The following is a 288,358-nucleotide window of genomic DNA, read 5'->3' as shown; positions in this document are numbered from 1 at the left end:
GTTGGACACCACTTATCCATACAGTGTTTGGCAGCCACTAACAAGCAGTTACACTTAAATAGTAATGTAGCAATTTCAGGTATGCTAGGGTTAAATCTTAGCTCTGTAGGCTTTGATTAGTGCACCTGGCTGGTCCTCAATATTAACAGGTTAGTTATTCATCTGAGTCAATCAGTTCAGGGCAGCTGACCAGACTGGATGTGTCTTAAAGCTGAAAAGGACAAGCTGCACAGGCCATGTGCAGAGAACTGTAAAAATTAATGGTTGCTATTGACAATAGATGTTTTGTTTGAGCGAACTGGGGCTAGCTCAGTTGTGCATGAGTAGCCAAGGTCTGTTCTGTTTAGTTAACACTTGGACAAGTGATTTATGTTAATGTGTTTGTCTTGGTTCTTTGCAACCTGGGGAAAGCAATAAAAACGGCATGTGTTTGGAAAAAAAGCTGCACTGCCTGATAGAAAGCTTCCTAAGGCCTAATATTCAATGTAAAACCCTACAATTGGTGGAGAATGCAGACATGAAGTTCCAGAGGGCACATGTGATTACAGTCTAAAGATTCAATGTCCTGGGTAAAAGTAGCTCCACATTGTGAATACAGTCTCAAAGCATAGAGGGGCTTGTTAAGCTATTAGTCCAGGAACAGCAACAACAGCACCAGAAGCAGCGGACCCAACAGGAAACAAACTCATGATGCAGCAGTATCAGCAGAGGTAGCAGCAGAAGTTAAAGCAGCAGCTTCAGTAGCAGCAAGATTAGCAACAATTTCAGCAGCAGCATCAGCAGCAGTTTAAGCTGGTTCTGCAGCATCATCATCGGCAGACGGCTCTCCTGGCAGAAAATGTCCAGGCCTGAGAGTTGGCACCACCCATCAGCCAAAATCAAGGTGGTTGGATGAAGCAAATTGTACAGAAGGCCTTACAGAAAATTAATGTGCAAGATGATGTTGAGGTTTTCCTGACTAAATTTGAGATGGTGGCAGAGAAACTGCCCCATAGCAATTTACCAGAGATTCATACCTTATGGGAGAACAGCAAAAAGCATAGTATGACCTTACCTTGCAGGATGTCAAGGAGTATTATAGGCTGAATGCAGAGATTCTGCATGTTTGGGCATCAACCTTGCAGTCTGGGCACAACGGGTGCACCTCTGGTGCTACCAAAGGTAAGAAACTCCCCGGTTCAAGATGTTCGACCTGTTGCTCCTAGTGCAAAAATGCCTGCAGCCCAAGACGAGCTGTCCAGTACAGATGATGGAAAGAGTGGTAGTGGACCAGTTTATCGACTCACTACTGACAGCTAGGGTTGAGCGACCTTGACCTTTTTAGAGTCGAGCCGTGTTTCGCGAAACCCGACTATCTTAGAAGTCGAGTCGAGTGGAATCGGCCGATTATCGCGAAAAGTCGGGTATCGCCCGAAACACGAAACCCAATGCAAGTCAATGGGGGAGCATAGTCGGCAGTGAGTGGAGGCCAGGAAAACACCTACACTGCCCATTTTAATGGCAAAAACATCCATTCTTGTTAAAGAAGCTTGTCAATCGTAATTTACCTTATAATAATTGGAAGGCATTTGAAATTGGGGGTCATTTGGCTAAAGTTGTGGGGGGTAGGGCTGGTTCAAGTAATTAGTGGGCCCAGTAAATCTGGACCACGTCACGGCAGTGGAGCAGGGAGAGGTAAGTATTTCAACTTTGCAAGTGCTGTGATCCTGAGCAAGCAGGGGGGGCCCACTCGTTGGCATTGGCACTGGCCCAGGGCCCCTCAAAGTACAGCGGTGTGTTTGCACGGCAGGGGCGCCTCCCACCGGCAGCAACACTTTTGCGTACTATGAGAGACCCTGTGCCAGTGACGTCGCCAACTAGTATTCCTCCCCCCACCTGATGAAGGAACCTGCACTTTCATCTGCACCTTCCTCTTTGTCCCCGTGTAAGGTGGTATGGTATGCGTGAAGAGGAACCTGACTTTCAGCAGGGTCACAATCTTGCTGTGTAGCGTGCACGGGGAATTTTGCGTTATGGGTCAATGTACCAGCAGACTCATCTATCACTGGCTGGGCAATGGGCAGGATGAGGAGGAAACACAGATATAGGCCCACAGAATAAAGTGGGCTAAATGCAGTTCAAAATTGGTAACACAGGACTAACCAGGGGGCATTGCAGTGGAGGACAACTGGAATGAGAGGCTGACACAGAGAGTAGGCCCAAATCAGTAAGTAGTCGACATGCAGTTCAAAATTGGCAACCGTAGTAAACAGGCGGCCCAGCTTTGTTCAGTTGAGGAGAACAGCAAGGAGTGGCAGACACCGATAGTAGGCCCCAACCCAACTAGTAGGCCAAATGCAGTCTAACATTAACAACTACTTAACAAGAGCCTGAAAATGGAATTTCAGGACAGGAAACCAGGAGAACAGCAAGGAGTGGCAGACACCGATAGTAGGCCCCAAACCAACTAGTACGCCAAATGCAGTTGTTCCATTTAACTACAATTTAATGAGAGCCTGAAGATAGAAGTTCAGGAAAGGCAACCTGGAGAACACCTTGGAGTGTAACACACCATCTCTCTACACCCCATACCCAATTTGTAGGCCTAATGCAGTGTAGTTTTCAACAACTACTAAACGAGAGTCGGAAGATCGAAGCAATGTGGACGAAACCTGGGGAACACCTTGGAGTGTAACACACTGTCTCTCTACACCCCATACCCAATTTGTAGGCCTAATGCAGTGTAGTTTTCTACAACTACTAAACGAGAGTCGGAAGACCGAAGCAATGTGGACGAAACCTGGGGAACACCTTGGAGTGTAACACACCATCTCTCTACACCCCATACCCAATTTGTAGGCCTAATGCAGCGTAGTTTCCAACAACTACTAAACGAGAGCATGAAGATCGAAGCTCAGGAAAGGCAACCTGGAGAACACCTTGGAGTGGAACACACCATCTCTCTACACCCCATACCCAATTTGTAGGCCTAATGCAGCGTAGTTTCCAACAACTACTAAACGAGAGCATGAAGATTGAAGCAATGGAGAGGAAACCTGGGGAACACCTTGGAGTGTAACACACCATCTCTCTACACCCCATACCCAATTTGTAGGCCTAATGCAGCGTAGTTTCCAACAACTACTAAAAGAGAGCATGAAGATTGAAGCAATGGAGAGGAAACCTGGGGAACACCTTGGAGTGTAACACACCATCTCTCTACACCCCATACCCAATTTGTAGGCCTAATGCAGCGTAGTTTCCAACAACTACTAAACGAGAGCATGAAGATTGAAGCAATGGAGAGGAAACCTGGGTAACACCTTGGAGTGTAACACACCATCTCTCTACACCCCATACCCAATTTGTAGGCCTAATGCAGCGTAGTTTCCAACAACTATTAAACGAGAGCATGAAGATTGAAGCAATGGAGAGGAAACCTGGGGAACACCTTGGGGAGGCAGACACCGTTAGTAGGCCCTACCAAAGTTGTACACCCAATGCAGTTTTAAAATTCCTAGAGGCTGAAAACAAGACTATTGACGCTCAGCTTTTTTCAAAGGAACACAGCTGAATTGAGTGGCGCAGACAGACACAGGTAGTAGGACTCAAACCAAAAATGTGGCTCACTGCAGTAGAAAAAAGTTACAGGGGTACACCAGCTGCAGTGCTCTGGGCAGTGGAGGACAATTTCAATAGTGAACCGCAGACAGACTTTGTACGCCTACTATTAAAAAAAGGATGCTCTATGCAATTATAAATAGGTTCCAGGGGTACACGGGCAGCAGTGGTGTGGTCAGTGGAGGCCTAGTGGAAGGAGTGACCGCAGACAGGCATCGAAGGCCTAAAATAATAACACATGGCTGTAGGCAATTTTAAATTGGTTCCAGGGGAACACGGGCAGCAGTGGCCTGGTCAGTGTAGTAGTAGTAGAAAGAACGGACCGCAGACAGGCATCGAAGGCCTAAAATAAAAAAATTGGGCTGGCTGTAGGCAATTTTAAATTGGTTCCAGGGGTACACGGGCAGCAGTGGTGTGGTCAGTGGAGGCCTAGTGGAAGGAGTGACCGCAGACAGGCATCGAAGGCCTAAAATAATAACACATGGCTGTAGGCAATTTTAAATTGGTTCCAGGGGAACACGGGCAGCAGTGGCCTGGTCAGTGTAGTAGTAGTAGAAAGAACGGACCGCAGACAGGCATCGAAGGCCTAAAATAAAAAAATTGGGCTGGCTGTAGGCAATTTTAAATTGGTTCCAGGGGTACACGGGCAGCAGTGGTGTGGTCAGTGGAGGCCTAGTGGAAGGAGTGACCGCAGACAGGCATCGAAGGCCTAAAATAATAACACATGGCTGTAGGCAATTTTAAATTGGTTCCAGGGGTACACGGGCAGCAGTGGCCTGGTCAGTGTAGTAGTAGTAGAAAGAACGGACCGCAGACAGGCATCGAAGGCCTAAAATAAAAAAATTGGGCTGGCTGTAGGCAATTTTAAATTGGTTCCAGGGGTACACGGGCAGCAGTGGTGTGGTCAGTGGAGGCATATTGTAAGGAGTGACCGCAGACAGGCATCGAAGGCCTAAAATAATAACACATGGCTGTAGGCAATTTTAAATTGGTTCCAGGGGTACACGGGCAGCAGTGGCCTGGTCAGTGTAGTAGTAGTAGAAAGAACGGACCGCAGACAGGCATCGAAGGCCTAAAATAAAAAAATTGGGCTGGCTGTAGGCAATTTTAAATTGGTTCCAGGGGTACACGGGCAGCAGTGGTGTGGTCAGTGGAGGCCTAGTGGAAGGAGTGACCGCAGACAGGCATCGAAGGCCTAAAATAATAACACATGGCTGTAGGCAATTTTAAATTGGTTCCAGGGGAACACGGGCAGCAGTGGCCTGGTCAGTGTAGTAGTAGTAGAAAGAACGGACCGCAGACAGGCATCAAAGGCCTAAAATAAAAAAATTGGGCTGGCTGTAGGCAATTTTAAATTGGTTCCAGTAGTACACGGGCAGCAGTGGTGTGGTCAGTGGAGGCATATTGTAAGGAGTGACCGCAGACAGGCATCAAAGGCCTAAAATAATAACACATGGCTGTAGGCAATTTTAAATTGGTTCCAGGGTTACATGGGCAGCAGTGGTGTGGTCAGTGGAGGCATAGTGGAAGGAGTGACCGCAGACAGGCTTCGAAGGCCTAACATAACAAAAATGTCAATACAATGGTATTGTCAGTGGCAGGCTTTGAAGGATGTCAGCGCATAGACTAAACATTGGTGGAGCTGTGAGATAATTTTGCAAGTGGTAGAGCACTGTTTGAGCTGGGGGGGGGGGGGAACTGTCTTGTGGCCGGCGGTACAGGCCCAGGGCCCCTCATATTACAACGGTGTGTCTGACGTTGGGTGCGCACCACCACCGCCAGAGACACTTTATTGTACTAGGAGGGACCCAGTGGCAGTGCCGTCGACCAAAAGCGGGCACACCCACCTCTTCAGACAAACAGCACTCTCACGGGTGCTGGCGCCAAGTGTCGATACCACGGCCCCGTGTGGGGAGTTTGGCCATTTAGTGAGGTGTAAACATGTCGTATGCTGGACAATCAGGTGCAGAAAATTACAAGATTGGAAAAGGCATTCAGAATAGTCCACAGGCAAGACCTTTTCATAGGAAAGCTAGGTGTCAGCCGGGCAAGGTGGGGCAAAAGATTTCGAAATCCAGTTGTGGTTCATTTCAATGAAGGTTAGATCATCTACATTTTGGGTAGCCAGATGAGTCCTTTTTTCTGTTAGTATTGAACTGCAGCACTGAATACTCTTTCTGATAGGACACTAGCTGCCGGGCAAGCAAGCTCCTGCAATGCATATTCTGCCAATTCTGGCCAGGTGTCTAATTTTGATGCCCAGTAATCAAATGGGAATGACGGTTGAGGGAGAACATCGATAAGGGATGAAAAATAGTTTGTAACCATACTGGACAAATGTTGTCTCCTGTCACTTTGAATTGATGCTGCAGTACCTGTCCTGTCTGCGGTCATAGCAAAATCACTCCACAACCTGGTCAGAAAACCCCTCTGGCCAACGCCACTTCTGATTTCTGCCCCTCTAACTCCTCTGGTCTGCTGGCCCCTGCAGCTCGTGTGAGAACGATCACGGGCGCTGTGTGCAGGGAATGTCAGAAGCAAACGGTCAACAAGAGTTGATTGTTTGGTTGCTAATATTAGTTCCAAGTTCTCATGTGGCATTATATTTTGCAATTTGCCTTTATAGTGAGGATCAAGGAGGCAGGCCAACCAGTAATCGTCATCGTTCATCATTTTAGTTATGCGTGTGTCCCTTTTGAGGAGACGTAAGGCATAATCCGCCATGTGGGCCAAAGTTCCAGTTCTCAAATCTGCGGTTGTGCTTGGTTGAGGGGCAGTTTCAGGCAAATCCACGTCACTTGTGTCCCTCCAAAAACCAGAACCCGGCCTTGCCGCGCCACCAATTTCCAGTGGCCCCGGAAAAGCTTCCTCATTAAAAATATGATCATCCCCATCATCCTCCTCGTCCTCCTCCTCCTCTTCGCCCGCTAACTCGTCCTGTACACTGCCCTGGCCAGACAATGGCTGACTGTCATCAAGGCTTTCCTCTTCCTCAGCTGCAGACGCCTGATCCTTTATGTGGGTCAAACTTTGCATCAGCAGACGCATTAGGGGGATGCTCATGGTTATTATGGCGTTGTCTGCACTAACCAGCCGTGTGCATTCCTCAAAACACTGAAGGACTTGACACATGTCTTGAATCTTCGACCACTGCACACCTGACAACTCCATGTCTGCCATCCTACTGCCTGCCCGTGTATGTGTATCCTCCCACAAAAACATAACAGCCCGCCTCTGTTCGCACAGTCTCTGAAGCATGTGCAGTGTTGAGTTCCACCTTGTTGCAACGTCTATGATTAGGCGATGCTGGGGAAGGTTCAAAGAACGCTGATAGGTCTGCATACGGCTGGAGTGTACGGGCGAACGGCGGATATGTGAGCAAAGTCCACGCACTTTGAGGAGCAGGTCGGATAACCCCGGATAACTTTTCAGGAAGCACTGCACCACCAGGTTTAAGGTGTGAGCCAGGCAAGGAATGTGTTTCAGTTGGGAAAGGGAGATGGCAGCCATGAAATTCCTTCCGTTATCACTCACTACCTTGCCTGCCTCAAGATCTACAGTGCCCAGCCACGACTGCGTTTCTTTCTGCAAGAACTCGGACAGAACTTCCGCGGTGTGTCTGTTGTCGCCCAAACACTTCATAGCCAATACAGCCTGCTGACGTTTGCCAGTAGCTGCCCCATAATGGGAGACCTGGTGTGCAACAGTGGCAGCTGCGGATGGAGTGGTTGTGCGACTGCGGTCTGTGGACGAGCTCTCGCTTCTGCAGGAGGACGAAGAGGAGGAGGAGGGCGTGCGAACGGCTACAGCCAACTGTTTCCTAGACCGTGGGCTAGGCAGAACTGTCCCAAACTTGCTGTCCCCTGTGGACCCTGCATCCACAACATTCACCCAGTGTGCCGTGATGGACACGTAACGTCCCTGGCCATGCCTACTGGTCCATGCATCTGTTGTCAGGTGCACCTTTGTGCTCACAGATTGCCTGAGTGCATGGACGATGCGCTCTTTAACATGCTGGTGGAGGGCTGGGATGGCTTTTCTGGAAAAAAAGTGTCGACTGGGTAGCTCGTAGCGTGGTACAGCGTAGTCCATCAGGGCTTTGAAAGCTTCACTTTCAACTAACCGGTAGGGCATCATCTCTAACGAGATTAGTCTAGCTATGTGGGCGTTCAAACCCTGTGTACGCGGATGCGAGGTTAAGTACTTCCTTTTTCAAACCATAGTCTCATGTAGGGTGAGCTGGACTGGAGAGCTGGAGATCGTGGAACTAGCGGGGGTGCCGGTGGACATGGCAGACTGAGAGACGGTGGGAGATGGTATTGTTGCCGCCGGTGCCCTAGATGCAGTGTTTCCTACTACGAAACTGGTGATTCCCTGACCCTGACTGCTTTGGCCTGGCAAAGAAACCTGCACAGATACTGCAGGTGGTGCGGAAAATGGTGGCCCTACACTGCCGGAAGGGATGTTGCGTTGCTGACTAGCTTCATTGGCCGAGGGTGCTACAACTTTAAGGGACGTTTGGTAGTTAGTCCAGGCTTGCAAATGCATGGTGGTTAAATGTCTATGCATGCAACTTGTATTGAGACTTTTCAGATTCTGTCCTCTGATTAAGGTAGTTGAACATTTTTGACAGATGACTTTGCGCTGATCAATTGGATGTTGTTTAAAAAAATGCCAGACTGCACTCTTTCTAGCATCGGATACCTTTTCAGGCATTGCAGACTGAGCTTTAACCGGATGGCCACGCTGTCCCCAACAGGTTTTGGCTTTGCCACGCGTTTTGGGCAAGATACGGGCCCGGCAGATGGAACCTGTTGCAATGTTGATGCCTGCTGCGGCCCCTCCTCCTCCGCTTCAGAACTGCTGCCGCCTGCACCCTGTTCCCCCAATGGCTGCCAATCGGGGTCAAGAACTGGGTCATCTATTACCTCTTCTTGTAGCTCGTGTGCAACTTCGTCTGTGTCACCGTGTCGGTCGGTGGTATAGCGTTCGTGATGGGGCAACATAGTCTCATCAGGGTCTGATTCTTGATCAGCACCCTGCGAGGGCAATGTTGTGGTCTGAGTCAAAGGACCAGCATAGTAGTCTGGCTGTGGCTGTGCATCAGTGCACTCCATGTCAGATTCAACTTGTAATGGGCATGGACTGTTAACTGCTTCACTTTCTAAGCCAGGGACGGTATGTGTAAAGAGCTCCATGGAGTAACCCGTTGTGTCGCCTGCTGCATTCTTCTCTGTTGTTGTTTTTGCTGAAGAGGACAAGGAAGCGACTTGTCCCTGACCGTGAATATCCACTAACGACGCGCTGCTTTGACATTTACCAGTTTCATGAGAGGAGGCAAAAGAGCTAGAGGCTGAGTCAGCAAGATAAGCCAAAACTTGCTCTTGCTGCTCCGGCTTTAAAAGCGGTTTTCCTACTCCCAGAAAAGGGAGCGTTCGAGGCCTTGTGTAGCCAGACGACGAACCTGGCTCCACAGCTCCAGACTTAGGTGCAATATTTTTTTTCCCACGACCATCTGATGCTCCACCACTACCACTACCCTCATTACCAGCTGACAATGAACGCCCCCGGCCACGACCTCTTCCACCAGACTTCCTCATTGTTTTAAAAACGTAACCAAACTAACGGTATTTGTTGCTATCACACAACTTACACGGTGAGCTATAACTTCAGTATGATTTAGCTACCCCTTTACAGGTGAGTGAGACCACAATGAAAATCAGGCACAATGTTACACACTCTGTTGTTGGTGGCAACAAATGAGAGAGATGCCACACACGCAGGACTGTCACTGAAGCACAAATGTAAATATTAATCTCCCACTGATTTGATTTTTTTTTTTTTTTCAGGGAGACTTTAGGAAAAAAAAATAATAGAATAAAATGATTTTTTCAGGAAGAATTTAGAAACCAAATAAAATAAAATGATTTTTTCAGGGAGAATTTAGAAAACAAATAAAACAAAAAAAGGCTTTCTATGGCCCACTGAGTGAGAGATGACGCACACAGGAGTCAGGAGTGGCACACAAGCCCAGAGGCCAATATTTATCTCCCACTGATTGATGTAGTGATTTTTTCAGGTAGATTTTGGAACCCAAATCAAGCTAAAAAAATAATAGGCTTTCTATGGCCCACAATTGGAGAGAGAGAGAGAGATGGCACACCCAGGAGTCAAGACTGGCACACAAGCAGAAAGGGCAATATTAATCTCCCACTGATTTGATTTTTTTTTTTTTTCCAGGGAGACTTTAGAAAAAAAAAAATAAATAAAAAAAAATGATGTTTTCAGGAAGAATTTAGAAACCAAATAAATAAATAATAATAATAATAATTTTATTTATATAGCGCCAACATATTCCGCAGCGCTTTACAAATTATAGAGGGGACTTGTACAGACAATAGACATTACAGCATAACAGAAATACAGTTCAAAACAGATACCAGGAGGAGTGAGGGCCCTGCTCGCAAGCTTACAAACTATGGGGAAAAGGGGAGACACGAGAGGTGGATGGTAACAATTGCTTTAGTTATTCGGACCAGCTATAGTGTAAGGCTCAGGTGTTCATGTAAAGCTGCATGAACCAGTTACCTGCCTAAGTATGTAGCAGTACAGACACAGAGGGCTAATACTGCATAAAGTGTATGAGAACATGATGCGAGGAACCTTTTTTTTTTTTTTTTTATTATAAATAGGCCACACAGGGATCGTTAGGTTAATGCATTGAGGCGGTAGGCCAGTCTGAACAAATGAGTTTTTAGGGCACGCTTAAAACTGTGGGGATTGGGGATTAATCGTATTAACCTAGGTAGTGCATTCCAAAGAATCGGCGCAGCACGTGTAAAGTCTTGGAGACGGGAGTGGGAGGTTCTGATTATTGAGGATGCTAACCTGAGGTCATTAGCGGAGCGGAGGGCACTAAAATAAAATGGGGAAATAAAATGATTTTTTCAGGGAGAATTTAGAAAACAAATAAAAGAAAAAATAGGCTTTCTATGGCCCACTGAGTGAGAGATGACGCACACAGGAGTCAGGAGTGGCACACAAGCCCAGAGGCCAATATTGTTCTCCCAATGATTGATGTAGTGATTTTTTCAGGTAGATTTTGGAACCCAAATCAAGCTAAAAAAATAATAGGCTTTCTATGGCCCACAATTGGAGAGAGAGAGAGAGAGATGGCACACCCAGGAGTCAAGACTGGCACACAAGCAGAAAGGGCAATATTAATCTCCCACTGATTTGATTTTTTTTTTTTTTTCCAGGGAGACTTTAGAAAAAAAAAATAATAAAAAAAAATGATTTTTTCAGGAAGAATTTAGAAACCAAATAAAATAAAATGATTTTTTCAGGGAGAATTTATAAAACAAATAAAACAAAAAATAGGCTTTCTATGGCCCACTGAGTGAGAGATGACGCACACAGGAGTCAGGAGTGGCACACAAGCCCAGAGGCCAATATTTATCTCCCACTGATTGATTTATTGATTTTTTCAGGTAGAATTTAGAACCCAAATCAACCAAAAAAATAAATAGGCTTTCTATGGCCCACTATTTGTGAGAGAGATGGCACGCTTAGGACTGGCACACAAGCCCAAAGGCCAATATTAATCTCCCTTTTTTTTTTCAGGGAGAATTTATAAAACAAAAAAAAATAAAAATAAATAGGCTTTCTATGGCCCACTATTTGTGAGAGAGATGGCACGCTCAGGACTGGCACACAAGCCCAGAGGCCAATATTAATCTCCCACTTTTTTTTTTTTTTCCAGGGAAAATTTATAAACCCAATAAAAAAATAATAAATAGGCTTTCTATGGCCCACTATCTGAGAGAGAGAGATGGCACGCTTAGGACTGGCACACAAGCCCAAAGGCCAATATTAATCTCCCTTTTTTTTTTCAGGGAGAATTTATAAAACCAAAAAAAATAAATAAATAGGCTTTCTATGGCCCACTATTTGTGAGAGAGATGGCACGCTTAGGACTGGCACACAAGCCCAAAGGCCAATATTAATCTCCCTTTTTTTTTTCAGGGAGAATTTATAAAACAAATAAAACAAAAAATAGGCTTTCTATGGCCCACTGAGTGAGAGATGACGCACACAGGAGTCAGGAGTGGCACACAAGCCCAGAGGCCAATATTTATCTCCCACTGATTGATTTATTGATTTTTTCAGGTAGAATTTAGAACCCAAATCAACCAAAAAAATAAATAGGCTTTCTATGGCCCACTATTTGTGAGAGAGATGGCACGCTCAGGACTGGCACACAAGCCCAGAGGCCAATATTAATCTCCCACTTTTTTTTTTTTTTCAGGGAAAGTTTATAAACCCAATAAAAAAAATAATAAATATGCTTTCTATGGCCCACTATCTGAGAGAGAGAGATGGCACGCTTAGGACTGGCACACAAGCCCAAAGGCCAATATTAATCTCCCATTTTTTTTTCAGGGAGAATTTATAAAACCAAAAAAAAATAAATAAATAGGCTTTCTATGGCCCACTATTTGTGAGAGAGATGGCACGCTCAGGACTGGCACACAAGCCCAGAGGCCAATATTAATCTCCCACTTTTTTTTTTTTGTTCCAGGGAAAATTTATAAACCCAATAAAAAAAATAATAAATAGGCTTTCTATGGCCCACTATCTGAGAGAGAGAGATGGCACGCTTAGGACTGGCACACAAGCCCAAAGGCCAATATTAATCTCCCACTGATTGATTGATTGATTTTTTCAGGTAGAATTTAGAACCCAAATAAAGCAAAAAAAAAAAAATAGGCTTTCTATGGCCCACTGAGTGAGTGATGATGCACACAGGAGTCAGGAGTGGCACACAAGCCCTGAGGCCAATATTTTTCTCCCACTGATTGATGTAGTGATTTTTTCAGGTAGATTTTAGAACCCAAATCAAGCAAAAAAATAAATAGGCTTTCTATGGCCCACTGAGTGAGAGATGGCACACACAGGGATGGCACTCTAGCAGAAATGTCAATCTTAATCTCCCACAAAAAAAAAAAACAGGGAGTGTCCAACAATTACTATCTCCCTGCAGTAATCTCAGCCAGGTATGGCAGGCAGCAATAAGGAGTGGACTGATGCACAAATTAAATAAAAAGTGTGGACAAACAAAAAAGATAGCTGTGCAGAAAGGGAGGAACAAGAGGATTTGTGCTTTGAAAAAAGCAGTTGGTTTGCACAGCGGCGTACACACAGCAATGCAGCTATCAGGGAGCCTTCTAGGGCAGCCCAATGAGCTACAGCGCTGAGGGAAAAAAAAAAATGTAGCTTCCACTGTCCCTGCACACCGAAGGTGGTGTTGGGCAGTGGAAATCGCTACAGCACAAGCGGTTTGGTGGTTAATGGACCCTGCCTAACGCTATCCCTGCTTCTGACGAAGCGGCAGCAACCTCTCCCTAAGCTCACATCAGCAGCAGTAACATGGCGGTCGGCGGGAACGCCCCTTTATAGCCCCTGTGACGCCGCAGACAGCAAGCCAATCACTGCAATGCCCTTCTCTAAGATGGTGGGGACCAGGACCTATGTCATCACGCTGCCCACACTCTGCGTTTACCTTCATTGGCTGAGAAATGGCGCTTTTCGCGTCATTGAAACGCGACTTTGGCGCGAAAGTCGCGTACCGCATGGCCGACCCCGCACAGGGATCGGATCGGGTTTCATGAAACCCGACTTTGCCAAAAGTCGGCGACTTTTGAAAATGAACGACCCGTTTCGCTCAACCCTACTGACAGCCATACAAATCTGGGTTGTCCAAGGAAATCCCCAGAATGCCAGAATGCAGATTACCTTTTATGCCTTGAGGAAAAATACTTAGCTATGGAAAACTCCCTGATCTATCAAGGGAGCCTGATGTCACATTTCTGGGAAACCCAAAATAAGGGGCTGATGGCAACTTCTGAGGGGTGTATAAAGACACAAAAAAGCGGGAGCTGGATTCAAAGGTAACAACCTGTACCATTATGACCTTGTTTGTCCCTTCACCTCAGGGCTGGTGGACTGCAGCGTAGGCCAACGCTACTCCTACTTAGCCGACCCTGCTTGCAGTGCTGTTCCTCATCCTGACAAGGGTCCTCAGGAATGGCAGGAGCCTGTGAATGATGTCTAAGGGATCGGTCTTTTGGACTCAGGGACTTTCGTGACCCTGGCAAGGGCCACATTTCTGCATGTTCTAGTCCCTGTGAAGGAGTTGGGGATAAGGTGTATCTATGGAGATGCTAAAAACTATCCTGTGGACCAGGTCTACATGTACACAAACTGTGGTTCCATGTCCCACAAAGTAGGAGTTGTCAAGGACTTGTTGCATGCTATTTTCATTGCTCAAGATTTTCCTTTCTTCTGTGAATTGTGAACTAAATCTTTTTCACCCAGTCGTCCGGTATGTTGCCAGCAGTCGGCAATGGTAACAAAGTCCCATGAGGTAAACAGTGCATTTCCAGTCACTCATTCACTGTACTTGCTAGAAAGAATATGTGGAAGCATCTCCTGAAGCCAATTTCCCTGGCATGGGGAAGTCCCAGGGCAACTTTGGAACTCCCCAGCTCCGAGACTTAACAATAAAAAGTACTTTGAAAAATTACAAAGCTGATAGTCGAGGGTGCAAAGCATAATAATTTGCTGTGTCATGGGAACAAAGTGAAGGTACAGGTTAAAGAGTGCCCTCTGAAGGCCCAAGAGGAAAAATTTAAATTGTGTGAGAAAATATAAATCTGAGGATGCTTCTGTTAGTGCCCACTGGTTCCTTAACTAGTGGCAGGGGCCCTATAAGGTGGTAGGAAAACTGAAAAAGGTAAACTATAGAGAACACTGAGTCTGGAAAAGGAATAATAATAATAATAATAATAATAATAATAATAATAATAATCTGTGGGCCCTTTCCCAAGGAAGCCCTTTCCCATATATTATGGCAACTTGCTATAACCTTGGAGTGATAGGGACCAGCTAGAAACCACTTGCTTATTAGACCAGTTAGATGCCAACATTACAGATGTCCAAGTAGCAGGAAATATATCACTTTCCTAAACACAATGTGGGTGGAATTTGGTACCCAATAATAGGGGCAGGGTCTCAGAGTTGCCAGGTCACACTTGTGTCATCAACCATAAGCATCCCACTTGGGTCAATGTAAAGCTCTTTTGAATTCTGGCGGCTCACCAGGAGGCAGTCTCAGAGGAGACAATAAAAAATTATCCACATGCCAAAATCAGTTCTTCTAAAATTGCTACCTGTAGGCACTGTGGGGTTGGCAGATGGTGCTGAGTCTGTGGCTTTGGGCCGATAAGGAGGGTATGTAGCAATGCTCAGGTTAAAAATTAGTTCTGCAGGCTTTGAATAGTGCAACTGGCTGGCCCTGTATATAATCAGGATGTTCATCTTGGTCAACCAGCTCGGAGAAGTTGACCATACTGAATGTGTCTTATAGCTGAAAAGAGAGACAAACCAGAATCAGCCGTGCCCAAAAAATTCAAGCATCCGTGGTTGCTATGGTTAATAACTGTTTTGTTTGACCGAACTGGGACTAGCTCAGCTGTGTATGAGTTGCCAGGAAATATAAGGAAATGTTCATCAGCTCACCCTTGAATTGTCCGCAGCATGGATTAGCATGAGTTGCCAGGGTCTGTTCTGTTTAATTAGCAACAGGAAAAGGCTCTGGAGATATGCTTATGAGTTTGCTATTGTGCTGTGCAAGCTGTGCAAAGCAATAAAAACTGCATGTGTTTGAACAAAAACAGAATTGCCTGTGTGAGTGCTGCCTAATGCCTAACGCCAACCAGAGAGAGTGAAACTAGTGATGAGCTGAAGTCTTATCTGAGCATGCTCAGGTGTTATACGATCAACTGGGAGTGCTTGCATATTATGTACGAGTCCCTGTGGCTGCATGATTTGCTGCTGTTAGACAGCCTCAACACATTTAGGGATTGCCTGTTTGTTAGGGAAATCCCACATTTGTTGAGGCACTCTAACAGATTCACATCATGCAGCTGCAGGAACTCAAACACAATATATGAGCACTTCCAGATGCTCGGATAAAATACAATATTCAACAGCAACCACTCTTATTATCTGCAGTGTTCTACTCCATACATTACTTATATCCGACGGTTGCTGAAACACCAGAGTTTTGTACAGTATTTAGTGGCATCTGACAAATACTGCTGTTTGTTTTGCATTCAAGTGAATGCAGTTCTCCACTCCAGACATTGCTTACCGCAGTCCGCTGCTGGAGTGAATGTCAGCTGATCGTAGGGGTGCAAAGTGTCGGCCCAACTGATCTCATATTGTCTATCTTTTAACTGCAATGTGAAATAATAATAATAATTGTATTCATATAGCGCCAACATATTCCGCAGTGCTTTACAAAATCACAGTTCAAAACAGATACCAAGAGGAGTGAGGGCCCTACTTGCAAGCTTACAAACTATGAGGAAAAAAGGGAGCATGAGAGGTGGATGGTAACAATTGCTTTCGTTGTTCGGACCAGCCATAGTGTAAGGATTGAGTGTTCATGTAAAGCTGCATGAACCAGTTAACAGCCTAAGTATGTAACAGTACAGACAAAGAGGGCTATTAACTGCATAAAGTGTATGAGAACATGATGCGAGGAACCTGATTTTGGTTTAACTTATATGAATGGGCCACACAGGGATAATTAGGTTAATGCGTTGAGACGGTAGGCCAGTCTGAACATGTGCATTTTTAGGGCATGCTTAAAACTGTGGGGATTGGGGATTAATCGTATTAATCTGGGTAGTGCATTCCAAAGAATTGGTGAAGCACGTGAAAAGTAGTGTTGAGCGATACCATCCGATATTTGAAAGTATCGGTATCGGATGGTATCGGCCGATATCCGAAAAATATCGGATATCGCCGATACCGATATCCGATACCAATACAAGTCAATGGGACACAAATATCAGAAGGTATCCTCTATGGTTCCCAGGTTCTGAAGGAGAGGAAACTCTCCTTCAGGCCCTGGGATCCATATTCATGTGTAAAATAAAGAATTAAAATAAAAAATATTGATATACTTACCCTCGGACGCGCCCTGGTTGTAACCGCTGCAACCGCCATGATTCCCTTCCTAAGAATGAGCGCATAAAGGACCTTCGATGACGTCGCGGCTTGTGATTGGTCACGTGACCACTCATGTAACCGCTCACACGACCAATCACAAGCCGCGACGTCATCGAAGGTCCTTCACGCGCTCATTCTTAGGAACAGAAGTATGGCGGTTGCAGCGGTTACAACCGGGGCGTGTCCGAGGGTAAGTATATCAATATTTTTTATTTTTATTCTTTATTTTACACATCAATCTTCATCCCGATACCGATTCCCGATATCGCAAAAATATCAGAACTCGGTATCGGAATTCCGATACCGCAAATATCGGCCGATACCCAATACTTGCGGTATCAGAATGCTCAACACTAGTGAAAAGTCTTGGAGACGGGAGTGGGAGGTAATGATTATTGAGGATGTTAACCTCAGGTCATTAGCAGAACTGAGAGCACGGGTAGGGTGGTAGGCTGAGACCAGAGAGGAGATGTAGGGTGGTGCTGAGCCATGGAGTGCTTTGTGAATGAGGGTAATAGTTTTGTACTGGATTCTAAAGTGGATGGGTAACCAGTGTAATGACTTGGCACAGGGTAGAGACATCGGTGTGAATAACAATAAATAATAATAATAATCGGTTTAACGGTTGGTGAGGAATATGATCCTGGCAGCAGCATTCAGGACAGATTGGAGTGGGGAGAGTTTGGAAAGAGGGAGGCCGATTAGGAGAACGTTACAATAGTCCGGACGAGAATGAATAAGTGAAACAGTAAGAGTTTTTGCAGATTCAAAAGTAAGAAAAGGGCGAATTCTAGAAATGTTTTTGAGATGCAGATAAGAAGAGCGTGCCAGTGATTGGATGTGGGGGGTGAATGAAAGCGCGGAATAAAGTATGACCCCAAGGCAGCGGGCATGTTGCTTGGGAGTAATGGTGGAACCACACACGGAGATGGCAATGTCAGGCAAAGGTAGGATAGTAGAGGGAGCGAACACGAGGAGTTCAGTTTTTGACAGGTTCAGTTTCACATAGAGGGAGGACATGATGTTAGAGACAGCGGTAAGACAATCACTGGTATTTTCTAAAAAGGCAGGCGTGATATCAGGAAACAAGGTAAAGCCAAAGAGAATAAGATATTAAGCGGTTTTGCTTAGAATTTTTGCATTATTTTGTATATTTTCTATTTGAAGTTCGTATTTAATCAAGCAAAGCCTTATGGGCAATGATAGAACAGTTCAAAATAATGTTCATTTATAGGTTCACATAAATAAAAGGAATATCTGTTCACTTTTGTAATGTTTTTTTTTTTACCTAAATTTAAGTTTGTGATGAATATAAAATTTTGCAAGTTCTCTTGCATTATGTAATAGTACTACATATGTATATGTTCCCGTATACAGATTATTGCATCTTTTTGACAAAAAAAGATGACCACTATTCAGTTTTCCATTCTTTTTCATACAGAAGAGGACAAAGTACCCAATGACATTTGTATTATACTGAAATGTCCAATCTAGATATTCTGAACGGAAGTGGTGGGGGCCAGTTATGCCAATAGACCCCCTTAAGTCTCTATCCATATTTGTAAATAACTTTATATTGTAGAACAAGTATTAAAATTTCATTCATACAGCATGAAAGAAACAGCTGTCCATTATGTTCAAGAGGAAATGTTTTTCTATAGTGATTTCCATAGGACATTTTGAATGAATCATTTGCTTGACCATAATTGTAAGCCATTAGATTGATTGCTTCATTTTCTGTCTCTAGAATAATATTACAATTAACAATAGGTTAGTTTAAAAAAAAAGTTCCAAATTCTGTTATAGAATTGGTTCGTTTTTTCACAACATTGTGTGAAACTAGTAAGGCAAATTTTCCAATAGTTCTAATATGCATATTACGTCCATCACATTTTCAGTACATTGTTTTCTATGAAGTCTGGCAGACACTTTTAAGGAACATGTTAAAGGCTTAACATAAAAGTCTTTTGGGCTCAGCCATTACATTTTTTTTCTTCTTTCTAACCCGCCGAGTATACAAAAGAAAAGGAAAAAAAAACTTGAAGTTGTGAATTCAGCTAATCCTTAGGCTAAGCACTGGCAAGTTCCAGAGAGAATTTGTAATTGAGCTTGCTTCTACTTGTTGGCATGTACTGCACAGCTACTGGGAAATACAATAAACAATACAGTAACAAAAGAAAGAATACAGAGAATGGCAGTGCTGTAACAAACAGCAAATAGCTTTTTGAAAAGAAAATGAAAGAAAAAAATGTGAAATACTTTGTATATATTTTCTGATAAAATCTTTTGTCCAAACCACAAATTGAAATGAAAAATTGTCTATATATTTAGCAATAATAATAATAATAATAATAATTGAGTACTACTCATTATTAGAATATTACAATATTTGTAATAAAAAGACAAATTTACAAACTGTTATGTTTTCCGATATGAATATGTTAGTTCCACTGAGAAGTGTCTAGACGACGGTCTACTTCTTACCAGAAGAAATTGGTTAGTTTATCTTATAATGATAGCCCTCCACTAAGAATAGCCAGAGCGGCAAGCCCTACAAAGAAGCCTATGGGAAAACAGTAGAAAAATGCCATACCCAAAGCATGAGGTGTTTAGTATAAAAAATATCACTAAGCCAAAAATTTCACAGAAACAACACAAAAAGAAAACACTGGGGGCCAATTCTTTGCCATTTCTTTCTCCAGTGTTGAAGTATACAGAACAAGTATTCACAGATCTTATTAAGAGGCATTTATCTGTCAATAAATTTGATGCATCTTGTGAGTTGTCAAGTGCCAAATTCTGAAATCTCTGTCAGGAATAAGCATGCAAAAATGTGTGATATTATGTATGTGTGAAGAAACAAGATTATATCTTAAATTACCTAGACAATTATGTTTAGCAAACCAAGAAGAATCTTCTTTTTATCTGTATGTTGGCTTTTGGATTGAAGTGTTGATTTCTGGTGTGTCAAGAAAACAGACTTTTGTTTGGGTAGGCCTGTAATAGTGACTTGTAAGTCGATATTTCATATAACACAATGTGCGCTTATCTTTGAGGACTATTGATATTTGCCAATATGCTAATTGTGCATTGTATTATGGAGTTAGTTTGTTGACTTCGAAAGCAGAGAGAGAAAGACTGAGCAAATAGATTTAATGGTCAAGTAGTGCTACTTGATCTCATCACCATTGTTCCCTTTATCTTGATGCTGGAGGGCACTGGATAAATCTAAAAATAGGTTACATGCCTCTGTATAAAGAGAATAAGAGACAGAGAGATTGAGAGGGAGAGACACAGCGGGACATTCAGAAAAACACCTAACGGACGAGAGACAGGACTGCAGCCAAGTCATCATGGCACCATCAAGAGGGACATAGATCTAGTTTCCATGAAATCAAAGAGTTTGCGTTTTACTGCTACGTAAATTAAAAAATAATTATAACATGTAGTTATTACTTATACAAATATAAAACTGTACATGTTTTTGTCAAACAAATTTTATTAGCTGTATTCAGAGAAAACTCAAGTGTATTTATATCTACTATATAATTAACATGTCTAAGCACTTTGAACAATTTTAATTTTAACTATTAATATATGTTGTTGCAAAATATGTCTTTAGTCACTGGATACTCAGCTCCTTTTTACTCATCTCTTGTATTCAAGCATTGGATTATCTCTGGTGATTGTCCAACAGTAGTCTGCAAGCATCGAAGGGTTCAAATTACCCTGATATGTTTTTCTATAGTCGCAATTTCCTGGTAAAATTGCTCACCATGTTTGTCACTCACTGCTCTACAGTTTGGTGCAAAGAAGTCTAGATGCGAATGCAAGAGATGAATCTTTAACCCCTTACCGGCATCGGACGTACTATACCGTCCGATGCCGGCTCCCCTGCTTTGATGCAGGGCTCCGCGGTGAGCCCGCACCAAAGCCGGGACATGTCAGCTGTTTTGAACAGCTGACATGTGCCCGTAATAGGCGCGGGCAGAATCGCGATCTGCCCGCACCTATTAACTAGTTAAATGCCGCTGTCAAACGCAGACAGCGGCATTTAACTACCGCTTCCGGCCGGGCGGCCGGAAATGACGTCATCGCCGACCCTCGTCACATGATCGGGGGTCGGCGATGCTTGTGAATGGTAACCATAGAGGTCCTTGAGACCTCTATGGTTACTGATTGCCCGTCGCTGTGAGCGCCACCCTGTGGTCGGCGCTCACAGCACACGTGCAATTCTGCTACATAGCAGCGATCAGCAGATCGCTGCTATGTAGCAGAGCCGATCGTGCTATGCCTGCTTCTAGCCTCTCATGGAGGCTATTGAAGCATGGCAAAAGTTAAAAAAAAAGTTTAAAAAAATGTGAAAAAAATTAAAAAAACATAAAAGTTTAAATCACCCCTCTTTCGCCCCACTCAAAATAAATCAATAAAAAAAATATCAAATCTACGCATATTTGGTATCGCCGCGCTCAGAATCTCCCGATCTATCAATTAAAAAAAAGTATTAACCTGATCGCTAAACAGCGTAGGGGGAAAAAAATTTGAAACGCCAGAATTACGTTTTTTTGGTCGCCGCGACATTGCATTAAAATGCAATAACGGGCGATCAAAAGAACGTATCTGCACCGAAATGCTATCATTAAAAACGTCATCTCGGCACACAAAAAATAAGCCCTCAACCGACCCCAGATCATGAAAAATGGAGACGCTACGAGTATCGGAAAATGGCACAATTTTTTTTTTTTTTTTTAGCAAAGTTTGGAATTTTTTTTCACCACTTAGATAAAAAATAACCTAGTCATATTAGGTGTCTATGAACTCGTAATGACCTGGAGAATCATAATGGCAGGTCAGTTTTAGCATTTAGTAAACCTAGCAAAAAAGCCAAACAAAAAACAAGTGTGGGATTGCACTTTTTTTGCAATTTCACCGCACTTGGAATTTTTTTCCCGTTTTCTAGTACACGACATGCTAAAACCAATGATGTCGTTCAAAAGTACAACTCGTCCCGCAAAAAATAAGCCCTCACATGTCCAAATTGACGGAAAAATAAAAAAGTTATGGCTCTGGGAAGGAGGGGAGCGAAAAACAAACACGGAAAAACGAAAAATCCCCCGGTCATGAAGGGGTTAATGACATGTTGCAGCCAAGATTATGATAAGCCTGAAGAAGATTTTCCACCAGCTCTTTATAGTTGTCTGACTTGGTGCTTCCAAATAAATTTGTTACCACTAACTGGAATGCTACCCATGCAGCCTCTTCCTTGCACCTCAGAAAACGATGAAACTCATCATCTTGCAGAAGCACACGAATCTGAGGACCAATGAAGACTCCTTCCTTTATCTTTGCTTCTCTAAACCTTGGAAATTTACAAATGAGATACTTTAATGCTTTTGCATTTTTGGCCATTGCTTTTACAAAGTTCTTCATGAGACCCGACTTGATATGCAATGGAGGTAACAGAATTTCTGTGGTTCGACAAGTGCTGTATGAAGAACATTTTTGGTCCCTGGCTGCAGTGCATTTCTGAGGGGCCAGTCTATTTTCTTGTAGTGTTCTTGTCTTGCTTGACTGTCCCATTCACATAGGAAACAACAGTACATTGTGTCACCAACCTGGAGACCAAGCATGAGGGCAACCACCTTCAAGTCACTACAGAGGCACCATAGATGTTGGTCATAATTTATGCACCTCAAAAGCTGTTTCATGTTGTCATAGGTTTCTTTCATGTGGACCCCATAACCGATTGGAACTGATGGCAGCGCGTTACCAATGTGCAGTAACAGCTTTGAGACTCTATTTTGAAGAATCGATAAATAGCCTCCACTTGGATTATATTCCAAATGGAAAGCTTTCATTAAACCATAGACATAGTTGCATGCAACATGATTGCCTACCCTGAAGAAGAATTGGACAAGATGTTTTTGACGGTCCCAGAGCTAAGAAATCCGAACATCACCTGCTAACAGATTCCACTGTTGAAGTCTTGAACCTAAGAGCTTTAACTTGCCTTTTGCTTTCTTGTCTTTTTTCAGAGAATATGAATAATAACACCAAAACTTTTTCTCCACTCACAGATCTAGTACTAGGAATCAATAGCCTCATGTACCACACACACAATATGTTTTATTCATATGTGCTTTTACTTCACTCTCTTACTTAAAACACTTAGGCCCCGATTCATCAAGACTGGCTTTTTTGGTGGAGCTTGGAGAAACTAGAGTGAAAAACATCAAACATCGCACATTTGTTGCACATATTTTTTTTCAACTTTCCAAAGCTATTTAGGCCAGAATTCTGGAAAAAATGCTTTGATGCTCTCATGAATTGGAACCCAGATCTTCACTTAGATACTCGCCTCCCTTTATATGACTGTGATAGTGGTAAAAACAGTGCACAGCAGGCAGGTGAGCTACAGTGTCAGATGACTCCTCTTCCTTTCTGCACTTCATGTCAGTTAAAAGAGGTTGAAGAAATGGAGATCCAATTATTAACTATTGTGAGTCGCTAAAAACCATAGGATCAGTCAGTTTATCACTGAAACTAAGGCTCTTTACAGCAGTATTAGCTGCACTGCGCTGGCACTGTGCAGTGCCTCACTTGTACAGGTGGCTTAAAGGGCCACCTCATTGCTTCCCTGGCTTCTCAGAGGGATAGTTTTGGTCTGAGCCAGAATATTGTATCCAAATAACCACTCGCAACTACTTAAAGCACCACTCCAGCGTTTTTATCCTTATTTCACCAAAGGAGTAACATCTCTAATTCGTGTTCACTGTCCCTAATAATATATTTACCAGCCACCATCTTCTGCTCTTCCCTGCTCCACCATTTTGTGACCACAGTTTCTGAATGACCGGAAATCAGATCTGTCAAAAACTGTCAGTGTAAATCTATGAAAGCCTTGTTATGGCCTTGTTCTGACTCTCATAGACTTACACTGAGAAATTACCAATTGCTTGTTCAACAAACACTACCCAACAGGCTACAAAATACAGAAGACGACCAAATCCATACCGATAGCAGAATGCGGCAGCTGGTAGGTATGTTACTAGGAACTTACATTAGTGACACTATTCCAGCGGTGAAATAAAAAACAACACTGGACTGGTACTTTAAAGACGTCTAAAGTTCTTATTAAACAATTTGAAATTCTAAGTGCTTGCAAAATCATGGAACCTTGCAATTTACATCTTTAAAAATTCTCCCAATTTTTCGCCAAAGAGGGATTTTTAAATTTTATAATGTAAAGCTCATTGCCTAGGTTACCAACCACCATGTTACCTCAGAGTGGCCACTTACCTAAGTAATGAACATGCTCTGTTTGCGTTTTCCACCCTTTTGGACCCTGCTCACACCGACCAGCATCATTTTCCCTGCATTTCTCCTATTCTGTAGAGACAAAGCTGCCGTTGTGAAACACATGAGAGTTTGGGCCAGAGGTATCGCCACTTTTAGTTTTCAGGAGGGAGTGGTGCGCTACTGAAGGAAAGAAGATGAGAACAAAACTTTAAGACATTGGACATTACATGACAAATTTATCATTACAATATTACAATATAATAATAATCTTTATTTTTCATATAGCGGTAACATATTCCGCAGCGCTTTACAGGTTGCACACATTATCATCGCTGTCCCCATTGAGGCTCACAATCTAAATAATTATAATCTAAACAATATTGTGATAAGATGAGATCATCTTGACAAAGCACCAAAAAACATCTAGATATTGTCTTGTAAGGACCATCCTCCTCAATGGCTTCACCAAAGAACTACAGTACAAATCCTTAGACTGTTTGGTTTGAAGGTGTGCTGATTTCTGCATCGTGTGTTCCAAATGTCACTCTGTACCCCTTGCTCCACCACATAGAAAGCAAAAAGAGGATGACATTAACAATAAAAGGATATTTACTTAAACTAGCAGGGACATAACATAGAGGGATGAATCGAAGAGAGGTTAGAAATACGCTGACCTAATCATACATAATCCTACTAAAGAAACTGAAAGACCTGTTAGTCCCCTCTGTACACAATGAACACCCAGGAATGAATAGACATGGATAAACCTACAGAAAAATCCTGCCTTCATATAGGAGAAAAGTAATTCACATACTGTCAACACATTAACAGTCTGTTACAATGTGAAACTATTATTGAGATTGGAGACATGATGTCTTAAAGGGTTTTCTTATTTTAGAAGATAGGTCTGCAGTCACTCTATATTACTTTTAACTCTCAATTCATGTCAGTATGTGAAGCATCCGTATTCCCTGTACTGACTTGTGCAGGCGTGTACTACGGAGGACAGAGAATGAACTTCAATCCAATATTGCAGCCAGCAAGCAGCCAGCGGGTAAGGAAAGGGTGAATCAAACACCCGAAAACTCCGCCCCTATGGCTGAAGATTGTTCCCTCCAAATTCAGGTGACAGTCTCCCTTTAAAGTCTACACCGCAATGCAAACAAAGCTGCAAGAGTTAAAGGTCCAAAGTCATGTCTTCCTCACCTTAGTGCTCAGGTGGTTTCTGAAGTACTCAGCCTCCTTTTCTTCATCTTGTCCAGACCCCATGATGAGTTTTCTCATCCACAGCCGTCTCTGCAGACCTCCATCTTCTCCGCTCTTTTGCAGAAAATCTCCACATGATGCCCTTAAAGATAGAAGTGTCATCGTAATGCTCCTGAATAAAAAATTGCCCCTCACTATATTGTCTGCACAAAATATGACCCCCACACTGTCCCTCTTATGGTACATGCTCTTCACGCTGACCTCTCCTTTCCATACCGGCCCCCCCTCTTCACACTGTTCTCTCATACTGTGTCCCCTCTTTAGGGCCCAGTATTTATACTGAACTCTCTCATCACACTCCCCCTCCTTGGTATACTGTCTGTGCCCTTACACTGTCCCCCACTACTCAGTTTCTATTCTGTGCCCACTCACTTTTCTCCCCCATACTGTCTCCTCACACTATTCCCCTCCTTCCTGATACTGTCTCCTCTCACATCCCTCCTGTTCACTATACTGTCTCGTCATATATTTACCCCCTCAATTTCTATACTGCCTGCTCACATGACTCCCCATACTGTCTGCACACATCCCATCACCCTCACTCCCCGTACTCTGTCCAGATACATTTTTCACATCGCTACTCATACTGTGTCCACATACATTCCCCCGTTCGCTCCTCATACTGTCTGCACCCATCCCCATACTGTTTCCTCAGATATGCCCCCATTCTCTTGTACTGTTTCCTCATATACAGGTCCTTCTCAAAAAATTAGCATATAGTGTTAAATTTCATTATTTACCATAATGTAATGATTACAATTAAACTTTCATATATTATAGATTCATTATCCACCAACTGAAATTTGTCAGGTCTTTTATTGTTTTAATACTGATGATTTTGGCATACAACTCCTGATAACCCAAAAAACCTGTCTCAATAAATTAGCATATCAAGAAAAGGTTCTCTAAACGACCTATTACCCTAATCTTCCGAATCAACTAATTAACTCTAAACACATGCAAAAGATACCTGAGGCTTTTATAAACTCCCTGCCTGGTTCATTACTCAAAACCCCCATCATGGGTAAGACTAGCGACCTGACAGATGTCAAGAAGGCCATCATTGACACCCTCAAGCAAGAGGGTAAGACCCAGAAAGAAATTTCTCAACAAATAGGCTGTTCCCAGAGTGCTGTATCAAGGCACCTCAATGGTAAGTCTGTTGGAAGGAAACAATGTGGCAGAAAACGCTGTACAACGAGAAGAGGAGACCGGACCCTGAGGAAGATTGTGGAGAAGGACCGATTCCAGACCTTGGGGAACCTGAGGAAGCAGTGGACTGAGTCTGGTGTGGAAACATCCAGAGCCAAGGTGCACAGGCGTGTGCAGGAAATGGGCTACAGGTGCCGCATTTCCTCCTTTGCCTTTTCCACCATATCCATCATTTTCTCTTCCCCCACCATCCACATCATTGCCCTTTCCACCACCATCATCATTGTCCTTTCTGCCGTCATCACCATACTTGCCCATTCCACCACCTCCATCATATTCTCCCCTTCCATCAGTGTGCTTTCCACCACCACCTTCCTTGTCCATTCTACCACCTCCATCATTTCTTCCCCTTTCATTATTGCCCTTTCCACCACCTCCATGATTTCCTCCTCGCCACCATCATTGCATTCTCTCCCCACCACCATCATTGCCTATTCCAATTTCCACCCCATCATTGCCCATTCCACCACCTCCATCATTTCCTCCCCCACCCCATCTTTGCCCATTCCACCTCCATCATTTCCTCCTCCCCCTCCATCCCAATCATTGCACTCAACCTGTCAGCCCCATCATTGCCCTTGCCTCTCCTCCCCGTACACACACAAAACCATTTACGTCACTGCACATTCACCCACAGCGCTACGCATGCACGCACAAACACACACACACACACACATATTGCGTACAGTATAATGGCCACACCTAGTAACTCCTACACACGCAGCTGAGCTCCGTACACCTTGCACACCCGGCTCTGCTCCGTACACCTTGTACACATGTGACTCCATGACATACACCTTATACACACGCGGCTCTGCTCCGTACAGCTTGTACATACGTGGCTCTACTCTGTACACCTCGTACACTCGCAGCTCCGCTTCATACACCTCATAGAGACACACGACTCCGCTCCATACACCTTGCACACACGGCTCCACTCCGTACACACCCAGCTCCACTCCGTATACCTGATACACACACGGCTCCTCTCTGTACACCTCGTACGCACACGGCTCCGCTCTGTACACCTCGTACGCACACGGCTCCGCTCTGTACACCTCATATGCATACGGCTCCACTCTGTACACCTCGTACGCACACGGCTCCGCTCTGTACACCTCGTACACACTTGGCTCCACTCTGTACACCTTGCACACACCCAGTTCCACTTCGTACACCTCATACACACACGGCTCCGCTCCGGAACACACAGCTCCGCTCTATACACCTTGCACACACCCAGTTCCGCTCCGTGCACCTTGTACACATACGGCTCCGCTCCATGTATCTTGCACTTACCCAGCTCTGCTCCATACACCTCATAGACACACATGACTCCGCTCTATACACCTTGCACACACGGCTCCACTCCGTACACCTCATATACACATGGCTCCGCTCCATACACCTTGCACACTCCCAGTTCTGCTCCGTACACCTCGTACACACACGGCTCCACTCCATGCACCTTGCACACACCAGCTCTGCTCCATGCACCTCATAGACACACATGACTCCGCTCCATACACCTTGCACACACGGCTCCACTCCGTACACCTCGTATACACCCAGCTCTGCTCCATGCACCTCATACACACATGGCTTCGCTCCGTACACCTCATACACACACGGCTCAGCTCCGTACACACATGGCTCTGCTCCATACACCTTGCACACACCCAGTTCCAATCCGTACACCTCATACACACATGGCTCCGCTCCATACACCTTGCACACACCCAGTTCTGCTCCGTACACCTCGTACACACACGGCTCCACTCCATGCACCTTGCACACACCAGCTCTGCTCCATGCACCTCATAGACACACGACTCCGCTCCATACACCTTGCACACACGGCTCCACTCCGTACACCTCGTATCCACCCAGCTCTGCTTTGTACACCTCATGCACACACGGCTCCGCTCCATACAACTCGTACACACACGGCTCAGCTCCATACACCTTGCACACACCCAGTTCCGCTCCGTACAACTCATACACACACAGCTTTGCTCCATACACCTTGCACCCACCCAGTTCCGCTCTGTACACCTCGCACACACATGGCTCCACTCTGTACACCTCATACACACGGCTCAGCTCCATACACCTTGCACACACCCAGTACCGCTCCGTACACCTCATACACACCCAGCTCCGCTCCATACACCTTAAACACATGGCTTCCGCTCTGTACACCTCATACACACACAGCTCTGCTACATCCACACAAACCACTCCTGATCCCACACAAAAGCTTACCCTCGTCCAGCACCATGACAACCAGCAGAGTCCTGCACTACACGAAGGCCCTTGATCATGTGACTTCTGACTCCTCCCCACCTGTGACCTCATCACAGGTCCTGTGCGCACAGAGCAGCGGCAGCAACAGCTGTGGTGTGCGGCTCTCTGCGGTGGAGGGGCTCTGCATTGGGGTAGTTACGCCGCTTGGATTCGATGCGCAGCACTTTCTCTGAGCCAGCTGTCAATTTGACAGCCGGCCCAGAGAACCGGACTATCTCAGTGTGGGGGCGGCAGAATGCCACCAACGAGGAACCTTCTTGGACCGCCACAGCATCAGGCGGCCCGCTGGCGCCCCCCGGCTGCCCCCTGGATACACCACTGGTAGTGGATATACTGAGATGAATATGGAAAATCACATGGTAGCAGATTTACTAGTTATACAGTGACAATCTACTGCTAATAAAACAATGATTTTATAAAAACTACAGGAAGCAGCCCATTACGTGACACATTGATATCAAGATCTCTGTCAACTTCCTGCTGAGACTCAGATAATGTACTTATCTACAGCAAAGCACTGGCTTTAGATGACCTAGAAAGACCAGAGGGAAATCCGGAATCATCATTACCAGATGTCATGATCCGTTCCGGAGTTTAGTCCTGTCTGCTTTTTCTATGGGTGGATCATGTCAAGGGTTAACTTTGATCTGTCTCATTCTGGGCTCGGGTTTGCTATTTAGCTCCCAGGTATCCTGAGGGTGGTGTCAGTTATAGCTCTGTCTTTGGCGTGTGAACCTCACTCTGGAAGCCCTTGGTTTGTCCTACTGAACCCTGACTTGTCCTGTGTCTGTTATCTCCCCCTGTCTGCCTTTTCCCAGTGTCTCTTTGTTTGTCTGTATATCTGCTTGACTCCCTGGTTATGATGTCTTGGCTTGTCTCTTTGACTCTGTTTTAGTTTATCCCTATGGTACCGTATTTTGCCTGTCCTGGTTTACTTATCCCTTGCTATGTCCTGACCATTCATTCTGTCTAACTCCATTTGTATTATTGTGCTGTCTTGTAATCTGACTCGGCTTTCCTGACCTCGCTCTCGCCACTAGGTGGCATCTGTTCAGTTGCTCTGTGTGCAGTCTGGCTTCACTACCAGGCTCCCCCTGGTGGAGGTTGCGCTGTACTGCACTGCAGCTGCATGACACCAGAGCAGTGCAGTGGGTGAGTGTCACTTCTTTGTTTTATACAATTCTGAACATTTTTTTGTTCTTCAAACAGGTCCAATGACAGCTACAATGAATACATTGCTGTGTGATTCCTATAAGTGTGTCCTAGAAGTGTGAAGATTAATTTTAGAATTAAAACCAGAATTGAACCAGAAGGGAACTGAAGGTAACTGGCAAGTCACTGTAAATAATGTTTCTGTGTGTTTTCACTTTCACCCCTATAATTCTTCACTTTCTGCAAACTCCCCTAATCCCGACTCCTAGCAAAGAACTGTTCATCTCCTCTTCAATCCTCCCTATCCATCTCACCTCTTCCTCAGAACTGTTCCTTAACATACAATCCTCTGTCTCCAAGCACAGACAGCCCCCTCATGCCCTCTCCTGCTCCCACCTGCTAACACTTTCTCTGCTCTCTCCTGCTCCCACCTGCTAACACTTTCTCTGCTCCTTCTCACTGCTGGTGATACCTCTCCAAATCCTGGTGCTCCTCACCACATCCCCACAGTCAGTTCTACCTCCCATACACGCTCTATCACAAATTTCCGTAACCTCTCTAACCTTATACCCATTCGACCAGCCCCCACTTCCCCAGTCCCACTAACAGGAGCTCTGTGGAACGCTCGCTCTGTCTGCAACTAGCTTTCCTACATTAACGATCTTTTTGTTACTACCAAACTTTCCTTCCTCGCCATCACTGAAACCTGGGTCACCCCTTCTGACACAGCCTCTCCTGCTGCACTTTTGTATGGTGGCTTCCACCTTTCTCACACACCCAGCCACAGCAGCAAGCATGGCGGAGGATTTGGTTTTCTCCTGTCAGATAACTGCTCCTTCACCCCAGTCCCACTGCCTCCCTCTGTTACCCTCCCTTACTTTGAGGTGCACTCTGTGCGCATCTATGCCCCCACCAACCTCCAACTGGCTGTCATCTACCACCCCCCAGGGCCAGCCACCACCCTCTTTGACCACTTCACCACCTGGCTACTTCATTTCCTTTCTGCGGACATCCCCACTATCACCATGGGCGACTTCAACATCCCCATTGACACTTCCCTCTCAACTTCCACTAAACTTCTATCTCTCTCTTCCTCCTTCGGCCTCACTCAATGATCTTCTGCAGCCACTCACAAAGATGGTGACACATTGGACCTCATCTTCACCCGCCTCTGCTCCCTATCTAACCTCTCTAACTCACTTCTTCCTCTTTCTGACCACAATCTACTCACATTCTCTTCCCTCTCCACTCCTTGTCTACAATCCCCACCCCACAAACTTGCACACTCTCGCAGAAATCTTAAACACCTCGATCTACACTCACTCTCTGAATCTTTCCTCCCTCTCACAGACATAAGTTCCCTACACAATGCGGATGACGCTGCCACTCTATATAACACCACAATAGCTGCATCTTTGGGATTTCTTGCCCCTCTCACACAAACCAAAGCTTGCGAATCAACAGACAGCCCTGGTGCACCAGATTGACAAAAGAACTGAGGCGAGCTTCCAGGGCTGCAGAGCAGAGATAAAAAAGATCAAACTCCAATGAGCAATTTATCGCATTCAAACAGTCCCTCACTACCTTCAAGACCACACTCGCCACAGCTAAACAAAACCTACTTCTCATCTCTCATATCCTCCCTGTCTCACAACCCTAAACAGTTATTCAACACCTTCAACTTTCTCCTCCGTCCCCCAGCACCTCCTCCATCCCCACTGATCTCAGCTGAAGCCTTTGCCTCAGTTTTCAAGCAGAAGATTGAGAGCATCAGAGACAGTTTTAGTCGACAACCCCCAGAGTCCTTCCTCCCAACTACCCAGCCCTCCACCTCCAAAACAAACTTCTCCACTATTACAGAAGATCGACTCTCCACTCTACTCTCAAGATCGCATCTCACCACTTCATCCCAAACCTCACCACAGTCTTCATCCAAACTCTAACCCATCTCTTCAACCTATCACTAACAACTGGTGTTTTCCCCTCAAGCTTTAAACATGCCTCAATCACACCTATCCTCAAAAAGCCCTCCCTTGACCCATCCTCTGTATCTAACTATCACCCTATATCACTTCTCCCCTATGCCTCAAAACTACTGGAACAACACGTCCATCTTGAACTGTCCTCCGATCTATCTTCTTGCTCCCTTTTCGACCCCTTACAATCAGGCTTCCGGTCTTACCACTCCACTGAAACTGTCCTAACTAAGTTCACCAATGACCTATTATCCGCCAAGAGCAAGCGGCACTACTCTATCCTCCTCCTCCTGGACCTGTCCTCTGCCTTTGACAGAGTCGACTATTCCCTATTACTAAAGATCCTTTCATCCCTTGGCATCAAAGACTTGGCCCTATCCTGGATCTCGTCATACCTACCTGACCGAAAATTCAGCGTCTCCCATTCACACACCACCTCCTATCTGTCAGAGTCCCACAAGGTTCAGATCTAGGGCCCCTACACTTCTCCATTTACACTTTTGGCCTGGGACAGCTCATAGAATCTCATGGTTTTCAGTATCATCTCTATGTTGATGACACACAGATCTACATCTCTGGACCAGATATCACCACTAGTGTTGAGCATTCCGATACCGCAAGTATCGGGTATCGGCCGATATTTGCGGTATCGGAATTCCGATACTGAATTCCGATACTTCCCGCGTATCGGATACCGGAATCGGAAGTTCCCAGAATTCAAATTGAACGCAGCAGCCAATGAGGAATGAATGAAAGTGTGGGCACATCCTGTTTAGCATGGTGGGCATGTAAGTACTGGCAAGGCTTGGATTGGCTGCTGAAATGATGTCACTCTGCACTATAAAAAAGCGCTGCCGCCATTTTGCGCTCACTCTGCTGTGATTTCAGTTAGGGACAGGACGCTGTGTTCTAACTGAGGGCCAGTTGAGCTTGCTAATTGCTTTATTTTCCTTTCCAAAGGCTAATTTAGCAAAACGCTGTGTGTTCTTCACTGTTCACCTTGCTCTTGCCTTGCAGCGCTGTTTTAACAGCGTTCTGCAAGGTCTCTGTGTGTGTGTGTGTGCAGCTCACTCTGTAGTCTGTGTGCAGCCATATACCCGGTTGTATTCAGCTCAGGGGGGGTTCACACTGCCTCACACAGTTGTTCTTTTTTGCTCTTAGTGCAGCCTGCTGCACATTTTTTCTCAAATTTCCTATTAGTGTTTTTCCACCAGTCTCCAGCTCTATTGTGGAAAAACACTACATAGGATAACCTAGAGGGGGGTTTTTGGGCCTTGCAGCGCCGTTTACGGCTGTCTGCACGGTCTCCGTGTGAGCCCAGCTCGCCCTGTAGTCTGTGTGCAGCCATAGCCGGTTGGATTCAGCTCAGGGTTCGTTACTGGCTCATACCTTGAGAAAAATTTTCCTTTTTTTCAAATAGTGCAGCCTGTTTAAAATTTGAAAAAAAAAATTCCTATTAGTGTCTTTCCACTCGTCTCCAGCTAAATAGTGGAAAAACACTATATAGGATAACCTAGAGGAGGGTTTTTTGGCCTTGCAGCGCCGTTTACGGCTGTCTGCACGGTCTCCGTGTGAGCCCAGCTCGCCCTGTAGTCTGTGTGCAGCCATAGCCGGTTGGATTCAGCTCAGGGTTCGTTACTGGCTCATACCTTGAGAAAAATTTTCCTTTTTTTTTCAAATAGTGCAGCCTGTTTAAAATTTGAAAAAAAAAAAATTCCTATTAGTGTCTTTCCACCAGTCTCCAGCTCAATTGTGGAAAAACACTACATAGGATAACCTAGAGGGTTTTTTTGGGGCCTTGCAGCGCCGTTTACGGCTGTCTGCACGGTCTCTGTGTGAGCGCAGCTCGCCCTGTAGTCTGTGTGCAGCCATAGCCGGTTGGATTCAGCTCAGGGTGCGTTACTGCCTCATACCTTGAAAAACAATTTCCTTTTTTTCAAATAGTGCAGCCAGTTTAAAATTTGAAAAAAAAAAATTCCTATTAGTGTCTTTCCACTTGTATCCAGCTAAATAGTGGAAAAACACTATATAGGATAACCTAGAGGAGGGTTTTTTGGCCTTGCAGCGCCGTTTACGGCTGTCTGCACGGTCTCCGTGTGATTTAAACTAGCTCTGTAGCCCGATCTGCACCAAAAAAAAGGTTAAGTTCACCAAACACAACTTAACACTTGTGTAGGCCACATTTGAAAAATAATAAAGTTTAGTCCACAATTTACAACATTAGTGTTTCTTACACCTGTTAGGAGGAGCATTACAGGAATAAGCACACTAAGGCCTTAGTACTTTTCTGCTTATCTTTATCTGTCAACCAAGATGAAGAGGGCAGGGAGTAAGGCACGTGGGCGTGGGCGCGGAGCAGGGAGAGGAGCAGGGAGAGGACGTGGTGATTCTGTGCCTGCTGCGGGCGCCGGTGACTCGTCGTCACTCAGTTTCAGCAGGGAACAGTCCTTCATGCGCAGCTTTGTCGGAGAGCGCCGTGCACCGCTGCTGCGTGAAGACCAAATTGAAGCCGTTGTCGGGTGGATGGCAGCTAACGCCTCGGCATCGACTTCAGTTAGTGCCACATCCTCTCAGGCACAGAGCACTGGAGAGCAGCCATCTGTCTCTTCACCACCTGCCAAATTGGCCAGGCAGTCAGAGAGCCCAGGACAGGAGCCGTCTCTACTTCTGTTCTCTGAATCTCTTGGCTTGGAAACAGGGGGCCAGCCAAGCAGCATTGGAGAAATGGAAGAAGAGGCAGTGTGCAGTGATGCCCAACACCTTTTTCTCTCTGACTCTGAAGAGGCAGGTGGGCCAGTGCCTCCGGTGACCACAGCGCAGTACGCATCTGATGATGAAACTCAGGTGCCGCTTTCTCGTGCGTACTGTGCTGCTGAGACTACCCAGGAGGAGCAGTTGGTGGCAGAGGGTAGTGGAGATGATGAGGTCCTTGACCCATAGTGGCGTGAGGAACAGGAAGGTGGTGGGAGCAGCTCAGAGGAAGAGCTTCCTCTTACGGGCCAAAGAGGGAGAGGGAGGGGGAAGACTGCGGAGCCTGTAGCCTCCACTTTGGCACCCGTTAGGAGCCTGTCTCTTTCCAAAGCCAAAAAGGGCGCTCCCAAGACTTGCAGTGCCTGGTCCTTTTTTGACACAGTTGCAGATGACATTTGTTTTGTCAAATGCAAGCTGTGTCATCATAAAGTAAAAAGAGGGAAAAATGTCAGCAACCTCAATACCACAAATATGTGGAAACATGTGCGGACCAGGCACGCGGTGGAGTTACAGAAACACACTGAAGATGTAGGCCAACCAACAGCGGCAGCTACCACCTCTTCAGCTCGTGTTGCCTCTTCCTCCAGCTCACGCACAGCTGGTTTGGCTTCCTCCCAGAGACCTTGTGTAATTCCACCCACAGCACCACCTTCCCAGTCATCCTCACACTCCCAGTCTACTCTACAGCCATCGGTAGTACAGGCATGGGAGAAAAGGCGGGCATTCTCGGCCAACCACCCCCGAGCACAGGCTCTGAATGCAGACATTGCCAAACTGTTGTCCCTGGAAATGCTCTCGTTCAGGCTGGTGGAGACTGACAGCTTCCGTGACTTGATGGCATTGGCAGTCCCACAGTACAAGGTGCCCAGCCGCTTTTACTTCAGCAGGCAGGCTGTCCCTGCCCTGCACAGGCATGTTGAGGCAAACATAAAACATGCGCTACTGAACGCCGTCAGTAGCAAGGTCCACCTCACCACCGATGCGTGGACCAGTCAGCATGGACAGGGGCGATATGTTTCCCTCACTGCCCATTGGGTTAATGTTGTTGAGCCAGGTACAGATCGTGCGAGTGGCGCAGGACGTGTCCTGCCCACTCCAAGGATTGCAGGAACCAGTCTGTACGCATCGACTCCTCCTCTTACACCAGTTCCTCTGATTCCTCTCTGCAGGATCCGTCACAGTCCACCCCCACATGGACCCGTGAACGTTTACCTATGACCGACATGAGCACAGCCGTGGCCAAACGTCAGCAGGCCGTCTTGAAACTAGTTTCATTGGGGCATCGAAGCCACACAGCGCAGGAGCTCTGGAATGCCATAAAGCAGGAGAGCGATGTGTGGTTACTGCCAGCGAATCTCCAGCCAGGCATGGTAGTGTGTGACAATGGCCGAAATCTGGTGGCAGCTTTGGCCCTTGGCAACCTCACTCACATCCCATGTCTGGCACATGTGCTCAATTTGGTTGTGCAGAGTTTTCTGAGGGACTATCCGGATCTTGATGCCCTGCTGCACAAGGTCCGCCTAGAGTGTGTTCACTTGCGGCGTTCCAGCTTGGCCAGATCCCGCATTGCTGCTCTGCAGCGCCGATTCCGCCTTCCGGAACACCGCATCATATGTGACCTACCTACCCGGTGGAATTCCACGTTACATATGTTGGAGCGGTTGTGTGAGCAGCAGCAAGCAGTTATGGAGTACCAGCTGCATCAGGCGCAAAGAAGTCGCAGTCAGCGCCGATCAGACTTCACAACCACAGAGTGGGCCACTATGAAGGACGTCTGCCAGGTTTTGCGTCCTTTTGATTATTCCACGCGGATGGCAAGTGCAGATGATGCACTAGTCAGCATGACTGTCCCCCTTATCTGCCTGCTTCAGCAAACTTTGCAAGGGTTAAGGGATGATGTGGTGGAAGAGGTGGAGGATGAGGAGTCACCTTTTCCATCAGCTTCTGGAGAGTCAGCGCCACGTGGTTCCTCACAAAGGGGTACGCAGGGGCCAATTTGTGAGGAGGATGAGGAGGAGTCAATGGAGGAGGAAGAGCTCCGTCCAGAGGAGGGAGCGACACAATTGTCCAGTGGTCAGTGTGTACAGCGAGGGTGGGGTGATGACGAGCGGGCAGAGATCATGTCTCAAGCAGGGGACAGCGTTTCTGGGCCGGTTGGCACTCTGCAGCACATGGTGGATTTCATGCTGCAGTGCCTGAGAAACGACCGCCGCATCGACCACATTCTCAACATGCCTGATTATTGGGTGTTCACCCTCCTCGATCCTCGCTACCGGGACAACGTCCAAAACCTCATCCCTGCGTTGACCCGGGAGCGTAAATTGCGGGAGTACCACGACACACTGGTGAATTCCATCATCTTCTCCTGTCCAACTGAGAGGAGTGCTGCTAGTGCTTTACAAAGCAGCTCAGTGCGTCGAGGCAGTGGGGGAGGCTCTGCCCAAAGAGGGAGCAGAAGCAGTGCCTCTGCCCAAGGCAAGCCCAGTATGGCACAACTCTGGCACACTTTTGTGTGCCTGCCCCAAATGTCTACACCATCACCGGCGGCTCCAGTCAGCAGGAGGCAACGGTTCCGTCAGATGGTGACAGACTACATGGCTTGCCCTCTTACTGTACTCCCAGACGGCTCTTCCCCGTTCAAGTTTTGGGTCTCTAAGCTGGATACATGGCCAGAGCTAAGCCAGTATGCATTGGAGGTGCTGGCTTGCCCTGCGGCTAGTGTCTTATCGGAACGTGTCTTTAGTGCCGCAGGTGGTGTACTAACAGACCGTCGCATGCGACTATCCTCCGATAACGTTGACCGGCTTACTTTCCTGAAAATGAACCAGGCCTGGATCTCGCAGGAATTTGCCACTCCTCTGCCTGATTAAGTAATTGGGTGTCATCCAGGTCTCCTGCTGTGTTCATCTTTCTACCACCTGAACTGCTATTCCTGGGCTCCAACACCGCCAGTTGCGGCTCAGAAGTGCAGGCTGCACAGTAAAAACATACGACCCAGTGTTATTGGGTTTCAGTAACGTCAGCTGATCCCCAGCTGTGTAGCCGGCAATGTGTCCTGCGACCGCCACGCTGGCACAACAACCTAAATGTAAGGGAACCTGTCCCCCCCCCCCCCCCCGTCGTTTGTTACTGAAAGAGCCATCTTGTGCAGCAGTAATGCTGCACAAGGAAAAGGTAGCTCTTTTTTTTTAGCTCTTTGCACACGCAGAACTTAACACTTATAAAATGTGTTCACTGATACCGTTATACCGTCCCGGAGCTGGGACTTTCCTTCGTAATGTGACGCAGCACAGCCGTCATTCCTACCCCCTTGGTGCCATGCGCTGCCTCCTCAGCGTTGTTTTAAGCTGTCACGGAGCCTGCGCTGTTCTGTTATCCCTTGGGCATGCCCTATTTGCGCTGCCTGTCTTCTGACATAATTTGGTGTCAGGCTGGCTGCGCCTGTGCGGCCGCGGTGCCCGAGATCCCGCCTCGCAGTGTCTTCTGATTGAGTCACACTGCGGGCCTGGGATCCATGGGCATGCGCAGTGCATATCTTCCCCTCGGGCTCTCGCTCATTTCCCTCCGCCTTCTTTAGACTGTGCGCCGTCAGCTGATCCCTAGCATGCCACGGCCGTGACACCGCACAGTCTGAAGAAGAGGGAAGGAGGGGAGTGAGAGTCGAGGTTATGCACTGTGCATGCCCATGGTTCCAAGGCCCGCAGTGGGATTACGTTAGATGAGACTGCGAGGTGGGATCTGGAGCAGCGTGGACGCACAGGCACTGACAGCCTGACACCAAATTATGTCAGAAGACAGGCAGCGCTAATTGGGCATGGCCAAGGGCTAACAGAACAGCGCAGGCTCCGTGACAGCTTAAAACAACGCTGAGGAGGCAGCGCACGGCATCAAGTGGATAGGAATGACAGCTGTGCTGTGTCCCATTACGAAGGAAATTCGCACCTCCGGAACGGTTTAACGGTATAAAGGGACACATTTTTAGTGTTTACTTCGGTGTTTGCAAGGAGCATAATTAAAAGAGCAACCTTTTCCTTTTGCATCCTTAGTGCTGCACAACATGGCTCTTTCAGCTACAAACGTCTTGGGGGGGGGGGTTAAAGGTTTCCTTTCAACTTGCTCCAATCAGGCTTCGGCCTACACTCTGTTCTTCTGCTCCTCCTGCTGTCCCTGGGCTCTAACACCGCCAGTTGGTGCCTGGAAGTGCTGTGTGCACAGTCAACAGTCGCTCCTCTGTTATTGGGGTTCAGTAACGTCAGCTGATCCCCAGCTGTGTGTGCGGCAATACCTCCAATCTGCTCCTCCTGCTGTCCCTGGGCTCTAACACCGCCAGTTGGTGCCTGGAAGTGCTGTGTGCACAGTCAACAGTCGCTCCTCTGTTATTGGGGTTCAGTAACGTCAGCTGATCCCCAGCTGTGTGTGCGGCAATACCTCCAATTTGCTCCTCCTGCTGTCCCTGGGCTCTAACACCGCCAGTTGGTGCCTGGAAGTGCTGTGTGCACAGTCAACAGTCGCTCCTCTGTTATTGGGGTTCAGTAACGTCAGCTGATCCCCAGCTGTGTATCCGGCAACGTGTCATGCGACCGCCACGCTGGCACAACTAAAATGTAAGGGGACCTGTCCCCCCCCCCCTAGGCGTTTGTTACTGAAAGAGCCACCATGTGCAGCACTAATACTGCACAAGGGAAAGGTCGCTCTTGAAATTATGCTCCTTGCAAACGCTGAACTACACACTCATGTAATGTGTCCCCTCACACCGTCCAACCGTCCCGGAGGTGGGACTTTCCTTTGTAATGTGACGCAGCACAGCCGTCATTGCTACCCCCTTGGCACCGTGCGCTGCCTCCTTAGCGTTGTTTGATTCCGTCATGGACCCTGCGCTGTTATGTTATCCCTTGGCCATGCACAGTTTGCGCTGCCCGTCCTCTGACATCATTTGTTGTCGTCCTGGCTGCGCCTGTGCGTCCACGCTGCCCGAAATCACACCTCGCAGTGTCGTCTAATGTGATCCCACAGTGGGCCTGGTATCCATGGCCATGCGCAGTGCATATACTAGCCTCTCACTCCCCTTCTTCACGCTTCTTCAGACTAGGCGGCGTCAGCTGATCCCTAATAGCATGCCACGGCCGTGACGCCGCACAGTCTGAAGAAGCAGGAAGGAGGTGAGTGAGAGGCGATGATATGCACTGCGCATGCCCATGGATCCCTGGCCCGCAGTGGGACTACATTAGATGACACTGCAAGGTTGGATCTCGGGCAGCTTGGACGCACAGGCACTGCCAGCCTGACACCTACATGATGTCAGAAGACGGGCACCGCTAACTGTGCATGGCCAAGGGATAACATTACAGCGCGGGCTCCGTGACAGAACCAAACAACGTTGAGGAGGTGGCGCCCGGCACCAAGGGGGTTGGAATGACGGCTGTGCTGTGTCACATTACAAAGGAAAGTCCCACTTCCGGGATGGTTTGACGGTGTGAGGGGACACATTATATGAGTGTGTACTTCAGCGTTTGCAAGGAGCATAATTTTCGGAGCCACCATTTTCCATGTGCAGTATTACTGCTGTACAAGATGGCTCTTTCAGCAACAAATGCCTGGGGGGGGGGGGTTAAAGGTTCCCTTTCAACTTGCTCCACTGCAGGCTTCGGCCTACACTCTGCTCCTCTTTGATTCCCTGGGTTTCAACACTGTCAGTTGCCACCTGGAAGTGTTGTCTACACAGAAAAAACACTAGGTGATGTGTCAGTGGGGTTCAGCACCGCCAGCTGTTCCCCTGCTGTGTAGTCGGCAACGTGTCCAGCACAAGCCACGCTGGCACAACAGAACAAAAGCTGCCACCAGTGCAGGCTTCGGCCTACACTCTGCTCCTCTCCTCCTCCTGCTGACCCTGGGCTCAAACACCGCTAGTTTTTGCCCGGAAGTGCTAGCTGCACAGAGAAAAACACCAGCCAATGTGTTAGTGGGGTTCAGCAACGCCAGCTGTTCCCCTGCTGTGTAGCCGGCAACGTGACCTGCAAACGCCATGCAGGCACAGGAACTGAAATTAAAAGGGAACCTGGCCCCACCCCCCCAGGTGTTTCTATGTATAACAGCCACCTAGTACAGCAGTACTGCTGCATTTGTACAAGGTGGCTGACTTTTTCTCCTTGCCCACGTGGAACTCAACACGTACAAAATGTGTCTCATTGAGACCATTCCACTGTCCCTGAGGTGTGACTTTCCTTTGTAATGATACGCAGCACCCCCCTTGGTAGCGTTTCCCGTCTTTTGTCATCATGGTTAGCTGGCTGCGCCTGTGCATCCGCCCTGCTAGAAACAACGCCCCTCGTTGTCATATTTATTTTGTCAGCGAGGGTGTGGTTTATGGGCACGAGCAGTGCATATGTTCGCCTGTCTTAACTCATCTCCTTCCGCCTTCTTCAGACTGTGCGGCCTCCTGGCCGTGGAAGGCGATAAGGGATCAGCTGAGGCCGCCCAGTCTGGAGCAGGTGTAAGGACATGTGTAAGCGGCAAACCTATTTACTGCACAAGGCCACGAATCCCAGCCACGCAGTGTGATTTTTTGAAAACACACTGTGGGTCTGGGATTCATGTCCATCGCTAACCGCAACGGCCGACATGAAATGAGGTCAGAAGACAGGAAGCGCTCACAGCGCATGGCCAAGGGATCACAATAGCGCAGACTCCTGTACAGCAAATAACAACGCTCAGGAATCTGCGCCCAGTACCTAGGTGCAAATTTTGACACCTGTGCTGCGTCTCGTTAAAAAGACAAGTCACGCCTCCACAACTGTTTGACAGTATAATGGGCTAAATAGTGTACGTGTTTTAGTCAGCGTGTGCAAGGAGCAAAACAAATAGAGCAACCTTTTACTTGTGCAGCATTAATGCTGCACAAGGTGTGGCTCTTGTACCTTGCAACACCTGAGGGGGGGGTTAAAGGTAACCTTTGAAATTGGTTCAACTAGGCTTCGGCCTACACTCTGCTCCTCTACTCCTCCTGCTGACCCTGGGCTCAAACACCGCTAGTTTTTGCCCGGAAATGCTAGCTGCACAGAGAAAAACACCAGCCAATGTGTTAGTGGGGTTCGGCACCGCCAGCTGTTCCCATGCTGTGTAGTCGGCAACGTGTCCAGCACAAGCCACGCTGGCACAACAGAACAAAAGCTGCCACCAGTGCAGGCTTCGGCCTACACTTTGCTCCTCTCCTCCTCCTCCTGCTGACCCTGGGCTCTAACACCGCTAGTTTTTGCCCGGACATGCAATCTGCACAGAGAAAAACACCAGTCAATGTGTCAGTGGGGTTCAGCAACGCCAGCTGTTCCCCTGCTGTGTAGCTTGCAACGTGACCTGCAAACGCCACGCAGGCACATGAACTGAAATTGAAGGGAGCCTGCCCCCCACCCACAGGTGTTTCTATGTATATCAGCCACCTTGTACAGCAGTACTGCTGCATTTGTACAAGGTGGCTGACTTTTTCTCCTTGCCCACGTGGAACTCAACACGTACAAAATGTGTCTCATTAGAGACCATTACAATGTCCCTGAGGTGTGACTTTCCTTTGTAATGACACGCAGCACCACCCTTGTTAGCGCTGCCCGTCTTTTGACATCATTGGTTAGCTGGCTGCGCCTGTGCATCTCCCCTGCTCGAAACAACGGCCCTCGGTGTCTTTTTTTTTTGGACAGCGAGGGTGTGATTGATGGGCATGTGCAGTGCATATGTTTGCCTGTGTTCACTCATCTCCTTCCGCCTTCTTCAGACTGGGTGTCCTCATGGCCGCGGCAGGCGATAAGGGATCAGATGAGGCCGCCCAGTCTGAAGCAGGTGTAAGGACATGTGTGAGCGGCAAACATATTTAGTGCACCAGGGCACGAATCCCAGCACCGCAGTGTGATTTTTTAAAAACACACTGTGGGTCTGGGATTCATGTCCATCGCTAACCGCAACGGCCAACATGAAATGAGGTCATAAGACAGGAAGCGCTCACAACGCATGGCCAAAGGATCACAAGAGCGCAGACTCCTGTACAGCAACTAACAACGCTCAGGAAGCTGCGCCCATGCAAAAAGGTGTTGTTTTCGACACCTGTGCTGCTTTTCTTTAAAAAGACAAGTCACGCCTCCACTACTGATTAACAGTATAATGGGCTAAATAGTCTACGTGTTGCATTCAGCTTGTGCAAGTAGAAAAATTAATAGAGCAACCTTTTACTTGTGCAGCATTAATGCTGCAGAAGGAGTGGCTCTTGGGCTTTGTAACACCTGAGGGGGGGTTAAAGGTAACCTTTGAAATTGGTTCAACTAGGCTTCGGCCTACACTCTGCTCCTCTCCTCCTCCAGCTGACCCTGGGCTCTAACAACGCTAGTTTTTGCCCGGAAATGCTAGCTGCACAGAGAAAAACACCAGCCAATGTGTTAGTGGTGTTCAGCACCGCCAGCTGTTCCCCCGCTGTGTAGCCGGCATCGTGTCCAGCACAAGCCACGCTGGCACAACCGACCAAAAGCTGCCACCAGTGCAGGCTTCGGCCTACACTTTGCTCCTCTCCTCCTCCTGCTGACCCTGGGCTAAAACAACGCCAGTTTCTGCCCGGACATGCTAGCTGCACAGAGAAAAACACCAGCCAATGTGTTAGTGGGGTTCAGCACCGCCAGCTGTTCCTCTGCTGTGTAGTCGGCATCGTGTCCAGCACAAGCCACGCTGGCACAACTGACCAAAAGCTGCCACCAGTGCAGGCTTCGGCCTACACTTTGCTCCTCTCCTCCTCCTGCTGACCCTGGGCTAAAACAACGCCAGTTTCTGCCCGGACATGCTAGCTGCACAGAGAAAAACACCAGCCAATGTGTTAGTGGGGTTCAGCACCGCCAGCTGTTCCCCCGCTGTGTAGCTTGCAACGTTTCCTGCAAACGCCACGCAGGAACATGAACTGAAATTGAAGGGAGCCTGCCCCCCACCCCCCCAGGTGTTTCTATGTATAACAGCCACCTTGTACAGCAGTACTGCTGCATTTGTACAAGGTGGCTGACTTTTTCTCCTTGCACACGTGGAACTCAACAAGTACAAAATGTGTCTCATTACAGACCATTACAATGTCCCTGAGGTGTGACTTTCCTTTTTAATGACACGCAGCACCCCCATTGTTAGCGCTGCCCGTCTCCTGACATCATTGGTTGGCTGGCTGTGCCTGTGCGTCCCCCCTGCCCGACACAACGCCCCCCGTTGTCTTATATAATTTGACTGCGAGGGTGTGATTGATGGGCACGAGCAGTGCATATGTTCCCCTGTTTTCACTCCCCTCCTTCCGCCTTCTTCTGACTGTGCGGCCTCATGGCCGCGGCATGCGATAAGGGATCAGCTGAGGCCGCCCAGTCTGAAGCAGGTGTAAGGACATGTGTGAGCGGCGAACATATTTACTGCACAAGGCCACGAATCCCAGCACCGCAGTGTGACTTTAGGAAAAGCCACTGTGGGTCTGGGATTCATGGCCATCGTTAACCGCACCGGCCAACATAAAATGAGGTCATGAGACGGCCTGCACTAACAGGGTATTGCCAAGGGATAACACAAGAGCGCAGTTTCCTGTACTGCAAATAACAACGGTAAGGAATCTGCGCACAGCACCTAGGTGTTAATTTGTACACCTGTGCTGCGTCTCCTTAAAAAGACTAGTAGTACTAGTCACGCCTCCACTACTGTTTGACAGTATAATGGGCTAAATAGTGTACGTGTTTAATTCAGCGTGTGCATGGAGCAAAATTAAATAGAGCAACCTTTGACTTGTGCATCATTAATGCTGTTCAAGGTGTGGCTCTTGTACCTTGCAACACCTGAGGGGGGGGTTAAAGGTAACCTTTGAAATTGGTTCAACTAGGCTTCGGCCTACACTCTGCTCCTCTACTCCTCCTGCTGACCCTGGGCTCAAACGCCGCTAGTTTTTGCCCGGAAATGCTAGCTGCACAGAGAAAAACACCAGCCAATGTGTTAGTGGGGTTCAGCACCGCCAGCTGTTCCCCTGCTGTGTAGTCGGCAACGTGTCCAGCACAAGCCACGCTGGCACAACAGAACAAAAGCTGCCACCAGTGCAGGCTTCGGCCTACACTTTGCTCCTCTCCTCCTCCTGCTGACCCTGGGCTCAAACAACGCCAGTTTCTGCCCGGACATGCTAGCTGCACAGAGAAAAACACCAGCCAATGTGTTAGTGGGGTTCAGCACCGCCAGCTGTTCCCCCGCTGTGTAGCCGGCATCGTGTCCAGCACAAGCCACGCTGGCACAAACGACCAAAAGCTGCCACCAGTGCAGGCTTCGGCCTACACTTTGCTCCTCTCCTCCTCCTCCTGCTGACCCTGGGCTCTAACACCGCTAGTTTTTGCCCGGACATGCAATCTGCACAGAGAAAAACACCAGTCAATGTGTTAGTGGGGTTCAGCACCGCCAGCTGTTCCCCTGCTGTGTAGCTTGCAACGTTTCCTGCAAACGCCACGCAGGAACATGAACTGAAATTGAAGGGAGCCTGCCCCCCACCCCCCCAGGTGTTTCTATGTATAACAGCCACCTTGTACAGCAGTACTGCTGCATTTGTACAAGGTGGCTGACTTTTTCTCCTTGCCCACGTGGAACTCAACACGTACAAAATGTGTCTCATTAGAGACCATTACAATGTCCCTGAGGTGTGACTTTCCTGTGTAATGACACGCAGCACCACCCTTGTTAGCGCTGCCCGTCTTTTGACATCATTGGTTAGCTGGCTGCGCCTGTGCATCTCCCCTGCTCGAAACAACGGCCCTCGGTGTCTTTTTTTTTTGGACAGCGAGGGTGTGATTGATGGGCATGTGCAGTGCATATGTTTGCCTGTGTTCACTCATCTCCTTCCGCCTTCTTCAGACTGGGTGTCCTCATGGCCGCGGCAGGCGATAAGGGATCAGATGAGGCCGCCCAGTCTGAAGCAGGTGTAAGGACATGTGTGAGCGGCAAACATATTTAGTGCACCAGGGCACGAATCCCAGCACCGCAGTGTGATTTTTTAAAAACACACTGTGGGTCTGGGATTCATGTCCATCGCTAACCGCAACGGCCAACATGAAATGAGGTCATAAGACAGGAAGCGCTCACAGCGCATGGCCAAAGGATCACAAGAGCGCAGACTCCTGTACAGCAACTAACAATGCTCAGGAAGCTGCGCCCATGCAAAAAGGTGTTGTTTTCGACACCTGTGCTGCTTTTCTTTAAAAAGACAAGTCACGCCTCCACTACTGATTAACAGTATAATGGGCTAAATAGTCTACGTGTTGCATTCAGCTTGTGTAAGTAGAAAAATTAATAGAGCAACCTTTTACTTGTGCAGCATTAATGCTGCAGAAGGAGTGGCTCTTGTACTTTGTAACACCTGAGGGGGGGTTAAAGGTAACCTTTGAAATTGGTTCAACTAGGCTTCGGCCTACACTCTGCTCCTCTCCTCCTCCAGCTGACCCTGGGCTCAAACACCGCTAGTTTTTGCCCGGAAATGCTAGCTGCACAGAGAAAAACACCAGCCAATGTGTTAGTGGGGTTCAGCACCGCCAGCTGTTCCCCTGCTGTGCAGCTTGCAACGTGACCTGCAAACGCCACGCAGGCACATGAACTGAAATTGAAGGGAGCCTGGCCCCCACCCCCAGGTGTTTATGTGTATAACAGCCACCTTGTACAGCAGTACTGCTGCATTTGTACAAGGTGGCTGATGTTTTCTCCTTGCCCACGTGGAACTCAACACGTACAAAATGTGTCTCTTTGAGACCATTCCACTGTCCCTGAGGTGTGACTTTCCTTTCTAATGATACGCAGCACCCCCCTTGGTAGCGCTTCCCGTCTTCTGACATCATTGGTTGGCTACTTGCGCCTGTTCGTCCGCCCTGCCTGAATAAAATGCTCCTCGTTGTCTTAATTATTTTGACTGCGAGGGTGTGATTGATGGGCACGAGCAGTGCATATCTTCGCCTGTCTTAACTCATCTCCTTCCGCCTTCTTCAGACTGTGCAGCCTCATGGCCGCGGCATGCGAGAAGGGATCAGCAGAGGCCGCCCAGTCTGAAGCAGGTGTAAGGACGTGTGTGAGCGGCCAAAATATTTACTGCTCAAGGCCACGAATCCCAGCACCGCAGTGTGGCTTTATGAAAAGACACTGTGGGTCTGGGATTTATGGCCATCGTTAACCGCACCGGCCAACATGAAATGATGTCATAAGATGGGCAGCGCTAACAGGGCATTGCCAAGGGATAACACAAGAGCGCAGACTCCTGTACAGCAAATAACAACGCTCAGGAAGCTGCGCCAAGCACCAAGGCGTTATTTTGGACACCTGTGCTGCGTCTCATCAAAAAACCAAGTCACGCATCCACTACAGTTTGACTGTAGAATGGGGTAAATTGTGTATGTCTTTCATTCAGCGTGTGCAAGTAGACAAATTAATAGAGCAACCTTTCACTTGTGCAGCATTAATACTGCACAAGGTGTGTCTCTTGTACTTTGTAACACCTGAGGGGGGGGTTAAAGGTTTCCTTTGAAATTGGTTCAACTAGGCTTCGGCCTACACTCTGCTCCTCTCCTCCTCCTCCTGCTTCAACACGGGCTCTAACATCGCTAGTTTTTGCCCGCAAGTGCTAGCTGCACAGAGAAAAACACACGCCATTGTGTTAGTGGGGTTCAGCAACGCCAGCTGTTCCCCCAGTGTGTAGCCGGCAAAGTGTCCTGCAAACGCAACGCAGACACAAAGCTGCCTCCAGTGCAGGCTTCGGCCTACACTCATCTCCCCCTGCTTACCCTTTGCTCCACCACCGCTAGTTGGGGCTCTAGGAAGACAATCTTTAATAGGCAAGGCAACGCATCTGGGTTCCAGCACCGCCAGCTGGTTCTCGGCAGTGTTCTTGTCACAGGTACTCCCTCGTGCCAAGCCTGGTTTCAGCACCGTCAGCTGTTTCCGGGTTGTGTCAAGCTCACTGAGACACCTATGCTTGCCTCGTCGTGGTGCGGTCGGGTTAGCCAACTCCAGGGTGCCTCCAGTTTAGGAGCTTCCTATGTGGGCTGCGTGAACTGGTAGTCAAGGCTGGTTCTGTAGTGCCAGTAGGCCCAGCTCCCCCTGTAGGACTGTTGGGGTTCGGTAACTGCGGCTGCCTCGCGGCCTAGCTGTTCTCTCCTCTCCTGTGGGCCTTGGGGTCCACCACCTGGTTCCAGCACCGTCAGCTGGTTCCGGGCCGAGCCTTTGGCTTAGGTGCCTCCTCCTGGGTATCCGAGTTCCGCCAACGCCAGGCGGTCCTTGGTAGTGCTTTTAAGCGCGGGCACCTACAGCTTAGTAACCGGGTTCCAGCACCGTCAGCTGGTCCTCGGTCGTGCCATTGGCTCTTGCACACTGGGGCAACGCATCCGGGTTCCAGCACCGCCAGCTGGTTCTCGGCAGTGTTCTTGTCACAGGTACTCCCTCGTGCCAAGCCTGGTTTCAGCACCGTCAGCTGTTTCCGGGTTGTGTCAACTTCACTGAGACGCCTATGCTTGCCCCGTCGTGGTGCGGTCGAGTTAGCCAACTCCAGGGTGCCTCCAGTTTAGGAGCTTCCTATGTGGGCTGCGTGAACTGGTAGTCAAGGCTGGTTCTGTAGTGCCAGTAGGCCCAGCTCCCCCTGTAGGACTGTTGGGGTTCGGTAACTGCGGCTGCCTCGCGGCCTAGCTGTTCTCTCCTCTCCTGTGGGCCTTGGGGTCCACCACCTGGTTCCAGCACCGTCAGCTGGTTCCGGGCCGAGCCTTTGGCTTAGGTGCCTCCTCCTGGGTATCCGAGTTCCGCCAACGCCAGGCGGTCCTTGGTAGTGCTTTTAAGCGCGGGCACCTACAGCTTAGTAACCGGGTTCCAGCACCGTCAGCTGGTCCTCGGTCGTGCCATTGGCTCTTGCACACTGGGGCAACGCATCCGGGTTCCAGCACCGCCAGCTGGTTCTCGGCAGTGTTCTTGTCACAGGTACTCCCTCGTGCCAAGCCTGGTTTCAGCACCGTCAGCTGTTTCCGGGTTGTGTCAACTTCACTGAGACGCCTATGCTTGCCCCGTCGTGGTGCGGTCGAGTTAGCCAACTCCAGGGTGCCTCCAGTTTAGGAGCTTCCTATGTGGGCTGCGTGAACTGGTAGTCAAGGCTGGTTCTGTAGTGCCAGTAGGCCCAGCTCCCCCTGTAGGACTGTTGGGGTTCGGTAACTGCGGCTGCCTCGCGGCCTAGCTGTTCTCTCCTCTCCTGTGGGCCTTGGGGTCCACCACCTGGTTCCAGCACCGTCAGCTGGTTCCGGGCCGAGCCTTTGGCTTAGGTGCCTCCTCCTGGGTATCCGAGTTCCGCCAACGCCAAGCGGTCCTTGGTAGTGCTTTTAAGCGCGGGCACCTACAGCTTAGTAACCGGGTTCCAGCACCGTCAGCTGGTCCTCGGTCGTGCCATTGGCTCTTGCACACTGGGGCAACGCATCCTGGTTCCAGCACCGCCAGGTGGTTCTCGGCAGTGTTCTTGTCACAGGTACTCCCTCGTGCCAAGCCTGGTTTCAGCACCGTCAGCTGTTTCCGGGTTGTGTCAACTTCACTGAGACGCCTATGCTTGCCCCGTCGTGGTGCGGTCGAGTTAGCCAACTCCAGGGTGCCTCCAGTTTAGGAGCTTCCTATGTGGGCTGCGTGAACTGGTAGTCAAGGCTGGTTCTGTAGTGCCAGTAGGCCCAGCTCCCCCTGTAGGACTGTTGGGGTTCGGTAACTGCGGCTGCCTCGCGGCCTAGCTGTTCTCTCCTCTCCTGTGGGCCTTGGGGTCCACCACCTGGTTCCAGCACCGTCAGCTGGTTCCGGGCCGAGCCTTTGGCTTAGGTGCCTCCTCCTGGGTATCCGAGTTCCGCCAACGCCAGGCGGTCCTTGGTAGTGCTTTTAAGCGCGGGCACCTACAGCTTAGTAACCGGGTTCCAGCACCGTCAGCTGGTCCTCGGTCGTGCCATTGGCTCTTGCACACTGGGGCAACGCATCCGGGTTCCAGCACCGCCAGCTGGTTCTCGGCAGTGTTCTTGTCACAGGTACTCCCTCGTGCCAAGCCTGGTTTCAGCACCGTCAGCTGTTTCCGGGTTGTGTCAAGCTCACTGAGACACCTATGCTTGCCTCGTCGTGGTGCGGTCGGGTTAGCCAACTCCAGGGTGCCTCCAGTTTAGGAGCTTCCTATGTGGGCTGCGTGAACTGGTAGTCAAGGCTGGTTCTGTAGTGCCAGTAGGCCCAGCTCCCCCTGTAGGACTGTTGGGGTTCGGTAACTGCGGCTGCCTCGCGGCCTAGCTGTTCTCTCCTCTCCTGTGGGCCTTGGGGTCCACCACCTGGTTCCAGCACCGTCAGCTGGTTCCGGGCCGAGCCTTTGGCTTAAGTGCCTCCTCCTGGGTATCCGAGTTCCGCCAACGCCAGGCGGTCCTTGGTAGTGCTTTTAAGCGCGGGCATCTACAGCTTAGTAACCGGGTTCCAGCACCGTCAGCTGGTCCTCGGTCGTGCCATTGGCTCTTGCACACTGGGGCAACGCATCCGGGTTCCAGCACCGCCAGCTGGTTCTCGGCAGTGTTCTTGTCACAGGTACTCCCTCGTGCCAAGCCTGGTTTCAGCACCGTCAGCTGTTTCCGGGTTGTGTCAACTTCACTGAGACGCCTATGCTTGCCCCGTCGTGGTGCGGTCGAGTTAGCCAACTCCAGGGTGCCTCCAGTTTAGGAGCTTCCTATGTGGGCTGCGTGAACTGGTAGTCAAGGCTGGTTCTGTAGTGCCAGTAGGCCCAGCTCCCCCTGTAGGACTGTTGGGGTTCGGTAACTGCGGCTGCCTCGCGGCCTAGCTGTTCTCTCCTCTCCTGTGGGCCTTGGGGTCCACCACCTGGTTCCAGCACCGTCAGCTGGTTCCGGGCCGAGCCTTTGGCTTAGGTGCCTCCTCCTGGGTATCCGAGTTCCGCCAACACCAGGCGGTCCTTGGTAGTGCTTTTAAGCGCGGGCACCTACAGCTTAGTAACCGGGTTCCAGCACCGTCAGCTGGTCCTCGGTCGTGCCATTGGCTCTTGCACACTGGGGCAACGCATCCGGGTTCCAGCACCGCCAGCTGGTTCTCGGCAGTGTTCTTGTCACAGGTACTCCCTCGTGCCAAGCCTGGTTTCAGCACCGTCAGCTGTTTCCGGGTTGTGTCAACTTCACTGAGACGCCTATGCTTGCCCCGTCGTGGTGCGGTCGAGTTAGCCAACTCCAGGGTGCCTCCAGTTTAGGAGCTTCCTATGTGGGCTGCGTGAACTGGTAGTCAAGGCTGGTTCTGTAGTGCCAGTAGGCCCAGCTCCCCCTGTAGGACTGTTGGGGTTCGGTAACTGCGGCTGCCTCGCGGCCTAGCTGTTCTCTCCTCTCCTGTGGGCCTTCGGGTCCACCACCTGGTTCCAGCACCGTCAGCTGGTTCTCGGCAGTGTCTTTTGCTCTTGTACCTTCTGCTCCCCATCCTGGTTCCAGTACCGTCAGCTGGTTCCGGGCAGAGCCTTTGGCTTAGGTGCCTCCTTCTGGGTATCCAAGTTCCACCAACGTCAGGTGGTCCTTGGTAGTGCTTTCAGGCACGGGTACCTCCTGCTTAGTAACCGGGTTCCAGTAACGTCAGCTGGTCCTTGGTAGTTCCATTGGCTCTTGGACCTTCGGCTACCCATCCGGGTTCCAGTACCGTCAGCTGGTTCTCGGCAGTGTCTTTTGCTCTTGTACCTTCTGCTCCCCATCCTGGTTCCAGTAACGTCAGCTGGTTCCGGGCAGAGCCTTTGGCTTAGGTGCCTCCTTCTGGGTATCCGAGTTCCGCCAACGTCAGGCGGTCCTTGGTAGTGCTTTTTAGCACGGGTACCTCCTGCTTAGTAACCGGGTTCCAGTAACGTCAGCTGGTCCTCGGTAGTTCCATAGGCTCTTGAACCTTCGGGTAGCCATCCGAGTTCCAGTTCCATCAGCTGGTTCTTGGCATTTTCTCAGCCTTCTTGTACCTTCTGCTACATTTCCAAGTTGAAGACCCTAACGTCGACAACCCGGAAGACCACCCCGATGATGACGACCCGGAAGACCACCCCGATGACGACGACGACGACGGCGGAGACGACGACGGCTGAGACGACGACGGCGGAGATGACGACACTGGAGACGACGACCCTGGAGACGACGACATGGAAGACCGAGAAGCAGAAGAACAAGAGGCTGCAGAACAAAGAGCAGAAGAACATTAAGCATAAGACTTAATATCAGAGCAAAAGATATTATCTAAATTATATGCAGAAGAAGACTAAGCAGTGTATGGGGGTGAGTCCGTTCCTCCTCGTGGTGCCCCTGGATAAAGCCTGATGCTGCAGGCCAAACTGAACGCGGACAAATGTAACTTTTGTGACTGGCAGAACGGAAGGTGTAATCTTCCAACTTTTATAGATAACAACTACGGGAATGCCTGTCACAAATGAGAATATGATGAAGAAGTAGAATAGGAAGAATAATAACAGTGGAATAAAAAGAATATGTAGAATAGGAAGAATAATAATAGTTGAATAAAATGAATATGAAGAATGTAATAAAAAAAAAAATAGGTAGAAGATGAAGAAGAAGATGAATAAGGTGAAGAAGAAGTTGATGTCAAAGATGCTGATGATGATGAAGATGAAAGTGTGGGAAAAGTAAAAAAAAAAAGAAAAAAAAAGAAGGGGAAGGGCGTGGAATAGTGAAACATCAATATCTGACAAAATAAAAAAAAATTTACATACTCAATATCTTTTTCACTCCGAACGTCTTAAAAAAAACAAAAAACATGCTATTCTATTTGATTGGGCTAAACCTCATTGCCTTTAATGTCTCCGCCACCTCCCACAATACATCCTACATTATTCTTAGTTGTTTTCCTTCATGTAGAATGAACCTACAAGGAAAGGAAGGGTTTATTTTAATTCCGATATTTTGGTCCCATTGACTTGCATTGGGATCGGGTATCGGTATCGGCGATATCCGATATTTTTTGAATATCGGCCGATCCAAACCGATACCGATACTTTCCGATATCGGAAGGTATCGCTCAACACTAATCACCACCCTACTAACCAGAATCCCTCAATGTCTATCCGCTATTTCATCCTTCTTCTCCGATAGATTTCTAAAACTTAACACGGACAAAACAGAATTCATTGTCTTTCCCCCATCTCACGTGATCCCCCCCAGTGAACCTATCCATTACAGTAAACGGCTGCCCACTCTCCAGAGTCCCACAAGCTCGCTGTCTCGGGGTAATCCTTGACACTGATCTCTCCTTAAAAACCGCATATCCAAGCCCTTTCTACTTCCTGCCGCCTTAAACTCAAAAATATTTCACGGATCCGTACATTCCTAAACCAAGAATCTGCACAAACCCTAGTCCATGCCCTCATCATCTCCCGCCTCGACTACTGTAACCTCCTGCTCTGTGGCCTCCCCTTGAACACTCTCGCACCCCTCCAATCTATTCTAAACTCAGCTGCCCGACTAATCCACCTGTACCCCCGCTATTCCCCTCCTCTCCCCTCTGTCAATCCCTTCACTGGTTCCCCATTACCCAGAGACTCCAGTACAAATGCCTAACCATGACATACAAAGCCATCCACAACCTGTCTCCTCCATACATCTGTCACCTCGTCTCCCGGTACTTTCCTGCACGCAACCTCCGATCCTCAAAAGACCTCCTTCTCTACTCCCCTAATATCTCCTCTTCCCACAATCACATACAAGATTTCTCTTGCGCATCACCCCTACTCTGGAACTCTTTCCCACAACATATCAGGCTCTCACTTACCATCGAAACCTTCAAAAAGTACCTGAAGACTCACCTCTTCCGACAAGCCTACAACCTGCAGTAATCACTGATCGACCAAACCACTGCACAACCAGCTCTATCCTTACCTACTGTATCCTCACCCATCCCTTGTAGATTGTGAGCCCTTGTGACTTGTATTGTTCAAGATTATTGTACCTGCTTTTATTATGTATACCCCTCCTCACATGTAAAGCGCCATGGAATAAATGGCGCTATAATAATAAATAATAATAATACATTTTTCTTATTTCTATTGTGAAAAGTAGTATAGCATGGAAAGGAATTCTGTATCACAAAAATCATACTGACTTGTGAAATGAAGCCAGGAAGCAATGTCTAGTGCATGGTGAAAATCGTAAAAATGAAGCCCTTTCATGTCAGAAATAATGTTTTTATACGTCCTCCTAAAAAATAATAAACATGTTGAAAAACACTTAATTAAAGATAATGTAATCAAAAACACAACTCATTTAGGAAAAAAGCAAACCATAAAATGGGCAACGCAATGGAAAAATTAAAAAGTTATTGTTCTTGTAACACAGTGAATTAAAAAGAAAAAAAAAGTGTCCTTAATGAGGATATGTCAGCAGGTTTTTGCCGATTAATGTAAGAGCAGCATGATGTATGGCCAGGATCCCCAACCTTTTGGTTTGGAGTCAATGTGGCTTGCGGCTGTCTGCCAGCTGGGTGCATCAGCACTAGATCTTGCTTGGTGCAGGAATACCGACTGGAGGTAGGGTGGGAACCCTTAGTCGTAAGTATATCATGTTGCTGAGATCTATGGAGAAGCTTTAGCTGTCATTACACCAGTAATGGGGGCTCTGGGTATCACTACTGTGGAGGAGGCAGGAGCTAGATGTTACTACTTGAGGGTGAAAGTGGGGATGGGGTCACAACACTCTTTTAGGCTATGTGCACACGATGCGGATTTGCTGCGGATCCGCAGCGGATTTTTCCGCGCAGAAACACTGCAGATCCACACTGTGATGTACAGTATAATGTAAATCAATGGGTAAAAAAAAAAGTTGTGCAGATGGTGCGGAAAAATCAGTGCGGAATTGCTGCGGATTTAAAAGAAGTGCATGTCACTTCTTTTGTGTAGATCTGCAGCGTTTCTGCACCCCTCCATGATAGAAATCCGCAGTGGCAAAAACTGCAGAAAATCCACGCAAAATCCGCATAAAAACTGCAGCAAATCCACACAAAATCCGCATAAAAACTGAGGCAAATCCACAGCTGCGGATTCTGCCAGGAGATGCGGATTTTGTGCAGAAAATTCTGCACCACATTTCCTACGTGTGCACATAGCCTTATAGCAGAATGCGGTTCTCAGATTAAGAAAGGATGGGGATTACTGATGTAGGGCTGAAGCTCTATGGCTTTGTGCCCACGTTGCGGATTCGTGTGCAGATTTTTCCACAGCGTTTTTGAAAAATCCGCAGGTAAAGTAGTACATACTTACATTCCGGTGTCTGTCCCCCGGCGTTTGCTTCCCTGCACTGTGTCTGCGCTGGCCGGCCGTAATGCAGAGCACAGCGATGATGTCACCGCTCTGCTTTATGGCCGGCCGGCCCTGACACAGTGCAGGGAAGCAAACGCCGGGGGACAGACACCGGAATGTAAGTATGAAGTGTTTGTTTTTTTTAACTTTTACAATGGTAACCAGGGTAAACATCGGGTTACTAAGCGCGGCCCTGCGCTTAGTAACCTGATGTTTACCCTGGTTACCCGTGGACTTCGGCATCGTTGGTCGCTGGAGAGCTGTCTGTGTGACAGCTCTCCAGCGACCACACAACGACCTAAACAGCGACGCTGCAGCGATCGGCATCGTTGTCTATATCGCTGCAGCGTCGCTTAATGTGACAGTACCTTAACCCAACTTCCACCCTTGATTAGCAAATAAATATACAGTGCACACAGAAAGCTGTCAATCAGGGGTGTAGGTGGGGTCTTATAGAGCTCAGAATTCAGATCTCTGCAAAATCTGCAGTAGAAAAATCTGTGGTTTTATCACAACTGATTCACCCAGTAAACGAAGTGATATATCACTGCAATCAGGGTCTTTGCCTCTACAATCATGCTGCTTTTAGAAGGGGCTTCAAAAACCTGGTGACAAATTCCCTACTATATTAAACAGTGTTTTATATATATATATTTTTTTTTCTATTTTTGTATATTCTATAAAACTGTGCATGGACATTGTTTCTATATGAAAGCCTACGTGAAACAAAATCTGTGACTCCAAAACTACAGTACATTCTTCCGCTGTTTATAATGTTTGTTGTATTATTTTGGACAATTCTGAAAAAAGGAAGTATCCTGTTACAACCCAAGAATAATCCCAACCTTCTTCTCACACTTATTTTATTCATCCAAGCAACTCAGAAAAATATAAAGTTCAGTGATGAAACATGATATTAGTTAGTTACAGACTTCATTTTTAAGGTCAAGAGTCAAGACATGAAGATTCCCACTTGTAGTAATTGTAGTCAACTAAGCAGAATTAATGTGCATCCCAATGAAATTTGTACAGTCAGAAAAGGCAAATTACTTCATTGTAGCTGAAGACTCATTAAGTGGAGTGAAACATTTAGAAATAAAAGTATTCACTTCCAATTATAAGACACTAGAAATAGGCCCAATGCTATTGCATCGGGAGTGCGGTGAAATTAACATCTGTGTATGCTTAGTGGTGCTGACAGGAGCATGTCTCACACTGTTTGCGCTTTCCAACATATCTGTTCTATATCATCCCTCTGCATTTTGACTGTTACTAGGAATAGTGGTGACGTATATCTGTCACTTGCACAGGCACAGTTCATGGCCTTAAGGCTGCTACTGCGGCTGCACAAGTAAAACATAGACATCACTGCTATTCCCAATGCAGGCGCAGTAACAGCCGTGCGATTACCATGCATGCACGTGTAGAGCGCGCAGTTGTGGCTGTTACTGCGCATGCGTGGGAATAGCGGTGACATGAATGTCACTTGCGCAGGCGCAGCTCATAGCCTTGCAGCCGTGAACTGCGCCTGCGCACTTGACATACACGTCACTGCTATTCCCACGCATGCGCAGTAAAGAGGCGACTGTTACTGCGCCTGTGTGGGAATAGCAGAGACGTATATGTCAGTTGCGCTGGCGCAAGTGAAACTGCCGCGATGCTTTATGGGATTCAGGGACAGCGGCTGGAAGTCCCAACTGGCGATTATACACAGTTCAGACCAAACGTGTGGACACACCTTCTCTTCTTTAAAGATTTTTCTGTATTGTCATGACTATGAAAATTATACATTCATACTGAAGGCATCAAAACTATGCATTAACACATGTGGAATTATATACTTAACAAAAAAGTGTGAAACAACTGAAAATATGTCTTATATTCTAGGTTCTTCAAAGTAGCCATCTTTTGCTTTGATGACTGCTTTGCACACTTTTGGCATTCTCTTGATGAGCTTCAAGAGGTAGTCACCGGGAATGGTCTTCCAACAATCTTGAAGGAATTCCCAGAGATGCTTAGCACTTGTTGCCACTTTTGCCTTCACTCTGCGGTCCAGGTCTGGTGACTGTGGAGGTCAGGTCATCTAGCGTAGCACCCTATAACTCTCCTTCTTGGTCAAATAGCCCTTACACAGCCTGGAGGTGTGTTTGGGGTCATTGTCCTGTTGAAAAATAAATGATGGTCCAGCTAAACACAAACCGGATAGAATAGCATGCCGCTGCAAGATGCTGTGGTAGCCATGCTGGTTCAGTATGCCTTCAATTTTGAATAAATCCCCAACAGTGTCACCAGCAAAGCACCCCCACACCATCACACCTCCTCCTCCATGCTTCACGGTGGGAACCAGGCATGTAGAGTCCATTCGTTCACCTTTTCTGCGTCGCATAAAGACACGTGGTTAGAACCAAAGATCTCAAATTTGGACTCATCAGACCAAAAGCACAGATTTCCACTGCGATTTCTGAGGCTGGTGACTCGGATAAACTTATCCTCAGAAGCAGAGGTGACTCTTGGTCTTCCTTTCCTGGGGCGGTCTTCATGTGAGCCAGTTTCTTTGTAGCGCTTGATGGTTTTTGTCACTGCACTTGGGGACACTTTCAAAGTTTTCCCAATTTTTCGGACTGACTGACCTTTATTTCTTAAGGTAATGATGGCCACTCATTTTTCTTTACTTAGCTCATTTTGTCTTGCCATAATACAAATTCTAACAGTCTATTCAGTAGGACTATCAGCTGTGTATCCACCAGACTTCTGTACAACACAACTGATGGGCCCAACCCCATTTATAAGGCATGAAATCCCACTTATTAAACCTGACAGGGCACACCTGTGAAGTGAAAACCATTTCTGGTGACTATCTCTTGAAGCTCCAAAAGCAGATGAACAGCGCTCCAGCCAGGTGTAGAAGAATCAAAAGGGAAGTTTATTAAGCCATAAAAAAGTGACGTTTTGACCACAATCAGGTCTTTATCAAGCATACAAAACTTTACAAAGGGCTGGCTTAAATAGTGTGGACACCACACAGGGCACCAATCACCATCAAGCCACAGCTCAGATTAAAATATACAAAAAAATACACCACATAACAAACATCAGGAATCTGTGTGTTTACCAATCACCAATTATAATATATCTGCCTAGAACCAGGTTCTAGAGGATCCCAACAGGACTGCACTTATTGGCTGAAGATCTCTATGGAAACGATGATGCATTAGGCGGATTTGCTGAACAGAAATAAACAAAGTACGGATTCTGCATTTATAAGTGGATTATGAAGTTTATTTATATGGCAGATATATTATAATTGGTGATTGGTAAACACACAGATTCCTGATGTTAGTTATGTGGTGTATTTTTTTTGTATATTTTAATGTGCGCTGTGGCTTGATGGTGATTGGTGCCCTGTGTGGTGTCCACACTATTTAAGCCAGCCCTTTGTAAAGTTTTGTATGCTTGATAAAGACCTGATTGTGGTCGAAACGTTGCTTTTTTATGGCTGAATAAACTTCCCTTTTGATACTTCTACACCTGGCTGGAGCGCTGCTCATCTGCTTTTGGACTGTTTGAGAGTTCCAGGAAGGTTCCCTGGACATGGAACGGGCACCCCAATAAGTGAGTGCTGTCAGCCCCCTCTTTATTTTCTATATACCTCTTGAAGCTCATCAAGAGAATGCCAAGAGTGTGCAAAGCAGTCATCAAAGCAAAAGGTGGCTACTTTGAAGAACCTAGAATATAAGACATAATTTCAGTTGTTTCCACATGTGTTAATTCATAGTTTTGATGCCTTCAGTGTGAATGTACAATTTTCAAACTCATGAAAATACAGAAAAATCTTTAAATGAGAAGGTGTGTCCAAACTTTTGGTCTGTACTGTATGTAGATGTGTTTTGGGTCTGGGGGGTATTTTTTACAATGGATTTATTAAAGGATATGCAGTAAAAAAAATTCAATAAGCAATAGAGGCAGATACTAGTTAAACCATGTTAAGAGCTCATTAGGGAATGTGCTTATATTAACCAAACAAGTTAGTGCTGTAATTATGTAGCCTGCACAAATACTATGTTCAAGTCCCGGCGGCTGCATGTCTCGTCACGGTTGTTCAACAGCCGCAACAAATGCAGGGATTGTTAGGTAATGTTAGGTCTGTTTGTTGGCAATCCCTGCATGTGTTGTAGGTGTTGAGCAGCCACGAGAGATGGAACCACGGTGATTTGAACTTAGTATTCGAGCACAACGAAGATACTCTATCAATGCATGAGCATGCTCAGATAATAATAATATAATAATAATAATTTTTATTTATATAGCGCCAACATATTCCGCAGCGCTTTACAAATTATAGAGGGGACTTGTACAGACAATAGACATTACAGCATAACAGAAATACAGTTCAAAACAGATACCAGGAAGAGTGAGGGCCCTGCTCGCAAGCTACAAACTATGGGGAAAAGGGGAGACACGAGAGGTGGATGGTAACAATTGCTTTAGTTATTCGGACCGGCCATAGTGTAAGGCTCAGGTGTTCATGTAAAGCTGCATGAACCAGTTAACTGCCTAAGTATGTAGCAGTACAGACACAGAGGGCTAATACTGCATAAAGTGTATGAGAACATGATGCGAGGAACCTTTTTTTTTTTTTTTATTATAAATAGGCCACACAGGGATCGTTAGGTTAATGCATTGAGGCGGTAGGCCAGTCTGAACAAATGAGTTTTTAGGGCACGCTTAAAACTGTGGGGATTGGGGATTTATCGTATTAACCTAGGTAGTGCATTCCAAAGAATCGGCGCAGCACGTGTAAAGTCTTGGAGACGGGAGTGGGAGGTTCTGATTATTGAGGATGCTAACCTGAGGTCATTAGCGGAGCGGAGGGCACGGGTAGGGTGGTAGACTGATACCAGGGAGGAGATGTAGGGTGGTGCTGAGCCATGGAGTGCTTTGTGGATGAGGGTAGTAGTTTTGTACTGGATTCTGGAGTGGATGGGTAACCAGTGTAATGACTGGCACAGGGTAGAGGCATCGGTGATAACACCTTATACGAGCACGTTCGCTCGTCACTATTGCTTAACCTTTATTCTGCTCCGAGGATGAGCCTACATTTTTAAGTTTAGGTAACTCTAGAAGTTATACACCACTGTGCCTATAAATGCCTCCTTGAACAACATTGATAAACCCTTTGATCACAATTTTGCCCATGAAATATGACCATGTCAGTGTGTGAGGTGGTGGGGCCTGCACATTACAAAATGCAAGCAACAAATATAAAGTGGTTTTAAAAAACAATATCCTGTTCAAGAAGACACAAGACTCTTTTCCACTCATGTGCCGGAGATCGAAAATGTGCACTAACATCTGCATTACCACTAGAGTAAAACCAAAGCAGCAATCCAGTTTAATATAACAACCCTAGATAAGTACCACGAATGTCTAAGACGTATTCACACATCAACTGTAATTGCTGCAGATTTATTGTTGCAGAATCTACTCCACAAGTTTTCTACAAAATACGGGACAATAGTAGTGAATAGAGTTGCAGCATTACATTGGCTACTGCAAATAAGTAAATAACAACCATAAAACCCACAATAAAACAAGTCTTATCATTAATATTTGCATACTCTTGATTTATTGCAGTCTTCATATAGTATAACATAGCACTGTGTACTTACAATTGCTCATTTTGCCTTTCTACTCAGCTAATTATTCTCTTTCCCACTAGGTCTATGACATCACATGATTGAGAACTGACTAGCTCAGACCTGGGCAAAGTGCAGCCTGCCGGTCACATCCAGCCCCCTGGCTGTCTCAGTCCAGCCCGCGGGCAGAGACAGGTGTGGGGCTGGAAACCAGAGGTCCGCGGGCCGCGCGGTGCCCACCTGCTCGCTGTCTACGTCTGCGCTGACTACGTTAGTGGAGGAGGGGCCACCCCTCCAGTTGCTCCACCAATCAGAGTTTGAAACAGCTGACGTGATGATGTCATTTCATCAAGTCCGCTGTGTACTGCAGAGAGTCAGCGCACCAGAGGCAGGAAGAAAAGCGGAGCGCCGGGGAACGGGACTGAGGGGAGTATGTGGTGTTCTTTTTTTCCATATGTATGGGAGGGTTGGGTGAGCATTGGGATGGTATGGGGGTATCGTGCAGAACTCAGGGATGCTATGGGGGTGTTGTGCAGAACATGGGGAGGCTATGGGGTGTCGTGCAGAACATGGGGGGGCTATGGGGGTGTCTGTTATGAACTGGTGATTCAGAACCACAATAGACCTGGTGAATACGAGCACAGAAAATGACCTGATAGTTGCTAATCACATAGGACGAGCTCTGAGACGTGGGAACTCTGCTGACCGCAATCCCTAATCCTATCACACCACACTAGAGGTAGCCGTGGAGCGCTCCTGACCAGACCTAGGCGCCTCGGGCACAGCCTGAGAAACTAGCTAGCCCTGAAGATAGAAAAATAAGCCTACCTTGCCTCAGAGAAATTCCCCAAAGGAAAAGGCAGCCCCCCACATATAATGACTGTGAGTAAAGATGAAAATACAAACACAGAGATGAAATAGATTTTAGCAAAGTGAGGCCCGACTTACTGAATAGACCGAGGATAGGAAAGATAGCTTTGCGGTCAGCACAAAAACCTACAAACAACCACGCAGAGGGCGCAAAAAGACCCTCCGCACCGACTAACGGTACGGAGGTGCTTCCTCTGCGTCCCAGAGCTTCCAGCAAGCAAGACAAACCAATATAGCAAGCTGGACAGAAAAAATAGCAAACAAAAGTAACACAAGCAGAACTTAGCTTATGCAGGGCATACAGGCCACAAGAACGATCCAGGAGAGAGCAAGACCAATACTGGAACATTGACTGGAGGCCAGGAACAAAGAACTAGGTGGAGTTAAATAGAGCAGCACCTAACGACTTAACCTCGTCACCTGAGGAAGGAAACTCAGAAGCCGCAGCCCCACTCACATCCACCAAAGGAAGCTCATGGACAGAACCAGCCGAAGTACCACTCATGACCACAGGAGGGAGCTCGACCACAGAATTCACAACAGGTGTCGTGCAAGACAGGAGGAGGCTATGTGGTTGTCGTGCAGAACATGGGGATGCTATGGGGGTGTCGTGCAGAACATGGGGATGTTATTGGGGTGTCATGCAGAAAACAGGGATGCTATGGGGGTGTCATGCAGAACATGGAGAGGTTATGGCGGTGTTGTGCAGAACATGGGGAGGCTATGGGGGTGCCGTGCAGAACATGAGGAGGTTATGGGGTGTCGTGCAGAACACGGGGAGGCTATAGGGTGTCGTGTACACATGAGGAGGCTATGGGGGTGTCGTGCAGAGCATGGGGAGGCTATGGGGGTGTCATGCAGAGCATGGGGAGGCTATGGGGGTGTCGTACAGAAGGTGAGGAGGCTATAGGGGTGTCATGCAGAACATGGGGAAGCTATGAGAGTGTCGTGCAGAACGTGGGGAGGCTGTGGGGGTGTTGTGCAAAACATGAGGAGGAAATGGGGGTGTCGTGCAGAACATGGGGATGCTATGGGGGTGTCGAGCAGAACATGGGAATGTTATGGGGGTGTCATGCAGAAAATGGGGATGCTATGGGGGTGTCATGCAGAACATGGGGAGGTTATGGGGGTGTTATGCGGAACATGGAGAGGCTATGGGGGTGCCGTGCAGAAAATTAGGAGGCTATGGGGTGTCGTGCAGAACACGGGGAGGCTATGGGGGTGTTGTGTGGAACATACGATACGATACGATACGATACACTTTATTGATCCCGTGGGAAATTATGGAGAGGTTATGGTGGTGGCGTGCACACATGGGGAGGCTATGCGGGTGTCATGCAGAACATGAGGAGGCCATGGGGGTGTCGTGCAGAACATGGGGAGGCTATGGGGTGTCGTGCACACATGGGGAGGCTATGGGGGTGTCGTGCAGAGCATGGGGAGTGTTATGGTCTGGTGATTAAGGAGCGACATGCGACTAGCTCTGAGCAGGTGGTAACTTTACTTACCGCAGTCCCTAAGCTCAACACAACACTAGAAGTAGCCGTGGGATGCTCCTAACTCTCCCTAGGCATCTCGTCACAGCCTAAGAGCTAACTACCCCTAAAGATAGAAGCCTGAAAACTATCTTGCCTCAGAGAAAATTCCCAAAGGATAGATTAGCCCCCCACAAATAATGACTGTGAGAGGAGAAGGAAATGACATACGTAGTATGAAACAAGATTTAGCACAGGAGGCCACTTCTAGCTAGATAGAAATAGTACAGGACAGAACGCTGTGCAGTCAGTAAAAAACTAGAAAAAGTCCACCGCAGAGAAATGCAAAAATCTCCACACCTGACTAAAGGTGTGGAGGGCAAACTCTGCTGCCCAGAGCTTCCAGCTAGCTGAATAGATCCATACTGATAAGCTGGACAAATGAGCAAAACATAGAAAGTGCTGAACAACCAAGTCCACAACAAGTGAACTGCAAAAGGACAAGCAAGGACTTAGCTTTGCTGAATTGGTCAGAGTGTCAGGAAAATCCTAAGAGCAATGACTCCAGGCAGGAACAAGTGACAACTGGCATTGAATGAGGGATAAGGCCAGACTAATATAGCCGAGCCAGAAAGACGATCAGTGAAAACAGCTGCAGAAGCTAAATCCAAGAAGCAGCCATACCACTCAAAACCACAGGAGGGAGCCAAAGAGCAGAACTCACAAAAATGCTACTTACAACCACCGGAGGGAGCCCAAGAGCGGAATTCACAACAGTACCCCCCTTGAGGAGGGGTCACCGAACCCTCACCAGAGCCCCCAGGCCGATCAGGACGAGTCAAATGAAAAGCACGAACCAAATCGGCGGCATGAACATCGGAGGCAACAACCCAAGAATTATCCTCCTGGCCATAACCCTTCCACTTGACAAGATACTGAAGCTTCCGCCTCGAAAAACGAGAATCCAAAATTTTCTCAACCACATATTCCAACTCCCCCTCAACCAACACCGGGGCAGGAGGATCAACAGAAGGAACAACGGGCACCACATATCTCCGCAACAAAGATCTATGAAAAACATCGTGGATGGCAAAAGAGGCTGGAAGGGCCAAACGAAAAGACACAGGATTGATAATCTCAGAAATCTTATAAGGACCAATAAACCGAGGCTTGAACTTAGGGGAAGAAACCTTCATAGGAACATGACGAGAGGACAACCAGACCAAATTCCCCACACGAAGCCGAGGACCAACACACCGACGGCGGTTAGCAAAACGCTGAGCCTTTTCCTGGGACAACGTCAAATTGTCTACCACATGAGTCCAAATCTGCTGTAACCTGTCCATCACAGAATCCACACCAGGACAATCAGAAGGCTCAACCTGCCCTGAAGAAAAAGGAGGATGGAAACCAAAATTACAAAAGAGAGGCGAAACCAAAGTAGCCGAACTAGCCCGATTATTAAGTGCAAACTCGGCCAACGGCAAGAAAGTCACCCAATCATCCTGATCAGCAGACACAAAGCATCTCAAATAGGTTTTCAAGGTCTGATTAGTTCGCTCAGTTTGACCATTTGTCTGAGGATGGAACGCCGAAGAAAAAGACAAATCAATACCCATCCTAGCACAAAAGGCCCGCCAAAACCTGGAAACAAACTGGGCACCTCTGTCAGACACAATATTCTCCGGAATGTCATGCAAACGAACCACATGTTGGAAAAACAATGGAACCAAATCTGAGGAGGAATGCAATTTAGGCAAAGGTACCAAATGGACCATTTTAGAGAACCGGTCACAAACCACCCAGATAACAGACATCCTCTGGGACACAGGAAGATCCGAAATAAAATCCATGGAAATATGCGTCCAAGGCCTCTCCGGGATGGGCAAAGGCAAAAGCAACCCACTAGCGCGGGAACAGCAAGGCTTAGCCCGGGCACAAGTCCCACAGGACTGCACAAAAGAACGCACATCCCGCGACAAGGAAGGCCACCAAAAGGACCTAGCAACCAAATCTCTGGTACGAAAAATCCCAGGATGACCGGCCAACACAGAACAATGGACCTCAGAAATTACCTTACTTGTCCATCTATCAGGAACAAACAGCTTCCCCACAGGACAGCGGTCAGGTTTATCAGCCTGAAACTCCTGAAGCGCCCGCCGCAAATCAGGGGAGATGGCAGACAGAATCACCCCTTCCCTAAAAATGCCAACCGGCTCAAGGACTCCAGGAGAATCCGGCGAAAAACTCCTAGAGAGGGCATCCGCTTTAACATTCTTAGATCCTGGAAGATATGAGACCACAAAATCAAAACGGGAGAAAAACAGGGACCACCGAGCCTGTCTAGGGTTCAGCCGCTTGGCCGACTCAAGGTAAATCAGATTCTTATGATCGGTCAAGACCACAATGCGGTGCTTGGCTCCCTCAAGCCAATGTCGCCACTCCTCAAATGCCCACTTCATAGCCAACAACTCCCGATTGCCGACATCATAATTGCGTTCCGCAGGCGAAAACTTTCTGGAAAAAAAACCACACGGTTTCATCAAAGAACCATCAGAATTCCTCTGTGACAAAACGACCCCTGCCCCAATCTCAGAAGCGTCAACCTCAACCTGAAAGGGAAGAGGAACATCCAGCTGACGCAAGACAGGGGCAGAAGTAAATCGGCGTTTAAGCTCCTGAAAGGCCTCAACAGCCTCAGAGGACCAATTAGTAACATCAGCGCCTTTCTTCATCAAATCGGTCAGGGGTTTAACCACACTAGAGAAGTTGGCAATGAAACGGCGATAAAAATTAGCAAAGCCCAAAAATTTCTGAAGGCTCTTCACAGATGTGGGTTGAATCCAGTCATGAATGGCTTGGACCTTAACAGGATCCATTTCTATAGACGAAGGAGAAAAAATAAACCCCAAAAAAGAGACCTTCTGAACTCCAAACATGCACTTAGACCCCTTCACAAATAGAGCATTATCACGAAGGATCTGGAATACCATCCTGACCTGCTTCACATGAGACTCCCAATCATTGGAAAAAATCTAAATATCATCCAAATACACAATCAAGAATTTGTCAAGATAATTGTGGAAAATATCATGCATAAAGGACTGAAATACAGAAGGAGCATTAGAAAGCCCGAAAGGCATCACCAGGTATTCAAAATGGCCTTCGGGTGTATTAAATGCAGTTTTCCATTCGTCACCCTGTTTAAAACGAACAAGATTATATGCCCCTCGAAGGTCAATCTTGGTAAACCAACTAGCCCCCTTAATCCTAGCAAACAAATCAGAGAGCAAAGCCCGTATTGGAATTTGACCGTGATCTTATTAAGAAGGCGATAATCAATACAGGGTCTTAAGGAGCTATCCTTCTTGGCAACAAAAAAGAATCCCGCTCCCAATGGTGACGAAGACGGCCGAATATGCCCCTTCTCTAAAGACTCCTTAACATAGCTCCGCATGGCGGCATGCTCTGGCACAGACAGATTGAAAAGTCAGCCCTTAGGGAACTTACAGCCAGGAATCAAGTCAATAGCACAATCACAGTCCCTATGTGGAGGAAGGGAACTGGACTTGGGCTCATTGAATACATCCTGGAAATCTGACAAAAATTCAGGAACATCAGAAGAGGGGGAAGAGGAAATTGACATTAAAGGAACGTCACTATGTACCCCTTGACAACCCCAACTAGTCACAGACATTGATTTCCAATCCAGCACTGGATTGTGTACTTGTAACCATGGAAAACCCAGTACAACAACATCATGTAAATTATGCAACACCAGAAAACGGCACTCTTCCTGATGTGCAGGAGCCATGCACATAGTCAGCTGAGTCCAATACTGAGGTTTATTCTTGGCCAATGGTGTAGCACCAATACCCCTCAAGGGTATGGGACTCTGCAAAGGCTGCAAAGAAAAACCACAGCGCCTAGCGAATTCTAAGTCCATTAAGTTCAGAGCAGCTCCTGAATCCACAAATGCCATGACAGAAAAAGATGACAATGAGCAAATCAGGGTCACAGACAGGAGAAACTTAGGCTGCACAGTACTAATGGTAACAGACCCTCTTAATACGCTTAGGGCAATCAGAAATAGCATGAGCAGAATCACCACAGTAAAAACACAGCCCATTCTGACGTCTGTATCCCCTCTGTTCCGCTCTAGTAAAAATCCTATCACATTGCATGGGCTCAGGGCTCTGCTCAGAGGACACTGCCATATGGTGCACCACTTTGCGTTCGCGCAGGCGCCGATCAATCTGAATGGCCAGAGACATAGATTCGCTCAAACCTACAGGCGTGGGAAACCCCACCATAACGTTTTTAAGGGCTTCAGAAAGACCCTTTCTGAAAATTGCTGCCAGAGCGTCCTCATTCCATTTAGTGAGCACAGACTATTTTCTAAATTTCTGGCAGCATAATTCTGCCGCTTCCTGACCCTGACACAGGGCCAATAGTGTTTTCTCAGCATGCTCTACAGAGTTAGGTTCGTCATACAATAATCCGAGCGATTGAAGGAATGCATCTATATTGAGCAATGCCGGATCCCCTGACTCAAGAGAGAATGCCCAGTCCTGAGGGTTGCCACGCAGCAGAGAAATAACTATCTTTACTTGCTGAATGGGGTCACCAGAGGAATGGGGTTTCAGGGCAAAAAACAATTTGCAGTTATTTTTAAAGTTCAAAAACTTAGATCTATCCCCGTAAAACAAATCCGGAGTAGGAATTCTAGGCTCTAAGGCCGGAGTCTGAACAACATAATCTTGAATACTCTGTACTCTTGCAGCAAGCTGATCCACACGGGAAAACAACCCCTGAACATCCATGCCTGCATCCAAATCCCGAATCACCCAAAGATTAAGAGGAAGGAAAAAGACAAAACAAACTAAAGCAAAAAAAAAAAAATGGCTCAGAACTCTTTTTCTTTTCCTTCTTTTGAGATGCATTCAGCTTATTTTTGGCCAGTTGTACTGTTATGGTCTGGTGATTAAGGAGCGACATGCGACTAGCTCTGAGCAGGTGGTAACTATACTGACCGCAGTCCCTAAGCTCAACACAACACTAGAAGTAGCCGTGGGATGCTCCTAACTCTCTCTAGGCATCTCGTCACAGCCTAAGAGCTAACTACCCCCCGTGGGGAGGCTGTGGGGGTGTTGTGCAAAACATGAGGAGGCTATGGGGGTATCGTGCTGCACATGGGGAGGCTATGGGATGTAGTTTAGAACATGAGGAGGCTATCTGGGTTTTGAGCAGAACATGGAGAAGCTATGGGGGTGACATGCAGATCACGAGGAGGCTATGGGGGTGACATGCAGCACATGGGGATGCTATGGGGGTGTTGTGCAGCACACGGAAGGCTATAGGGGTGTCCTGCAGAACATAGGAATGCTACTAAACAATTCTCTATTTCAGTAGTTACCATTAGGGTTGAGCGAAACGGGTCGGCCACTTTCAGAAGTCGCCGACTTTTGGCAAAGTCGGGTAGGAATATACTCACCCTCGGATGCGCCCTGCTTCTTTCCGGCAGCCTTCCTTCCTAAGAATCAGCGCTTGCAGGACCTTGCGTGACGTCGCGGTGACGTTGCGGCTTGTGATTGGTCGTGCGAGCGGTCACATGGGTGGCCGCGCGACCAATCACAAGCCGCGACGTCACCGCAAGGTCCTGGAAGCGCTGATTCGAAGGAAGGAAGGTTCCCGGTTAGTACCAGGGCGCGTCAGAGGGTAAGTATAGCGATATTTTTATTTTAATTCTTTATTTTACACTTAAATATGGATCCCAGGGCCTGAAGGAGAGTTTCCGCTATTTCAGACCCTGGGAACCATTGGAAACCCAATGCACTGCATTGGGTGTCGAGTTTCAGCCGACCCCGACCCCGACTTTTTTATAGGATCGGCCGATTCCACTCGACCCGACGTTTGAAAAAGTCGGGTTTCGTGAAACCCGACCCGATCCTATAAAAGTAAAGGTCGCTCAACCCTAGTTACCATGCCATATGGTGTGTTCGTTTGAACCTGTTGATATGTTTGTTTTTGTTGTTTTTTATAAAACAATACAATTTTGAATAAGAACATGGGGATGCTATGGGGGTGTCATGCAGCACATGGGGAGGCTATGGGGGTGTTGTGCAGCACACGATGAGGCTATGGGGGTATCATGCTGTGCATGGGGAGGCTATAGGGGCAGCATGCAATATATGGGAGGCTGTGTGGGGCTCATGCAGTATATAGGGAGGCTGTGTGGGGCTCATGCAGTGTATATAGGGAGGCTGTGTGGGGCTGATCAGTATATATAGGGGGGCTGTGTGGGGCTCATGCAGTATATATAGGGAGGCTGTGTGGGGCTCATGCATTATGTATGGGGAGGCTGTGTGGGGCTCATGCAGTATATATAGGGAGGCTGTGTGGGGCTCATGCAGTATATATAGGGAGGCTGTGTAGGGCTCATGCAGTATATGTATAGGGAGGTTGTATGGGGCTCATGCAGTATATATGGGGAGGCTGTGTGGGGCTCATGCAGTATATAGGGAGGATGTGTGGGGCTCCTGCAGTATATATAGGGAGGGGCTGTACTCGGGTTCAAATCATATGTAGCGGGATGTCAGCATACTTAATTCTGCTCAATATTAAGTGATACAATTAATATTTTCATCAATAATATGATAATTATAATATATCAATATTAACATTGAGTAGAATTAATTTCAGCCTATTGGTTCGGCCCTCCATAACAGTCATGGTCTCTCATGTGGCTTCTCGGGAAAATTTATTGCCCACCCCTGGACTAGCTGAATCCTTCTACGCTCTATGTAAATCTCTTTTCCTTGCATGAGGCATCACAGCAAAGTCCCTGGCAAGAGGGAAGAGGGAGCATCTGAAACAGGAGTTGAAGATAGGGATGACTCATGCAGGGAAAATTAACCTTCTTTTTCTAGAGAGACCTTAGAAGGATTCGGCTAGTCATTTTTGAAACATGTGATGTCATAGACCTAATGGAAAGGAGAAGAATTATCTGGGTAGAAAGGCATAATGAGCAATATTAAGCACACAGTGCGATATAATATGGTCATTGCAATATATTAAGAGGATATAAATTTGGGATTGAATGATAAAATTGGAAGGGAATAATTATTTAACACACGCAGATTTCATTGTTGATTCTGGTGGAGAAATTGTAGGCGAGATTAACTGTAAATTGTGCTTTTTATACTGCACTGTGCACGTTTCATAAAAGCTTTTCTAGAGACTTTTTTCTTTAATTTTGTTATTTAGGGGTTTACAAGGAGATAAGGAGAATAAAAGAAGATTTTTCCCTCCTCTCCATTCCCACATTCTTCTCCAATCTGTTTTCCATGATCTTACCCAAACATTGTGAATGTAAATGTAAGAACTCTGGATCACCATACACAATACATATATATTATATATATATATATGTATGTATATATATATATATATATATATATATATATATATATATATGTATATATATATATATATTTTATTTTATTTTTTTATTTTTTTTTTCACTTACCATTTTTTGTGAATGTGTGTTGGTGTATTCCTAAGCAGCTAGCATAATTATTGAATAGGACTACATATACTATTATCAGTATACACAACTTTTTTATATATTTTTAATCAAAATAAAAGACACAATATTTTTTGTAAAAGAACATGTATCAGCTTGTGATAAATGAAAGCTGCATATAAAACATTGTACATGTTCACATACCGCAGTACGTTTTAGCTAAGATATTTTGTGGATACCTTCATAGAAGCTTCTGTTAACAAATCCTGACACTGGATGTCACTGTTTTTCTATTTTATTGAAATACATACTAAATAGCTTTGGATTTTTCTCTATTCCACTGTATGTGTTTAAAGATCTGTATTCTGTTTTTCTTTACAGTATGAACACACAAAAAAAGCAAATTTTAATAGTGCTCTGGTCTCTTAGAATTATCAGTAAGGAGGGATTTCTTTATTCCTTATAGTCAGAATACAGAAAGAAACCGCATCAATCGAAAAAGACAGAAAAGACAATAGTTTTAGTGTCTTTTTAACATTACTAAATATGGGAGGTTATAAAAAAAGGAACAACATTGTTCTCCAGGAGTCATACACAGTCCCTTCCTCAAGACATAACACTGGCTATAATTTTGTCTGGTGTGTGCTTTAAAGTGAACATGGCAGCTGATGATACACGCTATCCACAGGCATCATGTATCAGAAACCAGATGCATGATCTCATGTAGGTATGTTTGATGGTGAAACACTGAGGCATTTCAAAGAAAAGCACACTTTAAAAGCCACCAGGATATGAGCTGCTCTGGAGACTAGTCACTGTCACCAGGCAGGAGGAAACTATCAGGGACCAAGCTACTCCAGAGACTAGTCACTGTCACTGTGCAGGATTACGCTATCGGGGACCAAGCTACTCTGGATACTAGTCACTGGCAACGGGTAGGAAGAAGCTGCCACTATACGAGCTGCGCTGGAGACTAGCCACTGTCACAAGGCAGGAGGAAGCTATCAGGGTCCAAGCTACTCTAGAGACTAGTCACTGGCAAAGGGTAGGAAGAAGCTTCCAGGATACGAGCTGCGCTGGAGACTAGTCACTGTCACCAGGCAGGAGGAAACTATCAGGGACCAAACTACTCTAGATACTAGTCACTGGCAATGTGTAGGAAGAAGCTGCCACTATACGAGCTGCGCTGGAGACTAGCCACTGTCACAAGGCAGGAGGAAGCTATCAGGGTCCAAGCTACTCTAGAGACTAGTCACTGGCAAAGGGTAGGAAGAAGCTTCCAGGATACGAGCTGCGCTGGAGACTAGTCACTGTCACCAGGCAGGAGGAAACTATCAGGGACCAAACTACTCTAGATACTAGTCACTGGCAATGTGTAGGAAGAAGCTGCCACTATACGAGCTGCGCTGGAGACTAGCCACTGTCACCAGGCAGGAGGAAACTATCAGGGACCAAACTACTCTAGATACTAGTCACTGGCAACGGGTAGGAAGAAGCTGCCACTATACGAGCTGCGCTGGAGACTAGCCACTGTCACAAGGCAGGAGGAAGCTATCAGGGTCCAAGCTACTCTAGAGACTAGTCACTGGCAAAGGGTAGGAAGAAGCCTCCAGGATACGAGCTGCGCTGGAGACTAGTCACTGTCACCAGGCAGGAGGAAACTATCAGGGACCAAACTACTCTAGATACTAGTCACTGGCAATGTGTAGGAAGAAGCTGCCACTATACGAGCTGCGCTGGAGACTAGCCACTGTCACAAAGCAGGAGGAAGCTATCAGGGACCAAACTACTCTGGATACTAGCCACTGGCAATGGGTAGGAAGAAGCTGCCAGGATACAAGCTGCGCTGGAGACTAGTCACTGTCATAAGGCAGGAGGAAGCTATCGGGGATCAAGCTACTCTAGAGTCTAGTCACTGTTGTCATGCAGGATTATGCTATCGGGGACCAAGCTACTCTGGATACTAGTCACTGACAACGGGTAGGAAGAAGCTGCCACTATACGAGCTGCGCTGGAGATTAGCCACTGTCACAAGGCAGGAGGAAGCTATCAGGGACCAAGCTACTCCAGAGACTAGTCACTGTCACTGTGCAGGATTATGCTATCGGGGACCAAGCTACTCTGGATACTAGTCACTGGCAACGGGTAGGAAGAAGCTTCCAGGATACGAGCTGCGCTGGAGACTAGTCACTGTCACCAGGCAGGAGGAAACTGTCAGGGACCAAACTACTCTAGATACTAGTCACTGGCAACGGGTAGGAAGAAGCTGCCACTATACGAGCTGCGCTGGAGACTAGCCACTGTCACAAGGCAGGAGGAAGCTATCAGGGTCCAAGCTACTCTAGAGACTAGTCACTGGCAAAGGGTAGGAAGAAGCTTCCAGGATACGAGCTGCGCTGGAGACTAGTCACTGTCACCAGGCAGGAGGAAACTATCAGGGACCAAACTACTCTAGATACTAGTCACTGGCAATGTGTAGGAAGAAGCTGCCACTATACGAGCTGCGCTGGAGACTAGCCACTGTCACAAAGCAGGAGGAAGCTATCAGGGACCAAACTACTCTGGATACTAGCCACTGGCAATGGGTAGGAAGAAGCTGCCAGGATACAAGCTGCGCTGGAGACTAGTCACTGTCACCAGGCAGGAGGAAGCTATCAGGGACCAAGCTACTCTGGATACTAGTAACTGGCAATGGGTAGGAAGAAGCTGCCAGGATACAAGCTGCGCTGGAGACTAGTCACTGTCATAAGGCAGGAGGAAGCTATCGGGGATCAAGCTACTCTAGAGTCTAGTCACTGTTGTTATGCAGGATTATGCTATCGGGGACCAAGCTACTCTGGATACTAGTCACTGTCACCAGGCAGGAGGAAGCTATCGGAGACCAAGCAACTCCAGAGACGAGTCACTGTCACCAGGCAGGAGGAAGCTATCAGAGATCAAGCTACTCTGAATACTAGTCACTGTCACCAGGCAGGATGAAGCTATCGAGGACCAAGCTACTCTGGATACTTGTCACTGTCACCAGGCAGGAGGAAGCTATTGGGGACCAAGCTACTCTGGATACCAGTCACTGGCGACAGGTGGGAAGAAGCCACCGGGATCAAACTGCTGCTCGCTTTTAAAGGATTTGGAAATGTGGCAGCGTTTCAGAGTCAAACATACCTGGATAAACTCTTACAGGCAGTGTCTATGCTGCCCGTATATTGGACAGCATCTAACTTCTGACACGTTCTCTTTAAGACTTGAGCTTCTTTAATTGTATACAGTGAGTAAAGAGATAAAAAGAACTTATATAAGCTCAAAGGAGGAAAAATGATCCAAAACATCATACAAATTAAATTTAGCGAAACTTATAAGGAACAGTATGGCGTTAGACAATACATATCAAACAAGGCCAGTACTCTTATGAGACTAAATGAAGAGCAGATGAGCCTACAGTCTGCCATGGATAATATAAAAATAGTTACACGTACACTATGTGTCAGCAAACCACAATCAATGAATTCATGAACTTTACTAGATGTAAAAAATAAAGAAGTGTCACTTTGTTAACATTTTTGATGAAAAATGCATAAGTCATCAGCCAGTGACAAGTTCACCCCATTAGATAAACCCTAACTCTAATGACTCACCTTTGTACATACTTAAACAGGCCTCAAATGAACTGGAGAAGAGAAACGTTGCAGTTAGAGCTAAGCTGGATCCAGCTCTATGCAAACCTTTTTTTTTTAACCCCAGTTAATTTGAGGCCTTATTAGGCACATAGAGAGTTGAGACTATAAAGCTAGAGTCCATCCAATGATGTCACCTTGTTACTGATGCAAGAATGAAACTTTTTTTTATATAAAAAAGTTTAACTAAGTAACTTTCCATTTTTATGTTTATAAGCATTATAAAAGCAGGATGTTGACACTTAGGCTTGGGTCACACTTGTGAGTGCAATGCGAGAACCTCGCATCAATACCCGACACTGCCGCCGGCGCTCGGGACCGGAGCGTGCGGCTGCAGTGCAGGGTATTGATGCGAGAGACTCGTGCGAGTATCTCGCATTGCACTCACAAGTGTGACCCCGGCCTTAGAATAGCCTTCTATCCCTACTAAAAGGTCCATACATCTTATCTTCTGGTTTTGGAGTTTGTGAACTATGCATGAACCTGCCATGAACCGATAACATAAATATGGAGACACAAACGATAATGTGCTCCAAAGTATGCAACATTGTAATGGTATTACCCTCTGAAAAGAATAATTCACCAGCTAGATACACTTTTGGGTTCTGCCAAAGTGCCAATGAGGTGCTTAACTACTCCAAGTCCCCCTTTATAAAGTCAGCAAAGACAGCAGACCAAATGAGTAATATTAATTTGAGAAGAACAAAGTAATAAACCGCTGTGCAATGATTTTTCATAAGGAAGGAAATGTGTCATGAGGTTATTAGAACCCTATTTCATTTCTAACTGTGATTCTGTTTTTGATGTATCAAACTGTAAGCAAGTGATATTTAGCCTTATTTATTATGCGTTACCATTTAACATTTACCATTAACATTTATTCGCACCCTTTAAAACTAATTAGTTGATTAAGTACAGAAAGCCTCATAAAGAATCTTGTTTATTCATGTACATTCAGTATCTTGTCAGCAAGTTATAAAATATACCGGACGCATTTTCAATAATGCAAGTATTATTTATCTATGGAAAATTGCATTTAAACTTTAGAGAAACTTAAATGAAAGCATAAATACATTTTTTTTTTATTAGAGCTTAGGGCATACTGTAAATGAGGATGTAATGTCATGGGTTTACCGCGACAGAGAAGAGCCGGAAGACTGCAGTGTCTGATTTGTCCTACTCCTGCACTGTTAGAAGCACTGCACCTTCATATTAAATAGTGCAGGATTCTTTTGGCAGTGCAGGTGTTAATATGCACAGTTGAGAGCTCTTGGAAGCTTTCCTGTGCATTAAAGCTATCACCTGTTCACTGTTCACCACTCCCCTTTCCTATATAACCTGAGCCCGGGCTAGCACTCATTGCCAGAGCTAACTTCAAGCTGCATGGTTAGGAGATGGTGGTTTGTGGTTGTTGTTTGAGAAGGTGTTTGATGGATTTATTTGAGACTGTTGCTTGGTTTTAGGTGTGTGCCAATCCCCTTCCTGCTCCTTCTTTGGCTTTATCCCATACTCCACTCCCCAGTGTTTACCTCTGTTTTTGTGAGTATATTTGTGAAATTTGGATTTTCCTTTATCCCTGTTTGTATTACCTTGTCAGTCTATTTGGTGTACTACTACTCCCCTTTTCCCTGGGTGGGGGAAGGATACAGAGCTTAGGAGCTAAGACAAGGTATGTGACCCCGGAGTCTTCACCATCAGAAGTAATTATTATTATTATTTATTATTATAGCACCCTTTATTCCATGGCGCTTTACATGTGAGGAGGGGTATACATAATAAAAATCAGGTACAATAATCTTGAACAATACAAGTCACAACTGGTACAGGAGGAGAGAGGACCCTGCCCACGAGGGCTCACAATCTACAAGGGATGGGGGAGGATACAGTAGGTGAGGATAGAGCTGGTCGTGCAGTGGTTTGGTTGATCGGTGGTTACTGCAGGTTGTAGGCTTGCCGGAAGAGGTGGGTCTTCAGGTTTGTTTTGAAGGTTTCGATGGTAGGTGAGAGTCTGATATGTTGTGGTAGAGAGTTCCAGAGTAGGGGTGATGCATGAGAGAAATCTTGTATGCGATTGTGGGAAGAGGAGATGAGAGGGGAGTAGAGAAGGAGATCTTGTGAGGATCAAAGGTTGCGTGCAGGAAAGTACTGGGAGACAAGGTCACAGATGTATGGAGGAAACAGGTTGTGGATGGCTTTGTATGTCATGGTTAGGCTTTTGTACTGGAGTCTCTGGGTAATGGGGAGCCAGTGAAGGGATTGACAGAGGGGAGAGGCCGGGGAATAGCGGGGGGACAGGTGGATTAGTTGGGAAGCAGAGTTTAGAATAGGTTGGAGGGGTGCGAGAGTGTTAGAGGGGAGGCCACAGAGCAGGAGGTTACAGTAGTCGAGGCGGGAGATGATGAGGGCATGGACTAGGGTTTTTGCAGATTCTTGGTTTAGGAATGTACGGATCCGTGAAATATTTTTGAGTTCAAGGTGGCAGGAAGTGGAAAGGGCTTGGATATGCAGTTTGAAGTAATTCGGCGAACACATTGAGCAAGGACACCCCTAACATCAAGGATAGGAAGGAGCACCCGCTCCCAGGAAACCTGACAACAAAGTTGTGACAGTTTTTCTTTTTATTTAAGTATGCTGCCCCATATGACATTGGGAGGGGTTTTCCAGGATTTTTAAAAAGTTTAAAATATTATGAAATGGGTACATATTACTCTTCCCAACCTATGCCCAGCACTAACTTAAGTGATGACCATCTCCTCCATCATCCATGTGACAGCTGAAGCCGTTCACCAGCTTTAGCTATACAGTACATGCTGATGCCAGTGATTGACTGCAGAAGTCAAGTGGCTGATGGATGATAGGACATCATCACTTCCGTTGCAGTCTTATTTTAAACAATCCCTATTTTTTGCCTACTTTTGAAAGATTTTGGCAATCCCCTTTTATACACTGAAAGTCAAATTATGGCTATTTAATGGCACAACTCAAAACATAATTCACAGAGTCTTAAATGTCAATACTTTTGAGGGAAATTATGGTTCTTAAAATTCTTTTTCTCCAGATATTTTTCCAATCAATGCAGGCTGTGCAAGGAAAGCATGCAGCATTACATGCTGATCTGAGTGCTAAGAAAACCCAATTAAAATAAGTAAGGAGCACAATGATATTAAGAAGAAAGTTATGTCTTGTTAATTAGCAGGCAAAAAACCCCTTTCCATCCAGGCTTCCAGAATTTATAATGTATAGCTCTGAAATTAACATGTCACATGTCAAAATAAGCACTGTAATTTCTATCAAAGGATATATTCTTTGAATGAATTCTTTCCTTTTTGGTGTACTACTTTTAAATAAATCTAAAATGATGTTACCCTGTTTTAAGTATTGTTTTTTGATCTGTATGTTAATGGTAGAAAACTCCTAGTAAGATCACGTCTGCCCATGATGATTTCCCTGGAGTAGACACTGAACCTGAATGAGTAGAATAATATGCCAGCAGCTAATGAAAGGATTTGTGGCCAGAGGCAGACAGCAGTCACTTGCACTGTGAAATAACAATCATGGACTTGCAAAGAGTATCAGCCTAGTAAAACAGACATCTGGAGTTTTGAAGGCGGTGGGGAGAAGGGAGCGAATTTAACCCCTTAGTGACCGAGCCAAATTTTTGAAATCTGACCAGTGTCACTTTATGTGGTAATAACTCTGCAACGCTTCAACAAATCCCAGTGATATTGAGATTGTTTTTTCGTGACACATTATACTTTATGATAATGGTAAATTTTGTTCAACATTTTTTGTGTTTATTTATAAAAAATATCAAAAATGTGAAAAAAATGTTAAAAAATTAGCAATTTTCTAAATTTGAATGATTATCCCTTTAATCCAGATAGTCATACAACAGCAAACCATTAATAAATAACATTTCCCACATGTCTGCTTTACATCAGCACCATTTGTAAAATGTTATTTTATTTTGTTAGCATTTTAGGAGGTTTAAAAATGTAGCAGCAATTTTTCATTTTTTCAAAGAAATTTACAAAATGTATTTTTTTAGGGACTTATCCATGTTTGAAGTGACTTTAGGGGTCCCATATATTGGGAAACCCCCAAACGTGATACCATTTTAAAAACAGCAACCCTAAACATATTGAAAACTGCTGTCAGGTGGTTTATTAACCCTTCAGGTGCTTTACAGGAATTAATGCAAAGTGGTATGACAGAAATGAAAATGTGTATTTTTACCACCTAAATGTTGCTAACTTCTAAACAGATTACTACAGCCGTCAGACTCTAAGGCCGCTATTTGGTCATGAATTGCCATCGCAAACATCAGGACAACAAAATCATGATATGAGGGTACCAATTGGGACAAAGAAGAAGCCCCCACACTCTGTTAACCATTTATAATGATGTAGTCACTATTGACAGCAGCATCAAAGGGGTTAAACAGATTTAGATGGTGCAAATACTGATCGTGGCTGGTACAGCAAGTTGTCAGCTATAGTGTACAACCGACAGATGCTGGATTGTCATCTGTATGGGGAGGCTATTCTCTTATATCTCAGGTCAGTTAAAAGACGTATCGGCGGTCATTAAGGGGTTAAAGAAGGATGTGGGGGGCATAATGGTGGCTCAGTGGTTAACACTGGAGATGGATGAATCGATACAAAGCAAAACAAATTGATCTTGAATTTCATAAAAAAATTTGGACATACCAGAATTCATTTCATTGTGTAAATAAGTTGTAAAATGACATGTTTTCGGTCCTGCCGTGCTGTTGCTCCTGGCTCCATTCACTCTTCCAGACATTCTCAGTGCACTTTTTAACCTCCGGTGCTGAAAAGGCCTTTCAACGTTGTGAAGTCATAGGACAACGTATGTCATGACATCCTGTGAAACTTAAGTCTGTTTGAGAACTTTGGCATTAGTCATGATGTTGTGTGAGGTATATCTAAAGGAGTGGGGAACCAAAAATGTGATTCATCAATGTTCTATGACACTTGTGACCAAATGTCACCATCTGCTGAGCAAACCAAGTAAGGTCGAATCAGAAGATGGAGAAAGCATTTCTGGAGGTGCAAGTCTGAAGGGAGCAGTGAGTCTGGTGTTAGCTGTGGCGCAGTTATCAAATATAAAAGACCGGAGTGACAAGACGGAAAAACAGCTGTCACCACGCAGTGAAATGGTGAGGACGTGTCAGCAGAGGAATACAGAGGCAGACTGACCAACGAGTGACTGGAGAATGAGACAAGCAGAACATTGGGGTCAAGCACCAAAGCCCAGACTGCATCGGTCAAGACCCGAAGTTCAGTCTTCACCAACCAAAACCCAATATCTGGATGCTGCAGGTAAAATACCGAAGGTCGGATGCTGATCATCATTAGGTGGCTGGACATCTAACCATAGGGACCAGGAAATGAGAGTGAACCGGGACATTACTTCCGGAATAGACATATGGTGCAGGTCGCGGGCTATGGCTGGATTGCAGAAGGGACCAGAGATGGCAAGTGTGAGGGACACACATACTGTTGGATACTAAGTGACTCATTACTAAGGACTTGTAGCCTAGTGGGAAATACTGATGACCCGGGTGGGTGCCAGTATAATGCCTGAAGGACTCAATGCATTGACGGGCCTAACTTTGTGAGTGGAGTTAAAGCAGAGGAACATAAAACGCAGTTCACACTGAGAGATAGCTAGATAGAACATAGAATAGGATACTGAAATTGTTACACTGCTGTAATCACCGTTATTGCTAATACTGTGTGATTTGTTACCCTATACCCAAACAACTGACTGTTTCCATAATTGATGCTTTAATTTCAGTGGTAGGGAAATAATTAGCCTTAGTTGATTACTTCCTACTCATCCTTATGTGCATGTTGCAACCTGTTCACACATACTCAGGATGTTTTGGCAACTTTGTCGCTAACTATGCCTCACAACATCATTACTTAGCGACTGCATGATCTGCATCCCCATGTGACATCTAGTGAGAACTGGAGGTGCCTAAAATCCCTGTGACCACAATAGTGACCAAAGCTGGATACAGCTTCATGGTGGAGAGTTGGGAGCCAGGGAGAGGCATTTTATATGTTTTTAAACTGTATGTTTAATATGCCCTGGAAAAACCTAAGAGCATAATAAACATCTTTAAATGGCAAATTGAATTTCCCAGCTGCTTTTGAGAGAACCTGCTGGATTTGATTTTGATAGATTTTCTCTCTAGTGAGCGCTTTTAGTTTGCAGGCATGGAGTCATGGGTTGGGGAATATGTTGGCGCTATATAGGCGGCAGAAATAAATGGCGTATGATGAAAATCGGTGCCTGGCACTTTGTAGTGAAAATCATAGACTGACATACAGTCAAGTTTCTAGTTATACTGCATAGACTGCAAGATGAAAGAATGTTAGATTGCCAAGGCCATCTCTATAAAGTGTCTTTAGTGAACCGGTTCTGTATATCAGCTGAAGCATACAGATAACTAAATCAGAGTATAACGACAAGAGCGAGGTCAGGACAAATGCAGCGTCCATAGAGAAAGCGTTCACAAACCGAAACACAATAACATGGTGTATGTAAAATCAAGCTATCAGTGTTGGAAAGGCTTTGACTTAAAAAAGTTGTCCCATGAACAAAGTATGTATTAATTAATAGGTCTTGGAGTAAAAATAAGTTCCACAATTGGATGTGTTAAAAAATGTTCCTTATAAATGTGGAACTTGTTAGTATTCAAAGACCTATATATTTAAACTAGCTGAAGAGTCCGGCGTTGCCTGGGCATAGTAAATATCTGTGGTTAGTTATAGCACGTCACTTCTCTGATTTTCCCATCACGCCTCTCATTTTCCCAATCACATCTTTAATTTTCCCCCTCACATCTCTCATTTTCTCCCTCACACCTCTCATTTTCTCCCTCACTCCTCTCATTCCCGCCTAACACTTGTCAGTTCGACCTCACATCTGTCATTTTCCGATCACTACACTATTTTCCCTCACTCCTCTCATTTTGCACTCACACCTTTTCATTTTCACTTCACACCTCTCATTTTCACCTCAGTATATACATGTTTGTCATCTCCCTTATATATAGTATACACCTGTATGTCATCTCCTGTATATAGTATATACCTGTATGTCATCTCCCCTGTATATAGTATATACCTGCTGTGTGTCATCTCCCCTGTATATAGTATATACCTGTATGTCATCTCCTCCTATATATAGTATATACCTGTATGTCATCTCCTCCAATATATAGTATATACCTGTATGTCATCTCCTCCTATATATAGTATATACCTGTATGTCATCTCCTTCTATATATAGTATATACCTGTATGTCATCTCCTCCTGTATATAGTATATACCTGTGTGTCATCTCCCCTGTATATAGTATATATCTGTGTGTCATCTCCTCCTGTATATAGTATATACCTGTATGTCATCTTCTATATATAGCATATACCTGTATGTCATCTCCTCCTGTATATAGTATATACCTGTAGGTAATCTGCTCCTGTATATAGTATATACCTGTGTGTCATCTCCTCCTGTATATAGTGTATACCTGTATGTCATCTCCTCCTGTATATAGTATGTACCTGTATGTCATCTCCTCCTTTATATAGTATATACCTGTGTGTCATCTCTCCTGTATATAGTATATATCTGTGTGTCATCTCCCCTGTATATAGTATATACCTGTGTGATCTCCTGTATTAGACCTCGTTAACACGTTATTTGCTCAGTATTTTTACCTCAGTATTTGTAAGATAAATTGGCAGCCTGATAAATCCCCAGCCAACAGGAAGCCCTCCCCCTGGCAGTATATATTAGCTCACACATACACATAATAGACAGGTCATGTGACTGACAGCTGCCGTATTTCCTATATGGTACATTTGTTGCTCTTGTAGTTTGTCTGCTTATTAATCAGATTTTTATTTTTGAAGGCTAATACCAGACTTGTGTGTGTTTTAGGGCGAGTTTCGTTTGTCAAGTTGTGTGTGTTGAGTTGTGTTTGGCGACATGCATGTAGCGACTTTTGTGAGATGAGTTTTGTGTGGCAACATGTGTGTAGCAACTTTTTGTGTGTCGAGTTGCATGCGACAGGTTAGTGTAGCAAGTTGTGTGCAGCAAGTTTTGCGCATGGCGAGTTTTGCGCGTGGTGAGTTTTATGTCTGGTGCCTTTTGAGTATGTGCAAGTTTTGTGTGAGGCAACTTTTGCATGTGTTGCAAATTTTGTGCATGTGGCAATTTTTCCGCATGTGCAAGTTTTGCGTGTGGCGAGTTTTCCATGAGGTGAGTTTTGCACTTGTGGCGAGTTTTGCGTGAGCCTTGTTTTTGCATGTGGCGAGTTTTGCGCGTGGTGAGTTTTGAGCGGCGACTTTTGTGTTTCGACTTTTATGTGGCGAGGTTGGTGTATGTGTGGTGAAATGTGTGCTGAGGGTGGTATATGTGTTCAAGCACGTGGTAATGTGTGGCGCATTTTGTGTGTGTGTTCATATCCCCGTATGTGGTGAGTATCCCATGTCGGGGTCCCACCTTAGCAACTGTACGGTATATACTCTTTGGCGCCATCGCTCTCACTCTTTAAGTCCCCCTTGTTCACATCTGGCAGCTGTCAATTTGCCTCCAACACTTTTCCTTTCACTTTTCCCCATTATGTAGATAGGGGAAAAATAGTTTGGTGAATTGGAAAGCGCAGAGTTAAAATTTCACCTCACAACATAGCCTATGACGCTCTCAGGGTCCAGACGTGTGACTGTGCAAAATTTTGTGGCTGTAGCTGCGACGCCTCCAACATTTTTCATTTCACTTTTTCCCCATTATGTAGATAAGGGCAAAATTGTTTGGTGAATTGGAAAGCGCGGGGTTAAAATTTCACCTCACAACGTAGCCTATGACGCTCTCAGGGTCCAGACGTGTGACTGTGCAAAATTTTGTTTCTGTAGCTGCGACGCCTCCAACACTTTTCCTTTCAATTTTTTCCCCATTATGTAGATAGGGGCAAAATTGTTTGGTGAATTGGAAAGCGCGGGGTTAAAATTTCACCTCACAACGTAGCCTATGACGCTCTCAGGGTCCAGTCGTGTGACTGTGCAAAATTTTGATGCTGTAGCTGCGACGGTGCAGATGCCAATCCCGGACATACATACACACATACACACACACATACAGCTTTATATATTAGATGTTGATTACAATTGACTTTGTTGATGGAAAAACCCCTTTAAATTAGTTGTAATTAGGGTTGAGCGACCTTGACCTTTTTAGAGTCGAGCCATGTTTCGCGAAACCCGACTATCTTAAAAGTCGAGTCGAGTGGAATCGGCCGATTATCGCGAAAAGTCGGGTATCGACTGAAACACGAAACCCAATGCAAGTCAATGGGGGAGCATAGTCGGCAGTGAGTGGAGGCCAGGAAAACACCTACACTGCCCATTTTAATGGCAAAAACATCCATTCTTGTTAAAGAAGCTTGTCAATCGTAATTTAGCTTATAATAATTGGAAGGCATTTGAAATTGGGGGTCATTTGGCTAAAGTTGTGGGGGGTAGGGCTGGTTCAAGTAATTAGTGGGCCCAGTAAATCTGGACCACGTCACGGCAGTGGAGCAGGGAGAGGTAAGTATTTCAACTTTGCAAGTGCTGTGATCCTGAGCAAGCAGGGGGGGCCCACTCGTTGGCATTGGCATTGGCACAGGGCCCCTCAAAGTACAGCGGTGTGTTTGCACGGCGGGGGCGCCTCCCACCGGCAGCAACACTTTTGCGTACCATGAGAGGCCCTGTGCCAGTGACGTCGCCAACTAGTATTCCTCCCCCCACCTGATGAAGGAACCTGCACTTTCATCTGCACCTTCCTCTTTGTCCCCGTGTAAGGTGGTATGGTATGCGGGAAGAGGAACCTGACTTTCAGCAGGGTCACAATCTTGCTGTGTAGCGTGCACGGGGAATGTTGCGTAATGGGTCAATGTACCAGCAGACTCATCTATCACTGGCTGGGCAATGGGCAGGATGAGGAGGAAACACAGATATAGGCCCAAAGAATAAAGTGGGCTAAATGCAGTTCAAAATTGGTAACACAGGAGTAACCAGGGGGCATTGCAGTGGAGGACAACTGGAATGAGAGGCTGACACAGAGAGTAGGCCCAAATCAGTAAGTAGTCGAAATGCAGTTCAAAATTGGCAGCAGTAGTAAACAGGCGGCACAGCTTTGTTCAGTGGAGAACAGCAAGGAGTGGCAGACACCGATAGTTTGCCCCAACCCAACTAGTAGGCCAAATGCAGTCTAACATTAACAACTACTTAACGAGAGCCTGAAAATGGAATTTCAGGACAGGAAACCAGGAGAACAGCAAGGAGCGGCAGACACTGTTAGTAGGCCCCAAACCAACTAGTACGCCAAATACAGTTGTTCCATTTAACAACAATTTAACAAGAGCCTGAAGATAGAAGCTCAGGAAAGGCAACCTGGAGAACACCTTGGAGCGGAAGACACCGTCTCTACAACCCAGACCCAACTTGTAGGCCTAATGCAGTGTTGTTTCAACAACTACTTAACGAGAGCTAGAAGATCGAAGCTATGGAGAGGCAACCTGGAGAACACCTTGGAGCGGAAGACACCGTCTCTATGACCCAGACCCAACTTGTAGGCATAATATAGTGTTGTTTCAACAACTACTTAACACGAGCATGAAGATTGAAGCAATGGAGAGGCAACCTGGAGAACATCTTGGAGCGGAGGACACTGTCTCTACAACCCAGACCCAACTTGTAGGCCTAATGCAGTGTAGTTTTCAACAACTACTAAACGAGAGTAGGAAGATCGAAGCAATGTGGACGAAACCTGGGGAACACCTTGGAGTGTAACACACCGTCTCTCAACACCCCATACCCAATTTGTAGGCCTAATGCAGTGTAGTTTTCAACAACTACTAAACGAGAGTAGGAAGATCGAAGCAATGTGGACGAAACCTGGGGAACACCTTGGAGTGTAAGGCTTGGTTCCCATTGCGTTAATGGGAAAGCACTAACGGACAGCGTTGCACGGCGAAATTAACGCCGTGCAACGCGTCCACTAGCGCGCCCATTCACGGCAATGGGAACGCGCAGCACTAGCGCGTGCCATGTTCGGCACGCGCTAGCGACGCGCCGGTGTTTCATGGCGCGCCACGGACGCTGCTCGCAGCGACCGAGGCGCGCCCGCGGTCCGTTCCCCGCTCTCGCAGATCGGGGATCTGCGAGAGCGGGGACGTTACCGCGACCCCGGGACACGGCCACATTAAAAACATTGCGTTAGCGCAACCCGCTAGCGCTAAACGGGTTGCACTAACGCAATGTGACCCTAGCCTAACACACCGTCTCTCTACACCCCATACCAAATTTGTAGGCCTAATGCAGTGTAGTTTTCAACAACTACTAAACGAGAGTAGGAAGATCGAAGAAATGTGGACGAAACCTGGGGAACACCTTGGAGTGTAACACACCGTCTCTCTACACCCCATACCAAATTTGTAGGCCTAATGCAGTGTAGTTTTCAACAACTACTAAACGAGAGTAGGAAGATCGAAGCAATGTGGACGAAACCTGGGGAACACCTTGGAGTGTAACACACCGTCTCTCTACACCCCATACCAAATTTGTAGGCCTAATGCAGTGTAGTTTGCAACAACTACTAAACGAGAGTAGGAAGATCGAAGCAATGTGGACGAAACCTGGGGAACACCTTGGAGTGTAACACACCCTCTCTCTACACGCCATACCCAATTTGTAGGCCTAATGCAGTGTATTTTTCAACAACTACTAAACGAGAATCGGAAGACCGAAGCAATGGCGAGGAAACCTGGGGAACACCTTGGAGTGGGACACACCGTCTCTACACCCCGTACCAAATTTGTAGGCCTAATGCAGTGTAGTTTGCAACAACTACTAAACGAGAGTCGGAAGACCGAAGCAATGGCGAGGAAACCTGGGGAACACCTTGGAGTGGGACACACCGTCTCTACACCCCATACCCAATTTGTAGGCCTAATGCAGTGTAGTTTGCAACAACTACTAAACGAGAGTAGGAAGATCGAAGCAATGGAGAGGAAACCTGGGGCACACCTTGGGGCGGCAGACATCGTTAGTAGGCCCTACCAAAGTAGTAGCCCCAATGCAGTTTTAAAATTCCTAGAGGCTGAAAACAAGACTATTGACGCTCTGCTTTTTTCAAAGGAGGACAGCTGTATTGAGTGGCGCAGACAGACACAGGTAGTAGGCCTTAAACCAAAAATGTGGCTCACTGCAGTTTAAAAAAGGTTACAGGGGTACACAGGCAGCATTGCTCTGGGCAGTGGAGGACAATTTCAATAGTGGACCGCAGACAGACTTTGTACGCCTACTATTAAAAAAAGGATGCTCTATGCAATAAAAAATAGGTTCCAGGGGTCCACGGGCAGCAGTGGTGTGGTCAGTGGACGAGTATTGGAAGGAGGGACCGCAGACAGGCGTAGTAGGCCTAACATAACAAAATTAGGTTGTAGGCACTTTTAAAATTGGTTCCAGGGGTACACGTGCAGCAGTGGTGTGGTCAGCGGAGGACAATTTGAATTAGGGACTGCAGACAGACTTTGTAGGCTGTCCCCTGTGGACCATGCATCCAACACATTAACTCAGTGCACCGTAATGGACACGTAACTTTTTGTGGACATGCCTACTGGTCCATGCGTCTCTTGTCAGGTGCACCTTTCTACTCTTTGATTGCCTGAGTGCTATGACAATGCAGACTTTTTCATGCCGGTGGAGGGCTGGGATGGCTTTTCTCGCAAAAGAAATGTCGACTGGGAAGCTTGAACCGGGGTACAGCGTAGTTCATCTGGGCTTTCTAAATATAAAACAAAGAAAAAAAGAAGGCTCCATGCACTTTCAGCTGGGTTCCAGGGGTACACGGCCAGCATTGGTCTGGTCAGTGGAGAACTATTCAAAGGAAGGACCGCAGACAGGCTTCGAAGGCCTAACATAATAAAATATGGCTGTAGGCACTTTAAAATTGGTTCCAGGGGAACACGGGCAGCAGTAGACAGGTCAGTGGAGGCCTAGTGGAAGGAGGGACCGCAGACAGGCTTCGAAGGCCTAACATAATAAATTAGGGCTGCAGGCATTTTAACATTGGTTCCAGGGGTACACGGGCAGCAGTAGACAGGTCAGTGGAGGCCTAGTGGAAGGAGGGACCGCAGACAGGCTTCGAAGGCCTAACATAAAAGAAATTGGGCTGTAGGCACTTTAAAATAGGTTCCAGGGGTACACGGGCAGCAGTGGTCTGGTCAGTGGAGGAGTAGGAGAAAGAAGGGACCGCAGACAGGCTTCGAAGGCCTAACATAAAAAAATTGGGCTGTAGGCACTTTTAAATAGGTTCCAGGGGTACACGGGAAGCAGTGGTCTGGTCAGTGGAGGAGTAGTAGACAGAAGGGACCGCAGACAGGCTTCGAAGGCCTAACATAAAAAAATTGGGCTGTAGGCACTTTTAAATAGGTTCCAGGGGTACACGGGCAGCAGTGGTCTGGTCAGTGGAGGAGTAGTAGAAAGAACGGACCGCAGACATGCTTCAAAGGCCTAACATAATAAAATTGGGCTGTAGGCACTTTGTAATTGGTTCCAGGGGTACACGGGCAGCAGTGGTCTGGTCAGTGGAGGAGTAGTAGAAAGAACGGACCACAGACAGGCTTCGAAGGCCTAACATAATAAAATTTGGCTGTAGGCACTTTAAAATTGGTTCCAGGGGAACACGGGCAGCAGTAGACAGGTCAGTGGAGGCCTAGTGGAAAGAGGGACCGCAGACAGGCTTCGAAGGCCTAACATAATAAATTAGGGCTGTAGGCACTTTAAAATAGGTTCCAGGGGTACACGGGCAGCAGAGGTGTGGTCAGTGGAGGAGTAGTAGAAAGAAGGGACCGCAGACAGGCTTCGAAGGCCTAACATAATAAAATTGGGCTGTAGGCACTTTATAATTGGTTCCAGGGGTACACGGGCAGCAGTAGACAGGTCAGTGGAGGCCTAGTGGAAGGAGGGACCGCAGACAGGCTTCGAAGGCCTAACATAAAAAAAATTGGGCTGTAGGCAATTTAAAATAGGTTCCAGGGGTACACGGGCAGCAGTGGTCTGGTCAGTGGAGGAGTAGTAGAAAGAAGGGACCGCAGACAGGCTTCGAAGGCCTAACATAATAAAATTGGGCTGTAGGCTCTTTATAATTGGTTCCGGGGTACACGGGCAGCAGTAGACAGGTCAGTGGATGCCTAGTGGAAGGAGGGACCGCAGACAGGCTTCGAAGGCCTAACATAATAAATTAGGGCTGTAGGTACTTTAACATTGGTTCCAGGGGTACACGGGCAGCAGTAGACCGGTCAGTGGAGGCCTAGTGGAAGGATGGACCGCAGACAGGCTTCGAAGGCCTAACATAAAAAAAATTGGGCTGTAGGCAGATTAAAATAGGTTCCAGGGGAACACGGGCAGCAGTAGACAGGTCAGTGGAGGCCTAGTGGAAGGAGGGACCGCAGACAGGCTTTGAAGGCCTAGCATAATAAATTAGGGCTGTAGGCACTTTAAAATTGGTTCCAGGGGAACACGGGCAGCAGTAGACAGGTCAGTGGAGGCCTAGTGGAAGGAGGGACCGCAGACAGGCTTCGAAGGCCTAACATAATAAATTAGGGCTGTAGGCATTTTAACATTGGTTTCAGGGGTACACAGGCAGCAGTAGACTGGTCAGTGGAGACCTAGTGGAAGGAGGGACCGCAGACAGGCTTCGAAGGCCTAACATAATAAAATTTGTCTGTAGGCACTTTGAATTCTCTTGCAGGGGTACACAGGCAGTGGGCACCATTGGTGTTGTCAGCGGCGGCCGATTGTATTGAGTGTCTGCCAGTTAGTAGTCCCAAAAAATCAATACATGTTAATGTCTCGCATTACAACAAAAAGAAAAACCAAAAGGGTGCAATCATTAGGTACAGGGTTGGGCTCCTCTGCGTAGTTTCAGACCTAGTAATTTTGCACAAAGTTTTTACTTGGGTAAATATAGGACACTGCCCCTGACTATGTTAAGTACCATCATACATGTCAACACAATGGTATTGTCAGTGGCAGTAATTTACGGATGTCAGCGCATAGACTAAACATAGGTGTAACTGTGAGAGATAATTGTGCAAGTGGTAGAGCAATGTTTGAGCTGGGGGTGGGTGAACTCTCTTGTGGCCGGCGATACATGCCCAGGGCCCCTCATGTTACAACAGTGTGTCTGACGTTGGGTGCGCACCACCACCGCCAGAGACACTTTATTGTACTATGAGGGACCCAGTGGCAGTGCCGTAGACCAAAAGCGGACACACCCACCTCTTCAGACAAACAGCACTCTCACGGGTGCTTGCGCCAAGTGGCGATACCACGGCCCCGTGTGGGGAGTTTGGCCATTTAGGGAGGTGAAAACATGTCGTATGCTGAACAATCAGCTGCAGCTAATTTGCATTAGAAAAGTAATTCAAAGTATTCCACAGGCAAGAGCTTTTCATAGGAAAGCTAGGTGTCGGCCGGGCAAGGTGGGGCAAAAGAATTCGAAATCCAGTTGTGGTTAATTTTAATGAAGGTTAGATCATCAACATTTTGGGTGGCCAGACGAGTCCTTTTTTCGGTTAATATTGAACCTGCAGCACTGCATACTCTTTCTGATAGGACACTAGCTGCCGGGCAAGCAAGCTCCTGCAATGCATATTCTGCCAATTCTGGACAGGTGTCTAATTTTGATGCCCAGTAATCAAATGGGAATGACGGTTGAGGTAGAACATCGATAAGTGATGAAAAATAGTAACCATACTGGACAAATGTTGTCTCCTGTCACTTTGAATTGATGCAGCAGTACCTGGCCTGTCTGCGGTCATAGCAAAATCACTCCACAACCTGGTCAGAAAACCCCTCTGTCCAACGCCACTTCGGATTTCTGCACCTCTAACACTTCTGTTCAGCTGCCCCCCGCTGCTCATGTGAGAACGATCACGGGCGCTGTGTGCAGGGAATGCCTGAAGCAAACGGTCAACAAGAGTTGATTGTTTGGTTGCTAATATTATTTCCAAGTTCTCATGTGGCATAATATTTTGCAATTTGCCTTTCATAGCGAGGATCAAGGAGGCAGGCCAACCAGTAATCGTCATCATTCATCATTTTAGTAATGCGTGTGTCCCTTTTGAGGATACGTAAGGCATAATCCGCCATGTGGGCCAAAGTTCCAGTTGTCAAATCTGCGGTTGGGCTGGGTTGAGGGGCAGTTTCAGGCAAATCTACGTCACTTGTGTCCCTCAAAAAACCAGAACCCGGCCTTGCCACGCCACCAATTTCCAGTGGCCCCGGAAAAGCTTCCTCATTAAAAATATACTCATCCCCATCATCCTCCTCGTCCTCCTCCTCCTCGCCCGCTACCTCGTCCTGTACACTGCCCTGACCAGACAATGGCTGACTGTCATCAAGGCTTTCCTCTTCCTCTGCTGCAGACGCCTGATTTTTTATGTGCGTCAAACTTTGCATCAGCAGACACATTAGGGGGATGCTCATGCTTATTATGGCGTTGTCTGCACTAACCAGCCGTGTGCATTCCTCAAAACACTGAAGGACTTGACATATGTCTTGTATCTTCGACCACTGCACACCTGACAACTCCATGTCTGCCATCCTACTGCCTACCCGTGTATGCGTATCCTCCCACAAAAACATTACAGCCCGCCTCTGTTCGCACAGTCTCTGAAGCATGTGCAGTGTTGAGTTCCACCTTGTTGCAACGTCTATGATTAGGCGATGCTGGGGAAGGTTCAAAGACCGCTGATAGGTCTGCATACGGCTGGAGTGTACGGGCAAACGGCGGATATGTGAGCAAAGGAACTTTGAGGAGCAGGTCGGATAACCCCGGATAAGTTTTCAGGAAGCACTGCACCACCAGGTTTAAGGTGTGAGCCAGGCAAGGAATGTGTTTCAGTTGGGAAAGGGAGATGGCAGCCATGAAATTCCTTCCGTTATCACTCACTACCTTGCCTGCCTCAAGATCTACTGTGCCCAGCCACGACTGCGTTTCTTTCAGCAAGAACTCGGACAGAACTTCCGCGGTGTGTCTGTTGTCACCCAAACACTTCATAGCCAATACAGCCTGCTGACGCTTGCCAGTAGCTGCCCCATAATGGGACAACTGGTGTGCAACAGTGGCAGCTGCGGATGGAGTGATTGGGCGACTGCGATCTGTGGTCGAGCTCTCGCTTCTGCAGGAGGACGAGGAGGAGGAGGAGGGGGTGCGAATGCCTACAGCCAACTGTTTCCTAGATCGTGGGCTAGGCAGACCTGTCCCGAAATTGCTGTCCCCTGTGGACCCTGCATCCACCACATTCACCCAGTGTGCCGTGATGGACACATAACGTCCCTGGCCATGCCTACTGGTCCATGCATCTGTTGTCAGGTGCACCTTTGTACTCACAGATTGCCTGAGTGCATGGACGATGCGCTCTTTAACATGCTGGTGGAGGGCTGGGATGGCTTTTCTCGAAAAGAAGTGTCGACTGGGAAGCTCGTAGCATGGTACAGCGTAGTCCATCAGGGCTTTGAAAGCTTCACTTTCAACTAACCGGTAGGGCATCATCTCTAACGAGATTAGTCTAGCTATGTGGGCGTTCAAACCCTGTGTACGCGGATGCGAGGATAAGTACTTCCTTTTTCTAACCAGAGTCTCATGTAGGGTGAGCTGGACTGGAGAGCTGGAGATCGTGGAACTAGCGGGTGTGCCGGTGGACATGGCAGACTGAGAGACGGTTGGAGACGGTATTGTTTCCGCCTGTGCCCTAGATGCAGTGTTTCCTACTACGAAACTGGTGATTCCCTGACCCTGACTGCTTTGGCCTGGCAAAGAAACCTGCACAGATACTGCAGGTGGTGCGGAAAATGGTGGCCTTACAGTGACGGCAGGGATGTAGCATTGGTGAGTAGCTTCATTGGCCGAGGGTGCTACAACCTTAAGGGACGTTTGGTAGTTAGTCCAGGCTTGCAAATGCATGGTGGTTAAATGTCTATGCATGCAACTTGTATTCAGACTTTTCAGATTCTGACCTCTGCTTAAGGTAGTTGAACATTTTTGACAGATGACTTTGTGCGGATCAATTGGATGTTGTTTAAAAAAATGCCAGACTGCACTCTTTCGAGCCTCGGATCCCTTTTCAGGCATTGCAGACTGAGCTTTAACCGGATGGACACGCTGTCCTTCAACAGTTTTTGGCTTTGCCACGCGTTTTGTCCCATCTACGGGCCCGGCAGATGGAACCTGTTGCGATGTTGATGCCTGCTGCGGCCCCTCCTCCTCCGCTTCAGAACTACTGCCGCCTGCACCCTGTTCCCCCAATGGCTGCCAATCGGGGTCAACAACTGGGTCATCTATAACCTCCTTTTCTAGCTCGTGCGCAACTTCATCTGTGTCACCGTGTAAGTCGGTGGTAGAGCGTTCGTGACGGGGCAACATAGTCTCATCAGGGTCTGATTCTGGATCAGTACCCTGCGAGGGCAATGTTGTGGTCTGAGTCAAAGGACCAGCATAGTAGTCTGGCTGTGGCTGTGCATCAGTGCACTCCATGTCAGATTCAACTTGTAATGGGCATGGCCTGTTAACTGCTTCACTTTCTAAGCCAGGGACGGTATGTGTAAAGAGCTCCATGGAGTAACCCGTTGTGTCGCCTGCTGCATCCTTCTCTGTTGTTGTTTTTGCTGAAAAGGACAAGGAAGCGACTTGTCCCTGACCGTGAACATCCACTAACGACGCGCTGCTTTTACATTTACCAGTTTCAAAAGAGGAGGCAAAAGAGCTAGAGGCTGAGTCAGCAAGATAAGCCAAAACTTGCTCTTGCTGCTCCGGCTTTAAAAGCGGTTTTCCTACTCCCAGAAAAGGGAGCGTTCGAGGCCTTCTGTAGCCAGACGATGAACCTGGCTCCACAGCTCCAGGCTTAGGTGCAATATTTTTTTTCCCACGACCACCTGATGCTCCACTACCACTACCATCATTACCAGCTGACAATGAACGCCCACGGCCACGACCTCTTCCACCAGACTTCCTCATTGTTTTAAAAACGTAACCAAAGTAACGGTATTTGTTGCTAACAAACAACTTACACGGTGAGCTATATCTTCAGTATGATTTTGATATCCCTTTACAGGTGGGTGAGACCGCAAGGAAAATCAGGCACAATGTTACACACTCTGTTTTCGGTGGCACCAAATGAGAGAGATGCCACTCACGCAGGACTGTCACTCAAGCAGAAATGTCAATATTGATCTCCCACTTTTTTTTTTGATTTGTTCAGGGAGAATTTAGAAACCAAATAAAAAAAAATAGGCTATCTATGGCCCACTATTTGAGAGAGAGAGATGGCACACCCAGGAGTCAAGACTGGCACACAAGCAGAAAGGGCAATATTAATCTCCCATTAATTTTTTTTTTTTTTCAGGAAGACTTTAGAAACAAAATAAAATAAAATGATTTTTTCAGGAAGAATTTAGAAACCAAATAAAATAAAATGATTTTTTCAGGGAGAATTTAGAAACCAAATAAAAAAAATATAGCCTTTCTATGGCCCAGTGCCCACTATTTGAGAGAGAGAGATGGCACACCCAGGAGTCAAGACAATCAGAAAGGGCAATATTAATCTCCCACTGATTTTTTTTGTGATTTTTTCAGGGAGAATTTAGAAACACAATAAAAAAAAAAATAGGCTTTCTATGGCCCACTATTTGAGAGAGAGAGATGGCACACCCAGGAGTCAGGAGTGGCACACAAGCAGAAAGGGCAATATTAATCTCCCACTGATTTCTTTTTGATTTTTTCAGGGAGAATTTAGAAACACAATAAAAAAAAAAAATTAGGCTTTCTATGGCCCAGTGCCCACTATTTGAAAGAGAGAGATGGCACACCCAGGAGTCAGGAGTGGCACACAAGCAGAAAGGGCAATATTAATCTCCCACTGATTTCTTTTTGATTTTTTCAGGGAGAATTTAGAAACACAATAAAAAAAAAAATAGGCTTTCTATGGCCCACTATTTGAGAGAGAGAGATGGCACACCCAGGAGTCAGGAGTGGCACACAAGCAGAAAGGGCAATATTAATCTCCCACTGATTTCTTTTTGATTTTTTCAGGGAGAATTTAGAAACACAATAAAAAAAAATAGGCTTTCTATGGCCCACTAGTTGAGAGAGAGAGATGGCACACCCAGGAGTCAGGACTGGCACACAAGCAGAAAGGGCAATATTAATCTCTCACTGATTTTTTTTTATTTTTTCTGGGAGTATTTAGAAATCCAATTAAAAAAAAATTAATAGGCTTTCTATGGCCCACTATTTGAGAGAGAGATGGCACACACAGGACTGGCACAGAAGCCCAAAGGCCAATATTAATCTCCCACTTTTTTTTTTTTATCAGGGAGAATTTATAAACCCCACAAAAAAAAACAGAAAAATGTGAGAGAGATGGCACACACAGGGATGGCACTCTAGCAGAAATGCCAATCTTAATCTCCCACAAAAAAAAAAAAAACAGGGACTGTCCTACAATTACTATCTCCCTGCAGTAATCTCAGCCAGGTATGGCAGGCAGCAATAAGGAGTGGACTGATGCACAAATGAAATAAAAAGTGTGGACAAACAAACAAGATAGCTGTGCAGAAAGGAAGGAACAACAGGATTTGTGCTTTGAAAAAAGCAGTTGGTTTGCACAGCGGCGTACACACAGCAATGCAGCTATCAGGGAGCCTTCTAGGGCAGCCCAATGAGCTACAGCGCTGAGGGAAAAAAAATGTAGCTTCCACTGTCCCTGCAAACAAAAGGTGGTGTTGGACAGTGGAAATCGCTACAGCACAAGCGGTTTGGTGGTTAATGGACCCTGCCTAACGCTATCCCTGCTTCTGACGAAGCGGCAGCAACCTCTCCCTAGGCTCAGATCAGCAGCAGTAAGATGGCGGTCGGTGGGAACGCCCCTTTATAGCCCCTGTGACGCCGCAGACAGCAAGCCAATCACTGCAATGCCCTTCTCTAAGATGGTGGGGACCAGGACCTATGTCATCACGCTGCCCACACTCTGCGTCCACCTTCATTGGCTGAGAAATGGCGCTTTTCGCGTCATTGAAACGCGACTTTGGCGCGAAAGTCGCGTACCGCATGGCCGACCCCACACAAAGGTCGGATCGGGTTTCATGAAACCCGACTTTGCCAAAAGTCGGCGACTTTTAAAAATGAACGATCCGTTTCGCTCAACCCTAGTTGTAATCTCCATGTGGGACCTCCCATGACCTTTATCCATATGTAAACTCCAGTTTTCTCCCACGGGAGTGGAGTTTGATGGGTAACACTTGAGTATATTGTCAACTACTCTATTCTGTTTTAGTTCACTTTGTTGTACAGTTAGAAACACATATTACCAAAGTACCAAACATTTGGGTCAACATAATGTTTTAAAGATTGATTTTCAAATTTAGGGTTTAGCTTTGAAATTACAATTACAAATAGTTATGTGTTACACAACTGTCTTGGGAATCCCAGGCTCCTTTTCCTTCCACTGGTCTCGCTTCATTCTCATGTACCCCACGCTTTTTCAAGTTGCCCAGCATGGCAAATGACATCATCTCCCTAGGCTTCTTTAGACCTACTAAAACACATACCTGTGTTTTCGGATTAAGACTACCGGTCCTGTGTTTGGTGCGCTATATTCCTTGTGCTGTCAGTGTTTTCATTCTGAAAGACCTGTGTGTTGACTGTCCAACTACTCACTGATTGCAGTTGTAAGAAGATTAACCGGTTCGGGGGTACCTCTCTTGTGCTGGTTCTGAAACTGTCACCATTGTTTCTCGGGGGAGAGCTTTCTGGCCTGGACCGACCATTGCACTTCTCAACAGGGTTCGAGTCAGGGATAAAAAGGGCTGTGCGCAGGAGAAAAGCAGGAGTTCTGGCTGGAAGACAGAGCACGCAGTAGGGTGAGGTACAGGCCTTTGTAGCGGGGCATTTGCAAGCGTAGGCCCACACAGCGCAGCTCCTGTAATTATGTCCACTGCTTACGGACATCGGACAGTGACTCTCCCTACATTCTCCATGCCGGGAGATTACTCACACATGGGACCTGTGACTGCTGCAAGTGTGCGGCCTATCCATCTACCAGTGACTGAGCCAGTGTATACTGATCCCTTCCCCACCTGGGCTGCGGAGCAGAGCCATGCTCCGGCAATATCGTATAAAGAACTGAGACCAATATGAGGAAAGGGCAGGTATGGGAACCAGCCCAGTGTAACAAAGACTTTCCATCTGCATCAAGGGACCGGATCTCTGTCTATCCAGTACAACCCCCAGACATCACATGTCACTGTTGTCGATGCCACCGTTGGAAACCGAGAATCTGCAATTAAGAAGCCGACAGACTGAATAGTTGTACTCTTCTTTCTCCTTCCTGAACATTCACCTAACACCTGTTTACCCCGTTCTCCCCTCCAACACCCATATCGTTATAACCTTTGACTCGAATATTCATTTCCTCCTTGCTTGAAGTTTTCTATTGTGAATAAATTTGTTAACTCTTGATCTGCCTCCTATCCGTGACGACATCCCGATCTATGCAAGTCTACACAGTCTCCTGAATCATCCTCCAGCAGTAAGACCTCATAGTTAGACTATATTAGATTTTAATAATACCATTCACAGTGCTATACATGTGATTCCTTGTGATCTCTCATGGACCAAGTCCTCGCTTCTCTTGAGCATTTCTGCCTGCTACACCAACGATCAAGGTCATTATGCCCAAAAGGACCTGAGGTGTTATGCGAGGCAATTCAGTATCACAATGGACATGGAGGTCAGAGCACATACAGTGATCTGACAATAACCCAAAATAATAGAACGAGCTCTGAGACGTGGGAACTCTGCAGACCGCAATCCCTGATCCTCTCCAAACACAACTAGAGGCAGCCGTGGATTGCGCCTAACGCTACCTATGCAACTCGGCACAGCCTGAGAAACTAACTAGCCTGAAGATAGAAAAAATAAGCCTACCTTGCCTCAGAGAAATACCCCAAAGGAAAAGGCAGCCCCCCACATATAATGACTGTGAGTAAGATGAAAAGACAAACGTAGGGATGAAATAGATTCAGCAAAGTGAGGCCCGATATTCTAGACAGAACGAGGATAGGAAAGATAACTTTGCGGTCTACACAAAACCCTAAAAAAAAACCACGCAAAGGGGCAAAAAGACCCTCCGTACCGAACTAACGGCACGGAGGTACACCCTTTGCGTCCCAGAGCTTCCAGCAAAACAAATAGACAAGCTGGACAGAAAAAATAGCAACAAATAGCAAAGAAGCACTTAGCTATGCAGAGCAGCAGGCCACAGGAATGATCCAGAGAAACACAAGTCCAACACTGGAACATTGACAGGAAGCATGAATCAAAGCATTAGGTGGGGTTAAGTAGAGAAGCACCTAACGACCTCACCAGATCACCTGAGGAAGGAAACTCAGAAGCAGCAGTACCAGTTTCCTCCACAAACGGAAGCTCCCAGAGAGAATCAGCCGAAGTACCACTTGTGACCACAGGAGGGAGCTCCGCCTTAGAATTCACAACACTGAGGCTTCTTGAATCCACCTCACTGGGTGAACCTAATAGTGTGTCACCTACCATCTATTGACGTTGAGCAACAATAATTACAACACTTTGGTCTTGTGGCTTTCTAATGGTGGTCTGACACCACCAGGCCGATGCGCTGCAAACGTTATACTGCGTACAGCATTTCAGATGCTTCTACTGATTAGTAGGCCTAAGTCACATTATTGCTGCATTTCACCACAACATAACAAGACTATTACTTAGAAGAGGTTATGGGGATGCCGCAAGTAGTAAGAATTCATGTTGCTGTATTCTGGCAGTCACAAACTACTGATACCGCTGCTGGACCAGGGTCCTGCAAATCTTTTTGCTCAACTCTACCATGTAACTAATCTACCAAAAATTTAATTAGCATTTTTCCTGCACATATTTTGCACTCTGAAATGAAGTTTTAAGAGCTTAATAAAGGCTAAGTTTTATATATCCTAACCCACTGATATTCTAGAAATTTGGTTTGGTTTACATAGAGCCCACACTTATAAACGTTCCATGTAGTAAACAAGGATTTACAATTTAATACTTTAGGGAATATTCTGGCCTATATTGACTAAACTTTTTTTCATGGTACCATTCCAGAAACCATCCTTTTTCATCTTTTTTATGACTTAGCGGTTACTTTTTGCAGAACAAGTTGTATTTGCTTGTGTTACAATTTACGTGTACATAAAAGGTAACTAACTTAGATTTACTCTTTATAGGAAGAAATATAAAAATAACAATTCTAACAATGATTTTTACTTATAAAAGTGAACCTTACAGATGACACATGCTGCCCTATTCCCAGGCATGATGTACTGTATCAGGCACTGACTGTTTGAACACAGCCCTGTGGCAATGTAGATTAGTCAAACAGGTGGGTCCCCGGTGGCTTCTCCCTGCCCTGGACTCCCCTGTCTGACTAATCTATGGCTCGGTCTTTTAACCCCTCCACCACTTTTTTTTTTTTTTTTAGTTTTCGTTTTTCGCTCCTCTCTTTCCCAAAGCCATATTTTTTTTATTTTTCCATCAATATGGCCATGTGAGGGCTTATTTTTTTGCGGGACAAGATGTACATTTGAAAGACCCCATTGGTTTTACCGTATAGTTTACTGGAAAACAGGAAAAAAAATTCCAAGTGCGGTGAAATTGAAAAGTGCAATTCCACAACTGATTTTTAATTTTTTTTACCATGTTCACTAAATGGTAAAGCTGACCTGCTTATATGATTCTCCAGGTCATTACAAGTTTGTAGATGCCAAATATGTCTAGGTTCTTTTTATCTAAGTGGTGAATAAAATCCAAAGCCATTTTCCGAGACCCGTAGCATCTCCATTTTTTGTGATCTGGGGCCGGGTGAGGGCTTATTTTTTGCACGCCGAGCTGATGCTTTTATTGATATAATTTTGGTGCAAATACAATCTTTTGATTGCCCATTATTGCATTCTAATGCAATATTGTGGCGACCAAAAAAAGAGGTAATTCTGTCTTTTTGATTTTTTTTCTCGTTACGCCATTTACCGATCAGATTAATTATTTTTATATATTAATAGATCGGACGATTCTGAACACCGTGATACCAAGTATGTGTATTTTTTTTCTTTTTGTTTTACTTTGAATGGGGCGAATGTTTTAATTAGTGATGAGCGAGTATACTCGTTGCTCGGGTGCTCGGGTATTTGTAACTGCTCGGAGATTTTGTTTTTGCAGAGGCAGCTGCATCATTTATGGCTGCTAGCCAGCCTGAGTACATGTGGGGGTTGCTAGGGAATCCCCACATGTATTCAAGCTGTCTATCAGCTGTAAATCATTCAGCTGAGACAATGAAAACTAAATCTCCGAGCACTTACAAATACCTAGAGATCACCTGAGCGTGCTAGAGAAAACCCAAGCAACGAGTATACTCGGTCATCAATAGATTTAATATTTTTAAAAACCTTTTTTTCTACTTTTTACGGGCGTCAATAGTCTCCATGGGAGACTAGAATCTGCAATCTTCTGAGCACTTGTGCTACACATAGCAGGGCTTCGGCTCTGCTTTATGAAGCTAACATGCTCATTTGCTATGAGCGCCGGCCACTGGGTGCCGCTCACAGCAGTTAGGAGAAGACAACTGGTGAAGACCCCGATGGGTGGGGTTTTGTGACGTGATTCCAATGTGATCATGTTAAATGCTGCTGTCAGAGATTGACAGGGGCATTCAACATGTTAAGAGCCGCCACTGGATTGTGATTCCATCAACGGCTGTAATGGCACATGTCAGCTGATGAAATCACCTGACATGTGTTGGAAAAGTTGCGGGCTCATTGGCAGTGCCCACATCAAACAGGTGGAGGCGACCTTGGATGTACCATTCCGTCAAGGGTTGTAAAGTGGTTAAAGGATGTTTTTTCTCTAAAATACCTTAGTGCTTTAGAGTTAAACATATCTGGCTGATCTCCTACAGTCAGTATCTGATACATAATGCCTATAGATTAGGCAGCATGTATCAGTTATCAGGTTCACTTAAAATGTGACTATTTTAATAGCTGCAGTAATAAAGTGCTAACTTTATTAAGAGGTTAAACACAATTACAGTTACAGTTACATTTATATAGTTTTATTTGTTATATTTCTTTTCTACAATAATTACTGTTTGAAAAATAAAGCAATATCTGACCTTGTTTTTTGAGTGACAAACTGCAGTTTTCTCTGGTACAATTGTATAGTACATATGAATCACTATTTAGTACACTTTGTTAGGAAAAACAGCAGACATTTATTTTATTTATACATGATTATCATTCATCATAACTGACATGAGTTTATACGATTATGACAGTACTAAGTTTTAGCATGTTGTGGAAAAAATACTTTTCCTTTCTGTGCTATATTTTGATTCTTTTTGATTTTTTCCTACACAGAGCTGTGTGATGGCTTAGTTTTTTGGCAGGACAAGCTAGTGTAATTTTGGGGAGTTTACGACTTTTTAATCAGTTTTACCTTTATGTTTTGTGAGGTAATATGAACAAAAACAGTCATTCAATTTTCGCTTTCAAAACGTTTATTCCGTTTACAGTGTTGAATGATTGATATGTTAACCTTATCCTGCACTACAATGTCCACATTAGGACTCCTCGGATACCAGAGTTAAGTATCATAATAATATAAAGTTGATGTCCTAACATGGACACTGACTACATTCTTTGTAAGGCTTTTTTTTATTTAAATATTTTTAGTAGGAAAATTGGGATTTTTTTATTTAACATTTAAGGTTTTTTTTTACAATATTTTTTTTACATAATAAAGAATTGTTTTCAATGCCTCCAACAGTTCCCCCCAGACAGTAGAAAGCACTCCTACATCATATCACAATCTGATATTCCCACAGTACATTTCAACTACAGTATTTTATCTTTGACAGTACAATTCCCCAAGTATGTTTGCCCCACTCCACAGTCCCTCACACAGTTAAGTGTCCCCGCAGTGCATTTCCTCACACCCACGGCAGGATGGCCCTCACAAATATAAATTCCCATACACACACAGAATAATGCCACCCACAGTAAATTTCCCCACACAATATAATATCACCATAGTACATTCTACTTAGGGCTGCCACTAGGAATTTCAGAGCCCCATACTGTCAAAATTTTGGGACCCCCTTGAAACTCCACCAAGGCTCCACCCCCAGTTCCACCTCCACCCTAGCTCCACCTCCACCCCTCAAACCTTCCACAGTTCCTCTGCCCTCTCTTGGAAAAGTTCCTCTTCTGGTGAATATTGGTCTGCACTTGGACCGTGGTGCATGGACGGGCCGCAGGTCTCCAGATCTGAAATTTGGTCAGGAGATTGGCACCCAGTCCCTGCACTGCTGTGGGAGCACAGACCAATAGCCCCCTTTCAAAAATTACCCTGCCATAATAATAAAGATTTTTCCCGATCATAAATACCAACTTGCTTCAATAATTTCCCACCGCCCTTCCAAATCCGACCAAAACTTATAAGCTACTGGATGATCCTGAGCTGCTGCCTGATGTTATAATTGGGCATTTGATTTTGCAGCAGGCCAGGATCATCCAGTAACTTATACATTCCACTAGCTTCCCCCTGGACCCGGTTGGATGCGGCCCCCACTAGCCTCCTCCTGGACCCTGTTTGATGCGGCCCAAGTCCCCACATGCCACCTCCTGGATCCTGTTGGATGCGGCCCCCAGTCCCCACTAGCCTCCTCCTGGACCCTGTTGGATGCGGCTCCCAGTCCCCACTGACCTCCCCCTGGACCCTGTTGGATGCAGCCCCCAGTCCCCACTAGCCTCCTCCTGGAGCCTGTTGGATGCGGCCCCCAGTCCCCTCTAGCTTCCCCCTTGACCCTGTTGGATGTGTCCCCCAGTCCCCACTAGCCTCCCCCTGGACCCTGTTGGATGCAGCCCCCAGACCCCACTAGCCTCCCCCTGGGCCCTGTTGGATCCGGCCCCCAGCCCCCACTAGCCTTCCTCTGGACCCTGTTGGATGAGACCCCCAGTCCCCACTAGCCTGCTCCTGGACTCTGTTGGATGCAGCCCCCCTAGCCTCCTCCTGGACCCTGTTGGATGCAGCCCCCAGTCCCCACTAGCTTCCCCCTGGACCCTGTTGGATGCGGCTCTAGTCCCCACTAGCCTCCCCCTGGACCCTGATGGATGTGGCCCCAGTCTCCACTAGTCTCCTCCTGGACCCTGTTGGATGCAGCCCCAACTAGCCTCCTCCTGGACCCTGTTGGATGCAGCCCCCAGTCCCCACTAGCCTCCTCCTGGACCCTGTTGGATGTGGCCCCTAGTCCCCACGGACCTCCCCCTGGACCCTGTTGGATGCGGCCCCCAGTCCCCACTAGCCTCCCCCTGGACCCTGTTGGATGTGGCCCCCAGTCCCCACTAGCCTTGGCCTGGACCCTGTTGGATTAGGCCCCCAGTCCCCATTAACCTTCTTCTGGACTCTGTTGGATGCAGCCCCCACTAGCCTCCTCCTGGACCCTGTTGGATGCAGCCCCAGTCCCCACTAGCCTCCTCCTGGACCCTTTTGGATGCGGCCACCAGTCCCCACTGACCTCTCCGTGGACCCTGTTGGATGCTGCCCCCAGTCCCCACTAGTCTCCTCCTGGACCCTGTTGGATGCAGCCCCCAGTCCCCAATAGCCTCCTCCTGGACCCTGTTGGATGCAGCCCCCACTAGCCTCCTCCTGGACCCTGTTGGACGCAGCCCCCAGTCCCCACTGACCTCCCCTGGACCCTTTTGGATGCGGCCCCCAGTCCCCACAGACCTCTCCCTGGACCCTGTTGGATGCTGCCCCCAGTCCCCACTAGCCTCCTCCTGGACCCTGTTGGATGCAGCCTGCACTAGCCTTCTCCTGGACCCTGTTGGATGCAGCCCCCAGTCCCCTCTAGCTTCCCCCTGGACCCTGTTGGATGCGGCCCCAGTCCCCACTAGCCTCCCCCTGGACCCTGATGGATGCGGCCCCAGTCCCCACTAGCCTCCTCCTGGACCCTGTTGGATGTGGCCCCCAGTCCCCACTAGCCTCCTCCTGGACTCTGTTGGATGCAGCCCCCACTAGCCTCCCCCTGGACCCTGTTGGATGTGGCCCCCAGTCCCCACTAGCCTCACCCTGGACCCTGTTGGATTAGGCCCCCAGCCCCCACTAGCCTCCTCCTGGACTCTGTTGGATGCAGCCCCCAGTCCCCACTGACCTCCCCCTGGACCCTTTTGGATGCGGCCCCCAGTCCCCACTGACCTCTCCGTGGACCCTGTTGGATGCTGCCCCCAGTCCCCACTAGCCTCCTCCTGGACCCTTTTGGATGCAGCCCCCAGTCCCCATTGAGCTCCCCCTGGACCCTTTTGGATGCGGCCCTCAGTCCCCACTGACCTCTCCCTGGACCCTGTTGGATGCTGCCCCCAGTCCCCAATAGCCTCCTCCTGGACCCTGTTGGATGCAGCCCCCACTAGCCTCCTCCTGGACCCTGTTGGATGCAGCCCCCAGTCCCCTCTAGCTTCCCCCTGGACCCTGTTGGATGTGGCCTCAGTCCCCACTAGCCTCCCCTTGGACCCTGTTGGATGCGGCCCCAAGTCCCCACTAGCCTGCTCCTTGACGCTGTTGGATGCAGCCTGCACTAGCCTTCTCCTGGACCCTGTTGGATGCAGCCCCCAGTCCCCTCTTGCTTCCCCCTGGTCCCTGTTGGATGCGGCCCCAGTCCCCACTAGCCTCCCCCTGGACCCTGATGGATGCGGCCCCAGTCCCCTCTAGCTTCCCCCTGGTCCCTGTTGGATGCGGCCCCAGTCCCCACTAGCCTCCCCCTGGACCCTGATGGATGCGGCCCCAGTCCCCACTAGCCTCCTCCTTGACCCTGTTGGATGTGGCCCCCAGTCCCCACTAGCCTCCTCCTGGACCCTGTTGGATGCAGCCCCCACTAGCCTCATCTTGGACCCTGTTGGATGCGGCCCCCAGTCCCCACTAGCCTCCCCCTGGACCCTGTTGGATGTGGCCCCCAGTCACCACTAGCCTCGCCCTGGACCCTGTTGGATTAGGCCCCCAGTCCCCACTAGCCTCCTCCTGGACTCTGTTGGATGCAGCCCCCAGTCCCCACTGACCTCCCCCTGGACCCTTTTGGATGTGGCCCCCAGTCCCCACTGACCTCTCCCTGGACCCTGTTGGATGCTGCCCCCAGTCCCCACTAGCCTCCTCCTGGACCCTGTTGGATGCAGCCCCCAGTCCCCACTGACCTCCCCCTGGACCCTTTTGGATGCGGCCCCCAGTCCCCACTGACCTCTCCCTGGACCCTGTTGGATGCTGCCCCCAGTCCCCACTAGCCTCCTCCTGGACCCTGTTGGATGCAGCCCCCACTAGCCTCCTCCTGGACCCTGTTGGATGCAGCCCCCAGTCCCCTCTAGCTTCCCCCTGGACCTTGTTGGATGTGGCCCTCAGTCCCCACTGACCTCTCCCTGGACCCTGTTGGATGCTGCCCCCAGTCCCCAATAGCCTCCTCCTGGACCCTGTTGGATGCAGCCCCCACTAGCCTCCTCCTGGACCCTGTTGGATGCAGCCCCCAGTCCCCTCTAGCTTCCCCCTGGACCCTGTTGGATGTGGCCTCAGTCCCCACTAGCCTCCCCTTGGACCCTGTTGGATGCGGCCCCAAGTCCCCACTAGCCTGCTCCTTGACGCTGTTGGATGCAGCCTGCACTAGCCTTCTCCTGGACCCTGTTGGATGCAGCCCCCAGTCCCCTCTTGCTTCCCCCTGGTCCCTGTTGGATGCGGCCCCAGTCCCCACTAGCCTCCCCCTGGACCCTGATGGATGCGGCCCCAGTCCCCTCTAGCTTCCCCCTGGTCCCTGTTGGATGCGGCCCCAGTCCCCACTAGCCTCCCCCTGGACCCTGATGGATGCGGCCCCAGTCCCCACTAGCCTCCTCCTTGACCCTGTTGGATGTGGCCCCCAGTCCCCACTAGCCTCCTCCTGGACCCTGTTGGATGCAGCCCCCACTAGCCTCATTTTGGACCCTGTTGGATGCGGCCCCCAGTCCCCACTAGCCTCCCCCTGGACCCTGTTGGATGTGGCCCCCAGTCACCACTAGCCTCGCCCTGGACCCTGTTGGATTAGGCCCCCAGTCCCCACTAGCCTCCTCCTGGACTCTGTTGGATGCAGCCCCCAGTCCCCACTGACCTCCCCCTGGACCCTTTTGGATGTGGCCCCCAGTCCCCACTGACCTCTCCCTGGACCCTGTTGGATGCTGCCCCCAGTCCCCACTAGCCTCCTCCTGGACCCTGTTGGATGCAGCCCCCAGTCCCCACTGACCTCCCCCTGGACCCTTTTGGATGCGGCCCCCAGTCCCCACTGACCTCTCCCTGGACCCTGTTGGATGCTGCCCCCAGTCCCCACTAGCCTCCTCCTGGACCCTGTTGGATGCAGCCCCCACTAGCCTCCTCCTGGACCCTGTTGGATGCAGCCCCCAGTCCCCTCTAGCTTCCCCCTGGACCTTGTTGGATGTGGCCCCCAGTCCCCACTAGCCTCCCCTTGGACCCTGTTGGATGCGGCCCCAAGTCCCCACTAGCCTGCTCCTTGACCCTGTTGGATGCAGCCTGCACTAGCCTTCTCCTGGACCCTGTTGGATGCAGCCCCCAGTCCCCTTTAGCTTCCCCCTGGACCCTGTTGGATGCAGCCCCAGTCCCCACTAGCCTCCCCCTGGACCCTGATGGATGCAGCCCCAGTCCCCACTAGCCTCCTCCTTGACCCTGTTGGATTTGGCCCCCAGTCCCCACTAGCCTCCTCCTGGACCCTGTTGGATGCAGCCCCCACTAGCCTCCTCCTGGACCCTGTTGGATGCGGCCCCCAGTCCCCACTAGCCTCCCCCTGGACCCTGTTGGATGCAGCCCCCAGACCCCACTAGCCTCCCCCTGGGCCCTGTTGGATGCGGCCCCCAACCCCCACTAGCCTTCCTCTGGACCCTGTTGGATGAGGCCCCCAGTCCCCACTAGCCTGCTCCTTGACCCTGTTGGATGCAGCCCCCACTAGCCTCCTCCTGGACCCTGTTGGATGCAGCCCCCAGTCCCCTCTAGCTTCCCCCTGGACCCTGTTGGATGTGGCCCCCAGTCCCCACTAGCCTCCTCCTGGACCCTGTTGGATGCAGCCCCCACTAGCCTCCTTCTGGACCCTGTTGGATACAGCCCCCAGTCCCCTCTAGCTTCCCCCTAGACCCTGTTGGATGAGGCCCCCAGTCCCCACTAGCCTCCCCTTGGACCCTGTTGGATGAGGCCCCCAGTCCCCACTAGCCTGCTCCTTGACTCTGTTGGATGCAGCCTGCACTAGCCTCCTCCTAGACCCTGTTGGATGCAGCCCCCAGTCCCCTCTAGCTTCCCCCTGGACCCTGTTGGATGCGGCCCCAGTCCCCACTAGCCTCCCCCTGGACCCTGTTGGATGCAGCCCCCACTAGCCTCCTCCTGGACCCTATTGGATGCAGCCCCCAGTCCCCTCTAGCTTCCCCCTGGACCCTGTTGGATGTGGCCTCAGTCCCCACTAGCCTCCTCCTGGACCCTGTTGGATGCAGCCCCCAGTCCCCTCTAGCTTCCCCCTGGACCCTGTTGGATGTGGCCCCCAGTCCCCACTAGCCTCTCCTTGGACCCTGTTGGATGAGGCCCCCAGTCCCCACTAGTCTGCTCCTTGACCCTAATGGATGCAGCCTGGACTAGCCTCCTCCTGGACCCTGTTGGATGCTGCCCCAGTCCCCACTAGCCTCCTCCTGGACCCTGTTGGATGCAGACCCCACTAGCCTCCTTCTGGACCCTGCTGGATACAGCCCCCAGTCCCCTCTCGCTTCCCCCTGGACCCTGTTGGATGAGGCCCCCAGTCCCCACTAGCCGCCCCTTGGACCCTGTTGGATGAGGCCCCCAGTCCCCACTAGCCTGCTCCTTGACCCTGTTGGATGCAGCCTGCACTAGCCTCCTCCTAGACCCTGTTGGATGTAGCCCCCAGTCCCCTCTAGCTCCCCCTGGACCTTGTTGGATGTGGCCCCAGTCCCAACTAGCCTCCCCCTGGACCCAAATGGATGCGGCCCCCAGTCCCCACTAGCCTCCTTTTTGACCCTGTTGGATGCAGCCCCTACTAGCCTCCTCCTGGAACATGTTGGATGCGGCTCCAGTCCCCACTAGCCTCCTCCTGGACCCTGTTGGATGCAGCCCCCAGTCACCACTTGCCTTCCCTCATCAGCCACACGATACCAGTACAGACACAGCCACAGTGAGCCACCTGAAGCATCTTCTCACCGGAGAGACTCCCCCTGCTCGCCCGCCCTCTGCCTGATCTGCCCTCCACCTCCACTTGCTCGTCCGTCATCCGCCCCCAGTCAGAAGAACAGCAGAGGTGACGACCTCCAAGACCACCCAACCTGAAACAGCGAGAAGGGGATATACCACAGTGTCCACCTTATGGGGTCACACAGGGGAGAATGAGATACATCTAAGCACACTGGATCGCATGGGAGAGGATTAGATACATAGCTCAGCAGACAGTATCACACAGGGAGGATTAGATACAGCTCAGCAGACAGACACATAGGATTAGATACATGGCTCAGTAGTCAGTATCACACTGTATAAGATTAGATACACGGCTCAGCAGACAGTATCACACAGGAGAGTATTAGATACACGGCTCAGCAGACAGTATCAAACAGGAGAGGATTAGATACACGGCTCAGCAGACAGTATCACACTGGAGAGTATTAGGTACACAGCTCAGCAGACTGTATCGCACTGGATAGGATTAGATACACGGCTCAGCAGACAGTATCACACAGGAGAGTATTAGGTACACAACTCAGCAGACTGTATCGCACTGGATAGGATTAGATACACGGCTCAGCAGACAGTATCACACAGGAGAGGATTAGATACACGGCTCAGCAGACAGTATCAAACAGGAGAGGATTAGATACACGGCTCAGCAGACAGTATCACACAGGAGAGTATTAGGTACACAGCTCAGCAGACTGTATCGCACTGGATAGGATTAGATACACAGCTCAGCAGACACTATCTCACAGGAGAGGATTAGATACACGGCTCAGCAGACAGTATCAAGCAGGAGAGGATTAGATACACGGCTCAGCAGACAGTATCACACAGGATAGGATTAGATACACGGCTCAGCAGACAGTATCACACAGGATAGGATTAGATACACGGCTCAGCAGACAGTATTGAACAGGAGAGGATTAGATACACGGCTCAGCAGACAGTATCACACAGGATAGGATTAGATACACGGCTCAGCAGACAGTATCACACAGGAGAGGATTAGATAAACGGCTCAGCGGTCAGTATCACACAGGATAGGATTAGATATACGGCAGTCAGTATCACACCATATAAGATTAGACACGGGATCGCACGGGAGAGGATTAGATACACAGCTCAGCAGACAGTATCACACAGGGAGGATTAGATACATCTCAGCAGACAAACACATAGGATTAGATACACGGCTCAGTAGTCAGTATCACACTGTATAAGATTAGATACACGGCTCAGCAGACGGTATCACACAGGAGAGGATTAGATACACAGCTCAGCAGACTGTATCGCACAGGATAGGATTAGATACACAGCTCAGCAGACAGTATCACACAGGATAGGATTAGATACACGGCTCAGTAGTCAGTATCACACTGTATAAGATTAGATACACGGCTCAGCAGACAGTATCACACAGGAGAGGATTAGATACATGACTCAGCAGACAGTATCACACAGGATAGGATTAGATACACGGCTCAGCAGACAGTATCACACAAGAGAGAATTAGATACATGGCTCAGCACACAGTATCACACAGGAGAGGAGTAGATACACGGCTCAGCAGACAGTATCACACAGGAGAGGATTAGATACACAGCTCAGCAGACTGTATCACACAGGATAGGATTAGATACACAGCTCAGCAGACAGTATCACACAGGATAGGATTAGATACACGGCTCAGCAGTCAGTATCACACTGTATAAGATTAGATACACGGCTCAGCAGACAGTATTACACAGGAGAGAATTAGATACACGGCTCAGCAGACAGTATTACACAGGAGAGGATTAGATACACGACTCAGCAGACAGTATCACACAGGATAGGATTAGATACACGGCTCAGCATCATATCACACAGGATAGGATTAGATACACGGCTCAGCAGACAGTATCACACAGGAGAGGATTAGATACACGGCTCAGCAGACAGTATCACACAGGAGAGGATTAGATACACGGCTCAGCATAATATCACACAGGATAGGATTAGATACACGGCTCAGCAGACAGTATCACACAGGAGAGGATTAGATACACGGCTCAGCATCATATCACACAGGATAGGATTAGATACACGGCTCAGCAGACAGTATCACACAGGATAGGATTAGATACACGGCTCAGCAGACAGTATCACACAGGAGAGGATTAGATACACGGCTCAGCATCATATCACACAGGAGAGGATTAGATACACGGCTCAGCAGACAGTATCACACAGGATAGGATTAGATACACGGCTCAGCAGACAGTATCACACAAGAGAGAATTAGATACATGGCTCAGCACACAGTATCACACAGGAGAGGATTAGATGAGGAAGTGGAGCAGCGTGTGACGTCAGGCAGAACCATGATGCACGTGGGCCGGCCGCAGCTTTTAAAGGTACAGTGCCATTTTCCTTTCGCTGGAAGCATTAACAACACTGTAGGTGTATCTTTAAAACACCACAGTGCTGTTATGCATAGGGGGTTCGGAAGCCTTGAACAAAACGTCCAGAGGCCCGATGAGGAGAAACAAAGAGAGGGGGGTTCCAGCTGCCAACGTGTTCGGGCCCCCCTTTTTGCTCCTCATCACCGAGCCCCATACAGTAGTAAGGGCAGTAATGCCCTGATGGCGGCCCTGATTCTACCACACATAGTTTGATGTTCCCTCACTAAATTCCACGACACATTATGTGGTCCCCTAACGTAAATTTCCCAACACAAGATAATGCCTTGTACAGTACATCTCATGCACAGAATGATATCCCAACAGTATTTTCCAGAAAAAAACACAATATCACCTCCCCGGAGTACTTTGACCCACACAATATGATGCCCAACTTACTACATTCCACCTCACACTGTTACCTCCACAGTACATCTCCCCATAAACACTATGATGTCCTTGCAGTATTTTCCCCCACAAGTATAATGTGCCCCAAAGTACATTCCACCACACAGAATTACAAAACGTACAGAATATTCCCTGATACTGTATGATGCTCCCCACAGTTCAGTTACTCACACAACATAATGCACTCATATTACATTCCCCACACAGTATGATGTCCTAATGGTATATTCCCCCAAATACAGTATAGTATCCCCACAGAATAATTCCCCACTAAAGTATGATGCCGCCAGAGTATTTTGACCCACACACAGTTTGATGTCCCTCACTGAATATATTTCCCCACACACTATGATACTCCACAGTATGTTCTCATGTAACCAGTATTATGTCCCCAATAGTACATTAATTCAACATAATAATACAGGAGAAAAAACGAGTCAGAAGCTCATAATATACAAAAGTACACAAAACTTTAATTAAATATCGATATACATAAAACTAGAACTGTTAGTATGCAAGTGCATACAGTTCTTGGAGCAATCAGTAATGTTTATAACAATATGAGGTACATGACAAAAATTCCAAATAAGTGAGTGCCGGTAGGTCCCGCCTGCACAATTTGGCCAGCACAATATAGTAAACATACCAAATCAATGTGCCATGGTAAATTTATAAAAATATCACAGCAGACGCCCCCTGAAGAAGGTGGACTCGCACCGAAACGTGCGTTGGGGAGTGAGTCCCGGGACACCTGCCTAACACGCTATGGGTAAATACTATGTTTAACTGCAGTGCCATTTTTTAATTCATGCTTCTTGCATCAGTAGCTGGCATGATTTGACAAGTCTGGTATGTGCACATGCCGAACTATCTGGGAGTAAGTGGGAGTGTTTGGAGTCCACAGGGACATATGGTATCCTTTAACTCCTCCATTTCTCTCAGCTTTTCCGGCATGCTATGCAGGCTCTATTAGGAGCTAATGGGAGTGGTTGGCATTCACAGGGATGTATAATGTGCTTCCAAATTTAACACTTTGTGCTACCAGCATACAGATAGGCTTTAAACTTATTGCTACTGCTGTGATATTTTTTATAAATTTACCATGGCACTTTGATTTGGTATGTTTACTATATTGTGCTGGCCCAATTGTGCAGGCGGGACTTACCGGCACTCACTTATTTGGAATTTTTGTCATGTACCTCATATTGTTATAAACATTACTGATTGCTCCAAGAACTGTATGCACTGGCACACTAACAGTTCTAGTTTTATGTATATGGATATTTAATACAAGTTTTGTGTACGTTCGTATATTATGAGCTTCTGACTCGTTTTTTCTCCTGTATTATTATATATATTTGAGGCCCTTTATAATATGCAATTTAGCATTAATGCTACTTCATGCATGGTATTTTTGTAGGAAGAATGTCTTTGGGATTATTTTTCAAATTAATTCAACATAGTATGATGCCCCTTACATGGTGCATTACGCCTCACACAGTATAATGACCCAACAATACATTCATCAAACACATTATGATGACCCCACAGCATAATGTCACACACAAAGTATGATAAACATATACATCATTGCTGCAATCTTACACAAGTGTTTGTCTGAGAAGGGACTTGTGACTGTAATACCTCAGGAGAGTAGTGTATGGTGGCCTGGATAGCACTCATCACATCTGCTCCCAGCAAATTCATAGGGGTATTGTCACTAACAATAAGTTTTGTAAGCACCTCTTGGTTGTCTCGTAATTTTAGTCTTATTTGTTTAGTCACTAGGGCTTCTGTCACTTGTCCTTCTACTCCCACACATTCCACAGTCTCATTAGTAATCATGTCTGGCATTATCAAGTCTTTATGTACCACAGTCCCGGCTGCCCCAGTGTCAATCAAAAATTTTGCCTCTTTCCCTCCCGGCATTGTTATGCTGGTCATCAAGGCAGGACCAGGTCCAGAGGGGACAAGAACAGGGCACACATTTGTCACTGGGTTGCCAGTTTCCTAGTCTGAAGGTGAAGGAGGTGGAAGATTGGTCTGCTTAGTCTCCTTTGTAGGGTTTCTGCATTGGTTGGCATAGTGTCCATTTTCTCCACAATTCCAGCACTTCACTGTTTCTAAATCCTTATGTCCCTTACTATGTCTCCACTGTTTTCCTCTTGCTCTGGCATACATGACAGGCCGTCTTATTGTCCTGGTTTATTCAACTCCTTTAGCAACCTTCAAGAGGTCTTTTGGATCTACATTTCTCCTTTCAGGTCTGGCTGTCTGTACTGCGTCTTGTAAGCCTTTGTTCATACCGTCAATTAATGCATTTACCAATATTTTAACATCGAGTGGGTTTATGGGACTGTACCCTATGTCTGCCCATTTCAGCTGTAACCGTCCAAAATACATCTCTACACTCTCTCCTTTTTGCTGTGTCACATAAGTCAGGAGTACAGACTGCTCTGATTGTTTCACTATAGCCCATTACTGCTAGGCATGTGAGATCACACTGACTTTTTCCTTTGACAATTTATTCCCCACATGACATCCATGCCATACTCGTACATGTTCAAACAAAACACCTGTCTATTGCCAGACAGCTCAGACATGAATGTGCTCTAATACTAATTCTTGAATATGTCACCCTCAAAAGATATAATGTTCTGAATCCAGCCACTCATCTGCCTGTGGATTCAGAAAAAGGAGAATTGGTGACAGCATTAGCAAGTGAGGAAGAATACTTTAACATGATGCATGAACATGACTGGATAGAACTGATGAGTCAGGAGACAGTGGGTTTTGCTTGTCCAATCTTCCGGGAAGCTCCCACAAACGGATTCTGAATAGACTGGTTACCATGGTCCCGCGCTCGGGCGCCAAAACTGTCATAGCTGTTTGCGTTCTGACCCAATGTCAGACATGCCAGATCACCAGTGAGGCCAAAACAGGAGGTTACGCCCTTTATTGACAAGCGCTTGTCAATTAAGGGTGTAATTCCACAATTTGGCCTCACTGGTGATCTGGCTATCTGACTCTGGGTCAGAGGGAAAACAGCTACGACACCCCACAGTACATTCCCTCAAACACAGTGCGATACTCACACATTAAATACCCCACACAGTATATCTTCGACAGTGCATTCCCCCGAAATATCTTAGTCCTATCTCCGCACACAGTATAATACCCCACATTACAATTCTTCACACACAGCATGATGCCCCTAACATAGTAAATTCGAAAACATACAGTATAATGCCCTCCACAGTACATTCCAACACATACAGTATGATAACTCTATAGAACATCCCCCCATGCACATTATGATGTCCCCCACAGTTCCCTATACACAGTAGGATACTCCGATGTTACATTTCCTGCTCAATATTATGTGCCAACAGTTAATTTCCACACACATTATGATACCATGACAGCAATTTCCCACACACAGTATCATGCCCCACAGAGCATGTTGACTTACACAGCATTGTAGTCCTACAATATGTACCACCACACACAGTATAATACCCCACATTACAATTCTCTACAGGCAGCATGATACCCCACGATCTTCATGAAAAAGTGTGTGTCCTTTATTCAGCACAATGAGCCATAGTGGACATAATGCAGCATCGGCAGGAGAGTGTTAGGGAGCGGGAGTGTGGAGAGACCGGACGACGGCCGTTTCGCGCGACGGTGCTTCTACGGGTCCATGTGAGTAAAATAGGTGATGTCATTTCCTTTTAAAGAATTGGTCTCACCTGATTATATCAGACAATATGTACAATTAAAAACAAACAGTCTCCAAATACAAAACTGCATATTACAAAGAAATCAGATGAAAACTGCCATGTCAAGTTTATCATTAAGACCCCCCGGTCCTTGGGCATTTGTTTTTAGGATCCATTTGGCCTCGCGCTGTAAGAGTAATCTATCATGATTATCGCCTTGCTGTGGAAATTTAACTGTTTCTAAATCTGCAAAGCGTAACTGACTCGGGTTGCCGCTGTGTTCATCTAACATATGCTTCACGAAGCATACACGTCCCTTTCCTGTCAAAATTGAGTTATAATGCTCTCGAAAATGGACCATTAGAGGTCTTATAGTTTTACCAATATAGAATCGGTGACAGGGGCAGAATTTTACATACACTATAAATTTGCTCTTACAAGTTATGAAGTCCTTTACCAAATGCTCTACCATACCAACTTGCAGAGGATTATCAATTTTATGCAAATGGCATACACTACAGTTGCCACATTTAAAATTACCTCGCGGCATAGTTTTATTCATCCAATTATTACAAGGTGGCAGGAGCCGATTTTTCACAACAAGGTCACCTATATTTACTGAACGTTTGTACGCAAACAAGGAAGTAGACGCCGATTAATTTCTAAAATCTACATCTTTTTGGAGGACGTGCCAATTTTTACGTATGGCGGCCTGGATGTCTTTATCTAATGGGCTATGTTTGAACGTAAAAGTAAACCAGCAATGTCTTTTTTTTTTTCTTCTTCTCTTTGCTGCAACTGCAGCTACACTTCACAAGGCTCTGCACCGCAGACTTCGTGGACCCGCCGATCCACAGCAAGACGCTTGTCACCTTCGTGACCCCGCTGAGCCACAGCAAGTTGTATTGAGGAAAAAAAAAACACAGTCTCTCACTGACCCCGGTCAGCATAGCACAGACTCCTGTCTGTTACACACTCGGCTTTACACAGTACCTCACTGATCCCAACCAGCATAATACACGGTTTTCAGACCGTTACCAGTTGGCAACCTTCACGGGTTCCTGGACACCCCTTGGCTTCAGAGGTGCCCCAGACACAATGTCTCTCTCTTTCTTTCACTCTGACCCCGGTCAGTACAACACGGATCTCCATCCGTTACCTGTCATTGCGCACAGGTTCCCGGATCCCTCTTCTCCACAGAGGTATCCCACAAACAGTTCTCACTGACCCCGGTCAGTATTACACACGGTTGTCAGACCGTTTACCCCTCTGGCTCAGATCAGCCAGCGTTGCAACATGTGCTCCTTGGTTCATTGCCCACAGTCTAGCACCAATTGTAGCGTTTCACCCACTAAGTTTCTTGGGGGACACTCGCTTGGCATAGGATTCAAGCACTCAGGCACGGTACCTCACACAAATCAGCCCATATGGTATATTTAAACTCTACATAAACCAGATAGGGTACAGTCCGTTTCATTACAGCCACGAAACATAGGACATCAGTCAGTGCATCTTGAAGTGCACACGCAGCACCCCCTGGCTGTAACATTGGTCACTTCACCACAATATATATATATATATATTTTTTTTACATAGATAGATAGAAGAAAAGCCGGCAATTCATCTGCCGTGTACTGTAAAATCACTGCAGGAGCTGACAGGATAGAAGAGATGGATTACAAACAGTAAATACACAAAGAATGGATACTTTGATAGTGTTCCCCTGTCTCTGTAGGACCTGTTGTATGTCTACCTACTTTCTATTCCTTCATTGTCCAAAGAACTGTGACCTCTACCAACAGAGTTGTCAGATGGGAATTTTTTGACCAATTATACTAAGGCCTTCTGGTATTGCACCATTTTAGTAGCCATCTCCACTGCAGGAAGGAGAGAAGGAAAGCATTGCTTGTAGTGTGGGTTGAGAAAGGTAAAAATTCAGTTATTGTGGGTGCCAAAAATGCATATAACGATAGGGTCATGTGAAAGGTGTCCAGACATATAGTTTGCCATGTATGCCATACTCCAAACAGTCAAGACTTCCCTGTCCCCAACATGCTCCCTCGGCTCCTGCTCCTTCTGTTCAGGTCATCCATGCAGAACAAATGAGAAGCTGGTGTTGGTAGTACCCTCTGTAGAGAAGGTAATTAAACATCTCCTGTTCCTACTCATCCTCCTCATCCTTCTCATTTTTACTCAATCCAGTTTGAGAAGATGAGATGAGGCAGGGTTGGGTAGTATCACCCTGTCTACTTTATTCCTCCATTGCCACCTATTCTGCATGCAAAGCTTCATCTTTCATCGTGAGCAGTAAGCACTTGAGCAGAAACATTAGTGAAATGGGCACGCTAATTATGCTGTTATCGCTGCTCACCATCTTTGTTGATTCCTCTAAATTTTGAAGTACACAGATGTCAGATATCCATGGCCACTTGTCCGGTGTTATGTTGCTGAGCATAATACTAACAGGTTTGTTTGATATGTTTGACACATTTTTGAAATTGCCAAGCTTCAAATCCCTGAACAGGTTATGGCCATAATCACACATGACCATTCCTGGTTATAGGTTAAGTGGCGAGATCTGTTAGACCTTTCAACAACTCTGCCATGATGTGCTGTTTGTCAGAGCCTATTGCTGTCGGTCAGTTCAAGCAGAGCCTCTTACCGCTTCACCGTGGCAGTGCTATACTGCTTCCAATGTGAGACTGATATGGACAATAATTCTAAAATGGAGAAGAGGGTACAGGAACTGGCATAGGAGGAGGGGGAAACCCTGATGGAACTTGGGCCCGCAATTCTAGGCATCGGTTAGCATGTGTGCAGTCCCAGGGCCTGACTCTTTCCCAGCCTCCAGCATGTTCACCCAGTTTGCCATTAGGGAAATGTAGCATCCCTGGCCAAAAGCACTTGTCCACATGTCAACGATTAAAGGGACCTTCCCAGTAACTGCGTTGGTCAGGGTTAAGTTATAGGACACGTGCTGGTGTAAGGCGGGTATGACTTTTTGGGAAAAATAGTGGCAGCTGGGGACATCTGCCATGAAGTTGCAGAAATCTTCTATTTTTGCAAGCCTAAACAGCAACATTTCAAAGGCAAGTAGTTTTGCAATATTGTCGCTTAGTGTTTGCGCCTGTGGATGGGTGGCTGAATATTTCCACTTGCATTCCAAGACCTGGGGTATGTACAGCTGAACGCTGTGCTTGGAAAAGGAAGTGGACATGGTTGCTGATAATGTTTGTGTATGTGCAAAGAAAGGTTCAGTGCAGGAGGCATCTACCTCCTGGAGGATGCGGGATTGACAAGCACGTAGCACAGTTCAAAAGGCAGTGGTGTCACCTGAAGCAACTGATTGTGAACTCATGTAGTCGGCTCACTTAGTCGAGTGCTTGGATAACTTGTACCTGTGCATGTTGGTGGTGGTCAGGCTGGTAGAAGTCTGGCCCCTTTTAATCTTGGTTCTGCACAGGTTGCTAATCACCGTTCTCTTGTCTTCTGCACTTTCTGTAGAAGAGTGCCCGACTGGGGAATACTTAACCCTTGGCTTGCAATCCGGTCATGTGTAGGTGCTCTGGGGAACAGTTGGCTTACTTTTCCTCTCTGTCAGTCCCACTGCCTCTTCTTGCCTGTTGCTGTCATGCAGATCCCTTCCCCTCTGTGCTACTGTCCTTGCTCTGCATGCCACCTTACCAGGTTGGGTCAGTAACTTCATCATCCACCACCTCGTCTTCCAATTCCTCACTCTGGTCCTCCTGCTGACTTGATGTCTCAACATGACTTGTTGACAACTGTGTCTCATCATCATCCACCTCAGTAATTTCCGATCACCACCGTAGGCTTCTTCGAACCATGGCTGCTCAGATATATGAGCATCACAGCACAAAATTGTCTCATGTCTCTCTTACTCGTAAAACTTGCATGAAAGGCCAGAAAAAGACGTAAATGGAAAGGTAAACAGCTCCTCGGAGTGTCCAAGTATGGGGTTGCTTCTCTCATGGGACTCGCCATGGTTGGAGGAAGGAGGATGCGGCTGGGGATTATACGGTTGAGACTCGTGGGAAGTGAGACTGAACCATGTGGAAGACAGAATGGTTCTTGGATCAAACTGGAAACATCTGCCATCCAATCTGCTTGTACTGGCTTCAATAGTGGTGGCCTGTGCCCCCCTGAAAAGTGAGACAGGAAGCTAGGTCTCGTGAATGAATTTGTATGTGCTCCTGCAACAGGCAGTTTGCCTGGACCATGACCACCACCTCTGCATGCACCATTCTGCAGCACATCCACTTCCCTGTCCTTTAGCACATACTTTATACATTTTAAATTGTCTATGCAGCTAAAAGCGGTATTGTTAGAGAATAGAATCTATTTGAATTGTCACTGAAAGGATTTTTGCTTGTACATGGCAGCCACCAGATCTATAACGCAATCAACCCTGGCGAAATGTCGCTAACACACTAATCCTTACTCCACCAGATAACTGTAAATGATTTTCAGATATGAGCAGTATTATTAGAGTTTAGAATCTATTTTAATTGTCTCTGAAAATATTTTTCTAGTACGTGGCAAAAACAAAGTCTGTAACGCAATCAAGCGTGCTAAAATGTCCCTAATACACAAATCCCTACTCCGCGACCTAACCCTACATGAATTGCAGATAAGAGCAGTATCATGAGAGAGTAGAATCTTTTTGAATTAGCCCTGAAAAGAGCTGTTAAGGTACCTTCACACATAACGATATTGTTAACGATATCGTTGCTTTTTGTGACGTAGCAACGATATCGTTAATAAAATCGTTATGTGTGACAGCGACCAACGATCAGGCCCCTGCTGGGAGATCGTTGGTCGCTGAAGAAAGTCCAGAACTTTATTTCGTCGCTGGATCTCCCGTGGACATCGCTGGATCGGCGTGTGTGACACCGATCCAGCGATGTCTTCACTGGTAACCAGGGTAAACATCAGGTAACTAAGCGCAGGGCCGCGCTTAGTAACCCGATGTTTACCCTGGTTACCATCCTAAAAGTAAAAAAAACAAACAGTACATACTTACCTACCGCTGTCTGTCCCCAGCGCTGTGCTCTGCACTCCTCCTGCACTGGCTGCGAGCGTCGGTCAGCCGGAAAGCAGAGCGGTGACGTCACCGCTCTGCTTTCCGGCCGCTGTGCTCACACAGACAGTACAGGAGGAGTGCAGAGCACAGCGCTGGAGGACAGACAGCGTTAGGTAAGTATGTACTGTTTGTTTTTTTTACTTTTAGGATGGTAACCAGGGTAAACATCGGGTTACTAAGCGCGGCCCTGCGCTTAGTTACCCGATGTTTACCCTGGTTACCGGCATCGTTGGTCGCTGGAGAGCGGTCTGTGTGACAGCTCTCCAGCGACCAAACAGCGACGCTGCAGCGATCCGGATCGTTGTCGGTATCGCTGCAGCGTCGCTTAATGTGAAGGGGCCTTCAGTTTACAGGGCTAAAATGTCTCTAATACCCTAATCCCTCCTCTGCCATCTAACTTTAAATGATTATTAGAGAACAGAATCTATATTAATTGTCCCTGAAAGGATTTTGTCTTGTACATGAAAGCAACAAAATCTGTAATGCAATCAACCCTGCCAAAAAAGTCTCTACAATGCTAATACCTGCTCTGCACCTAACCGTAATTGATTTTCAGATATGAGCAGTATTATTACATAATAGAATTTATTTAAATTGTCCCTGAAATGATTTTGTTTTGAACATGGTAGCAACAAAGTATGTAACGCAATCAACCTTGACAAAATGTCTCTAATACTCTAATCCCTACTCTGCCACCTAACCCTACACAAATTGCAGATAAGAGCAGTATTTTGAGAGTAGAATCTATATGAATTAGCCTTAAAATAGCTATTAGTTTAATGTAGCAGCACCAAAGATTGTTATCTAACCAACTGCTCTTAGTGCCCCTAATGCATTATTCCTATTACATCAGCTAAACCTCTCCTAATTGCAGCTAACTGCAGTATGATAGAATTGAGTACATTTGAATTAGCCCTGAGAAGGGATATTGGTTTGAGAGTGCAAAAGTAGGTAAATAAACGATACACAGAACACTGCCCTTCTCCTCCAGCTCTCCCTATGCTATTTCCTTTTATAGACCCAATGACACTGCTGGCCAATCACAGTAGTGCCAATAGCCAACATGATGACTGAGAACTTGGATACTCAATAGAGTATCAAGAGTCTCAAGCACCAGGATGCTTGATCGAGTATCGAGTAGTTCCGAGCATGGTTCTCCATAAATAATACAGGTTACTATGGTTCATGATTGGTCTGCAGTCTGGTGATTGCTGGTACCAATTCCCAGTAGAAGTATGAATACATCACCAAGAATAATACAGCAATCAATTGCAGTGTCAGGTCAGGCCCATATACAATTCTGTCACATGAACCTACCATTCCCGGTATGGACTCAACTGTTCAACCCATACTGTGAATGGTAGGTTCATGTGATTCATTTGTATATGGAATTGACCTGACAGTACTATTGATTGCTGTACTATGCTTGGTGCTGAAGTCATATACTGATGGTGGTTTTGGTTATGTATTCATGTACTGATGGTGGTGCTAGTGATGTAACTGTTCTATCAATGATTCTTAAAATGTATTCATATATAAATGGTCACTGTTATGATGTATTTCTGTACTGTAGTGGTTCTGCTGACGTTTTCATGTACTGTTGGTGGTTCTGGTGATGTATTAATGTACTAATGATGCTTTTATTATTCGATTCATGTACTGTTGGTGTTTCTATTGATGTTTTCATGCACTGATGGAGCTTCCAGTGATGTATTCTGGTTGTAATGCTGTATTTCTGTACAGGTGATGGTTCTGATGATGTATTTTGCTAGTGATGGTGATTCTGGAGATGTATTTTTGTACTGTTGGTGGTTATGAAGATGTTTTTCTTTATTTTTGGTGGATCTGGCGATGTATTCCTGTACTGATGGTAATTTTGGTGCTATATTCCCATGCTGTTATTGGTTCTGATCCTGTACACATGTAGCAATCCATAACTTGACAGATAATGAGAAACATGATTATGTTAATATAGTATTGTGCTGTCTAATAAGTTAAGGATTACTGAATCTGTATTTATGCTGAGCATTAATTATAATATTCAGCACTGAAGCATTTCAAATCCTAACAGTGTGGAATATCCTCACTCTGAGGATTTCACCCTGCTTGCTCAGCCCACTGGTCATCACATGATCTGTAGTCTAACTTTTCTTCCTGTTTATCTCAATATAGCAGGAATTGTCATTTTTTTCTCTGAATATTGAGAGAATTATGAAGATAAATTAGTTATGACTACACAAACCACTTAAACTGTGTATAGGGTGGGGTGCCAAACTGAATTTTTACCCCTGATGCTCGAAAACCTAGATTTGCCTCTGGGGACTTAAGTCAGCTGTAAACCTAAAGGGTAACTGTGAGAGTAAAGTTCTTTCAGTTGTAAAGGGAATTAAAGATCATTTATTGACTAACATTCTGGGACGAGAAATGCTCTAATAATATCTTTACTGGTTCATATTTCCTTATTTATTTCTAATGATGAGTATTTTTGATTACTTTTACCTTCATGTGGTCTTCTGTTTTTAGATTAATTTCTACCATTCCTCAGGATTAGAGAATTGTTGGAAATACACAAATAGGGAACAAAAGTTGTATTCTCCTCTGGCGCCATTTGCTTATCTGTTCTGCTTTACGTTCAGGGACCTACTGTAATGGAGAACTACAATTCCATTTGTATTGTACTAAGTCCGTGCTATGAGTTAATTGCACTCTTTGGCTGGTGGAATCCTTACTCCATCCTGCTTGTTTACAAAAAATTCTTGAAGAAGGTTGTCAGAATGTATCACCCTCATAAAGATCAGACTAGCAGTATATCAAGGTTATTATCATTATCCAGATACATTGAAAGACAATATCATACACTCGTGCTACCACCTATTAACCTACAAAGTATTGCTTACTGTAGGTTGATGCACTCACAATGATTTTTTGCACTTAGCAATTAAAGATTCCCTAATAAAATATGTTTAGATGGTTTTGGGGCGAGTGGGCAGGGGAGTTCCTACTGACAGATTCCCCTTAAAATAGAGAACACATGCAGGACAAGGGATCTTCCATCATAAATTTTAGGTTTGTGATATTTTTGTTGATGGGTGTAAATCGTTATTGCTTGACTTTGAAGAAAAACCTTTTTGATCCTCTAAGGCACAGTTTGATAGCTAGGCAGACAGATAGAACGATAGATAGAAATTGATGCTGCAATTTCATAATTTCTTACATGCAGATTTTTTTGCAGAGTCACTCCAGATTTACCGTGTATTTGTGGTAAAATCCAAGGTTGGAAAATTCTGTTCTCTGTAACTTTTCTATAGGAGTCAACTTTTATGTTATTATTTTTGAGAATCCAACAATGCCATACATCATATTTTTGTATAAACATTTGTTTTATTGGGTTTTGATTAAATGGAAAAAATCCTTATAATCCTTGCTTGTGTTTTCTTTGGTCTTAGTTAAGAACTCTAGTCAGTATTTTATTTCTGTGCAATCCATATCAGACCAAGCCAGATATGAGAAACTAATGGAACCGTACAATCATTTGTTCCTTTCTAGCGTCAAGTAAAATAATAATAAAATAAAAGCCTCCTAGTTAAATTTAGTGCTCAGATAAATGCCATGGCTTGCTCAAGACAATCAAAGAAAAGATGTGCTTCTTTAAAAAAATGAACCTCTGGCCCCGCTAAGGTGATTAGTGTTGACTCCAAAGACATTTGCAGGCTCTCATTTACTTTTAAAAATGAGAATTCAGGACTGTTTCATTGCTCTCCTATGAACAATAAATTAAAAGGCCACATAGAAGATAGAGCTGAGCAAGGCAGAGAAACTCGACACTGCAAAGATGTTGTTTTAAGTATATATAAAGGATAGCCACTTTTTCATTTTTAGATGCCTGTTCCCCTTTACATAACTCTTTCATTACTACGCAATAAGTAATATCCATACTTTTGTTACAAGATTGCAGACAAACCCATTAAATAAACCTTTTGGAAAACATTCAAAGTTTATATACTGTAACAGAGTGGTCCTCCTCAACAGCAACCATGTCATCTAGGGGAATATACATACGAATGAGGCTCGCTCCGGCCTCCACTGACATCCCACCAGCACAATCATCGATGGCCGATAGTTGCATTGTGTTCAAAACTAATAAAACGGACATTTCTAAAATCTAAACATATTTGGGGTAGCCGCAATCATACTAAATGAAAAAGGTTCATTGACTCTGTTATGGCTGAAGAAATTATATAATGTTTTAATTAATCCCTTCATGATATCATGATTTTCAGCTTTTGCCTTTTTGTTTTTTGCTCCTCTTCTTCCCAGAGCCATGACTTTTTCAGAGATCTATAGCATCTACATTTTCCAGGATCTTGGGCTGGCGTTTATAAGAAATCTGAAGTGACAAGCACGGGGGTCTTCTGCAGGTGCTCGGCTGTCATGCCAACCCATCAAAGGCTTCACGATCACTTGAAAGGGGCAATGATGGGCAGATCTTATGATGCGCATCCAGCGCGCTCGAGTTACATGCCGCTAGCAGTGATTTACAGCAGCATTTAGCATGTCAACAGCTACGTGAGGATCGCGATTGCACTCGCGGCTGTTAGAGGCACATGACAGCTGATCAAAGCAGCTGTAATGTACCGGGAAAAATGTGCGCGCTGGCTTGGAGTGGAGTAGATGACCTTGGACATACCTTAACCCTATAAAAAGGGGATAAAAGTTTTTAGACTTCTATTTAAAAGTTCTGGACACAGCTGACATTAAAAAAATATTACGTTTTAGGCTATTTTTATTAAACAGCACTACATATTTTAACCCCTTCATGACCTTGGGATTTTTCATTTTTCCGTGTTCGTTTTTCACTCTCCTCCTTCCCAGAGCCATAACTTTTTAATTTTTCCGTCAATTTGGCCATATGAGGGCATATTTTTTGCGGGACGAGTTGTACTTTTGAACGATATCATTGGTTTTAGCATGTTGTGTACTAGAAAACGGGAAAAAAATTCCAAGTGCGGTGAAATTGCAAAAAAAGTGCAATCCCACACTTGTTTTTTGTTTGGCTTTTTTGCTAGGTTCACTAAATGCTAAAACTGACCTGACATTATGATTCTTCAGGTCAGTACGAGTTCATAGACACCTAACATGACTAGGTTATTTTTTCTCTAAGTGGTGAAAAAAAATTCCAAACTTTGCTAAAAAAAAAAAAAAAAAAAATTGCGCCATTTTCCGATACTCGTAGCGTCTCCATTTTTCGTGATCTGTGGTCGGTTGAGGGCTTATTTCTTGCGTGCCAAGATGACATTTTTAATGATAGCATTTTGGTGCAGATACGTTCTTTTGATCGCCCATTATTGCATTTTAATACAATGTCGCGGCGACCTAAAAAAACATAATTCTGGCGTTTCAAATTTTTTTCTCGCTACGCCGTTTAGCGATCAGGTTAATGCTTTTTTTTAATTGATAGATCGGGCGATTCTGAGCGCGGCGATACCAAATATGTGTAGATTTGATTTTTTTTTCATTGATTTATTTTGATTGGGGCGAAAGGGGGGTGATTTAAACTTTTATATTTTTTTTATTTTTTTCACATTTTTTTTAACTTTTTTTTTACTTTTGCCATGCTTCAATAGCCTCCATGGGAGGCTAGAAGCAGGCACAACGCGATCGGCTCTGCTACATAGCAGCGATCTGCTGAACGCTGCTATGTAGCAGAAATGGAGGTGTGCTGTGAGCGCCGACCACAGGGTGACGCTCACAGCCACCGGTGATCAGTAACCATAGAGGTCTCTAGGACCTCTATGGTTACCATCCTGACGCATCGCCGACCCCCGATCATGTGACGGGGTCGGCGATGACGTCATTTCCGGCCGCCCGGCCGGAAGCGCTAGTTAAATGCCGCTGTCTGCGTTTGACAGCGGCATTTAACTAGTTAATAGGTGCGGGCAGATCACGATTCTGCCCGCGCCTATAACGGGCACATGTCAGCTGTTCAAAACAGCTGACATGTCCCGGCTTTGATGCGGGCTCACCGCGGAGCCCTGCATCAAAGCGGGGCTTCTGACCTCGGACATACTATCCCGTCCGAGGTCAGAAAGGGGTTAATATAGAATCTTTATTACTTCATTCATTTTCAGACTACCTGAAAATCAGTTTGCTGCCTAATCACAGATTTAGATATTTATCAGGGAAATGTCCTTTTTTCAGGAATGTTCCTTCACCTAATGTAGATAGAAAGTGAGACACATATATATATATATATATATATATATATATAAATATATATATATGTACAGTGGGGCAAAAAAGTATTTAGTCAGTCAGCAATAGTGCAAGTTCCACCACTTAAAAAGATGAGAGGCGTCTGTAATTTACATCATAGGTAGACCTCAACTATGGGAGACAAACTGAGAAAAAAAAATCCAGAAAATCACATTGTCTGTTTTTTTATCATTTTTTTTGCATATTATGGTGGAAAATAAGTATTTGGTCAGAAACAAACAATCAAGATTTCTGGCTCTCACAGACCTGTAACTTCTTCTTTAAGAGTCTCCTCTTTCCTCCACTCATTACCTGTAGTAATGGCACCTGTTTAAACTTGTTATCAGTATAAAAAGACACCTGTGCACACCCTCAAACAGTCTGACTCCAAACTCCACTATGGTGAAGAACAAAGAGCTGTCAAAGGACACCAGAAACAAAATTGTAGCCCTGCACCAGGCTGGGAAGACTGAATCTGCAATAGCCAACCAGCTTGGAGTGAAGAAATCAACTGTGGGAGCAATAATTAGAAAATGGAAGACATACAAGACCACTGATAATCTCCCTCGATCTGGGGCTCCACGCAAAATCCCACCCCGTGGGGTCAGAATGATCACAAGAACGGTGAGCAAAAATCCCAGAACCACGCGGGGGGACCTAGTGAATGAATTGCAGAGAGCTGGGACCAATGTAACAAGGCCTACCATAAGTAACACACTACGCCACCATGGACTCAGATCCTGCAGTGCCAGACGTGTCCCACTGCTTAAGCCAGTACATGTCCGGGCCCGTCTGAAGTTTGCTAGAGAGCATTTGGATGATCCAGAGGAGTTTTGGGAGAATGTCCTACGGTCTGATGAAACCAAACTGGAACTGATTGGTAGAAACACAACTTGTCGTGTTTGGAGGAAAAAGAATACTGAGTTGCATCCATCAAACACCATACCTACTGTAAAGCATGGTGGTGGAAACATCATGCTTTGGGGCTGTTTCTCTGCAAAGGGGCCAGGACGACTGATTCGGGTACATGAAAGAATGAATGGGGCCATGTATCGTGAGATTTTGAGTGCAAACCTCCTTCCATCAGCAAGGGCATTGAAGATGAAACGTGGCTGGGTCTTTCAACATGACAATGATCCAAAGCACACTGCCAGGGCAACGAAGGAGTGGCTTCATAAGAAGCATTTCAAGGTCCTGGAGTGGCCTAGCCAGTCTCCAGATCTCAACCCTATAGAAAACCTTTGGAGGGAGTTGAAAGTCCGTGTTGCCAAGCGAAAAGCCAAAAAACATCACTGCTCTAGAGGAGATCTGCATGGAGGAATGGGCCAACATACCAACAACAGTGTGTGGCAACCTTGTGAAGACTTACACAAAACGTTTGAACTCTGTCATTGCCAACAAAGGATATATTACAAAGTATTGAGATGAAATTTTGTTTCTGACCAAATACTTATTTTCCACCATAATATGCAAATAAAATGTTAAAAAAACAGACAATGTGATTTTCTGGATTTTTTTTTCTCAGTTTGTCTCCCATAGTTGAGGTCTACCTATGATGTAAATTACAGACGCCTCTCATCTTTTTAAGTGGTGGAACTTGCACTATTGCTGACTGACTAAATACTTTTTTGCCCCACTGTATATATATATATATATATATGTACATTTCATACAGCGCTAGATAGCAGAAAAGCCGGTAATTCAATTGCCGGCTTTTGCTATCTCCTTCCCAAACCCGACAGGATATGACACATGGTTTACATACAGTAAACCATTTCATATCCCTTATTTTTTTTACATATTCCTCACTACTAATGTTAGAAGTGTATGTGTGCAAAATTTGGGGACTCTAGCTGGTAAAATAAAGGGTTAAATCGCGGAAAAAACTGGCGTGGTCTCCCGCGCAATTTTCTCTGCCAGAGTGGTAAAGCCAGTGACTGAGGGCAGATATTAATAGCCTAGAGAGGGACCATGGTTATTGCCCCCCCCTCCCAGCTAAAAACATCTGCCCCCAGCCACCCCAGAAAAGGCACATCTGGAAGATGCACCTATTCTGGCACGTGGCCACTCTCTTCCCACTCCCGTGTAGCTGAGGGATATGGGGTAATAAAGGGTTAATGTCACCTTGCAATTGTAAGGTGACATTAAGCCAGGTTAATAATGGAGAGGTGTCAATAAGACACCTATCCATTATTAATCCAATAGTAGTAAATGGTTAATAAAACACACACACATTATGGAAAAAGTATTTTAATGAAATAAAGACACAAGATGATGTAATAGTTTATTATACTCTCAATCCAATTGAAGACCCACGTTCCGTAAAAAAGGAAAAATAAAAAACCAACAATATCCCATACCTTCCGTCGTTCAGTTTTGTCCCATGCTGTAAATCCATCTGAAGGGGTTAAATAATTTTACAAGCAGGAGCCTGCTAATTCAGCCACCCCTGCCTGTAAAAACCCGGGGAATGAATGGAAAGCAGGGGAACGTAGCTACCTAGACTTGCGGTGCTGCTCCCCCTGCTGGCATAACCTTAGATGAACTCGAGCGTGGAAATTTTTCTGAATATTTTCTCACGCTCGAGTTCATCTGAGGTTTTGCCAGCATGCTGCGATTTTCTACGGCCATACAAGACCGTATAATACGGATGTGTAAAATACGGCAGATAGGAGCTGGGCCATAGAGAATCATTGGTCCATGTACAATGCGTATTTTCTGTACCTCTCATACATCCGTAAAACTCGCTAGTGTGACACCGGCCTCATATGTAAATTACCTCTTCCTGGCTATGTGGACGACACTGCCCAGAAGATAACTCTGCCTCCAGGGCTTGTTTTATGTGAAAGTGGTGTTACCAGTGTGAGACATGTAACTAACACAAAACAGGAGAAATTAAATTTGTTTTCTTGTAAACACTTTTTTTGCAGCTGTTGAGCTCTGCAGTACTGCAACTGTATTGTAGCCCTGTCTGCCTGTGAGATAGAAGCTGGAGCTGAGAGGAACCTGCAGATGTGTTAGGTATAATCCCACACAGCTCTGCAGGGAGATCAGGAGAGCAGAGAACAGCCATCACAGATCACACTGGTAACTTCTCCCTCACGTAGAATAACCTCTGGAGGCAGAATTATTTTCCAGGCAGCATAAAATGTCATACGTCTATTTCTCAACAACAAGCATATGAGGCACACAGGGAGGACTGTTTTCAGCAATCTATAGCTTGTGTGCCCATACTAACAGTTTAGATACATCAAATGCGGTGACAGATTCCCTTTAAATGCAAATTCACACACATTTGCTAGAGAGATTTTAGCTATGAAAACCAGTTCGACTTTTCTGAATGGGGTTCTTTTGGTGGCAAGTACATGGATTTCTGCAAACTTAGGCGAATAGAACCGTTGCAGATACAACATCTTTCATGTGTAAATCGACCCTTTGCACCCAAAACATTTTAAGATAAGGCACGCTATTTTAGACTTACTTTCAATATTAAAACATAATTTCACACAATTTTTTTTATACACAAATTCTTTTGCTACAGATTTTATAGAGACATCTCAAGGCAAAAAAATGGTATGTTGCAAGTAATTAGCATTATATTACTTGAATTCTTATGAACAGTTTTAAAACAGCATGACAAGTAACAAGGAAGCGATCATTATGAACACAGACTGAATATTACATTGAAACACTCACAAGTCTGTTTTATGCTGAACCGTTATGAATAGCGGAACAGGTTGTAATATTCTTCAGGCTACTTGTTCTTCTTTGATCGACAAGAAGCCAAATAATAATGAAGGCAAGTGATACGGGCTTCTCGACATTGGTAACTGGACTGAGACCAGGTGCTCATTTTGCATTGGCCTCATAGCAGCTTTCAGATGAATTTAAATAACTCTGCGAATTGCTTGAATCAATGACCTTACAGGAATAGCCTCCTGCCAGTCCTCTGAACCATTTGTTTCCCCAATGTTTAATTAAGCCTTTTCCTTTTAAAGCACTGGGATTACTGACGAATAGAAATACATTTTATATTGCACGTAAAATATCCAGTGAAATAGTAATTTACTCACATGAACATGTCTATTGGTGGCAGCAAAGCATCAAAAATACTGAATGCAAACAAGTGGTATAGCATGGAAAGAACATTGTGCATTATTTGTAACACTGAACAAGTTCTCTCATACATGTATAATACACAAGTGATAGCGTCTTGTTGCAATTACACCTCAAAGGAACATAGACTTGCTTTCTGCTTTATTTTTGATTCCAGGTCTGTAGACGTTGGCATAATTTATTGTGAATTTTCTATAAACATTAGAGGTCATTTTCTTTAAAGGTTGCTCAGGTTATATTGTACATTATAGTGGATTATAGGGAATAAATGCCAAAACTATCCAAAATAAAAAAAAAAGAAACATAAAAATGGCAAATACAAAAGCTGTAGGTTTGCCTTTTTCATAAAAGGCAAAGAAGAAGCTAAACTGGATCACACATTTTTTGCTGCTATGTTGGCTATAAATGACCCTGTACAACCACCCACGGAATTGAGAAAGAGATTTCAATCTGTCCATCCTTTCCATGTCCGGGCCGGGTGAGGTTTCCCGTGACCAATATCGAGCAATAATAGGACTGTGATGCTTTTAGTCCCGCTGAGCAGCGTCAGGGAAACCAAAGTCTTTGGCTGTATGTGCACACGTTGTGGATTCGTGTGCTGATTTTTCCGCACCGTTCTCGAAAAATCTGCGGATTTACAGTGGATTTCATGCGTTTTTTGTGTGGATTTCACCTGCAGTTTTACACCTGTGGATTCCTATTGAGGAGCAGGTGTAAAACGCTGTGGAATCCGGACAAAGAATTGACATGCTGCGGAAAATAAACCACAGCGTTTCTGCGCGGTATTTTCCACACCATGAGCAGAGCGGGTTTGGTTCTCCATAGGCTTACATGATACTGTAAACCGCATGGAAAACTGCTGCGAATCCACAGTGGCCAATCTGCTGCAGATCCACAGGCAAATCTGCAACACGGTGGCTCAGTTGTTAGCACTGCAACCTTGCAGCGCTGGGGTCCTGGGTTCTAATCCCACCTTGGACAACATCGGCAAGGAGTTTGTATGTTCTCCCCGTGTTTGCATGGGTTTCCTCTGGGTACTCTGGTTTCCTCCCGCATTCCAAAGACATACTGATAGGGAATTTAGATTGTGAGCCCCAACGGGGACATCGATGATAATGTGTGTAAAATGCTGCGGAATATGTTAGTGTTATATAAGAATAAAGATTATTAACTTGTCCACATACCCTTTGGGTTCTGTGGGGAGAGAATGGTTGCAAAGCTGGAATTGACAGAACGGCACCACCAGGAGAGGAGCCTGCAGCTTAATATGTTGATTATAGTAGAAATATTTTTCTGAGTATAATTGAATTCTACAAAAATATGTATTCTCAAGAATGTGGATTTTTATAATTTGCTCCACATAAATTTGGTAAAATGGTGGCCATTATTTTGGTCAAACCTGAAGCGCAGGGAAAAGGTTTTAAAAGAAACAAACAAAAACCCAATACTCCCTTCACTGCTCACCTCTTGTGTCTGCTGCTTGTTATTCTGCCACATGCTAAAACACTGGGAATCTTCATGGCAGGCCCATAATTCCATTGGCATCTAACTTTGCATATGTGCATTGTTAGGCTGTGATTACGTTATGACATTGTAATGTGCTTCACAACCATACAACGGTTACTCAAAGCAAATGTAATTAAAACCAGACAAGAATCAATCCACTCAGAGCAAAAAAAAAAGTACATGGTATAGTGCCCAATATACAGATATATGCACATAAACCATTCTCAGACCTACTGGCTCATGGGGCTATGTGGTGCAACTCTGCAAACCTAACGTGGACAATAACATGCCCATCAAGGAAAAGGGCCCCCCAAGGTAGGGAAGGATCCTATAGGTAAGACCACAGAAGATGACCAAAGACAATATATATAAAGGGTTATCTGCTTCATCAGAGGAAGCCCTTTCCACTAGGGCGATACACGTGGGGCCACTGTCTTCATTCCACTCAGCTCCTGCATTTGACGGGTCTTGCCCTCTTTCACACGTGGAGCATTTGGTAATTTAACCCTTTACCTTTCAGGCTTTCACTGAGTTCTCTTGTTTTCTTCATGCAGATGACCCTTTATATATATTGTCTTTGGCCATCTTCTGTGGTCTTACCTATGGGATCCTTCCCTACCTCAGGGAGGGGGGCCTTTTCCTTGATGGGCATGTTATTGTCCACGTTAGGTTTGCAGAGTTGCACCATATAGACCCATGAGCCAGTAGGTCTGAGATTGGTTTACATGCATATACAGCATGTGTATATTGGGCACTATGACGTACTTTTTTTTTTTCCCTAAGTGGATTGATTCTTGTCTGGTTTTAATTACCGTATTTTTTCAGTGTATAAGATAACTGGACGTATAAAACGACCCCCAATTTTTCGGGGATCATCTTATACACCGGGTGTCATCTTATACGGCATGTGCATGGAGCGGTCCCGGATGGATCCCAGGGTCTGGAGGAGAGGAGACTCTCCTTCAGGCCCTGGGATCCATATTCATGTAAAAAAAAGAATAAAAATAAAAAATATGGATATATTTACTTCCGACGGCCCCTGGAGTTCTCCCGGCTCTCAGCGGTGCTTGCGACGGCTTCCGTTCCCAGGGATGCATTGCGCGAAACAAAGGAAGCTGCCACATGCACTGCTGAGAGCCGGGAGAACTCCGAGGGCCGTCGGAAGGAAGGTAAGTATATCCATATTTTTTTTTAATTCTTTTTTTTACATGAATATGGATCCCAGGGCCTGAAGGAGAATCTCTTCTCCTCCAAACCCCTGGAACCATCCGGGAACGCTCACTGTACCATATGCGGTGACCTCAGAGCTCCGCACATGCCGTACCTGGCGTATAAGATGAACCCCGACTTTTGAGAAGATTTTCAGGGGTTAAAAAGTCATCTTATACGCCGGAAAATACGGTATGTTTTAATATTTTGTGTGGCGTACCAATAAAATATAATATTAATAGCGGTGAGCATTCCGATACTGCAAATATCGGCTATCGGACGATATTCGCTGCATCGGAATTCCGATACTGAGTTCCGATATTTTTGCGATATCGGATACCGGAATCGGAAGTTTTCATAGTGCAATGATGTACTATAATGGAGTGTGGGCGGTACGTGGGCGGAGACTGCGTGTGTGTGTGTGTGGGCAGGGTCTGTGCGTGACCGTGGGGGCTCTGTGTGTGCTTGCCGGGGCTCTGTGCGTGCCTGCCGGGACTCTGTGCGTGCCTGCCAGGGCTCTGTGCGTGCATGCCGGGGCTATGTACAGCCTGCTGGGGCTCTGTGCGTGCCTGCCGGGGCTCTGTGCGGGCTTGCCGGGGCTCTGTGCGGGCTTGCCGGGGCTCTGTGCGGACTGCTGGGGCTCTGTGTGGGCTTGCCGTGGCTCTGTGTGGGCTTGCTGGAGCTCTGTGCGTGCTTGCCGGGGCTCTGTGCAGGCTGCTGGGGCTCTGTGCGGGCTTGCAGGGGCTCTGGGCGGGCTTGCGGGGGCTCTGTGTCGGTCTTGCAGGGGCTCTGTGTGGGCTGCCGGGGCTCTGTGCGGCTTTCTGGGGCTCTGTGCGGGCTGCCGGGTGTCTGTGCAGGCATCGTCCAATGGGACTACAAGTCCCATCGGACGATGCCTGCAACAGTGACAGTGATTGACACATTAGCCAATGATGGGACAGTAGTAGTTCCATCATCCGGCTAATGTGTTGAATGTAAAAAAAAATATACTACATACATACTACATACATACTACATACATACATACATACAACATACTACATACATACATACAACATACTACATACAGTGGGGCAAAAAAGTATTTAGTCAGTCAGCAATAGTGCAAGTTCCACCACTTAAAAAGATGAGAGGCGTCTGTAATTTACATCATAGGTAGACCTCAACTATGGGAGACAAACTGAGAAAAAAAAATCCAGAAAATCACATTGTCTGTTTTTTTAACATTTTATTTGCATATTATGGTGGAAAATAAGTATTTGGTCAGAAACAAACAATCAAGATTTCTGGCTCTCACAGACCTGTAACTTCTTCTTTAAGAGTCTCCTCTTTCCTCCACTCATTACCTGTAGTAATGGCACCTGTTTAAACTTGTTATCAGTATAAAAAGACACCTGTGCACACCCTCAAACAGTCTGACTCCAAACTCCACTATGGTGAAGACCAAAGAGCTGTCAAAGGACACCAGAAGCAAAATTGTAGCCCTGCACCAGGCTGGGAAGACTGAATCTGCAATAGCCAACCAGCTTGGAGTGAAGAAATCAACAGTGGGAGCAATAATTAGAAAATGGAAGACATACAAGACCACTGATAATCTCCCTCGATCTGGGGCTCCACTCAAAATCCCACCCCGTGGGGTCAGAATGATCACAAGAACGGTGAGCAAAAATCCCAGAACCACGCGGGGGGACCTAGTGAATGAACTGCAGAGAGCTGGGACCAATGTAACAAGGCCTACCATAAGTAACACACTACGCCACCATGGACTCAGATCCTGCAGTGCCAGACGTGTCCCACTGCTTAAGCCAGTACATGTCCGGGCCCGTCTGAAGTTTGCTAGAGAGCATTTGGATGATCCAGAGGAGTTTTGGGAGAATGTCCTATGGTCTTATGAAACCAAACTGGAACTGTTTGGTAGAAACACAACTTGTCGTGTTTGGAGGAAAAAGAATACTGAGTTGCATCCATCAAACACCATACCTACTGTAAAGCATGGTGGTGGAAACATCATGCTTTGGGGCTGTTTCTCTGCAAAGGGGCCAGGACGACTGATCCGGGTACATGAAAGAATGAATGGGGCCATGTATCGTGAGATTTTGAGTGCAAACCTCCTTCCATCAGCAAGGGCATTGAAGATGAAACGTGGCTGGGTCTTTCAACGTGACAATGATCCAAAGCACACCGCCAGGGCAACGAAGGAGTGGCTTCGTAAGAAGCATTTCAAGGTCCTGGAGTGGCCTAGCCAGTCTCCAGATCGCAACCCTATAGAAAACCTTTGGAGGGAGTTGAAAGTCCGTGTTGCCAAGCGAAAAGCCAAAAACATCACTGCTCTAGAGGAGATCTGCATGGAGGAATGGGCCAACATACCAACAACAGTGTGTGGCAACCTTGTGAAGACTTACAGAAAACGTTTGACCTCTGTCATTGCCAACAAAGGATATATTACATAGTATTGAGATGAAATTTTGTTTCTGACCAAATACTTATTTTCCACCATAATATGCAAATAAAATGTTAAAAAAACAGACAATGTGATTTTCTGGATTTTTTTTTCTCAGTTTGTCTCCCATAGTTGAGGTCTACCTATGATGTAAATTACAGACGCCTCTCATCTTTTTAAGTGGTGGAACTTGCACTATTGCTGACTGACTAAATACTTTTTTGCCCCACTGTATATACTACATACATACATACATACATACTACATACACACAACATACAAACTACATACATACTACATGCATACTACATACATAATACATACATACTACATACATACATATTACATACATACTACATACATACATACTACATACATATATACTACATACATACTACATACTACATACATACATACTACATACGTACATACATATTACATACATACTATATACATACTACATACATACATACTACATACATACTATATACATACTACATACATACTACATACATACTACATGCTACATACATACTACATACAGTACATACTACATACTACATACATACAACACACATACTACATACATACTACATACATACTGCATACATACGGGCAGCACGGTGGCGCAGTGGTTAGCACTACAGCCTTGCAGCGCTGGGGTCCTGGGTTCTAATCCCACCCAGGACAACATCTGCAAAGAGTTTGTATGTTCTCTCCGTGTTTGGGTGGGTTTCCTCCGGGCACTCCGGTTTCCTCCCACATTACAAAGACATACTGATAGGAATTCTAGATTGTGAGCCCAATCGGGGACAGTGATGATAATGTGTGCAAAACTGTAAAGCGCTGCGGAATATGTTAGCGCTATATAAAAAAAATAAAGATTATTATTAAAGATTACTACATACATACTACATGCATACTACATACATACAATGCATTCATATATTACATACAATACATACATACAGACATAAAGTACATTAACCATAGAGTACATACACAACATTACTTGTCACTGTAAAAAATATGAAAATAACAAACAAACAATGGGGGTCTGTGCGGGCTGCCGGGGCTCTGTGTGTGTTTGCCGGGGTTCTGTGCAGGCTGCCAGGGCTCTGTGCGGGCTGCCGGGGATCTGTGCGGGCTTGCCAGGGCTCTGTGCGGACTTGCCGGGGCTCTGTGCAGGCTGCCAGGGCTCTGTGCGGGCTGCCGGGGCTCTGTACGGGCTTGCCGGGGCTCTGTGCGGTTTGCCGGGGCTCTGTGCGGGCTGCCGGGGGTCTGTGCAGGCATCGTCCGATGGGACTACAAGTCCCATTGGACGATGCCTGCAACAGTGACAGTGATTGACACATTAGCCAATGATGGGACAGTAGTAGTTCCATCATCCGGCTAATGTGTTGAATGTAAAAAAAACAAAAAAATACATTCATACTACATACAATACATTTTATACATTACATACAATATATACAGACATACAGTACATATAACATAGAGTACATACTCACCATTACTTGTCACTTTGATCCCCGAAGCCAGTGTCACCTGTAAAAAATCCACAGAAATCGATGAGTATCCCACGACAATCTCCCATGGAGAACGGAAGCATCTGCTGATGCGACCGCTCTCTAAGGGCTCCAAGAATACAATGATGGGAGGAAGGTATCCTTCCGCACTGTATTCCTCCACCGCTGTAAGAAAAATAGTCCCTAGTCTCACTTTTGACATTGCTGTGTGAGAAATTTTCCCACGCAGCAATTGCCATAAAGTGACACTTTGAACTTTAGTAACCTCAGTGATGCACTGCAGGAGCCATTGTCATTGACATCACCTGATGTCACTGTTCTATAGGGGGATCGTCGTGTGACACTCGTTATTAATTGGACTACGGCAGACAGGTAGTATACGGTTTATTATTTTACGTTTTTTGCAGGCGCTGAAGTATGGTAAGTATGGTTAAATGAAGAATATTGTAAAAAACTTTTTTCCTAATGTGTACGTGTTTTATTAACCCTTTCCTACTAGTGGATTAATAATGGATAGGCGTCTTATTGACGCCTCTCCGTTATTAACCTGGCTTAATGTCACCTTACAATAGCAAGGTGATATTAACCCCTTATTACCCGATATCCCACCACTACACGGGAGTGGGAAGAGAGGGGCTAAGTGCTGGAATTGGCGCATCTTACAGATACGCCATTTCTGGGGCAGCTGCGGACTGATATTCGTAGCCGGGGTGGAGGGGGGGCAATATCAATGGCCCCTCTCTAGGCTATGAATATCAGCCCGCAGCTGTCTGCATAGCCTTTCTGGCTATAAAATATAGGGGGACTCTACGTCATTTTTTTGGGGGTCCCCCTATTTCAATAGCCAGTAAAGGCTTCGCAGACAGCTGCAGGCTGATATTCTTAGCAGGCTGCAAATATTGGCCCCCGGCTTTCTCCCTCTGCTGCAGAAAATTGCGCTGGAGCCCACGCCGCTTTTTTTAAAAAAATTCAACGCTCATTAAGGAATCTTTCACACTTGCGTCAGTACAGGTCCGTCGCTATGCGCACGTTGTGAAATTTGAGCATGACGTGGGTAGCAAATGTAGTTTTTCAACGCATCCGCTGCCCATTCTGAAGTTTGAGGAGGATGGGGCGGAGTTTCGGCTGCACATATGCTGTAGAAAATGGCGGATGCGACGGACGAAAAAACGTTCACTTGAATGTTTTTTCGTAATGACGGTCCGCCAAAACACGATGGATCCGTTGCATGACGCACACGACGTGTGGCCATCCGTCGCAATCCGTCGCTAATACAAGTCTATGGGTAAAAAACGTTTCCTGCGAGCACATTTGCAGGATCCGTTTTTTTCCCAAAACGACAGATTGCTAAAAACACAAGTGTGAAAGTAGCCTTAGAAACATTGGCCTGTCTATTATATATCTATGGATATATCTACTGTAGCTATAGATATATTTATAGATAGATATATCTATAGATACATAGATGTATCTATCCATATATCTGGCTGCTTTTACACATCAGGTTTTTGCCATCAGGCACAATCCGGCGAGTTTTGAAAGAAAACGGATCAGTTTTTTCCGCCGGATCCATTTTTTTCCACCGAATCCGTTTTTTCCACCTGATCCGTTTTTTTCCGCCGGATCAGTTTTTTTTCGCAGGATCCGTTTTTTTCCACCAGATCCGTTTTTTCCACCGGATCTGGTTTTTCCGCAGGATCCGTTTTTTCCACCGGATGCATTTTTTTCCGCAGGATCCGTTTTTTCTGCCGGATCCGTTTTTTCCACTGGATCCGTTTCTTTCCGCAGTATCTGTTTTTTCCGCCGGATGTTTTTTTCCGCAGGATCCGTTTTTTTCTGCCGGATCCGTTTTTTTCAAAACTTGTTGGATTGTGCCTGATGGCAAAAACCTGATGTGTGAAAGCAGCCAGATATATATTGATAGATACAGCTATGGATCCATGTTATAAAACCAAATTTTGCCTGATCATTCCCGCCCTAGAAAGGGACCTGGCGCATGCTGAAGTATTGAAACACTCTTTTACACAACTTTAAGAGCGTTCTTTCCCAAGACAGCAGTGAAGCACACAATGTGCATCACAGCTCTACACTATCAACGTACGACATGTCAATTTGTCATTAGCAGCAGCAGTAGTGTAAGTGGAAGAAGCAATTTCTGTGAGTCCTTCGACACTTTTTTTTAGACCAGCTCATGTGCCAGCACAACAGAGTCCAAGTCTTGCATGTGGTGAATGAATGAAGAGGATGGTACAGGAGTATCTAGAACTTAATATCAATATCATCAGGGAGCGTTTGGACACTTTCACATTTTGGTCTTCCAAAATGGATGAGTGGCCTGAGCTCGCTTCACAAGCCGTGGAGGTTTTATTATGCCCAGCAGCCAGCGTTCTCTTAGAACATGTCTACAGCACTGCTGGTGGTATCCTGATGGATAAGTGCAGCAGGCTGTCCCTTAATAGTGTAGACTGCCTAACTTTCGTCAAGATGAACAAGTCATGGATCTTTCCTGTTTGGGTGTTCATCTTCTGGGTTGCATGCAGTGGAAGACCTGTTGGTCCCTATTATACTATTTATACTGAGGTGAAGTTTTTGCCACTTTGGTGGTGTCTGACAATAATTTTTGGAAATGCAAACACTCCTTGTTGGGGGCCAATCTACTGGGTTGGGTGCAGTGGAACACCTGTTGGTCCCTATTACACTGTTTTTACTCTCGTGAAAGGCTACGTTCACATTAGCGTTGCGTCGGGCGCAGCCACGGCGACGCATGCGTCATGCGCCCCTATATTTAACATGGGGGCGCATGGACATGCGTTGTCTTGCGTTTTGTGATGGATGCGTCATTTTTGGCGCAAGCGTCAGGGCGCAGAGGACGCAGCAAGTTGCATTTTTTTGCATCCAAAATCAAGCCAAAAATGGACGCATGCATCACAAAACAATGCGTTTTTGCATGCGTTGTGTGTTGCGTCGCCGACGCAACACACAACAACGCAAATGTGAACGTAGCCAAATTGATGCCACTTCGAAGGTGTCAGGCCCTCATCTTTGGAAATTTGAAAACTCCTGGTTGGGTATTCATCTGCTGGGTTGTGTGCAGTGGAAGACCTGTCGGTCCTTATTATACTATTTATACTGTGGGGAAATTGATCTCACTTTGGTGGTGTCTGCCAATAATTTTTGGAAATGTGAACACTCCTGGTTGGGTGTCCTTCTGCTGGGTTGGATGTAGTGGAAGACCTGTCAGTCCCTATTATACTATTTCTACTCTTGTGAAATGTTTCCAATTTGGTGGTGTCAGGCACTCATTATTTGAAATTTGAATACTTCTGATTGGGTCTACATCTGCTGGGTGGAGTGTAGTGGAAGATCTGTCTGTCCCTATTATACTATTTGTACTCTCATGAAATTTATGCCACCTTGATGGTGTAAGGCCCTTATTTTTTAAAATTTGAAAACTCCTGGTTGGCTATCCATCTGCAGGGTTGAGTGTAGTGGAAGACCTGTCAGTCCCTATTATACTATACAAGTGCTTCTCACAAAATTAGAAAATCATCAAAAAGTTAATTTATTTCAGTTTTTCAGTACAAAAAGTGAAACTCATATATTATATAGAGTTGTTACAAACAGAGTGATCTATTTCAAGTGTTTATTATTTCTGTTAATGTTGATGATTATGGCTTACAGTCAATGAAAACCCAAAAGTCATTATCTCAGTAAAATAGAATACTTTATAACATCAGCTTTAAAAATGATTTTAAAAGCCAAAATATTGGCTACTGCAATGTATATTCAGTAAATGCACTCAATACTTGGTTGGGGCTCCTTTTGCATCAATTACTGCATCAATGTGGCATTGCATGAAGATGATCAACCTGTGGCACTGCTGAGGTGCTATGGAAGCCCAGGTTGCTTTAATAGCAGACTTCAGCTTGTCTGCATTGTGGGTTCTGGTGTCTCTCATCTTCCTCTTGACAATGCTCCATGGATTCTCTATGGGGTTAAGGTCAGGCGATTTTGCTGCCCAAACAAGCACAATGATACTGTTGTTTTTAAACCAGTTATTGATACTTTTATCAGTGTGGACAGGTGCCAAGTCCTGCTGCAGGATGAAATTTTTATATCCGGTGGGCTAAGTGATTGAGCATGCACACTTCCAGTGCCCCTACAAAGGCAACTTTGACATTTGCATTCTTAAGATTAAATATGGTCCTGGGACTTGAAACCCTGAGATCATACATTATTCACCTACCCTGTGAAAAGGTAATACATTTATTTAATGGGAAAAAAAAACATTTATAGGTATATGCTAAATACGAGTAGAAAACTATAGGAGCATCACTATCATTAGTGGAGTGTTTGCAAAAGGCATAATCTATGTAATGTTCATTGACAGTGACAAGTGCAGAGACATGATCCCCAGATGAGTAGCCAATGCAATCAGGCATGATGAAGAGTCTGCTAATACAAATACAGACAGATATGCATACATTAATTACCATCACTATGCAGCATGGATCACCAAAATCAACTCTGATACAATAATGCCTGATAATTGCTCTGCACTAATTGAAGCATTAGTAATATGCACTGATGTTATTTAATGAAGTCCTTCAGCTCTCATTGTTAGCATACTGGAAGAAATGTACTTAAACATTATACAGAGGAATAACCCCAGTGGGAAATCTTTACATTAGCTGGACAGAAACGAAGGGATAGCATAAAAAGTATTTACCAATAACTTGTCCTTCTAGTTTTCTTTTAGTTAAATATTTTTAATTACATGGAAATAAACCATCAACTTATGTTGCCCATTGCCCTAAAATCACAAAAATACTTACCCTTGAAAGTCTAATATACACAGTACATCACAGCTATTTGGTATACTGTATACTGTAACACAAAATCACATTATTTTATGTTGGTTATCCCATGTCTACACTTCTAGATATATTAAGCTAATAGCAATTGTAATGATGGACATTTAAAGGGACTTTTTTTCAACTTCCTATTGGTTGTGACAGAAGCCTATCAATGTCACTTCATCACGTCCTCCCCACTTCCCTTAATTTATTTACTAATTTTTTTAAAAAAGGTTTAATTAAAACCCCCATCTCAAAATACATGTATTATTAAGGCTCTATTCTATATTTAGAGATGAGAGGATCAATTCACAGAAGATCGAATTTGGGCTGAATTTCCTGAAATTTGTGGTTTTGTGCAAATTTTTAAATTTTGACATGTGATCCGCAATTTGCATATAAAATAAACTGTCATTATTTTGCATTAACTCATGGGCTTCCCAATAATGGCCTGCAGCTATGGCATGAAGATGATTGATGATTATCCTACCTTGTACCGTGGTGGTCATTTACTTGGCCATCAGAAATCAGTGGTTCCCAGAGGAGTACAGTTTGTACTGCAGGGTCTTATAGATTGTAAGCTCTTATGGTCAGTGGGATCAGTGTAGCTTTAGTGGCCAGCGGGGTCCTCCTTCTTTCTCACCTGTAAAATGTGAGCTCTTATGGCAAGCAGAGTTCTCTCTCTCCTGTAGAGGGTAAGCTCTTAGGTTGGGGTCACATCGGCCCAATGTTGATCCAGAAAAGTAGGACATACAGTCATGGCCAAAAGTATTGACACCCCTGCAATTCTGTCAGATAATACTCATTTTCTTCCTGAAAATGATTGAAAACACAAATTCTTTGGTATTACTATCTTCAATTAATTTGTCTTAAATGAAAAAAACACAAAAAGATTTGTCCTAAAGCCAAATTGGATATAATTCCACATCAAACATAAAAAAGGGGTGGACAAAAGTATTGGCAGTGTTCAAAAAAATTATGTGATGCTTCCCTAATTTGTGTAATTAACAGCACCTGTAACTTACCTGTGGCACCTAACAGGTGTTGGCAATAAGTAAATCACACTTGCAGCCAGTTGACATGGATTAAAGTTAACTCAACCTCTGTCCTGTGTCCTTGTGTGTACCACATTGAGCATGGAAAAAAGAAAGAAGACCAAAGAACCGTCTGAGGACTTGAGAAACCAAATTGTGAGGAAGCATGAGCAATCTCAAGGCTACAAGTCCATCTCCAAAGACCTGAATGTTCCTGTGTCTACTGTGCGCAGTGTCATCAAGAAGTTTAAAGCCCATGGCACTGTGGCTAACCTCCCTAGATGTGGACGGAAAAGAAAAATTGACAAGAGATTTCAACGCAAGATGTTGGATAAAGAACCTCGACTAACATCCAAACAAGTTCAAGCTGCCCTGCAGTCCGAGGGTACAACAGTGTCAACCCGTACTATCCGTCGGCATCTGAATGAAAAGGGACTGTATGCTAGGAGACCCAGGAAGACCCCACTTCTTACCCCGAGACATAAAAAAGCCAGGCTGGAGTTTGCCAAAACTTACCTGAAAAAGCCTAAAACGTTTTGGAAGAATGTTCTCTGGTCAGATGAGACAAAAGTAGAGCATTTTGGGCAAAGGCATCAACATGGAGTTTACAGGAGAAAAAAAGAGGCATTCACAGAAAAGAACACGGTCCCTACAGTCAAACATGGCAGAGGTTCCCTGATGTTTTGGGGTTGCTTTGCTGCCTCTGGCACTGGACTGCTTGACTGTGTGCATGGCATTATGAAGTCTGAAGACTACCAACAAATTTTGCAACATAATGTGGGGCCCAGTGTGAGAAAGCTGGGTCTCTCTCAGAGGTCATGGGTCTTCCAGCAGGACAATGACCCAAAACACACTTCAAAAAGCACTAGAAAATGGTTTGAGAGAAAGCACTGGAGACTTCTAAGGTGGCCAGCAGTGAGTCCAGACCTGAATCCCATAGAACACCTGTGGAGAGATCTAAAAATGGCAGTTTGGAGAAGGCACCCTTCAAATATCAGGGACCTGAAGCAGTTTGCCAAAGAAGAATGGTCTAAAATTCCAGCAGAACATTGTAAGAAACTCATTGATGGTTACTGGAAGCGGTTGGTCGCAGTTATTTTGGCTAAAGGTTGTGCAACCAAGTATTAGGCTGAGGGTGCCAATATTTTTGTCTGGCCCATTTTTGGAGTTTTGTGTGAAATGATCAATGTTTTGCTTTTTGCTTCATACTCTTTTGTGTTTTTTCATTTAAGACAAATTAAATGAAGATAATAATACCAAAGAATTTGTGATTGCAATCATTTTCAGGAAGAAAATGAGTATTATCTGACAGAATTGCAGGGGTGTCAATACTTTTGGCCATGACTGTATGTCATATGAGTACAAAGAAATTTTTTCTTGCCTAGTTTCCGCATGTAATCCATATGTAATGCGTTTTTAACATCATCTTTTACATACTGTAATTCTCTATGTAATTTAAAGCTAGTTTACAAAACAAATAAAGCAATATTAAATACAGATAGAGATAGATATTAGATATATAATACATAGATAATACAGAGATATATAATGTCACAAGTCCCCTACATATAATAAACTAGTACCCTGTAGTGCCTTTCATGTGGCATTAAAGAGTGTTTAGCCTTATTTAACTTAATAAATACATAATGATATATAAAAAATGATGTGGGGTTCCCCCCTATTTTTGATAACTAGTCATGGTAATGCAGGCTGCTGTGGGCTTATATTATCAGGCTGGGAAGGTTCCTGTTTTTTGGCCCTTCCCAGCTTAAAAATATAAGCCTACAATCACCCTTGAATTTGTACACCACATGAGATGCACCAATGTTAGCGCTTTTCCCAACTCTTCCAGACTGCCCTGGTGCGGTGGCAATTGGAGTAACGGTAGTTCTTATAAAGCTACACCATAGTCCACAATCCTTGAATCACAGATGCTGGGTAGTGATTAGACACTTATTAGAGCCGCTAGGTTTAGCTAACGGCAATTAGACCCAGCAGCTCTTAAGGGCATTGGTGGGTACCTGGCACCTGTGAATGGCACCAACTTTACTGCTATTCACAGTCGCCGGAGCCAGATTTGAGGAATGTGGTCTATGGCAGAGCTTCATGGGAACATTTTGGGTAATAAATTGCTGAATAAGGTAGTGTCTATTGTTTTATTTCTGTCTTTTGTTTTTTGGATATCCTTTTCAGAACTAGTTTGGTGTATTCCGGCGCACATGCATGGGATTTTTTTTTGCTATTTCAAGAAATTAGTGAACTAAGGGTATTCTGTAGGAGTCTTAATTCAAATAAAGTATTGTTTTGTGTAATTACTTGGTTAGTAATGGGGGTGTCTGATACCTCTCCAATACTAACACCAGGGGTTGGTGGCAGCTACAATTATTGACAATTCAGAGTGGTCATCAATGTCAACTACCATTACTCCAAATGCCACCAATCCAGGGCAATTGGGAAGAGCCAGGCAAAGTGCCAGAAATGGTGCGTCTCATGTGATCTGCCAATTCTAGGGCAGTTGACAGCTTGTATTTTTAGGCTTTGAATGGTGCAATAACCAGAGACTTTCCCAATAACTATAGACTTTGCCTGTTCATATAATATTGTCTGCATTATGTTGTCTGACTCCACATAATTTTTTAAATGATCGATTTAATTAAGGGGTTAAATCAGGCTAAACATCCTTTTAATGTCAACTGAAAGGCACTAAAAGATTCTAGTTTATCATATGTAGGGGGCTTGTGACATTATATATCTACAGGATATCGATCCATTCTATGTATTTTGTATTTCTTTCTATCCTCTATTTATCTATTCTGACATTTCAGGCTGTGAATTTACTGTAGTTGGCTGATGAAACGTCATGATTCCTTTGAGATGTGTGTGTAAAAATCAAAAAGCCTACACATAGCCTATGAGCTGTCCGATTTTTTTTCGCACCCATAGACTTGCAGCTGTGAGTGTTGTCGATAACTACAGTCAATCACAGAATGCTGTGATTTTTGTCTCAGTCCGATTGAAGCGGAGGTAAACCTCGCAGACGAGCACTTCCTCATTTAATAACATTGATTAGAGCGCAATGCAATATTTTCTCACATTGCACTTCCCCATATTATATGCCAGTGGGAGTGAGCCCTTGTAGTCAACGTTGTCCTCTCTCTCTTGTAGAGTGTAAGCTCCTATGGCCAGCATGGCCCTTTCTCTCTTGTAGAGTGTAAGCTCCTATGGCCAGCATGGTCCTTTCTCTCTTGTAGAGTGTAAGCTCCTATGGCCAGCATGGTCCTTTCTCTCTTGTAGAGTGTAAGCTCCTACGGCCAGCATGGTCCTTTCTCTCTTGTAGAGTGTAAGCTCCTATGGCCAGCATGGTCCTTTCTCTCTTGTAGAGTGTAAGCTCCTATGGCCAGCATGGTCCTTTCTCTCTTGTAGAGTGTAAGCTCCTATGGCCAGCATGGTACTTTCTCTCTTGTAGAGTGTAAGCTCCTATGGCCAGCATGGTACTTTCTCTCTTGTAAAGTGTAAGCTCCTATGGCCAGCATGGTCCTTTCTCTCTTGTAAAGTGTAAGCTCCTATGGCCAGCATGGTCCTTTCTCTCTTGTAGAGTGTAAGCTCTTATAGTCAGTGGAATCCTCTCTCTCCTGTAGAGTGTAAGCTCCTATGGCCAGCATGGTCCTTTCTCTCCTGTAGAGTGTAAGCTCCTACGGCCAGCATGGTCCTTTCTCTCTTGTAGAGTGTAAGCTCCTATGGCCAGCTTGGTCCTTTCTCTCTTGTAGAGTGTAAGCTCCTATGGCCAGCATGGTCCTTTCTCTCTTGTAGAGTGTAAGCTCCTATGGCCAGCATGGTCCTTTCTCTCTTGTAGAGTGTAAGCTCCTATGGCCAGCATGGTCCTTTCTCTCTTGTAAAGTGTAAGCTCCTAATAAATAATAAAAATATGTACATTATGTTTACTATGTATACAGTATCTTGTTCACCACTGTTCTCCATGTAATCACAGACATATACATCAAAATATGGGTCTATTGTGCAGCAATTTGCAATTATCTATTTTTTTTTACTTTTTCGACAAATAGTATCAAAATCAAGCAAAATTCATTGCATTTCTTTAATTTGCAGGCACTTTTTATATATCATGAAAGCACCTGAATAAAATAATGGGACATGTAGTATATTGGATGTATGCTGCACAATCCCTATGATTTAATGTTATGTTCCAGTATTCCTTAAAGCCAGCTGGGAAGAATAATACATATACAATATTAAGTAAGGTCAAAGATGTCAGTAAAAAAAGCAGACCAACGGTGGCACAAAACTTAAAATTTTTAAGACTGAATGTAGAAAACAAGTTCTTTAGAGTTTTGTTTCCATGTATGCGCTCTTTACTGCTATTCTATGACCTTTTGGCACTGGAGAACTCTATCAGTTTATGGTCCCATGAGGTATGACCTTTTTCAATTTTCTCAGTGGTGGATGAAAGGAATCATTTTCCTCCATGGATGAGCTTAAACTATATTTATGTGAAAAAGCAGGGGCCCTTATCCTTAGCTGAAGAAAGTTCACAAAGGTCAAAAGACAGAAAATGCCTGGTTTTGCCTACCTGCAGTGATTAACATTTTCTACAGGTCCTTACTTTTATTACATTTTTTTTCTTTGACAATTTGTTCTCGCTGTTTTTAAGCTTTGCTTCCATTTGACAGTTCCCAGGAAAAGGTTGTATATTTAATGGAAAGGTTTACCCAGCACAGCTACAGGCTCTGGTTGTCAACATTTGTGCTGGAGAAGTTAACCTCCGCTCTGTGGATTGACTCTTCTAGTACTATGTTCGGTATAGTAGCTAAGCCATTGCAATGTCAAGCATTTACTAGTAAAGGCTCTTTCAGCATGTAAACGCACACACATATACTGTATGTAAGATTATATATACTATATATGTATATACTATATATACACATATATATATATATATATATATAATATACATATATACCTACAGGTGTGTGCCTTTCCTATCAGTATAATTAAACACAGCTGGACTCCAATGAAGGAATACACCGATCTCAAGGACAATCACAAGGAAATGGACAGCACGTGACTTAAATATGAGAGTCAGAGCAAAGGGTCTGAATACTTACGACCATGTGATATTTCAGTTTTTCTTTTATAATAAATTTGCAAAAATTACTGCATTTCTGTTTTTTTCAGTCAAGATGGGTAGAGAGTAGTGTTGAGCATTCCGATACCGCAAGTATCGGGTATCGGCCGATACTTGCGGTATCGGAATTCCGATACCGAGATCCGATACTTTTGTGGTATCGGGTATCGGTATCGGATCCATAGTGAGGTGTAAAATAAAGAATTAAAATAAAAATTATTGATATATTCACCTCTCCGGCGGCCCCTGGACATCACCGCGGGTAACCGGCAGGCTTCTTTGTTTAAAATGAGCGCGTTTAGGACCTGAGAATGACGTCGCGGCTTCTGATTGGTCGCGTGGCGGTCACATGGGCGGCACGCGACCAATCAGAAGCCGCGACGTCATTCCTCAGGTCCTAAACGCGCTCATTTTAACCCCTTCCCGACCCATGACGCCACGTAGGCGTCATGAAAGTCGGTGCCAATCCGACCCATGATGCCTATGTGGCGTCATGGAAAGATCGCGTCCCTGCAGATCCGGTGAAAGGGTTAACTCCCATTTCATCCGATCTGCAGGGACAGTGGGAGTGGTAGTTTAGCCCAGGGGGGGTGGCTTCACCCCCTCGTGGCTACGATCGCTCTGATTGGCTGTTGAAAGTGAAACTGCCAATCAGAACGATTTGTAATATTTCACCTATTATAACGGGTGAAATATTACAATCCAGCCATGGCCGATGCTGCAATATCATCGGCCATGGCTGGAAATACTAATGTGCCCCCACCCCCACCCCACCGATCGCCCCCCCAGCCCCCCGATCTGGCCGGTACACTGCTCCGGCTCCCCTCCATCCAGTGCTCTTGTCCGCTCCCCCCGTGCTCTTGTCCGCTCCCCCCGTGCTCCAATCACCCCCCCGTGCTCCAATCACCCCCCCTGCATTCCGATCCACCCCCCCCGTGCTCCGTTCCACCCCCCAATGCTCCGTTCCAGCCCCACCGTGCTCCGTTCCACGCCCCCCATGCTCCGTTCCACGCCTGCCGCGCTCCGATTCCCCCCCGTGCTCCGATACCCCCCCGTGGTCCCCCCCCACCCCATCATACTTACCGATCCTGCCGGGGTCCCGTCCGTCTTCTCCCTGGGCGCCACCATCTTCCAAAATGGCGGGCGCATGCGCAGTGCGCCCGCCGAATTTGCCGGCCGGCAGATTCGTTCCAAAGTGCATTTTGATCACTGAGATAGATTATATCTCAGTGATCAAAATAAAAAAAATAATAAATGACCCCCCCCTTTGTCACCCCCATAGGTAGGGACAATAAAAAAATAAAGACATTTTTTTTTCCACTAATGTTAGAATAGGGTTATGGTTAGGGGTAGGGTTAGGGGTAGGGTTAGGGTTAGGGGTAGGGTTAGGGTTAGGGGTAGGGTTAGGGTTAGGGTTAGGGGTAGGGTTAGGGGTAGGGCTAGGGTTAGGGCTAGGGTTAGGGGTAGGGTTAGGGTTAGGGGTAGGGTTAGGGGTAGGGCTAGGGTTAGGCCTTGGGGTAGGGTTAGGGGTAGGGTTAGGGTTAGGGCTAGGGTTAGGGCTAGGGTTAGGGTTTCGGTATGTGCACACGTATTCTGGTCCTCTGCGGATTTTTCCGCTGCGGATTTGATAAATCCGCAGTGCTAAACTGCTGCGGATTTATGGCGGATTTACCGCGTTTTTTTCTGCGCATTTCACTGCGGTTTTACAATTGCGATTTTCTATTTGAGCAGCTGTAAAACCGCTACGGAATCCGCACAAAGAAGTGACATGCTGCGGAATGTAAACCGCTGCGTTTCCGTGCAGTTTTTCCGCAGCATGTGTACAGCGATTTTTGTTTCCCATAGGTTTACATTGAACTGTAAACTCATGGGAAACTGCTGCGGATCCGCAGTGTTTTCCGCAGCGTGTGCACATACCTTTAGAATTAGGCCATGTGCCCACACTGCGGATTGGCCGCTGTGGATTCGCAGCAGTATTCCATCAGGTTTACAGTACCATGTAAACATATGAAAAACCAAATCCGCTGTGCCCATGGTGCAGAAAATACCGCGCGGAAACGCTGCGTTGTATTTTCCGCAGCATGTCAATTCTTTGTGCGGATTCCGCGGCGTTTTACACATGTTCCTCAATAGGAATCCGCAGGTGAAATCCGCACAAAAAACACTGGAAATCCGCGGAAAATCTGCAGGTAAAACGCAGTGCCTTTTACCCGCGGATTTTTCAAAAATGGTGCGGAAATATCTCACACGAATCCGCAACGTGGGCACATAGCCTTAGGGTTAGGGTTGGAATTAGGGTTGTGGTTAGGGTTGTGATTAGGGTTATGGCTACAGTTGGGATTAGGGTTAGGGGTGTGTTGGGGTTAGTGTTGGAGGTAGAATTGAGGGGTTACCACTGTTTAGGCACATCAGGGGTCTCCAAACGCAACATGGCGCCACCATTGATTCCAGCCAATCTCGTATTCAAAAAGTCAAATGGTGCTCCCTCACTTCCGAGCCCCGACGTGTGCCCAAACAGTGGTTTACCCCCACATATGGGGTACCAGCATACTCAGGATAAACTGCGCAACAATTACTGGGGTCCAATTTCTCCTGTTACCCTTGTGAATCTAAAAAAATGCTTGCTAAAACATCATTTTTGAGGAAAGAAAAATGATTTTTTATTTTCACGGCTCTGCGTTGTAAACGTCTGTGAAGCACTTGGGGGTTCAAAGTGCTCACCACATACCTAGATAAGTTTCTTGGGGGGTCTAGTTTCTAAAATGTGGTCACTTGTGGGGGGTTTCTACTGTTTAGGCACACCAGGGGCTCTGCAAACGCAATGTGACGCCCGCAGACTATTCCATCAAAGTCTGCATTTCAAAAGTCACTACTTCCCTTCTGAGCCCCGACGTGTGCCCAAACAGTGGTTTACCCCCACACATGGGGTATCAGCGTACTCAGGAGAAACTGGACAACAACTATTGGGGTCCAATTTCTCCTGTTACCCTTGGGAAAATAAAAAATTCTGGGCTAAATAATTATTTTTGAGGAAAGAAAACGTATTTATTATTTTCACGGCTCTGCATTATAAACTTCTATGAAGCACTTGGGGGTTCAAAGTGCTCACCACACATCTAGATAAGTTCCTTTCGGGGTCTAGTTTCCAAAATGGGGTCATTTGTGGGGGTTTCTACTGTTTAGGCACATCAGGGGCTCTGCAAACGCAACGTGACGCCCGCAGAGCATTCCATCAAAGTCTGCATTTCAAAACGTCACTACTTCACTTCCAAGCCAGAACGTGTGCCCAAACAGTGGTTTACCCCCACATACTGGATATCACCGTACTCCGAAGAAACTGGACAACAAATATTGGGGTCAAATTTCTCCTGTTACCCTTGGGAAAATTAAAAAATTCTGGGCTAAATAATTATTTTTGAGGAAAGAAAACGTATTTATTATTTTCACGGCTCTGCATTATAAACTTCTATGAAGCACTTGGGGGTTCAAAGTGCTCACCACACATCTAGATAAGTTCCTTTGGGGGTCTAGTTTCCAAAATGGGGTCACTTGTGGGGGGTTTCTACTGTTAAGCCACATCAGGGGCTCTGCAAACGCAACGTGACGCCCACAGAGCATTCCATCAAAGTCTGCATTTCAAAACGTCACTACTTCACTTCCGAGCCCCGGCATGTGCCCAAACAGTGATATACCCCCACATATAGGGTATCAGCGTACTCAGGACAAACTGGACAACAATATTTGCGGTCCAATTTCTCCTATTATCCTTGGCAAAATAGGAAATTCCAGGCTAAAAAAATCATTTTTGAGGAATGAAAAATTATTTTTTATTTTCATGGCTCTGCGTTATAAACTTCTGTGAAGCACCTGGGGGTTTAAAGTGCTCAATATGCATCTAGATAAGTTCCTTGGGGGGTCTAGTTTCCAAAATGGGGTCACTTGTGGGGGTGCGCCAATGTTTAGGCACACAGGAGCTATCCAAACGCGACATGGTGTCCGCTAACGATGGAAATAATTTTTCATTCAAAAAGTCAAATGGCGCTCCTTCCCTTCCGAGCCTTACCATGTGCCCAAACAGTGGTTTACCCCCACATATGAGGTATCAGCGTACTCAGGACAAATTGGACAACAACTTTAGTGGTTCAGTTTCTCCTTTTACCATTGAGAAAATAAAAAAATTGTTGCTAAAAGATAATTTTTGTGACTAAAAAGTTAAATGTTCATTTTTTCCTTCCATGTTGCTTCTGCTGCTGTGAAGCACCTGAAGGGTTAATAAACTTCTTGAATGTGGTTTTGAGTACCTTGAGGGGTGCAGTTTTTAGAATGGTGTCACTTTTGGGTATTTTCAGCCATATAGACCCCTCAAACTGACTTCAAATGTGAGGTGGTCCCTAAAAAAAATGGTTTTGTAAATTTCGTTGTAAAAATGACAAATCGCTGGTCAAATTTTAACCCTTATAACTTCCTAACAAAAAAAAATTTTGTTTCCAAAATTCTGCTGATGTAAAGTAAACATGTGGGAAATGTTATTTATTAACTATTTTGTGTCACATATCTCTCTGGTTTAACAGAATAAAAATTCAAAATGTGAAAATTGCGAAATTTTCAAAATTTTTGCCAAATTTCCATTTTTATCACAAATAAACGCAGAATTTATTGACCTAAATTTACCACTAACATGAAGCCCAATATGTCACGAAAAAACAGTCTCAGAACCGCTAGGATCCGTTGAAGCGTTCCTGAGTTATTACCTCATAAATGGACACTGGCCAGAATTGCAAAAAACGGCAAGGTCTTTAAGGTCAAAATAGGCTGGGTCATGAAGGGGTTAAACAAAGAAGCCTGCCGGTTACCCGCGGTGATGTCCAGGGGCCGCCGGAGAGGTGAATATATCAATATTTTTTATTTTAATTCTTTATTTTACACATTAATATGGATCCCAGGGCCTGAAGGAGAGTTTCCTCTCCTTCAGACCCTGGGAACCATCAGGATACCTTCCGATACTTGGTGTCCCATTGACTTGTATTGGTATCGGATATCGGTATCGGCGATATCCGATACTTTTCGGGTATCGGCCGATACTATCCGATACCAATACTTTCAAGTATCGGACGGTATCGCTCAACACTAGTGGAGAGTGAACATTAATGAGAAGAAATGAACTTTTTTGAATTTACAAAAAAGCTGCAATGAAACAAAGAGTTAAAAATTTAAAGGGGTCTGAATACTTTCCGCACCCACTGTATATACAAATATACAAGTGCTTCTCACTAAATTAGAAATATCAAAAAGTTAATTTATTTCAGTTCTTCAATACAAAAAGTGAAACTCATAAATTATATAGAGTCATTACAAACAGAGTGATCTATTTCAAGTGTTTATTTCGGTCACTGTTGATTATGGCTTACAGCCAATGAAAACCCAAAAGTCATTATCTCAGTGAATTAGAATACTTTATAACACCAGCTTGAAAAATGATTTTAGAATCTGAAATGTTGGCCTACTGAAATGTATGGTCAGTAAATGCACTCAATACTTGGTCGGGGCTCCTTTTGCATCAATTACTGCATCAATGCGGCGTGGCATGGAAGCAATCAGCCTGTGGCACTGCTGAAGTGATATGGAAGCCCAGGTTGCTTTGATAGCAGCCTACAGCTCATCTGCATTTTTAGCTCTGGTGTCTCTCATCTTCCTCTTAACAATACCCCATAAAGAATCTATAGGGTTAAGGTCAGGCGAGTTTCCTGGCCAATCCAGCAGAGTCATACTTTTTTTTTAAAATCAAGTATTGGTGTGTGTTAGGTGTCGGGATTCTCCAACTGCATGGCATAGATCCCAAGCCTTGTCTGCCTCTAAGGTATCCCATTCTGCTTCAGCCGCAGTGGGAGCTGCTCAGCAAAGACATCGGTCTCAGCATCTTGCCCAGACTTGTGCTGTTCACTTGGTTACTGCGGACTCTCCAGCCAAAGCTATATTAACTAGCACTAGGCAGCGGCGAACAGGCGACCCAGAGGCTAAGTCCAGAAATCACTCTACTGAGCATGATCGTGAGGTGTCGACCTCTCATTGGTGGTCAGTCTTCAGCTGCTCGGGTGATGTGGCAGTTCTGGATTGGTCGATGAGCAAGATCCTGTCTGACTGGACTTGAACAGGAACGTATAAAAGGTTTCCCGGAGCTAAGGGAATTACAAAGGGGGATTTGATTTACTATTTTTTTTAATTTGATCACTGTGAGATGGTCTGTCACAGTGATCAAAAGGAACAACAAGAATACCATTTTTTTTCCAGGAAGATGACGTGGAGGGCCGAGGGACAAAGAAAGAAGGATGGGGAGAAGGCAGATATAAGAGGGGCTCAGGGGAACCCATTTCTCTTTGTTAGATCATATTAGATCATATCAGAGGAGAGAGAAATCAATTTTAAACCAGACTTTTTTTATTTGATTGCTGATATTTAGTGAACGATGGTGACCAAATGACAGTGAACCTTAAAAAAATGGCTCTGATCATGTTTTACTGTAGCTGAGATCACAGATATTTTCTGACTTTGGGGTGCGCTAAACCCTTATTTCACAGCGCTGAGGAATAAGTACCCTTAACTGCCACCATTAAAAGGCCTATCTGCGGTCGTTAGGGAGTTTAATGCTCTTGCTACCACACTTGCTTTAGTCAGCACTGAAGACATTTTCGATGTAGAGAACATTCAAGCCACCAATAAATTAAGTGGAAAAAACTTTTTCTTGTGGATTTTGGAAGGGGTTTGGTCCCAATGGGTCCTGGGGTCCAGGGAAAACATTCATGCCCCTCTTCTCCTGGAGAGATTTCATGTGGGCTTAAAAGAGGAGTTGTAAAGGGAGGGTACTATAGCGTTGGCATCCCTGCACGCTGCTCCTTTCCCATGGCAGGGACGCCAACTCACTCATCTTCATAGCCCCCATCCTGCTCTTCCTCCTACTTCCTCATTTGCTGCTGCACGCGGTGCATGCATGAAGAGCAGATCCCTTAGCACTGTGCTTAGGGTTTGATCTTGTTAAAGAGGCTGCGCACTGATCTAAATTGTCCCCAGTCAATGGTTGGGAGACATTTATTATTTAAGGCACTTCCACCTGTGCAACATTATTAATCTGTTCTCAAACTAGTTCTCAGGTCCCTGTCTGCAAGTTTTGCTAGTGTCTGCCCATCCCTAACCTCCTTGCTAGTACTTGCCTTGCCAGTTTGTATTACAGCTGGATCCACCTGCACTTGCCATTTGAGTCTGCATAACAGCCAGATCTGCCTGCATCTGCCATGCCAGTCTGTATTTCAGTTAGACCTACCCGTACCTGCCGTGCCAGTCTGTATATCAGTCAGACCTGCAAGCACTTGACATGCCAATCTGTATACGAGCCATACCAGTCTGCCTGTGTCATTTGGACTATGGAACTCTCTGCCAAATGATATTGTAATGAGTGATTCATTACTAAAATTTAAGAAGGGACTGGATGCCTTTATTGAAAAGTATAATGTTACAGGTTATTTATAATAATAATAATTTTAATTATATAGCGCCTTCATATTCCGCAGCGCTTTACAATTTACACTAGATTCCTTGATAGGGCGATGATCCAGGGAACTAGTCTGATTGCCGTATGTGGAGTCGGGAAGGAATTTTTTTCCTCAGTGTGGAGCTTTAAATTGTGGAGAAATCCAGCCTTGACATTGTAGTCACAATTTCCGGGGACTTGCATTGCACTTCTATCTCTCCAGCTTCTCTCCCTATTTCCCCCCTTGCTGCAGCCTCTGGTCTATGACGGTCAGGTAACTCTCCTCTCAACGATCTGATTCTCATGACTGAGGTTCTTCATAGACACCATCATTGCCCAGAATTGTTTCATTGCAGGGATCGCACATGTGGAGATTGAGAGTCTTGAGCTTGTTGAATGTGCATCACCACCTCTGATGAGATAACCCTCAGCCATTATGACACCTGCACAGAATTTTTGGTCACTGAAAGAAGAGTGACTTGTCCAACAGAGAGCGGAGGCTGAAAATTCTGATGACAGGTTCCCTTTAGGTCAAAGTGTACAGACAGAGGAGTAAATTCTACCATCCTGGGATGATTGTATGTAAAACAGGATGCAATTAAAAGGCTGCTTCAACATTTTTTATCTTTACTTCACTCAGCAAATATGAAAGGGTTAATTACATTATTGTGCAAACTAGGTGTAGGAGACTATATACAGGACTTTTACACTGGAGAGCTGATTAGCCATTTAATGGCAGTAATTGTTGGACATGATGCACCTCTGGTAGAGGAGACAGAATTACAGTAACTTCCAATACTAATGTATCCCATACAACTAACACGTTGTCAAAATACGCGCCACTCGACACTTTACACACAAAGCCACCTTCATGCAATTTTGTGTCACAATGTAATTCTTCTTGAAAAAAATGCGCAATTATTGATATTTGTGACCTCTGAAAGCATATTGCTATTGTTTTATTATTGGGTTTATAGGTATGCCCACTTTTATGTAACTTTGGGGGAAACAAGTTTTGAAATAAAACAATCGGCATTAATGGAGTTGTCCAGGATAATAAAAACATGGCTGCTTTCATTCAGAAACAGCAACACCCCGAGCATTGGTTGCACATGCATTCATTTCAACTGAGCTGTGTTACAATATCAAAGATAATCCATGGTCAGGAATGGTGCCGCTTCTTAAAGAAACTGCCATGCTATTCTACTCTGGGAAAACCTTTCTATGGCTCTACAGTATGAACAGAAATAAGAACTAAAAAGCCTTAAACTTGGGACAGGAACACAATTATAATTTGTCTCATTTTTCTAAATATGAGACAGTCCTCATATTCACAGGGTCTAATTTACCCTATAACTCAATGCCTGGCTACCCCACACTGCTATGTCCCAGAAGAATTATCTTTTTCTAAAATAAATTCTGCATTTTAAGAAACATAATTTTTCTTCCAAAGGTAAAATCATTAACTGTCATTCTCTGGGGTTTTCAGTGATAACTAAGTAGTTCTGAATTTCAATGCAGAGTGTAATATTCCTTGCTCTATCAGTGCAGTTATGTAGAAACCTGCAAAAGGTTGTTTTGTTCACGGCAGCCTCTTTTGGTAGTTGCTTAAATGGCGCCGCTACTTATCTAGGCTACAAGCCGTGGCCTTTGTTACAAATTGTGAACAATTTGTTCACCAGAAGTAATCTTTCTGACTGTCAGCATTCATAATGCATTTAATGTGGAGAAATTGTCAGCACTCTCCACTTTTTGAGCTTAGCACAAAATGGCAGCTCGGAGTATTTTTTTTCTTCACCCCGCTCAGTTATATTAAATGGTATACTAAACTAGACATTAGGAACCGCATCAGTGATAATATTTAGAATTAGTGTTTTTGAAGTTACAAGACAAGTTATCCAAAATTGATTGGAATAGCTATTATATCCTGGACGACAGGAGAATAAATAAAATGCAACGTGAAAAAGTAGTAGGAGATACGTAATTAATAGAAACATTAAACATTAAATATTTCATAGTTTCTGAATGTGTCCTCTAGATGTTCATATAAATACAAAATACAATTATCCTAGGCTTGATGTGCACATAACATTTTAAGATGTCTTCATTTCTTTGCTTGGAAATTCTGTACAAAGACAAATATATGTTACTAGATGGCAGCCCGATTCTAAAGAATCGGGAGTCTAGAATCCATATATACTTTATTTATTCAAATGTAAGAATAATACAATTAATAAATAATAGTAAGAAAGAACAAAAATAATAGGCAGTATATGGAGAAAACACCAAACAAAAGTTCAAAATTGGTGTGAAAATGTCACTGAACCACTTCACAACTAAATATATATAGTTTTGGTAAATGGTATTATCATTTTTTTGACGAAATTCGGCAGGAGCTTGAAGAGCAACGTCACTGGGCCCGCCTCCACGCAGTAGAAACTTGCTGTGAGGTAAAAATTCAAAAATCACACCAAAATGGCGGGCGGAGTGTGTCACAGTACGGCACGTTTCTGATTGGTCGCTCGCAGCAGGCGGCAACCAATCAGACACTGGACACTGTTGACGTCACTTATCTCCGGACATTAGCTCCGGACATTAGCTCCGGACATTAGCTCCGGACAAAGCCACGGAAGTTGGCACAAATTGCAGGAAGTAGTATTCTAGGCAATTAATCTCCGGACATTAGCTCCGGACATTAGCTCCGGACATTAGCTCCGGACAAAGCCACGGAAGTTGGCACAAATTGCAGGAAGTAGTATTCTAGGCAATTATATATTAGATCATAGTGAACAAAGATCTCAAGTAACTATGGCCCTGATTCATCAAAACAATTTTGCCAGGATTGTTGTATAAATTGCTTTGAAAATCACAAAATTTTGGCACAATTTCAAGACAGTTTCTTTCAGATCTGAAAAAATGGGTGAAGTTAGGGTGGAAAGTGAGCACGGAGTGGGCGTAATGTCATAGCTTGTCTAATTCATGATGAGTTTTGGCATTCCTGTTACGGAACTGCAACACAGAACTAGGATAGAAGGGGGAAAACTGACCCTGCACTGAGACTAGGCTGATACCCTCCGATGGAGTGGGCATACTCATTCCTTGCGAATAGACCCACCAATGATCCTAGGTTAATCTCAGCGAAGACCTATAGATAGGGGGAAGGAGGTCCCTGAAAGATCTAGGGACTGGGTATAAAAACAGGTCACCTCCTAAAAGAAAATACAGAGATGGCTGCAGAAACCAACTGAAAAACAGAAACTAAAGATGGCAGAACCAGAGATCCCAGAACTGCACAATATCAAACACAGAATGCTATCAAAACACCTAGCCAGAACTCTAGCGGATTAACACTGTTGTCCAGCAAGCACTGGGAGGCAGGTGCTGGGTAATAAAGGGTGATACAATCACCTGACCTATGGCAACCTAGCACCAGGGGAAAAAGACCAGCAGCCAGAAAACCACAACAAGATGGCGGATGGTCAAAAAAAAACCCAGATTCTAACGATTCCTTAATCCAAAAAATGTTTCCTCCAATCAGAAACTGGAGCAAAATTTCTGGCGTGGCACAAGGAGGCACATACCACTTGTCAGGCGCTCAATATTCATTAAGAGGTATGCACTTCTTCATGAATGATCTGCATCTTACTCCACAACACTTGCTCAAGACCAGCGAGAAATCACTAGTTTTGAAGAACTGAGGTCATTGTGTTTTGATTTGAGGCATTGGTGGGCATTGCAAGGACTGTATATGGACCCTTTGCAGCCCAATAGCTTATGGTAGTGTACAATTTTACCAATGATATGCCAACCCCTGGTTTCAGGCAAACATTTTACATTTTTACTATACAAGTTTTCTTTTAGGGGACACTATTGATAAATTATTGAAGCAGAGACTGGGTGAAAAATGACACAGCATGGGTGACTTTTTTGTAACATTTCTGGTACAGATTTCATAATATTTCAATAACGCTTCGAAGAGAATATGTCATCAAAAACAAAAGACTTCAAGCTGTCATTGATGTTAAAGGGGGCAATAAACGGTTTTAAGAAATAGGTATGTGAACTTTTGATCAGGGTCATCTGGATGTTTTGGGTTGTTATTATGATTTAAAAAGAGAAAACACAGTAGTTTGACAATAAATGGTTTCACCCAATCACTAATCATGAGTGGAGAAAAGGTTTTGGTGTTATCCTTCATATTCTTTGAAAAAAGGCCAAGAAAGCAAAAATTCTGCCGGGTTCTGTAAACCTTTGAGCAGAACTGTAATAATGGATAACACTTTGTGCTCTACAGAGATCACTTTTTAGCAATTATCTAACTATTATTTCAGAGAGGAATACAATGAAAGATGACACCTATATATGAATAGAGCATCAGACTATCCACATTAGGTAGTGTGACATCTTATTTCGTTCCCTTCCCTGCACAATGATCCCCAAACAAATCTGTGTATGGCTATAAAATCCTTCTTTAGAAGCCAATGAACATCTCCTGTCTATTGCTACCTTAAAATCCGGTTTTCCAGGCATCCAAGAGATTACAGGACAATCTGTAAAAATAGAGCACAAAAACCTATAAGGAATTTTTTTGAAGATGAAGAAACTTCTGCAGATTATTTTGACTGTAATTATCATCATTTTCCAGTTTATCATGAATGCAGTTGATGTCTTCATATCAGAATTTAGGGCTGCAAACAAGTATCCCATAATCATAATGATTTATAAAGGTTTTCCATTGTGTCTGTAAAAAATATTGTCTGTCTGTGATTTTTTGACAGGCTGTCCAGAAAAAATGAAAAGTCAAGTTGGCAATCCTTCTGAGAATATGGTTCACTACTTGGAATAATTTTTTTTAAAATAAAATGTGATTCATTCACTATTAACCGGATAATGGTTACATAACACAAATTAATTGGAAGGTCTAATGAGCGGCTCAGAAACTGTATGCTGCTGGCACCTGCCTGCTGCTGCTCAACTATATAAATGCTGCTGTCAATCAACATAGCTCTCATATGGCTATGTTGCCTATGTCGATGGACAAATAAATACGTTATGGTTTTTTGAGGGAGAGTAAAAAATGAATGGTTCAAAATTTTAAATGTTATGATCATGAAGAGGTTAAAGTAATTCTCCATCTATAAGTTATTTAATATATGTCACATGGTAACATCAGGAGATATTTCTTCCTCCATCCTTTTCACCCCTATTTCATGAAAACATGTTAAGGTACATTTCTGTTCTAAAAATTCTAGTTTACATTTTAATATATGCAGTTTATTCTCAGAATGGCAGCTATATTAATTATTTCAAAAATATTACAATCATACTATGGGTTTAGTAATGTGGGTATCCTATAGACGCCTCTCCATTACTAACCCATGGGCTTGATGTCAGCTGATATTATAAAGCTGACATCAACCCCACAACTATTACCCCACTTGCCAACACATGAGGGTAAGTGGGAAGAGCAAGGCTAAATGCTAGAATTGGCACATATAATGGATGTACGATTTCTGGGGTGGCAGAGGGTTGATGTTTTTAGTGTGGGAAGTGACCAATATCATGGCCAGTCTCAGAATAACATGACCAGTCTCAGAATAACAGCCCCCGGCTTTCTGCTTTAGCTTGACTTATTGTCAAAAATGGTGGGGGGCTCAATGCCATTTTTTAAATCATATATTTAAATAATATAAAAAGATGGCATGGAATCCCCTTCTTTTTGATAATCAGCTAAGATAAAGCTGACAGCTAGGGGCTGCAGCCCACAGCTGTCAGTTTTGCCTGCGCTGGTTGTCAAACATAGAGGGGATCGCATGTCATTTTTTAAAATGTATTTATTTATTTATTGCAGGGGAACTGGCTGGTGAATACTTCCATCGTCTTACTCCTGCTCTTGCTGGCATCATCGAGACCAGGTGTAGGATGATGACAGTAGTACATTAATTAGCCGACAACTGTGATTGGCCGTAACCTTTTTACCGCTGGTCACAGCTGCTGGTTCTCACACACTGTTATTTGCATGACAATGTGGGAACCATAGCGCTCTAATTGGAATTAATGAATTTACCGCAGATCAAAGCATGTGTTTCTCACACTGTCACACAGATAACAGCGTGGGATGCATCCAATATTTGGGCTCCCCCACTAATTTGAATGGGGTCCAGGTTCGGGTTAGAGTATGGGTTCTGTTCTGGTACCCTAACCAATCTTTATGTAAAATGAACTGGACACGAACATCCACGGGTTCGCCCATCTCTATTTGTCAATAGACAGTATTTTGCATCAATTGTATACAATTTATACAGTATTTGAAACATGAAAGGATGTTTAAAATTGTCTATTAAATTGATCCTTACTGCCATCCTTAAGAGTTTGGTTGATTTTTGATGGCTGTTTTTTTTAGGAGTGTACTACTGTTCTACCAACTTCCTAACTTACTGCTTGCTGTGGAGAGCACATTCCTGAAGATTGATACTTTGGGCCAGCAGCATGCCTGTGCTGTAAGTCCAAACTGAGCTTTCTCAATGTTGAAAGCAGAGGCAAAATTGCACATGCAGCATAGTAAAAGTGTAGAGGAACAAAAACTGGGTCGGTGGGTTCCTGGGCACCATGCAGCAGTATTTTTTTGCACTTATTTGATATTTATAGTGCTTATCATAAGATACATTTCTATCATTGGATAATATAAAGGAATCCTCCTTGAAAGCTTGATCTTGAGCTTTGGTTGCACAGCAAACATCTTGAAAATTATTAAGCAAATGCTTTAAAACAGTTTCCCTTAAAGTGATTTGTGAAGATGAAATAGTTCTTTTTTAGTCTTTATTTTCCACATCTGCCGATAATGTTAACACACAGAAGCATGGTCAGTGCATGGAAGTTTAGAACACAGAAAGGTTTTGCCTTTGGTAGGACTCATCAGATCCAGTGATCCAGCCAACTTCTACAACATAGAACCTGCAGATGCTTGGATCCTTGCCTAGGTAGCTGGCCATTCTGAGACAGCAGGGTTGCCGGTAACAAAGGTAACAAGCTGTACACTGTAGAATTAAAAATACTTCATTCTTCGAAACAGAAAAGTAAATTTCAATCTTGCTTATTATTTTCAAACACTTTGCAATTTTAACTGTTTGAGAACTTGAGACAACCCCTTTAATAACCTATATATATATTTACATTTCTATATCCTACTGGGAATTGGTGTTTAATTCTGACTTTATGGCTGTAAGTATAGCCTCTTCTTTTCAGACAAGTTAGCATTTTTGATTTTACCTTCTGTGATGTCATGAATTTAGGTCTTAGGTAAAATGTTAGTGAAAGATTTTTAAATCTAGCTAAACTTTATAAGGGATTGTCGAGAGGGTGTCATGTCCCTCTAGGAGACCAGGAGTTAGAAGGTCATAGCAAGTAATCAGCTGCAGGTCCTCTTTAGAGATCATGTGATTCGTGTCCTATTTTAAATGGAATTCCTTTCCATCAGTGCTGAAGTGGTTAAGGATTCTTTCCATGCTGGCTGGCAACATAGAGGTGGTTGCTCCCAACTGCAGCTGATAACATCATTTCATCTCCCTGGGCATTTCTTCCTTTCTGGTGAAACAATCTTCTTCCTGGAAAGCATTGAGCTGTGTAGTTGGACTTTATAGCAGTTTCTGGAGAGTTCGGTGTGAATTAGGTTTGTGAGAATTTATCCCCTTGTCCTTATACTTATTTTGGTTTGTTTACTCTTCTCTCTTCCTACCTTCCTCCCTGTCTGTTTTTGGTGAGTAATTTGTATGGTAGTGGTTTTCAGTTACCCTTGTCTATCTTTGCGTGTTGTTACCCTTGCAATTCTGTCCCATGTCTCATGAGGTGGGGGAGGGAACAGATTAGCGAATAACAGGAGCACAGTAATGTCAGAGAACCAGGCCTCTCTACCTTCAAGAGTACCCCTGGGACAGGTATGGTTAGGGTCCCAGTAACAGGGACAGTTTTAGGCCACTCACCCTTACTCGAGATTGTCACTTCAAGACAGGGATCTCTCACAGATTATTGCTACCTCATCTGAGAGCAGCATATTGTAGACAAAGAGACCCTAAACCCAATGATGTATCACTTTGTTTACAGGGTTCAGCGCTTCTATCATTAATCCTTCCCACACCTGACTCTCTATGTACATAGATATAGACAGTAAGGGTCTTACAGAAGAAGACAGAGTCGGACCAGGAGGCAAGTGCTGCTGTAGTCCAGACAATGACAGTCATAAGGCGATAAAACCTTCAGAATAAGTAAACAACACACACATCCGAACATGTGACGCATCATTGAATCATTTAACTTCTGTCTCAAAAATCTGCTGACAGATTCCGTTTAATCATTGAAAGAAACCTACAAGAGAGAAAATAATAGAAAAAAGGAGAAAGGTATACTCTAAATGAAATAGCTCATTAAATCTGGATAATTGAACAAGAACTAATGTACATTCTGGACTGTAGTTAATTAAAGTTATGGAATATACAAATCAATAGTTTAGTCAATGTTAATGGACAACAATATCCAACAAATTAAACCACTTCAAGTGTGACCCAAGTCATGAACACTCAAGTTATAGAGCATGTCCACTGGAATCCTCTGGGTAAAATCTTCATTTATCAGGTACCAAAAAATGTTACTAAAACGATTAAAGTGCATGTCCTCCATAACTTGAAGGATCACTAATAGATTCATTATACAAATGCATTGTAACTTCCACAGCTCTAATTACTACCACTCTGCAGAATATGCAAAAAAAAAGTCCCAGGATAATGCAAATGTCTTACTTGTTCCCTCCATAAGGGGATTCATCTTGGAAGATGTTAAAAAAAAGTTGTGATAGCAATTGTGCAATTGTAATGCCAGATTTGTTACTGAATTTAATGGATATTTGATACCTTTTAGTTATTTGAGTTTTCCTTTCCTTAACTATTAAAGATTCATTTACAATTATTACAAATTGATACTCTTCTTTTTATCGTTCTTTTCCATTCTTGTTCTGCAATTTATTTAAAATATCAATTTTTATTTTTATTTATGACATTATTGTGATATGAAACTGATCATAATATACATTTCAATCACTGGATAACATAAAGGAATCTTCTTTGAAAGCTTGCTATTGAGCTGTGTGTGCACACCGCAAACTACTTAGATGTGATTGAGCAAACGCTTTGTAATAGTTTCCTTAAAAGTGATTTGTGAAGATGAAATAGTTCTTCTCTTTTAGTCTTTTTATTCCCATCTTCTGAAAATGTTAACACACACAAAACATGGTCAGCACACAGAAGTTTTGAACACAGAGAAAAGTCCTGCCGCTGGTGGGACTCAACTCTCAGCAGTATCACCCGCTGTGCAAATGTCAAGTAGAGTTGACATAAAAGGCTCAAACTTCTTTTGCTTTGCAGGAGAGTAAAAGTCCCTTTATCATACTGAGACTTACCATATAAAAACCATCTTGGCATACTGTAAAATTCTTCAGATTGATCAAGTTTTTCAAAGATAAAATAACTATATTGCGTACAAAAATATATGACATTAGCAGCTTAATTCTATGTGGTTAAAAATATAAAAAAATAGAAATAGAAGTAAAATAGAAATAAAAAAGTACTAAAAAATTACCGTAATAAAATCAGAATAATACATGCAGCACCATAAATGTTTGTCTACAATATCTAAATATATGTCACTATATCTAAATATATCAATATCTCTACAGTATATTAAAGATCGATAGATAGATAGATAGATAGATACAGTAGATAGATAGATAGATAGATAGATAGATAGATAGATAGATTGATTGATAGATAAAAGCAGGCTGCAGTAATAGTCCACATTTTCTTTGGTAAACAGTGGAGCACTGCCTGTTTTTCCTTTTCTATATACCGTTGCAAAAAAAATCGCATATTTTCCACGGAGGCCTCGCACCTGCCATTCAACCTTTATAATTTGCAAAATTTTCAGTTTGTCTGATTTTTCTCTTTGCAGGTATATTTTTGAGTAAAATGTAAATTGTTCTTTTATTCTATAAACTACTGACAACATGTCTCCGAAGTTCCAAGCAATAAATTTTGTATTTATTTTCTGAAAATGAGAAATTGTCAAAATAACACAAAAATGCATTGCTTGCAAACCTCAAATAATGCAAAAAAAACAAGTTCATAATCATTCAGAAACAACAATACTAATGTTTTAGCTCAGAAAGAGTTCAGAAATCAAGATTTTATGGAAAAACCATGATTTTTAATCACATCTTTCAGGCATGCTTTCCACCAGTCTTTCACACTGATTTTGGGTGACCTTATGCCACTCCTGATACAAAAATGTAAACAGTTCTTCTTTGTTTGATGACTTGTGCCTATCCATCTTCCTCTTGATTACATTCCAGAGGTTTTGAATGGGATTCAGGTCTGGAGATTGGGCTGGCCATGACAGTGATTGATGTGGTGGTCCTTCATCCACACCTGGATTGACCTAGTTGTGTGGCATGGCACATTGTCCTGCTGGAAAAACCAGTCATCAGAGTTGGGGAACATCGCCTGAGCAGAAGGAATCAACTGCTTTTCTAGGATAACCTCGTATGCGGCTTGATTCATACGTCCTTCGCAAAGAACAACCTGCCCAATTACAGCCTAGCAGAAGCATCCCCAGATCATCACAGATCCTCCACCAGATTTCACAGTGGGTGCAAGACAATGTGGTTTTTACGCCTCTCCAGGTCTCCATCTAACTATTAGGCGACCGGGTGTTGTGCAAAGCTGAAAATTAGACTCATCAGAGAAGATTATCTTACTCCAGTCCTCTATGGTCCAATCGTTATGACCTTTGGCACACTTCAGTCTGGCTCTTCTTTGCTTCTCATTGATGAAAGGCTTTTTTCTAGCTTGACATGACTTGAGTCCTGCCTCTAGGAGGCTGTTTCAAACTATTCTTGCCGTTCACTTCACCCCAGCTGGAATTTGCCATTTCTTTTGTAGGTCACTTGATGTCATCCTGCGGTTGCTGAGTGACATTTTAATAAGATGTCGGTCATCCCGGTCAGTGGAGAGTGGTTTTCTCCCTCTGCTGATCTGTAGCTTTGCTGCTCCCAATGTCTGCTGCTTGACCTTGTTGTAATGGACTGCAATCTTAGAAATTTTAAGGATAGAGGCAACATGACGCTCACTATGTCCCCCTGCTAGTAAAACCAAGATCGAGCCCTTCTTTTCCTCACTCAAGACTTTTCTTTTCAACTTCTTTGGCATGGTTAAAAGTTATTTTTTCATTCCTATTCCTTTTGGGACATTACTAGCACTTGTTTTGCCTTCCAGCTTGTCCTATTGCAAGATGATTGCGAACACCACAGCAGGGTTTTTTATACTTTCCTTCATTAAATAAGATTTGGTTCAGGTGATCATCTAATCGGAAGCACATTAAGTAGAATGAGGTGTACTCTGGTTGGAATTCAACTGACACTGGAATGGAATGGCTGTCAGACATGTAGAGAAGCTGATTTTTATAAAACTGTGCAGTGGCCTCTTAATTTATGCCAGGGCTTTAAATATATATATATACTAGCTATTGAACCCGTTCTACGCCCGGGTGGCGAGCATTTATATTGGTATATGGTCTCCATCCTGGTATGTGCTGCTCCATCCTGCATCCCCATCCTGTCATGTGCTGCTCCATCCTGCGTCCCCATTCTGTCATGTGCTGCTCCATCCTGCATCCCCATCCTATCATGTGCTGCTCCCATCCTGCGCCCCTGTTCTGTCATGTGCTGCTCCCATCCTGCTCCCCTGTTATGTCATGTGCTGCTCCCATCCTGCGCCCATTCTGTCATGTGCTGCTGCCATCCTGCGCCCATTCTGTCATGTGCTGCTGCCATCCTGCGCCCGTTCTGTCATGTGCTGCTCCCATCCTGCGCCTCCATTCTGTCATTTGCTGCTCCCATCCTGTCATGTGCTGCACCCATCCTGCGCCCCCGTTCTGTCATGTGCTGCTCCCATCCTGCGCCCCCGTTCTGTCATGTGCTGCTCCTATCCTGCGCCCCCGTTCTGTCATGTGCTGCTCCCATCCTTTGCCCCCGTTCTGTCATGTGCTGCTCCCATCCTGCGCCCCCGTTCTGTCATGTGCTGCTCCCATCCTGTGCCCCCATTCTGTCATGTGCTGCTCCTATCCTGCTCACCTGTTCTGTCATGTGCTGCTCCCATCCTGCGCCCGTTCTGTCATGGGCTGCTGCCATCCTGCGCCCGTTCTGTCATGTGCTGCTGCCATCCTGCGCCCATTCTGTCATGTGCTGCTGCCATCCTGCGCCCATTCTGTCATGTGCTGCTGCCATCCTGCGCCCGTTCTATCATGTGCTGCTCCCATCCTGCACCTCCATTCTGTCATTTGCTGCTCCCATCCTGTCATGTGCTGCACCCATCCTGCGCCCCCGTTCTGTCATGTGCTGCTCCCATCCTGCGCCCCCGTTCTGTCATGTGCTGCTCCTATCCTGCGCCCCCGTTCTGTCATGTGCTGCTCCCATCCTGTGCCCCCGTTCTGTCATGTGCTGCTCCCATCCTGCTCCCCTGTTCTGTCATGTGCTGCTCCCATCCTGCGCCCGTTCTGTCATGTGCTGCTGCCATCCTGCGTCCGTTCTGTCATGTGCTGCTCCCATCCTGCGCCCGTTCTGTCATGTGCTGCTGCCATCCTGCGCCCGTTCTGTCATGTGCTGCTGCCATCCTGCCCCCGTTCTGTCATGTGCTGCTCCCATCCTGCGCCACCATTGTTTTATATGCCCCCCATAAGACGCTCCAGTGTGTATGCCCCCGTATGCTGCTGCCATATTAAAAAAAAATATACCATACTCACCTATCGTCCGGCTCCACTGCAGGTGTGTCTTCAAAAAAATGGCGCCGGAAAGCGCGGACTGCGCAGGCGCCGATTCCGGCAGCAGGAATCGGCGCCTGCGCAGTCCGCGCTTTCCGGCGCCATTTTCTTGAAGACACACTCCGGCTCCTCTGCCTGTGACTGGTAAGTCAGAGGGCGGCGCCGGCGCGCATAAAGCGCGTCATCGCGCCCTCTGAACTGTCACAGCAGAGGAGCCGGGCGAAGGAGCCGCACGCAGCGCTGGAACGGGGAAAGGTGAATATACTTACCCTCCTGGCGGTCCCTGACTCTCCGGTGGAGATCGCGGTATGCGTTCAGTGCTTACGCATACCGCGATCTCCTGGGAGGGTCACTCTGTGGGGGCCAGACTGCGCCGGCGCTTGCGCCTGCGCAGTCTACAAAGGCTTCGGACAGAGTGACGCTCCCAGCGTTATATTACAGATATATATTGTGGTGTCACTGGTGGTCGCGTGGTTAAAGGGAGGATGGATGCTCCCTGTGATGCAAACAAGAGTATTTTGTCTTTAGTGCACATGAGCACTGAAGAAGTCATTTAGTGCACCTGGGTCCAGGTTGCGGGTAGTTATGAGAGATGGAGAGTCTGGCTACCCATATACCTCACCTCTGAGTGGAGGTGCTTACTGTACCCCTTTTCCCTGCAGGAGTTTGAGGACCTGCAGTGATGTCATGATCACGTGAGCAGTGCATGTGATGTTATCTCACCTGTGGGTGTGGTTACAGGCTACCTAATGGAGGTGTGTTTGGCACATGAGAGGGAGTGTTTGGGAGTCTGTCAGTGTGGACAGATTTCCATGTGTTCCGGCTGGAAACTATAGAGTGGTCTGTGTGTTGGACGGTTCCAAGTCGGGACAGACATCCTGAATAGCACACAGAGAGACAGTGTTTAGACTATAGAGCTTGCGTGCTGGACATGGCACAGCCTGTTTACCCACAGACCTGAGAGAATGGAGCTCTACTATGGACATTGAGGATTCATCTGTCTGATGTAAAACTGTGCTAGGACTGGCGGAATGCACCAAATGCTAATTGGAGATGATATGAGGTGCGTTCGCAGTCTGGGGTCCACCGTGCAGCTAAGACACCTGCTGTTTGGTAATGACCGACTATATGGCGGTATAATGTGAGTACACACACGGGTTAGCTTCACCCGGTATGAAGGAAGCGAACCCTGTTGCGTCACAGGACCGCGATACCGCACAGAGAGTGCAAGCAAGGTGACAAAGAACTCTGCCCCAAGACTCAGGGTAAGAGTCCTCTAGATCTCTTGCGCTTGACACTGCTACTACTGCAGTGCCAGGGAAACTAAAGTAAATATTTACCGCACAGGAGTGTGTGCAGCGCCGCTCTGGCAGACACCACTAGCCACCATAAACAGGGCCAGGAAAGCGCACTATCTGCACACGGCGCCGCTCTGGTGGTTGCTAACTGAATTCAGCAACTTGCGCAATTGTGCAGGATAGCACTGTCGGGCGCTAGGTAGCTCTACCATTCGCGAGCAGGCAATAACACTAGGGATGGGAATGATTCCTAGCTTTCAACCATCGACAGGCATTCATCCACACACACACAAGTTAATAAGTTTACACTAGCACATGGCTGAGGAGCCATGCAAACCTTTTATAGCAGTAGCTCTCCAGGACCTTCCTGATGGTCAAATAGGAGCCGCAAAAGGACCTGAGCATGTGACCCCCGACCTCCAATGGGAGGTCGTCCAGTGGGCATGCTCAGTGTGGAAAAAAGCAGAACTTAGTCCCTGAAATGCCTGCTCACTGCTGAACAGTGCTGGCTACAAAGGCAGAGCCTGGGAAGGTAGCGGTAGCCAAGCGCACTGTATCAGCTTGAGCCAGATGCTGGGATCGACGTCTCTGCTGAGGAGGTTCCACTGCGGCTGGAGGAGAATGGAAGACCGCAGTGGACATGGTTCGAGATTCCCCCTGTGCAGAGGCCGGAACTTGACACCTAACATTACCTTCCTCCTAGGGCTTTCCTCCTTGGGCCTCACTACATTCAAAGGCTGGAATTAGCAGCGGAGCCTGAATGTGCTCTCCAGGTTCTGTCCTCTGGGCCATGACCTTTCCAGTCCATCAGATAGTACTTTTTGCCACGTACCACCTTGCACCCCAAGATAGAATTCACCTCATACTCGTCTGTGGACGAACCCGATGTCCCGGCAGATGACTCGAAAAACCGGGACATGTAAACGTGCTTTAAGTGGGACACATGAAAGGTGTTGGTGATACCCAGGCATGGAGGAAGAGTCAGATGGTAGACCACAGGATTAACCTGTTCCAGAACCTTGAAGGGACATAAGTAGCGAGGCACAAACTTAGTGGACTCAACAGCCTGATATTGTGGGTGGAGAGCCACATTAAGTCGCCAGGAGCAAAGGTCGGAGTGGGGCGCTGATGTGCATCGGCACAGACCCTCATTCTCTCTTTGAAGGTCCAGATGGCGTCCTTTGTGCGATCTCAGCTATCCCGTGCTTCCACTGCCCAGTCTGCCACCCTAGAGTCAAGGGAAGACATGGGCATGGACACAGGAACCCGCAGATGCTGGCTGTAATTAAGGAGGAATGCGATCTGCCCAGTGGGGTCGGCTACGGCGTTGTTAAACTCCGCCCACGGTAGCAGGGATGCCCAGTCATCCTGCCTGGCCTAGACAAAATGTCGTAGGTATGTGACCAGGGTCTGGTTGGCCCTCTCTACCAACCCATTCGTCTCGGGATGGTACGTCGAAGAGAGATTCAGCTAAATACTAAGTAGGCGACAAAGCTCTCTCCAGAACCGAGACGCAAACTGGGGGCACCGGTCTCTGACAATCTTATCAGGCATACCGTGTAAGCGGAAGACATGTTTGATAAACAAAGCCGCCAAGGACCAAATAACGGTACAGCTACGGGACTTGGGTAAGCCAACCACAAAGTCTATCCCGACCATCTCCCAGGGCCTATCAGCCACTAGTAGGGGTTAAAGTAGCCAGCAGGCCATTGTCGAGAAGACCTATTTTTGGTGCAGGAGACACACGCCCGAATATAGTCTTCGACATCACGGACCATATGCGGCCACCAGTACGTCCTCACCAGAAGCTCTGATGTCCTCTTGATCCCGAAATATCCACCCACCCTGGACGAGTGAGCCCAAGAGTGAACCTCCGGTCGCAAATTAGATGGCACGAAAGTCTTGCCCGGGGCACAGACTCTAGCGAGACCGGAGCTACAGTTCTCAGACTCTCGGAGGGGACAATTAGCCAAGGCTCCTCCTCCTCTGAAGACATTATGGAGCAGGAGAGAGCGTCGGCGCGAATGTTCTTCTCCCCGGATAGGAAATGAAGTTTGAAGTGGAACCGGGAGAAGAACAGGGACCATCTAGCCTGGCGAGAATTTAGCTGTTGGGCTCTTTGCAAATACTGTTGTGAATTCCGTTCTGGAGCTCCCTCCTGTGGTTGCTAATGGTATTTTTGTGAGTTCTGCCCTTGGGCTCCCTCTGGTGGTTTCGAGTGGAACTGCTGCTCCTTTTGGTAGCTGTAGCAGCTGCATTCACTAATCGCCTTGCCTGGGTTTGTTATTTAAACCTGCTCTGGGCTTTAGTCCATGCCTGCTGTCAATGTTCTTGGTTGGATTTGGTTCTCTCCTTGGAATTCTCATATGGCCAGTCTTTGTCTGCAAAAGATAAGTTTTTGCTAGTTTTTGTTTGTCCATTTGTTTGGACTTTATTGCTTTGCATATATGTCTCTTTCTGTCCAGCTTGTCACTATGTATTATTCAGGCTAGCTGGAAGCTCTGGGAAAGCAGATTTGCCTCTCCACACCGTGAGTCGGTGTGGAGTTCATTTTTGTAAACTCTGCGTGGATTTTGTAGTTTTTTTATACTGACCGCACAGTATCCTTTTCTCTCTGTCTATCTAGTTTAGTATTGGCCTCCTTTGCTGAATTCTGATTTCATTTCTATGTACGTCATTTCCCTCTCCATTCACAGTCAATATTTGTGGGGGGCTATCTTTCCTTTTGGGGGTTTTCTCTGAGGCAAGATAGCTTTCTATTTCCTTCTTTAGGGGTAGTTATTTCTTAGGCTGTGAAGAGGTGTCTAGGGAGAGTCAGGAACATCCCACGGCTATTTCTAGTGTTGTTGTTAGGATTAGGGACTGCGGTCAGTAGAGATACCACTTTCTCAGAGCTCGCTCCATGTTGCGTTTTAGCCACCAGGTCATATCAGTGTGGTCTCTTAACCACCAGGTCATAACAGTACAGCAGGCCAGAAATGAATTAAATGCATCTCAAAAGTAGGAAAAGAAAGTTCTGAACCATTTTTTTTTCTGTGCTTTCTTTTGTCTTTTTTTTCCTCTTGATATCTGGGTGGTGCTGGATATATGCTCTGGTATGGAGGTTCAGGGTTTGTTTTCTCGTGTGGATCAACTTGCTGCAAGAGTCCAGAGTATCCAAGATTATATTGTCCAGACTCCGGCTCTAGAGCCTAGAATTCCTACTCCTGATTTGTTTTTTGGGGACAGATCCAAGTTTTTGAACTTTAAAAATAGCTGCAAATTGTTTTTTGCTTTGAAACCCCGTTCTTCTGGTGATCCCATTCAGCAAGTAAAAATCATCATATCCTTACTGCGTGGTGATCCTCAAGACTGGGCTTTTGCTCTTGAAACAGGGGATCCGGCATTGTTGAGTGTGGATGCATTTTTTCAAGCGCTCGGATTGTTGTATGACGAACCTAACTCTGTAGAGCATGCTGAGAAAACACTGTTGGCCCTGTGTCAGGGTCAAGAAGCGGCAGAGTTATACTGCCAGAAATTTAGAAAATGGTCTGTGCTCACTAAGTGGAATGAAGAGGCTCTGGCTGCTATTTTCAGAAAAGGTCTTTCTGAAACCCTTAAAGATGTTATGGTGGGCTTTCCTACGCCTACCGGTTTGAGCGAATCCATGTCTCTAGCCATTCAGATTGATCGGCGCTTGCGTGAGCACAAGGTGGTGCACCATATGGCAGTGTCCTCTGAGCAAAGTCCTGACTCTATGCAATGTGATAGGATTTTGACTAGAGCAGAAAGACAGAAATTCAGACGTCAGAATGGCCTGTGTTTTTACTGTGGTGATTCTGCTCATGCTATTTCTGATTGCTCTAAGCGTACTAGGAGGGTTCCTGGGTCTGTTACCATTAGTACTGTACAGCCTAAATTTCTCTTGTCTGTTACCCTAATTTGCTCATTGTCGTCCTTTTCTGTTATGGCATTTGTGGATTCTGGCGCTGCCCTGAACTTAATGGACTTAGAATTTGCCAAGCGCTGTGGTTTTTCCTTGGAGCCTTTGCAGAGTCCTATTCCCTTAAGGGGGATTGATACTACGCCATTGGCCAAGAATAAACCTCAGTATTGGACTCAGTTAACCATGTACATGGCTCCAGCACATCAGGAAAATATTCGCTTTTTGGTGTTGCATAATTTGCATGATGTTGTGCTGGGTTTTCCATGGTTACAGGTACATAACCCAGTGCTGGATTGGAGATCTATGTCTGTAACTGGTTGGGGTTGTCAGGGGATACATAGTGATATTCCTTTGATGTCCATTTCCTCATCCCCTTCTTCTGAAGTTCCTGAGTTTTTGTCGGATTTCCAGGATGTATTTGATGAGCCCAAGTCCAGTTCCCTGCCTCCTCATAGGGACTGCGATTGTGCCATTAATTTGATTCCTGGCTGTAAGTTCCCTAAGGGCCGACTTTTCAATCTGTCTGTGCCAGAGCATGCTGCTATGCGGAGTTATGTAAAGGAGTCCTTGGAGAAGGGGCATATTCGCCCGTCTTCGTCACCGTTGGGAGCGGGATTTTTTTTGTTGCCAAGAAGGATGGCTCCTTGAGACCCTGTATTGATTATCGCCTTCTCAATAAGATCACTGTCAAATTCCAGTACCCTTTACCTTTACTTTCTGATTTGTTTGCTCGGATTAAGGGTGTCAGTTGGTTTACTAAAATCGACCTTCGAGGGGCGTATAATCTCGTGCGTATTAAACAAGGTGATGAATGGAAAACAGCATTTAATACGCGCGAAGGCCATCTTGAATATCTTGTGATGCCATTCGGGCTCTCTAATGCTCCATCGGTATTTCAGTCCTTTATGCATGATATCTTCCAGAATTATCTGGATAAATTCATGATTGTGTATTTGGATGATATTTTGGTTTTCTCCGATGATTGGGAGTCTCATGTAAAGCAGGTTAGGATGGTATTTCAGGTCCTTCGTGCTAATGCGTTGTTTGTGAAGGGGTCTAAGTGTCTCTTTGGAGTTCAGAAGGTTTCTTTTTTGGGTTTCATTTTTTCCCCCTCGGCTATTAAAATAGACCCTGTTAAAGTCCAGGCCATTCATGATTGGACTCAACCTACATCTGTAAAGAGCCTTCAGAAATTTTTGGGCTTTGCAAATTTTTATCGCCGCTTTATTGCTAATTTTTCTAGTGTGGTGAAGCCTCTGACCGATTTGACGAGGAAGGGCGCTGATGTGGTGAATTGGTCCTCTGCGGCTGTTGAGGCCTTTCAGGAGCTTAAACGTCGTTTTACTTCTGCCCCTGTGTTGCGTCAGCCAGATATTTCTCTCCCTTTTCAGGTTGAGGTTGATGCTTCTGAGATTGGGGCAAGGGCCGTTTTGTCTCAGAGAAATTCTGATGGCTCTTTGATGAAACCGTGTGCTTTCTTCTCCAAAAAGTTTTCGCCTGCTGAGCGTAATTATGATGTCGGCAATCGGGAGTTGTTGGCTATGAAGTGGGCATTTGAGGAGTGGCGACATTGGCTTGAGGGAGCCAAGCATCACGTGGTGGTCTTGACTGATCACAAGAATCTGATTTACCTCGAGTCTGCTAAGCGGTTGAATCCTATACAGGCTCGGTGGTCTCTGTTTTTCTCACGTTTTGATTTTGTGGTCTCGTATATTCCGGGTTCTAAGAATGTGAAGGCTGATGCCCTTTCTAGGAGTTTTTTGCCTGATTCTCAGGGAGTTCTTGAGCCGCCTGGGATCCTCAAAGAGGGGGTGATTCTTTCTGCCAACTCCCCTGATTTGCGGCGGGTACTTCAGGAGTTTCAGGCTGATAAACCTGACCGCTGTCCTGTGGAGAAATTGTTTGTTCCTGATAGATGGACTAGTAGGGTAATTTCTGAGGTTCATTGTTCGGTGTTGGCTGGTCACCCTGGAATTTTTGGTACCAGAGATTTGGTGGCTAGGTCCTTTTGGTGGCCTTCCTTGTCGCGGGATGTGCGTTCGTTTGTGCAGTCCTGTGGGACCTGTGCTCGGGCTAAGCCTTGCTGTTCCCGTGCCAGCGGGTTGCTTTTGCCTTTGCCTATTCCTGAGAGGCCCTGGACGCATATTTCCATGGATTTTATTTCTGATCTTCCTGTCTCTCAGAAGATGTCTGTCATCTGGGTGGTTTGTGACCGGTTTTCTAAGATGGTCCATTTGGTGCCGTTGCCTAAGTTGCCTTCCTCCTCTGATTTGGTTCCATTATTTTTTCAGCATGTGGTTTGTTTGCATGGTATTCCGGAGAATATTGTGTCTGACAGAGGTTCCCAGTTCGTTTCTAGGTTTTGGCGGTCCTTTTGTGCTAGAAAGGGCATTGATTTGTCTTATTCTTCAGCATTCCATCCTCAGACAAATGGCCAAACTGAGCGAACCAATCAGACCTTGGAAACCTATTTGAGATGCTTCGTGTCTGCTGATCAGGATGATTGAGTGACCTTTTTGCCGTTGGCCGAGTTTGCCCTTAATAATCAGGCTAGTTCTGCTACCTTGGTTTCGCCTTTCTTTTGTAACTTTGGTTTTCATCCTCGTTTTTCTTCAGGGCAGCTTGAGCCTTCTGACTGTCTTGGTGTGGATTCCGTGGTGGACAGGTTGCAGCAAATTTGGACTCATGTGGTGGACAATTTGACGTTGTCTCAGGAAAAGGCTCAGCGTTTTGCTAACCGTCGTCGGTGTGTTAGTCCCCGGCTTCGTGTTGGTGATTTGGTCTGGTTGTCTTCTCGTCATGTTCCTATGAAGGTATCTTCCCCTAAGTTCAAGCCTCGCTTTATTGGGCCTTATAAGATTTCTGAAATTATCAATCCAGTGTCTTTTCGTTTGGCCCTTCCAGCTTCCTTTTCCATTCATAATGTGTTCCATAGATCCTTGTTGCGGAGATATGTGGTACCTATGGTTCCCTCCGTTGATCCTCCTGCCCCGGTGTTGGTTGAGGGGGAATTGGAATATGTGGTGGAGAAGATTTTGGATTCTCATTCTTCAAGGCGGAAGCTTCAGTATCTGGTCAAGTGGAAGGGTTATGGCCAGGAGGATAATTCTTGGGTTGTTGCCTCCGATGTTCATGCTGCCGATTTGGTTCGTGCTTTCCATTTGGCTCGTCCAGATCGGCCTGGGAGTTCTGGTGAGGGTTCGGTGACCCCTCCTCAAGGGGGGGTACTGTTGTGAATTCCGTTCTGGAGCTCCCTCCTGTGGTTGCTAATGGTATTTTTGTGAGTTCTGCCCTTGGGCTCCCTCTGGTGGTTTTGAGTGGAACTGCTGCTCCTTTAGCTAGCTGTAGCAGCTGCCTTCACTAATCGCCTTGCCTGGGTTTGTTATTTAAACCTGCTCTGGGCTTTAGTCCATGCCTGCTGTCAATGTTCTTGGTTGGATTTGGTTCTCTCCTTGGAATTCTCATATGGCCAGTCCTTGTCTGCAAAAGATAAGTTTTTGCTAGTTTTTGTTTGTCCATTTGTTTGGACTCTATTGCTTTGCATATATGTCTCTTTCTGTCCAGCTTGTCACTATGTATTATTCAGGCTAGCTGGAAGCTCTGGGAAAGCAGATTTGCCCCTCCACACAGTGAGTCAGTGTGGAGTTCATTTTTGTAAACTCTGCGTGGATTTTGTAGTTTTTTATACTGACCGCACAGTATCCTTTTCTCTCTGTCTATCTAGTTTAGTATTGGCCTCCTTTGCTGAATTCTGATTTCATTTCTATGTACGTCATTTCCCTCTCCATTCACAGTCAATATTTGTGGGGGGCTATCTTTCCTTTTGGGGGTTTTCTCTGAGGCAAAATAGCTTTCTATTTCCTTCTTTAGGGGTAGTTAATTCTTAGGCTGTGAAGAGGTGTCTAGGGAGAGTCAGGAACATCCCACGGCTATTTCTAGTGTTGTTGTTAGGATTAGGGACTGCGGTCAGTAGAGATACCACCTTCTCAGAGCTCGCTCCATATTGCGTTTTAGCCACCAGGTCATATCAGTGTGGTCTCTTAACCACCAGGTCATAACAAAATACACCAAATTCTTGTGGTCAGTGTAAACTTGTAAGGGAAAGCGAGCTTCCTCCAGGAGGTGTCTCCACTCTGAAAAGGCCAACTTCATTGCTAGCAACTCCCTGTCCCTGATGGAATAATTAATCTCCGCCGGAGTGAAGGTCTTGGAGTAGAAGAAGCAAGGATGCTTCCGACCTTGAGCGTCCATTTGGAAAAGGACTGCTCCAGCACCGACGGATGAGGCATCCACCTCAATAATGAAGGGCTTATCTACATCGGGACGATGCAGAATGGGAGCGCTAGCAAAATGTGACTTAACAGATAAGAAGGCCTTGGAGACCTCCTCCGACCACAATTTGGGATTTGCACCTTTCTTGTGAGGGCTACCAAAGTGGAGAAGTGGGGAATGAACTGGCAATAATAATTAATGAACCCCATAAAGTGCTGCATCGCTTTGAGAGAATGAGGTTCCTGCCAGTCCATCACTGCTTGCAGGTTGGCAGGAACCATAGCTAATCCCCGGGCTGAACTGATATAGCCCAGGAAAGGCAAGCACTCCAGCTCAAACAGACACTTCTCCAACTTAGCATAGAGGGAGTTTGCCTGTAGGAGGTCAAAGACTCTGCAAACATCTCTCCAGTGGAAATCTATGTCTGGAGAGTAGATGAGAATATCATCTAGATAGACCACCACCGAGGTGGAGAGCATATCTCATAAGATGTCATTCACAAAGTCATGGAAGATGGCTAGGGCATTACAGAGCCCAAAGGGCATCACCAGATACTCATAATGCCCATCCCTTGTATTAAAAGCCATCTTCCATTCGTCCCCCTCATGGCTGCGAATCAGGTTGTAAGCACCCCGCAGATCTAACTTAGCAAATACCCTCGCCCCTCGTAGTCTATCGAAGAGCTCAGATATCAAAGGCTCAGGGTACTTATTCTTAACAGTGATGGTGTTAAGACCCCGGGAGGCAATACATGGACGTAATTCTCTGTTCTTCTTTTGCACAAAGAAGAACCCCGCCCCTGCAGGTGACACTGACTTCCTAATGAATCCTCTTGCCAGATTTTCCTGAATGTATAGTGACATTGCCTCCGTCTCCAGGAGAGACAGGGGATAGACTCATCCCCGGGGAAGCTCTAACCCAGGCAAGAGATCAATAGGACAGTCATAGGGGCGGTGAGGCGGAAGAGTCTCTGCAACTCTCTTGGAGAATATGTCCACATAAGACCAATAGTGTTTGGGGAGAGAGTTTGCGGGTACCTCTTGTGGCAACCTGAACACACTCCCTCAGATTATCTGCCCTCACAAGATTTACTCCATCCCAGAATTCTCCCAGAGGACCACTCTATATGTGGAGAGTGGTAACGCAACCACGATATCCCTAGCAGAATCTCATCTATTCCCTCAGGAATGACAAGAAGGGAAATGATCTCCTGATTGGTTGGAGACATGGATAATGTAAACGGGATTGTCTGGTGTATAATTTGTGAGGGCACCATCAACCCATTAACCACTCTTACGGTCACTGGTTTGGCTAGCGTAACCAGGGGTATTGCGTGCTGTTGGGCAACGGCTGAGGACATGATATTTCCCTCCGCCCCAGAATCTACACAATGCTCGACCGTAAAAGTGGAAGGGCCAAAGGTAATTGTCCCCTTGAAGGACAATTTGTAGGAAAATGCCACTGTGTCTAGTGAACCTCCTCCTACAGTTACTAGACATGGTCTTTTCCCTTGCCGATGTGGACATTTCTTGGTATAATGTCCTGACTGCTGACAGACATTACAGACCATGGGTATTTGAGCTGCCTGAGACTTAGGACCCCCTCGTGAAACCTCCATGGCCTCATAGGGCTCAGACGCCTGAATAGGGGACTCCAGAGGCTTGGTGAAGGTAGGTGCCAGCTGAAACCTCTGCCTGCACTGGGCTCGCTCCAACCCCCACTCATGAAAATGGAGGTCCATGCGAGTGGATATGCCTATCAGCTCTTCCAGTGTGGCGGGAATCTCCCTAGTGGCCAGGCGTCCTTCACATGGTCAGCCAGTCCTCTCCAGAATGCAGGGATAAGGACTTTATCCGGCCACTCCAGCTCATATGCCAAAGTCTGGAAGTGAATGGAAGAATGACTGACCATGGATGAACCCTGTGTCAAAGCCAACAGTTGGAGCGCTGAATCATGTGTGACACGAGGTCCCCAAAAGACCTGTCTCAGAGAGTCCAGAAACCTTGGAGCACTATTGCACCACATGATCGTCACGCTCCCACAGCGGCGTTGCCCACTCCAATGCCCTACCCAACAACAGGGATACAATAAATCCCACCTTCGCCCGCTCTGTGGGAAAACGTGCAGCCAGGAGCTCAAGGTGTATGGCACACTGAGTCATGAATCCCCAGACACAGCTTACTGTCACCAGTAAGCTTATCAGGTAGTGAGAGACGGGATAAGGTCGGAGCAGGGGTGGCAATGGACAAACTGGCTGCAGCTACACTAGCAGTCTGAACAGCGACCACGGTAACATCCACAGCCAAGGTTGTACGCTCAAGAGCCACCAACCTACCCTCCAGCTGCTGGATATACCGGTGTAGACGCTGTTTGTCCGCCATTACAAGCCAGACCCTGGCGCAAGTGTAATGCTAGGACTGGCTGAATGCACAAAATAATAATTGGAGATGATATCAGGTGCGTTCGCAGTCCGGTGTCCACCGTGCAGCTAAGACACCTGCTGCTTGGTAATGAAGGACTATATGGCAGAGTAATGTGAGTACACACACGGGTTAGTTTCACCTGGTATGAAGGAAGCAAACCCTGTTGCGTCACAGGGCCGCGATACCGCACAGAGAGCACAAGCAAGGCGACACAGGACTCTGCCCCAAGACTCAGGGTAAGACTCCCTCTAGATCTCTTGCACTCAACATCGCTACTGCGGTCCCAGGGAAACTAAAGTAAATATTTATCGCACAGGAGTGTGTGCAGCGCCGTTCTGGTGGACACCACTAGCCACCCTAAACAGGGCCAGGAAAGCGCACTATCTGCACACGGCGCCATTCTGGTGGTTGCTGCTAACTGAATTCAGCAACTTGATCAATTGTGCAGGATAGCACTGTCAGGCGCTAGGTAGTTCTACTATTCGCAAGCATTCAACAACACTAGGGATGGGAATGATTCGGAGCTTTCAACCATCGACAGGCATTCATCCACACACACACAAGTTAATAAGTTTACACTAGCGCATGGTCGAGCAGCCATGCAAATCTTTTATAGCAGTAGCGCTCCAGGACCTTCCTGATGGTCAAACAAGAGCCGCAATACGACCTGAGCATGTGACCCCCGACCTCCAATGGGCATGCTCAGTGTGGGAAAAGCAGGACTTAGTCCCTGAAACGCCTGCTTGCTGCTGAACAGTGCTGGCTACAAAGGCTGAGCCTGGAATGTTAGCAGTACCAAAGCACACTGTATCAGCTTGAGCCAGACGCTGGGATCGACATCTCTACTGAGTAGGTTCCACTGCGGCTGGAGGAGAATGGAACACCGCAGTGGACATGGTTCGAGATTCTCCCTGTACAGCAGCGGGAACTCGACACCTAACAGACTGCTTGCCTTTTGTTCATGTTTCTATGGTTTATGGAGAAAATAAACCACATAGACTGTTTTAAGTGAAAAATCATTCCTGTGTGCCTATCGCAGCCAAGCAAGTGTTCCCCAAAACCCGGTAGTGAGCGCAATCCTTACAATATATATAAAAAAGTGCTGAAAACTTAGCTCATACATGAGTATATATATATATATACTAGCTATTGAACCCGTTCTACGCCCGGGTGGCTAGCATCTATATTGGGATATGGTCTCCATCCTGGTATGTGCTGCTCCATTCTGCGTCCCCATCCTGTCATGAGCTGCTCCATCCTGCGTCCCCATCCTGACATGTGCTGCACCCATCCTGCACCCCCATTCTAACATGTGCTGCTCCCATCCTGCACCCCCATTCTGACATGTGCTGCTCCATCCTGCGTCCCCATCCTGTCATGTGCTGCACCCATCCTGCGCCCCCATCCTGCCATGTGTTGCACCCATCTTGCTCCCCAATTCTGTCATGTGTTGCACCCATCCTGTGCCCCCATTCTGACATGTGCTGCTTCCATCCTGCGCCCCCATTGTGACATGTGCTGCTCCCATCCTGCGCCCCCATTCTGACATGTTCTGCACCCATCCTGCGCCTCCATTCTGACATGTTCTGCACCCATCTTGCGCCCCCATTCCGTCATGTGTTGCACCCATCCTGCGCCCCCATTCTGTCATGTGCTGCTCCCATTCTGTGCCCCCATTGTGACATGTGCTGCACCCATCCTGCGCCTCCATTCTGACATGTTCTGCATCCATCCTGCGCCTCCATTCTGTCATTTGCTGCTCCCATCCTGTCATGTGCTGCTCCCATCCTGTGCCCCCGTTCTGTCATGTGCTGCTCCCATCCTGTGCCCCCGTTCTTTCATGTACTGCTCCCATCCTGCGCCCCTGTTCTGTCATGTGCTGCTCCCATCCAGGCCCGTTCTGTCATGTGCTGCTGCCATCCTGCGCCCCCGTTCTGTCATGTGCTGCTCCCATCCTGCGCCCCCGTTCTGTCATGTGCTGCTCCCATCCTGCGCCCGTTCTGTCATGTGCTGCTGCCATCCTGCGCCCCCATTCTGTCATGTGCTGCTCCCATCCTGCGCCCATTTTGTTATGTGCTGCTGCCATCGTGCGCCCGTTCTGTCATGTGCTGTTCCCATCCTGCGCCCCCGTTCTGTCATGTGCTGCTCCCATCCTGTGCCCCCGTTCTTTCATGTGCTGCTCCCATCCTGCGACCCCGGTTCTGTCATGTGCTGCTCCCATCCTGCACCCGTTCTGTCATGTGCTGCTGCCATCCTGCGCCCCCATTCTGTCATGTGCTGCTGCTATCCTGCGCCCCCGTTCTGTCATGTTCTGCTCCCATCCTGCGCTCCTGTTCTGTCATGTGATGCTCCCATCCTGCGCCCGTTCTGTCATGTGCTGCTGCCATCCTGCGCCCCCGTTCTGTCATGTGCTGCTGCCATCCTGCGCCCGTTCTGTCATGTGCTGCTGCCATCCTGCGCCCCCGTTCTGTCATGTGCTGCTGCCGTCCTGCGCCCCCGTTCTGTCACGTGCTGCTCCCATCCTGTGCCCCTGTTCTGTCATGTGCTGCTCCCATCCTGCGCCCGTTCTGTCATGTGCTGCTGCCATCCTGCGCCCCCGTTCTGGTCATGTGCTGCTCCTATCTTGCGCCCGTTCTGTCATGTGCTGCTCCCATCTTGCGCCCCCATTCTGTCATGTGCTGCTGCCATCCTGTGCCCCCGTTCTGTCATGTGCTGCTACCATCCTGCGCCCGTTCTGTCATGTGCTGCTGCCATCCTGCGCCCATTCTGTCATGTGCTGCTCCCATCCTGCGCCCCCGTTCTGTCATGTGCTGCTACCATCCTGCGCCCGTTCTGTCATGTGCTGCTGCCATTCTGCGCCCGTTCTGTCATGTACTGCTGCCATCCTGCGCCCCCGTTCTGTCATGTGCTGCTCCCATCCTGCGCCACCATTGTATTATATGCCCCCATAAGATGCTCCATTATATATGCCCTGTATGCTGCCATATATATATAAAAAAAAAAATACCATACTCACCTATCGTCGCTGGGCGCCGAGTGCTGGGGGGCCTGAGCAGGCGGGGACACCGGCGCGCTGTGGGGGTCAGGTGCCGGAGTCACCGCTAGCTCAGGCTCCCAGCACTTGCTATACTCACCTGTCTGTCCCATTCCAGCGCTGCGCGCCACCATCTTCCGGCTCCTCTGGCTGTGACTGTTCAGTCAGAAAGCGGCGCCAGCGCGCATTAAGCGCGTCATCGCGCCCTCTGAGCTGGGAACGTCACAGCAGAGGACCCGGGAGACGGAGCTGCACACAGCGCTGGAACGGGGGACAGGTGAATATACTTACCCTCCTGGCGGTCCCTGACTCTCCGGTGGAGATCGCGTTGTGCGTTCAGTGTTTACGCATACTGCAATCTCCTGGGAGCGTCACTCTGTGAGGCCCAGACTGCGCCGGCGCTTGCGCTTGCGCAGTCTATAAAGGCTTCGGACAGAGTGACGCTCCCAGCGTTATATTATACTAGCTATTGAACCCGTTCTACGCCCGGGTGGCGAGCATTTATATTGGTATATGGCCTCCATCCTGTCATGTGCTGCTCCCATCCTGCGCCCCCGTTCTGTCATGTGCTGCTCCCATCCTGCGCCTCCATTCTGTCATTTGCTGCTCCCATCCTGTCATTTGCTGCTCCCATCCTGCGCCCGTTCTGTCATTTGCTGCTCCCATCCTGCGTCCCCGTTCTGTCATTTGCTGCTGCCATCCTGCGCCCGTTCTGTCATGTGCTGCTGCCATCCTGCGCCCGTTCTGTCATGTGCTGCTGCCATCCTGCGCCCGTTCTGTCATGTGCTGCTGCCATGCTGCGCCCGTTCTGTCATGTGCTACTGCCATCCTGCGCCCGTTCTGTCATGTGCTGCTGCCATCCTGCGCCCGTTCTGTCATGTGCTGCTGCCATCCTGCGCCCGTTCTGTCATGTGCTGCTGCCATCCTGCGCCCGTTCTGTCATGTGCTGCGGCCATCCTGCGCCCGTTCTGTCATGTGCTGCTGCCATCCTGCGCCCGTTCTGTCATGTGTTGCGGCCATCCTGCGCCCGTTCTGTCATGTGCTGCTGCCATCCTGCGCCCGTTCTGTCATGTGCTGCGGCCATCCTGCGCCCGTTCTGACATGTGCTGCTGCCATCCTGCGCCCGTTCTGTCATGTGCTGCTGCCATCCTGCGCCTGTTCTGTCATGTGCTGCTGCCATCCTGCGCCCGTTCTGTCATGTGCTGCTGCCATCCTGCGCCCGTTCTGTCATGTGCTGCTGCCATCCTGCGCCCGTTCTGTCATGTGCTGCTGCCATCCTGGGCCCGTTCTGTCATGTGCTGCTGCCATCCTGCGCCCGTTCTGTCATGTGCTGCTGCCATCCTGCGCCCGTTCTGTCATGTGCTGCTGCCATCCTGCGCCCGTTCTGTCATGTGCTGCTGCCATCCTGCGCCCGTTCTGTCATGTGCTGCGGCCATCCTGCGCCCGTTCTGTCATGTGCTGCTGCCATCCTGCCCCCGTTCTGTCATGTGCTGCTGCCATCCTGCCCCCGTTCTCTCATGTGCTGCTGCCATCCTGCGCCCGTTCTGTCATGTGCTGCTGCCATCCTGCGCCCGTTCTGTCATGTGCTGCGGCCATCCTGCGCCCGTTCTGTCATGTGCTGCGGCCATCCTGCGCCCGTTCTGTCATGTGCTGCGGCCATCCTGCGCCCGTTCTGTCATGTGCTGCGGCCATCCTGCGCCCGTTCTGTCATGTGCTGCTGCCATCCTGCGCCCGTTCTGTCATGTGCTGCTCCCATCCTGCGCCACCATTGTATTATATGCCCCCCGCTCCAGTGTGTATGCCCCCGAATGCTGCTGCCATATAAAAAAAAAAAAAAAAACAATACTCACCTATCGTCCGGCTCCACTGCAGGTATGTCTTCAAGAAAATGGCGCCGGAAAGCGGGGACTGCGCAGGCGCCGATTCCGGCAGCAGGAATCGGCGCCTGCGCAGTCCGCGCTTTCCGGCGCCATTTTCTTGAAGACACACCTGCAGTGGAGCCGGAGTGTGTCTTCAAGAAAATGGCGCCGGAAAGCGCGAACTGCGCAGGCGCCGATTCCGGCAGCAGGAATCGGCGCCTGCGCAGTCTGCGCCCTCCGGAGCCGGGAGCAGAGGAGCCGGGAGACGGAGCCGCAAGCAGCGCTGGAACCGGGAAAGGTGAGTATACTTACCCTCCCTCCTGGCGGTCCCTGACTCTCCGGTGGAGATCGTGGTATGCGTTCAGTGCTTACGCATACCGCGATCTCCCGGGAGCGTCGCTCTGTGAGGCCCAGACTGCGTCGGCGCTTGCGCAGTCTATAGAGGCTTCGGACAGAGTGACGCTCCCAGCGTTATATTATAGATATATATATATATATATATAAGAAAGAAAAATGGAACAGCACAAAGCTCACCAATGGTGGGTGCTTAGCCCCCTGGATAAAATGGTCCAAGCATAAATCCAACATGTATACCAAATAGTAAAAATGAAGGCAGGACTCCAGAAGTTTCAGGTGAAAAAAGATGTAGTTTTAATCGACCCACATCACTGCGCGACGTTTCGGCTCACTGAGCCTTTTTCAAGCAGTGGGTGTTAACAACAATTGTGCTTTTATAGAGACAATTTCACTTGATTTGCATATTACAGTTGCCATTTATACATATATAAACAAATAATTGTACAACTTTCTATAAAGTGCATATTATGAATTATTAGTGCAATTTCTGTGCTTATTAAAGTGCTTAGTGCTGTATTATTTATAAAATATTCTACCTTTCCACTTTCTCCTTTGTTTCACAGGTTGTCTTATTTGCGTATATTATATTTATGATAGTCATAACTCATAATTCTCACCTTGCCGCTATAAGGTAGCTCCACATGGAGGACACTGTCATGGCCGTTATCGGCGTTCCTATAATTCTATTGCGCATGTCTGGAAATCCAGTTACCATGTCACAAGGTATCGGCCAATGGGAGTTCCAATACACTTTCATTTTCTTAGCGCATGCGCACTATCGTTATGTCAGTGCCGCATCGCCATCTTGAATGTGGCAAAAACGTTATATTGTGCCATACCATAGCTTGCGCTCATAAGGACGTCTTGATGATTTATATCTGATTTATCTTTATAGATACGTACAGACTGTTTGTCTACAATACCGAATATATAATCCTTCAATAGATACTGAAAGGGCTACATAATTACAAGTTTCACTCTGACATAACGGATGAAAGCTTTACTCAGGCTATCTCCATTAGTCTGTGCCTTTCCAAGTTGATATACAGCCTCTCCAGGCCATAATATCACACTTTAGAACTGGCAAAAAAAGTGACATATATGATTTACCCTGTATCTAGATATAAGACTAACAGCTGGTAGTTTTTTTTATATGCAATTAATTTTATTATGGATAAAGAACACTTGCCATTGGTCGACATATGTGACAGATAAATTTGACCAAAAATTATTTTAAAAAAACAAAAAAATGTTTTCAAAAGAAAAATAAGCATATGATGTAAGGGCAAAAATTAATTATTCATTCCTCCATATGGATACTCCATCAAGCGGCTGGTGGGGACATATATACGACCCTCCGGTCACAAGATACCTATAAAACAACAAAGAAATTATTAAAATCAATGCACTTTGCAAAGTGCAACATGGAGCCTATACACATCTAATTCAGGGGACTATCATAGGAGGTTTCTTCACATACCCGAATGGATTTTAAATTCCACATTGAGTCCTTTAGGTTTTAGAGTGTTCAATTCATAAATCCATCTAAGTTCTAATTTTTTTAAAAGACTTATTCTGTCCCCTCCTCTCCTCTGTATGGGGACCCCATCTATTATTTTCCATTTGAGGTCTTTTTCTGTGTGTTTGAACTCTGTGAAATGTTTTGAGACTGGGAGATCTAATCGCTTCTTCCTAATAGAATGCCGATGATTATTTATACGTGTTTTGAACTCACAAGTCGTTTCCCCTATATACCACAATTTACAAGGACATTCAAGTAAATATACTACATAGTCAGAGTTATATGTCAAGAAGTGTTTGATTTTATATACTTTATTCGTTTCTGGATGTTTAAATGTAGGACCTTTTAGTATATTGGGGCAATTTACGCAGGATAAGCATGGGAAGCAGCCTTTTTGAGCCTTGCCTGTAATGGTGGTCTGACTAGGATTATTTAATGAACCAATATCAGCTTTGACCACATAGTCTCTAATATTTTTCGCCCTCCGATATGAAAATAGTGGGGGCTCTCTTAATTCTTTAATCCTTGGTAGACAGTTGCCTAACATCCCCCAATGTTTTCTGATGATATTCGCTATGGCTCTACTTTCCTCTGAATAGGTCATCACACATGGTATCCTGCTTAATCTTTTTTTATTTTGATCATTTTTCCTTAGTAAATCCTTTCGATCTTTTTTAATGGCTTTGTTTTTAGCAATATTGATTACATCTTGTGGATATTTTCTATTTAGAATTTTTTTTGCCAGGATATCCATAACTCCCTCCATCTCTTTATCCTGTTTAACAATCCTACGCACTCTCAAGAGTTGGCTTAAGGGTATTGACCTTACCATACTGCGTGGATGTTGACTGTCATAAGTTAGGAGATTATTTTTATCGGTCTCTTTAACGTATAATGTAGTTGTTAATTCTCCCTCATTTTGTGTCACAGATACATCCAAGAATTGTATACTTGTTCTGGAGAAATTTAAGGTGAATTTAATAGTTTCATCTATTCCATTCAGGAACCGGTGAAAGTTATGTAACTCTTCTTCTGTATTTTTCCATAGGAGGAAGACATCATCTATGTATCTCCACCACACCAGAACATGCCGGAAGTGGTGGGACACATAGATGAGGTCCTCCTCCAAGGTACTCATCACTAAATTTGCGTAAGCAGGGGCCATATTGACCCCCATAGCTGTACCTCTTTGTTGTCCATAGAAGGTATCCCCAAATAGGAAGTAGCTCCGCCTCAAAATTATTTCCAACAGTTTGATTATAAATATTTTACCTTCATAGGTTATATTTGTTGTATTTAACTTTTTTTCAACTGCCCTTATTCCCGAAGTGTGGTCTATTGACGTGTAGAGTGAGATGACATCAAACGAGGCCAAGATAACATCACCCTCCAATTTTATAGATTCCAATTTATTAAGGAAATCTGTAGTATCTTGAATATAAGATTTTGAATTTTTCGCAATAGGGTTAAGGATTTTGTCTAAAAAAGTTCCTATTCTGCTAAATACCGAATACTACAGATTTCCTTAATAAATTGGAATCTATAAAATTGGAGGGTGATGTTATCTTGGCCTCGTTTGATGTCATCTCACTCTACACGTCAATAGACCACACTTCGGGAATAAGGGCAGTTGAAAAAAGTTAAATACAACAAATATAACCTATGAAGGTAAAATATTTATAATCAAACTGTTGGAAATAATTTTGAGGCGGAGCTACTTCCTATTTGGGGATACCTTCTATGGACAACAAAGAGGTACAGCTATGGGGGCCAATATGGCCCCTGCTTACGCAAATTTAGTGATGAGTACCTTGGAGGAGGACCTCATCTATGTGTCCCACCACTTCCGGCATGTTCTGGTGTGGTGGAGATACATAGATGATGTCTTCCTCCTATGGAAAAATACAGAAGAAGAGTTACATAACTTTCACCGGTTCCTGAATGGAATAGATGAAACTATTAAATTCACCTTAAATTTCTCCAGAACAAGTATACAATTCTTGGATGTATCTGTGACACAAAATGAGGGAGAATTAACAACTACATTATACGTTAAAGAGACCGATAAAAATAATCTCCTAACTTATGACAGTCAACATCCACGCAGTATGGTAAGGTCAATACCCTTAAGCCAACTCTTGAGAGTGCGTAGGATTGTTAAACAGGATAAAGAGATGGAGGGAGTTATGGATATCCTGGCAAAAAAAATTCTAAATAGAAAATATCCACAAGATGTAATCAATATTGCTAAAAACAAAGCCATTAAAAAAGATCGAAAGGATTTACTAAGGAAAAATGATCAAAATAAAAAAAGATTAAGCAGGATACCATGTGTGATGACCTATTCAGAGGAAAGTAGAGCCATAGCGAATATCATCAGAAAACATTGGGGGATGTTAGGCAACTGTCTACCAAGGATTAAAGAATTAAGAGAGCCCCCACTATTTTCATATCGGAGGGCGAAAAATATTAGAGACTATGTGGTCAAAGCTGATATTGGTTCATTAAAAAATCCTAGTCAGACCACCATTACAGGCAAGGCTCAAAAAGGCTGCTTCCCATGCTTATCCTGTGTAAATTGCCCCAATATACTAAAAGGTCCTACATTTAAACATCCAGAAACGAATAAAGTATATAAAATCAAACACTTCTTGACATGTAACTCTGACTATGTAGTATATTTACTTGAATGTCCTTGTAAATTGTGGTATATAGGGGAAACGACTTGTGAGTTCAAAACACGTATAAATAATCATCGGCATTCTATTAGGAAGAAGCGATTAGATCTCCCAGTCTCAAAACATTTCACAGAGTTCAAACACACAGAAAAAGACCTCAAATGGAAAATAATAGATAGGGTCCCCATACAGAGGAGAGGAGGGGACAGAATATGTCTTTTAAAAAAATTAGAACTTAGATGGATTTATGAATTGAACACTCTAAAACCTAAAGGACTCAATGTGGAATTTAAAATCCATTCGGGTATGTGAAGAAACCTCCTATGATAGACCCCTGAATTAGATGTGTATAGGCTCCATGTTGCACTTTGCAAAGTGCATTGATTTTAATAATATCTTTGTTGTTTTATAGGTATCTTGTGACCGGAGGGTCGTATATATGTCCCCACCAGCCGCTTGATGGAGTATCCATATGGAGGAATGAATAATTAATTTTTGCCCTTACATCATATGCTTATTTTTCTTTTGAAAACATTTTTTTGTTTTTTTAAAATAATTTTTGGTCAAATTTATCTGTCACATATGTCGACCAATGGCAAGTGTTCTTTATCCATAATAAAATTAATTGCATATAAAAAAAACTACCAGCTGTTAGTCTTATATCTAGATACAGGGTAAATCATATATGTCACTTTTTTTGCCAGTTCTAAAGTGTGATATTATGGCCTGGAGAGGCTGTATATCAACTTGGAAAGGCACAGACTAATGGAGATAACGGATGAAAGTTTTACTCAGGCTATGTCAGAGTGAAACTTGTAATTATGTAGCCCTTTCAGTATCTATTGAAGGATTATATATTCGGTATTGTAGACAAACAGTCTGTACGTATCTATAAAGATAAATCAGATATAAATCATCAAGACGTCCTTATGAGCGCAAGCTATGGTATGGCACAATATAACGTTTTTGCCACATTCAAGATGGCGATGCGGCACTGACATAACGATAGTGCGCATGCGCTAAGAAAATGAAAGTGTATTGGAACTCCCATTGGCCGATACCTTGTGACATGGTAACTGGATTTCCAGACATGCGCAATAGAATTATAGGAACGCCGATAACGGCCATGACAGTGTCCTCCATGTGGAGCTACCTTATAGCGGCAAGGTGAGAATTATGAGTTATGACTATCATAAATATAATATACGCAAATAAGACAACCTGTAAAACAAAGGAGAAAGTGGAAAGGTAGAATATTTTATAAATAATACAGCACTAAGCACTTTAATAAGCACAGAGATTGCACTAATAATTCATAATATGCACTTTATAGAAAGTTGTACAATTATTTGTTTATATATGTATAAATGGCAACTGTAATATGCAAATCAAGTGAAATTGTCTCTATAAAAGCACAATTGTTGTTAACACCCACTGCTTGAAAAAGGCTCAGTGAGCCGAAACGTCGCGCAGTGATGTGGGTCGATTAAAACTACATCTTTCTTCACCTGAAACTTTTGGAGTGCTGCCTTCATTTTTACTATTTGGTATATATATATATATATATATATATATATACTCATGCATGAGCTAAGTTTTCAGCACTTTTTTTGTGCTGAAAATGCCACCCTCGGCTTATACATAGTCATTGGCCCAGAAGAAGGCAGGGGAGGGGCAGATGCGGAGCAGCGGGTCACAGGAGGCAGGAGACGGTGGCTGCGTCTAAAGCCTGTTCCCCCTGCTAAAGAGAAATGAATATTCACTGCACTGGCAGTGAATATTCATTTCTCTTATAGCGCACACCGTGTCAGCCACAGCCTCCGTCTTCCAGCAGCTGCCGGGCTATCATGGGTGTGTGCTACTTAAGAGCTATGAATATTCACCTCTCTCCACTCCCATAGGCATGGAGAGAGGTAAATATTCATTACCTCAATGAGCGGGGACACGTGATCTCTCAGCCTGCTGGTACTGGAACGAGATGCAGTGAGGGCAAGCAGGGAAGGTAAGTAAGATTTTTTTTTCTTTTTTTATAGGAATGAGGAACCATGCAGACAAGGACAGGGATGGGGATCCATGTATACAAAGACAGGGATGGGGATCCATGTATACAAGGACAGGGATGGGGATCCATGCAGACAAGGATGGGGATGAGGAGCCGTGCATACAAGGATGGGGATAAGGAACCATGCAGACCAGGATAGTGACAGTGGACAATGCATACCCGGCTTATACTCGAGTCAATACATTTTCCCCTTTTATCATGGCAAAATTAGGTGCCTCGGCTTAGACTCAAGTTGGCTTATACAGGAATATATATGGTGTATATATATATATATATATATATATATTAGAGATTATTGAGTCTATCAAGAGTTGAATTTGTCAAATACCACAGATTTTACAAGCAAATTTGATTTGCAGTGAAGTTTTTCTCTGCAAATTCAACTTCCTTTTTATGTACTGGTCACTCCAGGACACAGAGTATCAAACATAAGATGGTAAGAAAAAATGAAATGAATACTTACCTTAACAATCACCTGTCCCACAGTCCTCTTAGCCCACAATCTCATCCTCCATATCTCTTCTTTTCCCACGTGTGTACATTCTCTTGAGCCTTTTCCTCTACAACCAAATTCTTCTGGAATGTCTATGCTTCAGATGGCACTCGAGCAATGCACTACAAAATGTAATTACTAGGGTTGAGCGACTTTTACTTTTATAGGATCGGGTCGGGTTTCACGAAACCCGACTTTCTCAAAAGTCAGGTCGAGTGAAATCGGCCGATCCTATAGAAAAGTCGGGGTCGGGGTCGGCCGAAACACGAAACCCAATGCAGTGCAATGGGATACTATGGTTCCCAGGGTCTGAAGGAGAGAAAATTCTACTTCAGGCCCTGGGATCCATATTTAAGTGTAAAATAAAGAATTAAAATAAAAAATATTGCTATACTTACCCTCTGACGCGCCCTGGTACTAACCGGCAGCCTTCCTTCCTTAGAATCAGCGCGTGAAAGACCTTAGATGACGTCGCGGCTTGTGATTGGTCGCGCCACCGCCCATGTGACCGCTCACGCGACCAATCACAAGCCACGACGTCACCGAAGGTCCTTCAAGCGCTGATTCTTAGGAAGGAAGGCTGCCGGAAAGAAGCAGGGCGCGTCCGAGGGTGAGTATATTCCTATTAGGTATATACTCACCCTCGGACGCGCCCTGCTTCTTTTCCGGCAGCCAGCCTTCCTAAGAATCAGCGCTTGAAGGACCTTCGGTGACGTCGTGGCTTGTGATTGGTCGCGTGAGCGGTCACAAGCCGCGACGTCATCTAAGGTCTTTCTAAGGAAGGAAGGCTGCTGGTTAGTACCAGGGCGCGTCAGAGGGTAATTATAGCAATATTTTTTATTTTAATTCTTTATTTTACACTTAAATATGGATTCCGATACCGATTTCCGATATTGCAAACATATCGGAACTCGGTATCGGAATTCCGATACCAGATTCAGAAGATCGCCGACCTCATGGCCGACCCCACACAGGGGTCGGGTCGGGTTTCATGAAACCCGACTTTGCCAAAGTCGGCGACTTCTGAAAATGGCTGACCCGTTTCGCTCAACCCTAGTCATTACTTCATGATAGGCTTCACAACAGCATGGTGTGCGCTGACATCAGAGGCCTATCTGAATTCAGAGACCTTGTCTGAAGTGAAGAGGCTGAAAAGAATGTATACCATGGGGAAAAATGGAAAAGAAGAAACACCGATGACTGGACTGTGGGGTATGGACACGACAATATACAGTGGTGTGAAAAACAGTCTGCCTCTCTCCTGAATTCCAATTCTTTTGTCACATTTAAATGTTTCTGGTCACTTAACAAATTTAAATATTAGACAAAGATAGCACAAGTAAACACAAAATGTATTTTTTAATGTTATTATTATTATTATTATTATTTATTATTATAGCGCCATTTATTCCATGGCGCTTTACATGTGAGGAGGGGTATACATAATAAAACAAGTACAATAATCTTGAAAAATACAAGTCACAACTGGTACAGGAGGAGAGAGGACCCTGCCCGCGAGGGCTCACAATCTACAAGGGATGGGTGAGGATACAGTAGGTGAGGGTAGAGCTGGCCGTGCAGCGGTTTGGTCAATCGGTGGTTACTGCAGGTTGTAGGCTTGTCGGAAGAGGTGGGTCTTCAGGTTCTTTTTGAAGGTTTCGATGGTAGGCGAGAGTCTGATATGTTGTGGTAGAGCATTCCAGAGTAGGGGGGATGCACGAGAGAAATCTTGTATGCGATTGTGGGAAGAGGAGATAATAGGGGAGTAGAGAAGGAGATCTTGTGAGGATCGGAGGTTGCGTGCAGGAAAGTACCGGGAGACGAGGTCACAGATGTATGGAGGAGACAGGTTGTGGATGGCTTTATATGTCATGGTTAGGCTTTTGTACTGGAGTCTCTGGGTGATGGGGAGCCAGTGCAGGGATTGACAGAGGGGAGAGGCCGGGGAATAGCGGGGGGACAGGTGGATTAGTCGGGCAGCAGAGTTTAGAATAGATTGGAGGGGTGCAAGAGTGTTAGAGGGGAGGCCACAGAGCAGGAGGTTACAGTAGTCAAGGCGGGAGATGATGAGGGCATGGACTAGGGTTTTTGCAGATTCTTGGTTTAGGAATGTGCGGATCCGTGAAATATTTTTGAGTTGGAGGCGGCAGGAAGTGGAAAGGGTTTGGATATGTGGTTTAAAGGAGAGATCAGTGTCAAGGATTACCCCAAGACAGCGGGCTTGTGGAACTGGGGAGAGTGGGCAGCCGTTTACTGTAATGGATAGGTTCGTTGGGGAGATCGCGTGAGATGGGGGAAAGATGATGAATTCTGTTTTGTCCATGTTAAGTTTTAGAAATCTAGTGGAGAAGAAGGATGAAATAGCAGACAGACATTGAGGGATTCTGGTTAGTAGGGAGGTGATATCTGGTCCAGAGATGTAGATCTGTGTGTCATCAGCATAGAGATGATACTGAAAGCCGTGAGATTCTATGAGCTGTCCCAGGCCAAAGGTGTAGATGGAGAAGAGCAGGGGTCCTAGAACTGAACCTTGCGGGACTCCGACAGATAGGGGGCGAGGTGAGGAGGTGGTGTGTGAGTGGGAGACGCTGAATGTACGGTCAGTTAGGTATGATGAGATCCAGGATAGGGCCAATTCTGTGATGCCAAGGGATGAGAGGGTCTGCAGCAGCAGGGAATGGTCCACTGTGTCAAAGGCAGAGGACAGGTCCAGGAGGAGGAGGACAGAGTAGTGTCGCTTGCTCTTGGCGGTTAATAGGTCATTGGTGACCTTAGTTAGGGCAGTTTCAGTGGAGTGGTGTGACCGGAAGCCTGATTGAAAGCGGTCGAAGAAGGAGCAGGTAGATAGATGGGAGGACAGTTCAATATGGACATGTTGTTCCAGTAGTTTTGAGGCAAAGGGGAGAAGTGATAGAGGGCGATAGCTAGATACAGAGGATGGGTCAAGAGAGGGCTTTTTGAGGATAGGTGTGATTGTGGCATGTTTAAAGCTTGAGGGGAAAATGCCAGTTGTTAGTGATAGGTTAAAGAGATGGGTTAGGGTTGGGATGAAGACTGTGGTGAGGTTTGGGATGAAGTGGGATGGGAGTGGGTCAAGTGCACAGGTGGTGAGATGCGATCTTGAGAGTAGAGTGGAGAGTCCGTCTTCTGTAATGGTGGAGAAGTTGGTTTTGGAGGTGGAGGGCTGGGTAGTTGGGAGGAAGGGTTCTGGGGGTTGTTTACTAAAATTGTCTCTGATGTTCTCAATTTTCTGCTTGAAAAATGAGGCGAAGTCTTCAGTTGAGATGAGTGGGGAGGGAGGAGGTGCTGGGGGACGGAGGAGAGAGTTGAAGGTGTTGAATAACTGTTTGGGGTTGTGAGACAGGGAGGATATGAGAGATGAGAAGTAGGTTTGTTTTGCTGTGGCGAGCATGGTTTTGAAAGCAGTGAGGGACTGTTTGAATGCGATGAAGTGCTCGATGGAGTGGGATCTTTTCCATCTGCGCTCAGCAGCTCTGGAAGCTCGCCTCAGTTCTTTTGTCATGCTGGTGTGCCAGGGTTGTCTGTTGATTTTGCGAGCTTTGGTATGTGTGAGAGGGGCAAGAGATTCCAAAGCTGCAGCTATTGTGGTGTTATATAGAGTGGCAGCATCATCCGCATTGTGTAGGGAGCTTATGTCTGTGAGAGGGAGGAGGGATTCAGAGAGTGAGTGAAGATCAAGGTGTTTAAGATTTCTGCGAGGGTGTGAGAGTTTGTGGGGTGGGGGTTGTAGACAAGGAGTGGAAAGGGAAGAGAATGTAAGTAGGTTGTGGTCAGAAAGAGGAAGAGGTGAGTTTGAGAGGTTAGATAGGGAGCAGAGGCGGGTGAGAATGAGGTCCAGTGTGTGACCATCTTTGTGGGTGGCTGTAGAAGACCATTGAGTGAGGCCAAAGGAGGAAGTGAGAGATAGAAGTTTAGTGGCAGCTGAGAGGGAAGTGTCAATGGGGATGTTGAAGTCGCCCATGATGATAGTGGGGATGTCAGCGGCGAGGAAGTGGAGTAGCCAGGTGGTGAAGTGGTCGAAGAAGGTGGTGGCTGGCCCTGGGGGACGGTAGATGACAGCCAGTTGGAGGTTGGAGGGGGAGTAGATGCGCACAGAGTGCACCTCAAAGGAAGGGAGGATAACAGAGGGTGGCAGTGGGATTGGGGTGAAGGAGCAGTTATCTGACAGGAGAAAACCAACTCCTCCGCCATGCTTGCTGCTGGGGCGGGGTGTGTGAGAAAGGTGGAAGCCACCGTAAGAGAGTGCCGCAGGGGAGGCTGTGTCAGAAGGGGTGAGCCAGGTTTCAGTGATGCCGAGGAAGGAGAGTTTGTTATTGATAAAGAGGTCATGGATAAATGGAAGTTTATTGCAGACAGAGCGTGCGTTCCATAGTGCTCCAGATAGGGAAATTGGGGGAGTGGGGGCAGGATGAATGGGTATGAGGTTACTGTGGTTGCGAGGACGTGTAGAGGATCGTGGCAGGGGATTAGAAATGAGTGTGGGGATGTGATGAGGAGGGCCAGGATTTGGGGATATGTCGCCAGCAATGAGGAGCAGCAGACAGAGCGTTAGAAGGTGTGAGCTGGATAGGTCATGATGTGGCCGTGTGTGCCTGGCGAGAAAGGATTGTATGTGGAGGAATAGTTCTGTGGAGGAGGTGAGATGACTGGGGAGGATGGAGGGAGAAATGACTAGTTCTTTACTGGGTGGAGGGACTACAGGAGATAGGAAGAAATAGAGTAGTATGGGGGTGAATGTGAAAAGAAACCGAAACATTACAGTGGTTTTCTATTCCTTTACCTTCCAGTCAATTCAAGTCCAATTCTAGTCTAATTCATAGCAATTAAAAAACTGCAATTTAAAAATGCAATTTCTAAGATGGTCAGACACGTCTGGTCAGACTCATGGCTATGAATTTATGGGCACCTAAGGGCTCACAGCTGAGAGGGAGGATGTGGGCGTGTGTGTCTAGAGCACATGTTCACAGTTAAGCCAGGTCATAAAGAGGGGGTGGGGTAGATGGCCACTCAGGTATGCAAGCAAGAAGCAAGGGAAGTGAAATACGAATGGATAGAAAAACAATGGGTAAGCAAAGCATACCAGGTGGGAATTATATGCAGTTCACATAAACACACATTGCAGGAAAGGCAGAGTAGATGGACAGCAGCATACCAGGTGGGAATTATATGCAGTTCACATAAACACACATTGCAGGAAAGGCAGAGTAGATGGACAGCAGCATACCAGGTGGGAATTATATGCAGTTCACATAAACACACATTGCAGGAAAGGCAGAGTAGATGGACAGCAGCATACCAGGTGGGAATTATATGCAGTTCACATAAACACACATTGCAGGAAAGGCAGAGTAGATGGACAGCAGCATACCAGGTGGGAATTATATGCAGTTCACATAAACACACATTGCAGGAAAGGCAGAGTAGATGGACAGCAGCATACCAGGTGGGAATTATATGCAGTTCACATAAACACACATTGCAGGAAAGGCAGAGTAGATGGACAGCAGCATACCAGGTGGGAATTATATGCAGTTCACATAAACACACATTGCAGGAAAGGCAGAGTAGATGGACAGCAGCATACCAGGTGGGAATTATATGCAGTTCACATAAACACACATTGCAGGAAAGGCAGAGTAGATGGACAGCAGCATACCAGGTGGGAATTATATGCAGTTCACATAAACACACATTGCAGGAAAGGCAGAGTAGATGGACAGCAGCATACCAGGTGGGAATTATATGCAGTTCACATAAACACACATTGCAGGAAAGGCAGAGTAGATGGACAGCAGCATACCAGGTGGGAATTATATGCAGTTCACATAAACACACATTGCAGGAAAGGCAGAGTAGATGGACAGCAGCATACCAGGTGGGAATTATATGCAGTTCACATAAACACACATTGCAGGAAAGGCAGAGTAGATGGACAGCAGCATACCTGTGGGTAGACAAAACAGCTTGATTAGAGGATACAGGTGGTGATGAGGATGATGAAAGTACAGCAGTGATGAATGCTCAAATGCCCCATGGAATTCTAGTCTAATTCATAGCAATTAAAAAACTGCAATTTAAAAATGCAATTTCTAAGATGGTCAGACACGTCTGGTCAGACTCATGGCTATGAATTTAAGTATTTAATGTAGGTCTTTATTAATAAGGGAAAAGAAATGCAAACTTACACCCCCTTAAAACTTAAATTAACTGTGGTTTATCACATCTTTAGGAAACTGAGTTCAAATTCTCTAGCCACATCCAAGTCTGATTACTGCCACATCTGTGCCAGGAGTTGCCGGCTAGAAAAAAACAAAGAGCTAGCACTCGACCACTAGGTGAGATTTTTGATGGTGCCAGTGAACGGGACCCGAAGACCCCAATTACATAGGAAAAGTCAAATCACTGCACTCATCCAGTCCGGAGATTAGCTGAAGTGAATAAATTTATTGAAGAAGCAAAATTGAAATAATAAGGCAACAGTTTTTTTGACGTTTCGGCCACTCAGTGGCCTTGTTCACAAATGGTGCCTTATACTCTGTTCATGATGCGTCATGTGACAAACATGGATATGTTAGTAAATAGGTAGAGGTGATCCAGATGTAACCCAGGAGCCGGATATAAAGTCTAAGTTATCACAAGGAGACACTAAAGGAAGGTCCAATCTTCATTATAGACATCCGGTTGGGATCAGGTACGCTGGAAAGTGAACTTGCTCTAATGTGGCCCTGTAACCCCAGAGGTCCCAGCAGGGAAAAGGGTTAATGGCTGTCGCCTGTACCCAAATAGTGCAGCAATTGGTGGTGCAGTGGTGGCGCAAAGCCGGATCAAGACGACCGCATAGGGAGTGTGATCCAGGGTCAAGGAGATCGCATGAGTGATGGCGGTCGTCTTGATCCGGCTTTGCGCCACCACTGCACCACCAATTGCTGCACTATTTGGGTACAGGCGACAGCCATTAACCCTTTTCCCTGCTGGGACCTCTGGGGTTACAGGGCCACATTAGAGCAAGTTCACTTTCCAGCGTACCTGATCCCAACCGGATGTCTATAATGAAGATTGGACCTTCCTTTAGTGTCTCCTTGTGATAACTTAGACTTTATATCCGGCTCCTGGGTTACATCTGGATCACCTCTACCTATTTACTAACATATCCATGTTTGTCACATGACGCATCATGAACAGAGTATAAGGCACCATTTGTGAACAAGGCCACTGAGTGGCCGAAACGTCAAAAAAACTGTTGCCTTATTATTTCAATTTTGCTTCTTCAATAAATTTATTCACTTCAGCTAATCTGACAGCGTGAAACGGCCGTCGTCTCGTGACACCCACGTTCTCCTGTGAGACCTTGCTATACATTTTATGCCGCAATAAAGATTGAACATTTCTTCTGGATGGTGAGTGCTCCTTTCTACTTCTACTTCGTTGTACTGACTTTTACATACAGGGCCCTGTAGGTTTGGATTTTTTTACCCTTAATAATAAAGATGCTAAATTAAAAACTGCATTTTGTGATTACTTGTTATTTTTATCTAATATTTAAATTTGTTTGATGATCTGAAACATTTAAGTGTGACAATCATGCAAAAAATTGGAAATCAGGAAGGGGCAAACACTGTAGGTGAGTGGTGAAGTAAATATTGTACATTTTATTTAACTGCTTGATGGCCTTATATACGGTAGCTAAGAAAAATAACGTCTGCAACTTTGCAGTTATTTTGTTGAATTATGAGGATCAAATTGCAAAAAAATCTTTATTCTAGATAAGAAAATTTTTTGTAAACTCTGGAGAGAATTAAATTCCGCTCTAATACTCTAATAAATGTGCTTATCCCTATTGGTATTACTTAAACTAGAATTGTGGGATGTCTGAGTGCTACTATGTTATTGTGTAAGACAGTTGCTCTACTGTCATGACCAGCTCAGACATTGCATGACGGTGTGGCAGTGTAAGGGAACCTTTAGTACATTCTTACTCAACTTCTTCCATAATACATTTGATGGAAAATCCACATGTAACAGACACTGTGGCAAACTTTCTTTTGATTGAAAAGGAAAGTCTTGGAAATTTATGTGACAAATCTAACATGAGTAAATGAATTCCAAGTCCTAGCTGAATTTCACCTGTCTGCAAGTACAGTGGGTACAGAAAGTATTGAGACCCCTTCAACCCCTTCACCCCCGGAGATTTTTTCAGTTTTGCGTTTTCATTTTTCGCTCCCCTCCTACCCAGAGCCATAACTTTTTTATTTTCCTGTGAATATGGCCATGTGAGGGCTTACCTTTTGCAGGACAAGTTGTACTTTTGAACGACACTATTGCTTAAACCATGCCTTGTAATCGACAATGGGGAAAAAATTCCAAGTGCAGTGAAATTGCCCAAAAAGTGCATTCCTACACTGGTTTTTTAATTGGCTTTTTTGCTAGGTTCACTAAATGCTAAAGCTGACCTGCCGATATGATTCTCCAGGTAATTATGAGTTCATAGACACCAAACAAGTATAAATTCTTTTTTATCTAAGTGGTGAAAAAAAAATTCCAAACTTTGCTAAAAAAAACATAATTGAGCAATTTTCTGATACCCATAGCGTACTCATTTTTCATGTTCTTACTTTTTGCATGCTGAGCTGATGTTTTTAATGATAATGATGATTTCTTTTTTAATTAATTTGCAAAAATGTCTACATTTATGTTTTTTTCAGGCAAGTTGGGGTTCAGAATGTACAATAATGAGAAAAAAAATGAACTTTTTTGAATTTACCAAATGGCTGCAATGAAACAAAGAGTAAAAAATGTAAAAGGGTCTGAATATTTTCCGCACCCACTGTAAATATTAGCATTGTAAAATAGTCCCACATTAGTAATCATTCCGTTTGCATTGTTTTCAAGCTTTCTTTGTGACACAAATACATTTTGCAGAAGCATCAGACATATAATTTGTAACCAAAGAGTACATTACTCCAAACCCATGTATTCATTGTCCCATTTTTTGCTTGAACAACTGAAAACAACAGGATTATATTGGTAAAATCCCTCTACAATCCACATGGTTACCAAATATGGTAATTGGTTTATGGTTAGAGAATAATAATAATTATAATAATTTTTATTTATATAGCGCCAACATATTCCGCAGCACTTTACAATTAAGCGGGGACATGTACAAACAATAAATTCGGTATGAGTTAAGACAATTTAAGCAGTGACATTAGGGGTGAGGTCCCTGCTCGCAAGCTTACAATCTACAAAAGAAGAAACAAACTGTGAACATGAAGGCATTAGGAAATTATACAAACTGGGCATAGTATTTAACAGATGAACATTTAGCAAAAAAAAATACACAAAACAGTGTTAATGTAAATTAATTCAGAAAATATTACATATACTGTAGTTACTAGAGCAAGCATTATTTCACCTATTGGGGGGTTTCATTGTGAAGAGTGGACAGTTCATTGACACCATCCCTTATATTAACATCAAAGTCAACTGGACACTCTGTACGATCATTGTACATGTACAATGTGTATATATACAGCATATGTATAAACACACACACATATATACATTACGTCAAGTGTTTGGTAAATGCTAACTTTTTCCACGTATAAACATCTATCAGAAATGTTGAATATTTTTTTGAATATATACAGTAGTATATATCCTTAAAAATAGGCATGTCAATCAAAAGTTTAAGTGTAGCTATATTTTAATGAACAATATGAGCAAGCAACTTATAGTGCATGATAAATCTTGATGAGAGAGAAGTGGCCCTGACACTGAGTACATGTGTTATTGAATTTAAAATTGATAGGCAAAATGGCCCAAAGGCATCGGTGCTTATCAGCAGAGGTTTCAGACTATCATTTTTAGCTTCTGTCAGACCTGACAAGACTTAATATACTGCTAGCATAATTGCAAATTACATTATGGCAATTCGAAATCACTGTAAAAATATTTGCATAACACCTTGGTCATGCCAGATATACTTCCAGTCTGAGTCAAGTATGTTGATAAATTCCCAGGAGAAAGAAAAGTCAAGGAAAAACAAAAATATTTCCAGGCGGCTCTTAGTCAAGGGTCTGTTCACATTTGTTTTCAAGTTTCCCTTACAATTCCATCATTTTCCACAGACAAACAGAACAGCCTGCTGCTTTATTCCTTAAAATAAAGCAAAATAATATTTTATAATATTAACAACTTTACGACCTCGGACGGGATAGTACGTCCGAGGTCAGAAGCCCCGCTTTGATGCGGGCTCCGGCGGTGAGCCCGCATCAAAGCCGGGACATATCGGATGTTTTGAACAGCTGACATGTGCCCGTAATAGGCACGGGCAGAATTGCAATCTGCCCGCACCTATTAACTAGTTAAATGCCGCTGTCAAACGCAGACAGCGGCATTTAACCACCGCATCCGGCCGGGCGGCCGGAAATGACGGCATCGCCGACCCCCATCACATGATCGGAGGTCGGCGATGCTTCAGTATTGTAACCATTGAGGTCCTTGAGACCTCTATGGTTACTGATCGCCGGTAGCTGTGAGCGCCACCCTGTGGTCGGCGCTCACAGCACACCTCCATTTCTGCTACATAGCAGCGAACAGCAGATCGTGCCGTGCCTGCTTCTAGCCTCCCATGGAGGCTATTGAAGCATGGAAAAAATAAAAAAAAAGTAAAAAAATTGTGAAAAAAATAAAAAAAATAAAAGTTTAAATTACCCCCCTTTCGCCCCAATCGAAATAAATCAATAAACAAAAATCAAACCTACACATATTTGGTATCGTCCGATCTATCAATAAAAAAAGTATTAACCTGATCGCTAAACGTAGCATAGCGAGAAAAAAATTTGAAACGCCAGAATTATGTTTTTTTGGTCGCCACAACATTGCATTAAAATGCAATAACGGGTGATCAAAAGAACGGATCTGCACCAAAATGCTATCATTAAAATTGCCAGCTCGGCACGCAAAAAATAAGCCCTTAACCGACCCCAGATCATGAAAAATGGAGACGCTGCGAGTATCGGAAAATGGCGCAATTTTTATTTATTTTTTTTTAGCAATGTTTGGAATTTTGTTTCACCACTTAGGTAAAATATAACCTAGTCATGTTAGGTGTCTATGAACTCATACTGCCCTGGAGAATCATAATGGCAGGTCAGTTTTAGCATTTAGTGAACCTAGCAAAAAAAACAAACAAAAAACCAGCATGGGACTGCACTTTTTTGCAATTTAAATCCACTTGGAATTTTTTTCCCGTTTTCTAGTACACGACATGCTAAAACCAATGATGTCGTTCAAAAGTACAACTCGCCCCGCAAAAAATAAGCCCTCACATGGCCAAATTGACGGAAAAATAAAAAAGTTATGGCTCTGGGAAAGAGGGGAGTGAAAAACGAACATGGAAAAACAAAAAATCCCAAGGTCATGAAGGGGTTAAAATCTAAAACCACTGGTAAAATGACTAAAACCACAACTGAGGGATATAAAAAAATTAATGGAGTTCTAAACTATTACAACGTCACAATGATCCAGCAACATAAAAGAAGGCCACTAACTTGGTGGAGCTGTGCTACATATAGGCACAACTTTATTTTGGGCTTGCACTTTTTTCTATTCAACTCTCCAAAATGTTCTTTGAATTATACACTGCTCAAAAAATAAAGGGAACACTTAAACAACGGAATATTACTCCAAGTGAATCAAACATCTGTGAAATCAAACTGTCCAATTCGGAAGCAACACTGTTTGACAATCAATTTCACATGCTGTTGTGCAAATGGAATAGACAACAGATGGAAGTTATTGGTAATTATTTAGAAACACTCAATAAAGGAGTGGTTCTGCAGGTGGGGACCACAGACCACATCTCAGTACCAATGCTTTCTGGCTGATGTTTTGGTCACTTTTGAATGTTGGAGCATGAGACTGACTCTACAACCCACACAAGTGGCTCAGGTAGTGCAACTCATCCAGGATAGCACATCAATGCGAGATGTAGCAAGAAGGTTTGCTGTGTCTGGCAGCGTAGTGCCCAGAGGCTGGAGGCACTACCAGGAGACAGGCAAGTGCACCAGGAGATGTGAAGGGGGCCGTAGGAGGGCAGCAACCCAGCAGCAGGATTGCTACCTCAGCCTCTGTGCAAGGAGAAACAGGAGGAGCACTGCCCAAACCCTGCAAAATGATCTCCAGCAGGCCACAAATGTGCATGTGTCTCACAAACGGTTAGAATCCGACTCCATGAGGATGGTATGAGTGCCCAACGTCCACAGATGGGGGTTGTGTTCACAGCCCAACACCGTGCAGGATGCTTGGAATTTGCCACAGAACACCAGTATTGGCAAATTCACCACTGGCAGCCTGTGTTCTTCGCAGATGAAAGCAGGTTCACACTGAGCACATGTGACAGACGTGACACAGTCTGGAGATGCCATGGAGAGCGATCTGCTGCCTGCAACATCCTTCAGCATAACCGTTTGGCAGTGGGTCAGTAATGGTGTGAGGTGGTATTTCTTTGGAGGGCTGCACAGACCTCCATGTGCTCTCCAGAGGTAGCCTGACTGGCACTAGGTGCTGAGATGAGATCCTCAGACCCCTTGTGAGTCCATATGCTGGTGCAGTTGGCCCTGGTTTCCTCCTAATGCAGGACAATGTCAGACCTCATGTGGCTGGAGTGTGTCAGCAGTTCCGGCAAGATGAAGGCATTGAAGCTATGGACTGGCCGGCCGGTTCCCCAGACCTGAATCCGATTGAACACATCTGGGACATCATGTCTCGCACCGTCCACCAACATCACGTTGCACCACAGACAGTCCAGGAGTTGGCGGATGCTTTAGTCCAGGTCAGGGAGGAGATCCCTCAGGAGACCATCCACCGCCTCCTCAGGAGCATGCCCAGGCATTGTAGGGAGGTCATACAGGCACGTAGAGGCCACACACACACACACTACTGAGCATCATTTCCTTGTCTTGAGGCATTTCCACTGAAGTTGGATCAGCCTGTAACTTCATTTTCCACTTCGATTTTGAGCATGATTCCAAATCCAGACCTCTCTGGGATATTAGTTGTGGTTTACATTGATAATTTTTAGGTTTTATTCTTCTCAACATTCTACTATGTAATGAATAAAAATTTACAACTGGAATATTTCTTTCACTGATTTCAAGGATGTGGGATTTTAGTGTTTGCTTTATTTTTTGAGCAGTGTAGAAATGTATTGAGTAGTGAAATATTCACATATGGGAAAATGGCTCAAATAATATTTAATATCTGTCTGTTCGTGCCGAATAACGAATCTAATGCAAGTCAATGGGAAAGCCGAATATTTTTCTGCTGGACCCAACAAACAGGTCTGGGGCATGGGAAAAAAAAGCTGAAAGTGATGGGAAACAGCTAAAACTAAATGGGAATAGCATGGAGAAGATGCCTGCATGCCTTTCTGACTCACATATGGTATCTGGGAATAATGTCAAAATATTGTGCTAGTTTTACAGATTTTTATAAAGACCTACTTCAAACCAAACCAAACATTTCTTTTAAATGGAAAAATGCTAAGAAACATTTTTTCTTCATAATTACATGTATATAATGCTAAATAAAAAAATGCTTACAATTTGCTGAGTTCCAGCCAGCAGGTGCCGTAAAACCTGAGTTTGGTATGGGCCCTCAGGTGGCCCTGTATCATACATTTGGGAGAGCTCTCACTCCTACATTTGAGAGGTCCCTCCCTCATGCCAAATAGTTATCAAGATAGTGGAATACATATTCCCCATCACTTTACAGTGCCATTTCAAATATGCCCATTTGAATTAGGGGCTTTGCCCACCACCACCATCACCACCATGTCCACGAATTATGCAAAATAGTTATCAAGATAGTGGAATACATATTCTCCATCCCTTCACAGTGCCAATTCAAACATACCCATTTGAATTTTGGGCTTTGCCCACCACCCCCATGTCCACCGCCATGTCATTAGGCAGCCTTCACTTACAATTTGCAGAGTAGCAGCAGGTGCTGTGAAACCTGAGTTTGGAAAGTTACCTCAGGTGGCCCTGTATCATACATTTGGGAAAGCTCTCACTCCCACATTTGGGAGGTCCCTACCTAAAGCCAAATAGTTAGCAAGATAGTGGAATACTTATTCCCCATCCATTTACAATGCCATTTCAAACATGCCCATTTGAATTTTGGGCCTTGCCCACCACCTCCACCATGTCCTCTGCTATGTCATTATGCGGCCAACGCTTTTAATTTTCAGAGAGCCACGAGGTGTTGTGAAACCTGCATTTTGTAAGGTCCATAGTTCATTTTTTCCACCGGGTCCAAAGGAACCACTGTCATAGCGGGTGAAGCAGTTGTAAGGTGAATATAAAGCAGTTGGGTGACCTGTATGATCATTGTTAGTAAATTGGATTCTACCAGACACCAAAAGCATTAGAATTAAATTCATAACACATTGTATGCAAGTGAGGGCCTGTATTGTTGTCAGTCTGTCAGGCCTGAAAGCCATGACAGGAACATGTACTAGCCTCATTTTACTTGGAAGCAGTATCCTCTAGGGAAGAGACAGAAGAGCCATTGACCGATCTGCACAAGCCTACACACTTCTTCTGGAAACTACCCAATCTGGTAGAATGGATCTTTTGCATGGTTTTGAGAAACAAAGGAGTAATTACAGGATATGTCCCAGAGAGTGTCGAGGTCTGTGGAGTATATTACTCAGGTGACATGCAGCACTATAGAGCTCAGGTAAAGGCCTTAGCATGGCAATAACCATGTTCCAATATGTGTAAGGCTGCGGCCTGAATAGATCTGTGGGTGGTATTAACCCAGTCTCTTAGACATGCTTAAAATATACAGAAACTGGCCAATACCCCACCCCCATTTTTTTTATAAGGACACAAATTTAGAAAACGTAAGGGAGACAACAGTTAAATAAAGAGACACAAGTCTCATTTAGGAGCCTGGAAAACTCAGGAATGTTCTTTCTCCAGCACCAGACAATGTAAATTGTTAGTGAATATGTATGCCCTATCTAACTAACAATTTGTGAATAGTGTTGAGCATTCCGATACCGAATTCCGATACTTCCCGCGTATCGGATACCGGAATCGGAAGTTCCCAGAATTCAAACTGAACGCAGCAGCCAATGAGGAATGATTGGAAGTGTGGGCACATCCTGTTTAGCATGGTGGGCATGTAAGTACTGGCAAGGCTGTGATTGGCTGCTGAAATGATGTCACTCTGCACTATAAAAAAACGCTGCCGCCATTTTGCGCTCACTCTGCTGTGATTTCAGTTAGGGACAGGACGCTGTGTTCTAACTGAGGGCCAGTTGAGATAGCTAATTGCTTTATTTTCCTTTCCAAAGGCTAATTTAGCAAAACGCTGTGTGTTCTTCACTGTTCACCTTGCTCTTGCCTTGCAGCGCTGTTTTAACAGCGTTCTGCAAGGTCTCTGTGTGTGTGTGTGTGTGTGTGCAGCTCACTCTGTAGTCTGTGTGCAGCCATATACCCGGTTGTATTCAGCTCAGGGGGGGTTCACACTGCCTCACACAGTTGTCCTTTTTTGCTCATAGTGCAGCCTGCTGCACATTTTTTCTCAAATTTCCTATTAGTGTTTTTCCACCCGTCTCCAGCTAAATTGTGGAAAAACACTACATAGGATAACCTAGAGGGGGATTTTTGGGCCTTGCAGTGCCGTTTACGGCTGTCTGCACGGTCTCCGTGTGAGCCCAGCTTGCCCTGTAGTCTGTGTGCAGCCATAGCCGGTTGGATTCAGCTCAGGGTTCGTTACTGCCTCATACCTTGAGAAAAATTTTCCTTTTTTTCAAATAGTGCAGCCTGTTTAAAATTTAAAAAAAAAAATTCCTATTAGTGTTTTTCCACCCGTCTCCAGCTAAATTGTGGAAAAACACTACATAGGATAACCTAGAGGGGTTTTTTTGGGCCTTGCAGCGCCGTTTACGGCTGTCTGCACGGTCTCTGTGTGAGCGCAGCTCGCCCTGTAGTCTGTGTGCAGCCATAGCCGGTTGGATTCAGCTCAGGGTGCGTTACTGCCTCATACCTTGAAAAAAAATTTACTTTTTTTCAAATAGTGCAGCCTGTTTAAACTTTAAACAAAAAATTTCCTATTAGTGTTTTTCCACCCGTCTCCAGCTAAATTGTGGAAAAACACTACATAGGCTAACCTAGAGGGTTTTTTTTGGGCCTTGCAGCGCCGTTTACGGCTGTCTGCACGGTCACTGTGTGAGCGCAGCTCGCCCTGTAGTCTGTGTGCAGCCATAGCCGGTTGGATTCAGCTCAGGGTGCGTTACTGCCTCATACCTTGAAAAAAAATTTCATTTTTTTCAAATAGTGCAGCTAGTTTAAAATTTAAAAAAAAAAATTTCCTATTAGTGTTTTTCCACCCGTCTCCAGCTAAATTGTGGAAAAACACTACATAGGATAACCTAGAGGGTGTTTATTGGGCCTTGCAGCGCCGTTTACGGCTGTCTGCACGGTCTCTGTGTGAGCGCAGCTCGCCCTGTAGTCTGTGTGCAGCCATAGCAGGTTGGATTCAGCTCAGGGTGCGTTACTGCCTCATACCTTGAGAAAAAAAATTCCTTTTTTTCAAATAGTGCAGCCTGTTTAAAATTTAAAAAAAAAATTCCCTATTAGTGTCTTTCCACCCGTCTCCAGCTAAATAGTGGAAAAACACTAAATAGGATAACCTAGAGGAGGTTTTTTGGGCCTTGCAGCGCCGTTTACGGCTGTCTGCACGGTCTCCGTGTGATTTAAACTAGCTCTGTAGCCCGATCTGCAAAAAAAAAAAAAGTAAAGTTCACCAAACACAACTTAACACTTGTGTAGGCCACATTTGAAAAATAATAAAGTTTAGTCCACACTTTACAACATTAGTGTTTCTTACACCTGTTAGGAGGAGCATTGCAGGAATAAGCACACTAAGGCCTTAGTACTTTTCTGCTTATCTTTATCTGTCAACCAAGATGAAGAGGGCAGGGAGTAAGGCACGTGGGCGTGGGCGCGGAGCAGGGAGAGGAGCAGGGAGAGGACGTGGTGATTCTGTGCCTGCTGCGGGCGCCGGTGACTCGTCGTCACTCAGTTTCTGCAGGGAACAGTCCTTCATTCGCAGCTTTGTCGGAGAGCGCCGTGCACAGCTGCTGCGTGAAGACCAAATTGAAGCCGTTGTCGGGTGGATGGCAGCTAACGCCTCAGCATCGACTTCAGTTAGTGCCACATCCTCTCAGGCACAGAGCACTGGAGAGCAGCCATCTGTCTCTTCACCACCTGCCAAATTGGCCAGGCAGTCAGAGAGCCCAGGACAGGAGCCGTCTCTACTTCTGTTCTCTGAATCTCTTGGCTTGGAAACAGGGGGCCAGCCAAGCAGCATTGGAGAAATGGAAGAAGAGGCAGTGTGCAGTGATGCCCAACAGCTTTGTCTCTCTGACTCTGAAGAGGCGGGTGGGCCAGTGCCTCCGGTGACCACAGCGCAGTACGCATCTGATGATGAAACTCAGGAGCCGCTTTCTGGTGCGTACTGTGCTGCCGAGACTACGCAGGAGGAGCAGTTGGTGGCAGAGGGTAGTGGAGATGATGAGGTCGTTGACCCATCGTGGCGTGAGGAACAGGAAGGTGGTGGGAGCAGCTCTGAGGAAGAGATTCCCCTTAAGGGCCAAAGAGGGAGAGGGAGGGGGAAGACTGCGGAGCCTGTAGCCTCCACTTTGGCACCCGTTAGGAGCCTGTCTCTTTCCAAAGCCAAAACGGGCGCTCCCAAGACTTGCAGTGCCTGGTCCTTTTTTGACACAGTTGCAGATGACATTTGTTTTGTCAAATGCAAGCTGTGTCATCAGAAAGTAAAAAGAGGGAATAATGTCAGCAACCTCAATACCACAAATATGTGGAAACATGTGCGGACCATGTGCACGCGGTGGAGTTACAGAAACAGACTGAAGATGTAGGCCAACCAACAGCGGCAGCTACCACCTCTTCAGCTCGTGTTGCCTCTTCCTCCAGCTCACGCACAGCTGGTTTGGCTTCCTCCCAGGATTGCCATGGAAGAACCTCTGGCACTGTTGTCCAGAGACCTTGTGTAATTCCACCCACAGCACCACCTTCCCAGTCATCCTCACACTCCCAGTCTACTCTACAGCCATCGGTAGTACAGGCATGGGAGAAAAGGCGGGCATTCTCGGCCAACCACCCCCGAGCACAGGCTCTGAATGCAGGCATTGCCAATCTGTTGTCCCTGGAAATGCTCTCGTTCAGGCTGGTGGAGACTGACAGCTTCCGTGACTTGATGGCATTGGCAGTCCCACAGTACAAGGTGCCCAGCCGCTTTTACTTCAGCAGGCAAGCTGTCCCTGCCCTGCACAGGCATGTTGAGGAAAACATAAAACATGCGCTACTGAACGCCGTCAGTAGCAAGGTCCACCTCACCACCGATGCGTGGACCAGTCAGCATGGACAGGGGTGATATGTTTCCCTCACTGCCCATTGGGTTAATGTTGTTGAGCCAGGTACAGATCGTGCGAGTGGCGCAGGACGTGTCCTGCCCACTCCAAGGATTGCAGGAATCCAGTCTGTACGCATTGACTCCTCCTCTTACACAAGTTCCTCAGAATCAACTCTGCAGGAGCCGTCACAGTCCACCTCCACATGGACCCGTGAACGTTTACCTATGACCGACATGAGCACAGCCGTGGCCAAACGTCAGCAGGCTGTCTTGAAACTTGTTTCATTGGGGAATCGAAGCCACACAGCGCAGGAGCTCTGGAATGCCATCAAGCAGGAGAGCGATGTGTGGTTACTGCCAGCGAATCTCCAGCCAGGCATGGTAGTGTGTGACAATGGCCGAAATCTGGTGGCAGCTTTGGCCCTTGGCAACCTCACTCACATCCCATGTCTGGCACATGTGCTCAATTTGGTTGTGCAGAGTTTTCTGAGGGACTATCCGGATCTTGATGCCCTGCTGCACAAGGTCCGCCTAGAGTGTGCTCACTTGCGGCGTTCCAGCTTGGCCAGATCCCGCATTGCTGCTCTGCAGCGCCGATTCCGCCTTCCGGAACACCGCATCATATGTGACCTACCTACCCGGTGGAATTCCACGTTACATATGTTGGAGCGGTTGTGTGAGCAGCAGCAAGCAGTTATGGAGTACCAGCTGCATCAGGCGCAAAGAAGTCGCAGTCAGCGCCGATCAGACTTCACAACCACAGAGTGGGCCACTATGAAGGACGTCTGCCAGGTTTTGCGTCCTTTTGATTATTCCACGCGGATGGCAAGTGCAGATGATGCACTAGTCAGCATGACTGTCCCCCTTATCAAACTTTGCAAGGGTTAAGGGATGATGTTGTGGAAGAGGTGGAGGATGAGGAGTCACCTTTTCCATCAGCTTCTGGAGAGTCAGCGCCACGTGGTTCCTCACAAAGAGGTACGCAGGGGCCAATTTGTGAGGAGGATGAGGATGAGTCAATGGAGGAGGAAGAGCTCCGTCCAGAGGAGGGAGCGACACAATTGTCCAGTGGTCAGTGTGTACAGCGAGGGTGGGGTGATGACGAGCGGTCAGAGATCATGTCTCAAGCAGGGGACAGCGTTTCTGGGCCAGTTGGCAGTCTGCAGCACATGGTGGATTTCATGCTGCAGTGCCTGAGAAACGACCGCCGCATCGACCACATTCTCAACATGCCTGATTATTGGGTGTTCACCCTCCTCGATCCTCGCTACCGGGACAACGTCCAAAACCTCATCCCAGCGTTGACCCGGGAGCGTAAATTGCGGGAGTACCACGACACACTGGTGAATTCCATCATCTTCTCCTGTCCAACTGAGAGGAGTGCTGCTAGTGCTTTACAAAGCAGCTCAGTGCGTCGAGGCAGTGGGGGAGGCTCTGCCCAAAGAGGGAGCAGAAGCAGTGCCTCTGCCCAAGGCAAGCCCAGTATGGCACAACTCTGGCACACTTTTGTGTGCCCGCCCCAAATGTCTACACCATCACCGGCGGCTCCAGTCAGCAGGAGGCAACGGTTCCGTCAGATGGTGACAGACTACATGGCTTGCTCTCTTACTGTACTCCCAGACGGCTCTTCCCCGTTCAAGTTTTGGGTCTCTAAGTTGGATACATGGCCAGAGCTAAGCCAGTATGCATTGGAGGTGCTGGCTTGCCCTGCGGCTAGTGTCTTATCGGAACGTGTCTTTAGTGCCGCAGGTGGTGTACTAACAGACCGTCGCATGCGACTGTCCTCCGATAACGTTGACCGGCTTACTTTCCTGAAAATGAACCAGGCCTGGATCTCGCAGGAATTTGCCATTCCTCTGCCTGATTAAGTAATTGGGTGTCATCCAGGTCCCCTGCTGTGTTCATCTTTCTACCACCTGAACTGCTATTCCTGGGCTCCAACACCGCCAGTTGCGGTTCAGAAGTGCAGGCTGCACAGTAAAAACATACGACCCAGTGTTATTGGGTTTCAGTAACGTCAGCTGATCCCCAGCTGTGTAGCTGGCAATGTGTCCTGCGACCGCCACGCTGGCACAACAACCTAAATGTAAGGGAACCTGTCCCTCCCCCCCCGTCGTTTGTTACTGAAAGAGCCATCTTGTGCAGCAGTAATGCTGCACAAGGAAAAGGTAGCTCTTTTGGTTTAGCTCCTTGCACACGCAGAACTTAACACTTATAAAATGTGTTCACTGATACCGTTATACCGTCCCGGAGCTGGGACTTTCCTTCATAATGTGACGCAGCACAGCCGTCATTCCTACCCCCTTGGTGCCATGCGCTGCCTCCTCAGCGTTGTTTTAAGCTGTCACGGAGCCTGCGCTGTTCTGTTATCCCTTGGGCATGCCCTATTTGCGCTGCCTGTCTTCTGACATAATTTGGTGTCAGGCTGGCTGCGCCTGTGCGGCCGCGCTGCCCAAGATCCCGCCTCGCAGTGTCTTCTGATTGAGTCACACTGCGGGCCTGGGATCCATGGGCATGCGCAGTGCATATCTTCCCCTCGGGCTCTCGCTCATTTCCCTCCGCCTTCTTTAGACTGTGCGCCGTCAGCTGATCCCTAATAGCATGCCACGGCCGTGACACCGCACAGTCTGAAGAAGAGGGAAGGAGGGGAGTGAGAGTCGAGTATATGCACTGTGCATGCCCATGGATCCAAGGCCCGCAGTGGGATTACGTTAGACGAGACTGCGAGGTGGGATCTGGAGCAGCGTGGACGCACAGTCACTGACAGCCTGACACCAAATTATGTCAGAAGACAGGCAGCGCTAATTGGGCATGGCCAAGGGCTAACAGAACAGCGCAGGCTCCGTGACAGCTTAAAACAACGCTGAGGAGGCAGCGCACGGCACCAAGGGGATAGGAATGACAGCTGTGCTGTGTCCCATTACGAAGGAAATTCGCACCTCCGGGACGGTTGAACGGTATAAGGGGACACATTTTTAGTGTTTACTTCAGTGTTTGCAAGGAGCATAATTAAAAGAGCAACCTTTTCCTTTTGCATCCTTAGTGCTGCACAAGATGGCTCTTTCAGCTACAAACGTCTTGGGGAAGGGGTTAAAGGTTCCCTTTCAACTTGCTCCAATCAGGCTTCGGCCTACACTCTGTTCCTCTGCTCCTCCTGCTGACCCTGGGTTCTAACACCGCCAGTTGGTGCCTGGAAGTGCTGTGTGCACAGTTAACAGTCGCTCCTCTGTTATTGGGGTTCAGTAACGTCAGCTGATCCCCAGATGTGTGTGCGGCAATACCTCCAATCTGCTCCTCCTGCTGTCCCTGGGCTCTAACACCGCCAGTTGGTGCCTGGAAGTGCTGTGTGCACAGTTAACAGTCGTTCCTCTGTTATTGGGGTTCAGTAACGTCAGCTGATCCCCAGCTGTGTGTGCGGCAATACCTCCAATCTGCTCCTCCTGCTGTCCCTGGGCTCTAACACCGCCAGTTGGTGCCTGGAAGTGCTGTGTGCACAGTTAACAGTCGCTCTTCTGTTATTAGGGTTCAGTAACGTCAGCTGATCCCCAGCTGTGTATCCGGCAACGTGTCATGCGACCGCCACGCTGGCACAACTAAAATGTAAGGGGACCTGTCCCCCCCCCCCCCAGGCGTTTGTTACTGAAAGAGCCACCATGTGCAGCACTAATACTGCACAAGGGAAAGGTCACTCTTGAAATTATGCTCCTTGCAAACGCTGAACTACACACTCATGTAATGTGTCCCCTCACACCGTCCAACCGTCCCGGAGGGGGGACTTTCCTTTGTAATGTGACGCAGCACAGCCGTCATTGCTACCCCCTTGCCACCGTGCGCTGGCTCCTTAGCGTTGTTTGATTCCGTCATGGACCCTGCGCTGTTATGTTATCCCTTGGCCATGCACAGTTTGCGCTGCCCGTCCTCTGACATCATTTGTTGTCGTCCTGGCTGCGCCTGTGCGTCCACGCTGCCCGAAATCCCACCTCGCAGTGTCGTCTAATGTGATCCCACAGTGGGCCTGGTATCCATGGCCATGCGCAGTGCATATACTAGCCTCTCACTCCCCTTCTTCACGCTTCTTCAGACTAGGCGGCGTCAGCTGATCCCTAATAGCATGCCACGGCCGTGACGCCGCACAGTCTGAAGAAGCAGGAAGGAGGTGAGTGAGAGGCGATGATATGCACTGCGCATGCCCATGGATCCCTGGTCCGCAGTGGGACTACATTAGATGACACTGCAATGTTGGATCTCGGGCAGCTTGGACGCACAGGCACTGCCAGCCTGACACCTACATGATGTCAGAAGACGGGCACCGCTAACTGTGCATGGCCAAGGGATAACATTACAGCGCGGGCTCCGTGACAGAACCAAACAACGTTGAGGAGGTGGCGCACGGCACCAAGGGGGTTGGAATGATGGCTTTGCTGTGTCACATTACAAAGGAAAGTCCCACTTCCGGGACGGTTTGACAGTGTGAGGGGACACATTATATGAGTGTGTACTTCAGCGTTTGCAAGGAGCATAATTTTCAGAGCCACCATTTGCCATGTGCAGTATTACTGCTGTACAAGATGGCTCTTTCAGCAACAAATGCCTGGGGGGGGGGGGGTTAAAGGTTCCCTTTCAACTTGCTCCACTGCAGGCTTCGGCCTACACTCTGCTCCTCTTTGATTCCCTGGGTTTCAACACTGTCAGTTGCCACCTGGAAGTGTTGTCTACACAGAAAAAACACTAGCTGATGTGTCAATGGGGTTCAGCACCGCCAGCTGTTCCCCTGCTGTGTAGTCGGCAACGTGTCCAGCACAAGCCACGCTGGCACAACAGAACAAAAGCTGCCACCAGTGCAGGCTTCGGCCTACACTCTGCTCCTCTCCTCCTCCTGCTGACCCTCGGCTTAAACACCGCTAGTTTTTGCCCGGAAGTGCTAACTGCACAGAGAAAAACACCAGCCAATGTGTTAGTGGGGTTCAGCAACGCCAGCTGTTCCCCTGCTGTGTAGCCGGCAACGTGACCTGCAAATGCCACGCAGGCACATGAACTGAAATTAAAGGGAACCTGGCCCCACCCCCCCAGGTGTTTCTATGTATAACAGCCACCTAGTACAGCAGTACTGCTGCATTTGTACAAGGTGGCTGATTTTTTATCCTTGCCCACGTAGAATTAAACACGTAAAATATGTGTCTCATTACAGACCATTACAATGTCCCTGAGGTGTGACTTTCCTTTTTAATGACATGCACCACCCCCCTTGGTAGCGCTGCCCGTCTTCTGACATCATTGGTTGGCTGCCTGTGCCTGTGCGTCCGCCCTGCCCGACACAACCCCCCTCGTTTCATATATTTTGGCTGCGAGGGTGTGATTGATGGGCATGTGCAGTGCATATGTTCGCCTGTCTTAACTCATCTCCTTCCGCCTTCTTCAGAATGTGCGGCCTCCTGGCCGTGGTAGGCGATAAGGGATCAGCTGAGGCCGCCCAGTCTGAAGCAGGTGTAAGGACATGTGTGAGCGGCAAACATATTTACTGCACAAGGCCACGAATCCCAGCCACGCAGTGTGATTTTTTGAAAACACACTGCGGGCCTGGGATTCATATCCATTGCTAACCGCAACGGCCAACATGAAATGAGGTGAGAAGACAGGCAGCGCTCACAGCGCATGGCAAAGGGATCACAATAGCGCAGACTCCTGTACAGCTAATAACAACGCTCAGGATTCTGCGCCCAGCACCTAGGTGTAAATTTTGACACCTGTGCTGCGTCTCCTTAAAAAGACAAGTCACGCCTCCACTACTGTTAGACATTATAATGGGCTAAATAGTGTACGTGTTTTATTCAGCGTGTGCAAGGAGCAAACTAAATAGAGCAACCTTTTACTTGTGCAGCATTAATGCTGCACAAGGTGTGGCTCTTGTACCTTGCAACACCTGAGGGGGGTTAAAGGTTACCTTTGAAATTGGTTCAACTAGGCTTTGGCCTACACTCTGCTCCTCTCCTCCTCCTGCTGACCCTGGGCTCTAACACCGCTAGTTTTTGCCCGGAAATGCGAGCTTCACAGAGAAAAACAACAGCCAATGTGTTAGTGGGGTTCAGCACCGCCAGCTGTTCCCCTGCTGTGTAGCCGGCATCGTGTCCAGCACAAGCCACGCTGGCACAACCGACCAAAAGCTGCCACCAGTGCAGGCTTCGGCCTACACTTTGCTCCTCTCCTCCTCCTGCTGACCCTGGGCTCTAACACCGCTAGTTTTTGCCCGGAAATGCGAGCTTCACAGAGAAAAACAACAGCCAATGTGTTAGTGGGGTTCAGCACTGCCAGCTGTTCCCCTGCTGTGTAGCCGGCATCGTGTCCACCACAAGCCACGCTGGCACAACCGACCAAAAGCTGCCACCAGTGCAGGCTTCGGCCTACACTTTGCTCCTCTCCTCCTCCTGCTGACCCTGGGCTCTAACACCGCTAGTTTTTGCCCGGAAATGCGAGCTTCACAGAGAAAAACAACAGCCAATGTGTTAGTGGGTTTCAGCACCGCCAGCTGTTCCCCTGCTGTGTAGCCGGCATCGTGTCCAGCACAAGCCACGCTGGCACAACCGACCAAAAGCTGCCACCAGTGCAGGCTTCGGCCTACACTTTGCTCCTCTCCTCCTCCTGCTGACCCTGGGCTCTAACACCGCCAGTTTTTGCCCGGACATGCGAGCTGCACAGAGAAAAACACCAGTCAATGTGTCAGTGGGGTTCAGCAACGCCAGCTGTTCCCCTGCTGTGTAGCTGGCATCATGTCCTGCAAACGCCACGCAGGCACATGAACTGAAATTGAAGGAAGCCTGCCCCCCACCCCCAGGTGTTTCTTTGTATAACAGCCACCTTGTACAGCAGTACTGCTGCATTTGTACAAGGTGGCTGACTTTTTCTCCTTGCCCACGTTTAATTAAACACGTACTAAATGTGTCTCATTGAGACCTTTCCACTGTCCCTGAGGTGTGACTTTCCTTTCTAATGATACGCAGCACCACCCTTGTTAGCGCTGCCCGTCTTTTGACATCATTGGTTAGCTGACTGCGCCTGTGCGTCTGCCCTGCTCGAAACAACGCCCCTCGGTGTCTTATTTTTTTGGACAGCGAGGGTGTGATTGATGGGCATGTGCAGTGCATATGTTTGCCTGTGTTCACTCATCTCCTTCCGCCTTCTTCAGACTGGGTGGCCTCATGGCCGCGGCATGCGATAAGGGATCAGATGAGGCCGCCCAGTCTGAAGCAGGTGTAAGGACATGTGTGAGCGGCAAACATATTTACTGCACAAGGCCACGAATCCCAGCCACGCAGTGTGATTTTTTGAAAACACACTGTGGGTCTGGGATTCATGTCCATCGCTAACCGCAACGGCCGACATGAAATGAGGTCAGAAGACAGGAAGCGCTCACAGCACATGGCCAAGGGATAACAAGAGCGCAGACTCCTGTACAGCAAATAACAACGCTCAGGAAGCTGCGCCCATGCACCAAGGTGTTATTTTCGACACCTGTGCTGCTTTTCTTTAAAAAGAAAAGTCACGCCTCCACTACTGTTTTACAGTAGAATGGGCTAAATAGTGTACGTGTTTTATTCAGCGTATGCAAGGAGAAAAATGAAGAGAGCAACCTTTTACTTGTGCAGCATTAATGCTGCACAAGGTGTGGCTCTTGTACCTTGCAACACCTGAGGGGGGGTTAAAGGTTACCTTTGAAATTGGTTCAACTAGGCTTCGGCCTACACTCTGCTCCTCTCCTCCTCCTGCTGACCCTGGGCTATAACACCGCCAGTTGTAGCCTGGAAGTGCTAGGTGCACAGAGAAAAACACCCGCCATTGTGTTAGTGGGGTTCAGCACCGCCAGCTGTTCCCCTGCTGTGTAGCCGGCATCGTGTCCAGCACAAGCCACGCTGGCACAACTGACCAAAAGCTGCCACCAGTGCAGGCTTCGGCCTACACTCTGCTCCTCTCCTCCTCCTGCTGCCCCTGGACTCAAACACCGCTAGTTTTTGCCCGGAAATGCGAGCTGCACAGAGAAAAAAAACAGCCAATGTGTTTGTGGGGTTCAGCACCGCCAGCTGTTCCCCTGCTGTGTAGCCTGCATCGTGTCCAGCACAAGCCACGCTGGCACAACTGACCAAAAGCTGCCACCAGTGCAGGCTTCGGCCTACACTTTGCTCCTCTCCTCCTCCTGCTGACCCTGGGCTCTAACACCGCCAGTTTTTGCCCGGACATGCGAGCTGCACAGGGAAAAACACCAGTCAATGTGTCAGTGGGGTTCAGCAACGCCAGCTGTTCCCCTGTTGTGTAGTTGGCAACATGTCCTGCAAACGCCACGCAGGCACATGAACTGAAATTGAAGTGAGCCTGCCCCCCACCCCCAGGTGTTTCTATGTATAACAGCCACCTTGTACAGCAGTACTGCTGCACTTGTACAAGGTGGCTGACTTTTTCTCCTTGCCCACGTGGAACTCAAAACGTACAAAATGTGTCTCATTAGAGACCATTACAATGTCCCTGAGGTGTGACTTTCCTTTTTAATGACATGCAGCACCCCCATTGTTAGCGCTGCCCGTCTTCAGACATCATTGGTTGGCTGGCTGTGCCTGTGCGTCTGCCCTGCCCGACACAACGCCCCTTGTTGTCTCATATATTTTGACTGCGAGGGTGTGATTGATGGGCACAAGCAGTGCATATGTTCGCCTGTCTTCACTCCCCTCCTTCCGCCTTCTTCAGACTGTGCGGCCTCATGGCCGTGGCAGGCAATAAGGGATCAGCTGAGGTCGCCCAGTCTGAAGCAGGTGTAAGGACATGTGTGAGCGGCAAACATATTTACTGCACAAGGCCACGAATCCCAGCACCGCAGTGTGACTTTATGGAAAGGCACTGTGGGTCTGGGATTTATGGCCATCGCTAACCGCACCGGCCAACATGAAATGAGGTCATAAGACGGCCTGCACTAACAGGGTATTGCCAAGGGATAACACAAAAGCGCACTCTCCTGTACTGCAAATAACAACAGTAAGGAGTCTGCGCCCAGCACCTAGGTGTAAATTTTGACACCTGTGCTGCGTCTTCTTCAAAAGAAAAGTCACGCCTCCACTACTGTTTGACAGTATAATGGGTAAATAGTGTACGTGTTTTATTCAGCGTGTGCAAGGAGAAAAATGAATAGAGCAATCTTTTACTTGTGCAGCATTAATGCTGCACAAGGTGTGGCTCTTGTACCTTGCAACACCTGAGGGGGGGGTTAAAGGTTACCTTTGAAATTGGTTCAACTAGGCTTCGGCCTACACTCTGCTCCTCTCCTCCTCCTGCTGACCCTGGGCTCTAACACCGCTAGTTTTTGCCCGGAATTGCTAGCTGCACAGAGAAAAACACTAGCCAATGTGTTAGTGGGGTTCAGCACCGCCAGCTGTTCCCCTGCTGTGTAGCCGGCATCGTGTCCAACACAAGCCACGCTGGCACAACCAACCAAAAGCTGCCACCAGTGGAGGCTTCGGCCTACACTCTGCTCATCTCCTCCTCCTGCTGACCCTGGGCTCTAACACCGCTAGTTTTTGCCCGGAATTGCTAGCTGCACAGAGAAAAACACCAGCCAATGTGTTAGTGGGGTTCAGCACCGCCAGCTGTTCCCCTGCTGTGTAGCTTGCAACGTGACCTGCAAACGCCACGCAGGCACATGAACTGAAATTGAAGGGAGCTTGCCCCCCACCCCCAGGTGTTTCTATGTATAATAGCCACCTTGTACAGCAGTACTGCTGCATTTGTACAAGGTGGCTGACTTTTTCTCCTTGCCCACGTGGAACTCAACACGTACAAAATGTGTCTCATTGAGACCATTCAACTGTCCCTGAGGTGTGACTTTCCTTTGTAATGATATGCAGCACCACCCTTGGTAGCACTGCCTGTCTTCTGACATCATTGGTTGGCTGCCTGTGCCTGTGCGTCCACCCTGCCCAACACAATGCCCCTCGTTGTCTCATATGTTTTGGCTGCGAGGGTGTTATTGATGGGCATGTGCAGTGCATATGTTCGCCTGTCTTAACTCATCTCCTTCCGCCTTCTTCAGACTGTGCGGCCTCATGGCCGCGGCATGCGATAAGGGATCAGATGAGGCCGCCCAGTCTGAAGCAGGTGTAAGGACATGTGTGAGCGGCAAACATATTAACTGCACAAGGGCACGAATCCCAGCCACGCAGTGTGATTTTTTCCAAACACACTGTGGGTCTGGGATTCATGTCCACCGCTAACCGCATCGGCCAACATGAAATGAGGTCAGAAGACAGGAAGCGCTCACAGCGCATGGCCAAGTGATAACAAGAGCGCAGACTCCTGTACAGCAAATAACAACGCTCAGGAAGCTGCTCCCATGCACCAAGGTGTTATTTTCGACACCTGGGCTGCTTTTCTTTAAAAAGACAAGTCACGCCTCCACTACTGTTTTACAGTAGAATGGGCTAAATAGTGTACGTGTTTTATTCAGCATGTGCAAGGAGAATAATTAAGAGAGCAACCTTTTACTTGTGCAGCATTAATGCTGCACGAGGTGTGGCTCTTGTACCTTGCAACACCTGAGGGGGGTTAAAGGTTACCTTTGAAATTGGTTCAACTAGGCTTCGGCCTACACTCTGCTCCTCTCCTCCTCCTGCTGACCCTGGGCTCTAACACCGCCAGTTTTTGCCCGGACGTGCTAGCTGCACAGAGAAAAACACCAGCCAATGTGTTAGTGGGGTTCAGCACCGCCAGCTGTTCCCCTGCTGTGTAGCCGGCATCGTGTCCAGCACAAGCCACGCTGGCACAACCAACCAAAAGCTGCCACCAGTGGAGGCTTCGGCCTACACTCTGCTCATTTCCTCCTCCTGCTGACCCTGGGCTCTAACACCGCTAGTTTTTGCCCGGAATTGCTAGCTGCACAGAGAAAAACACCAGCCAATGTGTTAGTGGGGTTCAGCACCGCCAGCTGTTCCCCAGCTGTGTAGCCGGCAACGTGACCTGCAAACGTCACGCAGGCACAGCAGAACAAAAGCTGCCACCAGTGCAGGCTTCGGCCTACACTCTGCTCCTCTCCTCCTCCTGCTGACCCTGGGCTCATAACACCGCCAGTTTTAGCCTGGAAGTGCTAGCTGCACAGAGAAAAACACCAGCCAATGTGTCAGTGGGGTTCAGCACCGCCAGCTGTTCCCCAGCTGTGTAGCCGGCAATGTGACCTGCAAACACCATGCAGGCACATGAACTGAAATTGAAGGGAGCCTGCCCCCCACCCCCAGGTGTTTCTATGTATAACAGCCACCTTGTTCAGCAGTACTGCTGCATTTGTACAAGGTGGCTGAGTTTTTCTCCTTGCCCACGTGGAACTCAACACGTACAAAATGTGTCTCATTGAGACCATTCCACTGTCCCTGAGGTGTGACTTTCCTTTCTAATGATACGCAGCACCCCCCTTGGTAGCGCTTCCCGTCTTTTGACATCATGGTTAGCTGGCTGCGCCTGTGCATCCGCCCTGCGTGAAACAACGCCCCTCGTTGTCTTATTTATTTTGTCAGCGAGGGTGTGGTTTATGGGCACGAGCAGTGCATGTGTTCGCCTGTCGTCACTCATCTCCTTCCGCCTTCTTCTGACTGTGCAGCCTCATGGCCGCGGCATGCGAAAAGGGATCAGCAGAGGCCGCCCAGTCTGAAGCAGGTGTAAGGACGTGTGTGAGCGTCGAAAATATTTACTGCTCAAGGCCACGAATCCCAGCACCGCAGTGTGACTTTATGAAAAGGCACTGTTGGTCTGGGATTTATGGCGATCGTTAACCGCAGCGGCCAACATGAAATGAGGTCATAAGACGGGCAGCGCTAACAGGGCATTGCCAAGGGATAACACAAGAGCGCAGACTCCTGTACAGCAAAAAACAACGCTCAGGAAGCTGCGCCAAGCACAAAGGCGTTATTTGGGACACCTATGCTGCGTCTCCTTAAAAATACAGTACAAGTCACGCCTCAACTACAGTTTGACTGTAGAATGGGCTAAATTGTGTACGTGTTGCATTCAGCGTGTGCAAGTAGAAAAATTAATAGAGCAACCTTTTACTTGTGCAGCATTAATGCTGCACAAGGTGTGGCTCTTGTACTTTGTAACACCTGAGGGGGGGTTAAAGTTTACCTTTGAAATTGGTTCAACTAGGCTTCGGCCTACACTCTGCTCCTCTCCTCCTCCTGCTGCCCCTGGGCTATAACACCGCTAGTTTTTGCCCGGAAGTGCTAGCTGCACAGAGAAAAACACCAGCCAATGTGTTAGTGGGGTTCAGCACCGCCTGCTGTTCCCCCACTGTGTAGCCGGCAAAGTGTCCTGCAAACGCAACGCAGACACAAAGCTGACTCCAGTGCAGGCTTCGGCCTACACTCTGCTCCCCCTGCTTACCCTTTGCTCCAACACCGCTAGTTGGGGCTGTAGGAAGACAATCTTTGATAGGCAACGCATCTGGGTTCCAGCACCGCCAGCTGGTTCTCGGCAGTGTTTTTGTCACAGGTACTCCCTCGTGCCAAACCTGGTTCCAGCACCGTCAGCTGTTTCCGGGTTGTGTCAAGCTCACTGAGACGCCTATGCTTGCCCCGTCGTAGTGCGGTCGGGTTAGCCAACTCCAGGGTGCCTCCAGTTTAGGAGCTTCCTATGTGGGCTGCGTGAACTGGTAGTCAAGGCTGGTTCTGTAGTGCCAGTAGGCCCTGCTCCCCCTGTAGGACTGTTGGGGTTCGGTAACTGCGGCTGCCTCGCGGCCTAGCTGTTCTCTCCTCTCCTGTGGGCCTTGGGGTCCACCACCTGGTTCCAGCACCGTCAGCTGGTTCCGGGCCGAGCCTTTGGCTTAGGTGCCTCATCCTGGGTATCCGAGTTCCGCCAACGTCAGGCGGTCCTTGGTAGTGCTTTTAAGCGCGGGCACCTACAGCTTACTAACCGGGTTCCAGCACCGTCAGCTGGTCCTCGGTCGTGCCATTGGCTCTTGCACACTGGGGCAACGCATCTGGGTTCCAGCACCGCCAGCTGGTTCTCGGCAGTGTTTTTGTCACAGGTACTCCCTCGTGCCAAACCTGGTTTCAGCACCGTCAGCTGTTTCCGGGTAGTGTCAAGCTCACTGAGACGCCTATGCTTGCCCCGTCGTGGTGCGGTCGGGTTAGCCAACTCCAGGGTGCCTCCAGTTTAGGAGCTTCCTATGTGGGCTGCGTGAACTGGTAGTCAAGGCTGGTTCTGTAGTGCCAGTAGGCCCTGCTCCCCCTGTAGGACTGTTGGGGTTCGGTAACTGCGGCTGCCTCGCGGCCTAGCTGTTCTCTCCTCTCCTGTGGGCCTTCGGGTCCACCACCTGGTTCCAGCACCGTCAGCTGGTTCCGGGCCGAGCCTTTGGCTTAGGTGCCTCCTCCTGGGTATCCGAGTTCCGCCAACGTCAGGCGGTCCTTGGTAGTGCTTTTAAGCGCGGGCACCTACAGCTTAGTAACCGGGTTCCAGCACCGTCAGCTGGTCCTCGGTCGTGCCATTGGCTCTTGCACACTGGGCAACGCATCTGGGTTCCAGCACCGCCAGCTGGTTCTCGGCAGTGTTTTTGTCACAGGTACTCCCTCGTGCCAAACCTGGTTTCAGCACCGTCAGCTGTTTCCGGGTAGTGTCAAGCTCACTGAGACGCCTATGCTTGCCCCGTCGTAGTGCGGTCGGGTTAGCCAACTCCAGGGTGCCTCCAGTTTAGGAGCTTCCTATGTGGGCTGCGTGAACTGGTAGTCAAGGCTGGTTCTGTAGTGCCAGTAGGCCCTGCTCCCCCTGTAGGACTGTTGGGGTTCGGTAACTGCGGCTGCCTCGCGGCCTAGCTGTTCTCTCCTCTCCTGTGGGCCTTCGGGTCCACCACCTGGTTCCAGCACCGTCAGCTGGTTCCGGGCCGAGCCTTTGGCTTAGGTGCCTCCTCCTGGGTATCCGAGTTCCGCCAACGTCAGGCGGTCCTTGGTAGTGCTTTTAAGCGCGGGCACCTACAGCTTAGTAACCGGGTTCCAGCACCGTCAGCTGGTCCTCGGTCGTGCCATTGGCTCTTGCACACTGGGCAACGCATCTGGGTTCCAGCACCGCCAGCTGGTTCTCGGCAGTGTTTTTGTCACAGGTACTCCCTCGTGCCAAACCTGGTTTCAGCACCGTCAGCTGTTTCCGGGTAGTGTCAAGCTCACTGAGACGCCTATGCTTGCCCCGTCGTGGTGCGGTCGGGTTAGCCAACTCCAGGGTGCCTCCAGTTTAGGAGCTTCCTATGTGGGCTGCGTGAACTGGTAGTCAAGGCTGGTTCTGTAGTGCCAGTAGGCCCTGCTCCCCCTGTAGGACTGTTGGGGTTCGGTAACTGCGGCTGCCTCGCGGCCTAGCTGTTCTCTCCTCTCCTGTGGGCCTTCGGGTCCACCACCTGGTTCCAGCACCGTCAGCTGGTTCCGGGCCGAGCCTTTGGCTTAGGTGCCTCCTCCTGGGTATCCGAGTTCCGCCAACGTCAGGCGGTCCTTGGTAGTGCTTTTAAGCGCGGGCACCTACAGCTTAGTAACCGTTTTCCAGCACCGTCAGCTGGTCCTCGGTCGTGCCATTGGCTCTTGCACACTGGGGCAACGCATCTGGGTTCCAGTACCGCCAGCTGGTTCTCGGCAGTGTTTTTGTCACAGGTACTCCCTCGTGCCAAACCTGGTTTCAGCACCGTCAGCTGTTTCCGGGTAGTGTCAAGCTCACTGAGACGCCTATGCTTGCCCCGTCGTGGTGCGGTCAGGTTAGCCAACTCCAGGGTGCCTCCAGTTTAGGAGCTTCTTATGTGGGCTGCGTGAACTGGTAGTCAAGGCTGGTTCTGTAGTGCCAGTAGGCCCTGCTCCCCCTGTAGGACTGTTGGGGTTCGGTAACTGCGGCTGCCTCGCGGCCTAGCTGTTCTCTCCTCTCCTGTGGGCCTTCGGGTCCACCACCTGGTTCCAGCACCGTCAGCTGGTTCCGGGCCGAGCCTTTGGCTTAGGTGCCTCCTCCTGGGTATCCGAGTTCCGCCAACGTCAGGCGGTCCTTGGTAGTGCTTTTAAGCGTGGGCACCTACAGCTTAGTAACCGGGTTCCAGCACCGTCAGCTGGTCCTCGGTCGTGCCATTGGCTCTTGCACACTGGGCAACGCATCTGGGTTCCAGCACCGCCAGCTGGTTCTCGGCAGTGTTTTTGTCACAGGTACTCCCTCGTGCCAAACCTGGTTTCAGCACCGTCAGCTGTTTCCGTGTAGTGTCAAGCTCACTGAGACGCCTATGCTTGCCCCGTCGTAGTGCGGTCGGGTTAGCCAACTCCAGGGTGCCTCCAGTTTAGGAGCTTCCTATGTGGGCTGCGTGAACTGGTAGTCAAGGCTGGTTCTGTAGTGCCAGTAGGCCCTGCTCCCCCTGTAGGACTGTTGGGGTTCGGTAACTGCGGCTGCCTCGCGGCCTAGCTGTTCTCTCCTCTCCTGTGGGCCTTCGGGTCCACCACCTGGTTCCAGCACCGTCAGCTGGTTCCGGGCCGAGCCTTTGGCTTAGGTGCCTCCTCCTGGGTATCCGAGTTCCGCCAACGTTAGGCGGTCCTTGGTAGTGCTTTTAAGCGCGGGCACCTACAGCTTAGTAACCTGGTTCCAGCACCGTCAGCTGGTCCTCGGTCGTGCCATTGGCTCTTGCACACTGGGCAACGCATCTGGGTTCCAGCACCGCCAGCTGGTTCTCGGCAGTGTTTTTGTCACAGGTACTCCCTCGTGCCAAACCTGGTTTCAGCACCGTCAGCTGTTTCCGGGTAGTGTCAAGCTCACTGAGACGCCTATGCTTGCCCCGTCGTGGTGCGGTCGGGTTAGCCAACTCCAGGGTGCCTCCAGTTTAGGAGCTTCCTATGTGGGCTGCGTGAACTGGTAGTCAAGGCTGGTTCTGTAGTGCCAGTAGGCCCTGCTCCCCCTGTAGGACTGTTGGGGTTCGGTAACTGCGGCTGCCTCGCGGCCTAGCTGTTCTCTCCTCTCCTGTGGGCCTTCGGGTCCACCACCTGGTTCCAGCACCGTCAGCTGGTTCCGGGCCGAGCCTTTGGCTTAGGTGCCTCCTCCTGGGTATCCGAGTTCCGCCAACGTCAGGCGGTCCTTGGTAGTGCTTTTAAGCGCGGGCACCTACAGCTTAGTAACCGTTTTCCAGCACCGTCAGCTGGTCCTCGGTCGTGCCATTGGCTCTTGCACACTGGGGCAACGCATCTGGGTTCCAGCACCGCCAGCTGGTTCTCGGCAGTGTTTTTGTCACAGGTACTCCCTCGTGCCAAACCTGGTTTCAGCACCGTCAGCTGTTTCCGGGTAGTGTCAAGCTCACTGAGACGCCTATGCTTGCCCCGTCGTGGTGCGGTCAGGTTAGCCAACTCCAGGGTGCCTCCAGTTTAGGAGCTTCTTATGTGGGCTGCGTGAACTGGTAGTCAAGGCTGGTTCTGTAGTGCCAGTAGGCCCTGCTCCCCCTGTAGGACTGTTGGGGTTCGGTAACTGCGGCTGCCTCGCGGCCTAGCTGTTCTCTCCTCTCCTGTGGGCCTTCGGGTCCACCACCTGGTTCCAGCACCGTCAGCTGGTTCCGGGCCGAGCCTTTGGCTTAGGTGCCTCCTCCTGGGTATCCGAGTTCCGCCAATGTCAGGCGGTCCTTGGTAGTGCTTTTAAGCGTGGGCACCTACAGCTTAGTAACCGGGTTCCAGCACCGTCAGCTGGTCCTCGGTCGTGCCATTGGCTCTTGCACACTGGGCAACGCATCTGGGTTCCAGCACCGCCAGCTGGTTCTCGGCAGTGTTTTTGTCACAGGTACTCCCTCGTGCCAAACCTGGTTTCAGCACCGTCAGCTGTTTCCGTGTAGTGTCAAGCTCACTGAGACGCCTATGCTTGCCCCGTCGTAGTGCGGTCGGGTTAGCCAACTCCAGGGTGCCTCCAGTTTAGGAGCTTCCTATGTGGGCTGCGTGAACTGGTAGTCAAGGCTGGTTCTGTAGTGCCAGTAGGCCCTGCTCCCCCTGTAGGACTGTTGGGGTTCGGTAACTGCGGCTGCCTCGCGGCCTAGCTGTTCTCTCCTCTCCTGTGGGCCTTCGGGTCCACCACCTGGTTCCAGCACCGTCAGCTGGTTCTGGGCCGAGCCTTTGGCTTAGGTGCCTCCTCCTGGGTATCCGAGTTCCGCCAACGTCAGGCGGTCCTTGGTAGTGCTTTTAAGCGCGGGCACCTACAGCTTACTAACCGGGTTCCAGCACCGTCAGCTGGTCCTCGGTCGTGCCATTGGCTCTTGCACACTGGGGCAACGCATCTGGGTTCCAGCACCGCCAGCTGGTTCTCGGCAGTGTTTTTGTCACAGGTACTCCCTCGTGCCAAACCTGGTTTCAGCACCGTCAGCTGTTTCCGGGTAGTGTCAAGCTCACTGAGACGCCTATGCTTGCCCCGTCGTGGTGCGGTCGGGTTAGCCAACTCCAGGGTGCCTCCAGTTTAGGAGCTTCCTATGTGGGCTGCGTGAACTGGTAGTCAAGGCTGGTTCTGTAGTGCCAGTAGGCCCTGCTCCCCCTGTAGGACTGTTGGGGTTCGGTAACTGCGGCTGCCTCGCGGCCTAGCTGTTCTCTCCTCTCCTGTGGGCCTTCGGGTCCACCACCTGGTTCCAGCACCGTCAGCTGGTTCCGGGCCGAGCCTTTGGCTTAGGTGCCTCCTCCTGGGTATCCGAGTTCCGCTAACGTCAGGCGGTCCTTGGTAGTGCTTTTAAGCGCGGGCACCTACAGCTTACTAACCGGGTTCCAGCACCGTCAGCTGGTCCTCGGTCGTGCCATTGGCTCTTGCACACTGGGGCAACGCATCTGGGTTCCAGCACCGCCAGCTGGTTCTCGGCAGTGTTTTTGTCACAGGTACTCCCTCGTGCCAAACCTGGTTTCAGCACCGTCAGCTGTTTCCGGGTAGCGTCAAGCTCACTGAGACGCCTATGCTTGCCCCGTCGTGGTGCGGTCGGGTTAGCCAACTCCAGGGTGCCTCCAGTTTAGGAGCTTCCTATGTGGGCTGCGTGAACTGGTAGTCAAGGCTGGTTCTGTAGTGCCAGTAGGCCCAGCTCCCCCTGTAGGACTGTTGGGGTTCGGTAACTGCGGCTGCCTCGCGGCCTAGCTGTTCTCTCCTCTCCTGTGGGCCTTCGGGTCCACCACCTGGTTCCAGCACCGTCAGCTGGTTCTCGGCAGTGTCTTTTGCTCTCGTACCTTCTGCTCCCCATCCTGGTTCCAGTACCGTCAGCTGGTTCCGGGCAGAGCCTTTGGCTTAGGTGCCTCCTTCTGGGTATCCAAGTTCCACCAACGTCAGGTGGTCCTTGGTAGTGCTTTCAGGCACGGGTACCTCCTGCTTAGTAACCGGGTTCCAGTAACGTCAGCTGGTCCTCGGTAGTTCCATTGGCTCTTGGACCTTCGGCTACCCATACGGGTTCCAGTACCGTCAGCTGGTTCTCGGCAGTGTCTTTTGCTCTTGTACCTTCTGCTCCCCATCCTGGTTCCAGTACCGTCAGCTGGTTCCGGGCAGAGCCTTTGGCTTAGGTGCCTCCTTCCGGGTATCCGAGTTCCGCCAACGTCAGGCGGTCCTTGGTAGTGCTTTTTAGCACGGGTACCTCCTGCTTAGTAACCGGGTTCCAGTAACGTCAGCTGGTCCTCGGTAGTTCCATAGGCTCTTGAACCTTTGGGTAGCCATCCGAGTTCCAGTTCCATCAGCTGGTTCTTGGCATTTTCTCAGCCTTCTTGTACCTTCTGCTACATTTCCAAGTTGAAGACCCTAACGTCGACGACCCGGAAGACCACCCCGATGACGACGACGACGACGGCGGAGACGACGACGGCGGAGACGACGACGGCGGAGACGACGACACTGGAGACGACGACCATGGAGACGACGACCCTGGAGACGACGACATGGAAGACCGAGAAGCAGAAGAACAAGAGGCTGCAGAACAAAGAGCAGAAGAACATTAAGCATAACACTTAATATCAGAGCAAAAGATATTATCTAAATTATATGCAGAAGAAGACTAAGCAGTGTATGGGGGTGAGTCCGTTCCTCCTCGTGGTGCCCCTGGATAAAGCCTGATGCTGCAGGTCAAACTGAACGCGGACAAATGTAACTTGTGACTGGCAGAACGGAAGGTGTAATCTTCCAACTTTTATAGATAACAACTGCGGGAATGCCTGTCACAAATGAGAATATGATGAAGAAGTAGAATAGGAAGAATAATAACAGTTGAATAAAATGAATATGTAGAATAGGAAGAATAATAATAGTTGAATAAAATGAATATGATGAATGTATTAAAAAAAAAAAAAAGGTAAAGGATGAAGAAGAAGATGAATAAGGTGAAGAAGAAGTTGATGTCAAAGATGCTGATGATGATGAAGATGAAAATGTGGGAAAAGTAAAAAAAAAATAAGGGGAAGGGCGTGGAATAGTGAAACATCAATATCTGACAAAATAAAAAAAAAATTTACATAGTCAATATCTTAGTCACTCCGAACGTCTTTAAAGAAAAAAAAAAAACATGCTATTCTATTTGATTGGGCTAAACCTCTATGACTTTAATGTCTCCGCCACCTCCCCAAATACATCCTGCATTATTCTTAGTTGTTTTCCTTCATGTAGAATGAACCTACAAGGAAAGAAAGGGTTTATTTTAATTCCCATATTTTGGTCCCATTGACTTGCATTGGGATCGGGTATCGGTATCGGCGATATCCGATATTTTTTGAATATCGGCCGATCCTATCCGATACCGATACTTTCCGATATCGGAAGGTATCGCTCAACACTATTTGTGAACAGACATATATTCTGACAAGGGACAACTGAACTCTGCGCTGGGACAATGAACTGGAAATGGTTGACTGACTGACTGTTGTGACTGTGCAACTGCAGGGTGTGGACAGTCGGCCTCCTTCCTTGACAGCAGAGTGGGAATGATGTAACACGGGAAGGGCCAGTGGTTTGTTTCACCGTCAGACACATATTTTGTAGCCCGGCTTCCCGCTCACCTACAGGGGTGATACGCATATGAGCAGTATATGGTGTATGCTAACAGAGGTATTATGCTGAATTTCCCTTTATAATGGGATGTATAGGTAAGATTTTTGAACTAGCAGCATATACTGTATATAGAGCATGTTTCTTTACTCATAGTATTATTCTGTGTAATGATGAAACCTGAAGTATTGTGTGGAGCATATTAATGTATTTATGTTCCAAAATGTCCAAGTGCAGACCCAAAAAACAACATCAGGCTACCAGATACACACTTAAAGAAACCTTGAGGAGGGTAACACAATAAAAAAAATCTGAATAATAGAATATATAAAGATTGAGAGTAGAAATTTGACCACTGCACAATGTACAAAAGTTTCCAAAAATGATCCCAAGGGGGCTGTATTATACCCGCTGAAAGAGACCATGATGGGGACTTTACAATACATTTTGCAGTTATTACAATAGGAAGAGAAAGGGAGTACAATATTCACCTTTGCACAATGTGCAACGTTTTCCAAAAATTACCTAAGGAGCCTGTATCATACATACTGAAAAAGACTGTGATGGGGACCACAAAATACATCTGGCAGTTATTAGAATAGGAAGTGATGGGGAGTAACCATTGCACAATGTGCAAATACAGTGGGGGAAATGAGTATTTGATCCCTTGCTGATTTTATAAGAATGCCCACTGACAAAGAAATGAACAGTCTATAATTTTAAGAGTAGGTAATTTTAACATTGAGAGATAGAACATCAAAAATAAAATCCAGAAAATCACAATTGTATAAATAATGTAAATTTATTTGCATTTTGCAGTGAGAAATAAGTATTTGATCCCTCTGGCAAACATGACTTAACACTTGGTGGCAAAACCATTGCTGGCAAGCACAGCAGTCAGATGTTTTTTGCAGTTGATGATGAGGTGTGTGCACATGTCAGAGGAATTATGGTCCACCCCTCTTTGCAGATCATCTCTAAATCATTAAGATTTTGAGGTTGTCGCTTGGTTTCCACTCCCTCCATAAGGCTAGGGTCACATTGCGTTAGCAGCAGCCCGTTCAGCACATACGCTAATGGGCTACTGCTAGCGCAAGTGCCTGCGCTACATCACGCTAGCGCAGATGGAGCTTCTGCTAGCTCCATCTGCACTAGCAGTGACGGATCCGGAAACGCTGCAGCCAGAGCCAGTACCTCTGACACAAGCATTTTCTGATGTTAATCTTTTGAGCAAGTCTTCCACTACTTTCCTCTGTCATGCATGTACTGAAAATGGCATGTCTGCCTCCAACATTAGAAAAGCAAATTTCTCCTTGTACGGTGGATCAAGAAAGGTGCACAACGGGTATTTCATGGTGGACAAAATGTCTTTCACGTGAGAGCCTTGGGAAAGGCATCTGGACATGAACAGACTGCAGAGTCAAACATTTGTGTCCTCACCAGGAAGTACATTAACCATCCTCTAATCCTCACAACACTTAGTTTCCTCCACCTCCTCCTCCTCTTCAGGCCATCCATGCTGAACAGACATGAAACTGGGATTAGGAGTCCCCTCTGTAGTGCAAAGCAAAAAATCTTTTTCCATCTCCTCCTCATCCTCCTCGTCCTGTTCCTTGTCATCAACCAATGTGGCCTGAGAATACTGTGTGAGGCTGGGCTGTGTGGTATCAGCCACTGTACAATCTTGCACCATAGCAACCTGCTTGTCATTCAAGGCTTCCACTTTCAGATTCTGCAGTGAACATTTTAATAGACAGAGGAATGGGATGGTTATGCTAATAATAGTGTCATCAGTGCTCATCATCTTGGTGCAGTACTCAGAGTTTTGAAGAACCTCACATAGGACAGCGATCCACACCCATTCGGCAGTTGTTTTGTGTGGGTGCGGAGTGTTACTCTGATGGGCATTGAGAAGTTGGAATTCAGAGATTGTCCTCTAGCATGTCGGCAGGTCACAAATCAGTCGGTGACAAGGCAAATGTAAGCTCTTCTACATCAAAGCTAGACTGGTGAAGTCTGAGATGACTTTCAGAAATGTGTGCTTACATGGCGTATCTTGGCAAGAAGGTCAGGCAAGTCAGGGTATGTTTTTAAAAAATGCTGTACAGCCAAGTTCAGCACGTGGGCCATGCATGGAAAGTATACACAGCTTGCAGAGCTTTAAAGCCGTCACCAAGTTCCACCCATTATCATACAAAACTATACCTGGCGGCATGACCATCTGCACAGCCGGAAAAATAGTGGCGGCTAGGAATCAAGCACCGTATTGCTGCCACCTCCAAGAGGTGATGGAAAGACTCAGTTCCCACAAGTCAAAAAGGCATTATTTCCAGGGCTAGCAATCTAGTGCTTTCTAGTAAATGTCTGGGGCAGGGACAACTGAACACTGCACTGGGACAATGAAGTGGACATGGTTGCTGACCATTGTGTGTGTGCAACCAATGGTTGTGGGTAGGAGTCATCAGTGCCTCTTTCATGGTCAGCAGACTGGGAAGGTCATAACACAAGGGAAGGGGTAGTGGTTTCATTATCAGACACAGATCTGGTACCCAGGCGTTCCGCCCACCTACTGGGGTGCTTGGCTGCCATGTATTTTTGCATGCTGATGGTGCTCAGGTTGGCAGTGTTCTTGCCTCTTATTAGCTTGGTTTGGCAGATGCTGGAAATTACAGTTGTTTTGCCAGAAGGACTTTCACAGGGGACAACGTACCCTTGGTCTATTATCTAGCCGAGTAGGGGGGCTCTGTGGAACAGTTAGCCGAGTCCTTCCTCTGGGCAAACCACAATCTCTTCTTGACTGTTTTCTTGTTATGAATCCATCATTCTCTGCACTGCTGTGCTCGCTAGGTGTGTCACCATGCCAGGTTGGATCAGTGGCCTCATCATCGACCACATCGTCTTCCAATTCCTCAAACTGATCATCCTTGTGAGTTGCGATTTGAGGCTGACGTAATGGCAACTTCACCTCATGATTATCCTCCACCTCTTCAGACACAAATTAACCTTCTCCAACATGGCTTTCTCCTGGCCGTGGGTGCTCAAATGTTTGGGCATCACTGCACTCCACCTCCTCATAACCCTTTTTAATGGTTCACGTTGAGAAGCCTGACAAATTACAAGGGGACGCAAACAGTTCCTCAAAGAGGTCAGCAGTGGGGTCATAGGTCTCCTGGGATTCTTGATGGTAGGAGGAAGAAGGACCAGGTTGAGGATTCAGACACCGTGTGGAAGACTTTGTGGTGCTGCTTGTCATCACACTGGAGCCTTTGTCTGCCATCCAACCCACAACATCCTCACAGTTGTCTTGGTTCGTTAGTGGTGTAGCGCTCTGACCAAATTTTGATGGGAACCTTGAACAAGATACAGTCACCTTCGATCTGTCACATGGCCTTGATGGGTACCACCACACCCACGTCCCTTAGCATTACCCTTCCTCATCTTGAATGCGCTATGCTTATGAACCCCAAAAATACTGTCTTTATTTTTCACAAGTACCCATAAAAAGGTCTTGTGGATAAATTTACTGCATTCAATGTGTGGCTGTTTTTTTTTGGAGATCACAGCTTGAATATACACAGCAACAGCAGACTGACGTAAGTTAACGGGTAAATAGTCACATTTGTGTATGTCTTGTCTTTGCACCAGTCGCACAACTGCTAGATAAAGAAATGCTATTATTTAAACCAATGGAATATTATGTTAAGTGGCAGAACGTGGCTGGAAGATATACGACAAACTAACACCGAACTGACGTGATCCACTTAGTGCCTATTTAAATCTCCCTTTTTTTTTGGGGGGGGGAGACTGCAACAAAACTCAGGCCCAGTGTATTACACTACACAATGTAAGTGGCAGAACGTGGCTGGAAGATGTACGACAATCTAACAGAACTGACGTAGATCCACTTAGTGCCTATTTAAATCTCCCTTTTTTTGGGGGGAGACTGCAACAAAACTCAGGCCCAGTGTATTACACTACACAATGTAAGTGGCAGAACGTGGCTGGAAGATATATAAAAAAATACAAGGGCTGTAGTACAATTTCAATCTCCCTACAATGATCTCAGGACAAGTATGGCAGCAATAAAAAGGAATGCTGCACACAAAAGTGTGGACAAATAAACAAGAGAACTGTGCAGAAAGGAGCAACAGGATTTTTGCTTTTAAAAAAGCAGTTGGTTTGCACAGTGGCGTACAAACAGCAATGCAGCTTTCAGGGAGCCTTACAAAGCAGCCTAATATGCTACAGAGCAGATGCACAAAAACATAGCCTCCACTGTCTGTTATGGCTGGCAATCAGGCAACACAGCGTGCAGTAATCAGCGCACATACAGAGATCTGGCAATAACCAAAAACAATAGGACGAGCTCTGAGACGTGGAATCTCTGTAGACTGCAGTACCTGATCTATCCTCACACAACTATAAGCAGCAGTGGATTGCGCCTATCACTACCTATGCAACTCGGCACTGCCTGAGGAGCTGACTGGCCTGAAGATAGAAATACAAGCCTGACTTACCTCAGAGAAATACCCCAAAGGAATAGGCAGCCCCCCACATATAATGACTGTTAGCAAGATGAAAAGACAAACGTAGGAATGAAATAGATTCAGCAAAGTGAGGCCCGATATTCTAGACAGAGCGAGGATAGCAAAGAGAACTATGCAGTCTACAAAAAACCCTAAAACGAAAACCACGCAAAGGGGCAAAAAGACCCACCGTGCCGAACTAACAGCACGGCGGTGCACCCCTTTGCTTCTCAGAGCTTCCAGCAAAAGATAATAGCAAGCTGGACAGAAAAAACAGAAAACAAACTAGAAGCACTTATCTAGCAGAGCAGCAGGCCCAAGGAAAGATGCAGTAGCTCAGATCCAACACTGGAACATTGACAAGGAGCAAGGAAGACAGACTCAGGTGGAGCTAAATAGCAAGGCAGCCAACGAGCTCACCAAAACACCTGAGGGAGGAAGCCCAGAGACTGCAATACCACTTGTGACCACAGAAGTGAACTCAGCCACAGAATTCACAACAGTACCCCCCCCTTGAGGAGGGGTCACCGAACCCTCACCAGAACCCCCAGGCCGACCAGGATGAGCCACATGAAAGGCACGAACAAGATCTGGGGCATGGACATCAGAGGCAAAAACCCAGGAATTATCTTCCTGAGCATAACCCTTCCATTTGACCAGATACTGGAGTTTCCGTCTAGAGACACGAGAATCCAAAATCTTCTCCACAATATACTCCAATTCCCCCTCCACCAAAACAGGGGCAGGAGGCTCCACAGATGGAACCATAGGTGCCACGTATCTCCTCAACAACGACCTATGGAATACATTATGTATGGAAAAGGAGTCTGGGAGGATCAGACGAAAAGACACCGGATTGAGAATCTCAGAAATCCTATACGGACCAATAAAACGAGGTTTAAATTTAGGAGAGGAAACCTTCATAGGAATATGACGAGAAGATAACCAAACCAGATCCCCAACACGAAGTCGGGGTCCCACACGGCGTCTGCGATTAGCGAAAAGCTGAGCCTTCTCCTGGGACAAGGTCAAATTGTCCACTACCTGAGTCCAGATCTGCTGCAACCTGTCCACCACAGAATCCACACCAGGACAGTCCGAAGACTCAACCTGTCCTGAAGAGAAACGAGGATGGAACCCAGAATTGCAGAAAAATGGAGAGACCAAGGTAGCCGAGCTGGCCCGATTATTAAGGGCGAACTCAGCCAACGGCAAAAATGACACCCAATCATCCTGGTCAGCGGAAACAAAACATCTCAGATATGTTTCCAAGGTCTGATTGGTTCGTTCGGTCTGGCCATTAGTCTGAGGATGGAAGGCCGAGGAGAAAGATAGGTCAATGCCCATCCTACCACAAAAGGCTCGCCAGAACCTCGAGACAAACTGGGAACCTCTGTCAGAAACAATATTCTCAGGAATGCCATGTAAACGAACCACATGCTGGAAGAACAAAGGCACCAAATCAGAGGAGGAAGGCAATTTAACCAAGGGCACCAGATGGACCATTTTAGAAAAGCGATCACAGACCACCCAAATGACCGACATTTTTTGAGAAACGGGAAGGTCAGAAATGAAATCCATCGAAATATGTGTCCAAGGCCTCTTCGGGACCGGCAAGGGCAAAAGCAACCCACTGGCACGTGAACAGCAGGGCTTAGCCCTAGCACAAATTCCACAGGACTGCACAAAAACACGCACATCCCGTGACAGAGATGGCCACCAGAAGGATCTAGCAACCAACTCCCTGGTACCAAAGATTCCTGGATGACCGGCCAGCACCGAACAATGAAGTTCAGAGATAACTTTACTAGTCCACCTATCAGGGACGAACAGTTTCTCGGCCGGACAACGATTAGGTTTATTAGCCTGAAATTTCTGCAACACTCTCCGCAAATCAGGGGAGATGGCAGACACAATGACTCCTTCCTTGAGGATACTCGCCGGCTCAGATAACCCCGGAGAGTCGGGCACAAAACTCCTAGACAGAGCATCCGCCTTCACATTTTTAGAGCCCGGAAGGTATGAAATCACAAAATCAAAACGAGCAAAAAATAACGACCAACGGGCCTGTCTAGGATTCAAGCGCTTGGCAGACTCAAGATAAGTAAGGTTCTTATGATCAGTCAAAACCACCACGCGATGCTTAGCACCCTCAAGCCAATGACGCCACTCCTCGAATGCCCACTTCATGGCCAGCAACTCTCGGTTGCCCACATCATAATTACGCTCAGCAGCAGAAAATTTCCTGGAAAAGAAAGCACATGGTTTGAACACTGAGCAACCAGAACCTCTCTGTGACAAAACCGCCCCTGCACCAATCTCAGAAGCATCAACCTCGACCTGGAACGGAAGAGAAACATCAGGTTGACACAACACAGGGGCACAGCAAAAACGACGCTTCAACTCCTGAAAAGCTTCCACGGCAGCAGAAGACCAATTAACCAAATCAGCACCCTTCTTGGTCAAATCGGTCAATGGTCTGGCAATGCTAGAAAAATTACAGATGAAGCGACGATAAAAATTAGCAAAGCCCAGGAATTTCTGCAGACTTTTTAGAGATGTCGGCTGAGTCCAATCCTGGATGGCCTGAACCTTAACCGGATCCATCTCGATAGTAGAAGGGGAAAAGATGAACCCCAAAAATGAAACTTTCTGAACACCGAAGAGACACTTTGATCCCTTCACGAACAAGGAATTAGCACGCAGTACCTGGAAAACCATTCTGACTTGCTTCACATGAGACTCCCAATCATCTGAGAAGATCAAAATGTCATCCAAGTAAACAATCAAGAATTTATCCAGATACTCACGGAAAATGTCATGCATAAAAGACTGAAAAACAGATGGAGCATTGGCAAGTCCGAACGGCATCACCAGATACTCAAAATGACCCTCGGGCGTATTAAATGCCGTTTTCCATTCATCTCCCTGCCTGATTCTCACCAGATTATACGCACCACGAAGATCAATCTTAGTAAACCAACTAGCCCCCTTAATCCGAGCAAACAAGTCAGAAATCAATGGCAAGGGATACTGAAACTTAACAGTGATCTTATTAAGAAGGCGGTAATCAATACACGGTCTTAGCGAACCATCCTTCTTGGCTACAAAAAAGAACCCTGCTCCCAATGGTGACGACGATGGGCGAATATGTCCCTTCTCCAGGGACTCCTTCACATAACTGCGCATAGCGGTGTGTTCAGGTACGGACAAATTAAATAAACGACCCTTAGGGAATTTACTACCAGGAATCAAATCGATAGCACAATCACAATTCCTATGCGGAGGTAGGGCATCAGACTTGGACTCTTCAAATACATCCTGAAAGTCCGACAAGAACTCTGGGATGTCAGAAGGAATGGATGACGAAATAGACAAAAATGGAACATCACCATGTACTCCCTGACAACCCCAGCTGGTTACCGACATAGAGTTCCAATCCAATACTGGATTATGGGTTTGTAGCCATGGCAACCCCAACACGACCACATCATGCAAATTATGCAGTACCAGAAAGCGAATAACTTCCTGATGTGCAGGAGCCATGCACATGGTCAGCTGGGCCCAGTACTGAGGCTTATTCTTGGCCAAAGGTGTAGCATCAATTCCTCTCAACGGAATAGGACACCGCAAAGGCTCCAAGAAAAATCCACAACGTTTAGCATAATCCAAATCCATCAGATTCAGGGCAGCGCCTGAATCCACAAACGCCATGACAGAATACGATGACAAAGAGCACATTAAGGTAATGGACAAAAGGAATTTGGACTGTACAGTACCAATAACGGCAGAGCTATCGAACCGCCTAGTGCGTTTAGGACAATTAGAAATAGCATGAGTAGAATCACCACAATAGAAACACAGTCTGTTCAGACGTCTGTATTCTTGCCGTTCTACTTTAGTCATAGTCCTGTCGCACTGCATAGGCTCAGGTTTACTCTCAGACAATACCGCCAGATGGTGCACAGATTTACGCTCGCGCAAGCGACGACCGATCTGAATGGCCAAGGACATAGACTCATTCAAACCAGCAGGCATAGGAAATCCCACCATTACATCCTTAAGAGCTTCAGAGAGACCCTTTCTGAACAAAGCCGCTAGTGCAGATTCATTCCACAGAGTGAGTACTGACCACTTCCTAAATTTCTGACAATATACTTCTACATCATCCTGACCCTGGCATAAAGCCAGCAGATTTTTCTCAGCCTGATCCACTGAATTAGGCTCATCGTAAAGCAATCCCAGCGCCTGGAAAAATGCATCAACATTACTCAATGCAGAATCTCCTGGTGCAAGAGAAAACGCCCAGTCCTGTGGGTCGCCGCGCAAAAAAGAAATAATAATCAAAACCTGTTGAATAGGATTACCAGAAGAATGAGGTTTCAAGGCCAAAAATAGCTTACAATTATTTCTGAAGCTCAGGAACTTAGTTCTGTCACCAAAAAACAAATCAGGAATCGGAATTCTTGGTTCTAGCATCGATTTCTGATCAATAGTATCTTGAATCTTTTGTACATTTACAACGAGATTATCCATTGAGGAGCACAGAGCCTGAATATCCATGTCCACAGCTGTGTCCTGAAGCACTCTAATGTCTAGGGGAAAAAAAAGACTGAAGACAGAGCTAAGAAAAAAAAATGATGTCAGGATTTCTTTTTTCCCTCTATTGGGAATCATTGGTGTGGCTCCTTGTACTGTTATGGCTGGCAATCAGGCAACACAGCGTGCAGTAATCAGCGCACATACAGAGATCTGGCAATAACCAAAAACAATAGGACGAGCTCTGAGACGTGGAATCTCTGTAGACTGCAGTACCTGATCTATCCTCACACAACTATAAGCAGCAGTGGATTGCGCCTATCACTACCTATGCAACTCGGCACTGCCTGAGGAGCTGACTGGCCTGAAGATAGAAATACAAGCCTGACTTACCTCAGAGAAATACCCCAAAGGAATAGGCAGCCCCCCACATATAATGACTGTTAGCAAGATGAAAAGACAAACGTAGGAATGAAATAGATTCAGCAAAGTGAGGCCCGATATTCTAGACAGAGCGAGGATAGCAAAGAGAACTATGCAGTCTACAAAAAACCCTAAAACGAAAACCACGCAAAGGGGCAAAAAGACCCACCGTGCCGAACTAACAGCACGGCGGTGCACCCCTTTGCTTCTCAGAGCTTCCAGCAAAAGATAATAGCAAGCTGGACAGAAAAAACAGAAAACAAACTAGAAGCACTTATCTAGCAGAGCAGCAGGCCCAAGGAAAGATGCAGTAGCTCAGATCCAACACTGGAACATTGACAAGGAGCAAGGAAGACAGACTCAGGTGGAGCTAAATAGCAAGGCAGCCAACGAGCTCACCAAAACACCTGAGGGAGGAAGCCCAGAGACTGCAATACCACTTGTGACCACAGAAGTGAACTCAGCCACAGAATTCACAACAACTGTCCCTGCAAACAAATGGTGGTGTTGAACAGTGGAAATCGCTACAGCACAAGCAGTTTTGGGGCTTAATCTTCCCTCCCTAACTATATCCCTTCTTCTGATGCAGCTGCAGCAACCTCTCCCTATGCTAAGATCGACAGAAGAAAGATGGCGGTCAGCGTGCACGCCCCTTTATAGCCCCCGTAACGCCGCAGAAAGCAAGCCAATCACTGTCATGCCCTTCTCTAAGATGGTGGGGACCGAGACCTATGTCATAACGCTGCCCACACTCTGCGTTCTCCTTCATTGGCTGAAAAATGGCGCTGAAAACGTCATATGAAACGCGACTTTGGCGTGCTGATCGCAGGCCTCATGGCCGATCCCACACTAGGATCAGGTCGGGTTTCACGAAACCCGACTTTGCCGAAAGTCGGCGATTTTTCAATTTGTCCGATCTGTTTTGCTCAACCCTAGTTCTCAATCTTCTGCTTGAAAAATGAGGCAAAGTCTTCAGCTGAGAAGAGTGAAGAGGGAGGAGGTGCTGCGGGACGGAGAAGAGAGTTGAAGGTGTTGAATAACTGTTTAGGGTTGTGAGACAGGGAGTATATGAGAGATGAGAAGAAGGTTTGTTTAGCTGTAGCGAGTGTGGTCTTGAAAGTAGTGAGGAACTGTTTGAATGCGATAAAGTGCACATTGGAGTATGATCTTTTCCATCTTCGCTCTGCAGCCCTGGAAGCTCGCCTCAGTTCTTTGGTCATGCTGGTGTGCCAGGGCTGTCTGTTGATTTTGCGAGCTTTGGTATGTGTGAGAGGGGCAAGAGATTCCAAAGCTGCAGCTATTGTGGTGTTATATAGAGCGGCAGCATCATCCACATTGTGTAGGGAACTTATGTCTGTCAGAGGGAGGAGGGATTCAGAGAGTGAATGTAGATCAAGGTGTTTAAGACTTCTGCGAGGGTGTGCAAGTTTGTGGTGTGGGGATTGTAAACAAGGAGTGGAGAGGGAAGAAAATGTGAGTAGATTGTGGTCAGAAAGAGGAAGAGGGGAGTTAGATAGGTTAGATAGGGAGCAGAGGCGGGTGAAGATGATGTCCAATGTGTGACCATCTTTGTGAGTGGCTGCAGAAGACTACTGAGTGAGGCCAAAGGAGGAAGTGAAAGATAGAAGTTTAGTGGCAGCTGAGAGGGAAGTGTCAATGGGGATGTTGAAGTCGCCCATGATGATATTGGGGTTGTCCGCAGAAAGGAAATGAAGTAGCCAGGTGGTGAAGTGGTCAAAGAAGGTGGTCGCAGGCCCTGGGGGGGCAGTAAATGACAGCCAGTTGGAGGTTGGTGGGGGCATAGGTGCGCACAGAGTGCACCTCAAAGGAAGGGAGGGTAACAGAGGGTGGCAGTGGGATTGGGGTGAAGGACCAGTTATCTGACAGGAGAAAATGAACTCCTCCACCATCCTTGCTGCTGGGGCAGGGTGTGTGGAAAGGTGGAAGCCACCATATGAAATTGCAGCAGGAGAGGCTGTGTCAGAAGGGGTGAGCCAGGTTTCGGTGATGGCGAGGAAGGAAAGTTTGGTAGTAACAAAAAGATTGCAAATGTAGGAAAGCTTGTTTCAGACAGAGCGAGCGTTCCACAGAGCTCCTGTTAGTGGGACTGGGGAAGTGGGGGCTGGGCAAATGGGTATAAGGTTAGAGAGGTTATGGAAATTTGTGATAGAGCGTGTATGGGAGGTAGAACTGACTGTGGGGATGTGGCAAGGAGGACCAGGATTTGGAGAGAGATCAACAGCAGTGAGAAGGAGCAGAGAAAGTGTTAGCAGGTGGGAGCAGGAGAGGGCATGAGGTGGCTGTCTGTGCTTGGAGACAGAGGATTGTATGTTAATGAACAGTTCTGAGGAGGAGGTGAGATGGATGGGGAGGATTGAAGAGGAGATGAACAGTTCTTTACTAGGAGTAGGGATTAGGGGAGTTTGCAGAAAGTGAAGAATTATAGGGGTGAAAGTCAAAACAAACAGAAACATTGTTTACAGTGACTTGCCAGATACCTTTAGTTCCCTTCTGGTTCAATTCTAGTTTTAATTCTAAATTAATCTTCAAACTTCTAGGACACACTTATAGGAATCACACAGCAGACTAAAGTCATTGCAGACTTGTACTATGCAATATATGTAAAACTAAGTGCATTCAGGTGTGAAGCAGAGAGGAGTGGTCTCTGTTCATCTTTGTCAGAGAATTAAGGGTGGACCAGATGCATACAATAAAGCCAGAGTAAACAAGGTTATAAATAACACAGGGTTAGCTGAAAAACATACCATTAGAATGCTAGGAGCAGAGGAAAGTCGATGTGGAAAGTTGGGTGATGTACTATGTGCACTTCATAGACAGGGCAGGAGAGCAGGCTGGAGAGCTCGGTGCATGAACATACCATGAGAATGCTAGGAGCAGAGGAAAGTCTGTGACGAAAGTTGGGTAATATACTATGTGCACTTCATAGACAGACAGGGCAGGAGAGCAGGCTGAAGAGCTGCGTGCATGAACTTACCTGTAGTATCAACAGACATGCTGGTTAGAGTGCGATGGTGGCAGATAGCAGGCCACAGTCTGTATACATCCTTCTGGTTTTAATTCTAAATTAATCTTCACTAGGGTTGAGCGAAACGGATCGGACAAATTAAAAAATCGCCAACTTTCGGCAAAGTCGGCTTTCGTGAAACCCGATCCTAGTGTGGGATCGGCCATGAGGTCGGCGATCTGCGTGCAAAAGTCGCGTTTCGTATGATGCTTTCAGCACCATTTTTCAGCCAATGAAGGAGGACGCAGAGTGTGGGCAGCGTGATTACATAGGTCTCGGTCCCCACCATCTTAGAGAAGGGCATGACAGTGATTGGCTTGCTTTCTGCGGCGTCACGGGGGCTATAAAGGGGCGTGCATGCCGGCCGCCATCTTATTTCTGCTGATCTTAGCATAGGGAGAGGTTGCTGCAGCTTCATCAGAAGAAGAGATATAGTTAGGGAGGGAAGATTAACCCCCAAACTGCTTGTGTTGTAGCGATTTCCACTGTCCAACACCACCATTTTTTTGCAGGGACAGTGGAGGCTATATTTTTGTGCATCATCTCTGTAGCTTATTAGGCTGCCTTATAAGGCTCCCTGATAGCTGCATTGCTGTTTGCACGCTGCTGTGCAAACCAACTGCTTTTTTAAAAGCAAAAATCCTGTTGCTCCTTTCTGCACAGTTATCTTGTTTATCTGTCCACACTTTTGTGTGCAGCAGTCCTTTTTATTGCTGCCATACTTTTCCTGAGATCATTGTAGGGAGATTGAAATTGTACTACAGTCCTTGCATTTTTTCATATATCTTCCAGCCACTTTCTGCCACTTACATTGTGTTTTTTATACACTGGGCCTGAGTTTTGGTTCAGTCTCCCCCCAAAAAAGTGAAATTCAAATTCTCACAAAGTGGATATACTGCAGTTCTGTTAGTTTATTGTATGTCAGCCAGCCACTTTCTGCCACTTAGATTGCGTTGTTATATACACTGGGCCTGAGTTGTGGTTCAGTTTCCCCCCAAAAAAGGGAGATTCTAATTCTCACACAGTGGATATACTTCAGTTCTGTTAGTTTGTCGTATGTCAGTCAGCCACTTTCTGCCACTTAGATAGTGTTAATACACCAAAAAAGAGTAACTTCAAAAAGAAGGCCAATAAAAATATAATTTTTATTAATAGACAATAGTTAAAACACAATACTATTGGTGAGGGGACACCTCAAACACAAAAACAAAAGGTGGGTAGTCCAGAGGCTCCAAAATAGTTCATTACAACTAGTATGATACATATCCAGACAAGTGTCCTTATGCAATTAATCATGTACCTATTAATGATGACATATAGCTCATAGTGAGAGATAGACAGGCAAGTACAATACAGTATAGTTACCAGATAGGAGCGCTCCTGGAACCCCACCACACCCGGGTGTGGTGGGGTTCCAGGAGCGCTCCTATCTGGTAACTATACTGTATTGTACTTGCCTGTCTATCTCTCACTATGAGCTATATGTCATCATTAATAGGTACATGATTAATTGCATAAGGACACTTGTCTGGATATGTATCATACTAGTTGTAATGAACTATTTTGGAGCCTCTGGACTACCCACCTTTTGTTTTTGTGTTTGAGGTGTCCCCTCACCAATAGTATTGTGTTTTAACTATTGTCTATTAATAAAAATTATATTTTTATTGGCCTTCTTTTTGAAGTTACTCTTTTTTGGTGTATTGATATTGCCCTTCATGGCCATTATACTGGGATATAATTAGGTGTTACACTTAGATAGTGTTGTTATATACACTGGGCCTGAGTTTTGGTCCAGTCTCCCCAAAAAAAAGAGAGATTCTAATTCTCACAAAGTCGATATACTTCAGTCCTGTTAGTTTGTCGTATATCAGCCAGCCACTTTCTGCCACTTACATTGTGTTGTTTTATACACTGGGCCTGAGTTTTGGTTCAGTCTCCCCCCAAAAAAGTGAGATTCAAATTCTCACAAAGTGGATGTACTTCAGTTCTGTTAGTTTGTCGTATGTCAGTCAGCCACTTTCTGCCACTTAGATTGAGTTAATATATACACTGGCCTGAGTTTTGGTCCAGTCTCCCCCCCAAAAAAGGGAGATTTAAATTCTCAACAAGTTTCTATACACCTTCTACCCTGTTTTACAGTACCATATAACGGTTATTATTTTGGTTAGATTTTCCCAAAAATTAGGAAGTCTGGTGGAAGAGCCCGTGGGCGGTTGTTGTCAGCTGGTACTGATGGTGGTGGTGGTGCATCTGGTGGTAGTGGCAAAAGCACAAAAGCACAATAGCACCTAAGGCTGGAGGTGTTGAGCCAGCATCATCGTCTGGCTACACAAGGCCTCAAAGGCTCACTTATCTGGGAGTAGGAAAACAGCTTTTAAAGCCGGAGCAGCAGGAAAAAGTTTTGGCTTTCCTTGCTGACTCAGCCTCTAGCTCTTTCGCCTCCTCTTCAGAAAGTTCCAAATATAAAAGCAGCGAGTCATCAGTGAATACTCCCAGTCAGGAACAAGACGTTTCCTTGTGTCCTTCATCCAAACCAAAAGTGAAGGATGCGTCAGGCGATACTACAGGTTACTCCATGGAGCTTTTTTACACATACCGTGCCTGGGTTAGAAAGGCAAATTGTTAAATGCCCATTACAAGATGAATCGGACATGGACTGCACTGATGCACAGCCACAGCTAGATTATTATGCTGTTCCATTGACTCAGAACAGTACATTGCCCTTGCAGTGTACTGAGCCAGAATCTGACCCTGCTGAGACTATGGTGCCCCGTCCCGAACGCTATAGCACCTTACACGGTGACACAGAGGAAGGTGCACATGACATTGAAGAGGAGGTGACAGATGACCCAGTTGTTGACCCAGATTGGCAGTCATTGGAGGAAGAGGGTGCCACTGCCGGTGGCTCAGAAGCGGAGGAGGATGATCCGCAGCAGCCATCTACATGGAGAAACGATACCCATTAGACCCCAGTCCAGAGCCTCTCACCTAGCCAAATTAGTTCTCATGCTTCACACTGACGAGGGCCAACAGCCCGAAACACCGTGTCTGCGAATTGAGATACTAATTTGGTTTTTATCCTAAGTCATATTGCATGACTCGTTAAAGAGTTGATTGGGACTTGTAGGATCGCTACTTCCAACAGGTGGCGCTATAGAGTTTAAGTCCTCTTTTTCTCAGAAGAGGCAATTTGCATATTATATTTCCCAGAGGAGCATTGTACGGCAAGTAAGCCTCCTTACCTTGACAAGCCAGAGTTGGTATGTCACCCTCCATAAGGAGAAACGATACCCCTTAGACCCCAGTCCAGAGCCTCTCACCTAGCCAAATTAGTTCTCATGCTTCGCACTGACGAGGGCCAACAGCCCGAAACACCGTGTCTGCGAATTGAGATACTAATTTGGCTTTTATCCTAAGTCATATTGCATGGCTCGTTAAAGAGTTGATTGTGACTTGTAGGATCGCTACTTCCAACAGGTGGTGCTATAGAGTTTAAGTCCTCTTTTTCTCAGAAGAGGCAATTTGCATATTATATTTCAAAGAGGAGCATTGTACGGCAAATAAGCCTCCTTACCTTGACAAGCCAAAGATGGTATGTCACTCTCCATAAGGAGAAACGATACCCCTTAGACCCCAGTCCAGAGCCTCTCACCTAGCCAAATTAGTTCTCATGCTTCGCACTGACGAGGGCCAACAGCCCGAAACACCGTGTCTGCGAATTGAGATACTAATTTGGCTTTTATCCTAAGTCATATTGCATGACTCGTTAAAGAGTTGATTGTGACTTGTAGGATCGCTACTTCCAACAGGTGGCGCTATAGAGTTTAAGTCCTCTTTTTCTCAGAAGAGGCAATTTGCATATTATATTTCCCAGAGGAGCATTGTACGGCAAATAAGCCTCCTTACCTTGACAAGCCAGAGATGGTATGTCACTCTCCATAAGGAGAAACGATACCCCTTAGACCCCAGTCCAGAGCCTCTCACCTAGCCAAATTAGTTCTCATGTTTCGCACTGACAAGGGCCAACAGCCTGAAACACCGTGTCTGTGAATTGAGATACTAATTTGGCTTTTATCCTAAGTCATATTGCATGACTCGTTAAAGAGTTGATTGTGACTTGTAGGATCGCTACTTCCAACAGGTGGCACTATAGAGTTTAAGTCCTCTTTTTCTCAGAAGAGGCAATTTGCATATTATATTTCCCAGAGGAGCATTGTACGGCAAATAAGCCTCCTTACCTTGAAAAGCCAGAGATGGTATGTCACTCTCCATAAGGAGAAACGATACCCCTTAGACCCCAGTCCAGAGCCTCTCACCTAGCCAAATTAGTTCTCATGCTTCGCACTGATGAGGGCCAACAGCCCGAAACACTGTTTCTGCGAATTGAGATACTAATTTGGCTTTTATCCTAAGTCATATTGCATGACTCGTTAAAGAGTTGATTGTGACTTGTAGGATCGCTACTTCCAACAGGTGGCGCTATAGAGTTTAAGTCCTCTTTTTCTCAGAAGAGGCAATTTGCATATTATATTTCCCAGAGGAGCATTGTACGGCAAATAAGCCTCCTTACCTTGAAAAGCCAGAGATGGTATGTCACTCTCCATAAGGAGAAACGATACCCCTTAGATCCCAGTCCAGAGCCTCTCACCTAGCCAAATTAGTTCTCATGCTTCGCACTGACGAGGGCCAACAACCCGAAACACCGTGTCTGCGAATTGAGATACTAATTTGGCTTTTATCCTAAGTCATATTGCATGGCTCGTTAAAGAGTTGATTGTGACTTGTAGGATCGCTACTTGCAACAGGTGGCGCTATAGAGTTTAAGTCCTCTTTTTCTCAGAAGAGGCAATTTGCACATCATAAGCATGAGCATCCCACTAATGCGTCTGCTGATGCAAAGTTTGGCGCACATTAAGGAGCTTATGTCTGCAGCCGAGGAGGGAAGCCTTGATGACAGTCAGCCATTGTCTGCTCAGGGAACTCTCCTGGACGAGGTGGCGGACGAAGAGGAGGAGGAGGAGGATGATGGGGATGAATATTTATGGGAGGAGGATGCTTCTCAGGGGGCAATACAAACTGGTGGCTTTGCAAGGTCAGGTACAGGGTTTTTGCGGGACACAAGTGATGTTGATTTGCAAGAAAGTGCTCCTCAACCCAGCACAAGCAGTGAATTGACACCTGGAACATTGGCCCATATGGCTGATTATGCCTTGCGTATTCTAAAAAGGGACCCCTGCATTATCAAAATGATGGCCGATGACGATTACTGGTTGGCCTGCCTCCTGGATCCACGATATAAAGGAAAATTACAAAATATCATGCCACATGAGAACCTTGAGCAAATATTGGCTACCAAACAAGCAACTCTTGTAGACCGTTTGGTTCAGGCATTCCCAGCACACGGCGGCGGGGATGGTTCTCACACGAGCCATAGGGGGTAACATTGCAGAGGTGTTAGAGGTGCACAAATCCAAAGTGGCGTTGGACAGAGGGGTTTTATGACCAGTTTGTGGAGTGATTTTGCAATGAGCGCTGACAAGACAGGTACTGCTGCATCGATTCAAAGTGACAGGAGACAGCATTTGTCCAGTATGGTTACGAACTACTTGTCCTCCCTTATCGATGTTCTCCCTCACATGTCATTCCCCTTTGATTACTGGGCATCTAAAATAGCACCTGCCCTAAATTGGCAGAATATGCATTACAGGAGGTCGCTTGCCCTGCTGCTAGTGTGCTATCAGAAAGAGTCTTCAGTGCTGCTGGTTCAATACTGACCAAAAAAAGGACACGTCTGGCTACCCAGAATGTTGATGATCTAACTTTCATTAAAATGAACCAATCATGGACTTCAAATTATTTTGCCCCACCTTCCCCTGCTGACACGTAGCTTGTCGGAAAAATGTCTTGCTTTTGGCCTCCTCTTACTGACTTCTCCAATTCCTCCATTTGCAGCTGCTGAATGTCCACCATAGGCAATTTTTATACCTCCCTAAATGGGCTGACTCCCCCACAGGGCTGTGGTCACCACCTGGCGCAAGCACCCGTGCGAGTGCCATTTGCCTGGACAGGTGGGTGTGCCTACTCTTGGGCGACAGCACTGGCACAGGGTCCCTCATAGTACAATGAAGTGTCTCTGATGGTGGTGGTGCACAACCAATGTCAAACACACCATCGTAATATGAGGGGCCCTATGCCAGTACCGGCGCCCACAAGAGAGTGTTCCCCCCCAGCTCGAACAGTGCTCTACCATGTGCAATACTTACCTCTCCCTGCTCCACCACTGTGTAGTCTGTGCTGTTAAATCCTTCAATGGCACTGCCAATACAAATTTGTTGAAATTATAGATGATAGTTAAAATATACAGGGGCCCTGGCCTCCATTTAGACCAGTTAATACTTTGCACCTACTACCACTGTCTGCTACTCAGCAGAGGAGCCCACTTCTATACCTAGTTATGCCACCTGTTTAGTCCTGTTACCAATTTTGAACTGCATTTAGCCTACTTTATTATTTGGGCCTACTAACTGTGTCTGCCACTCATTACAGTTGTCCTCCACTGAACAAAGCAATGCCACCTGTTTAGTCCTGTTACCAATTTTGAACTGCATTTAGCCTACTTTGTTATTTGGGCCTACTAACTGTGTCTGCCACTCATTACAGTTGTCCTCCACTGAACAAAGCAATGCCGCCCATTTAGTCCTGTTACCAATTTTGGAACTGCATTTAGCCTACTTTATTATTTGGGCCAATATCTGTGTTTCCTCCTCATCCTGCCCATTGCCCAGCCACTGCTAGATGAGTCTGCTGGTACATTTACCCAGACCACTACATTCCCCTTGCACTCTACACGGCCAGAATCTGACCCTGCTAAAAGTCAGATTCCCCTTCCCGCATACTATTCCACCTTACACGGGGCAAAGAGGAAGGTGCAGATGAAAGTGCAGGTTCCTTCATCAGGTGGGGGGCATACTTGTTGGCGACATCACTGGCACAGGGCTCCTCATAGTACGCAAAAGTGTCTCTGCCAGTGGGAGGCGCCACCCGCCGTCAAACACACCGCCATACTGTGAGGTGCCCTGTGCCAGTGCCAACGAGTGAGCCCCTCCTGCTTGCTCAGGATCACAGCACTTGCAAAGTTGAAACACTTACCTCTCCCTGCTCCACCACCGTGATGTATTCCGCGTTTCCTGGGCCCACGAAAATCTTGAGCCAGCCCTACCCCCCACAACTTTAGCCAAATGACCCCCAGTTTTCAATGCCTAACTATTATTATAAAGTAAATTAAGATTGACAAGCTTAAGTAATAAGAATTGATGTGTTTGGCATTAAATTGGGCACTGTAGGTGTTTTCCTGTCCTCCACTCACTGCCAACTTTGATTCCCCATTGACTTGCATTGTGTTTCGTGTTTCAGTCGGCCCCCGACTTTTCGCAATAATCGGCCGATTTCACCCGACCTGACTTTTGACAAAGTCGGGGTTCGCGAAACCCGACTCGATCTGAAAAAAGTAAAAGTCGCTCAACTCTAATCTTCACACTTCTAGTACACCCTTATAGGAATCACACAGCAGACTAAAGTCATTGCAGACTTGTACTATGCAATATATGTACAACTAAGTGCGTTCTGGTGTGAAGCAGAGAGGAGTGGTCTCTGCTCATCTTGGTCAGAGAATTAAGGGTGGACCAGATGCATACAATCAAGCCAGAGTAAACAAGGTCATAAATAACACAGGGTTAGCTGGGGTTAGCTGAAAGGCATACCATTAGAATGCTAGGAGCAGAGGAAAGTCTGTGTGGAAAGTTGGGTGATGTACTATGTGCACTTCATAGACAGACAGGGCAGGAGAGCAGGTTGGAGAGCTGGGTGCATGAACATACCATGAGAATGCTAGGAGCAGAGGAAAGTCTGTGTGGAAAGTTGGGTACTGTACTATGTGCACTTCATAGACAGACAGGGCAGGAGAGCAGGTTGGAGAGCTGGGTGCATGAACATACCATGAGAATGCTAGGAGCAGAGGAAAGTCTGTGTGAAAAGTTGGGTAATGTACTTATAGGAATCACACAGCAGACAATTATGCAAGTTTTCCCACTTAAAAAGATGAGAGAGGCCTGTAAAGAGCTGTCGAAGGACACCAGAAACAAAATAGTAGCCCTGCATCTGGAAAGACTGAATCTGCAATAGGCAAGCGGCTTGGTGTGATGAAATCAACTGTGGGAGAAATAATAAGAAAATGGAAGACATACAAGACCACTGATAATCTCCCTCAATCTGAAGCTCCACTCAAGATCTCACCCTATAGGGTTAAAATGATCACAAGAACTGTGAGCAAAAATACCAGAACCACATGGGGGGACCTAGTGAATGACCTGCATAGAGCTGGGACCACTGTAACAAAGGCTACTATCAGTAACACACTACGCTGCCAGGGACTCAGATACTGCAGTGCCAGACGAGTCCCCCTGTTTAAGCCAGTACATGTCCGGGCCTGACTGAAGTTTGCTAGACAGCATTTTGATTATCCAGAAGAGTATTGAGAGAATGTCATAAGGTCTGATGAAACCAAAGTAGAACTGTTTGGTAGAAACAAAACTCGTCTAGCTTGGAGGAGACAGAAGGCTGAGTTGAATTCAAAGAACACCATACCTACTGTGAAGCATGGAGGTGGCAACATCATACTTTGGGGCTGATTCTCTGCAAAGGGACCAAGACAACTGATCCATGTATATGAAATAATGAATGGGGCCATGCATCGTGAGATTTTGAGTGCAAACCTCCTTCCATCAGCAAGGGCATTAATGATGAAACGTGGATGGGTCTTTCAGTACCACCAGGGCAACAAAGGAGTGGCTTCATAAGAAGCATATAAAGGTCATGGAGTGGCCTAGCCAGTCTCCAGATCTCAACCCCATAGAAAACCTTTGGAGCGAGTTGAAAGTCTGTGTTGTCCAGTGACAAGCCGAAAACATCACTGCTCTAGAGGAGATCTGCATGGAGGAATGGGCCAAAATACCACCAGCAGTGTGTGTTAATCTTGTGAAGACTTCGGCTGCTTTCACACATCAGTTATTTGTCATTAGGCACAATCTGTCGATTTTTGAAAGAAAAAAACGGATAGGTTGTAAATTGTGAAAAACTAATGCGACAGATCCGTTTTTTCACCAGATCCGAGTTTGAGGATCTGCCGGCTATTTTTCATTCTGGGGAAGTGAGAGAGAGAAAGAGACCTCAGAATGGAAAATGCATGATTTGTTTTAAAAAACAGAATCCGTCACCGGATTCCATCATTTGACTTCATGGTTCATCTGTTTTTCGCTGGATCCATCGCTGTCCATTTTTTTGACGGACAGAATAAACGTTCCTATGTCCATTTTCTCTGGACGACGGAAAATGATTTTCGACGGATCCGGCAAAAAACGGATGAAATGTGAGGCCATCTGTCGCAATCTGGCACTAATGCAAGTCTATGAGAAAAAACAGATCTGGTGGCAACTTTAGCCGGATCCTTTTCTTTTAAAAATTCACCGGATTGTGCCTGATAGCAAAAAAGTGATGTGTGAAAGGGGCCTTACAGAATATGTTTGACCGCTGTAATTGCCATCAAAGGATATATGACAAAATATTGAGATGAACAGGATGATGTTCGGGATTTCATTTCTCATTTTGGCTCTCATAGTAGTGGTCTACCTATGATGTCAATTACAGGCCTCTCTTATCTTTTTTAGTTGGAAAACTTACACAATTAGTGGCTGACTAAGTACTTTTTTTGCACATTGTATATGCAGTGGGGGAAAAAAGGTATTTGATCTCTTGCTGATTTTGTAAGTTTGTCCACTGACAAAGACATGAACAGTCTTTAATTTTAAGGGTAAGTTAATTTGAACATTGAGCGATAAAATATAAAAAAAAATCCAGAAAATCAACCTACCCTTAAAATTATAGACTACAGGTCCTTCTCAAAAAATTAGCATATAGTGTTAAATTTCATTATTTACCATAATGTAATGATTACAATTAAACTTTCATATATTATAGATTCATTATCCACCAACTGAAATTTGTCAGGTCTTTTATTGTTTTAATACTGATGATTTTGGCATACAACTCCTGATAACCCAAAAAACCTGTCTCAATAAATTAGCATATCAAGAAAAGGTTCTCTAAACGACCTATTACCCTAATCTTCTGAATCAACTAATTAACTCTAAACACATGCAAAAGATACCTGAGGCTTTTATAAACTCCCTGCCTGGTTCATTACTCAAAACCCCCATCATGGGTAAGACTAGCGACCTGACAGATGTCAAGAAGGCCATCATTGACACCGTCAAGCAAGAGGGTAAAGGCCCCTTCACACTGAGCGACGCTGCAGCGATACCGACAACGATCCGGATCGCTGCAGCGTCGCTGTTTGGTCGCTGGAGAGCTGTCACACAGACAGCTCTCCAGCGACCAACGATGCCGGCAACCAGGGTAAACATCGGGTAACTAAGCGCAGGGCCGCGCTTAGTAACCCGATGTTTACCCTGGTTACCATCCTAAAAGTAAAAAAAACCAAACACTAGATACTTACCTACAGCCGTCTGTCCTCCAGCGCTGTGCTCTGCTTCTCTGCTCTCCTCCTGTACTGTCTGGGAGCCGGAAAGCAGAGCGGTGACGTCACCGCTCTGCTTTCCGGCTCACAGACAGTACAGGAGGAGTGCAGAGCGCAGCGCTGGAGGACAGACAGCGGTAGGTAAGTATCTAGTGTTTGTTTTTTTTTACTTTTAGGATGGTAACCAGGGTAAACATCAGGTTACTAAGCGCGGCCCTGCGCTTAGTTACCCGATGTTTACCCTGGTTACCAGTGAAGACATCGCTGGATCGGTGTCACACACGCCGATCCAGCGATGTCTCCAGGGAGTCCAGCGACGAAATAAAGGTCTGGACTTTCTTCAGCGACCAACGATCTCCCAGCAGGGGCCTGATCGTTGGTCGCTGTCACACATAACGATTTCATTAACGATATCGTTGCTACGTCACAAATAGCAACGATATCGTTAACAATATCGTTATGTGTGAAGGTACCTTAAGACCCAGAAAGAAATTTCTCAACAAATAGGCTGTTCCCAGAGTGCTGTATCAAGGCACCTCAATGGTAAGTCTGTTGGAAGGAAACAATGTGGCAGAAAACGCTGTACAACGAGAAGAGGAGACCGGACCCTGAGGAAGATTGTGGAGAAGGACCGATTCCAGACCTTGGGGAACCTGAGGAAGCAGTGGACTGAGTCTGGTGTGGAAACATCCAGAGCCACCGTGCACAGGCGTGTGCAGGAAATGGGCTACAGGTGCCTCATTCCCCAGGTAAAGCCACTTTTGAACCATAAACAGCGGCAGAGGCGCCTGACCTGGGCTACAGAGAAGCAGCACTGGACTGTTGCTAAGTGGTCCCAAGTACTTTTTTCTGTTGAAAGCAAATTTTGCATGTCATTCGGAAATCAAGGTGCCAGAGTCTGGAGGAAGACTGGGGAGAAGGAAATGCCAAAATGCCTGAAGTCCAGTGTCAAGTACCCACAGTCAGTGATGGTGTGGGGTGCCATGTCAGCTGCTGGTGTTGGTCCACTGTGTTTCATCAAGGGCAGGGTCAATGCAGCTAGCTATCAGGAGATTTTGGAGCACTTCATGCTTCCATCGGCTGAAATGCTTTATGGAGATGAAGATTTCATTTTTCAGCACGACCTGGCACCTGCTCACAATGCCAAAACCACTGGTAAATGGTTTACTGACCATGGTATTACTGTGCTCAATTGGCCTGCCAACTCTCCTGACCTGAACCCCATAGAGAATCTGTGGGATATTGTGAAGAGAAAGTTGAGAGACGCAAGACCCAACACTCTGGATGAGCTTAAGGCCGCTATTGAAGCATCCTGGGCCTCCATAACATCTCAGCAGTGTCACAGGCTGATTGCCTCCATGCCACGCCGCATTGAAGCAGTCATTTCTGCCAAAGGATTCCCGACCAAGTATTGAGTGCATAACTGAACATTATTATTTGATGGTTTTTTTGTTTGTTATTAAAAAACACTTTTATTTGATTGGATGGGTGAAATATGCTAATTTATTGAGACAGGTTTTTTGGGTTATCAGGAGTTGTATGCCAAAATCATCAGTATTGAAACAATAAAAGACCTGACAAATTTCAGTTGGTGGATAATGAATCTATAATATATGAAAGTTTAATTGTAATCATTACATTATGGTAAATAATGAAATTTAACACTATATGCTAATTTTTTGAGAAGGACCTGTATTGTGTTCATGTCTTTGTCAGTGGAAACTTACAAAATCAGCAAGGGATCAAATACTTATTTCCCCCACTTTATATGAGCAAGAAATGCATATGAAGTTGTATGCAGTTAAAGGGAACCTGTCACCCCGAAAATCGCGGGTGAGGTAAGCCCACCGGCATCAGGGGCTTATCTACAGCATTCTGTAATGCTGTAGATAAGCCCCCGATGTTACCTGAAAGAGGAGAAAAAGAGATTATATTATACTCACCCAGGGGCGGTCCCGCTGCTGGTCAGGTCGGATGGGTGTCTCCGGTCCGTTGCGGCGCCTCCCATCTTCATTACAAGACGTCCTCTTCTGATCTTCAGCCACGGCTCCGGCGCAGGCGTACTTTGCTCTGCCCTGTTGAGGGCCGAGGACAGTACTGCAGTGTGCAGGCACCAGAAAGGTCAGAGGCCCGGCGCCTGCGCACTGCAGTACTATCCTCTGCCCTCAACAGGGCAGAGCAAAGTACACCTGCGCCGGAGCCGTGGCTGAAGATCAGAAGAGGACGTCTTGTAATGAAGATGGGAGGCGCCGCAGCGGACCGGAGACGCCTGTTTGACCTGACCAGCAGCGGGACCGCCCCTGGGTGAGTATAATATAAGGTCTTTTTCTCCTCTTTCAGGTAACATCGGGGGCTTATCTACAGCATTACAGAATGCTGTAGATAAGCCCCTGATGCCGGTGGGCTTACCTCACCCGCGAATTTCGGGGTGACAGGTTCCCTTTAAAAGTTATATCTGTGACATTACAAAAAAAAACAAAAATGGACCTATGTAATGAATGAAGAATACGGCAGCACTAAGTGCCAGGAGTGGTCACGCATCACTACCAACACTTTATCACCCAAAATGCTGTAATCAAATAAAATTGCAGCATTCTGAGTGCCAGCAGAGGGCTGACAGCCCCTCTGCCTTTGGATCGGAGATGCCACATCGTGAAGCAGGGTGCCGATCATTGCCATGGTGACCGGATGTCATCGTGACGACATCCGGATTATCAGAGCTAGGAAACTTGCTGATCATGTCCAGGGCATGCTCAGCAATGTACCCTGTCAGTGCAGAGCTGACAGTTAGGATTGCTGCTGCATTTCCATGTTGTAGAAGCGATCAGCCTGCAAAAAATGATAGTCCCATAGTTGGACAGAGTAAAGTTAAAAGAAGTAAAACAATTTTTTTAAATAATTGTAAAAATATTTAAAAAGAAAATCAAAAATAATAAAAAATTAAAAAAGATATTGTATCTATTAAATAAATTGAATGAAAAAAATGATAAACAATAAAAGTACACATATTTGGTATCGCTGCGTCCGCAACAACCTGACCTATAAAACTGTCACATTGGTTGACCCCTTTAGTGAACACCATAAAAAAGAAAAAAGACAAGGCAAAAAACGCATCATATGCCGAGCAAAAAGTGGAATAAAATGCGATCAAAAAGATATACAGTTAGGTCCATATATTTGGACAGAGACAACATTTTTATAATTTTGGCTATAGACATTACCACCATGAATTTTAAACAAAACAATCAGTTTGGCTGACGCAAATCATAAAGCCAAAGCAACCCAGGAGTTTATTAAAGCAAAGAAGTGGAATATTCTTGAATGGCCAAGTCAGTCACCTGATCTCAACCCAATTGAGCATGAATTTCACTTATTAAAGACTAAACTTCAGACAGAAAGGCCCACAAATAGGAACTGAAAACCAACCTGAAGGCCTGGCAGAGCATCAAAAAGGAGGAAACACAGCGTCTGGTGATGTCCATGAGTTCAAGACTTCAGGCAGTCATTGCCAGCAAAGGGTTTTCAACCAAGTACTAGAAATGAACATTTTATTTAAAATTATTTAATCTGTTCAATTACTTTTGGTCCCTTTAAAAAACAGGGTGGCACATGTTAAGGAGCTGAAACTCCTAAACCCTTCATCCAATTTTAATGTGGATGCCCTCAAATGAAAGCTGAAAGTCTGAACTTCAACTGCATCTGAATTGTTTTGTTTAAAATTCATTGTGGTGATGGCTATAACCAAAATTAGAAAAACATCTCTGTCCAAATATATATGGGCCTAACTGTATATAAATAAACATGGTACTGCTGAAAACATCATCTTGTCTTGCAAAAAGCAAGCCACCATACAGCTCCATCAGTGGAAAAATAAAAAAGTTATAGCTCTCAGAATAAAGTGATGCAAAAATAAATATTTTTTCTGTAAAATAGTTTTTATTGTGTGAAAGCGCCAAAGCATAAAAAAGTATAAATAGGGTATCGCTGTAATTGTACTGACTCAAAGAATAAAATGGCCTTATCAATTTTTCCACACATGGAACGGCTTAAACCCTTCCCCTCCAAAGAAAATTCCTGAATTGCTGGCTTTTGTTAATTCTGCCTCCCAAATATTGGAATAGAAAGTGATCAAAAAAAGTAAAGGGCCCGAAAACAGTACCAATAAAAATGTCAACTCGACCCGCATAAAACAAGCCCTCACATGACTCTTGTCAGCCAAAATATGCAAAAATTATAGCTCTCAATATATGGTGATGCAAAAAATATTTTTTGCAATAAAAATCGTCTTTTAGTGTGACTAGAGCCAAACATAAAATCTTGATATAAATCTAGTATTTCTGTAATCGCAACGATCCGAAGAATAAAGTCACCTAATTGCTTATATCACATGAGAAACAGCAAAAAAAAAAAAAATTTATCAAATCTTCACCTACTGTTATTTTTTTCATTCTGCCTCCCAAAGATCACAGTAAGGCTTGGTGCACATTTATCCTGTGCTCTGTGTTGAGTGCTTACCAGGGTTTCCATGTAAATATCTGAAATACATGATTCAGATGGAACCTCTGGCAGACGATTCCCTATAATGAGGCAGATGGAGGCACTGTGGACATCTGACCTGTGATCCGGCGGTGTTTGTCTTTTTAGGATGGTGCAAAAGTGCTATTGACCACAGTTTTGTGAACTTCTGAAAAAAAAGACATTAATGAACAAAGGCAAGATGGAGTCCAGAGTAACTCTACTGTCTCATTATAGTAAATGGATCCCTCGGGGTTTCATCTGAATCACGTCACTCAGAGATTTAATGAAAACCCCAAAATAAGTGCTCTGCGTAGAGCGCAGGATAAATGTGTTCCCAAATCCTATGTAAAATGTTCCCAATAAAAGCTTCATCTCAATCCACAGAAAAGCAAGTCTTCAATCAGGTCTGTCATCTGTTAATGGAAATATAGGGGGCTTCCACTTACTGGCAGTACAAAGCCTCTGGAAAAGTGAAATGGCTACACAACCCTCCAAAAGAAATTCAGCAAATCCCAAATTCAAATGCCCCCTCCCTTCTGAGGCCCACAGTGTACCTAAACCACATATAGCGTTCACATATTTGTCATTTCTAAAGCCATGAGAGCCCACCAAACTTACGGGTGCATGTCTCCTGAAGCACTGGCTTTGTATAATGTATTGGTGACTGCAACACACTAGTTACTACAGTATACTGGTCACTAAAATGGCAGTTTGCAATTTTCACTCAGAAATATTCACTGCTGCTTGTTTCTTGAAAATATTCATGGAGTCAAAATCATCACTACACCTCTAGATAAATTCCCAAAGGGGTATAATTTCCAAAATGGGGTCACTTGAGTAATCACGGGCTCTATATATGGAGTCCTCAAACTGTTCTAGGAAAATATGTGCTCCAGGAGGCAAAAATCGCTCTACTCCTTCCGAGACTCTCCATATGGCTAAGTAGTACTGCACAGGCACATGTGGGGTATTGCCACATTTAGTAGATATTGTGGGACAAATTTTGGTGCCATTTTTACCCACTTCTTGTGTGAAAATGTAAAATCTGAGGCTAAAACAAAAGCCCCAGATGACAAGGGCTGTCAATATGATCACTGCACCCCTTGATGAATTCATTGGGGAGAGTAGTTTGCAAAATGAGTTCACATACACGAGTTTCTGTTGTTCTGGCACCTCAGGGGCTCTGCCAATGTGACATGGCACCATCAAACCATTCCAGCAAAATCTGAACTCCAATATGGCGCCTCTTCCCTTATGAGCTTTGCATTGGGCCTCAAAAGTAGTATTCCCCTACCTATGTGGTATAGGCGTACTCAGGAGAAATTGGACAACAAATTGTATGGTGCTATTTCTCCTTTTACCCTTATGAAAATGCAAAATTTTGTGCTAAATACATATTTTCCCCAAATGTTCCTTTTTTTCACAAATTATTGCAAGTCATATCGAATACATTTTACCAGTGTTATGAAGTACAGAAATAGTCTCAGAATCATCATGATCCATTAAATCGTTCCAGAGTTAATACCTCATAAAGTAACAGCCCTCAGAAGTGTAAAAATTGACCTGGTCATTAACTTGCAAACCACCTTCCGGGATAAAGGGGTTAAAGGTGACGGCCACTTTCTCTTTGTTGTGACAATTTCTTTCACAAACAAACCAGCACCCCTTTATTACCATCTTGGTGATATATCTAATTTCCATTATTCTGTGACTGAAGTTCCATTGGAAAATTCAATCTGATCATTAAATTAAAATTGGGTTTAGGTAGATATTTTTGAAAAGCAGCAATCAAAGAAGAATAGCACAGACAGTTTAGGGAACAATCACTTACATTGGTTGAGGTGTAGCTATGAACCACGTCTGTAAACTACATTCGAAAACTACAAAGAATTTTACTACAAATAGCGGTAACCAGTAACACATTTTTTTTTAGGTGTATCACATTAATTTTCCACATTTGGTCTATGAGAAACACAATTCAGGATAAAACTGCCTAGGTTTACATTAACATGAACGCTTTATGGAGCTACAGAAATCCAAGCAATGTTAATGTTACTATTCATTGAAAGCTTGAAACATGTAGTCTGTTTGGAGCCTATAGTGTGGTTAAAATAAAGCAAACCCTCCTCTTTGACATTATATATCTGGTGTGAGTCAACTTCCTCTCCTGACACCATAGTGATATGTTGGAACCTTGTCGATGAACTATCTCTTCTGTTGAATTGAAGATTTTATTCACAGCACAATCTGAAGTCTCTTTTCTACTTTTCGTGACTCATAAGCTCTATGGCATAAACCCAACTATCCAAACTCAGTAAAACGCTCAATTTTCTACTAGGTTTCTAACTCCACCTAATCAATGCTGCAACATGCAAAGGTGCCTCCAACAACATTAAGTAACATTAAATAAGGCGGACCTGCATTTTCAGCTACGGTTTCAGTTCATGAGAGCTTTGTGAAATAAGCTGTCAAACTGGATCATTTTTTTGGCTATGCCAACCTTCTTCTCCAAAATGGCGATGCATTATTTAGTTAGGGTGAGTTTTTTTTTTAATTAGGTACTATGTGGTTGCATCATTCATTTTCACAACATAATCATAATACAGTATTTAGTTAAAGATGGTGAAAAAGTCACACTGGCCAATGTGTTTCATTGCTGCTCTAAACACAAGAGAAACAGGATCCTCAGGGAGTGTTTGGGTCTCTGCAGATGTTTCCCTCTAAAGCCACATAATTCAAGATGACACAGGAATCCAGAAGAGCCACGATTGTGACAAAGAATGAGTCAGACCATTTTTAAAAAAAAAATAGCTTTATTTTACTATAGAACTTGGTGAAATGTATATATAGTTGGCAGCAGGTACATAGTTTATTGATTACATCTTCTTCACTGAACAGAAGCAAAAGGCTTAACGGTTACATATTCTCAGTTGAATGAATGCAAAAACTTAAGGCTGTGTACGCACGTTGCTGATTTTTCACTTTTTTTCGTGTTTTTTCACAATAAAACGCTATAAAACCACAAAAAACAGCATACAATCTGCATCCCATCATTTAGAATGAATTCTGCATGTTTTGTGCACATGATGCGTTTTTCCGCGAAAAAAATGCATCGTGGTAAAAAACGCAGCATGTTCATTAATTTTGCGTTTTTTTGGCGGATTTCCCACTATAAATTGTATTGGGAAATGTCTGGAAAAAAACGCATCAAAACCGCACCAAAAGCGCATCAAAAACATGCAAAAAGCGCATGCAGATTTCTTGCAGATTTCTTGCACAAAATTTCAGGTTTTTCTCAGGAATTTTCTGCAGGAAATCCTGAACTTACACTTACACACACTCACATAAGTGTATTTGCATCCTGTATAAACATACACACTGCTGTCTAACATATCCACTCCCCGACATCTCTCTCTGAGAATGCACTACCCACTTTTTGATAGGCGACTGACTAGTTCATGACCAATCTGGTGTAAGCTGATTCATTTCAATAAACAATGTAAGTGGTTATCCCAGGGAGAGCTGTTTTTGAATTCCACTCAAGTATGGGAGTTGGCAGCCAATGTGTTATAAATCCAGTTGGATGCTGGAGCATTGAGTTTTAGCCATGGGTGGACAAGATTTCATCTCATACTCTTTTTTTGGTGGTTGAAGCCATTTGATCTAGCTCACCAAAAAGAGCCATACTGCCGATAACTATAAAAATAATTGGCAATTTCCAACAAGCGCTTATTTGTTACATAAAACTCATATTCCCAATTCTCCTTCCAGCTGCTGGGCCTACTCACTGTAACTCTTCACTCACCACCAGCTAACTAATCTCTTTTTACTTTCACATCAAAGGGATTACAAGAAGTCATAGGATTAACCATCAAACTACAATAGTTTGCATCAATATAAAAGATGATGTGTCAATGTCACACATTATCAGTATATCATCCAGCAGTGTCCAAATAAAACAATAGGTCATATCAAATATCTTTAGGGGAATGTCAGCCATCTTCCACTCCTTTACCATCATAGAACCAAAAACACATGGGCCACTTGCACAGTGAACAAGTCTGTAGAAACCTGTTCACACCACCAAGAAACATGAAGACACAAAAAGAGCACAGCGAGGTCAAAAATACTCTGTTGTAAAGAAGTCACAGTAAATAAGCAAAATGTTAGGGCTAGCGGAACGCACCAAATAATAAGACTGATAGTGTACGGTGCGTTCGTAGCCCGGGGTCCACCGTGCAGAGATGGAACCTGCTGCTGAGTAATGACGGACTATATGGCGGTACTCATAAGTATACTCGCGTGGGTTAAACTTCACCCAACGTGAAGGAAGCGATCCTGTTGCGTCACAGGATCGCGGTACCGCACATAGAAGGCGAGCAAGCAGTCAGCGAACTTAACCCCAACTAGGATTGAAGTCCGATTAGACCACTTGCTGACACAACACCGCAACAGGGTGTGTTAGGCAACTCTTATAATTAGAGCACCGAAGTGTGAACTGTGCCGTGCTGGCAGGCACCACTAAGCACCCAGACGTGGGTCAGGAAGCACACTACTGGCGCGTGGCGCCACACTGGCGGTCACAGCAATAGACGCTGATACGTGTGTGACACGTTGAGTGATTTGTCGGGCGCTAGATAGCAGCCATACTCCATACGCGAACAGTCATACAATAGGGTAGGGGTATTTAATGAACGACTTGCACTCACAACAAACACACGTATTCAATTGTACACTAGCGCATGGCCGTGCGGTCATGCGCAGTTTATATAATTGCAGGACAGGAAGTGGCCACAGAAACTTTGCCCTTCCAGGGCCTGCCAAGAGGACCAATGGAATGCGCTGCAGAGCCAGAGCACATGATCCTCGATCTCCAACGGGAGATCTTGCTCTGGGCATGCTCAGTGTGCGCAAACAAGGACTTAGTCCCAGGGAAGTCCGCTCGCCGCTGACCAGCACTGACTTTAATGGCAGGAGCTGAAGAAGCAGCAGTAACTCTCTGTACAGAGTGAGAGCGAGCAAGACACTGGGAGCGACGTCCCTGCTGAGCAGACTCCACTGCGGCTGGAGGAGAATGGGAGACCGCAGCGGAGATGGATCGAGATTCCCCCTGTGCAGCAGAGGAAACTCGACTCCTAACATTACCCCCCCCTAGGGCCCCCCCCTCCTTGGGCCTCGCTACGCTCGAAGGCAGCAATGAGCTGTGGGGCCCGAATGTTTTCAGCAGGCTCCCAAGACCTGTCCTCTGGACCATAACCCTTCCAATCCACCAAATAAAACTTTTTGCCGCGTACCACCTTGCACCCCAAAATAGCGTTCACCTCGTAATCGTCCGTAGACGAACCCGATGTCCCGGCAGATGACTCGGAAAACCGGGACATGTATACTGGTTTCAAGAGGGACACATGAAAGGTGTCGGTGATACCCAAGCGTGGAGGAAGAGCCAGGCGGTAGACCACAGGATTAACCTGTTCGAGAACCTTGAAGGGACCCAAGTAGCGAGGAGCAAACTTAGTGGACTCAACTCGCAGCCTGATGTTACGGGCGGAGAGCCACACCAAGTCGCCAGGGGCAAAAGTCGGAGCGGGGCGCCGATGAACATCGGCGGAGGACCTCATTCTCTCCTTGGAGGCCCGAATGGCATCCTGCGTGCGATCCCAAATGTCCCGTGCCTCCACAGCCCAGTCTGCCACCCTGGGATCAGCGGAAGACACAGGCATGGGCACAGGAACACGCGGATGCTGGCCGTAATTTAAGAGGAATGGAGTCTGACCGGTAGAGTCGGCTACGGCATTGTTAAGTGCAAACTCTGCCCACGGTAGCAAGGATGCCCAGTCATCCTGTCTGGCAGAAACAAAATGTCGCAGATATGTGACCAAGGTCTGGTTGGCCCTTTCTACCAACCAATTCGTCTCGGGATGATATGCCGAAGAGAGATTTAACTCAATACTGAGTAGACGGCATAGCTCCCTCCAGAATCGAGACGCAAACTGGGGACCCCGGTCACTAACAATTTTGTCTGGCATACCGTGTAAGCGAAAGATATGCTTGATAAAAAAGACAGCCAACGCCCGTGCAGATGGTAGCCGTGGAAGAGGCACCAAGTGCACCATTTTGGAAAAATGATCGGTGATCACCCAGATAATTGTGCAATTACGAGACTTGGGTAAGCCAACCACAAAGTCCATCCCAACCATCTCCCAGGGCCTGTCAGCCACGGGCAGAGGATAAAGCAACCCAGCTGGCCGCTGCCGAGGAGTCTTGTTCCTGGCGCAAGAGACACACGCCCGAACGTACTCCGCGACATCACGAGCCATATGCGGCCACCAGTATGTCCTCGCCAGTAACTCTGATGTCCTTTTAGTACCAAAATGTCCACCCACCCTGGACGAGTGCGCCCAAGAGAGAACCTCTGGTCGCAAACTAGATGGAACAAAAGTCTTGCCCGGGGGCACAGACTCCAGCGAAACCGGGGCCACGGTTCTCAAACTCTCGGGGGGACAATAAGCCGAGGCTCCTCCTCCTCCTCCGCAGATGACACAACGGAGCGAGAGAGAGCGTCGGCCCGAATGTTCTTCTCCCCAGAAAGGAAATGGAGGGTGAAATGAAACCGGGAGAAGAACAAGGACCATCTGGCCTGGCGAGAATTCAACCGCTGAGCTGTCTGCAGATACACCAAATTTTTGTGATCTGTGAAGACTTGGAAGAGAAAACGTGCTCCCTCCAAGAGATGTCTCCACTCTGAGAAAGCCAACTTCATGGCTAGCAACTCCCTGTCCCCGATGGAATAATTCCTCTCTGCTGGTGTGAAGGTCTTGGAGAAAAAGAAGCAAGGATGCTTCCGACCTTGAGCATCCTTTTGGAAGAGGACTGCTCCAGCACCAACAGAAGAGGCATCCACCTCCATGATAAATGGCTTATCAACATCGGGGCGATGAAGAATGGGAGCGCTAGCGAAGTGTGACTTTATAGAGATAAAAGCCTTGGAGACCTCCTCAGACCACAATTTGGGATTTGCCCCCTTCTTGGTGAGGGCAACCAAGGGAGCTACCAAAGTTGAGAAATGCGGGATGAACTGGCGATAATAAGTGATGAACCCCATAAAGCGCTGCACCGCTTTAAGAGAATGGGGTTCCTGCCAGTCCATCACAGCCTGTAGTTTGGCAGGATCCACAGCCAATCCCTGGGCTGAGATGATGTAGCCTAGGAAAGGTAAGGACTCCTGCTCAAACATACACTTCTCCAACTTGGCATAGAGGGAGTTTGCCCGTAGGAGGTCGAAGACTTTGCAAACATCTCTCCGGTGGGAGTCAATATCTGGAGAGTAGATGAGAATATCATCCAGATAGACTACGACCGAGGTGGAAAGCATATCCCGGAAGATATCGTTCACAAAGTCTTGGAAAACGGCTGGGGCATTACAGAGCCCAAAGGGCATCACCAGATATTCATAGTGCCCATCCCTGGTGTTAAAAGCCGTCTTCCATTCGTCCCCCTCACGGATGTGAATCAGGTTGTAAGCACCCCGCAGATCTAATTTAGTAAATCCCCTTGCTCCCCGAAGCCTATCGAACAGTTCAGATATCAAAGGCAAAGGGTATTTATTCTTAACGGTGATGGCGTTAAGACCCCTGTAGTCTATGCATGGACGCAATTCCCCACTCTTCTTCTGCACGAAGAAGAACCCTGCCCCAGCAGGTGACACTGACTTCCTGATGAACCCTCTTGCCAGATTTTCCTGGATGTACTGTGACATTGCCTCCGTCTCCGGGAGAGATAGCGGATAGACTCGACCCCGGGGAGGCTCAGCACCAGGCAAGAGGTCAATAGGACAGTCATAGGGGCGATGGGGCGGAAGGGTCTCCGCCGCCTTTTTGGAGAATACGTCTGCATACGACCAATACTTCTTGGGGAGAGAGGAAAGATCTGCGGTTACCTCAGTTGTAGCTACCTGAACGCACTCCCTCTGACACCTACCCCCACAAGATTCACCCCATCCCAGAATTCTGCCTGAGGACCACTCGATATGAAGAGAGTGGTACCGTAGCCAAGGTATTCCCAACAGGACTTCATCAATTCCCTCTGGAATGACGAGCAGAGAAATAATCTCCTGATGAGATGGCGACATGGACAGAGTAAAAGGGATGGTCTGGTGAGTTATCTGTGAGGGCAGAGTCGACCCATTCACCACTCGTACCGTTACAGGTTGAGCTAGCATAACCAGAGGTATTGCGTGGCATTGGGCGAAGGCAGAAGACATAAAATTGCCCTCCGCCCCAGAATCCACGCAGAGCTCTACCGAGTGGGAGAATGAGCCTATAGTAATTGTCCCCTTAAAGGACAATTTAGAGGCAAACGTCGCCGTGTCTAGTGTACCTCCACCTACGACCACTAGACGCTGACATTTCCTCGACCGCTGAGGACATCTGGTGGCTAAATGTCCAGACTGCTGGCAAACATGACAGACCCTGAGTGCACAAGCGGTCCGGGACTTAGGTCCCACTTGTGACACTTCCCTGGCCTCATGTGACTCAGAAACCAGGACCGGAGATTCCAGAGGTTTGGCGAAAGTAGGAGCCAGCCGAAACCTCTGCCTACACTGGGCTCGCTCTAACCTCCGCTCGTTAAAACGGAGGTCAATTCGAGTGGAGACTGTTATTCACTCCTCCAGTGTGGCAGGAATCTCCCTAGTGGCCAGAGCGTCCTTTACATGGTCAGCCAAGCCCCTCCAAAATATGGGGATAAGAGCTTTATCCGACCATTCCAGCTCAGATGCTAAAGTGCGGAATTGGACGGCAAAATGACTGACCAAGGACTCACCCTGAGTTAATGCCAGCAGTTGGAGCGCAGTGTCATGGGTGACTTGAGGTCCTAAAAAGACCTGTTTTAAAGTGCTCAAAAACAGAGGAGCACTCTGCACCACATGATCGCCACGCTCCCACAGCGGCGTAGCCCATTCCAACGCTCTGTCCGACAATAGAGACACAATAAATCCCACCTTAGCCCGCTCTGTGGGGAAATGTGCAGCCAGAAGCTCGAGATGAATAGAGCACTGACTCACGAATCCCCTACAAAATTTGCTATTACCAGAAAATTTTTCTGGCAGCGGGAGGCGAGAAAATGTCGGAACAGGGGTGGCAATGGACAAAGTTGCTGCAGCCACGCTGGCAGCCTGTACAGCAACTGCGGTAAGATCCACAGCTGAGGTTGCGCTCTCGAGAGCCGCCAACCTACCCTCCAGGTGCTGTATATACCGCAGGGATTGCTGTTTGTCCGTCATCACTAGCCAGACCCTGGCACTAGTGTAATGTTAGGGCTAGCGGAACGCACCAAATAATAAGACTGATAGTGTACGGTGCGTTCGTAGCCCGGGGTCCACCGTGCAGAGATGGAACCTGCTGCTGAGTAATGACGGACTATATGGCGGTACTCATAAGTATACTCGCGTGGGTTAAACTTCACCCAACGTGAAGGAAGCGATCCTGTTGCGTCACAGGATCGCGGTGCCGCACATAGAAGGCGAGCAAGCAGTCAGCGAACTTAACCCCAACTAGGATTGAAGTCCGATTAGACCACTTGCTGACACAACACTGCAACAGGGTGTGTTAGGCAACTCTTATAATTAGAGCACCGAAGTGCGAACTGTGCCATGCTGGCAGGCACCACTAAGCACCCAGACGTGGGTCAGGAAGCACACTACTGGCGCGTGGCGCCGCACTGGCGGTCACAGCAATAGACGCTGATACGTGTGTGACACGTTGAGTGATTTGTCGGGCGCTAGATAGCAGCCATACTCCATACGCGAACAGTCATACAATAGGGTAGGGGTATTTAATGAACGACTTGCACTCACAACAAACACACGTATTCAATTGTACACTAGCGCATGGCCGTGCGGTCATGCGCAGTTTATATAATTGCAGGATAGGAAGTGGCCACAGAAACTTTGCCCTTCCAGGGCCTGCCAAGAGGACCAATGGAATGCGCTGCAGAGCCAGAGCACATGACCCTCGATCTCCAACGGGAGATCTTGCTCTGGGCATGCTCAGTGTGCGCAAACAAGGACTTAGTCCCAGGGAAGTCCGCTCGCCGCTGACCAGCACTGACTTTAATGGCAGGAGCTGAAGAAGCAGCAGTAACTCTCTGTACAGAGTGAGAGCGAGCAAGACACTGGGAGCGACGTCCCTGCTGAGCAGACTCCACTGCGGCTGGAGGAGAATGGGAGACCGCAGCGGAGACGGATCGAGATTCCCCCTGTGCAGCAGAGGAAACTCGACTCCTAACACAAGTGCTAGTCAAAAAATGAAAAAAATACAGGGTATTTAGTTAATACGTTTTTTGCAAAAAAAAGTATATTAAGCTGCTCCACCAATCGTCAAGGTATACCCATATAGAGCAGTCCTATCTAATGTATATAATCCCTATCTGATGTATTTAAAAACCCTTTTCTTGTTTCTACAAGACTGGGGAGTTCACCACTCCTCTGTGGGCAATTTGCACTGAAGTTGTTCCATCCAGCAAGTCCAAATGGATATTTTCTCTCTGAACCTTGCTACAGGTACTATACAGATGATCAGGTTTTTAAATACATCAAATAGGGATTATATACATTAGATAGGACTGCTCTATAAGGGTATACCTTGGCGATTGGTGGAGCAGCTTAATATACATTTTTTTGCAAAAAAATGTATTAACTAAATACCCTGCATTTTTTTCATTTTTTTGACTAGCACTTGCTTATTTACTGTGACTTCTTTACAAAAGAGTATTTTTGACCTTGCTGTGCTCTTTTTGTGTCTTCCTTTACCATGATGTGGTGATATTTAACCATGGCGAGGAGTTAAACTTCGTTCATTGTTGTCACTGTTACTGGTTTACGATTATATAACTTTGAGGTAACATACTGTAATTTACAACTTTATTACTTGGTAGCAAAGTATATGAGAGTGAGGCTAACGTGGTAAAGATGCCATTCATCAAGGCAATTTCACCATAATTCTGATATCAATTGCTTCAAAAAGTCACACAATTTTGGCACAACTTGGATTTGCGTCAAAACTTGTTGTTACCTTGGAGTTTTCATGCTAGTATCTCTCAGCTTTGCCAACACTGGTGGAGCTGGGTAAGGAAAGGGCAGAATGGGGACGTGACACCGCATCTCATCAAATTCATGAGAAGCTGTGATATTTCTTATGTCAGAAATCTTATTCCAGTCTGTGGTAAAAATTTCAGGTTTGGGGCATGAAGGTGCACGTCAATTGTCAGACGCTCTTCATTAGGGATGAGCGCATAGCTTCAGATAACTCCTTATTAATAGCTATAGCACTCACCAAATAGCTGCCTCAGGAATCCGGATACCGGGAATGTACCCGATAATCAGCTGTTCATTGCTGCAGCTGCATGTGTCGCAGCTGTGTGACAGCCCATCAAGTAGACTCTCCATGCATGTGTTGTGACCGTCACACAGCCGCGACAAATGTAGCTGCGGCGCTGAACAGCTGATTATCGGAAGCGCTCCAATTATCCGGGTTCCTGAGGCAGCTATTCGGTAAGTGCTATAGCTATTCAGATAAGGAGTTATCACAAGCTTTTCACTCATCCCTACTCTTAATTCATTAGAACATGGGTGCCTCTTAATCAGTGTCTAATTCCTACACGTCCCCTCAACAAGATCAGCCAGAAAATCGCAGGTGTCTTGATGAATTCTGGCTTGTATTTTTACATTTAAAATATTGGGCAATGGTTCAAACATCCATCTAAAAAAGACCACAATAAAAAAACAGTGCTGCATTCCAAGAGCACAAAGTATTGACATTGGGCTATAATAAATGTCATGAATAATTTGTGTGTCCGATCCCACTTTTTATTACTGAAGATTATAATGTGGTGTGTGCTTTGGCATAAAACATACTTTACAAAATGTATAATACAGCTTAAGTTTGTGGCAAAGATTTTACCGGAATTGAGATTTTACAGTGAGCCTGTCACTAACAGTATTTTTCAATTTTCTTTATCCTGTAATTTTTTCTGAAATGTTCTTTTCAACTGAATGCTAAATACCAACAAAAATAAGATAACAAGCTATAATCAAAAGATAATCCAAAAATAACTGTAATCCTATAACAAGTCATAAAATACTGTTCTTATCAACACCATATGTTTATTTCATCAAGGGAAAATTAGTGTATTTGCAATAACAGTGGTGCTGAAATCCCTAATTCTACAGTAACTATGGGCACACCAATTATTTTGTTTTGGCATGTTGATTTTGTGTAACTCAATGGTAATTCCACATAATACCCACTGACAACCTTATGTCCTGGCATCTGTTATAGAAAAACAGAATAGAATAATTGAAGTACTTATGATAACAGTTATCATCACATGTTTTTTTTGCAACAATTATTCAAAAACAGTTTTTTGATAGAGTTTTGTGATATATCAATATGTATAAAACGGGAAATTGAAGATAATGAATAGCTCTCTGCGTACATCATCAATAACCAAGCAATAAAACAAAATATAATGCCGCACAAAAAGGTTGTGATTAAAATACAGTATATGTACATCTCTGCACAGATACAGGATCTTTATTGATTATTGCTTACTAAATGTAAAGTTCTGCAACTTTTGATTAGGTTGTTAATAGTCTCAATTAAACAATTTCTACTATTTTGCAGCTGAAGTGTTTCTGTGGGTCCTTTATCATGCTCAGTGCCTTTGCCTAAATGTTACAGACATGTCAGGGCGTGTTCCCCTGGTTCGGATGAATTTCTCTGTTTTCCACTCCTTTCTCTCAGTGTGAGAGCAGATACACATGATCTTTTCACTCAAACGAGTGATATCCATGGTTTTAATGGACTGCACTCATACCTATAATGTTATATGGGGTCGTGTAGGTGTCCACTTTTTTCCCGAGAAGGTGGAGTAACATTTTTGTTTTCTTTCCAACTCCATGAAAATCAGGTCTCACTCTGATCAAAATCTGATCAGAGTCTGATTAACCCCTTCATGACCCAGCCTATTTTGACCTTAATGACCTGGCCGTTTTTTGCAATTCTGACCAGTGTCCCTTTATGAGGTAATAACTCAGCGGTTCTGAGATTGTTTTTTCGTGACATATTGGGCTTCATCTATAACGATGAACTCCGGCACTCAAAAATCAAGGTCATATAATTTCTTTATTGGGCTTCATGTTAATGGTAAATTTAGGTCAATAAATTCTGCATTTATTTGTGATAAAAATAAAAATTTGGTGAAAAATTTGAAAATTTCGCAATTTTCACATTTTGAATTTTTATTCTGTTAAACCAGAGAGTTATGTGACACAAAATAGTTAATAAATAACATTTCCCACATGTCTACTTTACATCAGCACAATTTTGGAAACAAATTTTTTTTTTTGCTAGGAAGTTATAATGGTTAAAATTTGACCAGAGATTTCTCATTTTTACAACGAGATTTACAAAACCATTTTTTTAGGGACCACCTCACATTTGAAGTCAGTTTGAGGGGTCTATATGGCTGAAAATACCCAAAAATGACACCATTCTAAAAAATGCACCCCTCAAGGTACTCAAAACCACATTCAAGAAGTTTATTAACCCTTCAGGTGCTTCACAGCAGCAGAAGCAACATGGAAGGAAAAAATAAACAATTAACTTTTTAGTCACAAAAATGATCTTTTAGCAACAACTTTTTTATTTTCCCGATGGTAAAAGGAGAAACTGAACCACGAAAGTTGTTGTCCAATTTGTCCTGAGTACGCCGATACCCCATATGTGGGGGGGAACCACCATGTTGCGTTTGGAGAGCCCCTGTGTGCCTAAACATTGGAGCTCCCCCACAAATGACCCCATTTTGGAAACTGGACCCCCCAAGGAACTTATCTAGATGCCTAGTGAGCACTTTAAACCCTCCCTCAGGTGCTTCACAAATTGATCCGTAAAAATGAAAAAGTACTTTTTTTTCACCAAAAATGTATTTTCGCCTCAATTTTTTCATTTTCACATGGGCAATAGGATAAAATGGATCCTAAAATTTGTTGGGTTATTTCTCCTGAGTACGCCGATACCTCATATGTGGGGGTAAACCACTGTTTGGGTAAACGCCAGGGCTCGGAAGGGAAGGCGCGCCATTTGACTTTTTGAATGTAAAATTAGCTCCAATTGTTAGCGGACACCATGTCGCGTTTGGAGAGCCCCTGTGTGCCTAAACATTGGAGCCCCCCCACAAGTGGCCCCATTTTGGAAACTAGACCCCCCAAGGAACTTATCTAGATGCATATTGAGCACTTTAAACCCCCAGGTGCTTCACAGAAGTTTATAACGCAGAGCCATGAAAATAAAAAAATAATTTTTCTTTTCTCAAAAATGATTTTTTAGCCTGGAATTTCCTATTTTGCCAAGGGTAATAGGAGAAATTGGACCCCAAATCTTGGTGTCCAGTTTGTCCTGAGTACGCTGATACCCCATATGTGGGGGTAAACCACTGTTTGGGCGCACGGCAGGGCTCGGAAGGGAAGACACGCCATTTGGCTTTTTAAATGGAAAATTAGCTCCAATCATTAGCGGACACCATGTCACGTTTGGAGAGCCCCTGTGTGCCTAAACATTGGAGATCCCCCACAAATGACCCCATTTTGGAAACTAGACCCCAAAAGAAACTAATCTAGATGTGTGGTGAGCACTTTGAACGCCCAACTGCTTCACAGAAGTTTATAACGCAGAGCCATGAAAAAAAAAAAAATTATTTTCTCAAAAATCATTTTTTAGCCCGCAATTTTTTATTTTCCCAAGGGTAACAGGAGAAATTTGACCCCAAAAGTTGTTGTCCAATTTCTCCTAAGTAGGCTGATACCCCATATGTGGGGGTAAACCACTGTTTGGGCACATGCCGGGGCTCGGAAGTGAAGTAGTGATGTTTTGAAATGCAGACTTTGATGGAATGCTCTGCGGGCGTCACGTTGCGTTTGCAGAACCCCTGATGTGGGTAAACAGTAGAAACCCCCCATAAGTGACCCCATTTTGGAAAATAGACCCCGAAAGGAACTTATCTAGATGTGTGGTGAGCACTTTGAACCCCCAAGTGCTTCACAGAAGTTTATAACGCAGAGCCGTGAAAATAATAAATACGTTTTCTTTCCTCAAAAATAATTATTTAGCCCAGAATTTTTTAATTTTCCCAAGGGTAACAGGAGAAATTTGACCCCAATATTTGTTGTCCAGTTTCTCCTGAGTATGGTGATACCCCATTTGTGGGGGTAAACCACTGTTTGGGCACATGCCAGGGCTCGGAAGTGAAGTAGTGAGGTTTTGAAATGCAGACTTTGATGGAATGCACTGCGGGCGTCACGTTGTGTTTGCAGAGCCCCTGGTGTGCCTAAACAGTAGAAACCCCCCATATGTGCTTCACAGACGTTTACAACGCAGAGCCATGAAAATAAAAAATCATTTTTCTTTCCTCAAAAATGATGTTTTAGCAAGCAATTTTTATTTTCACAAGGGTAACAGGAGAAATTGGACCCGAGTAATTGTTGCGCAGTTTGTCCTGAGTAGAGTTGAGCGACCTTGACCTTTTTAGAGTCGAGCCGGGTTTTGCGAAACCCGACTATGTCCAAAGTCGGGTCGAGTGAAATCGGCCGATTATGACGTAAAGTCGGGATCGACCGAAACACGAAACCCAATGCAAGTCAATGGGGCAGCATAGTCGGCAGTGAGTGGGGGCCAGGAAAACACCTAGAGTGCCCATTTTAATGTCAAAACCATCCATTCTTCTTAATGAAGCTTGTCAAGCGTAATTTACCTTAAAATAATTGGAAGGCATTTGAAATTGGGGGTCATTTGGCTAAAGTTGTGGGGGGTAGGGCTGGTTCAAGTAATTAGTGGGCCCAGTAAATCTGGACCACGTCACGGCAGTGGAGCAGGGAGAGGTAAGTATTTCAACTTTGCAAGTGCTGTGATCCTGAGCAAGCAGGGGGGGCCCACTCGTTGGCATTGGCACTGGCACAGGGCCCCTCAAAGTACAGCGGTGTGTTTGCACGGCGGGGGCGCCTCCCACCGGCAGCAACACTTTTGCGTACTATGAGAGGCCCTGTGCCAGTGACGTCGCCAACTAGTATTCCTCCCCCCACCTGATGAAGGAACCTGCACTTTCATCTGCACCTTCCTCTTTGTCCCCGTGTAAGGTGGTATGGTATGCGGGAAGAGCAACCTGACTTTCAGCAGGGTCACAATGTTGTTGTGTAGCGTGCACGGGGAATGTTGCGTTATGGGTCAATGTACCAGCAGACTCATCTATCACTGGCTGGGCAATGGGCACGATGAAGTGGAAACACAGATATAGGCCCAAAGAATAAAGTGGGCTAAATGCAGTTCAAAATTGGTAACACAGGAATAACCAGGGGGCATTGCAGTGGAGGACAACTGGAATGAGAGGCTGACACAGAGAGTAGGGCCAAATCAGTAAGTAGTCGAAATGCAGTTCAAAATTGGCAACCGTAGTAAACAGGCGGCACAGCTTTGTTCAGTGGAGGAGAACAGCAAGGAGTGGCAGACACCGATAGTAGGCCCCAACCCAACTAGTAGGCCAAATGCAGTCTAACATTAACAACTACTTAACGAGAGGCTGAAAATGGAATTTCAGGACAGGAAACCAGGAGAACAGCAAGGAGTGGCAGACACCGATAGTAGGCCCCAAACCAACTAGTACGCCAAATGCAGTTGTTCCATTTAACCACAATTTAATGAGAGCCTGAAGATAGAAGCTCAGGAAAGGCAACCTGGGGAACACCTTGGAGTGTAACACACCATCTCTCTCCACCCCATACCCATTTTGTAGGCCTAATGCTGTGTACTTTTCTACAACTACTAAACGAGAGTCGGAAGACCGAAGCAATGGCAAGGAAACCTGGGGAACACCTTGGAGTGTAACACACCATCTCTCTCCACCCGATACCCATTTTGTAGGCCTAATGCAGTGTAGTTTTCTACAACTACTAAACGAGAGTCGGAAGATCGAAGCAATGGCGAGGAAACCTGGAGAACACCTTGGAGTGTAACACACCATCTCTCTCCACCCCATTCCCCATTTTTTAGGCCTAATGCAGCCTACTTTCCGACACCTACTAAACGAGAGCATGAAGATCGAAGCTCAGGAAAGGCAACCTGGGGAACACCTTGGAGTGTAACAACAACCTCTCTCTACACCACGGAAGGGCTGATTCTTAGGAAGGAAGGCTGTTGTAAATAAGCATTGCGCGTCCGAGGGTGATTATATTCTTATTCGGTATCTACTCACCCTCGGACGCGCCATGCTTCTTGATTTGTAATTAATGTTTATTTGCAATGTGCTTTTGACTTACTCAATTATTTTTTTAATTATTGATTTTATTAAATTAATAGTTTAACATCTTATTGGAAATAATTTAAAGGAGACGCGACAGGACAACACTCGGTGGATGCCATATCTGTGTTAACAACTCCAAAAAACTTTCAGTTAACTTCTTGCAGGAGAAAGAAATTGTAGCTGTTGGACCTTTGTAGTACAGTTCCAGATATTTGTTGTGTGTTTGTTTTGATTGTTAAAATGTCTGCATTTGAGATCTCAACACGATCTTATTTTTTATAATCAAATTAATTTTTTAAATATTTTATTAGGTTGGTTCAAGGGGTACACGGGCCGCAGTAGACAGGTCAGTGGAGGCCTAGTGGAAGGAGGGACCGCAGATGCGCCACTGTTTCACCCATACACAATTAGTAGGCCTAATGCAGCGTAGTTTCCAACAGCTACTAAACGAGAGCCGGAAGATCGAAGCTCAGGAAAGGCAACCTGGGGAACACCTTGGAGTGTAACAACAACCTCTCTCTACACCACGGAAGGGCTGATTCTTAGGAAGGAAGGCTGTTGTAAATAAGCATTGCGCGCCCGAGGGTGATTATATTCTTATTCGGTATCTACTCACCCTCGGACGCGCCATGCTTCTTGATTTGTAATTAATGTTTATTTGCAATGTGCTTTTGACTTACTCAATTATTTTTTTAATTATTGATTTTATTAAATTAATAGTTTAACATCTTATTGGAAATAATTTAAAGGAGACGCGACAGGACAACACTCGGTGGATGCCATATCTGTGTTAACAACTCCAAAAAACTTTCAGTTAACTTCTTGCAGGAGAAAGAAATTGTAGCTGTTGGACCTTTGTAGTACAGTTCCAGATATTTGTTGTGTGTTTGTTTTGATTGTTAAAATGTCTGCATTTGAGATCTCAACACGATCTTATTTTTTATAATCAAATTAATTTTTTAAATATTTTATTAGGTTGGTTCAAGGGGTACACGGGCCGCAGTAGACAGGTCAGTGGAGGCCTAGTGGAAGGAGTGACCGCAGACAGGCATCGAAGGCCTAAAATAATCACACATGGCTGTAGGCAATTTTAAATTGGTTCCAGGGGTACACGGGCAGCAGTGGTGTGGTCAGTGGAGGCCTAGTGGAAGGAGTGACCACAGACAGGCATCGAAGGCCTAAAATATTAACACATGGCTGTAGGCAATTTTAAATTGGTTCCAGGGGTACTTGGGCAGCAGTGCCCTGGTCAGTGTAGTAGTAGTTGAAAGAATGGACCGCAGACAGGCATCGAAGGCCTAAAATAAAAAAATTGGGCTGGCTGTAGGCAATTTTAAATTGGTTCCAGGGGTACACGGGCAGCAGTGGTGTGGTCAGTGGAGGCCTAGTGGAAGGAGTGACCGCAGACAGGCATCGAAGGCCTAAAATAATAACACATGGCTGTAGGCAATTTTAAATTGGTTCCAGGGTTACACGGGCAGCAGTGGTGTGGTCAGTGGAGGCCTAGTGGAAGGAGTGACCGCAGACAGGCATCGAAGGCCTAAAATAATCACACATGGCTGTAGGCAATTTTAAATTGGTTCCAGGGGTACACGGGCAGCAGTGGTGTGGTCAGTGGAGGCCTAGTGGAAGGAGTGACCACAGACAGGCATCGAAGGCCTAAAATATTAACACATGGCTGTAGGCAATTTTAAATTGGTTCCAGGGGTACTTGGGCAGCAGTGCCCTGGTCAGTGTAGTAGTAGTTGAAAGAATGGACCGCAGACAGGCATCGAAGGCCTAAAATAAAAAAATTGGGCTGGCTGTAGGCAATTTTAAATTGGTTCCAGGGTTACACGGGCAGCAGTGGTGTGGTCAGTGGAGGCCTAGTGGAAGGAGTGACCGCAGACAGGCATCGAAGGCCTAAAATAATCACACATGGCTGTAGGCAATTTTAAATTGGTTCCAGGGGTACACGGGCAGCAGTGGTGTGGTCAGTGGAGGCCTAGTGGAAGGAGTGACCACAGACAGGCATCGAAGGCCTAAAATAATAACACATGGCTGTAGGCAATTTTAAATTGGTTCCAGGGTTACACGGGCAGCAGTGGTGTGGTCAGTGGAGGCCTAGTGGAAGGAGTGACCGCAGACAGGCATCGAAGGCCTAAAATAATCACACATGGCTGTAGGCAATTTTAAATTGGTTCCAGGGGTACACGGGCAGCAGTGGTGTGGTCAGTGGAGGCCTAGTGGAAGGAGTGACCACAGACAGGCATCGAAGGCCTAAAATATTAACACATGGCTGTAGGCAATTTTAAATTGGTTCCAGGGGTACTTGGGCAGCAGTGCCCTGGTCAGTGTAGTAGTAGTTGAAAGAATGGACCGCAGACAGGCATCGAAGGCCTAAAATAAAAAAATTGGGCTGGCTGTAGGCAATTTTAAATTGGTTCCAGGGGTACACGGGCAGCAGTGGTGTGGTCAGTGGAGGCCTAGTGGAAGGAGTGACCGCAGACAGGCATCGAAGGCCTAAAATAATAACACATGGCTGTAGGCAATTTTAAATTGGTTCCAGGGTTACACGGGCAGCAGTGGTGTGGTCAGTGGAGGCCTAGTGGAAGGAGTGACCGCAGACAGGCATCGAAGGCCTAAAATAATCACACATGGCTGTAGGCAATTTTAAATTGGTTCCAGGGGTACACGGGCAGCAGTGGTGTGGTCAGTGGAGGCCTAGTGGAAGGAGTGACCACAGACAGGCATCGAAGGCCTAAAATAATAACACATGGCTGTAGGCAATTTTAAATTGGTTCCAGGGTTACACGGGCAGCAGTGGTGTGGTCAGTGGAGGCCTAGTGGAAGGAGTGACCACAGACAGGCATCGAAGGCCTAAAATATTAACACATGGCTGTAGGCAATTTTAAATTGGTTCCAGGGGTACTTGGGCAGCAGTGCCCTGGTCAGTGTAGTAGTAGTTGAAAGAATGGACCGCAGACAGGCATCGAAGGCCTAAAATAAAAAAATTGGGCTGGCTGTAGGCAATTTTAAATTGGTTCCAGGGTTACACGGGCAGCAGTGGTGTGGTCAGTGGAGGCCTAGTGGAAGGAGTGACCGCAGACAGGCATCGAAGGCCTAAAATAATCACACATGGCTGTAGGCAATTTTAAATTGGTTCCAGGGGTACACGGGCAGCAGTGGTGTGGTCAGTGGAGGCCTAGTGGAAGGAGTGACCACAGACAGGCATCGAAGGCCTAAAATAATAACACATGGCTGTAGGCAATTTTAAATTGGTTCCAGGGTTACACGGGCAGCAGTGGTGTGGTCAGTGGAGGCCTAGTGGAAGGAGTGACCGCAGACAGGCATCGAAGGCCTAAAATAATCACACATGGCTGTAGGCAATTTTAAATTGGTTCCAGGGGTACACGGGCAGCAGTGGTGTGGTCAGTGGAGGCCTAGTGGAAGGAGTGACCACAGACAGGCATCGAAGGCCTAAAATATTAACACATGGCTGTAGGCAATTTTAAATTGGTTCCAGGGGTACTTGGGCAGCAGTGCCCTGGTCAGTGTAGTAGTAGTTGAAAGAATGGACCGCAGACAGGCATCGAAGGCCTAAAATAAAAAAATTGGGCTGGCTGTAGGCAATTTTAAATTGGTTCCAGGGGTACACGGGCAGCAGTGGTGTGGTCAGTGGAGGCCTAGTGGAAGGAGTGACCGCAGACAGGCATCGAAGGCCTAAAATAATAACACATGGCTGTAGGCAATTTTAAATTGGTTCCAGGGTTACACGGGCAGCAGTGGTGTGGTCAGTGGAGGCCTAGTGGAAGGAGTGACCGCAGACAGGCATCGAAGGCCTAAAATAATCACACATGGCTGTAGGCAATTTTAAATTGGTTCCAGGGGTACACGGGCAGCAGTGGTGTGGTCAGTGGAGGCCTAGTGGAAGGAGTGACCACAGACAGGCATCGAAGGCCTAAAATAATAACACATGGCTGTAGGCAATTTTAAATTGGTTCCAGGGTTACACGGGCAGCAGTGATGTGGTCAGTGGAGGCCTAGTGGAAGGAGTGACCACAGACAGGCATCGAAGGCCTAAAATATTAACACATGGCTGTAGGCAATTTTAAATTGGTTCCAGGGGTACTTGGGCAGCAGTGCCCTGGTCAGTGTAGTAGTAGTTGAAAGAATGGACCGCAGACAGGCATCGAAGGCCTAAAATAAAAAAATTGGGCTGGCTGTAGGCAATTTTAAATTGGTTCCAGGGGTACACGGGCAGCAGTGGTGTGGTCAGTGGAGGCCTAGTGGAAGGAGTGACCGCAGACAGGCATCGAAGGCCTAAAATAATCACACATGGCTGTAGGCAATTTTAAATTGGTTCCAGGGGTACACGGGCAGCAGTGGTGTGGTCAGTGGAGGCCTAGTGGAAGGAGTGACCACAGACAGGCATCGAAGGCCTAAAATATTAACACATGGCTGTAGGCAATTTTAAATTGGTTCCAGGGGTACACGGGCAGCAGTGGTCTGGTCAGTGGAAGTCTAGTGGAAGGAGTGACCGCAGACAGGCTTCGAAGGCCTAACATAACAAAAATGTCAAAACAATGGTATTGTCAGTGCCAGGCATTGAAGGATGTCAGCGCCTAGACTACACATTGGTGAAGCTGTGAGAGATAATTTTGCTAGTGGTAGAGCACTGTTTGAGCTGGGGGGGGGGAACTGGCTTGTGGCCGGCGGTACAGGCACAGGGCCCCTCATATTACAACGGTGAGTCTGACGTTGGGTGCGCACCACCACCGCCAGAGACACTTTATTGTACTATGAGGGACCCAGTGGCAGTGCCGTCGACCAAAAGCGGCCACACCCACCTCTTCAGACAAACAGCACTCTCAAGGGTCCAAGCGCAAAGTGGCGATAGCACGACCCCGTGTGGGGAGTTTGGCCATTTCGTGAGGTGGAAACATGTCGTATGCTGGACAATCAGGTGAAGAAAATTACGAGATTGGAAAAGTCATTCAGAATAGTCCACAGGCAAGACCTTTTCATAGGAAAGCTAGGTGTCAGCCGGGCAGGGTGGGGCAAAAGATTTTGAAATCCAGTTGTGGTTCATTTTAATGAAGGTTAGATCATCTACATTTTGGGTAGCCAGACGAGTCCTTTTTTCTGTTAGTATTGAACCTGCAGCACTGAATACTCTTTCTGATAGGACACTAGCTGCCGGGCAAGCAAGCTCCTGCAATGCATATTCTGCCAATTCTGGCCAGGTGTCTAATTTGGATGCCCAGTAATCAAATGGGAATGACGGTTGAGGGAGAACGTCGATAAGGGATGAAAAATAGTTTGTAACCATACTGGACAAATGTTGTCTCCTGTCACTTTGAATTGATGCTGCAGTACCTGTCCTGTCTGCGGTCATAGAAAAATCACTCCACAACCTGGTCAGAAAACCCCTCTGGCCAACGCCACTTCTGATTTCTGCCCCTCTAACACCTCTGGTCTGCTGGCCCCTGGAGCTCGTGTGAGAACGATCACGGGCGCTGTGTGCAGGGAATGCCAGAAGCAAACGGTCAACAAGAGTTGATTGTTTTGTTGCTAATATTAGTTCCAAGTTCTCATGTGGCATAATATTTTGCAATTTGCCTTTATAGCGAGGATCAAGGAGGCAGGCCAACCAGTAATCGTCATCGTTCATCATTTTTGTAATGCGTGTGTCCCTTTTGAGGATACGCAAGGCATAATCCGCCATGTGGGCCAAAGTTCCCATTGTCAAATCTGCGGTTGTGCTTGGTTGAGGGGCAGTTGCAGGCAAATCTACGTCACTTGTGTCCCTCAAAAAACCAGAACCCGGCCTTGCCACGCCACCAATTTCCCGTGCCCCCGGGAAAGCTTCCTCATTAAAAATATACTCATCCCCATCATCCTCCTCATCCTCCACCTCCTCTTCGCCCGGTACCTCGTCATGTACACTGCCCTGACCAGACAATCGCTGACTGTCATCAAGGCTTTCCTCTTCCTCTGGTGCAGACGCCTGATCCTTTATGTGCGTCAAACTTTGCATCAGCAGACGCATTAGGGGGATGCTCATGCTTATTATGGCGTTGTCTGCACTAACCAGCCGTGTGCATTCCTCAAAACACTGAAGGACTTGACACATGTCTTGAATCTTCGACCACTGCACACCTGACAACTCCATGTCTGCCATCCTACTGCCTGCCCGTGTATGTGTATCCTCCCACAAAAACATAACAGCCCGCCTCTGTTCGCACAGTCTCTGAAGCATGTGCAGTGTTGAGTTCCACCTTGTTGCAACGTCTATGATTAGGCGATGCTGGGGAAGGTTCAAAGAACGCTGATAGGTCTGCATACGGCTGGAGTGTACAGGCGAACGGCGGATATGTGCGCAAAGTCCACGCACTTTGAGGAGCAGGTCGGATAACCCCGGATAACTTTTCAGGAAGCACTGCACCACCAGGTTTAAGGTGTGAGCCAGGCAAGGAATGTGTTTCAGTTGGGAAAGGGAGATGGCAGCCATGAAATTCCTTCCGTTATCACTCACTACCTTGCCTGCCTCAAGATCTACAGTGCCCAGCCACGACTGCGTTTCTTGCTGCAAGAACTCGGACAGAACTTCCGCGGTGTGTCTATTGTCGCCCAAACACTTCATAGCCAATACAGCCTGCTGACGTATGCCAGTAGCTGCCCCATAATGGGAGACCTGGTGTGCAACAGTGGCAGGTGCGGATGGAGTGTTTGTGCGACTGCGGTCTGTGGACGAGCTCTTGCTTCTGCAGGAGGACGAGGAGGAGGAGGAGGAGGAGGGGGTGCGAACGGCTACAGACAACTGTTTACTAGACCGTGGGCTAGGCAGAACTGTCCCAAACTTGCTGTCCCCTGTGGACCCTGAATCCACCACATTTACCCAGTGTGCCGTGATGGACACGTAACGTCCCTGGCCATGCCTACTGGTCCATGCATCTGTTGTCAGGTGCACCTTTGTGCTCACAGATTGCCTGAGTGCATGGACGATGCGCTCTTTAACATGCTGGTGGAGGGCTGGGATGGCTTTTCTGGAAAAAAAGTGTCGACTGGGTAGCTCGTAGCGTGGTACAGCGTAGTCCATCAGGTCTTTGAAAGCTTCGCTTTCAACTAACCGGTAGGGCATCATCTCTAACGAGATTAGTCTAGCTATGTGGGCGTTCAAACCCTGTGTACGCGGATGCGAGGCTAAGTACTTCCTTTTTCTAACCATAGTCTCATGTAGGGTGAGCTGGACTGGAGAGATGGAGATCGTGGAACTAGCGGGGGTGCCGGTGGACATGGCAGACTGAGAGACGGTGGGAGATGGTATTGTTGCCGCCGGTGCCCTAGATGCAGTGTTTCCTACTACGAAACTGGTGATTCCCTGACCCTGACTGCTTTGGCCTGGCAAAGATACCTGCACAGATACAGCAGGTGGTGCGCTAAATGGTGGTCCTACACTGCCGGAAGGGATGTTGCGTTGATGACTAGCTTCATTGGCCGAGGGTGCAACAACCTTAAGGGACGTTTGGTAGTTAGTCCAAGCTTTCAAATGCATGGTGGTTAAATGTCTATGCATGCAACTAGTATTGAGACTTTTCAGATTCTGACCTCTGCTTAAGGAAGTAGAACATTTTTGACAGATGACTTTGCGCTGATCAATTGGATGTTGTTTAAAAAAATGCCAGACTGCACTCTTTCTAGCATCGGATACCTTTTCAGGCATTGCAGACTGAGCTTTAACCGGATGGCCACGCTGTCCTCCACCAGGTTTTGGCTTTGCCACGCGTTTTGGGCAAGATACGGGCCCGGCAGATGGAACCTGTGGCGATGTTGATGCCTGCTGCGGCCCCTCCTCCTCCTCTGCTTCAGAACTGCTGCCGCCTGCACCCTGTTCCCCCAATGGCTGCCAATCGGGGTCAAGAACTGGGTCATCTAATAACTCTTCTTGTACCTCCTGCGCAACTTCGTCTGTGTTACCGTGTCGTTCGGTGGTATAGCGTTCGTGATGGGGCAACATAGTCTCATCAGGGTCTGATTCTTGATCAGCACCCTGCGAGGGCAATGTTGTGGTCTGAGTCAAAGGACCAGCATAGTAGTCTGGCTGTGGCTGTGCGTCAGTGCACTCCATGTCAGATTCAATTTGTAATGGGCATGGACTGTTAACTGCTTCACTTTCTAAGCCAGGGACGGTATGTGTAAAGAGCTCCATGGAGTAACCCGTTGTGTCGCCTGCTGCATTCTTCTCTGTTGTTGTTTTTGCTGAAGAGGACAAGGAAGTGACTTGTCCCTGACCGTGAACATCCACTAACGACGCGCTGCTTTTACTTTTACCAGTTTCACGAGAGGAGGCAAAAGAGCTAGAGGCTGAGTCAGCAAGATAAGCCAAAACTTGCTCTTGCTGCTCCGGCTTTAAAAGCGGTTTTCCTAATCCCAGAAAAGGGAGCGTTCGAGGCCTTGTGTAGCCGGACGACGAACCTGGCTCCACAGCTCCAGACTTAGGTGCAATATTTTTTTCCCCACGACCACCTGATGCTCCACCACTACCACTACCCTCATTACCAGCTGACAATGAACGCCCCCGGCCACGACCTCTTCCACTAGACTTCCTCATTGTTTTAAAAACGTAACCAAACTAACGTTATTTGTTGCAGTCACACAACTTACACGGTGAGCTATAACTTCAGTATGATTTAGCTACCCCTTTACAGGTTGGTGAGACCACCGCGAAAATCAGGCACAATGTTACACACTCTTTTTTTGGTGGCTGCAAATTAGAGAGATGCCCCACACGCAGGACTGTCACTGAAGCACAAATGTTAATATTAATGTCACACTATTATTTGTTTTTTATTTTTATTTTTTTCAGGAACACTTTAGAAACCCCCCCCAAAAAAAAAAATTGATTTTTGCAGGGAGAATTTAGAAAACAAATGTAACAAACTATATGCTTTCTATGGGCCACTGAGTGAGAGATGACGCACACAGGAATCAGGAGTGGCACACAAGCCCAGAGGCCAATATTTTTCTACCAATGATTGATGGAGTTATTTTCTCTGGTAGATTTTGGAACCCAAATCAAGGAAAAAAAATATAGGCTTTCTATGGACCACAATTGGAGAGAGAGAGAGAGAGAGAGAGAGAGAGATGGCACACCCAGGAGTCAAGACTGGCACACAAGCAGAAAGGCCAATATTAATCTCCCACTGTTTTTTTTTTTTTTTTTTTTTTTTCAGGGAGACTTTAGAAAAAAAAAAAATAAAAAAAATATGATTTTATCAGGAAGAATTTAGAAACCAAATAAAATAAAATGATTTTTTCAGGGAGAATTTAGAAAACAAATAAAACCAAAAATAGGCGTTCTATGGCCCACTGACTGAGAGATGACGCACACAGGAATCAGGAGTGGCACACAAGCCCAGAGGCCAATATTTTTCTACCAATGATTGATGGAGTTATTTTCTCTGGTAGATTTTGGAACCCAAATCAAGGAAAAAAAATATAGGCTTTCTATGGACCACAATTGGAGAGAGAGAGAGAGAGAGAGAGAGAGAGAGAGATGGCACACCCAGGAGTCAAGACTGGCACACAAGCAGAAAGGCCAATATTAATCTCCCACTGTTTTTTTTTTTTTCAGGGAGACTTTAGAAAAAAAAAAAATAAAAAAAATATGATTTTATCAGGAAGAATTTAGAAACCAAATAAAATAAAATGATTTTTTCAGGGAGAATTTAGAAAACAAATAAAACCAAAAATAGGCGTTCTATGGCCCACTGACTGAGAGATGACGCACACAGGAATCAGGAGTGGCACACAAGCCCAGAGGCCAATATTTTTCTACCAATGATTGATGGAGTTATTTTCTCTGGTAGATTTTGGAACCCAAATCAAGGAAAAAAAATATAGGCTTTCTATGGACCACAATTGGAGAGAGAGAGAGAGAGAGAGAGAGAGAGATGGCACACCCAGGAGTCAAGACTGGCACACAAGCAGAAAGGCCAATATTAATCTCCCACTGTTTTTTTTTTTTTTTTTTTTTTTTCAGGGAGACTTTAGAAAAAAAAATAATAAAAAAAATATGATTTTATCAGGAAGAATTTAGAAACCAAATAAAATAAAATGATTTTTTCAGGGAGAATTTAGAAAACAAATAAAACCAAAAATAGGCGTTCTATGGCCCACTGACTGAGAGATGACGCACACAGGAATCAGGAGTGGCACACAAGCCCAGAGGCCAATATTTTTCTACCAATGATTGATGGAGTTATTTTCTCTGGTAGATTTTGGAACCCAAATCAAGGAAAAAAAATATAGGCTTTCTATGGACCACAATTGGAGAGAGAGAGAGAGAGAGAGAGAGATGGCACACCCAGGAGTCAAGACTGGCACACAAGCAGAAAGGCCAATATTAATCTCCCACTGTTTTTTTTTTTTTTTTTTTTTTTTCAGGGAGACTTTAGAAAAAAAAAAAATAAAAAAAATATGATTTTATCAGGAAGAATTTAGAAACCAAATAAAATAAAATGATTTTTTCAGGGAGAATTTAGAAAACAAATAAAACCAAAAATAGGCGTTCTATGGCCCACTGACTGAGAGATGACGCACACAGGAATCAGGAGTGGCACACAAGCCCAGAGGCCAATATTTTTCTACCAATGATTGATGGAGTTATTTTCTCTGGTAGATTTTGGAACCCAAATCAAGGAAAAAAAATATAGGCTTTCTATGGACCACAATTGGAGAGAGAGAGAGAGAGAGAGAGAGAGAGAGAGAGATGGCACACCCAGGAGTCAAGACTGGCACACAAGCAGAAAGGCCAATATTAATCTCCCACTGTTTTTTTTTTTTTTTTTTTTTTTTCAGGGAGACTTTAGAAAAAAAAATAATAAAAAAAATATGATTTTATCAGGAAGAATTTAGAAACCAAATAAAATAAAATGATTTTTTCAGGGAGAATTGAGAAAACAAATAAAACCAAAAATAGGCGTTCTATGGCCCACTGACTAAGAGAGAGAGAGAGAGATGGAACGCTTAGTACTGGCACACAAGCCCAAAGGGCAATATTAATCTCCCTTTTTTTTTCCAGGGAGAATTTCTAAAACCCCCCCCAAAAAAAAAATAGGCTTTCTATGGCCCACTATTTGTGAGAGAGATGGGACGCTCAGGACTGGCACAGATGGCACGCTCAGGACTGGCACAGAAGCCCAGAGGCCAATATTAATCTCCCTTTTTTTCTGGGAGAATTTATAAAACCAAAAAAATATTTAAATAGGCTTTCTATGGCCCACTATTTGTGAGAGAGATGGCACGCTCAGGACTGGCACAGATGGCACGCTCACAACTGGCACACAAGCCCAGAGGCCAATATTAATCTCCCTTTTTTCAGGGAAAATTTATAAAACCAAAAAAAAAATTAAATAGGCTTTCTATGGCCCACTATTTGTGAGAGAGATGGCACGCTCAGGACTGGCACAGATGGCACGCTCACAACTGGCATACAAGCCCAGAGGCCAATATTAATCTCCCTTTTTTCAGGGAAAATTTATAAAACCAAAAAAAAAATTAAATAGGCTTTCTATGGCCCACTATTTGTGAGAGAGATGGCACGCTCAGGACTGGCACAGATGGCACGCTCACAACTGGCACACAAGCCCAGAGGCCAATATTAATCTCCCTTTTTTCAGGGAAAATTTATAAAACCAAAAAAAAAATTAAATAGGCTTTCTATGGCCCACTATTTGTGAGAGAGATGGGACGCTCAGGACTGGCACAGATGGCACGCTCAGGACTGGCACAGAAGCCCAGAGGCCAATATTAATCTCCCTTTTTTTCAGGGAGAATTTATAAAACCCAAAAAAAAATAAAATAGGCTTTCTATGGCCCACTATTTGTGAGAGAGATGGCACACTCAGGACTGGCACACAAGCCCAAAGGCCAATATTAATCTCCCACTGTATTTTTATCAGGGAGAATTTATACACCCCACAAAAAAAAATACAGAAAAATGAAAAGGCTTTCTATGGCCCACTATGTGAGAGAGATGGCACACACAGGGATGGCACTCTAGCAGAAATGCCAAATTGCCAATCTTAATCTCCCACCAAAAAAAAAAAAAAAAACAGGGAATGTCCTACAATTACTATCTCCCTGCCTGCAGTAATCTCAGCCAGGTATGGCAGGCAGCTACTATCTCCCTGCCTGCAGTAATCTCAGCCAGGTATGGCAGGCAGCAATAAGGAGTGGACTGATGCACAAATGAAATAAAAAGTGTGGACAAACAAAAAAGATAGCTGTGCAGAAAGGAAGGAACAAGAGGATTTGTGCTTTGAAAAAAGCAGTTGGTTTGCACAGCGGCGTACACACAGCAATGCAGCTATCAGGGAGCCTTCTAGGGCAGCCCAATGAGCTACAGCGCTGAGGGGAAAAAAAAAAAAAAAAAACTTCCACTGTCCCTGCACACCGAGGGTGGTGTTGGACAGTGCAAATCGCTGCAGCACAAGCGGTTTTGTGGTTAATGGACCCTGCCTAACGCTATCCCTGCTTCTGACAAAGCGGCAGCAACCTCTCCCTAAGCTCAGATCAGCAGCAGTAAGATGGCGGTCGGCGGGAACGCCTCTTTATAGCCCCTGTGACGTTGCAGACAGCAAGCCAATCACTGCAATGCCCTTCTCTAAGATGGTGGGGACCAGGACCTATGTCATCACGCTGCCCACACTCTGCGTTTACCTTCATTGGCTGAGAAATGGCGCTTTTCGCGTCATTGAAACGCGACTTTGGCGCGAAAGTCGCGTACCGCATGGCCGACCCCGCACAGGGGTCGGATCGGGTTTCATGAAACCCCGACTTAGCCAAAAGTCGGCGACTTTTGAAAATGTTCGACCCGTTTCGCTCAACCCTAGTCCTGAGTATGCTGGTACCCCATATGTGGGGGTAAACCACTGTTTGGGCACACGTCGGGGCTCGGAAGTGAGGGAGCACCATTTGACTTTTTGAATACAAGATTGGCTGGAATCAATGGTGGCGCCATGTTGCGTTTGGAGACCCCTGATGTGCCTAAACAGTGGAAACCCCTCAATTCTACCTCCAACACTAACCCCAACACACCCCTAACCCTAATCCCAACTGTAGCCATAACCCTAATCACAACCCTAACCCTAAGGCTATGTGCCCACGTTGCAGATTCGTGTGAGATTTTTCAGCACCATTTTTGAAAAATCCGCGGGTAAAAGGCACTGTATTTTACCTGTGGATTTACCGCGGATTTCCAGTGTTTTTTGTGCGGATTTCACCTGCGGATT

Source organism: Ranitomeya imitator, chromosome 4 (genome assembly GCF_032444005.1).
Source record: "Ranitomeya imitator isolate aRanImi1 chromosome 4, aRanImi1.pri, whole genome shotgun sequence".
In the NCBI taxonomy this organism is placed as follows: domain Eukaryota; kingdom Metazoa; phylum Chordata; class Amphibia; order Anura; family Dendrobatidae; genus Ranitomeya; species Ranitomeya imitator.
The sequence above is the reverse complement of the archived record's forward strand: the minus strand, read 5'-3'. Positions refer to the sequence as shown.